Source organism: Lutra lutra, chromosome 4 (assembly GCF_902655055.1).
Source record: "Lutra lutra chromosome 4, mLutLut1.2, whole genome shotgun sequence".
Taxonomy (NCBI): domain Eukaryota; kingdom Metazoa; phylum Chordata; class Mammalia; order Carnivora; family Mustelidae; genus Lutra; species Lutra lutra.
The window spans coordinates 132,896,638-133,184,995 of record NC_062281.1 but is presented as its reverse complement, the minus strand read 5'-3'; the positions used below and the strand labels follow the sequence as shown (position 1 = coordinate 133,184,995).

At 41.2% G+C, this 288,358-nt stretch overlaps 1 protein-coding gene across 1 annotated transcript; it reads left to right on the top strand.

The window, feature by feature from the left end:
* Positions 1-98,984: 98,984 nt before the first annotated feature.
* ST6GALNAC5 (ST6 N-acetylgalactosaminide alpha-2,6-sialyltransferase 5) lies at positions 98,985-281,039 on the top strand. Its single transcript, XM_047727379.1, has 5 exons — positions 98,985-99,242; positions 100,064-100,306; positions 257,862-258,271; positions 264,826-264,933; positions 276,428-281,039. The coding sequence occupies exons 1-5, from the start codon at positions 99,228-99,230 to the stop codon at positions 276,657-276,659; spliced, it is 1,008 nt and encodes a 335-aa protein (XP_047583335.1). The 5' UTR covers positions 98,985-99,227; the 3' UTR covers positions 276,660-281,039.
* Positions 281,040-288,358: the final 7,319 nt, after the last annotated feature.

Below are 288,358 nucleotides of genomic sequence, written 5' to 3'. Positions count from 1 at the left end.
CTGTAATAGCACGATATGGTGACAGATGGCAGCCACACTTGTGGTGAGTTGAGCACAATGTATAGACTCGTGGAATCACTTTGTTGTACACCCCAAACTAATGTAACATTGTGTGTCAACTATACTTCAATAAAAGCAAACAGAAAGCTTTAAAAATGTGTATTAAGTGATTTTGCTGCCTTAGGAACAAAACAGAAAATGTTACTTATTTTCTTTTGTTTAAAGGACAAGTATGTTGTATGATAGTCTTGGTAAGTCACACTATACAGCACAGGTAAGAGGAGGGGGAGGAAATGAATTTTCATGCCTCTGTAAGTCCATTCCATAAGGAAGGAATCAATACCAAATTGAAATTACAAATATGTAATGGCAGCAATAATGAGCTTCAAAAAAGTGGGGTAAAAGGGAAAGGAGTTCAATTCGTGTCCACGCTCAGATGAGCTAGATCTATGATCAACTTCAGGTGTGATGAGCCCAACTTAGCAGAATTTTGTATACTAGACTCATTCCAAATAGTAGCAAAATGTGACTTCAAATTCCATATTATGCATGTGTCCAATGAACATTATGAAAATATTAGGCTGGTAGCTGTGTGTGTATGAGAAATAAATGCAAACTTCATATAGTATTTTCTTTTCCATCCATAGAACAAAAGTGAGATCCTGAGAAATAAAGACAACAATCTAGGGCACATGCTGCTGATTCTACAGACTTTTTTTTTTTTTTTTTTGCCTCTAACAGGGATAGGAGCGTCTATCCATTCTGTTGAAAAGAAGAATAGCATTAGGTCCACTGCAATAACTCACCAGAAGACCCAGTAGGCTTTGAGACACAGACTATTACTGCTCAGTGAGTAGACTCGGATGGAAATACTTAGAGAAGGGATTACTGCCATTATTCTGGCTATTACCGACCAGCAGCCTGAGCCTATTAACAGGCAAAGCTTCAGAGGGGGCCTCTCATCACCTAAGTCTTGACTATGAGAGGGCACCCTTGAACCATTCTCACCAGTATTTCTCAGTGTTCCACACTCCATTCTTACATGTGAGCTGAGCTCATGTTATCTCCTTGCAGCCATAAAGGTCTGGTTTATTTACAGCTACTTTAGTCAATTTTATAAACAATCTTCACCATGAGCAAGGCATTTGGGATGGGGCAGTAACAGAAGAATACACAGGTGATAAGACACAATCTCTACTCTCAAAAATCTGATTTCTTAAAAGAAAAAAAAAAACCCAAGTAACTATAATGCAAGGCAAAGTGAAATTCATTTTCAAGACATTCCATGGGAGAAGCTGTAGGAGGACAAGTGTTGGGAATTCTTAAAATTTAGTATATCATGTGGAATGGGGAGGCATCAATCAGTTGCAAGCAACAGACAACAGCCCTGGCTAATGTGAGCAAAAAGTAGATTTAATGAAGGTATATTGGGTAGCTGACGAAATCTCTAGGAGAGTCAGACATGGAAGCTTTGCAGATAAAAGCAATGTCCAAAATCACATACCACAGAGCTCACTGATGAAGGCACTGCCGCCATGGGAGGCAGACACAGATGCCACAACATGTACTACTAACCCATAGACAGTGGGTACAGCCTTCTGGCCCCAGAACCACACTTTGCAGTCTCTGAAACCTGGATGTTGCTGCTACCCCTCCCCTCAGAGTGGAGTCCGTGAAGTCCCTGTTTCTCCGCATGTCTTCAGCGTCCAGCTGCAAGCCTCATTGCCAGCATCTGGGGCATGGGCCCACACGGGAAACTCAAGGGTCTAGAAGAGTCATGAAGTTTTCACTTTCTCTAGTAGGAATTAGCTATTTATAATTTGATGGGTTGGGGGGGCGACATCTATAAACACAAAACTCATTGCAGCATCTACTACATCAAGCAAGCTACATTGGGCACCCATTTTAAGAAGAGGAGATTCCATTTTGGCTTACATATCCTCTTTCTTCTGTCCAATAAGATAATGCTTTTTATCACTTGAGACCATCCTGTATTCCCTTTTATCTTAGAGCGTTTTGCAGTCTCCTTGGTGAGATAGTCTGCACTGGGACTCCTAGGATTTATTTAATCATGGTATTTTCATTTGTGCCCAGCATTATAAACAAGGCTATACTGAAGGGCCAAATGCCTAGTCCAAGGGAAAAATAGTAATTTGTTCAAATTAGATGATGGTGTCAAAGAAAAATAGATGTCACTATAACATGTATTTCCAAAAAGACAGTGGTGATAACTCACAGAGGTGGATGGTTCACTTGACAACCAAGATAAGTTTCAAACCGTAGAAATAGAGGGTGACACAATCAGCTATTTGTGTCCTGACAATGAGCAATATTTGATACCATAAATTTAAGGATGCAGAAGGATGTTAGACCATGGAAAAATGCGAAAAAGGGAAAAATCTCACCCAAGCATTTAACAGAATAATATGGAAAAGGTTTTCCTAAGAGGTTCTGAGTCACTAATAGATGCTCCCTTGATTTCCTCTGACCAGTAAGTGAAAAACTTTCTGTAACTGAGAAGAACTTGCAATGGAATGATCATCCAGCTCAAATGATAGAAAAGATTCAGGTTATTCTCTCTGAATTTCAGACTCATATCCACAAATGTCTACCAGAAGCTGAACTTAAATACTCCCAAGTACATAATACTCAACACCCCCAGTTGAACTTACTCTCTTCTCACCAGTTCAGGTTTTCCACCTAATATGCCCCCCCCTAGTGAATGATGCCCAGGCAACCAACCAAGACCTTGAATGTCACGAGCAATTCTTCCTGCTCCTAACCTCCTACATCTAATCTATCGTCACAGTCATCCTTGCTCAAGTCCTAGGCCCTAGTCCCAGGAATCACAGTCGTGTGCTCACACTTGCCTCTTCAGCTGACCCTATTGCCCAGAGCCACCCACCATGAAGCAGTCAGAAAGGCCTGCTGAACAGGAATCTCATCATGGCTCCTCCATACATGGATTTGGGGGTTCAGATGAATCTGGTTTAGAATTTTAACTTCTCCATTTAGTAGTAAGATGGTCTTGGGCAAGTCACTTAGCCTCTCCTAGCCTCAGCATCTCCACTTTTAAATGGAAAAAATAATTTTTTTCGCATGGAGATTCCTCTCAGGGTTAAGTGAGAACATGTGTTAAAAGTGTGCAGCATAGTAGCCAGCATAAAGTAAATCCCTCGGTGGAATTTTCCAACATCGTTATCAAGAAGTAAAGTCTTTTTGGTGTGGATTTGCAATTAGAGAATTCTAATGCAAAGCTAGTTCATTTTTTTGAATAACAAAACAGAAAGGACACTGGATAAAGGATTATTTGCATGCCATAAGGAGTGCCATGTAACAAATGACACTCTTGGAATCCCCCAAGGGGAAAGGAGATTGTTTACTTCTTAGTGGGAGCAGTGTACAAAAAAAAAAAAAAGAAAAGAAAAGAAAAGAAAAGAAAAATCCACCAAGATGCATGAGGAGTGACAACAGCAACAGCTACGGCACCATTAAATGTTTTACAGGTATTCATTCATGTATTCATCAAACATTTATTAAACACCTACCATGTGCTCTGTGCTTCTTGTTGGGAATATCAAGAATAAAATTCAAAGCATGCTCTTAAAGAAGCTCACAGTTCAGTGAGAAAACCATAGTTGAATGTGTTTATATGGTCATAGAATATACCTCCCATCCTTTGATACCTTCGAGATCTCCATCAAGAGGGGAAGGAACCGAAGGAAGTGATAAGAGCAGGACAAGGGTGGGGGGAAATGAAGGTCATTCGAGACAGAAAGAGCAGCACATGGACAGACGCTTCTCCCAGATATCCTGATTGTTGGAGCAGCAGTGAGCCTTTTAATGTGTTTGAAGCACGTGCATCTTCTTATGGCAGGCTCTTGAACAGCAACCCGAGACAACAATTAGTATGGTACTGTTGACTCTAGAATCTGGGAACATCCAAGATGTCTCCTTGATCACTGCCTCTCTCTAGTATCCAAGTTTAATTGATTCAAAAAAACAATTCTCAGGGCGCCTGGGTGGTTCAGTGGGTTAAGCCTCTGCCTTAGGCTCAGGTCATGATCTCAGGGTCCTGGGATCGAGCCCCGCGTCAGGCTCTCTGCTCAGCGGGGATCCTGCTTCCTCCTCTCTCTCTGCCTGCCTCTCTGCCTACTTGTGATCTCTCTCTCTGTCAAATATATAAATAAAACCTTAAAAAAAAAAAACCCTAATTCTTCTCAGTCCCTTCTCTTTCAAAATGCACCAGGGGGATAAAATCTGCCCTTCTTCTAAACTCTATCCACCCACTTCCACCTGACCAAACACTCTGAAAGATGTGGTGGCCTCTGGTTTGTTGCAGGGATAGCAGAAGCCAGGACTGGAGAAATGTAAGGCCATATTTTAGTTAACTGAATCATATCTTAGTGCCAAACAAGGATTTTTCAGGCTCTGGGTGCCTCATAGGGAGGGAGTCCACAATGCACTCTCAGTCATCTGTCTCTATCTCTGTCTCAGTTTCTCTTCTTTCTCCCTACCTCCTGCCTCCTCCCACCCTTTAGTCTTTCTACCACCCCTTCATATCTCTGTTCAGCCATCCAAACTATTGTTAAAAAAAAAACTAAACTCTTCCCCATAAAATTTCTTCCTGTACTTTCCTGCCTTTATTACTCATGGCATTCTCTTCAGCCCAGTCACTGAGAGTCCTAGAGAAGGACAGAGGGATTATGGCTCCCCCAATTCCAATTTCAACTCCTTCTCAATGAGCTCTATAGTTTCCCCCCTGATCTCTTCACTAATATTAAAGTCATGTTACCTAAATTTGAATCCCTGTTCCACCTTTATCTATAAGAACTTTGGAGTTCTCTCTGTATCTCAGTTTCTTCATTTGTAAAATGGGGAGAATTATAGTATCTACCTAATATTTTATGATAAAATTAGTTAAAATACATAGTTAGAATAATGCTAGTATGTAGTAAATGGTAAATATTGCCACTGTTATCTATGAAGAAAGCAGACTTCAAAAAGACATTCATTGATCTTACTCAGGAAAAGTTCCACATCTTTGAAGGAAAGGACATTTAGCCAGTTGGCATTGAGTCAATACACTTCCTGGGTTAGCTATTCCACCCTCTCCCTATCTCACAGTGAGAAGTCCTTGGTCTTCTTACCTTAGCGTAGCTCACCAACTACATGGTGAGTCTGGGTCTGAGTTCTTGATCTCAGAACTGATTCAAAGTATCTCAGGCCCAAACATGAGGGTCTGGGAGTCACACAGGGGAGTGTGGGTTTCAATTCCGAAGCAATAGATATCCACTAAGAGTCCCACAGGAGGAAATGATGATTAGATTTTCATTGTATTTTTTTTTAAAGATTTTATTTATTTATTTGCTGGAGAGAGATAAAGTGAGCACAAGCAGGGGGAGGAGCAGACAGAGGGGGAAGCAGGGAGCCTGATGTGGGACTTGATCCCAGGGCCTTGGGATCATGACCTTAGCTGAAGGCAGGCAACTTAGCTGACTGAACCACCTAGGCATCCCCAAATGTTCATTTTAGAAGGAGAATTCTGGCAACAGTTTATGTAGATATACTGCATTGGAGGTAGAAATGGCTGGAGGCAGGGAAACCATATAATTCACTAATGGAATAGTCCAGGCAAGAAATGATGGGGACCTCGACTTAAGCATGGCAGAAGAAATAGAAATGGACATCTTTGGAAGTAGACTCACAAGGACTTGGGCATGAAAGGGGAAGACAGAAAGTTTTTAGCTTGGTCAACTGGCTAGGTGGCCATTAGTTGAAACAGAGAATAAGAAATATAGAGGAAACCTGAAGGGAGAATAATGCGCCCTTAAGTTTGAATATTTCTGAGTAGAGGCATATAGTAGGCTGTTGGAAATATGGATCTGCCTCTGAGTAGAAATGTCCAAGAGAAAAGACCTAGGAGACATCACCACATAAATGAAGGCCAAGTCATCAAAACTGATAAAATCACCCAAGAGCAAGATACAGATCAGGGGGGAAAAGGATCAAGAACAAAACCCTAACACCCAAGGTGGATGAAGATAGTCAAGTGTAAGTGAGAGAGGGCACGGTCAGGAGGCAATGGGAGAACCAGAAAGTGCAGTGTCACGGAAGCTAAGAGGTGAGTGACATTCAAGTTTGTTCATCTGACTCAACATTGATAGGACATCTATGTGCCAGGCCCTACAACAGGTGCTGCAACTACATCTGCAAAAAGAAAAAGAAAAAAGAATTGTCTCTGGCCTCCCAAAATTATCTTCTGAGGGACACAGAGAAGGAACAGGTAGGTGGTAATGCGATGTTACAAAAAAATCTAAAACAGGCAAGAGGATTGAGAGTGATGGGAGAAGAGATGGGTGCCATTTTATTTATTTATTTTATCATTATGTTCAGTTAGCCAGCATATAGCACATCAATAGTTTTTGATGTAGTATTCAACGATTCATTAGTTGCACGTAACACCCAGTGCTCATCACCACATGTGCCTCCCTTAATACCTGTCACCCGGCTACCCCACTTTCCCCCCACTTCTGCAACCCTTAGTTTGTTTCCCTGCATCCTGAGTCTCTCATGGTTTGTCTCCCTCTCCGACTTCTTCCCATTCAGTTTTCCCTCCCTTCCCCTGTGCTCTTCTGTGCTATTCTTTATGTTCTACATAGGAGCAAAACCATATGATAATTGTCTTTCTCTGCTTGACTTACTTCACTTAGCATAATCCCCTCCAGTTCCACTCATGTCGATGCAAATGGTAGGTATTCATCCTTTCTGATGGATGCCATTTTAGATAACTGGGTCACGGAGTCCTTCTTTAAGAAGTGACATTTACACAGAGACCCAGATGAAGAAAAAGAGAGCCATGAAAATTTCTGGGAGGATAATGTTCTAGAGGCAAAGGCACCAGCACATACAAAGGCCATGAAACAGCACTGTTGGCTTGTTTGTGGAACAGTGGGTAGGCCTGTGTAGCTGTGGTCTGGTAAGTAAGGGGGATGTAATAGAAAAATGAGGCAAGAGAGTTGGCCCTGGGCCAGACCATACAGGGTCTGACTGAGAGGTCAAGTGTGATGACTGAGAAGATGCTATTAGATTCAACAATTAACAGACCATTGATGACCATCATGAGAGCAATTCAGTCAAGTGTTGTGGAAAGAAGCCAAAGAGACTGCAGGAGTTGAGAACTGGATTGCACAAGAGAAAGGAGAGAAAGCAAGTACAACGCTCTTTCAAGATGTGTGTGAACAAAGGAAAGGAGAAAGGGCAGGAGCTTGACGGCATTGCAGGGCTGAGACAGGATTTGTTTTAAGATGGGGAAAACTTGACAGAAAGGAAGAGGTAGGAGAGAAAGAGGGAGAATCATGGACAAAGCAAGACCCCATGGACAAAACAATAAGACCAGAAGCACAAGGGCAACAAAGCTCCAGAGAGGAGGGAGAATTTCTATTTGCATCGAGCTGTGCACATGCAGAAATGGTGGCAGGGAGGCGAGCTTGGGAGTTCATGGGCACTGGCTTCTGTCCTTTCTGAGAACAAAGAGGCAAAGTCCTGTTTGACAGGGAGGGGACTGGTTGGGAGTGGGAGCCTGGCAAGGGCAGGAAAGGCTATCTGGAGAGGAAGTGGCCAGGAATCAGGGAAGATGTTGGGAGAGTGGCAGCCCACACTGAAAACATTAACAAAGGCAGGGAGCCCAGGAGAGCGTTTGAGAACTCCTGCATCTAGTGACAGCCAGGACAGAACCTTGAGGGGTGGGGAGGGAGTCAGGCCAGAAGGGACCCTGGCGGGTAAATGGGAAGAGACAGGAGAGGAATAGGAGCCATCTGGGAAGCAGATGCGTACACACTAGTGCCAACCGCTAGTGTGAAAAAAGTGGTGGTTAACAAGAAAATCCACCCTTTACAATTTCTAAGAATTTAGCAATGCATATGCACAGCTAATTAAATCCATATACAATCTGTCCAGATCCAACTATGTCCTTTGTTTCTAAAGTTCTGGTAAAGCAAATCTTTCAATTATGGTGACCTGATAAGTACTTAAAACTGGGAGTATTTCAACTTTCGTTATCAGGACATTACAGAACAGTGATTCAGAGCATGGTCTCTGGCGCAAGGATGCCTGGGTTTGGATTCCTCCTTTGACCCTTATCAGCTCTGTGACCTTGGCAAGTTACTCTCTATATCTCATTTTTCTTAACTGTAAAATGAAAAGAATGATAATATCTACCCTTGTCATTATTACAAATGGAAGTTATTTAGAACAGGATCTGGTAATATGAACACTGCATATATACCTGTTCGACAATTAGAATTCTCTTTTGGTCTGTAATAATGCAAAGCATTGGACACGAATTAGCCTAATCCTCATTTGAAACCTGTAAGATAAGGTTTTATTGTTCCCATTTCACAAATGAAATAGACTCGTTTTCCGAGGCCATTCAGCAAGGTAGAAGAAGTGTCAGGATTTGAACCCCTGTATATCTGTTCCCAAAGCAGTGCTCTTTTCACTAAATCACTATACACCAGGAAGGTTTCTGCTTGCAAAGGCTACATCTGTGTGTAATTTCCAAGTACAGAAGATCAGGGATGTATTTGATGCTGTAACCTTTTGAGTGGCTTATGTGGTCTCTTTCCACATGCATCTCAGCTATGGAATCCAAATCATATCACACACTCACACACAAACACACACACACACACACACACACACACACACACACACACACACCCCTACACCAAACCCAGGACTGAATCAAAGCCCAGATTTTGAGGTTAAATTTAAAGAATGTTCATTTTTGGCTTGGTCATTTGAAACCTTTAATAACATTTGATACATTGACTTTCAGCCACCCTGAAGTCTTTTCAAAATGTCAACAGAAAGGATTGATTTGTAGTCACTTTCATATAGCTGCTCAAGCCCTCCCACGCTACGTAGATGACTGATGAAAATGAAATGAGCCATTTCCACTGTCTACCTTCGGAATTCCCTCCACAAACAGCACCAGCCATTTCTATTCTTGTCCCCTGGTGGCACCAAGCCTTCAGCTGCAGCCTGGCTTCTCAAACGCTGGTCCAGGCTGCTCTGTGACGATGTTGTCGTAGGTCTGCAGCAACATGGAGAAAAATAGAATAAAAACATCCACACATGCTCAGTGTACTGAGGTTTCTCTTTTGGAAAGGACCATCTTGTCAGAGATTCAGAATCACAGGATGTTCAAGATCATAGCATCGCACACTCGAGAGCCAGATCTGTGACTTCAACTCGCAGCCTCACTACCTACCCTGATACCTCAGTTTCCCCTCTTTTAAGTGAAAAACATTACAGGTTTTTGGCGAGGATTGAGTTCATGCATATAAAACATTTAAGAATATGCCCAGCACATAGCACTCAAAACACATAACTCACTGGCATCATCATGGCATCTTACTCTTTCGACCTTCTTAGTTTAAGAAATAGTCACTTTTATAAGCAGGGTCACGAGTACATGGTTGTTGCAGATGTTGATGTGGGGTGGTTTTTTGGGTATATTTAGTTGGTTCTTGTTTTAATATTCTTGCTTGACAAAATAAAAAGTGTAAATGATGTCATTGGCACATGGTGTTTGTTGATTCTTGTTCATTTTGTCCTTTGGTGTTGTTTTAATGTCCTTGGTAGCCAAAAGAAAAAGTTGACAAACTGAGGTCAGTCTCCAAATTAATTTCTAATTTTTTCCCATCCATGAAACCCCGCAACTTGGACCCCCCTAGTCAACCTTAGGAATTCTCTCTTAGCTGTACCCCCAGCCCCGTGCTGCCCTGGATTGTAGCGCATCCCATTTTCATTCAAGTCAGTGGGATAAAGGAATACAATTAAGACAGCTTGTGTAACTCCTGGGGCACTTTTGCCAACCATCTAATTAAAGACTGCAGCAGTTATTCGGGCAAAGCAGAAAGATTACCATCGGCTTAAGTAATGAAACTAGTTTATAATTTGAGCATTTGGGGCTCTAAGAGGGCAGCATGTCCATTTGCTTTACAAAATATCTCATGTGGTTGAACCAAGATTTTTCTTTTAAATGTGAAATAACATCAATTTAATCAGAATTAACTCGACCCACAAATATATAGAAAGTCTTAGATTGAGACTTACTCTTCTTAAAATCTTAAACTTCTGCAAATATGTTCATAGACGGCTATAATTGCTATTCTGAGAAGTCTGTTAAGCAGCAGTTCTCAAAGCAAGTGATTTAAAACAGTATTCCCCTGAATACTATGTTAGTTTCCTGGGGCTGTCGAAACACCGTACCACAAACCGAGTGGTTTAAGCAACAGATATTTATTCTCTCACAATTCTGGAGGCTAGAAGTCTGCGATCAAGTTGTCCTCAGAGCCACCTTCCCTCCAAAGGCACTATGGGAGGCTGCATCACAGACCCCCGTCCTAGCTTCTGGTGGTTCCTTGGCCAGTGGAGTTCTGCCTGGATGTGTGTCTGTCTTCATGTTCAAATCTGCCCCTTTTATAAGGACGGCAGTCACATTGGATTAGGGGCCCAGACTATTCCATTATGTCCTCATTTTAAACATCTGTAATGACCTTAGTTCCAAATAAGGTCATATTCTGAGCTACTGAGAATCGGGGCTTGCTAGAGACTGAATGCTTCTACTCTCCCAGCTTCAAAGGTTGAAACCCTATCTCCGAGGTGATGGTATCTGGAGGTGAGGGTTTTGGAAGGTGATTAGGTCAGGAGGACAGAATCTTCATGAATGGAATTAGTGCCTTTATAGAAGAGATCCCAAGGGGCTCCCTTGCCCCTTCTACCATGTGAGGACACAGCAAGAAGATGGCCATATATACCTCAGGAAGGGGCTCACATTGACATTGAATTGTCCAGTGACTTAATCATGGATTTCCAACCTCTGGAACTGTGAGAAATAAATCTTGTTTAAGCCACCCACTCTATAACTTTTTTGTTATAGCAGCTGACACTGACAAGACAAGATTCCAATATGGGAATTTGTGGGGGAAGGGGAATGACACAGTTCAACCCATAACAAATACTCTTCCAAAAGAGAGTTCTAATACCAAAGATATTGGGAAATTTTGCCGACTCCACACTATCCACATTCATATAACACATCACATCTTAAAAATATCAAGGCTCCCTAAAATAAGGAAACTTTGTACAACAAGAAGACTTCATAAAACCCAGTTTTCTCAAAATTAGGTGACTGGGAAAGCTATTTTCTTAAATGACACTTATTTACATCCCACCCCTATAACCCATAGAGTAGCCCTCAGAAAATGTAATCGAATTTCAAGCAGGAGAGCAGCCCAAAGCTGAAACCATGGCCGTTTTCTATAATAATTGAGAAAACAAATTCTAGGCATGGCAGCAAGCCTATGATGGTCTGCAACCCTCTGGCCTCTTCTTGTATCATTGGGAGGAGAGGGGGAGGGTTACAAATCCCAGACACAGAAGCTCTTTGTGACAATTATGACAGACTCAGAATCAAGTGGCCAAAAGGGACGCCATCATTAAAGGCGGAGGGAAAAACACGGTGCTGACATTCTGCCAAAGCTCTTTAAATGAGGTCATGCACTTGAGTGCACAGACAATTGCTGATAACCGGCAAGGCAGGAAGAATTGGTGGGAAACCACAGACATGGTGGTGGCTGTTTATGAGTGGGAAGGAAAAGGAGGGGAATGAGCCCCAGAGCTGTCCTAACCTCTGTCTCTGATCATCTGAGCCACAGCTGGCTGCCTTGGGCAGGTGCTCAACGGCTCTCTGAGCCCCAGGTGCTCGTGGGCCTGAGCTCGGCTGCCACCCTGGGAGCCTCGGAACTGTGGTTCGTCGCCCTGCTAATCCCACTCTGCACGTCCCCCTGCTTGACAGGAGCAAGAGAAAAGTCACTGTGCAGGGGCTGATGTGCTTTTCTTCTCAAGCAGATGCTGCTTTATTGGACGCCCGACTTTGCGATTAACTTTGGCTTATTTTTTGCCATATGCCTTTCCCAAAGCTGCTTTAGCTCTGGGTGCAAGCCGAGTCGGTGCGATTTTGTTAATCCTGGACTGCCTCTGCTCTCTGCATCTGGCTCACTGCTGGGGCTGCAGACAGCACTTTGCTCCCCTCCTTTGGCCTGGCTAGAACAATTGCGGGCCTATGGGTCTCGACAGGCTCATTATCGATTTAGCCCACAGACTCCTATCAGACCCTGCAGAACCACTATCTTCATTCTGAGCTGCAAGAAAAAAAATATGCTAAGTATGATAACACCTGTGGAGTCTTTTTCAGGCCTGATATGGAAAAGATGAAATGAACAATGGTAGTGCAAGAGGAGAAGGACAGCCAATCAGGAGCACTGAATTGGAAGGCAAGCTTGCCTCAGGTACGTGAAGATGTGGAAAGTGATACCCGAATTTTGATGAGAAACAAATATTGAATAAAACATTTGAAAACAGATGGGGGAAGAACACGATGTCTGCTTTTTAAAGAAAACCCACTCAACTGGATTCACATAAAGGCAGTGCGATCGAGTCGTAAAAGGCAATTGGCATCCTATGGTTAAAAACGAGGCTTTGAAAGCAAATTTCCAGGGCTTTCAATTATAGCCTCTAAATTCCACACGGAGGCCCTTATCCACATGAAACAACCACTTGCCAGGTGAAATGATTGGCTGAACAGATCAGAAATGGAGATGCTGGCGCAATGTTAGTGTCATGAAACCCAAGCAAACCCCGTCTGAATGATAAGCCCAGACTCCCATTTGGCTTTTATTTGAGCCATAGAAGATCCATTTTCTTTCCTATTGTCACACCGCAGAGGACTCAGTACACACACACACACACATGTGTACACAAACATGAAATTTTCTGCTTCCCCATTTAGAAAAAAGGAAGAAAAACATCTGCCCTGCGGCCCGCTTACCAAGGGCATACATGCTTCCCTGCGCTCCCCTCTCCATTCCATTTTAAGGGAGGCCATGAAACAAAATAAAGATGAGCCCATTGGGGGAGACCATGGGAAAATAGTACTCGGTTCTCCTGGTGAGAAATTGAAACCCAACAAGACTGTTGGATAAAATGCAATTGTTCTTCAGTCAGCAACATATCGTCAATTCCACCTTGGAAACCAAACCAAAGGATTGCAAACAGCTGGGAGATCGGGAAGGAAAACGAAACACAGGAGGGTGGTTAGTGGTTCCCCACAAGTGGTCTGGGGTGTTCTTTAAAACTGCATCATTATGATGGGCTCCCTGCAGGGCTTTTTCTAAGCAATTCCTTCTAACTGCCCTCAGAGTGGGAACATGTTGTAAGTTCAAGGAAGAATGAATTTCTGAGAGGGAATACCCAACCTCTTTGGGATCTATGAACCAGAAGGTGGTGCGGGAGGGCATTCTGGTGCTAGGAATTACAATTGCCGCAAGAGATAAAATATGACAGGAACCTAACCTCTTTTGGCAAAGTTCATAATATTTTGCCAAGTTTTCACGAGCGAAGAAAAAAAATAAAAGCATTTCATTTCTAATAGTGCATCTCTCTTTCCCACTCCAATGCCACCCATTTTTGTTTCCACTAATAAATCATCTGAACAGCCATGTGGAAGTCCTCAGATGAATGTCTACTCAAATAAGCTCTATTTTATCATTGAGATGAACTGTAAGACAGGTGTGCCGTGGCCCTCCAAAGCCTCCCAGGAGGCTGTATCCTCTAACACAATGTTCTCTATCCCGGCTGAACCTGGGTATCACCTGTGAAGTTTTGTTTTTTTGTTTTGTTTTGTTTTGTTTTAATGCTGATGCCTAGATCCTCCCTCCCCAGAGATGCTAATTTATAATTGGTCTGTGTTGCAGCATGGCATTATGATTTTTTTAAATTTCTCAGACGATTCTAATTTGCAGCCATTGTTGAGAACCAATGTGAGACCAACCTATAGCATGGGGGCTTACTGTCCTTTCAGACTTATTTCTCTAACATCCTGTTGCTTTCTTGACCTTCCAGGATTCCCCACAGGCATCTCTCCTGAATCATCAATGATATTTTAAGTCTGAGGTGCAGCCCAGTGAATGGGCCTTTTCTGCAAGAATCCTTTTCTGCAAGAGTCTAATAAACAAAGTAGGCTCCCTTCTCCCTGCTATCTGACCTCTCAGTCTCCCCACATCCAATACACCAGATGCACCTTACACAGAAAGGAAACTTCATGGAAGGATGGGGGCAATTTTGGGAAGGAGCTATAAGTCTAGAAATGTACAGGAAGTTCTACTGAATTGGACTTTCCTGAGCCGGAAAGGGAGGGTATCCCTCATGGGTAGTTCCCCCACTATTTATCAGGGCTCCCTGCCAGCATGGTAGCTAGCTCATCTAACAAAAACCCTTTCTAAAGTCTCTCTGTAGAAATCTCTATCTTCTCAGGGAAAACGCAACCCTCCCCACTCCCAGACCAGCACCCCCATACACCATATTCCACAGATTTCTGCAGTCTTGAGAAGTGGCCATCTGTGAAATCCAGGTGGGCTGTGTTACTGTCAGCCTTCCAAGCTCCTCAACTTGCCAGAGGAGTAATGGAGTCCAGTCCCAGGGGCCAAAATGGTCTTAGATCCTCCAGTTAACGTTTCTTGGTGGTAGCTCACCACCAGAGTTGTAGTCCTACCAGTGACTTCAACTAGAGTATCTACAATTAGGTAACCTATGTCCAGAGTGTGTAATTTGTCCCCTCCCACTCCCTACACATATCACTACAGTCTTAGTTTGGGGTCTCAAACTTAAATTTAACTTCAGAGACCAGGGAGATAAGGGGATATAAGATAGTAAGGAATGTTGGTAACTTAATTCATTTAATGCTATTCGACACTGTATTAGTGTATTAGGATCTCCATAGGACCCTGAATTAGTTAGAGAAACAGAACCTGTAAGATATGAATATATATATATATATTTTTCCATATGAAAGTTTGTGTATATACAGAATGTAAATTTATTATGAGGAATTGGCTCACACATTTATGGAGGCTGAGAAGTTCCACAAAATCTGTCTTCTGCAAGCTAGAAGCCCAGGAGAGCTGGTGGTATAAATTTAGTCCAAGTCCAAAGACCTGAGCATGGGGGTTGCCAGTGGTTTAAATCCCAGTAGAAAAGCTGAAGGGGATGAGATGAGATGGTTCAACTCACACAGGCAGGCAGGAAGCAAAGCAAGGACAGTTCTCCCTTCCTTCTCCTTTTATTCTCTTCAGATCCTCCACAGACTAGATGATACCCACCCACAAGGAGGAAGGCAATCTACTTTATTTAGTCTGATTCAAATGCTAATCTCATCCAGAAGCACCCTTACAGACACACTCAGAAATAATGTTTACTCTGTACACACCATGGCCAGTCAAGCTGACATATAAAATTAGGTGTCCCAAACACTGGAGACATTAAATGTAAAAATTATGAAAAAATTATAAAAAATTATTGTGACATACAAACAAAATACATTTGAGAATCTAAGTCAGCCCACTGCTTCCAGCTTTTGAACTCTGATCTAATCTATATTGAGAAAAGAATACCTCTTCATCCAGCCTTCAAGGCATATGTCCCAGCCTTGGCATTCAACAGGTGTCACTATTGAGTTCAAAAAGATGTTTGAGAAAGGGGAACCCTCTTACACTGTTGGTGGGAATGCAAGTTGGTGTAGCCACTTTGGAGAACAGTGTGGAGATTCCTCAAGAAATTAAAAATAGAGCTTCCCTATGACCCTACAATTGCACTACTGGGTATTTACCCCAAAGATACAGATGGAGTGAAAAGAAGGGTCATCTGTACCCCAATGTTTATAGCAGCAATGGCCACGGTCACCAAACTGTGGAAAGAACCAAGATGACCTTCAACGGATGAATGGATAAGGAAGATGTAGTCTATATACACTATGGAGTATTATGCCTTCATCAGAAAGGATGAATACCCAACTTTTGTAGCAACACGGATGGGACTGGAAGAGATTATGCTGAGTGAAATAAGTCAAGCAGAGAGAGTCAATTATCATATGGTTTCACTTATTTGTGGAGCATAAGGAATAACACAGAGGACATGGGGAGCTGGAGAGGAGAAGGGAATTGAGGGAAATTGGAGCGGGAGGTGAACCATGAGAGACTATGGACTCTGAAAAACAACCTGAGGGTTTTGAAGGGGCGGGGGGTGGGAGGTTGGGGGAGCCAGGTGGTGGGTATTAAGGAGGGCACGTATTGCATGGAGCACTGGGTGTGGTGCAAAAACAGTGAATATTGTTACGCTGAAAAGAAATAAAAATAATAAAATAAAATGTAAAGTACTTGTAAAAAAAATAAATAAAAGAATCAAGTTAAAGCATAAAAAAAAAATAGAGCTAGCCTATGACCCTGCAATTGCACTACTGGGCATTTACCCCAATGATACAGATGTAGTGAAAAGAAGGGTCATCTGTACCCCAATGTTCATAGCAGCAATGGCCACAGTTGCTAAACTGTGGAAAGAACCAAGATGCCCTTCAACGGATGAATGGATAGGAAGATGTGGTCCATATACACTATGGAGTATTATGCCTCCATCAGAAAGGATGAATACCCAACTTTTGTATAACATGGATGGGACTGGAAGAGATTATGCTGAGTGAAATAAGTCAAACAGAGAGAGTCAATTATAATATGGTTTCACTTATTTGTGGAGCATAAGGAATAATGCAGAGGACATGGGGAGCTGGAGAGGAGAAGGGAATTGGGAGAAATTGGAGGAGGAGATGAACTATGAGAGACTGTGGACTCTGAGAAACAATCTGAGGGTTTTGGAGGGGACCCTGTGGGAGGTTTGGTGAGCCTGGTGGTGGGTATTAAGGAGGGCACATATTGCATGGAGCACTGGGCATGGTGCATAAACAATGAATTCTGGAACACTGAAAAGAAATTTAAAAGAAAAAGGCTATTAAAAAAGAGTCTGTTGGGGCACCTGGGGGGCTCAGTGGGTTAAGCCTCTGCCTTCGGCTCGGGTCATGATCCCAGGGTCCTGGGATCGAGCCTCGCATCAGGCTCTCTGCTCAGCAGTGAGCCTGCTTCCTTCTCTCTCTCTGCCTGTCTCAAAAAAAAAAGAGTCTGTTAAAAAAAAAAAAAAAAAAGATGTTTTGACCATTACTTCCCCTCCAGGAAGAGGACTTACCTTAATCACCATCTAGGGTCTATATTAACATTAGTGTCTGTGCTCTCTGTCCTCCTGCTCAACAAAGCTGTAATTATGTTCACTTTTACATTCTTGATAAAGCTGCTGTCTACCCCCACTCCCACCAGCTGGCTGATACCCATTTCCACCTCAAGTCTCAGCTGTGGTACCACCTCAAGGGAGCCTTCTCTACCACACCACCCTAGTTAATTTTGACCCGTCGTGCATCCTCATTGGACCCTGTATTGACCTGCTCATAAAACCCTCCATAGTTTTAAATATCTGCTCTATGCATATTGACTAATTGGGAACAATTTGTAAGTCAGATGACGTTGTATGTTAGTGAGGTTGTGTATCAACAGGAACAACATAAACTTAATACCACTGGCCAGAGCGAAAATTTGCACAATACATAACAGCACAGAAATTCAACTCCTAAGTATAAACCCCAGGGAAACTATTTCAGTGCATTCAGGGACACATTGGTGAGAATGTACATAGCAGCATTGTCTGTCATGTACATCATCAGGAAAATGGATAATTAAACTGTCTTAACTAAAGTGTATTTATAAAATGGATCACTATGCAACAATAAAAATAAAGATATTAAAGCTCTACATACCAGCGGATGAATGTCATAAGTATAATTCTAAGATAAAAATTTGAGTTATACAAGACTACCACCAGCATGGTATAGTTTATGTCAACTTTAAAAATACCTCCACACAGTTATAACTTGTTTGGGGAACACATAGATGGAGTAAGTTGTATTAGTTTGCTGGGGCTGTTGTAACAATACCATGCTGTAACAATACATTGTTACACATTGTTACATACAATATGTAATAATACAGTAACAGTACCACAACCTGGATGGCTGAAACAATAGAAATGTGTCTTTGGGTTCTGGAGGCTATCAATGTCTTATGGTTCTGGAGATCTCAATCTGAGATCAAGGGGTCATTAGGGTTAGCATCTGAAGGTTGTAAGAGAATCTGTGCCATCCATGTAGACTAGCTTCTAGCAGTTCGCTGGCAACCTGTAGCGTTTCTTGGCTCATAGATGTATCATCCTAATCTCTGCCTGCATCTGCCCATGGCTTCTCCCCATGTATGTGTCTATCTCTTGTCTTGCCCCTGGCTTCTCCCCACGTGTGTGTCTATCTCTGTGTCCTGCCCATGGTTCTCCCCACATGTGTGTCTAACTCTGTGTCCTGCCCATGGCTTCTCCCAGTGTGTGTATATCTCTGTATCCTAATTTCCCCTTTTTATAAGGACACATAGTAGATTAGGACCTACCCTAATAATCTTTTCTTTTCTTTCTTCTTCTTTGTGAAAGAGAGGAGGCAGGGGCAAAGGGAGAGGGAGAGAATCTTTTTTTTTTTAAATTTTATTTATTTATTTGACAACCAGAGATTACAAGTAGGCAGAGAGGCAGGCGGGGGGGGGGGGGGGCGAAGCAGGCTCCCCGCTGAGCAGAGAGCTCGATGTGGGGCTGGATCCCAGGACCCTGGGACCATGACCCGAGCCAAAGGCAGAGGCTTTAACCCTCTGAGCCACCCAGGTGCCCCGAGAGGGAGAGAATCTTAAGGAGACTTCACACTGAGCATGGACCTTGAGATCATGACTTGAGCTGAAATCAAGAGTCAGCTGCTCACCCAACTGAGCCACACAGGCACCCCTCTAATAATCTTTCTTTAACCTGACAATTTATAAATGCCTTATTTCCAAATAGAGTCACATGCACATGTACTAGGGGTTAGGACTTAAAGATATTTGGGGGGATACAATTCAATCTATAACATAAATGTGTAAAGAAATGCATGGTAATGATAAATGTTGAATTAAGTGAAGTGGTTTCTTCAAAGGAAAAGGAGGGACATGTGTTTATGAACTTCAACAGCCATGAGAATATTTTATGTCTCAAGTAGATCATGCATATACAAATATTCACTCTATTATTCTTTATAGTTCCCTTAATGTCTAAAATACTTTGTAATAATTATAAAATATGTATTTTGTGATAATTAAAATATTTTTTCTTCTTAATGTAGGTCTTCAAATTATTCTGTAAAATCTGTGAGAGCAGAGCCTTTGTATCACCAAACCCAGCACAATGCCTGGATTGTAATAGGTATCTAGCAAGTCCCTGAATTAATTAATGAAGCAGACATCATTGTACTACGTGGAGATGAGGAAAATGATGTTATGATCACATTAGTCAACAGATGATCAGCAGAGTCAGGGCTCTAACTCAAGTGCCCTTACTTTCCAAATATCACTATTGCCCTTTCTTGATGAATAGGAGGAGAAGTGAGGACCCAGAAATCCAAGGAGCTATTGCTCCTTTATTCTTATCACTGGATATTCAATAGTTAATTGAGCAGAGACACTCACAGCCTCTTGAATGACAAACCAACTACTTGAGAACTTAGATACCAAGATGTTAATATGTGGAGATCCACAGCCACTGGAATTTTAATGCCTGCCACCGAATGAATCTGGTTGAATACAGGTGGGTAGCCCTGAAGAATTACAATGATTATATCTTCCTGTGGCAAAGGTATATAAACAATGAGCTAGAGGGATCTAGAGGGGGGAAATGCATATGCTATAGCACATCTCTAGGGATAATTTTATCTAGTAAATCTTCCATTTTTCTCAATTATCTTCCCTTATTTAGGGATTGTCTCTTGGTCCACAGAAGTTCATCTTTCCAGCAAGTTCATACTATGTGTCCCCACACCTCTCCTCCTGGTTAATTTAACCAGGGATAAGCACCAGACCAATATTACCAATTGGATGTGGATGTGGAACTGGGACTTGAGAAGTATTGGTCAGTCTTTGCATCTGAATGGAAATGTAACATCTGAACTTGGATGCTCTCAGGTGGCCATATTCCACATGTTGGACAAGAAACCTAGAAAGAGAGTCTATAGACAAAGATAGAAACAGGAATAGAAAAAGAGAAAGAGAGAGAGAAAGCCAGTGAATCATGAGAAATAAAGATAAGGGATAAAAAATGGAGAGAGCCAGACTTTCCAGGTGCTCGTTCAAAATCCCTCCTGAAGTCCACCTATTCTTGGGTCCTGTGAAAGATCCCTATGTCCTCAAAATAAACATCCATTTCACTTAAATGAGGTCAAGTTAGTTTTTGTAACTTACTTGTAACCAAAGAGACCTGACTCACATAGGTTGGCAGATGGTGGAGACAAAGCAAAAAGATAAAGGAATGAATTTCTCAGCCTAACAGGTGGCAGGAATGATGCACCCAGTCCCATTCTTCCAGCCTCACCCACCTGCTACCTTTCCACCCCACTCAGCAAATTTCCATTTAAAAAATCCAGAATGGGAAATCAATAAAACAAAACCTTCTAAATTATTAGCACAAGCCAAATGGAGCTGGACAGCCTCCAGCTACCCACTCAACCACCCTCAAGCAGCTGTCTCCAAGAGCTAAATGGGAACAACCAAGACAATAGGAATTTGGCTTTGGGAACACACAGGAGTCTGACCCGGTGACAGGCAGGTGGGCATGAGGTAGTCATGGGAGTGGGAAAGGGTTTCAGAGCCGAGAAGTTTGAGTGATGAAGGTAAGAAGTGGCAAAAAGAGAAGCCTGAATAGGCAGAACCACCAAAGACCTTCTTTAACCTCTTTTAAAGGGCCACATTAGTCACTTTTGAATAGGTCAAGTAGTACTTTGCAGCCAAGGAAAAAAAAAAGGCCAGACTCATTTACTGAAATGTTTTCATGTCTACCAATTGCCCCACAGTGACAACAAGAATGTATTAATGAACAGCATGTTCTTTAAGGTTACACAGAACTAAGCTCTCTCCAGACCATGAATGCAAGTAATCATGTCTCATTCAACTTTGTATCACCAGGAAGTAGCATGGTGCCTGATTTAGAATTGGCACTCAATACATTCTTGGTGAAACTGATTGAATTGAATTGAATGTGCTCTCAACCAGAGATGAATGGCTAATACATGGAGCCATATTTCTGCCCAAAAGGAAAAAAAAATCAGAAAGTTACCTTCCCTTAAAGAAAAAAATCAAAACAGTATTTCCTACATTTTAGCATAACTGGGAAGACAAAACATAGATGGGAGGGCCTAAAGCATCCATATTATAAAAACACAGACCTTTGGTTCTAAGCAAAGTAAGACTGTGAATTATTCTCTGTATCACTGGAGTGGGTTTCTTTACTATGCAATCCATCCATATTCCCCTACACACTACCCACATGCCTGTCACAATCAGACATTTTCATCACTTAATTAAGGGTGTTATGAGTGTCCCAGAGGAGTTAAAAAATGGAGTAATGTCTAGTTGGGATGGTTCAGGTGGGTGGTTGGGCTCAGCAAAGCCTCACTTCTCCTGGTGAACAACCCAATAATGAGTGTGCTAGAAGCTACTACTAAAAGGGTCCCACCAGGCATCAGGGACAACATGAAGGGTCAATGTGGATTCCTGGCTAGATGTTGGGCAGTACCTCCTGGAATGCTGAGATATGGTCTGCAGGGTTGATCTGGTTTCCACAGGACCCCACTGCACTGGGGGAAAGTGATCTTTTGTTGCTGCCTCCTTTCCCTTCCCTGTGGTTCTCTTATATGGGGCTCCTTTCTCAGCTCTTTCTCTAAGCCCATGCCCTATTCCACTTTTTATTCCCTCCAGGTCTCAATGATCATTTCAAGTCCCTAGAGGCAAGATCATGTGAATCTTTTTGTTTCCCTTCCCAGTATGATACTCTGGCAGAATCTTTATGTCCTGTATGCTTGAGGGCTGTCCTCGTGATTTTTCAGAACCTACCTTTTCTTGATGAATCTTCTCTAACTCAAAAGTTTTGCCTTTCAAAACTTCTTTCTGCTGTGTGCTCCAATAGTCTATAACAGAAGTCAAAACCCCTTCACCTGGCTCTTTTTCCTCTTCGCATTTCTGCTGCAATAATTCTCATTCTTTTCAAGACTGTGGATGCCTCCAAGAGTCTAAGGAACATGTCAATCACCTTCGAGGAAATGCTGAGAACAAAAGGGCACATTTCTCGGCATTATTTTCATGTACCATCTTTTTTTTTTGAAAGTCAAGCAAAGCTTTATTTCGCGCCAAGCATCTTCATGTACCATCTTAATAAGAATCAGGTGGCCAGCGTTTTGCAAAGTCTTCTGCAAAAAGAAAACTTGGTAATATTATTTCTAAAGATTACACCTAAAGGGAATTAAGAACGTGGCTGTAACTAGGGACTTTTAAAATCTGATAGCCCTTTCTAAACTTTCATAGCAAAGAATTGAAGTCTCTGGATCCTGGCCCTCAACTAAGCTTCTAATGAATAGAGAGGTCCAAAAGAGAGCTTAGAAAAATGCAAAATCCTTGTCACCAGCTAGGCTTTTGCTCCAATTTTTTTTCGGGTCTTTTGTACCAGTGAACTGAGCTGGTATGTGTGAGACCAGCAAGAATCATTTATCCTTTCAGGCTAAGGTCAAGTCTACGGGCTGGCCTCCTATCACCTTCACTTTGGGGCCCACCTTTGACTCCTCAAAAGATGAAAAAGTTGATAAACCAGGGATCCCCTCAAGTCAATGCTGTATGAGATGGAAGGGAAAAGAGCAAAAGAGAGAAGAAGAGAAGCAAAATGAAGAGGGGGAGAAGATAACCTTTAAACCCTCTTTTCTCCTCTAACTGGGCTATGTTCCTATCAGAGAGATCTCCTTGCATGTCACTCAAAGATCCTTTGTTGTTCTTATTCAATCAAAGCTCCTTTTTCTAGACATGCGCTGTCCAATATGTTAGTTATTAGCCACATGTGGCAATTTAAATTTAAATTTCAACTAATAAAGAGGATATAAAATGAAAAATTCAATTCCTCAGTCACACTAACCACATTTCGAGAGATCAAGAGCCATGTGTGACTAATTGTTACTCTTTGGACAATGCAGATATAGAACATTTCCATTGTTGCAGAAACTTCTAAGAGCAAACACTAAATTTAGACAATGGAAAGAAAGGGGAAGGGGTTAGAGCTCCTTAGTATTTAGTGAATGTGGCCAATAAAGGTGAAATGATGACATCAACTCAATAGTGGTAGTAGTAGTAATAGACCAGCACTGATTAAGTACCAGTCTGGGTAGTAGGGGATTATCTTCATTTTACAGAAGGGAATGAAGGTTATGGAACGTGCTCAGGCTTACACAGCTATGAATGGTGGTATCAAGTTTGTATACAGACAGCCGGGTGTCAAGAGCCCATTCTCTCAACCACCATGCAGACTATGGAAAAGGATCCACAGAACCTGCAAAAGGATTAGCCATACCAGACAGGTGGAGCCTAAGCCAGTGAAGTTTAAAAAACCAAAAAGACCAATCTTTTGTAGACACCACTACAGCTTTTTTTTTTTTTAATCTATTCAGACAGCAGGACTTGGATATCAACATCACAATCCAACCGCACGTCCTTTGCCTGTACACTCGCAGGTGTTGGTGTGTGATAAAACATGTATTCCTTAGGATCTCATAGTCTCTGACAATCCTGTACCTGTCATCCTAGTCTTTCTAAATTACAAGTTCCCTGAAGGTAGGGATCATGTCTTTCATTCCCATGGCTACATCACCAATATCGACCAATAGTATTTGACATAGTGCAGCTTGTAGTGGGCTCTCAATATGAGTTCTTGTGTGAATCATGAAAGAATAATAAAAATAATCTCTCCAAGTTTTGTCGCCCATAGATATATGGACTGATGGTATCTACCCGATTATTAAAATCAGGATTTTAGTGTGCACAAATACTTTGGTGGTATAGATATTACATTTTCAGAAGGTCTTCCTTGTGCAATAAAGATTTGTTGAATTTGCAATTCAGCTGGCATTTTCCCTGACTGCTGTACAGCACCCCAATTTCTATCGGGGAGTGACATTCCTACCGTGTGCAGTCTTGGGGTACTGTCGGTCAAGGAGATCTGCCCTCTTCTAACCACACGGCAAGCCACAGTGGACGAATCGAAATACCCCTCCAGACTGAGGCTGCTGAGTGGACCTGCATAGGCAGAGACAACCAGCTGGAAGAGATTCAATCTAACCACAATACCCACAGGACTGACCTCTGCTTCCCACAGCTGCATCTCTGAACTTTCCTGATTTCTGCTTTTTCTGAGCCTGTTTTCTCAGGTGTTCCTTCAGTTCTGTCGAGTACTTTGTGTCCTTCCCAGACAAAATAAAAATATTTTGATAGAGTTAGCTAAGTTGGTTTTTCTTTCTTTGAACTGAAAAAAAAAAAAAGTCAGTGAGTGCATCTAAGGAAGCTTCCCCCTATTTGTGTGTTCTTGGCATCCCCCCACCGTCAGACCACCCAAGGCTGCTGTATCACTTGTGAGCCCAGTGCAAGATGAAAACATGGGACTTCTTATACAGAACAGGGGAGAGTGTCTTGAAGATACTAGCATACAAAATTTCTTCTTTCTTCTGTGATCTGTCTCTTGGTTCATCATGGAGTTTCTTTTTTATTTAATGTGGTTTCAAGTAAAAAAAAATTAAAATTTGACATTATGATGAATTTTACTATTTATAGTGATATTGGGCAATGCCTGTTTTAAATGCAAGTATCAGAGCATTTAACTGATACACAGAATCACCAAAATTACACATTCATATTGCATGGTGTATCCATATATGTATTTTGTTCTTCCCAGAGCTGTGAGAACAGTGTATAAAACTAACACAACTGTTTTTTTTTTAAGATTTTATTTATTTATTTGACAGAGATCACAAGTAGGCAGAGAGGCAGGCGTTGGGGGGGCAGGCTCCCTGCTCAGCAGAGAGCCCGATGTGGGGCTTGATCCCAGGACCCTGGGATCATGACCTAAGTCGAAGGCAAAGGCTTAACCCACTGAGGCACCCAGGCACCCCAACACAACTGTTTTTACTTCACTCCTCAGTACATGCACACTTCACCTTTGACTTGGTGAGGAGTAAGGAAGGACTAAACGGGAGTGGGAATCACGAGAACCCTCCCTTTATGTCATCATTTTCAGCTTAAGTTTAGAGAAGTAACACAAGTGAGAAAGGACTTGAAAAGGTTCCTTGGCCATTCATGTGTTTTAGAAAGTATTGCCATCTTGTAGCATTCAAAGCAGGTTCTGACCTGAATAGAATGCATGGCCTCTTGGGGCTCAGCAGTCCATTTACTCAGTCATAGATGTACCCCAGTTACCTGGTACTGGCTTTGGGTCTCCCTGACGCCCACACATCGTGTATCCCCCAGAATTCTGTGCTGGCAGGGCATGTAAAGTCTCTGTGCCAGTGGGATGACAAGCCACAGCCGTGAACACACATACTTCCCACACCTCCTCTACTCACACACCTATGCCATTATCCATGAAACTCTACTTATCAAATATAAGTGGAAGATAAAATTATGAAGACTTTCGGGGTAGTGATGGTGCACAAACCACTTCTACACCTAGGTCCTCGTGTGAGTGTGCATGTCAGACACGTGACACTCACCCTGAACTGCCATGCCTTGCCAGTGGAGCTACTGGCTCCCAACAGCCTGCCCTCCCACCCGCTGTACCCTGCAGTCCGCAGGGACTCCTCATGACCGGAAGTGTCCCTGGATGCAGATGACCCAAGTGTCTTTTCTTAGCATTCATGGAGAATGAGAGAAGATGAAGTTTTGAATATAGGTGGGATGCTTTTCCTCTGCTGGTGCATTTCAGAGAGGCCCTTAGAACCCCACTGAATGAAAGGGCAGGGAGAGAAATTCCTGAATATTCTACTGCCTCCTGTAACTGAAAATGGAGAGAGATTTCTCATGGCAGGGAGTATCCAAAAGTGACCCTCTAGAGGAGAAGATGAGAACATTGTTTGAAATATCCTCATATACCTGGACAGTGACCCTCCTTCATTCCTGAAGCCTCAGCCCTGCCCTCCTGTTGTTTCAGTTTATCTGTGATAGCATATGAGTCATGGAATCAGAACAATTTTGAATTGCAAGGAACCTAGGAGATCATCAGATCTAACTCACTCTGAAGATGCGATTAGATGACTTTGCTGAAATCACAGCGCTACTTAGTAGTGGTACCAGGCAAGTGCCTTGATTTTTAACTTCTAGTCCATCCCTGGCTATAGCTTTCTTTCTCCTAAAGATTAAAATAATGGATATCCTGTATGAATCTAGTTATGCAATGTTCCTGAAGTTGCAAAATTATGGAAATGGAAAATGCATTAGTGATTGTCAGGGGTTAAAGATAAAGGAGGGTGGAGGAAGCGGGGTGTGTGGGACCATTGCCATGGACCTGGGTCTTGACTGTATCGATAGCAACATCCTGCTTATGAGAGCATGCTACAGTTTTCAAAGATGCTCCTTAGGAGAAACTGGGTAGAGGACACAGCATGGGATGCCTCTGTATTATTTTTTTACCACTGCATGTGAGTCTACAATTATTTCAAAATAAAAAATTTAACTCATAAAAATCAATAAAAGACACACTCAAAGCTTAACTTCAGTCATGTAAGACAAATAAAAAAGGAAGCCAAATACGAAACTGAAAATAATTGATATTGAAATGAACCTTGCTGTCTTCCCTGAACAGTGGGAGGTTGTGCCTGGGCCCCCACACTGAAGGCTAGTCCTGATTTTTCATCATTCTTAGGCCTTACTCTTCAGAGTGATTCCTGTCCTAGGCTATCAGACCACACTCTTTCAAAAAAGCAAGAAGTCATGGTCCCAAAATACATGCCACGGAGGTGATATTGGTGCCACTTGTCACTAAGAATGTTTACGTTGTTTGGAGCTCAGAGAGATTACGAACACCAGGCAGCACCCCTAAACAACCTCGTCCCATCTCGTCAAGATGTCTCAGTGCAGGAAAAGAGATGCTCTTAAAAGAACGTCCATCGAATACAAAAGCACCCAACAATAATTACTCAGGCTCTCTGGGGCTGTAAGAGCCCAGCCTGAAATACTAGAATGTTCCACATTCATTAGCCTCATCTCATATTATAGGATTCGTTAAATGATGGTGTCACATCCATGAGTAAACAGTGGTCTCCATCAGCTTGCACTGCCATCAGAGAGAAATTATTCATTCCTTGATTGTCTATAACCTCCACAACAGATGTTTTGGAATATAACTTTAAGAAAAGAGGGAGAGAGAAAAAAAGATAAGGACATTAAAATTCACAGAAAGAATAATGAATTGGTTTCAAAGGTAGCTCTAAACAGGGGAGCTCTTTGTTCTACAGAATTCCCAGGGGGAAAACGTTGATCCCATTTGGAAGTTAAGCTAAAGCATGTTCGCTAAGAGCTAGAATATATTCAAGGGTTGGCTGTCAATTGCCTTTTCACAGACGTAATTGCCCTGTAAACAATCATGAAACAGAAGTTACATATAGTATTAGAATCATTAGGAGTATGGATATCTGAACGAAATGTATCAGTGTACCACGTTGGGCATTTGACTTTTTTTTTTTTTCATTTATTTATTTGACACAGAGAGAGATCACAAGTAGGCAGAGGAGCAGGCAGAGAGAGAGAGGCGGGGAGCAGGCTCCCTGTCCAGCAGAGAGCCTGATGTGGGGCTCGATTCCAGGACCCTGAGATCATGACCTGAGCCAAAGGCAGAGGCTTAACCCACTGAGCCATCCAGACGTCCCAGGCATTTGTCTTGATTTTGACTTTATATCAGCATGTGGAACAAAATTAAGGTAGTTTGGCAAATTCGGGTTTCCTAATCACTGAAGAAGAAAAAGATTTCCTTCCAAGAGGAAAAAGAAATAAAATTTTTGTTTCACTTACTTATCCATTCATTAAAAACAAAAAACCAAAAAAACAAAACCAAAACCTACTATTTTGCAGGAACAACACCATACTAGCTAGACATAATTATAGCAGCAAAAGTGTATCTGTTTTACATAGGTACCAGCCACTATTATAACAAATATTAAATCATGTTGTTTTTCTGCACAATCATTCCTGTAATGTGGCTGAGAAAACAGAACTTTCCCAAGGCTACATAGCTAACAGGTAGTGGGGCTGGGATGGGAACAACAGTTATCCTAGCTCCATAGCCAGATTTTTAACCCCTACTACTGTGTCTTCCATGAGGTTTAATTGATAGAGCCCCAAGCTCATGGAGCTTCTCTGTTTATTTAGGAAGACAGACATTAAGCAAAAAAAAAAAAAAAATGTTAATGAATATCAAGAACTGGAAGCACAGACTACAGAGGGAGTAAACCAAGGGTAAGCAGTCCTAAGAATATTCTCTTTCTCTGAATGCGGCACGCTTTCTCCTCTCTGGTACAAGACCCCTTGCTTTCATGCTTCTTCTCATTGATTCAAGCAGGAATGGAGCAGACACTTGACTCGCACTAGATCTTGCTATCTTCAGCCTGATGCATCTGGAAACTTGCAAATTCTCCGTAAGAAAAATCATCTCTGATCTGTGGTAAAGAGCAAAGCTGTAAAACATGTCTGGCAATCGGGTGTCAATTTCCTAGCTGCTTCTTGTGGGCATTTTAAAAATGCTTGCTGTTAGTATTTTATATTTCTTGCTGCTGATATTTCCACTAAAAGTGATTTTATTAATGCAAGGATTCAAAAGGACAGTGTGAAAGGAAAATTAAATAATTTTTTGTGCTACCAAAAAAAAAAAATCCATGTGGGAACTGATGGTTAGAGCTCAATCTTCTTTGCTCATTTAGAGCCCACAAGCCCAATTAACACTGGCTTGCAATCAAGGCTATTATTCTAGTGGCTACTTCCTCCACGGACCTGCCACCATAGCACTTCTGACCTTACTACTTGTTTTCAAGTTCACACAATAGATCTTTTCTAAAATGTCTCTTTTTTCTCTTATGAGAATGAAACTAGTGGTATTAGCTATCTCCCCCACTGCTTTTCTTTACGGATTCCTTTTTTCTTATTCCTAGGGTTCTCTCTGGAATGAAAGCACTTTTTCTATTTTGCAAAGGCCTCCTTTCACACTGGAAAAATTGGAGTTTGGTACTAAGTAAAGTGGAGGCCCTCTGACAGTAAAATGATTAGAAAGCACTTTGTTCAGAATTCTAATCCCCTGCCCCACTGTGAGCACAGGATTACTCCCCAGAACATGTATAAGGGCCCCTACCGGGAAGTGGAAGGACACAGGCCTCAGAGTTAGGTGGATTTAATTTTAAATTTCAACTCCATCAATCTAGCTGTGTGACCTTGGGCAAGTTAGCCATACCCTCAAAGCCTCAGTGTCCTCATCTGGAGAATAGGGATAATATCTACTTTGCAGAGCTGTTGTCAAGACTGGGTAAGTACTAAACAGTGCAAAGCAAGTCTTTTTCTTTGTTTCTCTCTCTCTGTCTTTCTCTTTCTATCCCCCCTCTGTCTCTGTCTCTCAGTCTCCATCTCTCTCTCTCTCTCTCTGCCCAACCCCCCTTCCCCTTCCTCTATTCCTTCCTCTCTTGCTTCCTTTTCTGACTCACATTTATTTTTCTCCACTTAGACAACTACCTCTGCTTTCCCTTTTTCCACTCAGAGTGTTTTAAACTGTTTCCCATTTCCCCTCCTTAGTTTCAGATACCATTTTTATTGCATTTGCAAACCGTATGCTGACACAGCACCGTTCCCCTTCCTCCATTTTCCCATTTATATCAAACACTGTGCAGAAAATTCATCCTGCTCAGTGTCAAATGCCAGATTCATTTTGGATATGCATTATTTTTGTTCAAGGTAAGTTTTATTCCCACTGTCTTTCCCATAACCCTCACAACATGTGCGCGCACACACACACACACACACGCACACACACATTTCCCCATTATTTCCTGACCAGTAAATCAAGAAACTGTCTACTCTTTATACCCTTTAGAGATGGGTGGAAATATTAGATGGTGAAAGCTGGATCAGTTCAGAGTGAATTAGTGCCCAAAAGCTAGAAAGCATGGAAGCTTATCTGATCAGATTTCTTCCTTTTTTTTTTCTTCCCTGAAACTTATCCCAGCTTTTGAATTTGTAAAAGTGAACGAATAATTTGGTGAGAAACAGATTTCTCAAAAGATTTGCATAGTCTCCAGCTTCTCTTTAGGGCTGAATTTTCAACTAAGAACACTCTTTCCTTCCGGCAGTTGGAGAAATCATGTCCAGAGAAATAGAACGGACTCACAGCTAAAGGGCACACATGTGCTCTTAGAAATATTGAGTCTGTAGTCAGCGTTGTTTGAGTTCAATTTAAGCCTAATACAGAAATCAGTGTTTGCTCTGGTGCTGAATTTCAGTGGACTGAAGATCTAACATGTAAGCTATGACCAAAACTGTTGAAGAAACCCATCTGCAGAAATAGCCCCACACTCTGAACCCAAAGAAGTAATTCTTTGGGGACACCAATAGTGAAGTGCGTTGGGATGTAATCATTATGTTCCTGTGTGTGTCTACACCTGCTGCAGTCTCTTAGAAAGAAGTTTGTGTGTGTCTTACCCATACTCCTGACCCCTGAACCCCCAGCACAGAGCACATGGCATGCCCTCAGGAAAGACTTTTTTGAGGCAAGTGGAACTGAGCGGATCTGAGCTAAACCACGCTTCACGAGTAAAGCACAAGATTAACAGATCAAAGTGTCAAGCTACAACAACAAATCTGTTATCACATTCCACGATGTATCCCCAGTCAGATCCAATGCAGGCCCAGGCTCCACTGAAAGGCAGAGACAGTGGCCAATGAAAGATTGCCTTTCTCCCAGGCTTTTGTCCTTTTTGTTCTTTGAAACAGTGCTACAGACGTCCCATTTATTTGGTGTGTTGTTCCAGTGGATGGTGCGTGCCATGCAGTATCTCCAGGCTGAGATGCGACAGTCAGTGTACGTGTACCCAGAGATTCTGGGAAGCAGTCATGCAGCACTGAAACAGTTTTGTCCTGACAGGAGGCCATTACCAATGAGCTCCATCGCTCCCAGGAAGATTTGCCTTTCTAAGACCACAAGGCAGTTATTCACTGGAACGTCGTTTCTCCTAGAACCCTGGAGTGGGAATCAGGAATTCTGATTCTTCCCATGCTTGGCTTTAGGACCTTGGACAGGTCACGACACCTCTCAAGCTAGAGCCGTCCAATGGCACCTTGAATTTGTGTTTTTATGTGGGTTGTCTCATCTTTCCCTTAATACCTTTCTTCAGGTTGGGTGTTGCTACAGATTCTTTCAACAGCAAATATTTACTGAGCATCAACTTTGTGCCTTGCACTGTACTACGTGCTGGAGATGACTGAATTCATGGCTCAGGGAGGTTTTGTAGTGAGATTTCTTCTAATGATGGCATCTAAATGATTTTAATTAACCCTCTTGCTGCAGATAACAAAAAGAAAGGAGGAAATAGAAAAGCATTTTCTTAAAAGCATGTAAGAGCTAACAAGACCATAACAATGACTTGGCCACAGTCTAGGAGTTGCTCAGGATCCAAAAAAATGAAGCCCAGTATCCAAAATTGCTGTTGCCCCAAGCACACTTGCCTATTTGGAATAAACAGCTGCAGAACCTAGCTGTGGTTCTGGGAGCCTGAAGGGAGAGAGTGGAAAAATAAAACCTTAGGACCTGCCCCATCTGGGAAGTCAAGCAATCTTTCTGCATTAAGATGGGACCCTAGGGGTGCCTGGGTGGCTCAGTGGGTTAAGCCTCTGCCTTCAGCTCAGGTCAAGATCTCAGGGTCTTGGGATCGAGCCCCGCATCGGGCTCTCTGCTCAGTGGGGAGCCTTCTTCCCCCCCTCTCTCTCTGCCTGCCTCTCTGCCTACTTGTGATCTGTCTTTTGGTCAAATAAATAAATAAAATCTTAAAAAAAAATATGGGACCCTAAAGGGTTTGTCTCAAGAGTGATCCAGAAATAAGCCAACCTTCTGGACTTGCAGCCTAGGTTTATGGCCACAAGGTCCAGGGAATCTCAAAGCTTAAATTCTGATGAATGTTTTCCAAGATTAGTATTGCCTCAAGTCCCTAGCAAAGGCCAATAAAAGTCCTCTTTGAAGAAAAGTATTATTCTATGCCTCCAGTTTTTGAAAATACAATGTCAAGTACAGAAATGCAAACAAACCAAGCAATTGATGTGGCAGGAATATAGAGTGTATGATAAGAGAGGAGGGAAGGTGGAGGAAGGAATACCTAAGAAGGCACTAAAATGGAACAAACACTCAATTAAGAAATTTGATTTTATCCTCTAGGCCAATATTTCTCAGAGGAGTCTATATCCTTAAGGTGGAAGAAATGAGAGCACACTCTTCAGATGCAAACTTTCTCCCAGAAAAGCTTTTTCTTTTCCATTTGGGTGAGAATCTAAACAAAGCAAAGCAAAAGAAAAAACACACAAAAGCCCTACTATGAATACAGATATATTCTGGGTCATCTTAATGACCACCATAGTTGTTGCCCATGGTTACACTGTCACCTTACATCCACTGTGGGAGTTGAATACTCAGTAGAGTTCATTTTGCAGATAAATGATCACAGTGGCTACAAACACTCAAGAGTGGTAGAGCCTGTGATATATTAGCTCACATGCCCCATTTATTTTTTTACTTTTACTTAGTGCAATTGAACATACCAGTACAAGTCGCAATCTTTTCAAAAATTTGTATTTTGTTTTGTTCTTGTCTTTTGCAATTTTATGCCTTTATTTGACAATAAGTGGTTAGTTCTTATCCATACTAACTGTAGATTTTTGACAGTGGTGACAGTTACCCACGTAACCAACCAATATATAGAGCTCATTTGGTAAATCTTCATCCTCCTTACATGTTCTGAGCAACTGCACACCGATATGGTATGGAACATTCCTTTCTCTTTTCGCCCAGACAGCTTTGTTGAGCCTGGTGTCGGTGGGTCCATCTGGAGTTCCCATCTCACTCCATGGCAGATTTCTGGATCTCCTTGAGTGCCTGAGGGGCACACTTCTTGAAACCCACTCCATGGATGTGCTTGTGAATGTTGATGGTGTATTCTCTGATCACTACCTTGTTGATGGCAGAACAGCCCTTCTTCTTCTGCCACCATTCTGCTGGGCCGAGGTCACCAGGTCACTATAAAACGGCATAGCACAGGAAGAGCCAGATAGAAGCCACGCACAGGGTGAGGTCTGGAAAGGACACGCAGCCTCCGTGCCCACTAGGGTGCCGCTCTCCCAGCACCTCTACGTGTCCACCAGTCCGGAGGCCCCGATTACTTGCCTCATTTTAAAAAGTACTTAAGTCTGATTGTAAAAAATAATTCTGTGCTGGCCAAACAAAATACTGTCCCACCAGTTTGCGACCCTGACCTGAAGTGACAGTTTTCAGCTTCTGATGTGTTAGTGATTTGATTTGCTTTTGATAGCAAATTTGATAGCTACAGCCTGATGGCAAAAGGGCAATTGTCCCACCCTGAATTCACTGTGTTTCTGTTGAATTATTTTTATTACTTATTATGAAAAAAATGTTTCTCTCTCATTGATAATTGAAATAAAACACACCCTAGAATATGACTTTTATTTGAGTTAAACAGTAAGTAGGCTTTAATGTGAGATCATAAAAACAACATTGCATGGGGGGAATGATGTGCCTTTTGGTGTTTCTGGTTTATAACAAATTATCTGAGAGAGATTGATTAAATAAAATGTTTTATTTATACCAAATAAAGACCATACAACATCGTGGGGGCACTGTATAAAGGTGCTTTTGTTTAGATTGAATAGACTTCTAAATTTAAGAAAAAATGCAAACAATGATAGAAACTTTGATTTATGGTTAAGTCATTTCAGAATGGTTTGAATGAGTCATTTCTAGTCTTTCCTCACATCTTTCCACTAGTTTTGTGCTGTGGCCATGAATATTTCTCAACAACTATAAGAAATAAAAAATAACCTCAAATATTATTTTCCCATCCACAAGTCCAATAATAATTGGATTAAGTAATCATTTAGAACAGATTTAGATATGGCATAATGATCACCTTACTTTTAAGTTACTAATTTAGCCTCAGAGGATCAAGGGACCATTCATTAAAGTTGGCATTTGATGATTATTTTACAGGGCAGAATTAGAATAGATAGGTTGTCTGAATATCCTAAAACAGTAAGCAATACTGTGATGTTACTTAATACCATTATTGACAGCATCCTTGAATAAACAAAGCTGTCCTCCTTAGTATGTTTAAATTTAAAATACAGAAACAGATTAAAGAAAGAACATAGAAATGTAGAAAGATTTAGCTTTACATTTTTAATATTAATCTTTCACATTAAATTAATGCTATTAATTAGAATTGTTTTGGCTGTATAGTTTTATTTATATTCAATTTTATATTTATTTTTGGATTTAGAATTGCATATTTTCTATGAGAAGAAGAAATTGTTATACTATACTAGGCCTATTTATCTATAGGTTCTGTTAATATTATAATAAATAGGGGCGCCTGGGTGGCTCAGTGGGTTAAGCCGCTGCCTTCGGCTCAGGTCATGATCCCAGGTCCTGGGTTCGAGCCCCACATCGGGCTTTCTGCTCAGCAGGGAGCCTGCTTCCTCCTCTCTCTCTGCCTGCCTCTCTGCTTACTTGTGATTTCTCTCTGTCAAATAAATAAATAAAATCTTAAAAAAATATATTATAATAAATAATTAAGTCAACACTGGGAGTCTGAAAGCATTTTTTTCCTTTGAAAGAAAAACACTATTACAGGCCCTATGTTGCTACTAAAAGATTTAAAAGGGGGAGTAGGTGATCCGATTTTCATTTTTAAATTTACCCTCAGACCTGATGTGAAGGTTAGAATGGAAAGGGGCAAGACCTGAGGCAGTAGTTCAGTGAGCAGGCAGTATTCCAGCGGAGACGTAATGAGGATTTAACAAAAGATACTGCTTTAGGATGGAGAAGCACTGTGACAGGCCACCTGGGTCCCTTGTGGCTTCTTTCCTGTTCTTTACAATTGTTTGGGATATATTTTATAAGGGTACATGGCAAGGGTTTAGCAACAGACTTCACTGAGGAAGAGGATAACTTACAAGCTAGATCAAGAAGGCAAGAAAGGATGAAGGTCTCCGAATCTTACATGATCCCACAGAAGGGCACGCTGGGGTTTATGCTCAGCTGGACATACATTTTGGATCTATGTTCCAGTAGAAAGATGCCCCCTACTCAGCCATGGGTCTCTGTCTTTCTAGGACAAGCTTGAGAAAATAGACTTGCTTTTGCAGGCTGCCCAGTATGAGACCAAATTTGAGGTGCCCACAGTTGGGAACTGACCAGAAAGGCTAGCTCTTCAAAACCTAGAGAGCTCAGGCCCATGAGATAATGCAGTTGGCCTTGCTAGAAGGAGAAAACCTTTTGATTCATGGGGAGTGGGGTTTGGGTATAGCCCCTGTTTCTGAAAGAAGAATCTCTAGTTCCAGCTAGCTCATTGTCCAAACAATGAGCTTTCAGTGTCATTTTTGGACAATTGTGATAATTACAACCACAAGATGAAAGTTATTCTACAGACAAAATTAATCAGATTTGGTGATTAACTGGATTTGGGGGCGTGTATGAAACAGCAAAAGAGGAGCAGAGAATGATTCTGAGGTTTACGCCTTGGCTGATTGAGTATACAATGATTTCATTATCTGAGATAAAGTATACAGAAGAGAAGGCTTTATGGGGACGAGGGAGATGAGGCATTCACATCAGGATATACTGAGTTTGAGGTATCTATGAAACATTCATTTGAAAGAAGCAGAAACTAGGGAATATTGATGTAAAAGTTAGATGTACTGGTTATACTGGAAGCTTGGGAGGTGAATGACAATGACAATGTTCTGTGTAGACCAAGAAAAGAGAATGGAATTTTAACGTTTAAAGAGCAGTTCGGCGCAGTACATCATTTAATGAGTGGGGACAAGGCTGGGGCAGGAAGAGAAAAAACATATTTTAGAAGCCCAAAAGCTATCAACAGAATGAACAACTCAGACAATGTGAGAATTTTTAGGCAACTAGTGAAAGCACAGTTTGCCATTTTTGAGAAGCAGTTGAGTTTAAAAAGCAGATGAGTTTTTTTCGAGAAGTTTGCTGATGAAGAGGAAAAAAGTGGGGGGTTAGACTGGGCATCAGAGGGGAACGACAGGACAGTGCAGTTTTCTTATAAAAAATCTCAGTAAGGAAAGACTTGTGAAGACTCATGTTGACATTCTATAAGATGTATGACACAAGCTGGGTCATGTGTGCCCACTCAGTTTTTTTTTAATGAAAATTATTTTTAATGTAGTCACCAGAAGAGATTTTACCTTAAGCATAAAGTGGATATGAAAAATAGTTTCTCATCTCAATATCCTTCTGTCAGTCACCCTGCCTTCTCTTTCAGCCCCTCTGAAACAGACCTGCCCGCAATTCCTCAGACCATGGTAATCTATCAAAAACAAAATTCCAGCCACATAACTCACCTGCTCATGCTTTTCACAATCTGGTCCTTGCCCAAACTCAAATATCCATTTAGCACATAATCAGTACAGATTTCTTTGTGCAGTCTTGTGTGGGAAACAGAGAAGCAAATGAGTGATCATAATACAGTGTGGTACATTCTACCATGGGGAAAGACCTGACAAACCAAGTTAAGAGCGTTCTCTAGTGCGGTTCTCTAGTGATGGCTGAGCTGAGTCCCAAGGGAAAGTTGGGAGTTGACGGCGTCTTCCCTAAGTGTTCCATTTTGCTCTGGTTTTAATGTTTCAATTTCCATGTCTTTGTATATGCTGTTCTTCTGGCCAAAATGCCCGTCTTCATACCCAGCAGCCTGTAGAATGCTTATTTATAAATATTTCAAGACATCACACACAAGTCATCTTTTCCTTGAAGTCTTCTCTTATACTCCTCGGCTGGGTTAGGTGCCCCCCAGTTTTGTGGTTCCAGAGGATTCTACACCTACTTCTGCAGAAACACTTTCTCCACATCTGTGTATGTACTCTTCTGGGGCAAGGTATGTCTTTTATCTCTAATACCTCTCTCTAGCAAAGTGCCTGGCACATAGCAAACGCTCAATAAATGTTTGTTAAAATGACTACATGAATAAAAGTTGCTTGACAGGTTAGTTATCTAATCCTAGAATTTTTTAGAATTTGAGGAAGGGGGTGCCATGACCTTTGAAAAACTCATTTAATCTCTCTGATCATTTCCAGCTTTGTATTTGGCTATTGATAACTAAGGTCCTTTATCACAATAAAATCTCATTAACTCTATTTGACTCTCAGTGGTAATGAACATGCACAAGATTGAACTGCTCAAACATGTCTGCTGTTGGCAGAGTCTGATAGATTAATTCATTTAGCATTCAACCAATATTTATTAAACATTTACTGTGTATAAGGATCTGTACTCAGTAGTAAGTACCAACCATGTAGATAAAGGCCTTGCCCTCATGGAGTCAAGATCAAATGAACAACATATAGTAAAGAAATAAGCTTGTATGTAGATAGAATCAGCAATAAGAGCCATGGAAGGAAAATAACATGGCACAGCAAGAGAGATTAACAGGGGAGGCGTATTTTAAATTATGGAGTCAGAATAGACCTATATGTTGAAGGGATATTTAAAGCTATGATCTAATAAGTATATTGGTTGCTTGTATTAGAATACCCCCAGAGACAATGGCTTATAAAAAGCTGGAAACTGACGCTCCTCTCGTGTGACAGTAAGCCTGGAAGGGCAACCCGGGGTGGGGAGCGGGCAAAGGCATTTCGTGTATCAGGGCTGAAGCTTCTGTGTTTATCTGGGCTTCTCTTTTATGGGGGTGGTCACAAGATGGCCACTAAAGCATCTGTCAGCACATACCACATTTCAGGCAGGAAGGGAAAGGAAGCACTAAGGCAAAAATGGAACATGTCATCATCTGTCCCCACCCCTTAAAAAAAAAATTTCCCAGAATTCTACACAGCAACTTCTACCTACATTTCACTACTCAGAACTATGTCACATGGCCAATCCTACGTGCAAGAGAGCATGAGAAATGCTTTTTGGTGTTTGTTTGTTTGTTTTTTAGCCAAGTCTATTACCAGCCCAGACAAAATCAGGCCTAGAAAAGAAGAAGTAAACAATGGATATCTCACAGGCAAAAAGCTGCCTCTGCCCTATCACCCCTTTCCATCTCTTGAAGGGAGGGTGAACATGGTCTGCTTATGTGAGGGATGGCTATGCTATGTTGGGCAGAAACTTGTTGTTTGTAAGTTTAATGATGGGAAGAGAAATGTGTTTGAATGGAAGAGGGTCCAAAAGGTGGTCTGAAACATAGTGTAGGTTGGCTCATTCAAAACCCATCCAGCCTTCTTGTAACTTGCTTTCCTAAACCAGAGTCCAATCAGATTCCTTTGCTGATCATATGCTGGCATATGATCTCATTTATACCCATCATATGAAGTCTCCCACGTTTTGGATGCAGAAGTGAGCAATGGGCAGTAGCCTACCAACACTCATTGGGATTTCAGTTTTTCTGACAAGCAGTTGACAAAATTTCTATTCTCCTGGTGCTGCCTGGGTTCTAGGGTCCCATTCCTAAGATTAATAGGTATTGAACAGTCCAGAGGTGTTTTGGGGAATTTGTCCTGAATGTGTCACCCGCAGGTTTTGTTGTTCATCACGATGCAGTATCCAAGGCTAATCCTCTGGATGTCTTACAGATTTTTTTCTTAGTTAACCAGGCTTCTTTAATAAATACTGTTCAGCTACAAGCAGCTAGAGTGCATTCAGTTGTCCACAACTAAGGACCCTGTCCAGTGGAGGAAATAGCGACCTCTGGGACAGGGTATAGAGAGTTCTTGTGTTATTGTGATTGTAACACGTTTATAGAACATGATTAATAATACATGCCATTTTCAAAAGTTGACTGTGTCCACCTTCCTACTTAACTCTCCTTTAGGATACCAAAAGGTACCCCAGATGCAACATCTCCAAATAGAAAACTCCCAATATTAGCCATTCATCCTTGTTTTATGGATTTGGGTTATGCAATCCAGAAATTTAGTAGGCTTTGTGTGTTTTTTGTAGATTTTATCAATTTGTTCATTTGAGAGAGAGAGAGAGAGAGCACAAACAGGGTAATGGAGAGGGATAAGCAGACTCTATGCCAAGCATGAAGCTTGGCATAGGGCTCAATCCCACGACCCCAGCCCAAATCAAGAGTCAGCTGTCCAACTGACTGAGCCACCCGGAGCTCCTGGAGATTTAATAGGCTTTGTAGATATTCCTCTCAATGCACACACTCATTCCATAACCAAGTTCTATTCTGCCTCTTAAATGTCTCTGGATTTCATCCACATTTTTCTTTTTCCACCATCGCCATTCTAGTTGAAGCTACTACGATCTCTCTTCTGAGCTACTAATTTAGTCTTTTGACTAAAATAACTGCATGTTCTCTGGGTCCTTTCTAGTCTGGTTTTTATGATTTTATCATAGTTTTCAACATGAAATATTGTGGATTAAGATAAATTCATGAACTCATCCAAAAGTTCCTGTATAGCCTGGCGCTTGCCCATCTTTATAGGCACACCTGTCTCCCTGTCCTTTGTTCTCTATCCTGCTCACTTGCCATACTCCCCAGTCACTGCCCGTGCCAACTTCTCTTCTAGAATGCTTGTCTATCCCCTCTTTCCCTAGGGAACTCTTCCACATTCTTCACATCTCAGCCTAAGCACAACTTTCTACTTGACCAGGATCATGAAACTATCCTGTCTAGTGTTTATCACAGTGACAACTATTAATCTATTTGTTCTCATTTGATTAATGTGTATCTAAACTCACTAGACTATAAGTTTTATGTAAAGAGGAACAATGCCTGATCTGGTTCCCTATATATTGCATATTGTTTATATTTCTTCAGTCACTGAAATTGAACATGCATCGTGCCCTCTGAGTAGTGAATAAAACAATAAACAAACCAGGTAGTCACATATGTGATTGATAATTTTCATATCAAAACTGCAAAGTAGGTAGTATTTCCAAATTTCATGAGCAGTAAGTGGCAGAGGAGGGACTGAAGTCCAGGGCAGTCTGAATACAAAGCTGAATTCTTCCCACTTCACCATACTGATTTCCTCTCTTAAATGAGACAGTGTATGGGAGAGCATTTTGTAAAAAATATTAGTGGGTGTTGGAGTTTTTTTTTTTAATCATTATCATGTAGGTTGGAAGAACGCACAAAGGGCAGTTTGCTGCCCACCATCGATAGAAAATATGAAATGATAAAGGGAAATATTTACACACTCAGTTTGCACAACACCACACTGTCAGCATGCTTGCATTTTGGTTTGGTTTTGGGTTGACAGTCTCGGGAATTCAATGTTTTGTTAGGTGTCTTGTGAGAACAACCACTCAAAAACACAATTCATCTTGATTATTAATGTCTCTTAAATATTTCTATAATAAATAAAGTGTTTTGATCTGAACCAGATAAAACAAAGCCTTTCTTCAACTCTCTCCATCTCAGAAACCCATAAGTCATCAAGGGCGTAATGTTAGAGACAAAGAAAGGAAGATGAGCGTGGACAGAACCAACTCATCATTTTCTTATCTCTGAGAAATGTGCCCTCCACTATTTCTGACCAACTCCAGCCAATTACTTTGATTTGTAGCTGGGAGTTGGTAGCCTCTACGTAAAAACATGGTCTATCCCTCCTACCTCGCAGAGGGGTGGGGGTGCCTACTTCCTCAGGGTCTCAAGAGGATCCCAGTCCTGAGGGCGATAACAAAGGCAGACTGGGATTTGGGGACCATTTCAAGAGCAGACGGAGCAGGATTATAAATGTCATAGCTTGTTAATGACCAGTTACTCCAGTTCCTCATCTCAAATAAGGACGGAAAGGAAACAAAATCAAGACAGTTTTTCCAAGATATTCAACATGACCAAAATAACTTGTAACTGGTGATAAAGAGTATGGACAAGGCTCTGGTGTATTGCTTTATAAAAAACAACATTTATTGTTTTCCTGTTGAGGATTTGAAAGAAAGGCTAATGTAAGAAGTAGAAAGACATCAATCAAAATCAGCAAATAATCATGCCACTCAGAAATAACCTCTTTTGATTTATTTTTATTTTTTTATAGTTTTTTAATTTTTTAATAAACATATATTATTAGCCCCAGGGATACCAGTCTGTGAATCGCCAGATTTACACACTTCACAGCACTCACCATAGCACATACCCTCCCCAATGTCCATAACCCAACCACCCTCTCCATACCCCCTACCCCCCAGCAACCCTCAGTTTGTTTTGTGAGATTAAGAGTCTCTTATGGTTTGTCTCCCTCCCGATCCCATCTTGTTTCATTTATTCTTTTCCTACCCCCCAAACCACACCCCCCGTTGCATCTCCACTTCCTCATATCAGGGAGATCATATGATAGTTGTCTTTCTCCAACTGACTTATTTCACTAAGTATAATATCCTCTAGTTCCTTCCACATCATCACAAGTGGCAAGATTTCATTTCTTTTGATGGCCGCATAGTATTCCATTGTATATATATACCACATCTTCTTTATCCATTCATCTATTGATGGACAACTAGGTTCTTTCCATAGTTTGGCTATTGTGGACATTGCTGCTATAAACATTTGGGTGCACATGCCACTTTGGATCACTACGTTTGTATCTTTAGGGTAAATACCCAGTAGTGCAATTGCTGGGTCATAGGGTAGCTCTATTTTCAACTTTTTGAGGAACCTCCATACTGTTTTCCAGAGTGGCTGCACAAGCCTGCATTCCCACCAACAGTGTAGGAGGGTTCTCCTTTCTCTGCATCCTCGCCAGCATTGTCATTTCCTGACTGGTTAATTTTAGCCATTCTGACTGGTGTAAGGTGGTATCCTCATTGTGGTTTTGATTTGTATTTCCCTGCTGCCGAGTGATGTGGAGCACTTTTTCATGTGTCTGTTGGCCTTCTGGATGTCTTCTTTGCAGAAATGTCTGTTCATGTCCTCTGCCCATTTCTTGATTGGATTATTTGTTCTTTGGGTGTTGACCTCTTTTAATTTTTGATCAGACATTTACTTTCAGTATTTTATATTAATGTAGCATTTCATTATAAAAATATACGTATTTTCCTTAACACTAGTTCTAATTGAAGCTATTTTCCTTTTATTATACAACACTATAATAAAATTTTGCTGCTAAATTTTTGTCTGTATATGCCATTATTTTCTTAAATGAGATTTAAGGGGGATAGATTTTTGCATCAAAGTATATGAAGAGTAAGGTTACGTATTTCCAAAGGCTTCCCACTGCCAGCCCGAGTTCATCTCATCATAATCATCAGCTTTAAGTATTAGGAAATTTTAAAATCTTTCATAATCCAAAAAGTAATTATGTAATTTCAATTTATATTTCTTTGATCACTAATGGAAATCAATTAAAATATTATATTTGTTGTGTATATATCCTCTTTTATAAATTATGTTTATATACCCATTTTTCTATTAGGTAGTGCTCTTTCTTAAAGATTTATGTGGGTCCCTTACATATTAAGGATGTATGCAACTCAGGTCTATGTGTAGCAGGTTTTTCCAAAATCAATAGTTTGGCAATTCAGTTGGCGCCAATTCATTTAAGTTATTACTAATATTTTAGAAGATGGTCAAAGAGATCATGAAGATTGAGAAGACTAACAAGCAAGCTTATATTTTTTATCTATAACCACCCATCTTTATATAACCATGGTTATATAAAGCAGGCATTTTTAGGAGGAGAGAATAACTCCAAAAGCTCCAACGGTTTCAAGGAAATGACAGTATTTGCCTTCCAGGTAAGAATTCTACTTGACTGTCTACTTAGGTGGTGACCAATTATCGATTTTGAAAATGCAATCAAATCAAATTAAGCAGATATTTAAATTAAGATGAAAAGACTAAAAAAATGATGAAAAGACTTACAGAATGCCATCTATGTTGCTGTATGTTGTAGGAAAGATGTGATCCTGGGCAAGATAAATAATCCAGGAGTTGAGTAATCAAAAAAATATTACTCTTAAACAATATTTTAATATTTTAAAAGTATTACAAATGTAGAGAAAGAAATAAAAATCCCACCTTAATAATAACCTGGAAGGTAGGAATTGAAGTGTTCTTCATTTTTATCCCTAGCTTTATGAAAAATTTTTTTTTCAATAACTAGGTACTACTATGGTCAGATAAAACAATAAAGCTTTCCAAAAAATGACCTGGGCTATTGGCAAATTCAACAAATCTAATAAAATTAAAGTAAAAGGAAAATAATACCACTAGAGATGTAATATATATATAAGACTGTTTAGGAGTGAAAATTTGGAAGCAGCATCCCTATTAAGGTCAAATAAGGGAGGCATGTATTAAATGATGAGATAAATTCTCTTATAGTTGCTGAAGGGCCAGCTAAGAGTTCGTGATTTGGAGTAACACAGACCTAGGCAGCCACCACTTCTTAGCTGAGCGATCTTAGAAAAGTCTCTTAATCTTTGAGCTTCAGCCTCCTCATCTTTAAAACAGGGGATAATAATACCCATTTGCAGGATAACCGACAATTAGTGACAAGATATATCACCCATTTAGTATAGGTTGGCACAAAGTAGGTACTTAGTAAGTGGATAAACTTTATTTTTATTATTATCATTGTAACATAAAAATGACTTTTTATTTCCACTCTTGAGATAAAGACACTGGTGCTCAGAGATTAAGTAACTTGCCCAAGAGTTGGTAAGTGGTGGAGTGGAATTGGATCAATATATGTTTGACTTCATAGCTATGCTCAGAACCACTAAGATGTTCAATATATGATTTTGACTAAATGAAGAGATACTGAAGATACTGATCCTGAAAGCCAATGATGCAATCAAAAGAAACTTGAAGTTTATCCCTGGAAAGTTTAAAGTTCTAGGAAATAGAACTTGGGGGGTCTACATAGTATTTTAAATCCTTTTTCCTGGTTAAAAAAAATATTCTGACTGAGAGGATCACATCAAGTCACATAGTTCCACATAGGGTGTTAGATGAACAAGATTTAGCTGTTGGATGCAATTTCTGGCAAGACATGAAATATATACCACAAAAACTGGAAAGAATATGTTTGGAAGAAGACTCAGTAACCTGAACAAGAGCATTTTAAACTGAGATGCGGTGGGGAGTTAGGGGGACGGGGGCTAGGCGGCTCAGGCGTTGAACAGCTGACTTCCACTTAGGTCAGGCTGACCTTGGGCTCTGGGCTCAGCGAGGAGTCTGCTGCTCCCTCTCCTGCTGCCCCTCCCCCTGCTCGTGCTCCCCCTTTCTCAAATAAAGTCTTTAAAAAAATTATTTAAATAAAAATAAATAAACTGAGATGTGGGCAAGAGAAAAGTAAATAGATGAAACCACCAACCCACATTTTACAGAAGATAGTACATGTGACAAAGGAAGATACACCATCATGAGGATCCAGCTGACAATTCTCAAGGAAAGGCTGTGAGGAAGTGAATCGATCACAATCTGCACAGCGTCAGCGTCAGGTGTGTTGATATGCTCCAGGGGAGGGGGTGAGGTTTCCAGGAAAACAACTGTAAGTCAAATAGAGGCAGGTGAGCACATGGCTCACTAAAGGAGCTGCAAGCAATTCAATATGGCTGAAAGGAGGAATGTACGCAGAGAATTATGGGAGGGAGCCCAGAGACCTGGCAAGAGCTAAGATACGAATATCTAGTATTCCATGCCAGGAAACAAGTTTTCTACTGAAGAAGAGGAACCCCAGTCAGATTTTAAGGAAGGCAATCATATGATCAAATGGAGGCTAGACTGGAGAGACCACGACAATGGCATGCAGTGGCTAGAATGCATGTGAAGTAATTAGGGGAAAAAAAAACATGATGTCCCAAATGCAAGAGCATTCAGGGAAACTGGAAAGAAGGAGGTTAGTTTATGAACTCTATAGGAAATAAAAGCCACAGACCTGGCTTGTGTGGGATGCAGCAGAGTAAAGCGTTACATATGACTCATCAAACTTGAAACATCTGCCCTTGCCTCTTTTCTTTCTCTTGATGTTTCAGTTAAAATGTCATTTCTTCAAAGAAGTGGTTCCAACCACTTTATTAAAAATAAAGCCGTTCCTCACTTTCTGTCACATCACCCAGCCTCAATGGAGAATTATTTTGCCTAATTACTAGCTTGTGACTGTCTCTCTCACTAGGTTGTAAACTCAAAGAGGTTGTTTGCCTTGTTCATCAGCACCGGGCCAGGCACATACAAGGTGCATAATGAACACTGAGTTCCTGTCTCTAACCTGGGCAACTGAGAGTTGCAGTGCCTGTGGCAGAGTTAGAAAATACAGAAGGAATAACAGACTTTTGTGGAGATGGAGGAGGAAGATGAGGAGTTCTGCCTTGAAAAATTTTAAGTTTTAAATGTGTCAGTTTTAAGTTTTTGGAGAAATTGCCAACAGGGATATCTAGTGACCTACTGATTAAACACATATAAACTCAAGCCATGGCTATGGGCTGGAGATCGGGATTTAAGAACCACCTGTATTTGACAGCGGCACTTGAAGCCATTTATATGACTAAGTGCTGTGCACACTGGTGCTGATCCAGGGGGGAAGTGGGGGGCTGAAATCCAGCCTGAGTTTGGCTTGACAAGCTTTGCATCCTGGAGCAGATCTGAAGTGCCTAGAGAAAAGGAGGCGTGATTCTTCACCAAAAGGTGCTCTTTGCTGGGCAACCCGTATGCCCAAGGAACAGTGACACCCACCAAAGTTACAGGGAGTTACTTTTTCTAATTTGCACAAATGCATGGTATAGACAAACAGCATTCCTGAGTATGAACAAAGAATACCCAGAAAAGAGGGCAGAAGGCAACAAAGGACCTACCACCATCTTCATTCTGGCTATGAAGAATGGCTTATGGCTGGGCTACATTTTGATGTGTGGATGTCTTTAGCTCAGAATGTGTGGGTCCCTTGGTGTGAGTGATTAAGTTCAAATTCTTGTTCCTTTGCTTACTAGCTGTCACCTCAGAAAAGTCCCTTAACCTCTACAGGCCTCAGTTTTCTCATTTTTATTTTTATTTTTTTAAGATTTTATTTATTTATTTGACAGACAGAGATCATAAGTAGGCAGGGGTGGGGGGTGGGGGGGCTCCCTGCTGAGCAGAGAGCCTGATGCAGGGCTAGATCCCAGGACCCTAGGATCATGACTTGAGCAGAAGGCAGAGGCTTTAACCCACTGAGCCACCCAGGCACCCGTTTTCTCACTTTTAAAATGGGGGAACTAATGGTATTGATTCCATAGGATTGTTGAGAAGATTAGATGAAATAATGTCCATAACGCATACAGTGCTGTGCTTGGACAGACCAAGCCCTAGGGTAGACTGACTGTCATTTATGATGACTGTAGTTTGATGTTGAAATGCCACCATCCACATTCTTCTTCAGGAAGAATAGAGCAGAGAGTGCTTGTAACAGAAATCTCTTAAGGGTCGACTTTAACAGGAATAGCCTTGATTGCAGAGATCCACCTTGTCCTAAATCACAGACATTTCTTGAGGCATCAAGCATCCAATGAGTGACCCACATGGGAGACAAAGCCCCATCTCACTCACCCCAAGCCACGACAACTTGAAGGCTTATCCCAGCTTTGGAACTCCCCTTAGGATCAGCTCAGCCTCCACTGAAACTGTATCCCCAGGTCAACCACTTTCTCTTCCCAACTGGGCATCCTTCTATAGTTAAAAACACTCCCCAGTAAATACTGACATATTAATCACCATTCTCCCAAAGTGACCTATTGCCATTTCCTTGAGTAGCTGTACACTGAAGAAAGGAGATTACCCAAACAGTGACAGGACTCTCAGACACAGAGTATGAATTGACATTGACACCTGAAGTTGACATCATGGTCCACCATTAGTATGAGGATATGGAAGGCCCAGGTAAAAAATGTAGCCCTGGACTAACAGTCTGACTACACCTAGTAGTTAGCATGACTGACACAGAGAGTGCTTGGCCTGTGGGGCAAGAGGGATCATAGTGGGGAAGGCCAGGTAGAAGGTTGTGAAATTGCTCCACACTCCAAGCTAAGAAAAGAAATGAAAAATAATGTTACCTTTAGAGCAGATGGCAGAAATCAGTGACACTCTTATACCTAAAGGATGAAGGGTTTGGTGACTCTCATCAGAATAGCATTTGATTCTTAAGTCTGGCCCCTATAAAGAAACAGATGGATACTGGAGGATGACAGTATGCTCCTGCAAACTCAAAAAGTAGAAGTCCCAATGGCAGATGCTATGTTGGATGTGTCATCTATGCTAAAGCAGAACATGCCAGGCAGATACTGATCTGGCAAATGAATTCTTTTCCATCCCTATCAGAAAAGAGGATCAGAAATAGTTGCACAGACTTGAACAGACAACAATACCTATTTGTTGTCTTGCCCTAGGGCTTTGGGGAAAAGACAGACCATGGGACATCGAATGACCATGCTGCTATAACTGTCCACCATGACCTGAGCTCTGGGAGACTCAAGAAGTCATAACATTGGATGGGCCCAGCAGAAGCTCATTTTAAATCAGAAGTGGTACAGCCAGGATTGAGCACAAATAATTGTGGAGTACATAAACAAGCTGCAAGAGGAGGTAGGACCCATGTCCTCCCCACTGTTTCTGCATCAGCACTTCTCCCTCACTTGCACTGCAACAGGTAGGGCCATCTGGGAGATTCCTCATGACCCATTAATGGATGAGAAGACCCCAAAGCTTGGTTCACTCAATTTGGTATGGGACTGAAAGGCAAAAAAGAATGGTGGCAACAATACCACCTCGTTCAGAGGTGTCCTTGATGGACAATGATGACTGGAAAGCCTCCCAATGGGTAGAGCTTTGAGAGGGCCATCCCCAGAGTTTACAGGGTCACCAAGTTTATGTCAAAAGAAAAGTATTACCCAAGGTAATAATATCATGGACTTATGGGCAGTGATAAGAACGTGGCTGATTAGCCCAGGGCCTGAAAAAAGAAGGACAGGAAACTCAGGATCACAAAGTTCCAGAAAAGAAGGATTACTTCTTCTCTAAAGAGCACAAAATGATTATAATCTACTGAGATTATAGTGTAGCTCACTCTCTGCCTGTCCAATCCTTCTTCCTGCCCTCCCTCCCCCACATGTTGAAGCCAAGAACACAACTTAATAAATCTCCAGCTCACAGTCGGCTCCTTGGGGAGAAAACATTACCTAAAACACTGAAGTCCTAACTTTGTTCTCAGCTGTATCCCCAGTGCCTGCTTCTGCTGACACATATTAGGTTCTAAATAAATACTTATTAAATAAATGATGGAACCCCAAGAGACTGATTTGACAAGGGCCATGACAGAACTAGTCCTGAGTTCTGTACCTTCATGTAAATTCCTGCCTTCTTGGCTCTTAATGCTGGTCTCAGTAGCCTGAGAAACACCCAAATGGTGAGGGTAAGAGGATCACTCTTGCTATGCTTTGTCAGTCCCAATTTTTATGACTGCAAACATGCACACACACACACACACACACACACATATATATACTCACACACACCCTAACTCAAATAGACCTACCAAAACACACACACACACACACACACATTTCTGTCTGCATTTTGAACAGCCGGACTGCATATTAATAATTTTTTAAATCATCAGTAACACAAAACTACTATTACTAAAGAGAAGTTACTGGACTTCCATTCTCAGTACATCATCTTAGAAAAAAATAACATTTTTTAAAAAGATTTTATTTATTGGACAGAGATCTCAAGTAGGCAGAGAGGCAGGCAGAGAGAGAGAGGGAAGCAGGCTCCCCGCTGAGCAGAGAGCCCAATGCGGGACTCGATCCCAGGACCCTGAGGTCATGACCCACGCCAAAGGCAGAGGCTTCGACCACTGAGCCATCAAGGTGCCCAAAAAATAGCATTTCTTAGAGAATTAGATTTTTTCATACACACAAAATATAAGTTACGTGTTGTCATTCAGTACTCCTGGCTTAAAATTTTCATGGATTCTCAAACATAACACATCAGTTAAGTTAGAAATGTAGTTCGTATTGTAAAAACAATTTTTTTCATACATCAAAAAATAGAAGTATAAATATTGTTAAAATAAAAGTAGTGTTGCTTACAAAGTCATACACCAAAGAGAAAACCAGAAGGGAGCTTGAATAATGCTCTTGGAGAAATTAGATGTCATGCATAACAACATCCTTCCTAACTGTGAGGAATTAACTGCTTGCTTTTTGTCCAATTCTCTTCCTAACTTGCTCTTGTGTTCCATTTGCCCGAAAAGAGAAAGAACTGAAAGTTCTGCCTGCACCATTTGTAGAATATTGAAAACTCTAATTTTTATCAAAATAATTTCCTATGAAGATGGGCCAAAACAACTGGTTGAAGAAAACAACTTGATAGAACTATGTTAACCCAATCTGGGTTCAGGAAAATACGAGTGTCTTCCAAAGTCCCCAAAACCTGTGGTGGCAGCAGCAGCATCCTGACTTGGTATTCTCATGTATAACCTAGTCATCTGGGACACTGAGGTGACAGCATTTTAATAGTCCACTGTAGATGGTGTATAGTAATTCATATATTCCAGTATTTGTGGTCTGAATCAATGCTAAATTTTAAGGTAATCTCTATTGTTGGTTCATCTTTCATTTGCCTGTGTAATTGTTAAAGTATTTGATCACATTTACTAGGTTATAAAACAAATACATATGGAAAAAAATGCTTCAGGTAGAAAGTTATAGTTGTTCTCCTTCCTTCTCAGTTTCAATTCATACGTCACCATTTTGAATAGGCAATGTGGGAGGGTGGAGGTGTATAAATATTTTTACATGCATTGATTCTTATATAAATGAGATCATAAAATCATCCCTAATAGTCCCTAATTAGGCATGACAGATGGATATCCCTGAGACCACCATTTGGTAATTGCAAAACAGATATCATAAAAATACATAAAGAGAAAGAAAACTGCCTGATAGCAGCTGGATTCTGCTTGCTCCTCTACCTGGCAGTTTCATTAGATTTGAGGAATTCTCTGAGGTCAAAAAGAAATTAGATGTGTGAACAAGAAATGTGACATTTTATTTCTAAACAATCCATCTGCAGAATTTGAATCTGATGTGAAATCCTGCTCAATTAAAGAACGAGTTAAATATAGTATTTTGCAAATAACAAACAGGTGTTGGCGAATATACTGTATGCTGGTTCTGTTAAAAATGCAAAACAGAAACAAAATATATGCTTAACTGCTTTAACTCTTTTAATTTTGTTTCCTGAAGCCATATATCATCTGGCTAGATGACTGATAATATCATTGAAATTCAATTCCCCCCCACAAAAAATAGTCCATTAGGTTGCAAATAAAATTGTCATATTTTCCACTTACAAAAAGAAAAGGTAGGAGAAGAATAAATTAGTAGGCTAACATCTCCCCTCAGGGGATCTTGCATTAAGTCTTTTTAAAATAATGAGCAGTGTGGTGGAATCAACAGTGGCATCAGCGCTGGGAGGTAACCTGGGGGAAATTGCTCAACCTCCTTGAGCTGCATTCTCCTCATCTAGAAATTGGGGGTTAAAAAAAAAAAAAAAAACAACCAAAACCAAGAAAGTTCCCCCCCACCAAGACCCCCAAACCAAAAGAAACTCAAAGGTTGTTTTAAAGACCGGGATAAGAGAGCAACCATGAAATGACATTGCAAAACAAAATGGCATCATTAATAACGGTTAATAATAAAATCTTGGCATCCCTCTTTGTTTTTATTTCATTTCCTCAGGAACCCCAAGTCTAGAATATTTTTATTTTTCTTCTTTTTCTTAATTTGTAGGGGAAAGTATGAGTTTTGAGAAACTCCTCTAGATCAAATTCCTCTACATGGTACATGCAAATGTAAGGTATAAGCATCCATCTAATCAAATCAACATGTCCTCACTGAGGCTCTCATGTGTGCCTTGTGTTGCATCAAGTATTGGAAGGAGAGAAGAAATGCATAGCCATGTTACTTTGCAGAACTTTTTGAAATAGAATCATGTTAAGAAAAACCTGCCTTCAGCACAGACTGAAGGTACTGAACATTTGGGTCATTCATTTAAACGATCTGAAGGTTCTTTTTCTCTATCTACAATCTGAAGGTTCTTTTTCTCTACCCACGGGTGTTGCTTCTATAGGTCTATCACCCTTCCTGGCCATGGAAACAGGCCTATCTGGCTACAACCAGTGGGCTCCTTTGCCCTGGTCGAATGCAGTGTAGTAGAGCCTTGCAGGCAAAGGAAGGTGGAAGGGAGGGGGAAGCTGAGATATTTTCGCAGCCCCCACCTGTGGGCTGGCCCTGTGCCTCAGCTGAAGGTCACAGCTTCTTCTCTGTTTCTGTTCTGGGAATTACTCATATCTCCACCCTTGCTGACCCAAGAGTGTCAGCAGTATCTGGGCACTGTTTTTCACTTTATGCATTTCCTGGCTCCGAAGCTCCGTTGGAAATACTCTTTTCAGTGGACTCTCCTCAAATTACTCAATTTAAATGCCTTTCTGTTCACTGCCAAAACCCTGACCCATACACCCTCCTACCCCCCAACCTCCCATCCACATCCACTTTCCACCCGCCCATTCCCAATTCCAGATAGTACTTGGTTTGGGGTCTATATACCAGTGACATAGGAACTTGCAGACCTCTTAAAATACATGTATAACTTCTCAAGAGTTCCTGGATACCAGGGATGCCTGGGTGGCTCAGTTGGTTGGGCCGCTGCCTTCAGCTCGGGCCATGATCCCAGGGTTCTGGGATTAAGTCCCGCATCCGGCTCCTTGCTCCACAGGGAGCCTGCCACTCTTCCTGTTTGCACACGCTCTCTCTCTCTCTCTCTCACAAATAAATAAATAAATCTTTAAAAAAAAAAAAAAAGAGTTCCTGGATACCAGTGTGAAAAGCACTGGTTTAGTCAGTATTCTACCCCCAGTCCCCCAAATAAGAACCTAATGCATTAACCCTTTCTTCATTTAAAGGAATGTGATCTCCTTAGAAAGAAGTTAAAATGACAATTATATGTTATCTTTTGTTTTTGTAATTTGTTATGTATTACAAAATTAAAATGGTCTACAAGGCGTAAGTTCTTAGGACTGAAAAACAAAACAAAGCAAAACATAGAGTCAAACCCAGTGCTCTCATTTTATAAATGAATGAACCAAAATTTAGAAACTTAAGTGATTTATTCCAGGACATGCAACTTTCATTGGCCAAAGCTACAATCTGCTTCCGGAGTCCTAATCCAATGTTATTTTTCTGCCAAACACCTTACCCAGCTTACACTATCTTATATAGAAAATAATGAGAAATAAAATGTTATGTGCCTGAATAGGAAGACTTTTCTAAGAATTTGTTCCTAAAGGCAGGAAAGAAATTATAGACTTTTGAGATATTAGAGCTAGAAGATACTTTCAGAGTCTCCCTGAGTTGATAGGCAGAGAATCAAAGCCCCAGGAAAGATCAGTATCTTGTGCTCCTCATGTTTCCTCAAGTATTTCCCCCACCGCTCTCAGGATCTCAAAGGAAACTCTGAATAATTTCATAGACAGAGTATCTCTACAAATCTGTTATTATTCATGATGATAGGATTTTAAGACTCAAAGAGGTAGTAAGATATAGAATAACGAAAAAGCAAAATGTGCCATCTGATAGAGGATAATCTCAAGAGCTAACCTAAAAATTGAAATATGAGTTAGTTAGCAGCTTCTTTTATACTGGCTTAATGGCAACTGACAGAGGCTCTCTGAAGGAGGACATCCTTGACCAGTGAGCCTGCAAAGTCAAGGTTCCAGCAGCAATGCACTGTTCCACCAGCATGCACCCTGGTGCAAACATTTGTTTACACGGGATGCCATTCCCCCATGCAAGACATTCAAGATAAAGTTTTCAATCTCTGCCCAAGGAAGAAGTGACTGCCATTCAATCCATGGGAATACTTTCTCAGTGTCAAAAGATGCTATTAACACTGAGCTGGCATCATTTTTCATCTTAAAGAGGATATTAAATAAGCACAGTAAATTCATACAGGTGAGCCTACATGTACTAGCCATAAAATAGCACATTGTTCGGGTTGAATTCTTTTATTAATACTTCCTCTGTGAGTCAAGTGGCCAATAACTTTGCCAAATTGTTGATATCTATATTGAGGAAGGCCATGAAATTGAGGTCCATGATGATAAAATCAGCTATGATAAAATCAGCTCCAATTTTCTTCTTCTGCCATTATCAGTGGGTACACTGGAATTTGGACAGAGACCCTTGAGTTTTGTCCTTAGATGTCCCTTTCAAACAACCCCAGGCTACTCATCCCTTGTAGCTGGTCATTACCCTTTATTCACCTCTACAATAGAAAGACCTCTTTGAGCACAGGCATTTGTTCTATCAGGTTAGAACTTTTCTTAAAAAAAACAAAAAACAAAAAACAAAAAAACAAGAGATGGGAGGCGAACGAAAAGATGAGGTGTCTCCAAATCAGAGATCCTATAGAGGAAATTCACAGATTAGGGGGGTGATTGGACTGGATGATCCCCAAGGTCCCTTCAAACCTTCTAATCTTCTGGTTTAGTACCATGACATATGTCCCTGCCATGGTCTGCAGATTGATGACAGCTGAATGTAATCCACAGAGGTTTGCTGCAGAATAATCTACGCTTCTGAGTCTCTCTGCAAAACATTCCTGCCCCTCCTACCTCATTCTACCCTCCATCCCGAATGGCAGTGCTCAGACTTTCTGAGACTTCTCTAGCCAAGGGAAGGTTGGCAGGGGATGGCAGAAGATTTCTCAGGCCTATTTGAAACCCTCCAAATTCCTCTTTCTGTTTGAAACCCCAAACTGTCTGCAAAGCTAAAGAGAGTCCAGGAGTGCAGCGCGTGGATCCTGGTGGAGTGTTTTCCCCAGTTTAGTGTAGAGTGAAGGCCATGAATTTATAGTCCTGGGTCTGCCTCCTGGCATAACCTTAGCCAAATGACTAATCTTTCTGAGAGTCAGCGCTTTCATCGGGGAAATGGAATACAGATATTTACCCTGCGGGGTGAATGAAGGGTTAAGAGAGATAATGCATGAGGCTTGCACTGAGTTCAGTTTTAGCCCTCGGGTTTAGCCAATATCTAGCACTCAAGTTCAACATTGGCCTTGATCTTTAGAAGGTATCATAGGCAATTTACCTGCTTCATCATCATTTCTGGCGTCCCCACCTCGAGAGTGATCAATGATGGTGTGTTCTCATCAGTTACACAAGATCAATATGACACACAACGAGACTGGTAATAAGAGGAAGAAGTTCTATTCAGACTCATCATTAATGTATGAATATTCACCTTCTAGTATAGGTAAATTATTCCTGACTCTGCTTTATTTTTCTACCTAGTCCTTATGACTACCTGTCTGAATAATATAAAAACATTTATTTGTCTTTTATAAATTGTCCATCTCCCTAACCATAAGTAAACTATACCAGGGCAGAAATTTCATTTGTTTTGTTCACTGCAGTGTCCTAAATGCCAAGTACAGTGCCAATCCCTTCATAGGTAGGCAGTAAGTTATTGTTGACCGAATGAATATGCAGCAGGTTCTAATCTCTATCCTCATACTCAGGTCTGCGAGAACAATCACTTCTTTGTTTTTCTATAACTAAACTAAGCTGCTCTTCACCAGATTAGCAATGTGGGACTCAGCTCCATTTTTCTTTTTTTTTTTTTTCCTTTTCTTTCTTTCTTTTGTTCTTTCATTCTTTCTTTCCTTTTTACTTTGAAAGAGAGAGTGAGTACAAGCCAGTGGGAAGGAGCAGAGGGAGAGGGAGAATAAGAATCTTAAGCAGATTCCACACTCAGCATGGAGCCTGATGCAGGGCTCGGTCTCACGACCCGAGATCATGACCTGAGCTGAAATCAAAAGTTGGATGCTTAACCAACTGAGTTACCCAGGCACCCCTCAGCTCCATTTTTCCAGATGGGGTCATCCATCACCTTTATGGTATTGGACCTTACATAATATCAAGGTGTTGGAGGGTGGGTACCGCATCCTCACAGCCATCTTTCCATGTTAAGACCCAGAGAAATACGCCCTCTGGTCGCCTCTGAGTTATTCCTCTTATTCCCCCAGACACCTATGGATCTAGAGGTGCTCTCTCTGCTAGTTCTGGCCACTTCTGGATACATAGGAATCATTTTGCAGCTCCCATGCCATATTAGAATTTAGGGGAACGCTGAGTATCTAAGGTTCATTCTGCCTAGACATAATACAGTCACTTCTCTTCTGGAGCCTTGTTAACTACCCAGGACCCTACTCACAAGGTCTAACAGACCCTCTGTTTTCAAGTCCCACAAAGCTAGCATTTTCCAGTGGCCCCACTCCCCTGACCTGAGGCTGGGCTCAGACAGCAGGGCGTACAGAACCTCCTAGGGATTCACTGGTGTTTCTTGTCTGACTATCTCCTATCTCCAGTAACAAAATTTTTGTCTTCATTGGACAGTCTGAGAGTCTTCTCAGAGCCTGTATTTTTGAAGTTCAAAAGTCAGCAAAAACAATTCCCTTTTGTTTGCTCTGTGTAGCTACTTTCTTCTTCTGAGGCAGTGAACACAAACCAATTTAGTTGGTCAAAACATGGGAGAAAGGTCATGGAATAAGAGGAAACATGAGGAGGAAGCAATTATTAGCATTTCCAAACCATCATAACATGCTCACACACGCGCACACACACGCACACCCACACAGAATAAATAAAAAAATAACAGTTCAGTTGTTTCAGCCTCTCAATGAAAATTTCCACACTTCTTTTATTTAGGAAATGGTAGATCAGTTTACATAAGAACTCTCAAATACTTTTTTAAATAAACTAGTCTAGGTAATGCCAACAATATATATATATAAATAGACAAAGAACCAAACAAACTCTTAATGTCTGGGCACCATATCAAGTGGCAGGCCCCCTGCTCATCCTCCCCAACCCGCTAACCATCACCTCCTCTAAGAAACCTTTCCTGGTCCTCCCCACAACACACACGAAAAAATGACTCCTGTCCCTTCTTAGTGTCCCTCACTGTATCCTATCACATTAAGTCAATTAAGTGAGGCTGCAAGTTATTGCAAACTCAAAAGAAGAGAGGCTTAAACAAAAGATATATTCAACTCTTCTCTCATGTAAATGAAATTAGAAGGCAAGACACCAAAAGCTGGAAGCTGGCCTCACTATTACCAAGGTGTGGCAGTGCTTTGCTGCCACACTATTCTGTCCTTACATGACTTCCAACCAAGCTGGCCATTCCAGCTCCAGCTCCCACATTCCAGATAGCAGAAAAAGAAAAGCAGGCAATAAAAATGTCCCTCTACCTCCAGGGAACTTTCCAGACATCACACACAGAACTTATTATCTCCCATCAGCTGTAACTTAATTGCAAGAGCACACTGACCAGTAAATGGAGTTTGTGAAAGAGTATTTTAGTTGAAGGGCAATGTCCCCATCAAAGGCTTGAGGTTCTTTTTTTTTTTTGTAAGAAGGAGAAACGGCTATATACTAGAAGGCATCTAGCAGTTTCTTCCACTCCTTTTTGTGAAGCAGTTACCACACTGGTTCACCTGTCTTCTCAAGCGGATAGCGAGTTCCTTAAAGAAAATAAATAAATAAAATACTGTTCATTCATCTTTCTTTCCCACATTCTTGTCCAGGGTCTGACCAGAATTACACTCAATAAATGTTTATTAGTAAAGGAGAATTCAAAGGACCTGCAATGTACCAGGCATTTGATAGATGTAGTCTCTAGTTCTTAATTAAAATACAAAGCAAAACCCAATAAAAGTATGCTTAAGAAGAACTTGTTTCCATTGCATTTTATAAAAAATATAAGAAACAGACTCAGAAATATTAAGTAACTTACACAAGAACTCAGATCCTGTGAGTGGCAGAGGTTGGACTTAATTCATTTTCTTACTCCAAAGTTGCACACTTTTTAATATGTGGGCTCCCCTATCTGCTGCTTCTAGGGTTCTCTCTGCCCCCACCTCTAATGTGGCAGTTCCACAGAGGCAACACAAGTTTCTAAACCTCAGTTTAGTGACCTATATCAGAGCCACTCCAATGGGCAAAATGACTGGAAGAGCAAAGCATCCTGGGCTCGGGGGGGGGGGGGGCGGGGTGATGCATCTCTTTTATGCACCATGAAAACTCCTTCCCGTTTGATCCTGCAAGTTACCAATACTTCAGCCATTCCTTCACACCAAGTCCTACGCCAAGGTCCTGCTTCTGAGACCAAGTTCTGCCCTGCCTTGATGCCTGCTTACTTCCTTTGCATGGAGTTTTGCTCATCCTGGTATCTTGAGATGAGGAGGCACTTGGGACCTGGACCACCAAGACTGAAGCTTACAATCCATTCTTAGCCAAGATTTCTGCCCCACTTAGAGAGACTCTGATTGCTGTCCTTGTTTCTCAACATTGCTATGGTCACAAAACATAGATCCTTCCAACCTCCTACTCTCCATCCTGATAGTGCTTTATAATAGCCCACTATCTAAAAATCTATTCCTTCAAATCCACTGATTTAGTATATTCTAGTTCTAATACTGTAACACAAATTATCTCCAAGTATATGTAACCACATAATTCTATCTTTATAAACCCTCTAACCAAATACATTTTATATGCTTATTAATTAAACTAAAAAAATTCCCAATAAAATTACATACTAATCTATATTACATATCACATCATTTTTTTTTGCCTTTCTAATGGAGAAATTCTTGGATATATTTAGCATATGACTATACAACTAGAATTCGTCACAGATCAAGATTAGGATGTAAGATCTTTGGAGGAATGGACTCACTGAATGTCTTCAATGTCTATATCCTCTGGCCCTCTCCTTGCCATGCACCCTATCAGCTACTGCTCGTGCCTGAGATCCATGTGGAATAGCAGTCTAGCTTCAGTGAATTGGGCCCCAGCTCTGAATGTTCACTGGATGACATTCAGCAGTAAATTACAATATTATAACTATAAATAATACTATAGTGTTATGATCAATAATGCAAAGTGCTTTTCCTTCTGAAAAACAAGTTGATTTAGGAAAAGAAGGTTTAGTTCATGTGTGGGTCCTACGTTTTCTGACCAAGCCCGTAGTAATAAATGAGTTTAAGAACATTTTTCTTACCAGAATAGTGAACTGCCCACCCAAGGGTGGACAATTCTCATTTTCCTCAGGTTGTGTTCATGAGAGCCCTGCCATCTTCTCACTGAAACTTTGATTAAAGCCAGCAAGGGACAAATCCAAATACTACTAGCAGTTCCCTGGGCACGGAGTTGAGAAACAAATCTCGGGGCCTTTTAAGGACCTGGAATCTGGAATAGGTCTGGAAATCCTAAATTTTAAAAGAAGAATTTGAAACCATAAGAACAATTCCATTTTACCTGAATTCAAGAAATAGATATTGAGTGCCTACTACACACTCAAAACAATACTAGGTACTAGAGATACATAGATGAGAAGACAGACTTCATACCCTCAGTGGGTTTACAGACTACAGAGGGAGAGGCAGCTACCCATAATTAGCATTAAGCCATGTCCATCCTGTGCCACACATTCTAATAAAGGCATAAGAACAATAATGAGAACGAGAATACAAATACAAATACAAATACAAACATAACACAAGAATGGCTAATATTTGCTGAGTGCTTACTGTGAGCTCTAAACGCATTTTCTCATTTATTCCTCATGGCAACCTATAAGGTGTGAGTCAGGACTCTCCATTTTGCAAACAAGGAAATGATATTGAGATGAACAGAACAACAATCTCTGCCTTCAGGCACTGAGAAAGGCTTCATGGAGGAAGTAACATTTGTTGGATCATCAAATCTGGTTCCTGGTACAGCCCCCAGCAGGCAGCAATGGAACTTCATAATAAAGTCACTAATAGAAATTACATACTGGGGGATTTCGGATGCAATTGCTAATGGGGAAACTGCCTCTACTAGATGACTAAATATGTTGTTCTGGGTCATTAAAATTGTATTATGCATATGCTGAGGTTGGGATTAGCTAAAACATTATAGAAGGCTGCTAATCTGATCACTAGACCATGTTCAGTAAATTTGTTCAGGGATGAGCCAAAGTTAAAAGTATAAAATCCAGCTGTAAATTAGGAAATAATTGGACTGCCTGCATCAGTTGATGGGAGTCTGTGGCCAGCTGGAAGCTTTTTAAAAATTTATTTTTCATGAAATATTTCATACATTCAAAAAGTATGTCTAGTGAATAGCTAAGGTATAAAGAATGATTAAGTGAGCACCCATATACCCAAGCCGGCCTAAGAAATAGCAAATTACTAATTCTGGCAAAGCCCCTGATATCTTTCCCCATTAGTTTTTCTTATTTCCTCCCTCCCCACCAACAATTACAGCTTTTTAAAATAGTTTTATTCCGTGTGCAGGTAACCCAAAAGTATATGCTACTCACTTTTGTTTGTCTGAAATTTACTAAGTAGAATCCCACTCTGTGTGTCCTTTTGTGATTTACTTTCTTTACTCCATGTAATGATTTTGGTTCTCATCATGTTGAAGCATGAAGCTGCAGTCAATCATCTGCACTTCCACATGGTGTACAAATTATTGATCCTTTCTCCTGTCCATGGACATTTGAACAGACATTTGCGTAAACACAGTACGAATATTTTTATACCTTATGTACATGAGCAAGCCTTTCTCTACATATGTATACCCCTAAGAATAAAACTGCTAGTTAATGAGATATATTTTGTTCAAGTTTTAAAAAGAATGTCAAATAATATTCCAAAGTGGTTGTACTGATTACATTCTCACATCCTCATCAGGTCTCATACAGTCCAATTTTGTCAGTCTAATGGATGTAAGACACAAATTTAGTGTAGTTTTAATTGGGGTTTCTCTGGTTGCTAATCAGGTGAAATATTTTCATATATTTACTAGCATCAAGCGTACTTGTTCCTGTAGAATGTCATTTTTATGTCTTTTGCCCATTTTCTTTTAGGTTTTCTTTTTATCTGTCTACTGATATACATAAAATGTTGCATTAATATAACCAAATTTATTTCCTTTCCTTTATAGCTTCTATCTCATGTGGACTGTTTAAACATACTTCCCTGAGGTAAAGATTTTATCCTATATTATCTTTTAGAGGCTTTAAACTTTTTTTCACTTTTAAACTTTTAATTCACCTGAACTAGATTTGTTTGGAATGTGCAGCAGAGACCCAATCGGACCCGTTTCCATAGGGATAAGGAATTGTCCCAACACTGTTCATCGTGCACACTCCCGTCTTCCCCACTGGGTCTGCGATGTGAGCTCTGTAAAGTCAGGGTTCTACATGGGAAGGCTCTGTTCCAGGCTCTTCATTCTGTTTAGGTGATCTTTGTGTAGCCATCCACCAAACTAACAGAAAGCTTGGTAACAAATCCTTATAGCTGGTAGGTCAAGTTCCCCTACATTTTTCTTTTTTCAAGCTGTTCTTGGCTGTTTGTTTGCCCTTTCCTCTTTCATATACACTTAGATGCTATCTATCAAGTTTCATCAAGAATTGAATTGCTATTTTAACAGATCAGTTATGGAAAACCTGATCAACTTATCTAGAAACACGTCATGTCTCCATTTACTTAGGTCTTCTTTAATGTCTTTCAGTAACTGTGTGTTTTTCCACATAAAGGCTGATGTATTTTGTTACATTTCTTCCTTGATATCATATTTTAGATATATTTTATAGAAATTAAACAACACTTTGTAACTATTGGTTGCTACCACGTGGCTATACAGTTGATCTTATATCTAATAATCTTGTTAAACTCTCACGATGTGTGTGTATGTGTGCACATGCGTACTCTATTTGGACAATTTCCATGTCATCTCTGAATAATTAGTTTTGCTTATTTCTTTCTAATTGTGGCAACTTTTTTTTTTTTAAGATTTTATTTATTTATTTGAGAGAGAGACAGTGAGAGAGAACGTGAGTGAGGAGAAGGTCAGAGGGAGAAGCAGACTCCCCATGGAGCTGAGAGCCCGATGTGGGACTCGATCCCGGGACTCCGGGATCATGACCTGAGTCGAAGGCAGTCGTCCAACCAACTGAGCCACCCAGGCGTCCCTCGTGGCAACTTTTATTTCTTTTTCTGACCTTACTTCAATGGCTAGAGCTCCATTACAATGTTGAATAAATGTCATAACACTTGGTTTCCAAAAAATGGGATGATGCATCAATCACCTTCTTGCACAGGAGCCATGCTCACCATCTTGGACTCACTCCATTGTTAGTGTCTGAGCAGCCACAGTGTGACACAGCTAAGCTCTGCTCCACGCAGGAGAGGCAGCTGGCCCCTCCTGCATGGACATGCAGGGACCCCAGAAGATGATAGCTAGGGTCGGCTCTGCTTTCTGAGGAGGCACTGTTTCCAAGGCAATGAGTTCCAGTCTCTGGACTAGAATTAGCTCTTGGACCATATCTTCCTCTAGACCCCCTCCTTGAATAGAATCTTCATCTTATAAGCATCCATGCCATTTGCCTGTGTTTTCTCACTTCAACTATGTTGAGAAGGGAGGCATCATTTCTGCCACAAGGTGAGCAGTAGGAGATCCCAGCCGAACAGCCCGTCGAGCCTCCAGAGGACCAAATTTGCATTAGGTATGAATACATTTGAATATCTTGCTAGCCCCAGATGTGTCACCTTTATTACCTAAGTAACCAAGTGAATGCGCTTGGGCCTTTCAGCATGCAGTCTCTTGCCTTTCCTTCTAAATCCCTATTAGACAAATTGGAATTTCAGCAGCCAGGGACAGATTTGGGTCCACGCTACTTTTTCCTGGCTTATTAGAGTGAAATTGAGCATTGCAGTTTAAACTCCAGTCGGTATATAATTTATTGCATAAACGGGGACACTGAGAGTGAAGAGGGTTCTGAGTAGAGAAGATGCCGGAATACAGGTATAAACCAGGCTCTCCTGAAAGGCCCAGACTAGCCTCCCACCACGGTTCTCCTCCTTTCATACACGCCATTCCTTTCCCCAGCTCCTCTCCCCAGTGACGGGTCCTCCTGCCAGGTCTTGTCCTTCACTCACTCGTCTCTGGGGTCTACCTGGTGAGGGATCTACCCAGCAACCTTCCAACCTGCCAGGCTACAGCAGGCTTAAGCAGCTCATAAAAGTGATTTGAAAGAAACTCCAACTGACCTCGAATGCTGTGCTCCAATCCTTTGTAGTGTTGCAAATAAGGCTCTAATCTTCTCATCCTTACTTCTCTTTCCAAATTACATTACCCAAATATCCTGTTCCAGTGGATGGCAGACATTACTTAACATATACACACACACACATATAACATAAATGATGCATTTGTCCTTCATTGGGGAAATGTGATGTAAACAGCATCACATCAGGTTGCTCTCGGGGATGTGTTGTGCTTTGTTGGTGACACTCAGAGGAAAGTATGTCAGTTAATTTTTCAAAGAGCATTTAAATGGGCTTCCAGCTTATTCTGCTGGCCTGACAGGACTGCTGGGCAGCTGTCTCCGAACCACCTCTGCCACAAGCCAACATCATTCTACACCACAGTTATCACTTATTAATTGCATTTTAATTGGTTTCAGCTATTACCGGCTAACAGAAAGAGACGACCATCAAGTGCAGTAGGTATGAACTTGAAAGAGAATGGAGCAGGAACTACTCCAGTTGAAGAACTACCTCATCTGAAACATAATATAAGCCCCACAAACTACATCTCCTGATACTTCTAATAGTCTCCTCATGATCTCCAGTCTTATATTTGCATAAGCAATTTAAAAATGTATCTATCAAGAAAGATGGATCTAAAGATCTGGATTCAAGACCTCCAAGTCTAGCCTTGCAGGGACATGGAGGAGGAGAAACTCATCAAATAGCAAATGACAAGAATAATGAACATTTATTGAATTCCTACTATATGCCAAGTTCTTATCCTCTCAAGAGCTAAACAGTCACTATCTCGTTTAATTTTCATGCCTCTGTGATGAAGGTATAATTGTCATCTCCATTTTATAGATGAGAAAACCGAGGAACTTGCTTAAGGTCATACATACAGTGACAGAACTGGTTTTTTTTTTTTAAAAAAAGATTTTATTTATTTATTTGACAGAGACACAGCGAGAGAGGGAACATGAGGAGGGAGAGTGGGAGAGGGAGAAGCAGGCTTCCTGCCGGGCTCGAGACGGGACTCAATCCCAGGACCCTGGGATCATGACCTGAGCTGAAGGCAGATGCTTAACGACTGAGCCACCCAGGCGCCCCCAGAGCTGGGATTTGATTCCAGAGCAGTGTCCTTATACACCAGTATATAGTATGTCTTGCTGTATGTATGTGTTAAGTGCCAGACTTCCAAAGCTGGCCTTCAGAATCTCTTGCCACCTTTCCCTGCAGACTTCCTCGGCATGCCTAAGACATGATTTTACCCATGGGCCAGGACTATAGTAACATACAAACTTATTTACTCATCTACACATCGATTCATCCACCAAAAATATATGCCGCTACAGCTATTCAAAGAAGGGAGTCTCACTTTCAGACTGTGATAATAAAGGAGATTTCACAAGTGAGGCTACAGTTGACCTATTTCTTCTAAAAGTGAGAAGAGTAATCTTTCCAAGTTAGAAGAAATAGGATGTGACAAGAGGCAAGGTTTGGAAAGCATAAGGATAGCTTAGGAAATATGGTGGTTCAATGTCGACACAGCAAAACACACTATGATAGGAAATTCATTTGGGAAGGTGGGCTGGGCCAGTTCATCGAAGTTATCAGAGTAATCCAGGCAGCCACACACATCCCAGAAAGAGATAATTCCAGGGGCTCCTGGGTGGCTCAGTGGGTTAAAGCCTCTGCCTTCGGGTCAGATCACAGTCTCAGGGTACTGGGATCAAGCCCCACATCGGGCTCTCTGCTCAGCAGGGAGCCTGCTTCCCTCCTCTCTCTCTCTCTGCCTGCCTCTCTGCCTACTTGTGATCTCTCTGTCAAATAAATAAATAAAATCTTAAAAAAAAAAGAGTGATAGTTCCATGAAGTTAGGAACCATGACATTCATCTTAGTGACTCCCCTCTCCCATATAGGGCATTGCATGGTGTCTAATTCATTATAGACACTTATAAATATGCTAAACCTATAAAGGACTGAAATGTCAGATTTCCCAAAGCAATATGCCTTTTTTAAAAACATAGATCAAAACCTTAAATGAAAGAAAGTGCATTCAAGTGGTGTAGTGAGGCTCACAAAGAAGATAGAAAAGAATTTAGGGAGATAGCAGCATCTCGCCAGAATTCCTAAAATTGCACGAACTAATAATAACTAACATTTTTTTGTGCTTATGCTATGTGCCAGCCAGTGTGCTCATTGTTACATTTAGCATTTCATTCAACATCCACAAGCCTTATGAATATATACAACTAATATACTCAGTGTCCTTTTGGGATATTAGGGGCCATTAGTAATCTCTGTCACATTAAACTAAAATTAGTGTGTAACCAGAAATTATAGAAGCTTCTAATTTAGGATTCTCTAAGTCTGACCAGTCTTCGAGGCTTGGCAACATTGGAAACCTACTGCATGGGCATACACGTGGTTAACATCTGCACTCTTTTTTTTTTTTTTTGTAAGATTTTATTTATTTGACAGAGAGAGAGATCACAAGCAGAGAGAGAGAGAGAGAGGAGGAAGCAGGCTCCCTGCTTAGCAGAGAGCCCGATGTGGGACTCGAGTCCAGAGCCCTGAGATCAGGACCTGAGCCGAAGGCAGAGGCTTAACCCACTGAGCCACCCAGGCAGCCCCAACATCTGCATTCTTTAGGGGAACAAAGAGAATACCATTAGCGTTGTCTAGAATTATCAGGGTTTTCAACAAATGCTATGCTTTTGAATTACAATTACTTTATTAGCTTTATTATTTTTACTTCATTTTTGTGAGTTAATAATTTTAAACTTAGTAATGATTTTTTGAGGGGCCTATAATTTTTTCGTGGAAGAGTTTGAGTTTAGTGTTCATTATTCTGTTCTTCTCCATTTTTTTTTTTAACCATGGAGTATTTTTTTACACTAGAAAGTGGGACTGGGTAAGATAAATGAATCAAGGAATCTTTTGCTCCACTTTGCTTTGATAGCTTCAAGCAGCTATTGAAAAACAAAAAACAAAAAAACTGACCTAAAAGAAGAAATACAATTAAATACCATCCACCATTTGCCCCTTCTCTCAGAGTTGAAATCTCTATTCATTTACAGCACTCTTTCCCACTGAGCTAAGATGCAGCTTCAGAATCCTTCTTAACCTGGTATTCCAGAAAGCATGTGGGCAAAGGAATCAAATCCTATTTGCAGTCTAGAGCTATCCTTTAATCTTTGATTGGAAAAAAAAAATCTGCAACATAATTATTCGTTGAAGTTATTGTTTTTGGCAGGCACATTTAGGACTTGCAGAACAATCAACATCTTCACTCATATAGCCATGTTTAGGCATCATGTTAAGTCTTGAGACGTTGTCTCCTTTAGTTCTCACAATAACCAAAAGAGGCAAAGACAACTAATTCCTACATTGTGATAGTTTCAAGTCTCAGAAGTGAATCATAATTGTAAGATACTGACTTGATAGTGCCCAGATCCTAACAGCTAATGGAATCTCAGTCCTTGGACAGAGGAAGGAGTCCCTAGAAGAATATTCTAGAAAAATTTCCAATAGCAAATATATAAGTGATCCAGAAGAAACGTGAATGCATGTGCAATGAACAAAATATACTCATAAAGGATAAGGAGGCTGCGTAGTGGAAGTTTTTCAAGACAGACAAGGTTAGAGCTGAAACTAAGCTTCTAGATATATTATAGATAAAGAACAGAAATATTCTGCAGGAGGGTGGATTATGTCAGAGAACAGGACAGATACTTTCATCAGACTTAATTGCCACCACTGGGAGGTGAGTATTATTAGCCCCTTCTACAAAGAAGAAAAATAATAATCAACGAAATTAAGTTACCTTTCAAAAGTCTCACCACTAGGGATTCGAAACAAACCAGGTCGCCTGAATCCAAAGCCCACATTTAGAACTGGCTAAAGTCTATGACAGACTCAACAACCTGATGTAAGCAATGTTTGGAGTTAAGTATTGAGGAAGAAGACAGAGTTATCCACACATTGAACACTGTCTTATCCAATAGCTTTTTATTTTAAGCAAACATGTCTTCTCTCTAGTAGGGCAAAGTCTTTTCCTTTTTCACCCAAAGTACAGGTGCCATTTACTGCATTGTATTGTCACCCGACAAATCACACTAGGGATTATTTCTGCTCAAGACTTGCCAAGGGAAAATGCAGCAGGAAATGTCACCTTTCCATTTCTCATCTTGAAGACGACGACTTTAAATAAGAACCGAAATTCATGCAGGTAAACCCGTCTGTGCTGAGCACAAAAGTACACATTCTTCAGGCTGAATTATGTCAGCATTTAAGCTTTTCGAGTCAGACGGCCAGCTTTGCCAAATTATTAATGTGTTGGGTATTTTTATTTTCCCTTAGAAAGAGACAATTTGAGAAGGAAGTTCTCACTCTTGCCTCCTTAGAGTCTAACATTTAAATCTAGGGTTTCTCAATGGCTCAGATTTTCCTGGCATTTTGAAAACAGTCTGAGGTTAGAGATTGTACCCTTTTTGCTTCCCGTGCTTCATTAAAAACACACTTCCCTATTAATCTGCAAATCACTGGGCAGCTCCCCAAATCAACTAGGCTTTCTTATCTTCCCCATTCCCCTAGGATAGTAACACTGGCTAAACATCATTGAAACCTTACTTTGTTGATGTTTACAGACATTGCAAGGGAGGGTCAAGATTGGGAATCTGTTCATTTTCTGATGGCTCACTTTGCCTAAAAGAAACTGAGGACAGATATCTTTCTCATCACAAAATATTTCTCTAAATGGAGTACAACTTATACTCCAAGAAAATGTTTGTATATTCCTCCCATAGTAAGCAAATGAAGAATATAATTAATTTTATATTATTTAAAGACTATATTGCTGGATTTTAATTTTAGTTTTATAGTTAAAATAATAAAGACCAGTCTTTTCAGAATTATTTGTCAAGCCTTCCATTTTATGCCATGTATAATAAGGCTTAAAATTAGGAGCTTAAATATAAAAACTAGACTCAAACATAATTACCCAGCTTCTTATCCCCTAAATAAATACATTAGTTAATTTTTTTTCTTGTCACAAGGAATAATACAAGCTTTCTGGAAAAGTTTTGCTAAAAAAAAGTAAAAAATAAAATTCACCCATAGTCTACCATCCAGAGTTAAGCTCTGCTAATATTTTAATGTAGATGTTCCTGTCTTTCATCTTTTCATTTGAATTAAAATATAATATATTCAGTGGCCAAAAGAAATCTAATTGAAGAAATTAATGCAAAAGGGGAAGATTTACAATAAGGAGAGTAGGATGTCTCCCCGAATTCACAAGAAGGTCTTAGAAACAGACTAAAACTGCAGGGAATTAAGAAAATCTGTTCATCTTTCATCTCTGTTTCCTCATGCTATGGCAGAAAATGGTAAGGACCAACATCTTGTGATATTTAAATCTTCTCTATTCACGTGAGCAGCCAGACTGAGACTGGACATTCTGGATTATAATCCCAAATCTCCCCAGTGAAGGGAATAAGGATTCTTCAAAGAATCCACTCTGGGGCACCTGGGTGGCTCAGTGGGTTAAGCCTCTGCCTTCAGCTTAGGTCATGACCCCATAGTCCTGGGATCAAGTCCCTCATCGGGCTTTCTCTTCACTGGGGAGCCTGCTTCTCCCTCTCTCTCTGCCTGCCTCTCTGCCTACTTGTGATCTCTCTCTCTCTCTCTCTCTGTCAAATAAATAAATAAATAAATAAATAAAAGAACCCACTCTGATCCAATCAGTCATAGATGGGACATGCTTACATTCCATAAACATGGCTGCCTTCATCCTATCAGGATGTTTGAGTTGAAGAGGAGCGGTAACCAGAAGAAGAATCACAATAAGCTGGCAAGATAGCCACAGATTTCCTCTAAGAGCAGTTTTAATATTTTTACTTTGCAAAAGTGCAAATAAACCATACATACCTTTTTATAACTCCTCCTCCTCACTTGATACCTGTTGGTTAATGTTCAAATGGGTTTCCTTTATTCCCTCTTTGTTTTGGTTATAAATTAAACTTTCTCTGCATGTTTATTTTCCGAATACCGTGCTGCCCAACCTCTCACATAATGGCATACACACACGGAAAGTAATGCCTTTGCTGCAGTCAGTAAACTGGGGGAAATATAAGGGCATCTATAAGACTTGGTGCAAAATATATTTTCTTTATATTATGAAATTACGGTTAAAAAGTAAAAAAGTAAAACTGAGGAACACAATGAATATTGGGTATGTTGTAAAGCCTCCAAATAAAATACTCTCAAGGTGTTTAACAAAAACCTGAACGTGCATCCACTCTTTTATTTATATCAGATTTCTTGCTTGAAATAACTACACAAAATTCCTGATAAAGAATCTGTCGTGATATTTTCAAGTTCTTTATAGGCCCAAATCAATGAGAAACTTTCTTTGCACAAGCTGGTGATAAAAAAAAAAAATTAAGACATATTTACAATTCAACAAAAATGTTTAAATTATGTTTAAAGAAACTAATAGCTCTTCCTTTTTCTTTTATGTGCTAATGTAATATTCAAATATATTGTGAGGATATGAATGGATTTTTGAATCCATTGAATTTTTTCATATTAAGCATTTCAAAATAGTATATATATCATGGATGTATATATGACAATGCTCTAATTTTCAGGACGAGCATATATTCTTGGAGAGGCAATCCTGAAGCCAGCTAAGTTGCCACTAGAAAGGCACTCTGCCACAAATGGACAGAAGCTTCAGATATGTGTGAAAATAGGCAGCCAGGGAGCTTGGAGTTACCACAGTAACCCCCCAACATTATCTCGTTAACCCCAGCTGCCAAAAGGGATATCCAGGTACGACAAGTACCTCCTTGCCCTTGCTCTACACGGTGTAGTGAGCAGAATGCAAATGAGAGAGGACACCTTGCCAGCCTGTGGGGGCTCCAGAGCACACCATCTGACCATGCCACCCTTCAAGGAGCCCTGGATGAGGCAGCTGCAAGTCCAACCTTAGCCCCAGGCCCACCCAGCCACGCACAGTCAGAGATCATTATCTTGTGGCTCGCCTGTAACCCATCCCATCCCTAGCACCTTGGCGAAAGCTGTGTTGTGTTATTCACCTTATTCTGCTAGTAGGGAGGTTTTCCAGGTCTGTTCTGTGAGCATAGCCTCAGGACCTCCTGTGGGTGGAAGTGCAACCCCAGGCTTAGAGCTCTGGGGTTCTGGCTCTGCCTCCACCATGGTAGTCTTCGCCTCTGTCATATGCAGGTGCATGGGTAGGGGTGTGGGAGACGGGAGGATTTCAACTGCTAAAAGCAAAGAAAGTTTTACCTACTATTCCAGTATCCGTCTTTAAAAGGTTGAAAAACATATATTAAGATTACTTCTATCAACATCACACAGGTAACAGTATAAAATGCAATTTCTTGTAAAATGTGCAATTCTGCCCTGCTCTTCACCATTGGTCTTTGTTAAAATAATCCGGGGTTTTAGATCTCAATCTTCTTAATACACTTTGACATTACAGTGCTTCTCTTTCCCTTTATTTTGACATTTGCAGTAACTTTCCTAACTATATTAGCAACAGTAATCTAAATTTAATGCTATTTCATTGGTTCCATCTTCCACTACATTTTCTTTTATAAATCTTTCTGATTTCTAAATGTTTTATTGTGATTAATTTCTTGGTTCACTGGAGCACTTATTCGATATTTTTTTTCCAGGAAAGGTACAGTTAGAATATGCTTTCTGAAGTCTTGCACTTGGAGATTGTTTTCCTCTGTCTTCCCATATGAAGACAAATGGGGCTGTGGCTAGAATTCTGGAAACACAATATTTTGCCCCTCAAAATTATGTGGGCAATGTCCATTGTCCTTTGTTTTCTGCCAGCGTCCATTTTAAGAGAATTCTGGTGTCGAATTACTTTCCTTTATAATGAGTGTATCATTGCATTGAGAAATCATTACACTAAAAAAACTTTGCCCTGATATATCCAGTCATTTTAGTTATTTCAACTCTGAGATTCAGGGTTTTTTCGCCACTTAAAATCTTTTTTTTTTTTTTTTAGATTTTATTTATTTATTTGACAGAGAGAGATCACAAGTAGGCAGAGAGGCAGGCAGAGAGAGAGAGAGAGGGAAGCAGGATCTCTGCCGAGCAGAGAACCCGATGCGGGACTCGATCCCAGGACCCTGAGATCATGACCTGAGCCGAAGGCAGCGGCTTAACCCACTGAGCCACCCAGGCGCCCATTAAAATCTTTTTCTTTGACTACTTCTTTGATTGTTACTTCCCTCCACCGATTGTATCCTCTCCTAAAAGTATTTTAATTATACGACACCAGCTCGCCTAGATCATGTCGTGTGTCTTCTCTTCTCTCACCATTTTTATTCCTTTATCCCTTTCTGTTAGTGTCTTGGGCCAATTTATTAAGTTTACTACTCATTCATTAATCCTGTTCTCTCCTGTGGTCAATTTGCTGTTTCCTCCACCGCGTGAATTCAGAGTTGATATTTTTCACCTCCAAGAAATAGTTTTTTACTTTCAGACTCTTCCCTTTTCAGGACTGCCTGCTTTTTCATCACAAAGGATTCTTCCTCCTGTAAGTCAAAGGGCAGCATTTGCCCTGGTTCATTAGCACGCCCACTGTCTCCGAGCTGGTGTTCCTTCTTCTCACACATCCAGCAAGTTTTCTCTGTTTGTCCAGCCTTGAGAGGTAGGGCAGATTCTGTCACAGAGAATATGGCCCCTCATCAACTATTTCAGCCTCAAATAGAAAAGGAGAGCCTTTAGATTTACGTAGTTCTCCTTGTTGAGATGAGGAATCTGGCTGGCCCACAAGGAAACTGGAGGAAGCTGCAGCCCCAGGTTTGGCACGTCTGGGAGCCTCAGCCCTGTGCTAGTGGTTCTCTTCCATGTGTTTCATGGCAGCCAGGAATTCAGCTGGGGCTCTGGCACCCCGTCTCTAATTGGCACAATGACCTTTATTAGAGCCTGCATGACATATCATCTGATCCAATTACAAACTGAGTGAGTACTGTGAGGGCACTGGTTTCCTCATCTCTAGACAGAGAGGCTGATACTCACCTCCTGGCTGTGTTGTAAGGGTTGGATGTAGATCTCTCTCTTTCTCTCTCTCTCTCTATCTCTTTCTCTCTCTCTCTCTCACACACACACACACACACACACACACATCCACACTCACTCACTCACCTGTCCTGTCACCTACCCCTGCTGGGGAAGTCAGGGATTGCTGTAGACTTCTACTTCATCTCCTCCTCTCTATCCACACGTGGGATCTTCCTCCCCACCCAGCCATTTCAAAGCTGAACAGCCTTTCCCTTAGTCTGGACTTACCGTCTTTTCCAATTATGTTAATTTGCTCTTTTCAGTGGGAATTTGGAAGCAGGAGTAAGTTTTTACCCTAATTCAAAAGCACCTGGCACAGAGTCAGTTCTTAATTTAGGTTTGTTGAATAAAAAGCTATCCGAAGCATCAACTCTCCTCTCAGTTCTAAAACTTTGCTGTTTATAAGTGTGAGGAAGTGACCTAATGTCACCTCTAGAATGTCAAGGCCTACTGAAAACAGTTTTATCACAGCTGGCAGAAGCTGACACCAATCAAAGTCCTATTAGTCAATGAGAATGTCAGAGAATGATTTTAGACTCCTTTAGGGCTGGGAGTTGGAAAGGCAATCGGTCAGTTGTATTAGACAAGAGGCTGGAAAATTTACTGAAGAGTTTTTAAAAGAGTGGGAACACCTAAATGAACATATCCTAATCAAAGTTAGACTGAGCAGCTAAAATCTATTCAAAGGCTTCTAGAGCTTCAGCACTGAGTAATTTTAATCACCATCTTTAGATAAGAGAGAAAGAAGCAGGTCACTTTGGTGCATTTAGAAATTCTACGTGAGGTCTGAGACTGAGGGTCAGAGGTAGACTACTGAGTCTAAACCTTTCCCCCTCCCGCCAAGATTGTAGAGGCCCAAATAGCTCTCTACATTGTGACGCCAGCAGCCTTTTGCAGTTTCTGGAATAAATTCAAAAGAATATTGAATTTGGAAAATAGAATGGAATTCATTTTGGAGCAACCAAATTAATCCTTCTTTAATGAATAAAAACATTGTACTTCCAAGATAAAAAACAAATCTCAAAATGGCAAGAGTCGAATGATATAAACAAGCTAAGAGGATTTGAAGTACAAGAAAATAAAAATAAAAATTCAGACCAGCATGAGGCTCCATCCCAGTGGATTTGGTTACAGTGGTACAAAGAGAAATTGGTCAGATAAGTTCAAAGCCATGGTTGCCCATGACAATTTGCCAAGTGATGCCTGAGTAGAGGCTGCATCCTAAAGAAAATGAAGTTACCCCACGCCACCCAAAATGAGAGCATTAAACTCTTTTATGGTAAGTCACTAAGATTTGGGGATTTATTTATTACTGCATTAGAGCCTAGCTATAAACAGTTAGCTTTCACTAGGTTATGCTGTGAAAACAAACAACCTCAAAATATCAACGGCTTAGAACACTACCTAATCGTGTTCTGACATTAGATGTGGTTGTAAAAGGGCTGTGTTTCTGATTTGTGAGTCTTCTTTACTCAGGGTGAAGTAGCAGTGCTGCTGTTCTCACGGCAGAGCAAGAAAGTTGGTGGAACCACATGATGCCTTTTACACTTCCCGCTCAGAAGCAGCACACATTTCTGTCCCCATTTCTTTGCTCACAGCAAGTCACATGGCTAAGACTTACTACAGTGAAGCAGAGAACCATAATCCCTTCATAGAGAGGGCTCGAAAATAATTGGGGGCAAAAATACAATCTGTTACCGTACCCTGACTAATATGCAGATTGGGAGCAAAAGTAATGAGCTGTCACCAAATAAAGTAAAACAAACCAAAAAACATATGGCATTGAGGTGTTGAGAAAAGTGCTATCTGAAGTCAAGGAGATGGAGATCTATGTCATGTATTTGGGAAAACCATCTTCTGAGGTAACGTGGTGGGGGAGGGGAAGATAATGTGTCTGCTGAGCAGGCATCTTTAGAAGGAGGGGTAGGAAAATTGCAATTTAATTCTATGTTTGTTTTTATTGGCTGTGTTTGGCAATACTGTTAAGACAGTATTTCGGGGGAAAAATGGGCAATTTCAAGCAGAAAGAAAGTAGAGAGTCCTGAAATTATGGGATCTTGCAAGACTGAAAAAACTGACTGCTTCCAGACCCCACATGGTGAAAGATGAGAAGGAAAAAACAAACTCAAGAGACAAATGAGCTGAACAGGAATGTGGGTCTTTGGAGCAGAAGTGCCTACTCACTCTGGCCCATCTATTCATCCAACTCTGGCCTGTTAGATGAAAGATAAACTTCTACCTCATTTGCACTCATGTTTTGGGACCTCTCTGCTCTCGCAGCTCAGCTTCTACCCTAACACACAACTGTGAAGTCACTGAGTACCACTCCTTCCAAGTCCGAGCTATAGAGTTGATGCCCAGGAGACCAGAACAATTGTCCAGACTTGTTTGACAACTGCATAACTTCTAACCTAAACCTTGAGTGACTTCTTGTTCACTTAGTCCTTATAATTACCAAAAGATGGGATCCAACCTAACTTGTTTCCCTACTATTATGAAGTGTTACGGTTGGAAAAATATGAAAGAATTCAAAGGCCTTCAGGCAATTATCTGGCGTAGAATTTATGCTGAATTTAAAGACAAATGAAAATGCAATGTCAAATTTAGGTACCAACATTCTTCCCAATTTAGTTCAGTCCCTTAAACATTTACTGCAAACCACAGAGATTGAGAGATGCCCAATTTTCGCCCTCGAGAAAGTTACAATTGATTAAGAGAAATGTGTCAATGTGCACGAAGTTGGGAGATAGTGCAATAAATCGTATTGCAGACAGAAAGTAAGCAGGGTGCTATGGGAGCACAGATGTGAGATGCCTGGCTTGGCTAGACACAAGGGCTCAGGAAAAGTTTTGCAGAAAAGGAGATGCCTTAGCAGAGCGTTCGAGTGAAGGAATTATCCTTGCACAGGGGCAGGAAATAGTGGTCCAACCAGAGAAAGCTCAGGTTGCCCACAGCTATGTGCTTGCTAAAAGTTGGTGGGGTTGAGTTGCGGGGGGCTCTACAACCACAGCAAAGAGAGGAAAAAACACCGGGAGGTAGGTAGTCATCTCTTTCACAGACTGAAAATTCAATAATACATTGTTCTGCGCATCCTCACAAAAAATCCGGTTATCGGGGCACCTGTGTGGCTCAGTGGATTAAGCCTCTGCCTTCAGCTCAGGTCATGATCTCAGGGTCCTGGGATGGAGCCCCGCATGGGACTCTCTGCTCAACGGGGAGCCTGCTTCCCCTCTCTCTCTGCCTGCCTCTCTGCCTACTTGTGATCTCTCTCTCTTTCTGTCAAATAAATAAATAATAATAAAAAAAGAAAAAAGAAATGGATTAAACTTAAAAAAAATCCAGTTATCCAAGGTAATCTGGATGAGTCTGTTTCTTTAAAAGCCCAATAAATACATGTGTAGGCACTTAGCAAGTCTCCTTAATTAAACTGGTGGGCCAAAGGAGTGCTTCCTCTGTATGCAGGCAGTGACTACAGAGCACCTGTGAGGGTCCATGGGGGATGTGCGGGGAGGTCTAGGGCTGATGTCCACATAAAAATGAAAATTTCTTATGTCCCAGGTGGACTGGACTTACTCAGCAGAGAGAAGTCAAAATCACTCAGCACAGGGAAGTCAAAATCACTCACACTGAAGAGTAACAGACATTCCTTTCCCACCACATTAGTATAGATTAAAGGCCAGTCATGGTGGAGATGATGGGGAAGGTGGGGTTTATCCTCCCTTTGCCTCTGCATGAACCTACTGGGGGAAGGGTGGGGGGAAAGGAGAGGGCAATGTTTCTTCTAGGTGCAGGTTGTTTTCAGAAAAACAAGAGAAGCAATGTCCAGTGAAGACTGGTCTGTTTACTTAGTGGGTTATCTAAATAATTCAGCAACGTAGTTGCTTGTTTGATGCAGGGGATTCAGTTTAAAAAAAGGTGCCAACCAGCATTTTATGCAATATTTGTAAGAATTTGGAAATGAGGGGCACCTGGGTGGCTCAGTGGGTTAAGCCTCCACCTTCGGCTCAGGTCATGGTCTCAGGGTCCTGGGATCAAGCCCCGAATGGGGATCAGTAGGGCGCCTGCTTCCCCTTCTCTCTCTGCCTGCCTCTCTGCCTACTTGTGATCTCTCTCTCTCTCTGTCAAATAAATAAATAAATAAATAAATAAATAAATAAATCTTAAGAATTTGGAAATGAATTACTAAATTGGTTTGGATCTCAAGAGAGATTCAAATAAAAGTTAAAAAAAAAAAAAACAACCCACAAGCCCTTCATCAGTATTTCCTCATGTTATGTGAAAACACACACAAGCAAATGAAAACTAAGTTGGGAACTTAGTGTCATCAGCACCCCACCTTAACAGCTCAGATCCCAAGGAAAAGATGTCTGTAACAGCTTAACCCTTCCATAGGCATCTCATGGGCCCCTAGAGTCTACAATAAGCTACACTGGCAGGGTCATTTTACTTTGCTGTTGACTGTTTTCCCTCTGTGCCCTAAAGTCTACAAAGGCCCTCCTCCCTGCACCCTCTGTATGCCACACACCTCTTGGCTATATGTTTCTCTTTCCTCTGGATGCTCCACACTGTGTCCAGAATAATCCCTCCAAAACACAAATCTCATCATGTCACTCCTCTCCTTAGCTCCCTTCAGTATCTTCTCATAGCCCGGGGCAGTGGCTTTTGGTGGCTTTCCACCCCAAAACACAGGACAAACGTCATTCAGAGGCAAGAACCCACCCATTGATGACCAACTCTCCTCCCTACATTTTGTAGAAAAGCAAAGCAAATACCATCACAAATATTTGTCAAGGAGACCTTGGGTTATTAGCTAGATATCTCATTTCATTAGAAAAAAATAGCTCAAGACTGCCTTTCTTTCTTTCTTTCTTTCTTTCTTTCTTTCTTTCTTTCTTTCTTTCTTTTTCTTTTTCTTTCTTTCCTTCTTTCCTTCCTTTCCCTCCCTCCCTCCCTCCCTCCCTCCCTTTCTTTCTTTCTTTCTTTCTTTCTTTCTTTCTTTCTTTCTTTCTTTCTTTCTTTCTTTCTTTCTTTCTTTCTTTCTTTTGGTTGTTGTTACCAATCTTTAAGGAGAGTTTTTCATTCTTCCAGCAGAACCCCAATGTTCTTCCTACTTGAGGGTCTTTGGATCATCCCAGATCTTCCCATGGTTTGCTCTCACTTCTTCCAGCTTCTGCTCTGTTGCCTCCCCTCATGGAGAAATCTGATGACCCCCAGTCAATGCAATCTATCCTTTCCCACTCTTCATTGCATTTTCTTAATTTCTTCTTCAATGCACTTATCACTTCCTATGACTTTATAATGTATTTATTTGTTTCTTTATTTTTCTCTCTTCCTTTATTTTTCTCTCTTCAGTAGGGTAATATAAGGTTTCTGAGGGCAAGATCTTTCTTAGTTTACTGCTATCTTCCCAGTAACTACAAGAATGAATTACATACCCTTGAATGAATGAACATCAATGCCTTACTCAGTACCTCTTAAGGTGGAATTATTTTTTTAAATAAACGTCTTTCCATTTTTTTTTGAGAGAGAGTGAGAGTGGGGGAGAGGGAGAGAAAATCTTAAGCAGGTTCTATACCCACTGTGGAACCCAATGTGGGGCTTGATCTCAAGACCGTGAGATCATGACCTGACCTGAAACAAAGAGTAGGATGTTTAACCAACTGAGCCACCCAGTAGCCCCAAGGTAGAATTACTTCTATACTCAACTTTTTTTTGTTAAAGAACAACATACAGGGCACCGTGAGAGCGAGACCTGCATCTGAGTGCTCTGCGCTCAGCATGGAGTCTGCTTAAAACTCTTTCTCCCTCTCCCTCTGCCCCTCCCTGTTCTCTCTCTCGCTGTCTCTCCCTCTAAAATAAACAAATAAATCTTTAAAGTACAACATACATTCACTCATGAGAGTACATTTACATATCCTAAATATACAACACATAAAGTTTCATAAACAGAACACGTTTGTGTAACCAGCACCCAGATCCAAAACCATTAACCAACGCCTTCAAAGCCAAATCGTGCTTCCTTCCAGTCACTAACGCCTACCCAAAGTCATTATTATCTTGGCTTCGACAGCATAACTTAGTTTTGTCTGTTTTTGAACATTATTTAAATGGAATCTTGGGGCACCTGGGTGGCTCAGTGGGTTAAAGCCTCTGCCTTCAGCTCAGGTCATGATCCCGGAGTCCTGGGATCGAGCCCCACATCGGGCTATCTGCTCAGCAGGGAGCCTGCTTCCCTTCCTCTCTCTCTGCCTGCCTCTCTGCCTACTTGTGATCTCTCTCTCTGTCAAATAAACAAAAAAAAAAACAAAAAAACAAAAAAAAAAATGGAATCTTAAGTGTTCTCTTTCATCTGACTTCTTTTACATAGTTTGATCTTTGTGAGATTCACACGTATTGTTGAGTGTGGCTGTAGCCTGTTCACTCTCACTGCCCGATGGTTTTCTATGGTATTAATATGCCATAATCTCTTTACCATCCTCGTGTGCTGTTGACAGCCATGTGAGCAGTTTCCAGGTAGGGGCTATGGACATTCCAGGACATATCTGTGCTGCACGTAAACCCACACTTGCACTGAGTTTGTCCTTTGAGTGCCAGGTCAAAGCGTTTGCTAGACATTGGTGCTTAATAGACACAACCCGTTTTCCCAAGTATTTGCACCAATCCACACTCTCACCAGCGGTGTAGGAGAGTTCTGGATTCTTTTGAACTATTTGTAATTTCATCGATTCTATATTTTTTCCTAAATATTTCTGGTTGTTTTTTGCTTTTTTTTTTTCCTTTCATTTCTTTGATTCTTCACACATAGGTATGTTCTGTTCTATATCAGATAATCCAAATCTCTGCAAGCTTCCTGAGCCCAAATCTCTGATTGGTTGTTTCTGCTGATTTTTAAACATGTGGCTCATTTTCTCATCATATCTTTGGTAAGTTACTTTTTGTTGTTTATTTTTATTTTTATTTATTTATTTTTTTTTTACAGAGAGAGATCACAAGTAGGCAGAGAGGCAGGCAGAGAGAGAGAGGAAGGGAAGCAGACTCCCTGCTGAGCAGAGAGCCCGATGTGGGACCCCATCCCAGGACCCCGAGATCATGACCTGAGCCGAAGGCAGCGGCTTAACCCACTGAGCCACCCAGGCGCCCGTTTTTTTTTTTTTTTAATTGTGAACTTATATTTGCCTGAACTTAATCTTGGGGAATTTAAGGCACCTACGTCTAAGATGGCTTTCTCTGTCTTCAAATTTGCAAAAGCTTCAGATGCCAGAACCAGTTTAATTTAATGTCTTGGCTTGATATTTGCCTGGCCACAGAGGTAGTATAAATTTAAACCCTAGACACTACACAGGAGTAGATCTATGGTAGCAAATTCTCAGGAGATACTTTTGTTTACTGCTTGGCAGAGATAGGCTGGTTTCACTGTCCATTTTTAGCCCCACTTTTCAGTGAGGGTGTGGCTCCTTACAGTGTCCTAGATGCATGTGGGATTGACCTGTTCTCTGCCTGCACTGCACAGGCCAGGAGGCCTAGTATTCCTCATCTCTGTATGTGACATCAATCTTTAAAGCTCTGTTTTACTGGGAACTGCATTTCTCTCTCTTCCGGAGCCCAGGCCAGCCCAGCTTCCTGTGTCCACTTATCCCTCTGGTTTCAGTTCCACATGACTGTGATTTTTACTTTTATTTTATTTATTATGTTTTGGGTAGTTATTGGCTTTTGAAAATTTCTCTTACTTGCTTGCATATTCAGTAATGTATTTAAAGCTCTTCTTTGTTGTTTGATTTTAATTTATCAACCACCTAGGTGTTTATCAGTGGGAGAGCTTTTCAAAACAGGTAATCTGCCATTATCGCAAAAGCCTAAGTCTATGCTTGATTTCTTAACTTAACAAAAGAAGCATTTCTTCTTCATATTCCCTCTCCTTTCCTTCTTTCCCTTTTCCTCAGAGAAGCAGCATGAAGCAGGTTACAAAGGCTTGGGCTGAAAAGCAGCAGGGTCAAGGAGGTGACTGTAGGTTGGGGAACCGAGGAGGCAGTGGTACGGAGGAGGTGACAGTGGAACCAAGAAGGCAGAAACAAGGACAAGGAGGCAGCAGTGAGGGTCAGGACCAAAGAGACAGCATGATCTAAATAATGGTAACCTGCAGCAGGACTGAATAAGCCCATACATTCAAAATAATGGAAACCACATTCCTCAATGTCAGAAAAAGGATTAAAAATATAGAAGAGGAAAAAAAATAAAGAAGAGGGAAAGAGTAGAAAGATCTCTATGATGCTGGATTGGAATTGGAGGTATCAGTGTGAACTCATGTTTTTTTAATATGTATATAAATATCATGTATATGTAGATATACATATATAATTTATAAGAGATATGTTTATATCTTAGTTCTGTCCACTGACCCAGTATAAATAAGCACAACACATACAAGAATCTTGGTCTCTAAATACCATTCTACATTAGAAGGAACCAAGTCTCCCTGACAAAGTAACTAATTCCAAGGGTGAATCAGGGAAAATATGAGCCAAATCTGGAATAGCTTATTTGGCTAAAATTTAAGGAATGCTCAAAAAAATGACAAAGATATGTCAAGGCAACAGAGATGCCAACCAGAAGAGATGTCTACTGGTTAAATCTCAGACATTATAAGCATCAAAATAAATACTCATGAAAATCTGTTATTGGATAAAATAAAAATCCCTGAGTCCACACCAATATATATGAACCAATGGAGAAGAAAAATAAGCTCTATTTTATTTTTTTAAAAGATTTTATTTATTTATTTGACAGAGAGAGAGATCACAAGTAGGCAGAGAGGCAGGCAGAGAGAGAGGAGGAAGCAGGCTTCCTGCTGAGCAGAGAGCCCAATGTGGGGCTCGATCCCAGGACCTGGGGATCATGACCTGAGCCAAAGGCAGAGGCCCCAACCCACTGAGCCATGCAGGTGCCCCAATAAGCTCTCTTTTATAATAGAAATCCAGCTAATAAAGATAGATGAATGATGGAAATAGAAAACACCTGCTGGCAATCAATATATTGGCAATTGACAGAGTTGTCTTGAAAGTAGGGCCAGTGGATGATGGTTTGATGAGGAACAAGATAAATGCTTACCAATTGCCAAAAGAAAAAGGGTAACTTTGTAGTAGAGAAACCTAGAAGCCACCATCATGACAAAATGGCTAAGGTTGACATCAACAGTAATGAGTCAGTTCAACAGTATGTGTTTCTAACATGATAAGCCACCAAGAGCACAGCTTTATTCCTGCAAAGAGTGCATGTGCATGTTGGAGCCTGGCCATGAGGAAACACTAAATGGACCCAGACCATGGGGCATGTTAACACTGCACTGTCCAGTATGATAGCCACTTGGCCATATGTGGCTACTGAGCCCTCAGAATGTGACTGGTTCTAATTGAGGTATGTTGTACATACACTGTATTGCAAAATCTTTGTATGAAAAAAAGAATGTAAATATATAATTTTTATACTGATTACATTTTTAAGTGATAACATTTTGAATACAATGGATTAAATAAGTATATTTTACTATTAATTTCACCTGATTATTTTCATTTTTTCTTATGTGGCTACTAGGAAAGTATAAAATATAGGCATGGTTCAGGGACACCTGGCTGGCTCAGTTTGTAGAGCATGTGTCTCTTCTTCACCCACCCCCAAGATTTATTTTCTTTCTTTCTTTCTTTCTTTCTTTCTTTCTTTCTTTCTTTCGAGAGAGAGCATGAGCAAGCAGGGGGAGGAGGAGAGGGAGAGGGGGAAAGAGATCTCTGCAGCTGAAACCAAGAGTCAGAAACTTAACTGACTGAGCCACCCAGGTGGCCTGAGCATGCATCTCTTGATATCGGAATTGTGAGTTTTGCCCCACACTGGGCACAGAGTTTACTTAAAAATATATACAGATAGATACATATATACATATATATATACAATGTATACACACACACACACACATATATATATATGGTTCATGTATTGAGCAACGCTGTCCTATAGCACGAAAGGCCCGAACTGTTTAAAATTACCATGGATAAAGAACTATTCCAAATTGAAGGAGACTAAAGAGACAGGACAAATAAGTACATAGTCTGGATCTATCCAGTTTCCTTAAGACCAGACCCAAGCATGCATTCTTTGTAAGAATACCAAATATATATATATATATGGAGATAGAGTAAATGTGGTAAAATAATAACATTTGGGAAGTCTAAGTGGAGAAAATAGAGGAATTTTTTTGTTCTCTTCTATTAACTTTTGTGTTAACTTTGAATTTTTTAGAAATAAATAATAAATATGCTAATGGGTAAAATGAAGAAGTAATGATAGAACTACAAGTCCCCAACACCACAGCAATGGATCACTTCTATAGTCATCAATGTCACATCAGGACCGTGGCTCATGATTCTCTGTGACTGAGACAATCCACGATGATTTGTATACAACTCTTGAGCAGCAGTGAAAATTCCACTACGTTCTCTCCCACTCAAGAAAACAAATGAGAATGCAGGTAGACAAGATGGATTTACAGAAAGTACAGCCTTAAATCTACTCTAACTTATAAAAGAAGCAATGTGCTTATAAATCTTGACATTTTAACTGATATCAGTATCAAATTGCACATGATAGGTGAGTGTGTTAACCACTCTATAGGTGAGAACTATTGGCTTAAGATCAGTTATTCCCCAACACATCAATGTGAAGACCTCTCGTATTTTAATTTTTTTCACGAGTATCATAATAGTAATTCCATCAATGTTCATTTAATCTACAGGTGAGGTTTGGTTACATATGAATTCTTACTGACTGAGTTTTAGATTACACATACCCTAGAGATCCATGGCCCACATATTGGGAATCACCAGGTAAAGATAAAAGCCCCTTTAGGATTAATTTTGTACTAACTGTTCTGAGCTACTTGAGTTTATCCAGACTCATCATGCTATTGGAGACCACCATTACTTTGCTCACATCTTCCTTATGTCAGGAGTAACTATCTTTCCCCTTCCTACCTTCTTTAAAAGCTTTCCCATTCTGGCTTAGGGTTATTAAATTCCAAGTGTCTAACTAACACAAGACAAAATGAATTTGCTGGAAGAGTTAAGGATGGTGCACAAGATGGGAGGAATGTTAAAAGAATCAGATATAGAAGGGGCAAGAACCAAGATGGCTCCAGAGATTCTGGGGGAAGGAACCATATAATGCTCCTACCATGGGGATGAGTCCACTTCAATCAAATTTTGTTTCCATCTTTGCATCACTCTGCTCAAGCTCTCATGTCCTGGGAGGGAACCTCCTATTGGCTAAGGACTTGCGTACCTGGTCATGAACTCACTTATTGGCAAAGAAGGGTAGGGCCCCTTGACTAAGAGTGCCGTTTAATGACATGAATGAAAGAGAGGTAATTCCCCCATAAAAACAAAACAAAACAAACAAAAAACCCTGAGGAAAATGGATTATGGGCAGCAACAAAATTAACAGAACTTACCTCTATAATCTTGAAGACTTAATTCAAGCAATATGTTTATTAGGTAAAATAATGAAACCATATCAAACCAAAAATATATTCATACCTCCCCCCCCAAAAAAAGAAAATGCAACGTAATGTGATTGTATTGACTCCTGTCCTCCACTTAGCTCTTATTCCAAACTTGGGCTGGGCTAAAATATTGTCTTCTTGAGAGGGGCTAGTAAAAAGTTTAGGTTAGAGAGTAACTGTCTTATAATCATTTGGGACTTTCTTATCTTGGTGTATAGGACATATTCTATTTGTAATAGTTGCACTATTTCCTGCACAACAAATAAATGAACATTTTCCTTTCCTTTTACATGGTGATTAAAAGACCAACTCTAGATACTGCTTTTCACCAACCTCAAATAAACATTTTTTATAAGTTTTAGGCTCCAACTTTTATGTAAAAGTGAGATTTTTACTATGTACACACATACATATATATGTATATATGTGTGCATATACACATATATGTATGTATATACATATGCATATGTATATATGTATGCATGTATTCATTTATCTATGTGTCCATGCATACATACATACATACATTCATACATCTATCTGTCATCTCTATAGAGTAGCAAGGAAGGAAATACATCTCAAAGGTACATATTATGCCTTCCTTTTCCTTGAACCACCAACTTGTTTATTGGGGTTCTTTTCCAAGTTCACTGACACAGGCTTTCTTCTTGAGAGATTTGAGCCCTTAGCAGACCTGCTTATATGGGGTTGTGACAGACTTCCATTAAGATTCCATGGGGCAAGGGTGCATGGATGGTTCAGTTGGTTAAGCATCTGCCGTCAGCTTAGGTCATGATCCCAGGTCCCTGGGATCAAGCCCCGATCAGGCTCTCTGCTTGGCGGAGGGCCTGTTTCTCTATCTCTCCACTCATGCTCTCTCTCTCTCTCAAATAAATAAACTCTTAAAAAAAAAAAAAGATTCCATGGGATATCTATTGTTTCTGTCCTTACTACTCCCTACTCTATGTAGGAACCCCCACTTTGCCTTGCTATCCTGGGTCAACCAGCCCAACTGAAATACAATACCATTTGGGGTAGTTGCCTCAAGGCATGAAAAATCTGAAAAGGCAAGGCAGTACTGGCAGTTTCCACTTCATAGGAACAATTGTATCTCCTGGTTAGAAATAGAACCCAGAATCATAAGGACAGGAAGCATAAATGTGGCTAGGAGGCATGAGATGTAACCATACAAGGCCTGACTCCACACTAGCTGATGGTTGTGAAATGTCTGTATCTTGTTCACTGTAAGTAGCAGGAGGAAAACAGCCCATATATTGATCTCTGACTTAATGCAACCTATAGGATAGCACACGAACTTTTTAGGATTTGGCTTCAACCAAGAACAGTAGTCTTCAATATTCTACTCCTTCACCATACGAGAGTTGCTGCTTCCGAGGATTGAGGAATATGACAGTACCAGTAATCTCCACAAGTGTCATCCCATTGCCCTTTATTCTGTTGTGGTGTGCACCCATTCATTCAATATTGCATGGACTGGGGCGCCTGGGTGGCTCAGTGGGTTAAAGCCTCTGCCTTCGGCTCAGGTCATGATCCCAGGGTCCTGGGATCAAGCCCCATATCCGGCTCTCTGCTCAGCAGGGAGCCTGCTTCCTCCTTTCTCTCTCTCTCTGCCTGCCTCTCTGCCTACTTGTGATCTCTGTCTGTCAAATAAATGAATAAAATCTTAAAAAAAAAAAATATTGCATGGACTGTCATAACCCTACATAAGACATTGGTTTGCTGGCAGAGTCATGATGGGTGAGGAAACCAAAGCTTTTCAATCCTATGATATAACTATTCTTATTTTTTCCCATTTTACATATAAGAAAACAGAAGCATAAGTTAATTTGCTCAAGGTCACATAATAGAGAGACAGGATTCACATCCACCCACTGTCTGATCTTTTTTTTTTTCTTTTTTAAGATTTTATTTATTTATTTGGGAGAGAGAGAGAATGAGAGAGAGAGAGAGACAGCATGAGAGGGGAATGTTCAGAGGGAGAAGCAGAGTCCCCACTGAGTGGGGAGCCTGATGTGAGACTTGATCCTGGGACTCCAGGATCATGACCTGAGCCAAAGGCAATTGCTTAACCAACTGAGCCACCCAGGCGCCCTTACATCCACTGTCTGGTTGATCTTAACTACTAGGCCTCTCTTTGGAGAAGTAAGGTGAGTCAACCAATGAACTAACCAAGACACTGGTCCCTCAATTACTGCCTTAACGTTCTACACTCTCTGCTATACTACCTGCCTGCTTGGAAGGTGCTGGAAGAAGAAGACCAAGGAGTTAGAATCCATAGGAAACAAAGAGTAAACATTCTTTACATCACCACTGAAAGTACTAACCATATCACGCTGTTTATTTCACAAAGATGAGATGTGAAACCTCATTAATTTTTAAGTAGCACAAATTTAGTAGCATAGATTTTTACCAAACAGAAGTAAACTAAAATTACTGCCCCCGTCCTACATAAAACCTGTCAGTTATTCCTCACTACTTTTCAAAAAAAAGTCCAAATTCAATAGCCAGGCAAACTTCATGAACTGGCTCCCGCCTACATCATCCCCCCAACCCCATTGCTCATATTGCGTCCTCACTCAGAATCCAAACATTCTGAACTAAAAACATCCTAACCATGTCCCTGGGAATTTGCATAAGCTGAACCTTCTGCCCAGAAAGTTCCTCTCTTCTTGGTTTAGGCCTGTTTTCCTAGCTGCCCCGGCCCCACATAGTTGTATCATCCAAGTTTTTTCTTTATGTTTCGATGCTTCGACATCTGAGGACTTGCTTACCCTGGAAGACTTCCCCTATAAGGATTAGCTAATTCCTAGAGAGTGAACAACTAGCCTGGGAACATGCCTTTTGCAAGTAAAAGGCAATCCAGAGTCCATACCCCCACTGCCTTCTTTATTAGCAACCATCTATCTGCCCAAATCACCCTAGCATCAGGTACCAGATAACAAGGGAGAGCCTTTCTGCCCCAGAGTCCATTGAATTTGCTCAACCAGCCAATCCTAAACTTGTGTGCCCTGCCTTGCTCAACCCTTGCCAAAGAGGGCTATCACCCACATACCCACCTCTCCCCACCTTCTGAACAACTCTATTTCTTTCCTTGAGGCCTTCTGTGATATGGCATACCCTCTTCTTTAGGATCTCAGAGTATAACAAAGCATCTTGCAATGGCCATCATTTCCTGATTGGTTTACCTCATTATACCTAAATAATATTAAAACCCACATTTTAAAACTTGGTAAGTTGGTTGTTCCTCCTCCTTTGCTACTGCAATTCCACAGACATGCTGCTATAATGGCGCTTTCCATCCACCACACTGCAATCCTTTATTGAAGTGTTTCTACTGGCAGCCTATGAGCTTCCTGAGAAATTTCCATCTTCATATTATCAGTATCTAGCATGCTGTGTGTCACAGTGTAGGTTCTCAATAAATGCTTGATAAGTGAAGCAGTTAATTAATTAATTAATTAATTAGTCCTAGAAGCCTAGGACTTAGACTTAAGCCTAAGTCTTAGAAGTCACTTAGATTCCAATCTTACCACTTTTCAATTAGCCTTTCCACTTATGGCATATATAAATCCAGGCACCAAATTTTATATATGGAATATTAAGACTCAGCTCACTGGTACATATGACCAGTTAATGCAAGCATGAAACAATGCCAACCACAGTAGCAAATGTCCAAGTTGGGAAAAAAAATGTTTTATAACTGTGAAATATTATTATTAGGTACAAAAATGTGTGTGAAAGTAGTTCTGAGCAAAAGTGCAAAATAGAGCTTTATTGCCTCAATTTTATACCATTCGTCCCAACCCCATGAATCTGAGGGTTCATAAATTCTATTTGATGATAACTTACAACAGAAAGAAGTGATCTCCATATATTTAAGCACTGATGTATAACAATGCATAAATTGTAAATGATTTCACGGTATATAATTCCAGCTACCGTGTTTTTAAAAGAGGAAGGGAAATCACATGTCCCTGATGGCCTCCTATGGGCCGGGGCCTGTGCCAGTTGTCAAATGTGTAACGAAGGTTAAGCCTCGTGATGATCTTGCAAGTTAGGCCCTGTGGTAGCCCAGTCCCTTCGGAGACATCGTGTGGGAAGGAAATCTCAGCCTTCTATCAGACTTGAAAAGGGAAATAAATTCACATGAAGAATTAGCCCTTGTTGATAGGGGATGGAAGGGAGGATCTGAAAATAGAGACTCAAACAACACCTGTCTCTACAGACAAATAGGATAGAAACATTCCAGAACATACGTGGGAATGTGGGAACAGACACCAGTGTCTGGATTGATATGGAGCAACAAAGAAGTGGTCATGCCTGTACACAGGGAATGGACGGACAGGGGGCTCCTGCAGGAGCCAAGTGAAATGACTGAGGAGGAAGAGGAGGAGGAAGAATCATGGATAACTGACTTTCTACTTCAGAACCTTCAGCCCAACAAGCAAGCCCTAAAGACCAGAGCCACGTCCAATACATACTTTGTACTCTGTCAGTATTTGCTGAATGAGTATTTTTTCTGGGGCTCCTGGGTGGCTCAGTCTGTTAAGCATCTGCCTTCACCTCAGATCACCAACCCAGGGTCCTGGGGTTGAGCCTCGCATCAGGTTCTCTACTCAGCAGGGAGCCTGCTTCTTCCTCTACCTCTGCCTGGTGCTCCCTCTGCTTGTGCATTAGCTCTCTCTCTCTCTCTCTCTCTGTCAAATAAATAAGTAAATAAATAAAATCTTTTTAAACATTTAGGTTGTCATTTAAGCGCAAATTTCAATGCAAAATTATCTGGTTGTGCCACTGACATACCCTCGTTAGGATTTCATAAAAGCAGGCCAAAAAACCTTTTCTCCCAGCTCTCGTCTGTCACCGTAGGAGGAGCGGCGGTTTATTATTTGAGAAACAACAGGAGTGGTAGTTACTTCTGAAGTATCCAATGGGGCCATATAAGGCAAGACACACAGAACGTGTGTAGGTACCTGTCAGCTTGTCTTCATTTTTTATTCATGTTTGTTTTTCTCTACCAGCGTTAGGAAAGCCAGTGGCTTCCTAGTTAGGCTCGTTTTCTGAGGCGGTGCCTCCATGGCCGCCTCAGGGAGGGAGAGATCTGGGTTCCCCACCTTCATGTCAACCGGGACAGCTCCGATTTTAATTCATACAGTGAGCCTCCAGGTAAGAGATTATTTTAACAACAACAATGAACAACAGAGCTGGGTTTTTTAAAATTTCATTGTACGTGAGGGTCCAAATACTGACACTGCCCCTGGGGAACTGGATCTTAGGCAAGATGTTGTGTATATTCCATGTCTCAGTAAAAGGACAGAACAAGAGTACGTAACGGAAGGTCGTTAGGAGGGTTAAGTAGACAGAAAATGCTGGGTGAGTGTTAGGTTCTGTCATCATTATCTCATTTCAATCCTCAAAACTGGGATGCCGGGGCGCCTGGGTGGCTCAGTGGGTTAAGCCTCTGCCTTCGGCTCAGGTCATGATCTCAGGATCCTGGGATCGAGTCCCGCATCGGGCTCTCTGCTCTGCGGGGAGCCTGCTTCCTCCTCTCTCTCTGCCTGCCTCTCTGCCTACTTGTGATCTCTGTCTGTCAAATAAATAAATAAAATCTTTAAAAAAAAAAAAATCTTTAAAAACTGGGATGCCTGGGTGGCTCAGTTGGTTAAGCATCGGCCTTCAGCTCAGGTCACGATCCCAGAGTCCCGGGATGGAGCCCCACATCAGGTTCCCTGTTCAGCAGGGAGTCTGCTTCTCCCTCTCCCTCTTCCTGCTGCCCCCCCCTGCTTGTGCTCACTCTCTCTCTGTCTCTCTCTTTCTCTGACAAATAAATAAATAAAATCTTAAAAAAAATAATAAATCCTTGAAATGGCCCCTCTGAGGAAGGCAGTATTACTGTCCCCTTGTGTAGATGAGACAAGTGGGGCTTACAGAGATTCTGTGTCTTGCTCAAAGCCCTAGTCCATAAAGGGCAGAGCTGTGATTTAAACATGAATCTAGGTGATAGCAGAGCCGCTACCCTTAATTTTACACAGGGTGAAGTGTAGGTGAAGTCCCCAGATAATCTGAAAATCACAAATTGAGCTTTCAGCAAGGATATGGAGGTTCAAGTTGACTTTTTTTTTATGATATTGACTTTTTAAAAGTTTAACATTCCAAAGCTGCTTACATAAAATCAGCTATTTTATTTTTTTATTTTTTTTAAAGATTTTATTTATTTATTTGTTAGAGAGAGAGCGAGCATGAGCACAGGCAGACAGAGTGGTAGGCAGAGGCAGAGAGAGAAGCAGGCTCCCCGCTGAGCAAGAAGCCCGATATGGGACTCGATCCCAGGATGCTGGGATCATGACCTGAGCTGAAGGCAGCTGCTTAACCAACTGAGCCACCCAGGCGTCCCTAAAATCAGCTATTTTAAATGGCATATGCATCGCTTCCAAACAAAGGGAAGAAGACACAGAACGATATAAATTAGTGTGGGAAGAGAAGCAGAAAGATGCATCTAGATCAATCATGCCTTTTGCATTAGCAGAAATATTGCAAGGATCCTCAAGAACGCACTTATAAATTCATTTTGAAAACTTCTTAACTGGTTCCCCTCTTGCAGCTGCTACCCTTGATGTTGTGTGCTGCATTAAAAGAATAAAAAATCCTGCCTTCCAAGTAGGCCCAGCGTCACCCTTGACCTCCCTGATTAGCCGGGAGCATGGGGAACTTTGCAGCACACATCCCCCCTGGGCTCTTGGATTGCAACCTCAGGACCTGCAGGGATAGTCCTTTATCCTTTATATGTGGAGAAAAAGATGTGTTTCCTTTTATGGGGTCACAGTGTTAGCCTCTATTTATCTTTCCCCATTTTACTTTGAGATATTATAAATAATAAAACAAAAATCACTGCCTAACATGAAAAGCTCCCTCTTACTGAAGTTTTCGGTCTTTCTTCATGATTGTTGGCCTAAGCTGAATACTCCAAACTTCCATGGGTCAGTGGGGTTCACGAATCCCCAACAAAGTTTCACCATGTCCACCCTCACTGAGCCGTGGGGTTGCGGTAAGATTTTTCCAAGTCCTGCCTCTACCAAGTGGCTGAGTGACTTTGGGTAAGTTGCCTGCGCTCTCTCTGTCCCAATTTAACAAAGTTCAAACGGTGATGAGAATAATCATTCATCCATCCACCCAATCACTTTTTTTTTTTTAAAGATTTTTTATTTATTTATTTGACAGAGAGAGATCACAAGCAGGCAGAGAGGCAGGCAGAGAGAGAGGAGGAAGCAGGCTCTCCGCCGAGCAGAGAGCCCGAAGCGGGGCTCGATCCCAGGACCCTGAGATCATGACCTGAGCCAAAGGCAGCGGCTTAACCTGCTGAGCCACCCAGGCGCCCCCACCCAATCACTTTTACCAAGCACAAGCTTAGATACTGTTTCTCAGTATCTGGGAAAAATGAAGGTGAACCGTACAAAATTTCTTAATTCAACTGCTCACCATATCCATCAGGAGACAGACATCTAAACAGATCAGAGCGAAGAGAAAAGGAGGGACCCTGACAAGAGATGTTTCTATGTGAAATAGCCTCTGGGGAGGCAGGAGGAATTGACCATGAATAAGAGATTCCCAGTCTTAGCTGGAAACCATGCATTTGTCTACCTCACAAGGTTATTGGGAGGTTCAAATGACATAAGGAATTTGAATCCTTTGAAAACTCTGAAGAGCAATTTCTGTGTGAGGCAGATGCTTGTGGCTGGCCGGCCCATATCCCCTGCCTTTGCCATTTGGGTGCAAACTGGGGACTTAAAGCTCCAGCACCTGCACGTCTCTGCCTGAGGGGTGGTGCCTACCTCCAGAGCCTGCATCCCTTGCCATCTGTACGGCAGGCAGTCTGGACCAACGCATCCATACAACCCACTCTGTGACCAGTGAGGCCCACAACCAAATAAACAGCACCACCGCCTTGGCCCTCAGGTGGAAAAACCAAGGCCTGAGTTTTTTACTAACTGCCAGAATTTCCCCAGCAGGCCTGAGCCCCAGTGGTCTACAGTATTTACTTGTTTGATGATGGGCCATGTATTGGCTGCCTTCCCTTCCTGTGCCACTTCCCTACTTCCCCCTTCCCTCCCCACCCCATGGGGTTTTCTTCACCTGCCAAAGAAATACTTACACATGGGTCCTGATGCCAGGGTACGCTTCTGAGAGAACCCAAACTAAGACAAGATGTAAGCCATCTTGTATTATTATACTAATACATTTTGAAATGTGGCCAGAATCCTACACATTATTTTGCATGGAAAAAGCACGGCTTTGTATTTATAAATCCTCTTCTGCATAGTTAGGATTTGATCCACTTTAGCCATTATAACATAATACCTGCCTAAGAATTTCTTGAATCCATCCGACCCACCCTGCTCTGGCTGAAGCTTTTATCTCTCACCCGGATTTCCACATTATCCTGGCTGCCCTCTCTGGCTCTAGTCTTTCCCCAGAACAAATCCACCCTTCTCACCATCTGCAGAGACAGCCACTGGAAAGTAATTCTGACCAGACCCCTCTCAGCCCAAATAGCACTACTGTGTAAATTTTATTTTATTTTTTTTAAAGATTTTATTTACTTATTTGACAGACAGAAATCACAAGTAGGCAGAGAGGCAGACAGATAGAGAGAGAGGTGGAAGCAGGCTCCCTGCAGAGCACAGAGCCCGATGTGGGGCTCGATCCCAGGACACTGGGACCATGACCTGAGCCGAAGGCAGAGGCTTTAACCCACTGAGCCACCCAGGTGCCCCAATACTGTGTAAATTTTAAAAGGCTTCTGTTACTTACCACACTCTTGTTCTAACTAATGGAAAATTGTTGTAATACTCCAGTGTCTGTAGAGCAAGATGCTTGATGGCCATTTTCAAGGAAATTGACAAAATAATACACAAATCTGCAGTGTCCACAATGTGTGATCCCCACTGAAATGTGCATCCTTTTGCACTGCACAACCTCTACAACTGTACAGAACCACCATGGTTCTGAAAACTCCCTGCCTCCATAAACACCTTGCAGGTTCCTAGTATATAGCATCCCCAGTTTGCAACAAAGTGGCAGATGACCCATCATTTTCTGGCCATGTGACCTTGGGCAAGTGATCTCACATCTCTATATCTCAGATTCCTTGCTGGTAAAATGGAGATGACATCATTACAGATTAGATAAGCCAATGCCTATAATTAATAATGCTTGATGGCAGGTACACAATACATCTTAATTATTATTTTTATTATAATGTCAATAAACATTTGAGAATGGAGGTCCCTCTATTTATACCAAACAGGCAGTCCTCTATGAAAAACATACTTTTTGCTTCATCCAATTATATAATCAGAATGGTGATGAACACTACGTATGTTAGTATATTTTTGTCTACACAACCACTCTCTGTGCTAGAAAGGTTCTACTCGTGGCCTACTACAAATGATGAGACTGAGAAGAATGACTATGGCTTGCTTTTGGTCACAGGTAAGTTAAGGGTCAGAGGCTGGACCAAATCTGGCCTGTGTGGTTCCAAGCTTGTGCTTTAAACTGAGTTAAAGGAGGAGCCTCACAGTCCCACTGCAGGCTCAGATAGTGGGGGATGTTGGCAGACAGAGCACAGGCAGAGATGTGAAAAGGAAACCCAATATAGAGTAGCTTGTTCAAAGGCTCAGCTCACTGACCAAAAATATTGTAAATTCAAGGAACAGGGTTTTTTGGTTAGTTTGAAGTGTTCTTGTATAGAAAGTTGGGAGATGAGATTAAAAGGGAAGAGTGGACACAGAGTAAGGAAGGATCCTGGGTGCTACGCAAGGATTTATCTCCAAAACTCTCCGAAAGCAAAGGGACAGATCACACCAGGTGCTGACAAATGGATGTTGATGTTGAACAAACAGAGCTCTCATTCACTGCTGGTGAGAATACAAAGTGGTACAACCACTATGGAAACAGTTCGACAATTTCCCCTAATGTTAATCGTTCTCCTATCACATGACCCAACCATCATGTACCCAGGTATTCACGCAAGAAAAATGAAACTGTGTATCTATAAGAAGACAAGAACATTCTTAGTATCTTCCTTCCTAATAGCCCCAAACTGGAAACAAACCAACTGTTCATTAATTGAAGAATGGATAAAAACAACTGTGCTGTTTTCACACCATAAGATCGTAATCAGTAATAAGATGGGATGGACTAAGAAGGCACTCAACAATATGGATAAACCTTAAAATATTATGCTAAGTGCCAGAGGTCAGACTAAAAGGCATATGCTGGGGGCGCCTGGGTGGCTCATTGGGTTAAAGCCTCTGCCTTCGGCTCAGGTCATGATCCCAGAGTCCTGGGAGGGAGCCCCGCATCGGGCTCTCTGATAAGCAGGGAGCCTGCTTCCCCCCTCTCTCTGCCTGCCTCTCTGCTTACTTGTGATCTCTGTCAAGTAAATAAATAAAATCTTTAAAAAAATAATAAAAATAAATAAATAAATAAAGGGTATATGCAGTTTGTTTTCCTTTATATTAAGTTTTAGAATAGGCGAAGTTCATCCATAGTGATAAAAATCAGAACAAGGCTTGCCTGTTTGCTAATGGGGTGGGGTTAGTATGACTGAAAGGAGGCATGAGGGTATTCTCTGAAATGATGGAAATGATCTATATCTAATGGTGATGGTGGTTAACAGGTGCAAAATTCTGTCAAAACTCATCAAACTGTACACTCAGATTTAGTGTATTATAATGTATGTAAAATAGATCTTGGAAAAAATAAAAGTACCCAAAAAATAGATCACAAAACAAGGAACTGCCTTTGGTTAAGTTACCTACAGATTAGGTGTAAACTCTATTCTTACAAATCATAAAAATTTAGGGTTCAGTAGAAGAACTTGGTTATGGAAGTCTTACAAAGCTTCTCTTCCTTCATTCTTTAACAAATATTTGTTTTAACAAATATTTGTTTTAACAAATATTTGTTTAGCTCAATGCTACCACTCAGGATCTGGGTGATTTGGCACAAATGACTCTCAGTGTCTCGGTTCACTCATCTGTGAAATGGGGATGGTAATAGTACCTACCTCGTGGGGTTGTTGTGGGGACTGAAGGCACGAATATATGCAAAATTCTTAGACTTAGTACTTGCACATGGTAAGGGTTAAATAAATGCTAGTGATTCATATTATTACCCTCAGTTATGTGCCAGGCTCATAGTATATACACAGTAATAGGACATAGTTCCAGTTCTAGAAAATTTATGATGTCAAAGAAAGGATAAACAATAAACATGTAAATGAATATGCTTGATATGATCGCAAAATTTGAAAAGTGCTCTGAGTACATAGATGACTGTCTTGGAATGGAATATCCATTCAAAATGAAAATAATCAGCCACCTAAATCAAATCAAGTTCAGATAGTCATTTATTGTTCTTCAGTATTATTATTGTAAGGATGCCTCTATTCCTGGCGTCTGAAATTTGGAGCTCCCAGGGCTCAGGCCTCTGCCCTTTATTCTTCTGTGTCCTAGCTCAGTCCTAGGTGACCTCACTCTTTCATAAGCTGTGATGCTGAGTTCATGCTCTGAACCCAGCATCATGCCTGAACTCCCATGCATATAAGGACATCAAATCCAAATTCTCCATCCTCAGCCACCCCAAACTACCTTTTCCTCAGTGCTCCCCATCTTGGAAAGAGCAGCTCCATTCTCCCGCTGCCTTGTCCTGGCCTGCTTCCTTTCCTTTTCTCATATTTCATACCCACTAGTCAGCAAATCCTAAAATCAGTCATTCCTAAGAGCACGATGACGCTTTTCCATCTAGAATACAACAAGAGCTTCCTAAGGGATCATAGAGCTTCCAGTCTTGCTCCCCCAGAACTAGTCTCAGCACACCAGCCAGGTGACCTTTCCAAAACATTAAGGATCCACGGCCTTCCTCTGCTCTAAACCCTCCAGTGGGTTTCCTTCACCCTGTCCTTTTCACAGCCTATGAAGCCCAAGACAATCTGCCCTGGACTACCTCTCTGTCCTCCTCTCCTACTACTCTCTCTCTCTTGCTCCCTTCTCCAGCCACAACAACCTCCTTGCTGTCTCTTCAACATACCAGTCAAGTTCCTACCTCATGGCCTTTGTACGTGCTGTTACCTCTGCCTGGCCTATTCTTCCTCCAGATAGTCTCATGGGTCCTTCCCTGACTTTATTCAAATCTCTGCTCAAATGCGAGCATCCTAACTAAAACAGCACATACATTCCCACCCCAGTCTCTAACTGCTTTTCTCTGATTTTCCCCCCTAGTGCCTGACATTCTATTTTATTGGTTTATTGCCCTAGCTTGAATATAAGCCTGATGGGGCAGAGAAAGTCCTTGCATCTTTTGGTCACAACCCCAGGGACTAAAATGGTGCCTGACACACAGTAGATGCTCAATTGATAAGTGATGGATAAATGAATAACTATTATCTTAATTTATGCAGAGTTTCTCAGTTTATAAAGTAGCTACATATACAGTGTCTTAACAAGCCTTCTAACAGTTTGTGGGATAGGCTCTGTTATCTCCATTTTGCAGGTAAGTTCTAAGTCTGCTTACTCTTTTTGAAGTCCCTTGTTCAAGGTCATGCAGCTCTTGGTCACATAGGTCAAACCCTGGTCTTTTGCCTTCAAACCCAGTTTAATAATCATAATCATAAAGTATTATTAACAATATTTAACAGTCTATGAGTACTCCTCTTGACGTTTGTAGTATTTCATTTAACAATGCTTTGAGGTAGGTACTCTTCTGATTGCCATTTTACAGAGGAAGAAACTAAGTAACTTACCCAAGGTCACAGAGCAGCTAAATGGCACAGTCAGAATCTGGGTCCTGGGTACTTGACTCCGAGGACTTGTTCTCCAATCAACTAGCCCACTAGGCACAGCCTGTGAAGTGAACAGAACTAAGTAAACTGTGGAACTCAAATGGACAAATACCAAATCTGTTCTAGGACTTTCTGCCATCCTTAAGCTCTTTGCTTTTGCAGAATTTAGCAGAACTTTTCTCTCTCTAAGATCATGAAGTGGAGAGTTGTATCTCAAATGCAATTTACATTATTTTGTTTTCTGCTATTCATCCATCTTCGAAATGTTTGAAACAGTTGTTTCTGAACTGAGAGGTCACTTAGGATTCACGGGCAGGGCTCGTGGCATTTCTGGTAATTTGTCCTTCTGCCTCCTCCGGTAGCTTCGTGGTGCTTTCGTGGCCAAGTGCACAGGCTGTGTTCCCTCTGAGCTTCAGATTCTACTCCTCCTCCTCACCCCATGACATGTCTTGTTTCATAAATTCTCGCCTTCAGTGTATTACATAACCTACATTGTGGAACATTCCATTTCTATTCCTTTCCTTTCTTTTCTTTTTTTCAAAAAGTAGGAATCTATTTGATTGGATGTGATGGCACCGGAGGCAGATATGTGGCAAAATTTTAAGTGGTGAGAAATCTATCTCAGCTACCTGGATTTTGAGAAGCAAATTGTGATTCCCTAACTCACTTTGTATTGAACTGGACAAGTTAGATGAACTAAAATAGCTTTATTGGCTTGTCTTCTTGTCTCCAGGACAAGCAAGTGTCTGCAAGAGCTGCCTATTTTCTTCTCTTTCTGGATATTCAAATTATTAACTTGAAAAGTAGGCATGAAGTTACATAAACACAGCTGGGTAACTTTAAAATATCAGACCCCTTGGATCTTAAATAAGTAAGCACTCAGATGTTGAAAAGCAAATCAAATATTTTAAATGTTTCTTAGTTCTTTATAACATAAAGGTTCTTAGCATTTATCTGGGAATAGACTGGGTTCCTTCAGGGCAGCACGGAATCTGTTCACCCAGGTATCCCCACTATCTGGCACATAGTAGGTGATCACAAAAGTAGGTGATTAACATGGTAGGCACTTGATAAATATATGTTGTAGCTCTAGTACTGTCTTTTATTGCCTATTTGCAGACTTGTGTCACACACTTTCCATGCACAAGTGTGTGTGTGCACACACACGTGCACACTAGGTTGTGAGCTCCCAGAGGAGAGGATTTGTGTCTTGTTCATCTCTGCATTCCCTAATATAGAACCACCAGACAGCAGGTGATAATTAAATGATCACTGAATTGAACAGCACAAGGATTTTAACTTCTCTTACTCAGTTCATATGCCCTTCGCCCACCCCACCTTGTCCATTTGGCTCTCAGGCCAGACTGCCTAAAACCATCACATCAATCTAATCAAGTATCTGAAAGCCAGAGACCTTGAAATTATTTAAATCAAGTTCAGAATTACATTTTTAAATTTACTCCAGCCATCTCATAAGTAGATTTAGCAACTAGCTAACTGCTATCCCAAGAGAAAAAAAAAAAAAAAAACCAATAGCATAAACCTAATGAATGTGGTCAGACATATCATGTAACAGATGTCCAACGTACTGCCATGAGCTTAAATCATAAATATGATGGCTCTGTTTGGCATAGCAAAATATATTAGAAGTGTTTCATCGGTCACTGGGCAACTTGCTAGATGGGAGGGGAACGATCCTGAAAAATGTAGGAGCTCTGACTAGGAGCATCTCACAAGGAGCCCTGGAGAAACACAGATAATCTGTTTGCAATGATTCATCAAGTTGGTCCTTTGTTTCCCTAATTTGAGTGTCAAGTGCGACCATACAATAAAGAATTGCCAAGACCCGGTAAGATTCTCTTCTGGCTGCTGCTTTTTCTGCCCTAACAACTGGTACTATTCATGCCTAGAGCACAAATTGAATAAATAGCTTCAAGGCTGGCAATATTGGATCCTGTTTTGAATTTTTTGTTTTCCCTTAAAAGGCAAAATCCTATGTGTCTTGCCTTCCCCCAAACACATGGCATGGACAGTCACTGTGGTACCAATAATTTTAACTTTCTTAATACTAAGTATGGAAGGATGCCTCATAAGTTAAAAATAGTTCCTGTTGTATCATCAGTGGAGCAATGGATTACTGAAGATTAAAAAATGATTGTAATGCCTTTTTTGGCCTTGAGAAAGCTCTTATTGTGCCTATGGTTCAGTTGGCCTGCTGATCATTTCCATCTTAATGTAATCTTTAACATTACGCTGCTACAGGTGAGGTGTTAAGTAAAACAGTAAGACAACTATTCTCGCTAAGCAATTTCACAAGAAATATGTTTTTTTGACTAAATTAGACATTTAACAAATGCCATTTGTAATTCAACCCGGGGAGGGGGAGGGAGAATGTCCTTAAAACAAGCTATTGATGTGAATTTCCCAACATAAGACAATAATTTTTAAAAATTTTAATCTACATTCTAAGTGTGAAACTATGTACTGTCAGTGCAGTAGACCAATACAAGGAGAACACTAAAGTCCTTAGGAGTCTTAAAAAATAAACAGTAAGCAGTTTTATCTCCAGCAGCCAGAAATCTTTCCTCACAATTAGGAAGAATCCACAGGTCCAGTTAATCATGTGGCTATGATGTGCTGAATGTTTCTAACACTTAAAATCATTTAGATGACGGCTAGAAACCTCAAAGCTCTGTGAGAAATATAAATTGTAATATTTAAAATAAGGAAATGAATTAAATAATTTAGATGAAAATTTAGATATAAAGGTTGCATGACAGTAGCCGGCTTTAAAAAGTAAAATACAGGGGGATGTTAGAAAGCCTACAATTGGACAACCGAAATAATAAATAATTTTTTGGAAAAATTATTTCCTGTCAGATTTCCCCATGCTAGGAGCATAGATGCAAAAACTATAAATAGAGCAAGTGACATTTGGACAGTTGACTTGTTTTTATCAAAATTACAAAACAGAATTTAGTTTGAAAATTTTCAAATAGCTATCATGTTCTGAATCCAAGTGGGTTCTCCTTCCTTTTTACTTGATGACTTCATAAAAGATAAATAAGCCCTCGGACCAATAGGTGGGTACACTAGCACGGTTAACTCTCTCGCCCCAGAAATTCCACTAGGCTGAAATGATTATTATTTGGGGGCGGGAAGGGGCGATGCAGAGGTCTTTAGGACCCAGCAGGCGGCGGCAGGCGGCAGTTGTGTAGATCACTGAGAGACTACGAGGGTCCGGTTCAGTTTTAATTCTGTCTCTAATCTCTGCAACAGCCGCGCTTCCTGGGTCCCGCGGCTCTCCTATCCACTCAGCCGCCGCCGGCGGCCGGCGAAAATCAGAGCCGCCCGCCCCCCCCCATCACCCACCATGGAAACCCTCCAAGAAAAAGTGGCTCCGGACGCGTGTGCCTGAGGATTCCTCACAAAAGAGGTGCCCAAAATGAAGACCCTGATGGTGAGTCATTTGTGGCAACTCCTCTGAGCAGAGGCGAGGACCCCCGGACGCGGCGTCCTCAGGGCGCACGGGAGAGCTCCAGGGGCGCCTAACCCTGCGCCGCGAGGTCGCTAGTTAAAAAAGGACAACTTTCCACCTGCTCCGTGTCCCCTTCCGGTTCTCCGGTTATGCCTGGCTCGGAATCCCGGAGCCGAGGTGGGAACTCGGGTTGCCTCGGCTTCTGGATCTCAGGCGAGAGGTCTGGGGACCCACGGAGAACTGGAGAAGCTGTGGAGAGACGGTGGGCGCGTGGCTCGGGGGAAGGGGGATGCCCAAAAGCAACAGCCTGGCAAAAACTAAGAGGGGCGGGGAAGCGGGGGGACCTTTGCAGACTTTGTTGGTTTTCTTGTCGGATTTCAAACTTGCAAGAATCGCGGAGGTAGAGCCGCGCGGGGCCAGAAAGGACCGGGTGCAAGGGCTAGAGGTTCCAGCCGCCGAGCTGGGGGAGGGAGGTCCCTCCTCGAAGTCCGAGCCCACCTGCCCCGGCAGCCGGCGCGCTTTCCCTCCCCTAGCCGGGCGCCGCGCACCACCTGCCCTCTGCCGAGAGATCTGGGAGGTGGCGTCGGCCGAGAGCAGCAACGCTCGGGAGCATCCCCTGCTGTACGCGCGGGAACGGTGCCTCCCCTGCCCCGGTTGCGCGCGGGGGACTAGGATCCGGGCCACCTCCCTCCAGCCTCGGACCTCCCCCGCGCGTCTGACCGTCTCGCGCGTGTCCCCGCCGGCGCGCTCCTCCGGGGCTGGCTCTCAGCGGCTCTCCTCTGCTCTCTCCCGCCCGCCCGCAGCGCCATGGTCTGGCTGTGTGTTTAGCGCTCACCACCATGTGCACCAGCTTGTTGCTCGTGTACAGCAGCCTCGGCGGCCAGAAGGAGCGGCCCCCGCAGCAGCAGCAGCAGCAGCAGCAGCAGCAGCAGGCGGCGGCGACCGGCAGCGCGCAGCCGTCGGCGGAGAGCAGCCCCCCCTCGAGGCCCCGGGCCCCCGCGGGACCGCAGCCGCTGGACGGATACCTCGGCGTGAGGGACCACAAGGTGACAGCTCGCTCGCCGGCGCGCACGCCACCCAGCCTGGGGATCCCGCACACCTGAGCCTGCCCCCTTTCCCGGGGCTGGGAGGCGCCGTGAGTAGGTGCCATTCGGAGGATGGAAGGGGGCGCGGACCCGCTGGGGTGGGGTGGGATAGTTCCTTCTCGGTGTGAATTCCTGTTTGGAGTCGGAGGTAAAGTTTTTCAGGGAATAGGGGTGAGACGAGTGGACCCAAAGCCCAATTTCCTTACAGGAACTAGCCTGGAAGTAGAACCTTCTGGTCCCCAGAACTGCAACCGCGGGTGGGTGCCGGGTCCCTGAAGCGTCGGGTTTGGCCGCCAAGTCGCGCGGGGGTGGGAGGAGAGCCGGGATCGCGCGCGTAAGGCCGGAGCGTGGCCCGCGAGGAACTGGAGGGTGAGTGGCAGCCAGTCCGCGGCGGCTGCTGCGAGATTCCTCTCTGATCTCGGCGCTCCTGATTGCTCTGGGCAGAATTACCACCGCCTTGGGGAGCGGTCCCAGGCAGGAGCGGAAGGCTGGAGGCACAAACTCAGCTTCCATTGGCTTGAAAACTCATCGTTGAGGGCCTGTTTTTCTCTGCCTTCCGGGAAGCCGTAGCATGGCTTGGCTAATAATTAATAAGATGGATTTTTTTTTTTTAATTGAGCCTTCTACCCCCCCAAGTGATAAATCTCTGGTTTTAGTGCGCGAAGCCTCTGGGAGAATTCTAATCAAGTTCCCTGATTCTGAAAAGATATTTTAATATAGTTTAAATATATATTCCCCATTATTTGAAGCTGCTAATATGTTTTTATTAAAACACAATTCCACTCTGTATCTGCTCTATAAAGGCTGGAGGATTTCTTGAAACCACCCAGCTATTCCGCTTTTTATATTACTAGATTTTATATTTGTGAACCAAAGTATGATTTAGCAGGTGGTCCTTTTCCGTGAAATGATTGGTCTTACCATTATGAAAAAGTCAAACTTTTTTTTAAGTGACAGTCAAAATATTTCCACTCATTTGTGCAATGCATATTGCAAAGAGGATTTTGGAGGATAAACATTCTATGCAGCTGCTAGGGATCTTTGAATGCTTGTGGAAAAAAAACAACATACCATGAAATGTGGATGGATGGATAGATAGACCAATAGGTATAATGTATAAGAAATGCTAGGTATAAAACAGTACTGTTGGGGTACAGAAATGAGAACCATCACTGTCCAGGAAGGTTTAAGGAAATTCTCTCTGAAAAGGTCGACTTTGCCCTGGAGAGAATTTGGGGAAGCAGAAAAGAGGAAGGGACTTCTTTAGGAAGTGATTTGGGGACTGGGGGAGAGGGCTGGTAATAAAATCTTGAAATCAAAAGTAGAGAGGGTCTTCAGTTTTTCAATAACAGCTTCACTTTTCTCTTTAAGATGTTGATTGATTACACTCTTTGTATGTCTAAACAACCTATAAGGGCTGGAGTTCTAGAAAACTTTAGACATTGGCTTCTGACTGGATGGATGTGGTGTTTATGTGTAACTGGTATAGGATGAATATATTGAACTTGGTGGATTTTCATGGTGTTGTTTAGTGGAAATGGCTGTATAGCACTCGTGAAGCTTTGATTAATGGGGTGTCAAAAGGTAAATTCGCTAAAAGCTTTGATCTGCCTTTGGGATGGTATTCCTAATACTTTTCTTCCTGTGTTCTGCTGGATGGACAGCAGCTAAGAATATTGATAGCATAAGGCAAAATATATGCCCTCATGTTTGTTTTCAAAAATGGTGTTTATTCATGTAAATATATTGGATTCCATTTTCAATGGATTAGAGTATTATTCATTAAGATGAAAAAGCCCTTTTTTGAAAGGAATGTTGAAACTCTTTATGAGAAATTGGGATAATCTATAGTAAAGGGTTTTATAAACTGCATTGTGTTATATGGATGATAAATGTGTGAAAGTTCTTAAAATTCTTAACAGAGAATTATAAACATGACCAGGAAGGTCTTTGCATCGAATGAATACCAGTGGAATTCTTTCATAGAAAACCAATAGGGTCATCAAATTCCATGCTCCAAGGATTCAAGATTTTACCCCACCCCAAGCAAAAGAACAAGTGCAAATCTTTTTTTTTTTTTTTAAACAAATACAAATCTTAAAATCTATGCCTTCTCTCTAGGCATTATTCCAGTTGTCCCACTGCACCACAGGAAAACTTCTCAAAATGTCGTCACTTGACTGCTGGCTGGAAATTGGATGAAGTTTCATTTCTGAGGGTTATAGGGAGGTTCTTGTAGTGTTAAGTTGTTATTTACTTCGGTTTATTTAAGATCTTCCAATAGTCTTGCTTAAGCAGAGGTAGAAATTTGTTAGAATATTGCTAGGATTTTTTTTTTTTTTCCAGATTAACACAGTGGAGGTTAAGAAATCAGGATTTTCTATTCTCATTATGTTGCCAGATGATACCCTGATTGCTTTTTCTTTTTCACTCTCATATCAGGCCTTAGAAAAATTATAGGATGTGCTGAATGTGATGACCACCAAGCCATATGCTGCTGCATACTGAATCAGAGTTCCAACAGACTTTATTTGCCATTGATTTACAGAATCTGGAGAGAGTTACAGATACCATTGAGGAAAATATTCACATCTCCATGGCTGGTGGTCCCAAAGTCTGATAAATATGTAGTGTTTATGTTCAGTTACATGGTGGTATTAACATTATAACTCTAAGATTAAATTCAACAGGTGGTCCTAATCCCCAACACCTGAATTTCTCAAATTACAGCCTGTCTGCAATGATAGTCTTGTCTCATACGGCTGCAGACTAAATTACTGTTGAGATTAAATCACTGTGTGCTTTTGTTGAAAGACATGCTGCAAGTCAAGCCGGTGATGAGCAATGTGTGTTGAAGCTTAAAATATCCCTTTCCATGGTCATATTCTCTCCTTCCTCATTCACAAACGATGTGAGCTGAAATTGTAATTCCAGTGTGACTAAGTGAAGGCTACTTGGAGTTTCTTGTGATAATGAAGACATTTCATTTTCTGTTAGATTCTTTCTCTTCATTTCCAACCCTTTTCCCCAGACCTCTTCCCACCAACGTTTCACCAACTCATTTCAATCTTGTTCGCGTCAGCCACTGCTGGTACTGTATCTGTATCTGCCATTAGTGTTCTGGTCCCCAGTTTTGGAGCCACTGATTTCTAAGCAGATCAGCCAGACAACAAGCAAAGTCAATTTTCATGGCTTTAGAAACCTGTATTTAGAACTATAGCATAATGTATAACCAAACTAAAGCATGCGGGGGTGCGTGCGCGCGCACATACGCTTATAGACAGACACACACACACACACTAAATCAAGCAACCTTCAGAGAAAAGCTTCAGTTCTCCCAGCAGAGTGGAAGGGAGCATGGAGTTTATTCTGTTTCTAGCCTGGATCTGGTCTGGATAGATAAAGTCATTTGCCGTCTGGTGGACCCTGTGAAATGAAACTATGAGCAGATTCCCATTTCCAGTGCACAGGAGCCCTTATCACAGGAGGCCCACTTGTCACCTGGGCTGCCCTTTTCTAAGATGGCTTATGAAGGAGCAGTGATCAATGGGGTCTGAAGCTGAGCTGCTATCTCCTTGCTTCAGTAGTAGCTCCCAGGAACAGATTTTACACATACTAATAACATGCTTGTCCTTGGTTCTTTCTTTCCTTAAGCACTCAGTTATTCAGACAAAACGGAACTGCTCGGAGGTAACAGTATGTTTGCTATTAATTCACAGATGTCCAGCTGGAGTGATAGGACAAGTCAATATAAGAGTTGAAAAATAATTCAAAACCAGAAAAAAGGCACATGACGTATAACTTACTTTGGAATTATTCTTCCTTTTAAAAAGTATATAAATGCTCAAATATAAGTTTGTACCATTTATTAGACCCTGTTTTATAATATTTGAGGCATCCAATCAATGATTGATAATTTGGATCTCAAAATCAAAGTGAGCTCAAGTACTAAAATGTAGTAATTACTAAAATGTAATCTGCCAATAGTGATGAAGCCCTGTTAACACAAATCGTCAACCAAAAAGAATGATAAAATGAATGATTTTTCATGGGGGAGGAGTTGTAATAATGTGATTGCTTTTAACAGGAGAAGTGTTCATGTTATATTTGTTCCTTAATTCTGAGAGCCAGGAGTGTTTCTTCAGGTTCCCAAGGAGTAATGCCAAGATACCCCCATGCCAAAGTCCAGACCACACCTGGTAAATAGGTCTGAGCTGGCTCCCTCTCCATTTCTGGGCATTCTGACCTCCTTGCTGGTCCTTGAAAACTCATTGTGCCTCAGGACCTTTGCGCTTCTGTCCCCTCTCCCTGGAAAGCTCTTGCCCAAGATTTTTTTTTTTTTTTAAAGATTTTATTTATTTATTTGACAGAGAGAAATCACAAGTAGGCAGAGAGGCAGGCAGAGAGAGAGGAGGAAGCAGGCTCCCTGCTGAGCAGAAAGCCCGATGTGGGGCTCGAACCCAGGACCTGGGATCATGACCCGAGCCGAAGGCAGTGGCTTAACCCACTGAGCCACTCAGGCGCCCCTTGCCCAAGATTTTGTACATGATTGGTTCCTTCTGGTCATTCAGTCCTCAGATCACATGTCATCTTCTAGATCATACTCTTTAAATAGCTCTCTCCTTAACAGTCATTCTCTATTATATCAGCCTGTTTTATTTTCCTAATACTAGTTTAACAATATCTGAGCAAATCTTAAAGTTGTCTTTGGTATTGTTTTTCCCCCCCACCCCCCAGGTAGAATCTAAGAGCAATGATAGCAAAGTATTTGTACATCTTGTTGACCAGTTTCACTCCAGGTTCTAGAATAATACTTGACACTTAATGAGCACACAGCAGGTATTTATTGAAGGAAAGAAGAAAGCAGAGTGTATGGGGAGAGGAGGTTGTGGAGAAAGACAAAGCTACCTCACCCTATGTAAACTCCCTTCGTTATAAGAAACATCAGTGCAGTCCCAAGGCCCTGGTATGTCTCATCTTTCCTAATTTGGTTTACTACTACTACACTACTAGTAATAATAATAGAAGGAAGATGAAGAAATGATTTAAAACAAGACTCTTTGAGAATGAGATTTAGGAGTTTACATTTTAGCAGGCTTCCCTTACAACTCTTATGCACATTAAAGTTTGAGAATCGTCATTTGAAATGTTTTTAATCATCATAATGTGCAGTTCCATAGTTAATTTGTTTCTGGGTTTTTGAACTACTCATAGCCCAAAGTAAATATTCACTGAAGGCCTAATAGTTGCAAAATTGGGTATTCTGGAGGAAGAACACGGTGTCTACCATCAAAGTATCTTTGATCTAATTGGAGATAGAAGACAAAGAAGCAAGAAAGAAAGGTTAAATAATAAAGCAAGTGCTGAATAATAATATGAAACCAGGAAACAATTGATCAAGGCATTGACATTAAAAAGGAGCCAATTTCTGTGATCTTTCTCATCTATAAATAAGTTAAATACTATTATTAATTTAGAAGTTATAAAACTTTCAAATTAAAATTGCACCTTTTAGCTCTTTTTTATTGCATGTGTGTGTGTGTGTGTGTATTTATATGTATGACATGAAATGAATACTTAATAAAAACTTGGATGTCAAAGCAACTTCAAAGAGGATAGTTGGGTTAAATTAAAAATACTCAGTCTCAGGGGCGCCTGGGTGGCTCAGTGGGTTAAGCCGCTGCCTTCGGCTCAGGTCATGATCTCAGAGTCCTGGGATCGAGCCCCGCATCGGGCTCTCTGCTCAGCGGGGAGCCTGCTTCCTCCTCTCTCTCTGCCTGCCTCTCTGCCTGCTTGTAATCTCTCTGTCAAATAAATAAATAAAATCTTAAAAAAAAAAAATACTCAGTCTCTTTATGATTTTCCTTAAGGGTAGCATAGGGTCTTCTGGAATCTTGAAGGGAGCTAACCCTATTGCCCTGTTCAACTCTTTCTGTCACATGGTGACCATGTCTTCCAAACCAAATCTCATAACTCATGGTTTGAGAAATTTGTGTTGGCCACAAGACAAAACATTTGCCATCATATCTGTCATAGAAATATGACATCTGTTAGAGTGGAGACTTTCCATAGCCTGTAGGGTCAAGTAGCAACTCACTCTAATTCCCATTCTGTGAATGCTGAGATGAAGCAAGATTGGAGATGAGAAACTACTGAAAATTAAAACCCATCACTAAACAACAAATCATTGAAACCTGCTGTACATCTACTATATACTCCTTGAGTAGCTGTGAAGAATGTTAAGTATAGAAAGACCAGGAGTTATTAGTTCTTAAATAATGGTATTATTATCCATACCCTGTGAACCTGATTCAAGAGAAGAATTCCATTAGGACTGAGTTTAGGATCGAATGATAAAAACTTGAAGGTGGGGTTATTTATGAGAGGCACTCTGATTCTTCTTCACGAGCTCTTTAGTCCTAAACTCTTAGTCTAGGCCTGGGACAAATAAACATGTTTATTGGGTGCCCTATTCAGTATGGTTTCCCAAATAAAAGTCACAGGCATGCATATTCTTTCAGTTTAGACAACATATCCGCAGGGAAGCCCTCCCTGACTTATAGCCTGGGTTAGATCTAAGCTATATGTTTTGTGTTCATAGCCAGGATCCCATGGTAATACTTATTCGAGCTTATTGTTGTTTCTTGTCTCAACTTGCCTGTCTTCCCTGCTCTACAGTCAGCTCTTGGAGGCCGGGACTTTTTTTTTCCCCTCATTCTTGTCATTGTATTCTCAACCTTTAATATAATGTCTGATATAGAATGGGTCTTCAGTAAGTATTTGTTGAATAAATGAGTATAAATGAGAAATTGTAATTTCTTCTAAACTAATTCCACTTGAAAAATTTCTATTTGGCACTATGACATACATACCATTTCCCCTGCCACCAATTGTAGTTCTGTAACTATTGCATTTCTATGTACTTGTCCTAATCCGATCTCTTAAAACATACTCAGAGTTTTGAGCTGGAAGAAAAACTTGAAAATTCCCAAAAGGAGTTCACAAGTGCTTGTGTGATTTGCCCGGAGTCTCCAGTGAGCGGCAGAGCTGGGGCTACAGTGTGGGTCTCTGACATGAATGTCATTACCATAGGGAAGTTTCAGTGCCAATATATTCTAAGCAGTGACTCAACATTATTTGAACAGAATTTATTAAAACGAAGAGCCTAGGCCTACTCAGTTATTGGAAAGAAATAAATATTTAAATATCTTACTATTCTGAAATGAATATGAGAATATGCCTCTGGGTATTCAAAAGAGCTTCCACCAACCACTGGCTTAGCAAGTGGGTACTTGAAAGTTCTTACAAAATGCATGGTACCCGTGTAATTAGAACAATTTGCAAATAAGAGTGGAATTTTGCCTTTAAAAAAGTAAACAAAGCCACAAGGACTGCCATGTTATTTGCGGAAAAATGTCATGAACAGATCACTCATTTAGCTGAATTACCTTCTCCACGTGAAAACATCATCAGGTTAAGCAAGTGTTTGAAACGCTGCCATTCTGCCAGTAACCATTGATTCCTCCTAAGTTCTGAGATGTAATACCTACTCTGAGGTAGAATTACTTTAGGCAGATAAGAAACCATTTTACCCATAGTAGGGAAAATTAACCTTGATAGTTGTTGAAGCTCAGTATGAAAATAGAACTTTTTATTATATTCTCTCTTAATGGCTAAGAAGGTGTCCATAGTGTTCCTGGGAAGCTCACAGAGTCTGAGAACACTCAGGCAGACTGAAATGCAGAGTTAAACCATTTTTTTAATAAGAAAGCATATTCCGGAAATTAATTGCACATATGGGGCCTCTCCACTGACTGAACTGCATTATTGCGTTTCTAATTTACAGATCTGCTCATGTTTCTCGCTTGCCTCCAATAGCTTCCCATTGCCTAGAGGTTCAAGTTCAGACTCCACAGGCAGGCTCACAAGGCCCGATAGTGTCTGTCTGGCCTAGTTCTCCAACCTCACTTCCCTTCTCCCCAAGCTCCACACACCCAGGGAATACATCTTGCTGTCTCATGCTTCCCTCTGCTTTTCCTCCATCATGGAATGCCCTTTCTCTTTTTATCTGCCAGGTAGAGAACTAATCATTCATTAAGATCCAGCTCAAGCATCTCCTTTCATCTCCTTTCCAGAGTCCTCCCACATATAACCTCTGTGCAGAGTAGATCCCACATTCTTTTTTTTTTTTAATGATTTATTTATTTGACAGACACAGATCTTAAGTAGGCAGAGAGGCAGGCAGAGAGAGGGGAGGAAGCAGGTTCCCTGCTGAGCAGAGTGCCGGATATGGACCTTGATCCCAGGACTCTGGGATCTTGACCTGAGCCGAAGGCAGAGGCTTTAACCCACTGAGCCATCCAAGTACCTGTAGATCCCACATTCTTTTATGCCAGCTTTGCGTGGGTCAGTCAATCCCATATTGACTGAGTATCTACGATGTGTTATACACAGGGGAGGAAATGAGAGGAAGGACCTAGCCCTGACCACAGGAAAGTCACAGGGGTGGAAATACTGTAATTGCTATTTGTTAGTAAGTGTTAAAATATTCTCTGTATCTTGTATGTGCTTCTTATCACACAATAATATTGTGGTTATTTGTCCACATACTTGTCTCCCTGACTAGAATGTACCTTTTTGTTTTTTAAAGATTTTATTTGACAGAGATCACAAGTAGGCAGAGAGAGAGGTGGAAGCAGGCTCCCTGCCCACCAGAGAGCCCAACATGGGCCTCGACCCCAGGACTCTGGGATCATGACCTGAGCCAAAGGCAAAGGCTTTAACCCACTGAGCCACCCAGATGCCCTAAACTGTACCTTTTTTAAGGCAAAGAATATAACTGAATCAATCTGGTATCTCCAGAACCTAAAACTGTATCTCATATATATCAAAACTCAATAAATTTTTGTTGAATGTCAGATGAGAAGTGTCCTGTTGTAACTATATAATAAGAAGAGATTTGAACAAGTGTGGCTAATAGACTTACTAACCATAGGAATGGACAGAAGTGATAAGTAGGGGCAGAAGGACCTCACATATGTGATATTCATATCTTTAATTTTTTTTTTTAAGATGTTATTTATTTATTTATTTATTTTTTAAATTTTTTTATTTTTTCAGCATAACAGTATTCATTATTTTTGCACCACACCCAGTGCTCCATGCAATCCGTGCCCTCTACAATACCCACCACCTGGTGCCCCCAACCTCCCACCCCCCACCCCTTCAAAATTCTCAGATCGTTTTTCAGAGTCCATAGTCTCTCATGGTTCACCTCCCCTTCCAATTTCCCTCAACTCCCTTCTCCTCTCCATCTCCCCTTGTCCTCCATGCTATTTGTTATGCTCCACAAATAAGTGAAACCATATGATAATTGACTCTCTCTGCTTGACTTATTTCACTCAGCATAATCTCTTCCAGTCCCGTCCATGTTGCTACAAAACTTGGGTATTCATCCTTTCTTTTTTCTTTTTTCTTTTTTTTTACAGCTTTATAAACATATATTTTTATCCCCAGGGGTACAGGTCTGCGAATCGCCAGGTTTACACACTTCACAACACTCACCATAGCACATACCCTCCCCAATATCCATAACCCCACCCCCTCTCCCAACCCCCTCCCCCCATCAACCCTCAGTTTGTTTTGTGAGATTAAGAGTCACTTATGGTTTGTCTCCCTCCCAATTCCATCTTGTTTCATTTACTCTTCTCCTACCCCCTCAACCCCCCATGTTGCATCTCCTCTCCCTCATATCAGGGAGATCATATGATAGTTGTCTTTCTCCGATTGACTTATTTCGCTAAGCATGATACCCTCTAGTTCCATCCATGTCGTCGCAAATGGCAAGATTTCATTTCTTTTGATGGCTGCATAGTATTCCATTGTGTATATATACCACATCTTCTTTATCCATTCATCTGTTGATGGACATCTAGGTTCTTTCCATAGTTTGGCTATTGTAGACATTGCTGCTATAAACATTCGGGTGCACGTGCCCCTTCGGATCACTACGTTTGTATCTTTAGGGTAAATACCCAGCAGTGCAATTGCAGGGTCATAGGGTAGTTCTATTTTCAACATTTTGAGGAACCTCCATGCTGTTTTCCAGAGTGGTTGCACCAGCTTGCATTCCCACCAACAGTGTAGGAGGGTTCCCCTTTCTCCGCATCCTCGCCAGCGTCTCTCATTTCCTGACTTGTTAATTTTAGCCATTCTGACTGGTGTGAGGTGATATCTCATGGTGGTTTTGATTTGTATTTCCCTGATGCCGAGTGATATGGAGCACTTTTTCATGTGTCTGTTGGCCATCTGGATGTCTTCTTTGCAGAAATGTCTGTTCATGTCCTCTGCCCATTTCTTGATTGGATTATTTGTTCTTTGGGTGTTGAGTTTGCTAAGTTCTTTATAGATTTTGGACACTAGCCCTTTATCTGATATGTCATTTGCAAATATCTTCTCCCATTCTGTCAGTTGTCTTTTGGTTTTGTTAACTGTTTCCTTTGCTGTGCAAAAGCTTTTGATCTTGATAAAATCCCAAAAGTTCATTTTTGCCCTTGCTTCCCTTGCCTTTGGTGATGTTCCTAGGAAGATGTTGCTGCGGCTGAGGTCGAAGAGGTTGCTGCTTGTGTTCTCCTCAAGGATTTTGATGGATTCCTTTCTCACATTGAGATCCTTCATCCATTTTGAGTCTATTTTCGTGTGTGGTGTAAGGAAATGATCTAATTTCATTTTTCTGCATGTGGCTGTCCAATTTTCCCAACACCATTTATTGAAGAGGCTGTCTTTTTTCCATTGGACATTCTTTCCTGCTTTGTCGAAGATGAGTTGACCATAGAGTTGAGGGTCCATTTCTGGGCTCTTATTCTGTTCCATTGATCTATGTGTCTGTTTTTGTGCCAGTACCATGCTGTCTTGATGATGACAGCTTTGTAATAGAGCTTGAGGTCCGGAATTGTGATGCCACCAACTTTGGCTTTCTTTTTCAATATTCCTTTGGCTATTCGAGGTCTTTTCTGGTTCCATATAAATTTTAGGATTATTTGTTCCATTTCTTTGAAAAAAATGGATGGTACTTTGATAGGAATTGCATTAAATGTGTAGATTGCTTTAGGTAGCATAGACATTTTCACAATATTTATTCTTCCAATCCAGGAGCATGGAACATTTTTCCATTTCTTTGTGTCTTCCTCAATTTCTTTCATGAGTACTTTATAGTTTTCTGAGTATAGATTCTTAGTCTCTTTGGTTAGGTTTATTCCTAGGTATCTTATAGTTTTGGGTGCAATTGTAAATGGGATGGACTCCTTAATTTCTCTTTCTTCTGTCTTGTTGTTGGTGTAGAGAAATGCAACTGATTTCTGTGCATTGATTTTATATCCTGACACTTTACTGAATTCCTGTACAAGTTCTAGCAGTTTTGGAGTGGAGTCTTTTGGGTTTTCCACATATAGTATCATATCATCTGCAAAGAGTGATAGTTTGACTTCTACTTTGCCGATTTGGATGCCTTTCATTTCCTTTTGTTGTCTGATTGCCGAGGCTAGGACTTCTAGTACTATGTTGAATAGCAGTGGTGATAACGGACATCCCCGCCGTGTTCCTGACCTTAGCGGAAAAGCTTTCAGTTTTTCTCCATTGAGAATGATATTTGCGGTGGGTTTTTCATAGATGGCTTTGATAATATTGAGGTATGTGCCGTCTATCCCTACACTTTGAAGAGTTTTGATCAGGAAGGGATGCTGTACTTTGTCAAATGCTTTTTCAGCATCTATGGAGAGTATCATATGGTTCTTGTTCTTTCTTTTATTAATGTGTTGTATCACATTGATTGACTTGCGGATGTTGAACCAACCTTGCAGCCCTGGAATAAATCCCACTTGGTCGTGGTGAATAATCCTTTTAATGTACTGTTGAATCCTATTGGCTAGTATTTTGGCGAGAATTTTTGCATCTGTGTTCATCAAGGATATTGGTCTGTAGTTCTCTTTTTTGTTGGGTTCCTTGTCTGGTTTTGGGATCAAGGTGATGCTGGCCTCATCAAATGAGTTTGGAAGTTTTCCTTCTATTTCTATTTTTTGGAACAGTTTCAGGAGAATAGGAATTAGTTCTTCTTTAAATGTCTGGTAGAATTCCCCCGGGAAGCCGTCTGGCCCTGGGCTTTTGTTTGTTTGGAGATTTTTGATGACTGTTTCAATCTCCTTACTGGTTATGGGTCTGTTCAGGCTTTCTATTTCTTCCTGGTTCAGTTGTGGTAGTTTATATGTCTCTAGGAATGCATCCATTTCTTCCAGATTGTCAAATTTGTTGGCGTAGAGTTGCTCATAGTATGTTCTTATAATTGTCTGTATTTCTTTGGTGTTCGTTGTGATCTCTCCTCTTTCATTCATGATTTTATTTATTTGGGTCCTTTCTCTTTTCTTTTTGATAAGTCTGGCCAGGGGTTTATCAATCTTATTAATTCTTTCAAAGAACCAGCTCCTAGTTTCGTTGATTTGTTCTATTGTTTTTTTGGTTTCTATTTCATTGATTTCTGTCTAATCTTTATGATTTCTCTTCTCCTGCTGGGTTTAGGGTTTCTTTCTTGTTCTTTCTCCAGCTCCTTTAGGTGTAGGGTTAGGTTGTGTACCTGAGACCTTTCTTGTTTCTTGAGAAAGGCTTGTACCGCTATATATTTTCCTCTCAGGACTGCCTTTGTTGTGTCCCACAGATTCTGAACCGTTGTGTTTTCATTATCATTTGTTTCCATAAATTTTTTCAATTCTTCTTTAATTTCCTGGTTGACCCATTCATTCTTTAGAAGGATGCTGTTTAGTCTCCATGTATTTGGGTTCTTTCCAAATTTCCTCTTGTTATTGAGTTCTAGCTTTAGAGCATTGTGGTCTGAAAATATGCAGGGAATGATCCCAATCTTTTGATACCAGTTGAGACTTGATTTAGGACCAAGAATGTGATCTATTCTGGAGAATGTTCCATGTGCACTAGAGAAGAATGTGTATTCTGTTGCTTTGGGATGAAAAGTTCTGAATATATCTGTGATGTCCATCTGGTCCAGTGTGTCATTTAAGGCCTTGATTTCCTTGTTGATCTTTTGCTTGGATGATCTGTCCATTTCAGTGAGGGGAGTGTTAAACTCCCCAACTATTATTGTATTCTTGTCGATGTGTTTCTTTGATTTTGTTATTATTTGGTTTATATAGTTGGCTGCTCCCACGTTAGGGGCATAGATATTTAAAATTGTTAGATCTTCTTTTTGGACAGTTCCTTTGAGTATGATATAGTGTCCTTCCTCATATCTTATTATAGTCTTTGGCTTAAAATCTAATTGATCTGATATAAGGATTGCCATCCTGCTTTCTTCTGATGTCCATTAGCATGGTAAATTCTTTTCCACCCCCTCACTTTCAACCTGGAGGTGTCTTCGGGTTTAAGATGAGTTTCTTGTAGGCAACATATAGATGGGTTTTGTTTTTTTATCCATTCTGATACCCTTTGTCTTTTGATTGGGGCATTTAGCCCATTAACATTCAGGGTAAGTATTGAGAGATATGAATTTAGTGCCATTGTATTGCCTGTAAGGTGACTGTTATTGTATATTGTCTCTGTTTCTTTCTGATCTACTACTTTTAGGGTCTCTCTTTGCTTAGAGGACCCCTTTCAATATTTCCTGTAGAGCTGGTTTGGTATTTGCAAATTCTTTCAGTTTTTGTTTGTCCTGGAAGCTTTTAATCTCTCCTTCTATTTTCAATGATAGCCTAGCTGGATATAGTATTCTTGGCTGCATGTTTTTCTCATTTAGTACTCTGAATATATCATGCCAGCTCTTTCTGGCCTGCCAGGTCTCTGTGGATAAGTCTGCTGCCAATCTAATATTTTTACCATTGTACGTTACAGACTTCTTTTCCCGGGCTGCTTTCAGGATCTTTTCTTTGTCACTAAGACTTGTCAATTTTACTATTAGGTGACGGGGTGTGGACCTATTCTTATTGATTTTGATGGGGGTTCTCTGAACCTCCTGGATTTTGATGCTTGTTCCCTTTGCCATATTGGGGAAATTCTCTCCAATAATTCTCTCCAATATACCTTCTGCTCCCCTCTCTGTTTCCTCTTCTTCTGGAATCCCAATTATTCTAATGTTGTTTCGTCTTATGGTGTCACTTATCTCTTGAATTCTCCCCTCGTGGTCCAGTAGCTGTTTGTCCCTCTTTTGCTCAGCTTCTTTATTCTCTGTCATTTGGTCTTCTATATCGCTAATTCTTTCTTCTGCCTCATTTATCCTAGCAGTGAGAGCCTCCATTTTTGATTGCACCTCATTAATAGCTTTTTTTTATTTCAACTTGGTTAGATTTTAGTTCTTTTATTTCTCCAGAAAGGGCTTTTATATCTCCCGAGAGGGTTGCTTTAATATCTTCCATGCCTTTTTCAAGCCCGGCTAGAACCTTGAGAATCGTCATTCTGAACTCTATATCTGACATATTACCAATGTCTGTATTGATTAGGTCCCTAGCCTTTGGTACTGCCTCTTGTTCTTTTTTTTGTTGTGAATTTTTCTGCCTTGTCATTTTGTCCAGATAAGAGTTTATGAAGGAGCAAGTAAAATACTAAAAGGGTGGCAACAACCCCAGGAAAATATGCTTTAGCCAGATCAGAAGAGATCCCGAATTGTGAGGGGGGAGAAAGGGGATAAAAAGGGGTTCAGAAAGAAAAAAAGAAAAAAAAGAAACTATTAAAAAAAAGAAAGCCGATAAAGAAAAAATATAAAAAGAGGAAAAAAATATATATATTAGATAAACTATTTAAAAAACGTTAAAAAAAGAAAACGGTAAAAGTTAAAAAAAATTTAGCAGAAGAAGAGAAAAAGAAAAAAAAATTGAAAAAGAAAAAAAATTAAATTAACTGCAAGGCTAAAAAATCATGGGGAGAAAACCATGAGTTCCGTGCTTTGCTTTCTTCTCCTCTGGAATTCCGCCGCTCTCCTTGGTAGGTGAACTTGGTCCTGGCTGGGTTTCCCTTTGATCTTCTGGGGGAGGGGCCTGTTGTAGTGATTCTCAAGCGTCTTTGCCCCAGGCGGAGTTGCACCGCCCTTACCTGGGGCCCGCGCTGAGTAATCCCCTCGGGTTTGCTTTCGGGAGCTTTTGTTCCCTGAGCGCTTTCCGTAGAGTTCCGGAGGATGGGAATGAAGATGGCGGCCCCCCGGTCTCCGGCCCGGAGGAGCCGAGAGCCCGGGGCCCCACTCCTCAGTGCGCCCTCAGAGAACAGCGCCCAATGACTCCTGTCACCCTGGCCTCCGGCCGCGCTCCGAGCTGACCGAGCCTGCGACCGGTTCAAGGCAACCCCGAGCTGAGAGTCACTCCTCGGCTCTGTCTCTGTAGCCGGCTTCCCTGTTCTAATACCGGTAAGCTCTGCAACACTCAGACACCCCCGATCCTTCTGCGACCCTGCGGGACCTGAGGCCCCGCTGACCCCGCCTGGGCTTCACCCCAGTTAAGCCTCTGGAGCGATGTCCCTCAGCGGAACAGACTTTTAAAAGTCCTGATTTTGCTCCGTTGCTCCGCTGCTCGCCGGGAGCCGGCCCCTCTCCCCGCGGTCTATCTTCCTGTCGCTTTGGATTCACTTTTCCGCCAGTCCTACCTTGCAGAAAGTGGTTGATTTTCTGTTTCTGGAATTGCTGTTCTTCTTCTCTTCAATCTCCCGTTGGATTTATAGGTGTTTGCAATCTTTAGATAAGCTATTTAGCTGATCTCCCGCTACCCGAAGTAGTCTCAGCCTGCTACTTCTCCGCCATCTTGACTCCTCCCCTCATATCTTTAATTTTTAGTTCCCCTTTAAATACAGAGCAGCATCTGCTGACCCTTCAGAGTGGTAGACCAGGTGCTGAGATGTGGGAATGCCCATGTCTGAGGACAGTATGGTATCATGGGAGGGAGGGGACGTATCCAAGCTTTTTACTTATTGTGAGCTCTTTGGCAAGTCACATGATGTCTAGGCCTGAGCTAGTCTGTGGAGGAGGAAGAACTAAATTCATTAATTACTTTATTTACCAAGTAATATTGTGTACCCATATACCTGACATTGTGTTCAAGACCCAGGAGGCAACACTGAAAAGGTGTGATTCCCTGACTCCACGAAACTTATGTCTATTGAGAGGCAGATAAACAGACATGAAATTATGGTGCAGATTTGGGTATCAATATTTCCATGCTACGGAGGTTAGATTTTATCCTAAAAATTTTGAGGAAGTCTTTAAGGGTTAAATTGTAGGAGTGACTCCATTCAAATGTATCTTCCAATGGATTAACATGGCTTCTGCGTGGCACAGGTCAGAACAGTTCCGGTTGAGTAGAAGAGGGCCAGTTAGCAGACCGTTGCTGTGATCTCAATGAATAATGCTGGTGGCCAGAGGAGGAAGAGACCCTAAGTTTTTTTCCACCTTATGTTTGTGTGGTTGCCCACCCCACCACATAAGTATCTGGATGCGGCTCTCAATCAGCAGCTTAGTGGTTCAAGACTGCCTCTAAGGAGTTAGCAAAGAGAGTTGGAGAGTGATCCCAGATGGCACTCCAACGTTGTCTAATTTTGAACCTCACTGTGTATTTTAATGCCACACATTGGAGCAAAACAATGGTGTTAATGGTTAAGGCCAAAGCAAGCCATTTCTGGAGATTCTATAATGCATACTGGCCTCCCAGGAATTAAAGTTTCCATCTGCAGCACAGCCAGTGGGGTGTGGGATGAGTGTACTGCCAGAGACTCTTATATAACAGTTCTACTCTGGAGAGACTTGCTTCTAGAATAACCTTGTCAAGTTGTTGCATGATAGATCTTACTGGGTATAGATCTGTTGGAAGTATGGGGTAGAAAGTGATTTCCTCCTTCCTTTCCCACAGACTTACAGAGAGAATAATTGTCTTTCTTCTAAGTCACTTCGTTGTTAACTTCTAGGAAACGGCTAGTTTCTATTTCACTTGCATCAGAAGGAAATGGGCCATAAATTAATGGAAAATTTGTCAAGAGGGAGTCTGAGTCCTAATTCATTAAAAGAAATTGATTGGGAGTAAAAAAAAAAGTAGATATTGGAACAAACTCTGTTTTTATGGGGCCCATATGGGGTGACTTGGTCATGTCACACCTGCCAGGCTGCTGTCCGGGATTTCCAGTTGTCTCTCATTACCCATTATCCATAGTGTTTCCACTCTATACTGCAAATTATAAAGCTGGTTCATTTCATTTTTACTTCCCTTGTTTCAAGTTGTGAACAAAGTGCAGCAAGTGATGACATTCGGCCAGAACATGGAAAAGGGAAAGAGGATTGTAGGAATTTGTATGTGTTCACTTCCAATGCCCCAGCCAGACTGATGAGCAAAGCTTTACTCTCATGCTCGAGCCATCACAAATCTCTTGAAGAAATATGCCTGTTATTTTTATTTTTAATTCGTTAATTTATTAATTTAATATCTTAATTTTATTATCATTTTTTTCAGTGTTCCAAGATTCATTGTTTATGCATCACACCCAGTGCTCCTTGCAATATGTGCCCTCCTTAATACCCACTGACAGGCTCACATAACCCCTCATCCCCCTCCCCTCCAAACCCCTCAGTTTGTTTCTCAGAGTCCATACTCTTTCATGCTTCATCTCCCCCTCCGATTTCCTCCAATTCACTCTTCCTTTCCTTCTCCTAATGTCCTCCATGTTATTCCTTATGATCCATAAGTAAGTGAAACTGTAGGATAATTGACTTTCTTTGCTTGACTTATTTCACTCAGCATAATCTCCTCCAGTCCTGTCCATGTTGATACAAAAGTTGGGTATTCATCCTTTCTGATGGAGGCATAATACTCCATTGTATTTGGACCATATCTTCTTTATCCATTTGTTTGTTGAAAGGCATCTTGACTCTTTCCACAGTTTGGCAATTGTGGACATTGCTGTTATAAACATTGGGGTACAGATGACCTTTCTTTTCACTATATCTCTATCTTTGGGGTAAATACCCAGTAGTGCAATTGCAGGGTCATAGATTAGCTCTATTTTTAATTTCTTAAGGAATCTCCACAGTGTTTTCCAAAGTGGCTGTACCAACTTGCATTCCCACCAACCGTTTAAGAGGGTTCCCCTTTCTCCACATCCTCTCCAATGCATGTTGTTTCCTGTCCTGTTGATTTTAGCCATTCTAACTGGTGTAAGGTGGTATCTCAGTGTGGTTTCGATTTGAATTTCCCTGATGGCTAGTGATGATGAACATTTTTTCATGTATCTGTTGGCCATTTGTATATCTTCTTTGGAGAAGTGTCTGTTCATGTCTTCTGACCATTTTTTGATGTAATCATCTGTTTTGTGTGTGTTGTTTGAGGACTTCTATATAGATCTTTATAGATCTATATAGATATCTATATAGATCTTTATAGATATAGATATCAGCCCTTTGTAGTGTCGTTTGTGAATATCTTCTCCCATTCCATGGGTTGCCTGTTTTGCCATATAGAAGCTTATTATTTTTATTGACGATTCTGTGTAGTTTGGGCTCAGTATGAAATATGATGAATCTTATCTCAAAAGTTCAGGATTTTCAGGACACCTGGGTGGCTCAGTTGTTTAAGTGGTTGCCTGCGGCTCAGGTCATGATCCCAGGGTCCTGGGATGAGTCCCACATCGGACTCCTTGCTCAGCGGGGAGGCTACTTCTTCCTCCGTCTTCCTCTCCCCTTCTTGTGCTCTTTCTGTCTCTCTTTGACAAATAAATAAAAATCCTTTTTTAAAAAAACCCACAATTTCAGAAACTTAAAGTTAAGAGAGAGCTGTCCTAGAGAACATGGTATCCTGACTGAATGGGCTGCAGTAGTGAAGTATAAAGATAAAATAACAGGACCCAGGACCAAGAGTAAGGACCAGAGCAAGAAATAACACCAGTTGTTTCTTCACAGTTAGCAGAGGGCCCTCTTTCTGCCCATACAGACACAAAATGCTGACTGGGTTCTAGTAACAGAGGCCTTGTCAGGGGCTCTGTAGTATCTACGATGAGGTCACAGTTAACTTGACATTATTATGTTTGAATGTGATTTGATGTGCTGTTTGGTAACAGAACAGAACATCAGAGGGCAAAGGAATCACTTTGTCGAAATAAGTTCATATAACCAGGATGGATAAGAGTTGGGGAGATTAACAACCGGGCTTTTTTCTGAATTAACTACCACAGGATCCCTCTAAGATGAGTAAGCTCATGTCCTTGAGGGAGTTATGAATCTCAATACTGACTGGTCTGCCAAGTGAAGAGTTCTTCTTACTGAACCCACAGAGCATCCTGAAAGTGTCTCACTCACTAGAAGATGTGAAGGATGGAAAGGGACCAGATCTTAATTTATGTATCTTTCAGGGTATCCTGCCAATCTGTGAACACCAAGACTCAGTAGCATTTCATGCAAATTGTGCCCATAGACTATATTTAAGTACATGGGAAGCCTTCGATCTGGGAAAACCTTCCTCTGCTTCATCCCCACTATAGCATGTTGAAAAAGAAATAAGGAAGAAGAGAGCCAGGGTCTTCTTCTGAAAAGCAAACTTAACCCCCTGCCTGGTTGTAAATGCATGTGTATTAATTTTCTTCTCAAAATGGCAAGAAGAAAAAGAAAACAGCAATTATTTATAAACCTACCACCAAGACACAACTATTGTTAGTAATTTTTTGTATTTCCTTACAGAATTTTTCATACACATCAGATGTGTGTAGATGTGATGTTTTAATGTAATTCCTTCCCATTTTTTAAATTCCTTTATGTAGGTTATGTGGGGTCTGTGTATTGTTTTGTCAATATGATGTCATCAGTGGTATAAAGGAGGGCATGAACTATCTGTTAGATACTTACCTTGTTTGATAGCTTAAAACCAAAGCATATTCCAATTATAATTGGAATATTCAGGAAATATGTCTTGATAATTGTGCTAAATTCACCACTTACTAATCTTAAAGGTGTATACATCCCTCTACTAGCTTGACATCCCCGTTCTTTCCCTGTTGTTTACAGCCCTAAAGTACTTTTAAATTGTGGCTATGCCTCCTTCCCTAGCTTTGATCTCCTGCCTGTTTGCTCAGCTATGAATGTGTTCCAGAATTTTTTAAGTTCTAGGAATCATTCCCAGTAGCCCCTTAATCCTTCTCGTCACTTTTCTGTAAGTTCCTTCCAACCTATCAATCGTTATTTCAGGGGAATAGCCTGTGGCAAACTCCTTTAGGCTTCCAGGACAGGGTTAGAGATGATGGTTGTCTTCATGGTCACTGGGTGGTTCCTGTCCAGATACGTATCTCAAGTTTGCCTTTATTTTCTGGGCTTCACTCTGTGGTTTGGTTCTCTGTCCATGTCTAGTACAAATCTAATCCTTTTCCATATACAGTACAGGTTTACTTGGACATAACTGTCTCTCTTAAAAAGAAATTTTATAGCACAAATAATTGTAATTATCACCTTCTTAATTAGCAAGTTTTTCTGTATTTTCATCTTCATTTTATTAAACATCTTAATTCCCTTATCTTATTTTAACCAACTTACTGAATTCTATGCCTGTTATTCCTGACTGGTTTTTTTGTTTGTTTGTTTGTTTTTTGTACTCAAAGATGTCTTTGAGCTACTCTTTATTTCTTACATTTTTCAAATATGTGCTAGCTGTTATTTCTTCATTTTGGCATAATCTCAGGTCTCCTGTTACTCTTCTAGTCCACAAGTAGAATAATTCTGTGTCATTAGAGACATCAGGACCTGCCTCTACTCTGACGGCTAACTGGCAGGAGATACATTTCATATATCTTGGTTGGTGGCTTCTCAAGTCTGAGAACATGAGGTCTTTGCCAGCAAGCTCTTTATCAAACCAGTGCTTGGTTTTTTGCCCAAGTTGTCTCTTTTATCCTCTTGATTGAGGCATCACTGAATCCTTCCCATCCATTTTAAAAAATATTTTTTTATTGTGGTGACATATATATAACATAAAATTTAACATTTTAACCATTTATAAGTGTATGATTCAGTGGCATTAACTACATTCACGGCATAGCCAGCCAACAACACTACCTATTTCCAAAATTCTTCCTCACCCCAAACAGATTCAGTAACTATTAAGCAATAACTCCCCATTTTCCCTCCCTCCAGACCCTGGTAATATCTACTCTAGTTTCTGTCTTTAAGAATTTAGGCAAATTCTAGATATTTCATGGAAGTGGAGTAATTCAATATTTGTCATTTTATGTCTGATTTATTTCATTTAGAATAATGTTTCAAAGTTCACCCAAATCATGGAATGCATCAGAACTTTGCTCCTTTTAATACAAATCAAAACCACAATGAGATACCACCTCACACCTGTCAGAATAGCTAAAATAAACAACACAGAAAACAACACATGTTGGTGAGGATGCAGAGAAAGGGAAACCCTCTTACACTGTTGGTGGGATTGCAAACTGGGGCAGCCGTATTGCAGTTCCTCAAAAAGTTAAAAATAGAACTAGCTGACAAGCTAGCAATTGCATTCAGGTATTTATCCAAAGGATACAAAAATACTGATTCAAAGGGAGCACATGCATGTCAATGTTTATAGCAGCATTATTAGCAATAGCCAAATTATAGGGAGGCCTGGCTGGTTCAGTTGAGAGCATGTAATACTTGATCTAGGGATTATACCTTCAAGCCCCACGTTGGGTGTAGAGATTACTTAAAAATAAAAATCTTAAAAAAATAGCTAAATTATGGAAAGAACCCAAATGTCCATCAACTGAGGAATGGATAAAGAAAATGCGTGTGTGTGTGTGTGTGTGTGTGTGTGTACCCACATATGGAATATTACTCAACCATAAAAAGAATGAAATCTTGCCATTTGCAATGGTGTGGCTGGAGCTAGAGTGTATTCTAGTAAGTGAAACAAGTCAGAGAAAGACAAATACCATATGATTTCACTCATATGTAGAATTTAAGAAACAAAACAGATGAATTTAGGGGAAGGAAGAAAAAAAAAACAACAGAAGGAGGGACACCTGGGGGGCTCTGTCGGTTAGGTGTCTACGTTTGGTTCAGGTCACGATCCTGAGGTCCTGGGATTGAGTCCCACATCAGGCTTCCTGCTCAGCAAGGAGCCTGCTTCTCCCTCTGCTGTGCTCTCTCTCAAATAAATAAATCTAAAACACACACATGCACACGCACACACACACGAGACAAACCATAACAGACTATTAGCAGCCCTCAGTTTGCTGGAGCGAAGGGACATGAGGGGATGGGTTAAATAGGTGATAGATATTAAGAGGGGCACTTTTGATGAGCACTGGGTGTTTAATGTAAGTGATGAATCACTAAATTCTGCTCTTGAAACCAATACTACACTATATGTTAACTAACTAGAACTTGAAAAAAACTTGAAACAACAAAAAAAGAACTTTTTTCCTTCTTATGGTTGAATAATATTCTGTTGTATGGATATAGCACAATATGTTTATCCATTTATCTTTTGATGGACACTTGGATTATTTTCATCTATTGGCCATTGGGAATAAAGCTGCAATGAACATTGGCATTCTCATTCATTTTTTGAAGTACTTCCCTGTTTTTTTTTTTCTTTTTACATCCTCGTGGAAGTACTTGAGTCTCCGATTCCCATCACTGCATGCTTGTGCAGACCACTTTACTTCTAGCTGTTGCCACTCCTATATAAATAAATAAACAGATAAATAAAAATAGGAAAATACATTAATTGCATTGATCATATTTCTTTATGTAAAAATGTAAACATTTTGAAAAATAGAAGGAAAGTGGAAATGTTTCCATCTTCCTAACACTTTGTGTAAGTAATGATATAATTTTGGTTTACGTCTGCCAGTTTTTTGCATTGCGTTCTTCGTTTTCTTTAAACCCAAATGTGAGCCTGCTATGTGGTTTTTTTTTTTAAAGTGCATGTGATTTTTTTTGTCTGTTTTGTTTCCATTTGCTGATATTAAAATAGCCATTATGATTTATTTTACTTAGCATTTGCCTTTCATATCTTTTCCCATTCTAAAATTTTCAGTGTCTCTGTGTTCTTACATGTTTTGATACCTGCTCACAATATTTTCAGAGCCTGAGACAAGAGTGCAAATGGAGATCCACAGACACCCTAATTGCTTTCATTGTAATTATGTCTTCATTTAGGAAAGATTTTCAAGTTGAAAGGTTTATTTGACCTGTTGGAATTACGGATTTGATCAGAACCATTCTCTTGGTCATGTTATTGTTTGATCAAAATTAAATCTTCATTAGATAAAATGTGCGTAATATCATGCTTCAGAATTGTATGTGGGTCATGTTCAGTAGAATTCTACTCACTCACATTATCTCCAATTTTTAAAAAATGTAAGCAGACTGTCTTCTTGAAGATTTTCTATTTATTTTTCAGTTTCTCCCCTCCCCACGAAGTTTCTGTTCATATGTTCTATTTTATCAGAATCTCAAATTCTTATTTTATTCTCCTTCCCCCATATACAAACTGAAGCAGTGACAAGTGCCATATTAGCAGTAGTACAACCCACAAATGGCATTTGAAAATAGTGGCCTTTTGTTTCAAAGACAGGGTAAGAAATGTGGCGAAGCATTTTTTCTGGGACCTGAATGGTATTAGGTCTGTACCTAACTTATGACTATGGATAATGCTATGACAGAATGAAAGAGGTGCCCAAATAGCCTTTAATATAATTTGTGCATTGTTTGTGATATGCTGTGTCCTTTCAACAGTGCATCTCAAACATTAATGTGCATAGGAATCAGCTGAGGATCTTATTAAAATCCAGATTCTGAATCTTTAGGTCTGACTTGGGAGCTGAGAACCTGCATTTCTAACAGTCACCCTGTGATGCTGCTACTGTTGTTCCAGGAACCACATTTTGAGTAGCAAAACTCTAAAGCACAGGGCCCACTTCAGGGGCCACATTCACCTGATATTAAGAATAATACTATGGGGGCGCCTGGGTGGCTCAGTGGGTTGAGCCGCTGCCTTCGGCTCGGGTCATGATCTCGGAGTCCTGGGATCAAGCCCCGCATCGGGCTCTCTGTTCGGCAGGGAGCCTGCTTCCTCCTCTCTCTCTGCCTGCCTCTCTGCCTGCTTGTGATCTGTCAAATAAATAAATAAAATCTTTAAAAAAAAAAGAATAATACTATGTATGTCCTATATGAATAGCATATAGCTGGAATTTATTTTTTAACCTAAATTTACAATCACTGTCTTTTAAGAGTTAAGTTTAGTTCATTTACATTTACTGTGATTTTTGCTATCTATTTTATATATATATATATATATATATATATATATATATATATATATATATATTAACCTTTATCATTGGCTTTGTATTTGTCTATTTTTCTATGCTTTATTTTCCCTCTTTTTTCCCCCCTTCCTCTGCATTGGTGGAGATGGGGGCTAAGAAGGGGGATTGTCCTTGTCCCCACCTTATTTCCTTATTCCATTTTTTAGCCTGTACTCATTTGGGAATTATATTCTTGATATTTATTTTCTTAATGTCATTCTTGAAATTTTAACATGCATACTTACCAAAGTCTTAATTAATATCTTTATCCTCTTTTCAGACAATTCTAAGATCTTAGAATATTTGAACTTTGGTTAACCTGAACACTAACCTCACATACCATTTTATTGAAGTAGTTTAGTTCTTTTTAAAGTCTAACAAATTGGATATTAACATTATTATTGTTTTTCAAGATTTATTCATTTATTTGAGAGAGAGAGCACAAACAGGAGGGACAGGGAGAGAGTAAAGCGGAGTCTGCACTGAGCACAGAACCCAACCCGGGGCTTGATCTCATGACCCTGAGATCACAACTTGAGCTGAAACCAAGAGTTCGATGCTCAAATGACTGAGCCATCCAGGCACCCACCCCAGCATTACTATTGTTTTTGTTTTAGTCAATGTTTATACAGATTTACTTGCATATTACAGATTTCTTTGCATCATTTCTTCTTGCAACTTAGATTTCCATTATCCTTTTTGCAATAATTTTTTTAGATGTTTGACTGATGAAGATCTGCTGGCAGTAAATACAGTTTTAATTAATCTAAACATATCTTTATTTTGCCCACGTTCTTGAAAGAGAATGCAATTCTAGGTCATCAATTATTTTTGCTTGCAATATTTTGAAGACCTAATTCCTATGGTTTCTTTCCCTCTCAGAGTTGATATTGAGCTCTTTGTCATCAGGCTAATTGTCATTGCATTTTAGGCAATCTAGACCATTATTTCTTTAAATACATTGTCTCCTCTTTATTCTGTCTCTTCATTATATGTTATTTACTTGTCTCACTATAGTGCATTCTGGATAATTTCTTCTGATCTTTCAATTTGTTAATACTGTATTCCTCTATGTCTAATCTGTTATTTAATGCATCCACCAAGAATTTTTTTCCAAGTCATTTTTGTATTTTCCCCCCACATCATCCTTGTCTTTTTTCATAATGTATTCTTTCTTACATTCATCTTCTGTATCTGATAAATCCAATATCTTAAATCATTAGGGGTCTAAGGAATTCTTGTTCTGATTTTATTCAAAGAACTTTATTTATTTATTTATTTATTTTGTTTCTTTGTGTTTGTGTGGGTATATATGTTTATCATGACTCCATGTTCATCTGGACTGTGTCTGCGGAAATCCTTAGTGACTTATGTTGGAAATGTGTTCCTCTAAAGAAAGCTTGCATTTGCTTCTGCCAAACTCCTAGGGGCCCTACCAACTAAGAGCTACCACTTTAAAATAAGCCTGACCTTCTGCATACATGCTGATAGAATGAATATAAACTACATATTTACATGATTTTTATGAATAGTTGAGGAAGATTTTTTTACCACCTTCACCCAGGGCCAAGGATAGAATAAACAGGTACCTCCCCTGTACTACAAGATTTTCCTTTTCAAGTTCACTCTTTCCTTGAGCTATATTGGCCTTCCACGATCTCCCTTTGTTTTTCAGGCTCAGGGCTGTGCCTCCTGTTCCTCCACAGGGCTGTTGAAATTCAGGGCTCTAGGTGAAAGGATCAGCAATTATGCTTGAAGCAGCAGCTGTCTTCAGTGACCATTCAACATGCTAGATTTGTACTCTGACTTCATTTTCAACCTCTGTTTATTTCCCTTACTTTATTATAACTTCACTAAATAAAAAAGATTTTAAATTGTTTTATTCAACTTTTCAAGGAATTTCATCTGAGTGCTTGTATCTGTGGCAAGTATAAAAATATTGTTCTTTAACTGATAGAAGATTGTTATGGTTAATTTAGAAATAGGGAAAATCAGAAGAATAAAATTAAAATTTCCAGAAATTTTGTAAACTAGAGACAACATTACCATTGTAAAAAATTTTGATATTCTTGGGATACCTAGGTGGCTCAGTCATTTAAGCATCTGTCTTTGGCTCAGGTCATGATCCCAGGGTCCTGGGATAGAACCCCCTCATCAGGATCCCTGGTCAGCACTCTCTCTGCCTCTCCTTTTGCCTGCTGCTCCCCCTGTTTGTGCACTCTCCCTCTCTCTCTGTCAAATAAATAAATAAAATCCTAAATAAATAAATAAATAAAAGCGTATAAAAAAACATTCAGATTCTTCTTCTTGCCACAGTCTTATAAATTTGTCATAACTGCTCATCTACTGCAACTGTATCACAGATTTTGAGGTAAGACCCACATCCATGTTCCTGCACACCAGGGAATCTATTCCTCTCTCTCTGCCCCTCCCCACCTTGTGCTCTCTTTCTCACTCTCTCTCAAATAAAAAGATAAAAATATTTTTTTTAAAAAAGCTTCTCATTTCCTTGTTCTCAAACAATTTGGCCCTTATCTTTTAAAAAAAATTTTTTATATCCTTTCTTACAGGCTATTTTCTATGTACATTATTTTTACATAGATGAAATTATATTGTATGTATCAATTTAAACATAGTTAAAAGATACTAACAAATGGAAAAGTGGAGGATTATATAAGAAGATTGGCAGCAAATAATATCAAGTCTTTCTATAGCAAACTCTAAATTCTCATGCCATCCTATCTAAGTTTTAGAAATATAATATTTCACCATATATTTTTTAAACAATTAAACTCTCCACTATGTAGACTTCTATTTGTGGAAGGCAAAAATATTTTGTTCAGTAATTATTTTAGCAGCATGTCCCAACCAAAATATTTTTTAAAGATTTTATTTGAGAGAGAGAGGGTGCAAGCGGTGGCAGTGGGGCAGGGAGCAGAGGAAGAAGTAGACTCCCTGCTAGGCAGAGAGCCTGACGTAGGGCTGGATCCCAGGACCCTGAGATCATGACCTGAGCCATAGGCAGATGGTTAAATGACTGAGCTATTCAGGCACCTCCAAAACCTTATTTTTTTTTTTAAATAGCCATTTTTAGGAAGTGTTGGAACAGAACAGTATCAATAATTGATTTAAATGATCATCAAACACAACAGAAGATTTCATCTAAAGCCTAGAGTTTAAAGAAAAAATAGGATCTAGTTCTTTGAGTGGAGTGAAAATCTTAAATGGAACAACTGAAGAACGTTAAGGCCAATCTTACTCCCAAACCAAAACACCCACAAGAAAATATAACCCATGATAGGATTTCCACCTTTGGATTTAAATCAGATAAGAAAAAACATTCCTGTCATTTTTGCCCCAAACAAATCATTGTGTTAATTTTTCTTTGTCTCATTTGGGTGGAAAATACATTTAAGTCACTTTTTCAGTAAGGAATAGATTGGTAGATGAAATTTCTGGTTTCCTGCCTAGCTGACATTCTTAAATACTTTTCAGTTTGGCGGTCAAAAAATTCTTGTGTGACAAAATTTTATCTTCTGGACTCTCAGCTAGGCATATTGGGGGATGCATTAGAACTCTAACTTGGAGCTCCTGATACATTTTTTAAAAGCAGGCACTTAAGCAAATGCTCAATAAATGTTTTTTGATCTGATTAGATTTTTAGTAACAGTTTTATTCATATATAATTCACCTTTTTAAAGTACATAGTTCAATGGTTGTTAGCCTATTGGGACTGTGCAGTCTTTACCGCAATCTAATTTTAGAATATTTCATCACTCCTAAAAGAAACTCCATGCTCATTAGCAGTCACTCCTCATTCTCTGCCTCTAGTCCCAGGGCAACCACTAATCTAAACTCTATCTCTACGATTACCTATTCTGGACATTTCATATAAATTAATTCATTCAATATTTGGTCCTTTGTGACTGGCTTCTTTCATTTAACGCACAGTTGTTAAAACTTCATTCATGTATTAGAACTTCCTACTTTATTGTTGACTAATATTCCCTTATGGGGGCATACCACATTTTATTTACCCATTCATCAGTTTGACATTGGGTTTTTCCACTTTTGGGCCATTAAAAATAACTAATAATGAATATTCAAGTACAGATTTTGTGTGAACACATGCTTGCATTTTTTTTCCTGGGAATATACCCAAGAAGGAGAATTGCTAGATCATATGATAATCCAGGCTTTACCTTTTGAGGAACTGCCAGACTGTTTCCCAAAGAGGCTGCATAGCTTTACAATCTCAACCAGCAACATATGAGGGTTCAGGTGTGTCCACAACATAGGAGGGTTTAAATGTGTTCACATCCTTGCCAATGTTTGTCATTGTTTTTTTCATTTTATGCTAGCGGGTAGGAAGTGTCCTTGTCTCATTGTGGCTTTTGTTTACATCAACCTAATGAGACATAGTTTTTAATTTTAATGACACTAGTTTATCTATTGTTTTCTCTTACCATGTGTATTTTTGGTGCCATATTTAAAAAACCATAACCTAATCCAAGATCTTGAAGATTTGCTCCTCTGTTTTCTTCTAAGAGCTTTATAGTGTTAGCTCTTATATTTATGTTTATGATTCAGTTTGAATTAGTTGTGTATGTGATGTGACATAGGGGTCCAAATTAAGTTATCTCTTGCATATTATCCAGTTATCTCAGCATCATTTTGAAAAGATTATTCTTTCTTCCATCCAATTGCCTTTACACCTTTGTCAAACATAATTTGAACACAAATATAAGAGTTTATTTGTGGACTCTCAACTCTGTTGCATCAATAATTGTAGGTATATTGTCCCTACCTCTTACATGCTTAAGACTGACATGGACAGTGATTATCAATGGTCAGAGAAAAGACTCATGGGCTATTATTTCCAAAAGTCCTGTCAAAATGCCTGTGCAACCGAGAGTTTATTTGGTTTATATGGACCAAGAATAGTTCTGCTTTGTACACTGTTGAGTAAGTAGTTAAAAGGTTGTAAAATTTCTCAGGTCTCTCAAAGCTCATGCTTGCAGGAAGCTTGATTTCACAACTTGTACATGACAGTCTCAAATGAAAATACTCCCATGAGAGTGTTACTATGGACTAGGATGGAGAAAAAGACCGTGTCTCATTTATTGCTACTGTTGTTATTTAGGGCTTTTTTGTTTGTTGCTGTTGTTTCAAAAGAATGCATTTTGCATTATGCAGCAAAACCATAAGGTAGATCTTAAATAGAGAGAGTCACGTTTAGGACTTTGGTTTTCTTTATTCACAGTGATTTTCTATTTTCCCTGGAAGGGAGTCACTATCACTTTTAAACAGTGAAGACAAATGTGGTTTCTGATACAAATCTTTATGAATAGAGCCAAAGCAGTGTCTCAGATTTTCCCTTCAATTCTAGAAGCATCTGAATGTGTATTAAATATTCCCTCCAAATTAATCTCATTCTTTAATAAAACAATCAATGTCTCAGGTGGGAGGACAGAAGACCCGTAAGCAAAATCACACAATCGCATATTTTTTAAAGTAGAAGGGTCATTTGTAGCTGATACAGAGGAAATTTATGAGCAAAGAAAAAAGTCTGCTTTCCCATACCTGGAGTCCTTAAAGCAACAAACAAATGGATCAGCATGAAGTGCACATGAAAACCCCCAACACACATAATTAACCCTCTAATTTAAATTTTTGCATCTCTTATTTTAAGTTGTGCAGACAGGGAGGAGGATCAGATGTTCAATGGAGTAATGGGTGTCTCTAGTTGTTAAATAGACTTTCCTGAAAATGAATCAACACGTGTTTGTCGTCCACCAGAACTTTTTTTTGCTCTCAGCAGCAGTTATCATTTGCTAGGGCATCCACATTCATTGTTGCAGCCCCAAGTACATGAGGTTCCTAGACAGTGGGATTTGTTCTAAATATCGTTCGTGTCGTCCCTGCTTAATTTATATCTCTAGCCGTGGCAAGCAGAAGGAATAGCACAACGCAAAAAAAAATGTAGGTCCTGCCCTTAAGAATTGCCTGAGCTTTGAAGACGTAGCTCTCAGAGAATAGCTTGGCAAAGAGTGTTTAGTAGAAGTTGGTTGATGAAAAAGGAAAGAAGAAGGAAAAGAGGAAGGGGTGGACAGAGAGACGGATGGATGGACAAACTTGGATTCCATCCCTCATACCAGAGAAGGATGGAATCACGTGATGACACACTGAGGCAAAGTGGTAAAAGGAGAGAAGAGGTGAGTTAAGGAAGGCAGAAAAGGAAAATTATAGCATAATGCTTAAGGGTACCATCTTTGGAGACAGAGACCAGATTTCAATCCTAGATCCGCTGTTCATTAGTTGTGATTTGGAGTAATCAATTATTTTTGAGGCTCAATTCCCTCCAGAATGTGTAAGGAGTAACAATATTTACCTCATGGGTTATTGGAAGGATTTAATAAGATAATAAATATTACTCCTTTAATACAATACCTGGAACATAAGCACTCAGGAAATGTTAGCCATTAACATGGAAGATGCTAGTTATATTCAGATTTTCTTTAACCCTGAAGTGTGGCATGGCATACACATGTAAACATTTTCAGATCAGTAATGGGTGGGAGGCTTTTAAATTTTTCTTTACCTTTGAAAGAGGTTCAAGACAATGCTATCATGGAAAGCATTTGTATCCAACTGTAATTTTGTTGTACCTTTTGGCTTTCTAAAATCTGTGAAATCCCCAAAGTTTCCTGCATGACCTTCCTGGAAGCCGAAACAAACTGAATCATCATAAAACTTTTAAAAGTTTGCTTTGAATCTACTTTGGAGCTACATGGATGAGGTCTCTTGGTAACTGACCTTCTGTCAAGCTGAACAGCCCATTCCAGGGCACAGAGTATACCCCCTGCCTGGCCAGTGCCCCTGTGGCAGCAGTATTCGGGATGCTAAGGAGTTTTATGTTCAGAGTCATGACAAAAATTAACCAACTGTAGTTAACGATACCATGTGACAAAGATGTTTGGAGCACACAAGAGGCAAGGGAGAAATTTAAGCAGGGAAACTTTGTCTCCAGCTGTGTCCAATAGTCTTCCCTGTGGACTTTATAGGAACCCCATTTTGACTTGTCACTTGGTGATTGAGGCCACACTTAAGATGAAAAAAAAAAACCTCTTACCTTCCACAGTGTTATCTCTCTGTATTGCCACTTCATGAGTGAAGGTGGTGATGTCTCCACAGTTAATGCAAACTCTTTAAAATGTTAGAACTTACCTATAAATTAAGTAAAGTTGTGTGATATAAAATCAACATACAGAAATCAGTTGTTTCTACACCCTAATAACAAAACATCTGAAAAAGAAACAAAACAATCCCATTCACAACAGTATCAACAATAAAATAGGCAGTAATAAATTTAACCGAGGAAGTGAAAGATCCATACAATGAAAACTAACAAGACTTTGATGAAAGAAATTGAAGAAAACATAAACAAATAGAAACATATTCTGCATTCATAGGTCAGAATTAATAGTGTCCAAGATGTCCACACTACCCAGAGCCATCTAGAGATTCAGTACAGTCCCTATCAAAATTCCAATGACATTTTTCACAGAAATAGAAAAAAAAAAAAAAAAAATTCTAAATTTGGAACTACAAATGAGTCTGAATAGCCAAAACAATCCTGAGAAAGGAGAAAACCAGAGACATCACACTTCCTGATTTCAAACTATACTACAAAGCTCTAGTAATCAAAATGGTATGGTACTGGCGTAAAAAGAGACACAGAGACCAACGGAACAGAATAGAGAGCCCAGAAATAGCCCCCCATACATGTACAGTTAGCTAATATTTGACAAGGGTACCCGGAATATCCAGTGGGGAAAGGACAATGCCTTCAATACATGGTGTTGGGGAAACTGCATAACAACATGCAGAAAAATGAAATTGGACCTCTATCTTACACCACTCAGAAAGAAATAACTCAGAATGGATTAAAGACTTCAACAACACCATAAATCTCCAAAGAAAACATAGAGAAAAAGCTTCTTGACATTCATCTTGACAACAAGTTCTTGAAGCACACACAACAAAAGCAAAAATCAAGTGGGACTGGGTGCCTGGGTGGCTCAGTGGGTTAGGCCTCTGCCTTCGGCTCAGGTCATGATCTCAGGGTCCTGGGATCAAGCCCCGCATCAGGCTCTCTGCTCCGCAAGGAGCCTGCTTCCTCTCTCTCTCTCTCTGCCTGCCTCTCTGCCTACTTGTGATCTCTCTGTCAAATAAGTAAATAAAATATGTTTAAAAAAAAATCAAGTGGGACTTTATCACACTAAAAGCTTCTGCACTGCAAGAGAAACAATCAACAAAATGTAAAGGCAACCTGCAGAATGGGAGAAAATATTTTCAAACCATGTATCTGATAAGGGATTACTATCTAAAATATATATATAACTCAGTAACAAAAAACAGCAGTCCATTTAAAAAATGGGCAGAGAAACTGCATAGACATTTTTCCAAAGAAGACATCCAAATGGCCAACAGGCACATGAGAAGATGCTCAACATCACTAATCATCAGGGAAATTCTAATCAAAACCACAATGAGATATCACCTGGCATCTGTTATAATGGCTGTTACCAAAAGAAGGAATAACAAGTGTTGGTAGGGATGTGGAGGAAAGGGAACACTTGAGCCCTGTTCTAAAATAGAAAAAGTAGGGGCACCTGAATGATTCAGTTGGTTAAGAGTCTGCCTTCAGTTCAAGTCATAATCGCAGAGTCCTGGGATGGAGCCCCGCATTGGGCTCCTTGCTCAGTGAGGAACCTGCTTCTATTTCTCCCTCTGCCTGCTCCTCCCCTTGTTTATGTGCACTCTGTCTCTCTGTCAAATAAATAAATAAAATCTTTAAAAAAAAATGGAATTACCATATGATCCAGCAATCCCATTTATATATGGATATATAAATCCCTATATACAAAGGAAAAACAACAGGATATAAAAAAAATTTGTTTCCATATTCATTGCAGCATTATTCAAGATATGAATAACCAAGTTATGGAAACAACCTAAGTATCTGTCAATGGATGAATGGATGAAGAAGATGTGGTATGTATATGTGTGTGTGGTGTGTGTATACAACATACACACAAAAATGGAATCTCAGTCATGAGAGAGAGGGAAATCCTGTCATTTGTGACAATATGGATGGATCTTGAGGGTATTATGCTAAGTGAGACAAGGCGGGCAGAGAAAGTTCTGTATGATAGCACTTCGATAAAGAATCTCAAAAAAGCCAAACTTTTAGAAACAGTAGAGTTGTGGTTATCACGGGCTGGGGGTGAGGTGAAGAAATTAGGGAGAAGTTGATCAAAGGGTATGAACTTGCAGTTAGAAGAGAATAAATTTTGAAGATCTAGTGCACAAAACTTGGATTATAGTCAACAATGCTATATTATATACTTCAAAGTTGCTAAGAGGATAGATGTAAAATGTTCTCACCACAAAAAAGAAATGATAACTATGTGACATGGAGGTGTTAAATATATATATTTATATATATTGCAGTAGGATTATACTATGGAGTGTTATATTATATTAGCAGTATTGATATATGCTGTATTATATATTATTATATATGCAGTGTATTATATATATGTAATTGCAGGATATATATCAAATCAAGGAGGTATATCAAATCAACAGATGGTATACCTTAAAATTACACAGTATTATATATCAATTATAGGTCTCACTTATATATCAATTATATAAATTATTACATATATATTATATCCAATTTATCTCAATGTAAAAAAGAACTTCAATCATCCAAAAAAGTTAAAAATAAATAAATGATAAAATGTTATAAAGCTACTAAGTAGTAGATGTGTAATAACTGTGGGTTGGGATGGGGGTAAGTATTGAAATTTGAGATGTGAAGTTACACGATTATATCTTAGGGTTTCCCTCACAATAAGTGTATTTCTAACTTCAATTATTAAAGGTTATATAGATTATAATATAGTAGAAATATTCCATACTTGAAGAAATGTTTCATGTTAGCCCAGAATTAAAGCATACTTTTGCAAAAGAAAATGTTTATCAAATCTGCTAGAAGGTGGAGCCAAATATTTGTATTTTTACCTAATCAAAGCAGCTGATCATGCTGTCAAACAAAATGGAAGTAAGAAAATGGTCAGCTTAGTTTCCAAACTGAACAAATTGATAAAAGTAATTATTTCAAATATTTCATTTTTATGCCTTAAAAATAGGAATGATTTTTCTTAAACATGTTTCTTATTTCTTCAGTGATTTTAAAAAGTCACATATAGACAGACCCATCTGTTGTTAATGTCTTCTGTAGCTTAATAATACTGGCTTGTTGAGAATTATCAGAATATATAATTAATTCAGATAATGAATTGTGAACAGATTTACGGATTAATATTGGTCCAGAACATCAGTGTTTTAGGGAAGAACATGATGATGTTTACAGTCAGCGCATTATTAGCTTCATTAGATGTCAGTGTGGTTTTCAAGTATTTTCTGAAATTCCTCCGTAGTCTTGAGTGAGAAGATGTTTTGCTTTAGAACATGGAGGTTGAGGAATTGGAATAGTTGCAATAAGCACTGGTGGTTCATTAATTCCAACATTTTCTTCTGATGAAATAAATAATTGGTATTTTTATGCATATCTATCAAAAGCAGAGTTACACAGTATTTCAAGGACACGAAGAATTGTGTATTCATTTGCTATATTGTACTTCTTTAGTCCTTAAAGTCCTTTTGGTAGACTAAAAAAGGTCATACTGGCCATCCTTTGGGACCTTCCTTGCACTTAGGGTTGAAAAAGGAGCCTGGTTGTTCTGGCTGCTAAGGCATACCCATGTCCTTTCTCAGCACCTGCTGTGAGCCAGCAGCGCTGAGATGGCCTCAGCCCAGGGTTGGGTTTACCTCTATCCAGTCAGGCAGTATTCGCCACTGTGAGTATGGTTAAAACCTAGGTTTTTATGTGGAAAAACTCAGACCAGCCTGTGGTGATATATATTCTCCTAGTCTACTATAGTATCATTTTAGCACTTTTATTACCAGTCATCAAACACTGTATCTGGGAAATATGAGGATAAATTATGGTACATTCAGAAACTGCTGAGAAATAACAAGTAACGAGAGAACAGGGTACGTTGGGAATATAAGATCTACTGAATGAGAAATGTTTTGTTCTGGCTATGGATTTGCTGCTTGGAGAGAAACTCCATTGCATTGGTTTACTGAACTGGATAACATTTTCCTGACCTTTTCTCTGGTGCAGCAAATAAAATCTTATTATTTTTTCTTTTTTCCTCAGTGTCTTTATTAATTTGAATTTTGCTTTCTTACCTTATTATATAGTTGATTTTTAATTTCTCTTCAGTGTGTTTATTAGGTGGCCATTTAAAATAGAGTAATCTATTTCTAATTGCAAGAGGTTACACTTGATTTCCCCCCCAGCCCTATTTTACAGTAAATTGAGAAAACAGGGTAATACATCACTTCTCCTTTTAATTCCTTTATAGATTTTCTCTCAGGGTCAGAGGGTGTTATTCTTTCATCTCCAAAAAATTGTTAGAAGATGATACACTGAAATTAACTGGTTCCCTCTTTATTGTGATTGTCTTTCTTTCTTTCTTTCTTTCTTTCTTTCTCTTTCTTTCTTTTTAAGGACTCATGATCTCTATTGTAAAGAAAATCCTAGGGAATACACTAAAAACTGTTAGAACTAATAAATGAGTTCAGCAAGGTTGCAAGATACAAGATCAATATACAAAATCAATTCTATTTCTATATACTTGGCAATGAACAATACAAAAATGAAATGAAGGAAACAGTTCCATTTATAATAGCATTAAAAAATACTTAGGAATAGGGGAGCCAGGGCGGCTCAGTGTGTTGAGCGTCTGATTCTTGACATTGGCTCAGGTCATGATCTCCGGGTTGTGAGAATGAGCCCTGTGTCCCACTCTGTACTCAGCAAGGAATCTGCTTGATATTCTCCCTCTCTTCCTCTCCCTCCACCCCATCCCCACTCACATTCTCTCTCTAAATGAGTAAATAAATATAATCTTTAGACAAATACTTAGGAATAAGTTTAACAAAAGAAATGCAAAACTTGGGGCACCTGGGTGGCTCAGTGGGTTAAAGCCTCTGCCTTAGGCGCAGGTCATGATCCCAGGGTCCTGGAATCGAGCCCCACATCAGGCTCTCTTCTCAGCAGGGAGCCTGCTTCCTCCTCTCTCTCTCCCTGCCTGCCTCTCTGCCTACTTATGATCTCTGTCAAATAAATAAATAAAATCTTTAAAAAAAAATAAAAGAAAAAAGAAATGCAAAACTTATATTCTGAGAATGATAAAACATTTTTGAAAGAAGTTAAAGAAGATCTAAGTAAGTGGAAAACATGTTTATGGATCAAAACACTTTATATTGTTAAGATGACCATACTTTCCAAATTAATCTTCCAATTCAACTCAGTATCTATTGGAATCCCAGCTGGTGTCTCCACACAAACTGACACAATGATTCTAAAATTCATGTAATTGCAAGGGACCCAGAAAGCCAAAAACAATTTTGAAAAAAAAAAAAGAAAAAGTTAGAGGCTTTAATATTATAAAATTTTCCTATTTCAAAACTTACCATAAAGTAAGAATAATCAAGACTGAGTTACTGGCATTTGGATAGACCTATGTATTAATGAAATATAATTGACAGTACAAAATTAAACCCATATGTCAATGGCCAACTGGTTTTAACAAGGATGTCAACACCATTCAATGGAAAAAGAATACTCTTTTCAACAAAAAATGCTGGGATGACTGGATGGATATTTACATGTTAAAGGAATGAAATTGTACACTAACCTCACACCACATAAGAAAATTAACTCAAAATGGATCAAAGACCTAAATGTAAAATGCCTGTAAATATAAGTCTATAAAACTCTTAGAAGAAAACAGTAATCCACATGACCGTGGATTTGACAATGAATTTTTAGGCATGACACCAAAAGTACAAGCAACAAAAGAAAAAAATAAGTTGTTCTTCATTGAAGTTAAAATTTTGTATGCTTCTGAGAACACTGTCAAGAAAGTAAAACAACATCCCATGAAATAGGAGGAGATATTTGCAACTCATATTTCTGATAAGAGACTTCTATCCAAAATATGTAAAGAACACTTACATCTCAATAAAAAGGAAAAATATTCCAATTAAAAATAGGGAAATGACACATGTCTCCAAAGAAGATATACAAATGGACAACAAACACAGGAAAAGATTCCCCACCTCATTAGTCATCAACAAAATGTAAGTCAAAACCACAATGAGATAGCATTTCACACCCACTGGGATACCTATATTCTAAAAGACAGAAAATAAGTGTTGGCAAGAATATAAAGAAATTAGAACCCTCACACACTGCTGGTAGGAATGTAAAAGAGTGCTACCATTTTGAAAAATTGGCAGCTCCTCAAATCGTTACATACAGAGTTGCCATATGTCCCCATAGTTCCACTCTAAGGTACTTACCAATATAAATGATAATGTCTAGCTACCAAAACACTTGTGCACAAATGCTTATGGCAGTATTATTCATAACAGCCAAAAGATGGAAACAATCTAAATGTCAATCAGCTGATGAATGGATAAACGACATGTGGCATATTCATACAAGTGAATATTATTCACCCATAAAAAGAATGAAGTACTGATTCCTGCTTCAATATAGCTGAACTATGAAACCATGAAACCATTATGCTAAGATAAAGAAGCCAGTCACCAGGGACCACATATTCTAGAATCCCACTTCTATGAAGTGTCCGGAATAGGAAAATCCATAGAAACGGAGGAGTAGATTTGTGATATCTTAGGTTTGGGGATTAGGAGGGAGGAATTGGTAGATAGGAGAGTGCCAGCTAAAGGGCACTCTTTCTGAGGTGATAAATATGTTTTAAAATTGACTGTGGTGATGGCTTTGCTTATCTCTGAAAAGTACACTGAATGTACACTTTAGACCAGTGAATTGTACGGTATATGAATTAAATATATGTATCTCCAAAAAGGTGTTATAAAAATAAAACAGGAATGTGACTCTCTATTGGCTTAGAGCCAGGCCACACGCTCTTTGCCTGTTTTGGGGGAGAAGTTCCATCGAATACATGAGTCGTAAATTTCCCAGAACAAGGGTAAAAAATGCCAGATGGTAAAAAGAGCAAAAGTCTACCATACACGTCGTTGAGGTCCTAAAGAAATCTGGTCTTTTCAGGAGCGGGAAAGGAGGAGTATATTAGACTCAGTGAGAGAAGCAAAGGGAGGGGATTTAAATTTACAGTTATTGAGTCATGTGACAGGCATCAATGCATTCATTAAAAAACATGTACAAGAATGTTTTAGCAAAACTAGTTATCATAGCCCCAAATATCCATCTTTATCTGAACAGATAAATTGTGGTTTATTCAAACTGGAATACCATAGGGCGGCAAGAATGAACCAACTACAACAGCACAAAATGTTGTTGAATCTCACAAAACCTAATGGTGAAGGAAAAGAATCAGTCACAAAGATATAAACTGTATGATCTCTTTAAATAAAGTTCAAAAGTAGACTCAATGGATCTATGTTGTGAGAAGACAGATTAGTGTTTGTCTTGGTGGGAGCTGTGAATGAAAGCAGAGGAAGAAGCGCTGTTGAGGTGCTGACTATGTTCTGTTTCTTGGTCTGGGTGCTGTCGACATGGGTATGTTTACTTTGTGAAAATTCATTGAGCCATAATATCTTTTTTTATGCATCTTTCTTTATGCAAGTTATACTTTGCTAAAAGTGAAAAAAAAAAAAAAACTTTGAAAAGCTTTGTTTATTTTCTGTAGAGTTAAGCTGTAAATCACGTTTCTCTCTCATGCAGAGGTAGAGAATTTGCCCAAGGATGCAGTGGAGGGATATCACTTACAGGAATCAGAGTTACGGGGCATTTCCTGAGCATGCAAAAAAACAGACCCTTTCCCTCTTAGCCATTTCATTTTTATTATCTTGGAACCAAACTGTCCAGCCGTTCTCCTAAATGTCAGGTTAACGGTGGTAATGGCCATCCTCTGCCACATTGGGAGGGCTGCTCAGACACCCTCCCATCCCAACTAGATTTATTTATTTATTTATTTTTTAAAGATTTTATTTATTTATTTGACAGATCACAAGCAGGCAGAGAGGCAGGCAGAGAGAGAGGAGGAAGCAGGCTTCCTGCTGAGCAGAGAGCCCGATGCGGGGCTCGATCCCAGGACTCTGAGCTCATGACCTGAGCCGAAGGCAGTGGCTTAACCCGCTGAGCCACCCAGGCGCCTCCCAACTAGATTTAAATGGAGATAGGAGATATAGATGGGAGGGCACATGGGAGTAGAGGACAGTATATTTCGTCACAGTATAATTATGTCCAAATCAGGAACCATGCTCAATCTTTCAATAAGAAATGTAATTAGTAACTATCAGGTCATGGTTCTTCAAACTGTGAATTGGGGAGGGGATCTCTCTTTGAGTTCAGTGAAAAACTAAAAATTCTGTGCTTTGATAATGAATAAAAATAATTTTTTCCGGTTATAAAGACAAAACTACTATTCTGTATTGAAACATTATTTTCATTGACTAGAACCTTACTTTCCTAAATTGGTCTTTTGCAGATTGAAGTTCGTGTATGGATTATCAAGAAAAATCTTTCCAATAAATGTGCTAGGGCACGTTTCAGTTAGTGTGACGTATCAGGGAGCTTTGGTGAGAGTGAGTGATACATTCATCTCTTTCATTTGCTGCAGTCCTTCCTTAGAGCCCAGTGAGTTTTAGCTGGTGTTGATTGAGAAAGGTACCTTCTTCAGTGTGGCAGAACTACCATTTTCATAAGCATACAGAAAATTAGCATGACTTAACTGCTTAAAAGGAAGCAGAATGCTCTGGTCTTAAATGTATTCATCATTTGTGGGAGGAAAAGCCACAATGAGTCCTTTCTTTCTCTTTTTCTTAACTGAACAGCAGCAAATGATACTTAAACTACTATCTAGCAACAAAAAAATTCCAAGCCAATGTGGAAAAAAAAATTGCCTGCCTAAATTCCTTTCTATGGCACAGTGATATAGCTGAGTTAAAAGCCCTTTTGAGACGGAGAATATGACAAGAAAAGTGACACACATGCACACACACACACACACACGCACCCCCACCAAAGTGGGCCTTCCAAGAGCTTCTAGAATAAAGCCACTCTCATTAAGGTTTCTCACACTGGTTTTTGTTGGCAGCACTTCTCAGGAATCGTTTCCTCCATGAAGGAAATAAAGTGCAGCGTTGTTCATGACAGTTGCAAAAGGTGAAGGAAGAATTTAAATGGAGAAAAGCAGTTATAATAATATCTGAACTTTTGAACTTCCTCATCAAATAATTATTCTTTGAAGTCTTTACAAGATGGGAAGGGAGAATTAATGCCACTTAAAGTGTTGAATTTTATAGGAATACTATCATTAAATGTAGTATTTCTCCCATAATTTTTTGATTGTTGAGTACAGGCATGACAAGAATTTTATGAAGACAGTTCTGATTGATAAGATGGAGTATAAACAGAAAGTGCTCTTAAGTAGTAAGGTGTGTCTGTTTGGAACTTGAACTTGTCTCCCTTTGCTTAGAAATGTGCATAACTAATGCAAAACACCTGTGTCTTCACCCCAGGTCTCTCTCCTAAGTGGCAGGTCTGCATATCCAACTACTTTACTAGGCACATCCCCTTGAATGTCCCACAGGTACCCTAATTCAACATGTTCAAAATAGATCTCATCACCTCAGTCTTCTCCTGCCCCCCTAAATTGGGCCTTTACTATTTCTACTTTTTATTAATCCTTGCTAAACCGGTTTCCAAAATCCTATGTCTAGGTATCATACTTGGATTCTGCCATCTACCATACTAGTGGGACCTTCCAGCCAGTCCCCTCCCATGTACCTCTTGAAGCCACCCACTTCCTGCATCTCCAACACTTGCCTGTTTAGAGGAGGCCACCATCATTCCTCCATTGACCCCTTTGACATTTTCCTAACTAGCCTTCCTATAGCCATCCATTCTTTTGCCCTCTTCAATCCGTTACCACCAGAAGCATCTTTCTAAAACTCAACTCTCGTGTCATTTGTCTACCTAGTTGCTGGGTTTCTGTTGTTCTTAAGCTAAAATCCTTACTATGGCTTGGATTCAATGATGATCTAATTACTTATGATCTTACTACTTTAGTCTCTGTGATGCCCCCTGTTCCTATTGTCTCTGAAGATGCCCAGCTATCTTTGGTGGCAGCCAAAGAAAGAACAATTGAGGCAGCCGTCTATCAGATTTGCTAAGGCCCAAACCAACCCACAAAATTGCCTAGTTTAAGACAAAGGTCCTTTCCGTGGGATGACGGTAACAAGACATTTAGTTGGTTTTCACTAGCTGCTACTACACTGGTGAGAGAAAGTCCATTTATATAGTTTCTTACATCGCCAGACTCTGGGCGGCCCCTTCCATGTACCACCTAAGTGCTTCCTCACATGATCTCTCACTTTGTCCTGAACTCAAAGTCTTCTGACTCCCCCCGTGGATCTACCCCACATTACCCTATTCGTGGTTACTATGTGCTTCATTTACATGAGGTTTTGCCCCTTATTCAGCATGGGAAGAGAGATCTCATAATTGGGACAAACAGAATAGATATTAGAACTTAGCCTTTGGCTCGGCTTCACTTAGTGGATTCCAGCTAAGTGGATATCCTTAGTTCCCTTTAGTTTTAATCCTAAAATGGTCTCGATCTCCCTCCTATTTTTTTATTATTTTCACTTATCTTGTTAACACTAAAAACATTAATTTAGTGCATTATATTCTTATGAGGGTAACACAAGATATTTCCAGCATGTGAGACCACCTGCAGAGTCTATGAAAGGGTTCATTTCCCATATGCACCATTAGCCTAAAATCCGATTTTAATGCAATACATTTCCTTTCTGATTCTGATTCTGATTCCTACCTATTCTCATCATTTTCCCTTCCTACCATGGCTCTAAGCAGATAATTTTCTCTCAGATTCCCTTTTTGCCATGCTCTCTTTCTTCTGAAGGCTTTTACACTAGTAGACCAGATTGCCCCCAGACCACTGGGATCTTACCCCTGCTCTTTGCTTGGCTACTCTGTAATCTTAGTTTAGACTTCATTTCCTCTGGAACATCTGGGTTAGAGTTTTTCCTGTGTACTTCCACTTGCCTTCCTCTTCCCTTCATGTGGCACCTGACACACTTTGTCAGGTTGCTTTGAGTATCTGTATGTTCCATAATGGGTGGGTTCTTGTCTGGTTCTTCCTTGCATCCTCAAGGCCTGTTGCAGTATCTGGCCCAGAGCAAGCCCTTAATGATCATTTCTTAATGAAAGAATAAAGATATCACTCCACTCATCACTCAATCAGTGATTCAATGCATTTACAATTCTATGTAAGTCTCTGATGTTCTCAGACATGGAAGTTTTATTTTCTGAAATTATATATTCGTTTCATTTCTTAAAGAATCTGATGTATCCCTACTTTAAATTGTACTACCATGTTTATTAAAGCCATTGCTGCTAGAGAGTAAAATACAAGAGGCATCTAATACTGCCTTAAGAAACGTGTTTCATAGTAAAAACTCTCCAGGCCAATCTGTCTGCACTTTCCATTGTATATTGAAATTGCTCGTGTTTGTGTCTGTGTAACCTGCAAGATATTAAGGGCCTCAAGGGCAGTGACCATGTCGTATTCATCTTTGTACCCTCACAACCTCATATCTGGTGCAACGTCAGCAGTCAGCAAGTGTTTATATAAATGCTGAAGATAAGCCCAGAATTCAAATCTTGGCTGAACTATTTTCTATCTCTGACACCTATCTCCATACTTAAGCTCTCAATGCCTCAGTTTGTTCATCTGTAAAATGAGGATTTGACTCATAGAAAAGATCATCTTGTGGGGTTATTCGGAAATATTACATAAAACATAGTATGAGTGTCTGGAACATAAGGAAATTATGAATAAGCTCCTTTGTAGAGAATTCTGGTATGTTAGAATATGGATTTTTCTTTGTCATAGGCTGGCAAGACATGGTCTCAGATCTACTAAAATCTTTGCAAGAGAAACAAAAGAGGCAAACTTCCCAATTTTTATATTAGGGATGTTTGTCTGAAATAGAAAACAAAAGGAGATGTTGGGAGGCAAATAAAATGCGCTATAAGACAATTTGTAGAGCGCTCAAATGTATCAGTTGCCTTATTTGTCTTACGAATATTCTTTTCAAAAAGGAGAATGAAACTGGACAAGCAATATTCTCAGACCATGAATTCCTTGGAAATGAGATGCACACTTGGAGATGGCTTATAGAGAAAAGGACAAGAAAATCATAGCAGGACTTGCTTTTTCCTACCTAAATTCCACACAGTTGTCTATAGTGTGTTCATGTTTTATTGTTTCAGAAATGATTCTTCCTCTTTTCTTTGAAATGACAAGAAATCACCAAGAAAAAAAGGTCCTCTAGTCATAACGTGTTTAGGAAAGTCAAGATGGTAAACATTCACATTATAGGACTGGGAAGCAAATTTAAAGGAAAAAGAGCTTGGCTTTTAAACAAAAAGCCTCAAATTTCCCAGCATAACATGTTTCCGTTTGCTCAGACTGAGGTGTTTGCTAGATTGTTTGGCCCTATATTGTTTTATTAATCTTAAAACTGTTTCTTTCCTTGTATTGGTTTGTCTGATGATTTTCATATCATGTTAGTGTTATTTTAGTGGGAATTTGTAATTTTTTTCAATTGTTGCCTATTCCTCTGTAATTATTGTAATTGCATCTTATTATATAATTTGTGTAAATACATGCAATCATGGAATTAGAGCATGTGGGTGGTGATATGCGATGTCACAATTGCAGTGGTAAAAGATGTATAATTTTTTTTTAATCTTTGGGGGGGGGAATAAGTAAATATAGTAATTTCAGGAGAGAGCATTTTAGTTGTCTGAATTGATTGTCCAAAGAAGTTAACCAAACATTTTTATTTAGATGTGGATCAGAGGTTTGGCTTTTGCCTGTATTGACAGCTAAGAAATTTGGACATCTTGGTTTTAAATAATCAGTTTGATCGCTGGTGAAACACTTTAAAGAAAGTTTCAGTATTAACTTTAAAACACAAAACACTGGGGTGCCTGGGTGGCTCAGTCATTAAGCGTCTGACTTCAGCTCAGGTCATGATTGCAGGGTCCTGGGATCAAGCCTCACATTGGGAGCCCTGCTCTGCGGGAAGCCTGCTTCTCCCTCTCCTACTCCTCCTGCTTGTGTTCCCTCTCTCTCTCTCTCTCTCTGTGTCAAATAAAAAAATAAACAAAACACAAAACACTGAGGATCATACGCTTCTAAAGACAACTTTCCTATAGATTGTTATCAATGCAAGTTTGAAGACATATTTATTCCTTGAACTGGATGTTTATTACCAATATTGACATCTCTATCTATAAAAATAAAAAAGGTTAATCTGTAAAATTTATGTTGACATAAAGATACATATGCCTTTCAGAATCTCTATGACTATAAAATTTGTTCTTCTGATTATGCATTAGGTAAATAAGCACATTTGGAAAGTAGTCAAGGCCAAAAACAATAGCCTAATTCTAATTCAGCACCCACTGGAACACCAGATGATTAAAACCAGGCTTTAATAAAGCTAACCCCATTAGCTCTAGGATTCCCTTTGCACAAAGAGAGCATCTACTGAGTTACATTCATCTTTAATTAAAGAACCACACTTGATTTTAGAAGATGATGGAAGCACATAGGCTCAGTCAAGGAAGGCTTGCAACTAGTATAGATCTTTGTTAGGATATTAACATGTTTATAAAAATACCTTGGTGATAATAATGATGTTTTTGAGAATTTGGAAGGTGAAGAGAAAAAGTGCTTTCTACTAAAAGACAAGATTGCTCTAGTTACCAGCATTAAAAAAAAATTCTCTGAAGCATTCATGGAGAATTTATCTCCTGAGGAATGACTGCATTCATAGTTTTTAGAAGGAAAACTATCTTTTGCCTTTGAACCAAGAAAAGAATCCAAATTTTGGATTTGAAAACAAAATTTCCAATACCTGTGCTCTGCAGAAATGTTTCTGAAACAGAAGTTGCAGGTAGGAGGCTGGGAAACATGACATGTCAAGGAGAGAAGTGACTCAACCACCTCACACAGTTCCTTTGCACAATCTCTAGCAACCCATCCCTTGTTCAGCATCCTAAGAATAGTGGTGTGTTGCCAGAGAGACTTTCACTCTTTTTGTTTTCACTTTAGTTCCTTTCAAAAGGGAAAAAAAAAAAACACAAAACAAAACACCTCTTTGTGCCCTATTCAGATATCATACATTGGTCTTAGAGTTTGAAAATAGTAGAAACTTCATGATCCAGAAATTTTGTCTTCCTCTTGTGATCTCGGTCTAAGTTTTCTTTTTCAGGGGAAAAATGAAGCTTCTTTAAACATCAAGATTTAGGTATCCACTGGAAAGTAAATGATGTTATTACAGGATGGGATTTTGAAGCAATCTTCAGTGCTCAGTAAGGAGAAACCACAAAGCTTGAATAAACTTTTCTGTATTTCTCTTTTAACTAGTTAAAATGTAGCTGCTGTGTCATTGGCTTTGTAAAAAATAGGATTATGTTTGTCAATGCAAAATTTGAGACTTTTTTCTTTCTTTTTAGGTATTGTTCTTGTAATTAGTATCTATCTTAATGTTACTTTGGCTGTAGCTTTATGATCCAAATGAGGTTTTCCTTATGTTTTGTTAAATGAAAATGTTACCATGGTTTCCCTATAAATTATCTTTGTAGTGTTAGATGCTACTAAAATTTTAGTATAGAAATTAACAAAGTATGTTGGTAAATATATAATATAATATATAATAAATATATATTAATATACAAATATATAATATGTATTTATTATATATAATACATAAATTATATATAAATATATATAATAAATATATAATTAAATATATAATAAATGTAATGAACAAACTGAAAAAATATACAAATCCTGAGTGGAATCTCAGATACACTTCATCACAATTAATTCCTCCTAGATTAATTGTGGAATCTCCCTAGGAATCCCTTCAGTTGGATCTGAGCCCTACCTTATTCAACTATACAAGTTTTGATTTAGAAAAGGAAATTTTGACTTCATTATTTGACCCTGCCTGAAGCCGAGAACTTATGTGTCTGCTTTACTATTTCTCTTTGCATATATACAAAAGCAAAGAGGAGTTTTTCCCTTCAGTTTATAATGAAAGTACTGGCATAAATAGCCAACACAAAATAAAGTCAAAAGAAATTGAAAAACAGAGTAAAATTTGTGATGGACAAAAACTGACTGAACATTGCTAAAAAGCAAGCTAGGAAAAATTAGACTAAATATAGACAGCACAGTCAAAATGTCCTGTATTTATTCCTGATCTATTAGAGCTAGGATCACTAACAAATATATACAGTGTGATTAAATTATTTGGAAAAATTTAACTGTCAACCTATACACACACACACACACACACACTCCTGTTGCATCTGCTTAATGCAGTTATAAATAATTTAATCTTTTCCTTTCTTATTTTTAGTAAGTGATTTATTATTTAAGTAACATACTAAAAGTTATTATTTTTAAAGAAATTAAGAAATTGTCTTTTTTCTAAAAGACACCCAAGGGCAAGTTCATCAGGTGCTGAAACTTGTTCTCTGGCTTCTAACACAGTTTGAAAATGAGGAAAAGAAGAGAACTCAATAAAACGTTTCTAAATATGGGGGTCACTTTCACCATCACATCAGTATTGGAAAGCCAGAAGAATGAGTTCCCATGCTGAGCACTGGACACTCCTGTCATTCTCGCTGCTTGAGCATTTGTGAGAATTTGGTACTTTAGACCGTAATGAACAGTCTCTAGCTGGACAGCAGTACAGATGGCTATTAAGTGGACTGTTATCTATTATGTACACACATATACACACGCAGAGATTTAAAATGAGTTTTACTGGGACGCCTGGGTGGCTCAGTTGGTTAAGCAGCTGCCTTCGGCTCAGGTCATGATCCCAGCATCCTGGGATCGAGTCCCACATCGGGCTCCTTGCTCGGCGGGGAGCCTGCTTCTCCCTCTGCCTGCCATTCTGTCTGCCTGTGCTTGCTCTTCTCTCCCTCTCTCTCTCTGACAAATAAATAAAAAAATAAAATAAAATAAGTTTTACTGATGTAAGGTGGCCTCCCTCATAACTGAAGGATCATATGGATTCCATTCTGCCCACTTCTTGTTTTCTTCTCCATATTTCTTATATTTATAGGTTGGGTTTACTAGAGTATCACTTAAGATCCTGAAAATAGCATTAAAATGCTACTTTTTAACTTCCTCAGGGAAGCACCTCTCCGCTCCTTTTACTAATGTCTTAGTTCTCAGACCTTCATTATCTTTCTCTTTAATCACAAGTACAGATCTTTCTGAACTGGTTTGCTTGCCTCTGATTTTACCCCTTTAAATTCATCTTTGCACCTGAGTGATCTTTCTAAAGAACAAATGTGACCCCAACACTCCCAGCTTAAATGGCTTCTGAGCTTCCTTGACACCCTGAGGATTGAGTGAGAATTTCTAAGCACAGCTTGGACAACCTATCCCATCTGCCATGCTTGCCTCTCAGTTCCTCTACTCCTGGCAGCCATGTTTTTCTGGGGCACTAATCAGCTTTTAGTTTTTCAAATGCACCAATTTTTCATACAATTCCCGTTCCTGCATTGCCTCCACACCTCACAAATCCCCTGCCTTCTTCCCTCAAGGAGTTTCTATTCATTTTGTAAGGCGTGGTTCAGCCATCTTCTTGTCTGAAAAGTTTTTTCTAACACCCTTGCTCTCTCTCAGAAAGACAAGGTGCCTTTCTCCTGTTATCCACAGGAAATTTACCAGTGGTCGCACTGGGTGTAAATGAATCTTATATCCAACTGTCTCCTCTGCTAGGCTATAAGGTCTTTGATTTTAGAACTTGTATTAACTCATTTTAACATCCCCGGTATCTAACACTGTAAGTGCTGAGTAAATGTAGGTTGAACCTAAGCTGAATTCCCAGAGATGAAGTCAAGAGTTCTTAGTTACTTTTAAAAAAAAAATAAAATAAAATAAACTTCTGACCTTTTTTCATTATAATCTTGGCAAATTCAGAATATCTTTACCCTAAAATAACTTTGTAATCAGGGAGTTGAAGCTTGAGTGAGAATGAGAACTGTAGTACTAAAGAATGAATTTTTTAGCAGTGTGTAAGATATAATAGAAAAGAGCTGTAACCAGTTGCATCAAAGACTGCTAATAAAAATCAGAGAAAATGCCATAAATATGGCACTAAATAAGGTGGAAAGCTGTGCTGAAGCTTGAAGATGGAAATATTTGTGGAAAAATAAGTGGTGAGAAATAATGTCCTCACCTTATTTTGACATGCTGTATTCATTTTTCTGGTGATGAATATATTTCACATGTAAATTAGAAAAAAAAAGGAGAGAAAGGAAAGTATATGCATGTCATGTCTGGGAAAGAAGAGTCAACTATCTTAGAATAGCTTCTCTGGTCAGCTCTCTATATATTACGGTCTTTTGAAGTAATGGTGAATTTTTAAATCTTACCTTCTACAAAGAAATAACAAAACTTGGAAATTCAAAAATCTAAGCTATTGTAAATTCAGTAACTTTCTGTGAGTTAATCTCATTATTTTTTAACATCTGTTGACCTTAAAACAAAAACAAAAACAAAAACACCAACTATTTTACCAAAAAAATGAGTTTATTCAAGAATAGAGAAATACAATTTGGGGCAATCAAAGTATGGCAAACCATATCCAAGTCCAGAGAACAGAGGAGAGAGTCTTGCTTTAACGGAGGGAGAAAGAAATTGGAAGGGACTGTTTTAAAGAGTTCTGGTTGGTGACGGTTTCTCATTGGCTGAGTATGGCAGTTTCTCATGGGCAGAGCTGTTGCTGGGCAAGGAGAGATTCTTCCTTTCCCCGGCTGTAGTATGTAAAGTAAACTTCCTACTGTTTGAGGTCTTAGCATTGGGGTCTGAGAGCTCTCCCTTCAGGGTGTTCCAACTCCATTTTTAATGAGGATTCCTTTATTTTTACACATCTGAAAGGGAAAGAGCCATATGACTGGTCATTGATGAATTTCCAAAATCATGTGCCATAGAAACTATAAAGAAATTTAAACTAAAATATTGATATTTAGGTCTATTTTTTAAAACCTGCCAGTTTGGATATAATGTCTGTCATTGAATAGTCTGCTGATCTCCTTTACTAAAAATTGCCAAACCTAAAAAATAACACCATAAGTATACATAATCTGGAATTTTAAAATGTAGTTTACTCTGAGTGCTCCAGAGATCCTGCTCCCGACCTCCTCTGGAAAGCTTTTTATGCATAATAACCATGCTTCATACACACTCTACCCAGCTGTGCTAGCCACAGCTAGTTAGATCAGAGAAGAGGGGCAGCCTGAAGTCAACTATGGGCTAATCTTATAAAATGAAGGTGACCAATCCAGCAGTTTGTACTAGAGAGTGACTGGGCAACTAGTCAGATACTCTCTTGAAGAGTTTGAATGCAGAAACACAAATAGTAGATTGACACCAAAACCCACAGTCACATAGGTAACAGATAGTAGGCAGAGGTCACAAGAAGACAGAAGACATAAGACAGAGAAGAGAATAGAGGGTCAGAATTAGGCAGAACAGGGGAAACCATCATTTACCAAGAGGTTAGTGTCAGGAAAAGTAGGAGCCAACAAGCAGAATCAGAAATAAATTGAGACATGATTAGGGTAAAGTCACAGAATAGGGGACAGCCAGAATGAATAGAATATGAAGTGCTAGTGGCAATGAATGTAACTACCGACTTAAGAAGTTTAATGATGAAGGGAAGCAATAGTTTAGTGTCAGTTATGCTTGAGGGACTTTATTTAGGATGAAATGTTGGTAGGAACAAACTTAGGGGCCAAGGAGAAGCTGGACTATAAAAAAGCAAAGTTACCAAATTTGGCATGACCACAGAGAAGGAAACCAAAACAAAATTTATGATAAATGGCTTAGCTTTTGAAAAGTGGAAGAAGGATCCTTTTTCTTGGACACAAAAAGAATGAAGAACAGATGGAGGAAGATAACAAGAACCTGAAAGAAAATGAGAGAGTAAAAGAGCTCTTCTTTTCCTGTCTTGTTGATTTTCAGTATAAAAAAGAAGAAATTGGGGATGCCTGGGTGGCTCAGTTGGTTAAGCGGCTGCCTTCGGCTCAGGTCATGATCCCAGCGTCCTGGGATCGAGTCCCACATCGAGCTCCTTGCTCAGCAGGGAGCCTGTTTCTCCCTCTGCCTCTGCCTGCCACTCTACATGTGCTCGCTCTCGCTCGCTCTCTCTCTGACAAATAAAATAAAATCTTAAAAAAAAAATAAATAAATAAATAAAATAAAATAAAATAAATAATAAAATAAAATAAAATAAAAAAGAAGAAATTGTAAACAGGGAAAATCGGTAAAACAAAAAGCTGGTTCTTCAGGGGCGCCTGGGTGGCTCAGTGGGTTAGGCCGCTGCCTTCGGCTCAGGTCATGATCCCAGGTCCTGGGTTCGAGCCCCGCATCGGGCTTTCTGCTCAGCAGGGAGCCTGCTTCCTCCTCTCTCTCTGCCTGCCTCTCTGCCTGCTTGTGATTTCTCTCTGTCAAATAAATAAATAAAATCTTAAAAAAAAAAAAAAGTTTTAAAAAAGCTGGTTCTTCAGAAAAAAAAATCAATAAAATTGATAAACCTCTAGCAAGACTGACAAAAGTACAAAGAGAGAAGACGCAAATCATCAATACCAGGATAAAGCAGAGATATCACTACAAATTCTGCATTTGTTAAAATGATCACAGTGGAATACTATGAGCAGTTTTACACTTATAAATTTGACAACCTAGAAGAAATGCAGCAATCCTTTGAAAACCACAAACTACCAAGCCTCAATCTGAATAGTCTGTAACCATTAATGAAATTGAGTTTGTCATTTAAAAGTATCAGAAAAGGAAACCAGTATGTGTAAAACTAATTCACCATTTAAAAAGCAATCAGTAGGGCGCCTGGGTGGCTCAGTGGGTTAAAGCCTCTGCCTTCAGCTCAGGTCATGGTCCCAGGGTCCTGGGATCGAGGCCCGCATCGGGCTCTCTGCTCAGCGGGGAGCCTGCTTCCTCCTCTCTCTCTCTGACTGCCTCTCTGCCTACTTGTGATCTCTCTCTCTGTCAAATAAATAAATAAAATCTTTTTAAAAAAAGCAATCAATATAATCTGCCTTATCGGTAGGCTAAAGGAGAAAAACATACGATCATATCAATTGACACAGAAAACCATTTGACAAAACCCTTTACCCATTCACAATCAAAATTCTCAGCAAAACTAAGAATGCAGAGGAACTTACTCAAGTTGATAAAGAATATCTACAAAAAGTCAACAGCTAATATCTTATATAACAGTGAAAAACTAATGCTTTCCCTCTAAGATGGGAAACAAGGAAAGTATATTTGTCACCACTCTTCTTAACCATAGTTCTGGAAGTTGCAGCCACTGAAGCAAGGAAAGAAAAAGAAATTTTAAAAGCATATGTATTGAAAAGGAAGAAAAAACAGTTTAAAAACTATCTTTCTCTGCAAATGAGATTATAATCTGCAGAGGAAATTTCAAAGAATCTATCAAAAAAAAAAAAAAAAGTCCTAGAACCAGTAAGTGATTGCAGTATCATCACAGGATAAAAAGATCTATATGCACAAATCAGTTGCATTTCTCTATAGTCACAATGAACACATGGAACTAAAAATTAAAAACCCAAAGCCATTTATAGACACACCAAAATCAGTGAAATACTTAATATTGACTTAATAAAAACATGTACGGAACCTGTATACCAAAACCCACAAACTATTGACGAAATCAAAAAAGACCTAAATAAATGGAGAGACATACTGTGTTTACGGATTGGAAGACTTAACACAATAAAGATGTCAGTTTTCCCCAAACTGATCTATAGTTCTAATGCAATTCTTGTTAAAATCCAAGCAAGGTTTTTCTGTAACCACAGATGAGCTTATTCTAAAATTTGTATGGAAAGGCACAAGCCCAGGAATAGCTGAAATGAGAGTTATCACTCTACCTGATATTGTCACTAACTAGATAGTTATAGTAATCAAGATAGTGTGGTATTGCTGGGGGAATAGGCACATATTTCATTGGAATAGAGTAGAGACCCCAGAAATAGACAGACACAAATATGCCTAACTGATGTTCTGCAAAGGTGTGAAAGCTATTTAATGGAGGAAGGATAGCATTTTGAACAAATCGTGCTGGAGCAATAGGACATTCCTAGGCAAAAGAAGGGAACTTTGACTTAACTTCACACCTTATAAATCAATAACCCAAAATGCATTGTGGACTTTAAGGAAAAATGTAAAAAATAAAAAAAAATTCTAGAAAAGACATCAGGAGGAAATCTTCAGGATCTGGGACTGGGCAGAGTTCTTAGACTTGACAGTGAAAGTATAATCCATAAAAAGAAAAATTGATAAATTGCATTTCATCAAAATTTGAAAGTTTTCCACAGCAAAGACCCCATTAAGAGAAAGGAAAAATAAGATACAATTTGGTAGAAAATATTTGCAAACCATGTTTCCAACAAAGGATTATTATATGGAATATGCAAAGAACTCTCAAAACTCAGGACTGAAGAAACAAAAACTATCCACTTAGGAAATGGGCAAAGATATGAACATACATTTCACTGAAGAAGACCTGCATATGGCAAATAAGCACATGAAAATATGTTCAACATTATCAGTCATTAAGTAAATGCAAATTAAAACCACAATGGGGTATCACCGCACACCTACCAGAATGGCTTGATAAACATTAGTGACAGAACCAAATGCTGTCCAGGATGCAGAGGAGCAATCACTCACACATTGCTGGTAGGAGTATAAAAAGAGCCATTTTGCTCATTTGCCATAGCATTTGCCCATAAAACTGGTGATTCCACCGGTAACACTTTTGGTAGTTTATCTTAGAGAAATGAAAACTTAGGTTCACACAAAACACTTGTACAGAAATGTTCATAGCAGCTTTCTTCATAATAGCCACGTATTGGAAACAAACCAGGTGTCCTTCAATGAGCAAATTGTTTAAACTGTGGTACACCCATATCATGGAATTATACTAAGCAATAAAGGAAACAAATTGTTGATACAACTTGTATGTATCTATAGAGAATTATGCTTAGTGGGAAAAAAAGTCAAACTTCAAAGGTTAGTATCATTTATATACTACTTTTAAAACTACCAAGTTAGGGGCATCTCAGTAGGTAGCTCAGTGGGTTAAGCCTCTGCCTTCGGCTCAGGTCATGATCTCAGGGTCCTAGGATCAAGCCCTCATTGGGCTCTCTGCTCAGCAGGGAGCCTGCTTCCCCCTCTCTGCCTGCCTCTCTGCCTACTTGTGATTTCTGTGTCAAATAAATAAATAAAATCTTTTTAAAAAATAAATAAAAAATAAAACTACCAAGTTAGAGAACAGATTAGTGACTTCCAGGAAGTTGGGGGGGAGGGAAGGGTGCTCAATTTGGATATAAAAGATACTTGTTTGCCACCTAGTTCCATCATGAACCCCGCTGAGGTTAGATTTCATAGATTTACCACAGAAAAATTGACGCAATGAAGTATACTTAGAAAAATGTGATCCCAACCTATGACCAGCCTAGATCCCAGTTAGTAAACACCATACAGATATTCACAGAAACTGTAATGCATCAGCTCAACACTTCACATATCACGTTCCATTCCAATGAAAAGGTACTGCATACTGTACTCCTGGGCTTTTGAAAATGTACCAAATGACATCCTGGTGAAAACATGGTCAAATAAACACAGCATGGTGGTACTAAAATGAGCATGAGAGCCAGGTAGAAGGAAAATCAGCACTTCTGTGATGCCAAAGAGTGAGAAAGACAGATTCCTGCTGTTTTTTTGGTTTTTTTTTTTTAAGATTTTATTTATTTATTAGAGAAAGAGCAAATGAGAGAGAGAGAGAGAGAGAAAGCACAAGCAGAGGGAGAAGCAGACTCCCCACTGAGCAGGGAGCCAGATGCAGAGCTCAATCCCAGGAACCCTGGTATCATGACCTGAACCAAAGGCAGGCACCTAACCGACTGAGCCACCCAGGGGCCTGTCTGCTGGGTTGTCTTAAACTCTGTGCATTTGTGTGTGTGTGCAGGTGTGCAGTGTGGGTGAGTTGAATTAAAGGCTATTTTTTTTTCCAGATAAAAGAAATACTATTTATATCTTCAAAGCCCACAAACCAGAGTCTGCTCAGGGGCATTGCTTTTGCATTCTACTCCAATTCCAGCTGTGAGGAATGAAATGCAGACATTGAAGAGGTGCTCCACTACCTCAGTATCTAGAGACAATATTTCTATTTGGGAAGGTTCATTCAAATCACATTTCTTGATGGCAGGTCCATCTCATACATCTTAATATCCCAAACAATTACTTTTATGGAGGGACACAAATATTTGTTGAGCAGTTGGATGAATCCACACATATAACTAAAATCAAACTTTATTTCTACCAGTTTATTGGACTTTATGCTGGATACCAAAATATTTAATACACTGTCCTTTCCCTAAAATGTTGATAACCAGAATTTTAACATGTCCCCTTTTATCCACAATGTCATCTTTGCTGAAAAACTAGTTTAAACCTGTTTCCTTAGTGAGAAACTCATATGCTGTCACATACATACTAAAGTCCCTCTCCACCCTACCCCTGGACTGGAACAGCAGCAGTCCAATTAGCTTAAAAATCCAGGGTTTCAGACCAAGGACAAGTTCAACTAATAGTATCAAGAGGTTCCAAGAGACCCTAAAGGTTATGAAATATGTAACCTTTCATGTCTAAACATTACTGACCAGTACGGACCCATGGGCAATAATTAGATTTTTTGTTTGTTTGTTTGTTTGTTTTTTAAACTAAAAAGAATAATTATAGCTGGCCTGGTTTCCTTAAAGTTTCCAGCAATCTATTTGAATCTGCCAATTCGAAGCCAAAGACTTATTTATCTTTGCTATCAGAGTAACTTATACTAGAAGATCACGGGGTGAACAGACCACAGCAGAGTCCATTTTTCTGCCTTCAGTCAATACTGTACTCAAATTAATTCAGAATAAGAACCGTCTGTCCTTTGCTTTAAAATTTCAAATGGCAATCTGTCACAAAAATCCATTCAGGAGCTGTAAGCCCCATCATCACTGGGAGTGCACCCAAGTCAAATATTTGACCTAGAGAAGAAAATCAGTAGTGAGTTCTGTGTGTCCTGCCTGTTACATTCCATCATTACTTATGTGTTCTGAAAACAAATCTATAAGTAAAAACCTAGATTGTCATTTTTTTTCCCCAAGAGTTCCATTAACGGCTGTAAACCTTTCTTCCGCACCGTAAACCTGTGGAAGATACAGATCGCCATTTCAACAACTGAGCTTGTTTTGCTTTTGTCAACTTTAACGAGACAGGATTTTAAGAGAGAACTTGTGGCAGAACTGTCTGGAAGAGATGGTTGGGACCTGGACTGACACATTTTAATCCAGCAACACAAAAACCAGGACTTTCAACCCATGGGTAGCTTTCATGGCTCCCTGACTACTGACACCTGACCTGTGAAAGGAACAGTCACCTCCACGCCTCCCATGCCCCTGCCACATTGGTGGGAAAACTGAGCAAATAGATCTTTCTGATAGAATCGAGGTAATGAGCACCAGCAATTCCATGACTTTTCTTTTTTCTTTTCTTTCTTATTATTTTATTTTATTTTTTTCTTGTTAGAGAGCTAAAGCAAAGTAATAGTAAAAAACAAAATACCAAAAGTGCTGAAAGAGAAACAAGTTGCATGATTTTGCTATTAAGTGATAATCATGGCAACTAAATATTTTTCTAAAATTAAAACAGCATGCTGATTTAGGAAATGCAAGCATGGAGAAAACAAATCCAAATCCATCACACAGTCATCTCTCTATTCACACCTACACATAATTATGACTGTAATTTATATAAGAGTCATTCTCTCTATCATACCCTGCATCTGGAATTTTTATTCAATTGAAATTTTGAGAGATCTTTCTATATCAGGAAATATTTTAAAAAATCAATTTAATGGATGCAGATTATTCTTTTAAGTGGATGGATGGAAGTTTTAGAAATTGTGCAACCCGTCCCTTATTTATGAGAAGGAAGGTTGCTTCTAGCTTTCTGTTCTCTGAAATAATGCTTCACTGAAGCTCTTTGTACATGTATCTTATACTTAATAGCTCTAGAAAAATTTCTAGAAGAGGAGTTACTGGGTGAATTTTTATATCTATTTCGAGACTGCTGGGAAAAAAAAAAAGAAGACTAAGCACTTATGCTTTCACTAGTAAGGAGTAAGAAAGGTGGATTCCTCATACCCTTATCAGTATTACTAATATTTTCCCAACTTACTAGGGAAAAAATGAAATATTTACCCCACTTATTAGGTAGAAATTATAGATCATTTGTACTAGTAGCTTTTTTATGAATGGTACAGTCAAACAGCTTTTCACGGATTTATTGGCCTTTTTATTCTGCCCATTTCCAAATTGGGATTTTTTTGTCTTGTCTAAAATTGCTTTCAAAAGATAAATCTTTAATCTTATCTTGTAAATACATACTTCGTGTCTATCATGTATTACAAATATTTTCCCAATTTGTCATTTGTCTTTTGATTTGTTTGGGATGTTTTTAAACAATGTATGAACTTTAATACCTTTACATAACACCTAATACATAATTTTATATCCAGCTTTTATCTTTTTAACATTGTATTGTTTTTACTTTCCCTCATTAAAAATTTCAAGTAAAATATTTTAATGATTATATAAAATGTGTTTTAGGAATGCACCATTATTTAATCTTACTGTAATGTAGTTTCCTAGTGATTTTTTTCCCTACTGCTGGTTATATTGATATTTTATGTTTCTTACCACCATAAACAATGCTGGATTAGAGGATAGCGAGGTGATAAGCAGACAGAAAAACTAAAGTAGCTGGTCTCTTCAAAATTTTAGTAACAGGAGAAATTCAAAATGATGTGAGAATCTTTTTTTTTATCACCCTTGATAAAGGGACAAAGACTTAACAAAGGCACAATTGTAAAATCTTAAAAAAAAAAAAAAAAAGAGGGGATGCATATTAAGAAAAAATAGCCCTGCGGTGCCTGGATGGCTCAGTAGGTTAAGCATTTGACTCTTGGTTTCAGCTGAGGTCATGATCTCATGGGTCCTGAGATCAAGCCCCATGTGGAACTCCACGCATAGCGGGAAGTCTGCTTGAAGATTCTCTCCCTTTGCTCCTCCACCTGTGTGCCTGTGTGCATTCTCTCTCTCTCTCTCTCTGTCACACACACGCACACTCTCTCGCGTGCACTCTCTCTCTCTCTCTCTCTCTCTCTGTCTCTCTCTTAAATAAATAAATAAATCTTTAAGAAAAAAAGAAAAAATAGCCCTGGGGGAAGACGAATAAATAATCAGGACAATAATACACTAAATGTGTGTGTTTTAGTAATTTATGGTTTCAAACAAACCTTTGAGATTTTTTTTTTCTTTTGCATTTGTCCCATTTGTTTTAATGTGATGCAAGGTCTGTTCCTTAGCTATGGAGTCCCCTCGTGATCTCTATCACATTTTGTTACCCCTGGCAACAATCAAATGTATCCAGTCTCTTTAAGTTTGTCTAATAAGTGGCATTATTGCATCATTCAAGCATTTAAATTTGATTGATGAGTTTATCCATAAAGGTTGTTCGCAAATCTGTTAAAGTCATTTATTTCTGATTCTGGTATAATTGTGTACGCCAATATTAATGCTGCTTTCCAGAAGATTAACCATATGTTGTAGGGCCTAATTTGGGGTTCACAGTAGAAAGTGGTGATCTTTTCAACATGTGATTTATTGGAGGAAAACGAATGGTGATGGAGACAATCTGGGAACAGACAGTTGGGAGGGAGCCCCCACACAGACCTTGTATTACTTTGCTGTTATTCATCAGTTTATAATGTCGGACTTCTAGTACCAACCAGAGTGAAATATAGCCTCACATTTTACTACCAACTCTGTTGTTTCTGTCTCTCTCTCTTCTACGCCAAGACCAGAGAATACAACATAAAGGTCGACAACTTTATCCTAATCGGACTTGTTTTGAATATTGTACTTCTATTTCCATCCTTCATTGATTTTTAACATGATGTGATGTATTATAGCCATATTCATTATTGTGTGCGGCACCAAAATTATGCTTTCGAAGTGTGACTTTTAATAAAAGGAAATGCTTGTGATCATTTGTGCCATATCAACTGTGTCCCATCAAGTCCTTAGTATACTGTAATTCCTTAGAGGCATTTCCCCCAATTTCATAGCAATAAATGCAACACATTGGTTCCGTTGCCTTACCTAGGTTTTAGAGTTGTTTTCCAACAATGGGTTTTGCTTGTAGTTTCCATGGTATTCACCGAAATCAGTTGGGTGAGTCTACCCCAGCTAGTAAGGGTCAGATGCATAATTGGTTAGATGTAAGTGAAAAGGTGCCTTATTTTGGAAATGTGCAGCTCTACTCTTGCCTAGCCTCAGTATTTGTCATCTTTGCTCTCCGGGATATGGCCTTTTGCCATCCCTGCTCCCTACCCCAACCCCTGTCCAGGGCCAGTTAATCACTCCCAAGCCTTCAGGCACTGTTCTTGTCCATACCCACACTATATTTTTAAAGTACCCGTCTTTATGTGTGTGTCTTTTTTTTTTTTAATTTTTTTTTTTATAAACATATATTTTTATCCCCAGGGGTACAGGTCTGTGAATCGCCAGGTTTACACACTTCACAGCACTCACCATAGCACATACCCTCCCCAATGTCCATAACCCCCACCCCCTCTCTCCCAACCCCCCTCCCCCCATCAACCCTCAGTTTGTTTTGTGAGATTAAGAGTCACTTATGGTTTGTCTCCCTCCCAATTCCATCTTGTTTCATTTACTCTTCTCCTACCCCCTCAACCCCCCATGTCGCATCTCCTCTCCCTCATATCAGGGAGATCATATGATAGTTGTCTTTCTCCGATTGACTTATTTCGCTAAGCATGATACCCTCTAGTTCCATCCACGTCGTCACAAATGGCAAGATTTCATTTCTTTTGATGGCTGCATAGTATTCCAATGTATATATATACCACATCTTCTTTATCCATTCATATGTTGATGGACATCTAGGTTCTTTCCATAGTTTGGCTATTGTAGACATTGCTGCTATAAACATTCGGGTGCACGTGCCCCTTCGGATCACTACGTTTGTATCTTTAGGGTAAATACCCAGCAGTGCAAATGCTGGGTCACAGGGTAGTTCTATTTTCAATATTTTGAGGAACCTCCATGCTGTTTTCCAGAGTGGTTGCACCAGCTTGCATTCCCACCAACAGTGTAGGAGGGTTCCCCTTTCTCCGCATCCTCGCCAGCATCTGTCATTTCCTGACTTGTTAATTTTAGCCATTCTGACTGGTGTGAGGTGATATCTCATGGTGGTTTTGATTTGTATTTCCCTGATGCTGAGTGATGTGGAGCACTTTTTCATGTGTCTGTTGGCCATCTGGATGTCTTCTTTGCAGAAATGTCTGTTCATGTCCTCTGCCCATTTCTTGATTGGATTATTTGTTCCTTGGGTGTTGAGTTTCCTAAGTTCTTTATAGATTTTGGACACTAGCCCTTTATCTGACATGTGGTTTGCAAATATCTTCTCCCATTCTGTCAGTTGTCTTTTGGTTTTGTTAACGGTTTCCTTTGCTGTGCAAAAGCTTTTGATCTTGATAAAATCCCAATAGTTCATTTTTGCCCTTGCTTCCCTTGCCTTTGGTGATGTTCCTAGGAAGATGTTGCTGCGGCTGAGGTCGAAGAGGTTGCTGCCTGTGTTCTCCTCAAGGATTTTGATGGATTCCTTTCTCACATTGAGATCCTTCATCCATTTTGAGTCTATTTTTGTGTGTGGTGTAAGGAAATGATCCAATTTCATTTTTCTGCATGTGGCTGTCCAATTTTCCCAACACCATTTATTGAAGAGGCTGTCTTTTTTCCATTGGACATTCTTTCCTGCTTTGTCGAAGATGAGTTGACCATAGAGTTGAGGGTCTATTCTGGGCTCTCTATTCTGTTCCATTGGTCTATGTGTCTGTTTTTGTGCCAGTACCATGCTGTCTTGATGATGACAGCTTTGTAATAGAGCTTGAAGTCCGGAATTGTGATGCCACCAACTTTGGCTTTCTTTTTCAATATTCCTTTGGCTATGCGAGGTCTTTTCTGATTCCATATAAATTTTAGGGTTATTTGTTCTATTTCTTTGAAAAAACTGGATGGGATTTTAATAGGGATTGCATTAAATGTGTAGATTGCTTTAGGCAGTATAGACACTTTCACAATATTTGTTCTTCCAATCCATGAGCACGGAACCTTTTTCCATTTCTTTGTCTTCCTCAGTTTCTTTCATGAGTACTTTATAATTTTCTGAGTATAGATTCTTTGTCTCTTTGGTTAGGTTTATTCCTAGGTATCTTACGGTTGTGGGTGCAATTGTAAATGGGATGGACTCCTTAATTTCTCTTTCTTCTGTCTTGTTGTTAGTGTAAAGAAATGCAACTGATTTCTGTGCATTGACTTTATATCCTGACACTTTACTGAATTCCTGTACAAGTTCTAGCAGTTTTGGAGTGGAGTCTTTTGGGTTTTCCACATATAGTATCATATCATCTGCAAAGAGTGATAGTTTGACTTCTACTTTGCCGATTTGGATGCCTTTAATTTCTTTTTGCTGTCTGATTGCCGAGGCTAGGACTTCTAGTACTATGTTGAATAGCAGTGGTGATAACGGACATCCCTCCCATGTTCCTGACCTTAGTGGAAAAGCTTTCACCTTTTCTCCATTGAGAATGATATTTGCGGTGGGTTTTTCACAGATGGCTTTGGTAATATTGAGGTATGTGCCCTCTACCCCTACACTTTGAAGAGTTTTGATCAGGAAGGGATGCTGCACTTTGTTAAATGCTTTTTCAGCATCTATTGAGAGTATCATATGGTGCTTGTTCTTTCTTTTATTAATGTATTGTATCACATTGATTGATTTGCGGATGTTGAACCAACCTTGCAGCCCTGGAATAAATCCCACTTGGTCGTGGTGAATAATCCTTATAATGTACTGTTGGATCCTATTGGCTAGTATTTTGGTGAGAATTTTTGCATCTGTGTTCATCAAGGATATTGGTCTGTAGTTCTCTTTTTTGATGGGATCCTTGTCTGGTTTTGGGATCAAGGTGATGCTGGCCTCATCAAATGAGTTTGGAAGTTTTCCTTCTATTTCTATTTTTTGGAACAGTTTCAGGAGAATAGGAATTAGTTCTTCTTTAAATGTTTGGTAGAATTTCCCCGGGAAGCCATCTGGCCCCGGGCTTTTGTTTGTTTGGAGATTTTTGATGACTGTTTCAGTCTCCTTAATGGTAATGGGTCTGTTCAGGTTTTCTGTTTCTTCCTGGTTCAGTTGTGGTAGTTTATATGTCTCTAGAAATGCATCCATTTCTTCCAGATTGTCGAATTTGTTGACGTAGGGTTGCTCATAGTATGTTCTTATAATTGTTTGTATTTCTTTGGTGTTGGTTGTGATCTCTCCTTTTTCATTCATGATTTTATTTATTTGGGTCCTTTCTCTTTTCTTTTTGATAAGTCTGGCCAGGGGTTTATCAATCTTATTAATTCTTTCAAAGAACCAGCTCCTAGTTTCGTTTGTTTGTTCTATTGTGGTTTTTTTTTGTTTGTTTGTTTCTATTTCATTGATTTCTGCTCTCATCTTTATGATTTCTCTTCTCCTGTTGGGTTTAAGGTTTCTTTCTTGTTCTTTCTCCAGCTCCTTTAGTTGTAGGGTTAGGTTGTGTACCTGAGACCTTTCTTGTTTCTTGAGAAAGGCTTGTACCGCTATATATTTTCCTCTCAGGACTGCCTTTGTTGTGTCCCACAGATTCTGAACCGTTGTGTTTTCATTATCATTTGTTTCCATGAATTTTTTCAATTCTTCTTTAATTTCCCGGTTGACCCATTCATTCTTTAGAAGGATGCTGTTTAGTCTCCATGTATTTGGGTTCTTTCCAAATTTCCTCTTGTGATTGAGTTCTAGCTTCAGAGCATTGTGGTCTGAAAATATGCAGGGAATGATCCCAATCTTTTGATACCGGTTGAGACCTGATTTAGGACCAAGAATGTGATCTATTCTGGAGAATGTTCCATGTGCACTAGAGAAGAATGTGTATTCTGTTGCTTTGGGATGAAATGTTCTGAATATATCTGTGATGTCCATCTGGTCCAGTGTGTCATTTAAGGCCTTGATTTCCTTGTTGATCTTTTGCTTGGATGATCTGTCCATTTCAGTGAGGGGAGTGTTGAACTCCCCTACTATTATTGTATTCTTGTCGATGTGTTTCTTTGATTTTGTTATTAATTGGTTTATATAGTTGGCTGCTCCCACGTTAGGGGCATAGATATTTAAAATTGTTAGATCTTCTTGTTGGACAGTTCCTTTGAGTATGATATAGTGTCCTTCCTCATCTCTTATTATAGTCTTTGGCTTAAAATCTAATTGATCTGATATAAGGATTGCCACTCCTGCTTTCTTCTGATGTCCATTAGCATGGTAAATTCTTTTCCACCCCCTCACTTTCAACCTGGAGGTGTCTTCGGGTTTAAGATGAGTTTCTTGTAGGCAACATATAGATGGGTTTTGTTTTTTTATCCATTCTGATACCCTTTGTCTTTTGATTGGGGCATTTAGCCCATTAACATTCAGGGTAAGTATTGAGAGATATGAATTTAGTGCCATTGTATTGTCTGTAAGGTGACTGTTATTGTATATTGTCTCTGTTTCTTTCTGATCTACTACTTTTAGGGTCTCTCTTTGCTTAGAGGACCCCTTTCAATATTTCCTGTAGAGCTGGTTTGGTATTTGCAAATTCTTTCAGTTTTTGTTTGTCCTGGAAGCTTTTAATCTCTCCTTCTATTTTCAATGATAGCCTAGCTGGATATAGTATTCTTGGCTGCATGTTTTTCTCATTTAGTACTCTGAATATATCATGCCAGCTCTTTCTGGCCTGCCAGGTCTCTGTGGATAAGTCTGCTGCCAATCTAATATTTTTACCATTGTACGTTACAGACTTCTTTTCCCGGGCTGCTTTCAGGATCTTTTCTTTGTCACTAAGACTTGTCAATTTTACTATTAGGTGACGGGGTGTGGACCTATTCTTATTGATTTTGAGGGGGGTTCTCTGAACCTCCTGGATTTTGATGCTTGTTCCCTTTGCCATATTGGGGAAATTCTCTCCAATAATTCTCTCCAATATACCTTCTGCTCCCCTCTCTGTTTCCTCTTCTTCTGGAATCCCAATTATTCTAATGTTGTTTCGTCTTATGGTGTCACTTATCTCTTGAATTCTCCCCTCATGGTCCAGTAGCTGTTTGTCCCTCTTTTGCTCAGCTTCTTTATTCTCTGTCATTTGGTCTTCTATATCGCTAATTCTTTCTTCTGCCTCATTTATCCTAGCAGTGAGAGCCTCCATTTTTGATTGCACCTCATTAATAGCTTTTTTGATTTCAACTTGGTTAGATTTTAGTTCTTTTATTTCTCCAGAAAGGGCTTTTATATCTCCCGAGAGGGTTGCTTTAATATCTTCCATGCCTTTTTCGAGCCCGGCTAGAACCTTGAGAATCGTCATTCTGAACTCTAAATCTGACATATTACCAATGTCTGTATTGTTTAGGTCCCTAGCCTTTGGTACTGCTTCTTGTTCTTTTTTTTGTGGTGAATTTTTCCGCCTTGTCATTTTGTCCAGGTAAGAGTATATGAAGGAGCAAGTAAAATACTAAAAGGGTGGCAACAACCCCAGGAAAATATGCTTTAGCCATATCAGAAGAGATCCCAAATCGTGAGGGGGGAGAAAGGGGATAAAAAGAGGTTCAGAAAGAAAAAAGAAAAAAAGAAACAATTAAAAAAAGAAAACCAATAAAGAAAAAATATAAAAAGGAAAAAAATATATATATTAGACTATTTTAAAAACGTTAAAAAAGAAAACGGTAAAAGTTTAAAAAATTTAGCAGAAGAAGAGAAAAAAAATTGAAAAAGAAAAAAAAAATTAAATAACTGCAAGGCTAAAGAATCATGGGGAGAAAGCCATGAATTCCGTGCTTTACTTTCTCCTCCTCTGGAATTCCGCTGCTCTCCTTGGTATTGAAACTGCACTCCTTGGTAGGTGAACTTGGTCCTGGCTGGGTTTCTCGTTGGTCTTCTGGGGGAGGGGCCTGTTGTAGTGATTCTCAAGTGTCTTTGCCCCAGGCGAAGTTGCACCGCCCTTTTTCAGGCCGGGCTGAGTAATCCGCTCGGGTTTGCTGGGTTTGCTTTCGGGAACTTTTGTTCCCTTAGCGCTTTCCGTAGAGTTCCGGAGGACGGGAATGAGGACGGCTCCGGAGGAGCCAAGAGCCCGGGGCCCCACTCCTCAGTGCGCCCCCAGAGAACAGCGCCCAATGACTCCTGCCACCTTGGCCTCCGGCCGTGTTCCGAGCTGACCAAGCCTGCGACCGGTTCAAGGTAACCCTGAGCTGAGAGCTCACTCCTCGGCTCCGTCTCTGTAGCCGGCTTCCCGGTTCTAATACCTGCCAGCTCTGTGACACTCAGACCCCCCCGACCCTTTTGTGACCCTGCGGGACCTGAGGCCGCGCTCACCCCGCCTGGGCTTCACCCCGGTTAAGCCTCTGGAGCAATGTCTCTCAGCGGAACAGACTTTTAAAAGTCCCGATTTTGTGCTCCGTTGCTCCGCCGCTTGCCGGGAGCCAGCCCCTCCCCCCGTGGTCTATCTTCCCGTCGCTTTGGATTCACTTCTCCGCCAGTCCTATCTTTCAGAAAGTGGTTGATTTTCTATTTCTAGAGTTGTTGTTGTTCTTCTCTTCGATCTCCCGTTGGATTTGTAGGTGTTTGCAATCTTTAGATAAGCTATTTAGCTGATCTCCCGCTACCTGAAGTAGTTTATGTGTGTGTCTTAAGGGTGTGTGTGTCTGTTGTGTTCTACAGAATTCAGGCCTGTCTTCCGTATATCCTCAGGGCTTGGTGCCTACTGTGTGCTCTCGCACAGGGTGATAATTGGATGAATCCAACTGAGTGAACCCAGTCTTGCCATCTTAACGTATTGAATGAGTAACACATGCAACTGATGATGAAAGAGTCTGGCTTCCTTCAAGCCTCCCTTTCTCCCTTTCGAAATATTTGCTGAGTGCTTGTTTAATCCTGAACATTGTTATTGGCTCAGAGACTACAGTGGTGAAAATGAGAGGGAGAAAACTTGCCTTTAGGGAGTTAAAAATCTAATGAAATAACTCAATTGTCTTTTTTGTCCAATTCATGTGTTTTTCAATTTCAGCTTGGATAAGCAAATCAAGTATCCCCTCATATTAAAAAAGTAAATTAAAAAATTGCATCTGGGACTTTGCTACTGGCAGCACAGAATAGCAGAGAAACACAAAGGGCTGTGTAGTCCACTAGAGTGGCCACTGGCCACATGTGGCTGTGAGCTCATGCAGTGTACTAGTGTGAATTCAGAGGAACGAAAACTATAAAATACATGCCAGATTTTGACGATGGAGTACGGAAAAAGGAATGTAAAATATCTCATTAATAATTTCATATTGATTATGTGTTGAAATAATTTTTTAATATTTTGGGGTAATAAAATGTTATTAAAATTAATTTCACCTCGTTTTTTTTAAATGTATGTGACTACTAGGCAATTTAAATTTACTGATGCCGTTTGTATCTCTGACTTGGATTAATATGCTATCGAATATTGTGAGTGGAGAGTTGTACAGCATGGGCTGGAGAATGCTCCACTATCGATCTGGACCATGTCCCCCTACTGGCTTTGTGGCCGTTGGCAACTTACTAAATCTGTCTTTAATTCTTTTGTCTTATCATCTTATAAAATCGAGATATCAGTACTACCTAACTCATGCCGTTGCTATGAGAATAGATGCATATAGACAGTATCTAGCATGTAATGTACACTCTTTATGTATTTGTTAAGTAAGTAAACAAATCTATTGGTCACTACCACGTCTACCCCAGTGAGTAGAATGATCAAAGGGGTAATGTTTTTAAAGAGCAGTGTTGTACAAGAAGCAACAGTTGCCGACGAGGATGCAGAGAAAAGGGAACCCTCTTGCACTGTTGGTGGGAATGCGAATTGGTGCAGCCACTCTGGAGAACAGTATGACGGCCCTCAAAAAAGTTAAAAATAGAACTATTCTACAATCCAACAATTGCACTACTAGTTATGTACAAAAAGTATCCAAAAATACAGGTTCAAAGGGGTACATGCACTCCAATGTTTATAGTAGCATTATCAACAATAGCCAAACTATGGACAGAACCCTGAATGTCCATTGACTGATGAATAGATAAAGAAAATGTGATATGTATACACAATGGAATATTACTCAGCCATCAAAAAGAATGAACTCTTTTCATTTGCAACAGTGTGGAGGAGCTAGATTGTCTTATGCTAAGTGAAGTAAGTTAGAGAAAGACAAATACTATATGATCTCACTCATGTGTGGAATTTAATACAGAAGACAGATGAACATAAGGGAAGGGGGAAAGAAAAAAGAAGAGAAGGAAACAAGTCATAAAAAAGACGCTTGGGGTGCCTGGGTGGCCAGTGGGTTAAGCCTCTGCTTTCAGCTCAGGTCATGGTCCCAGGGTCCTGGGATGGAGCCCTGCATTGGGCTGTCTTGTCAGCAGGGAACCTGCTTCCCCCTCTCTCTCTTTCTGCCTCTCTGCCTACTTCCGATCTCTGTCAAATTAAAAAAAAAAAAAAGACTCTTAGAGATGGAGAACTAACTGAGGGTTGCTGAAGGAGAAATGGGTGGGGGATGGGCTAGATGGGTGTTGCGTATTAAGAGGGCTCTTGTGATGAGTACTGGGTGTTCTATATAAGTAGTGAATCCCTGAAGTCAATATTGCACAGTATGTCAACTAACAAAATTTAAATAAAAATAAATAAAATAAATAGCAGTGCTGTAAATAACCCTATTATTTTCTAGGGCAGGAGCAGTGATTGTAGACTGACCTGGGAACATTTTGATAGTTTATTAACTCAATTCCCTTCTTCCCACCCTCCTCTTTGCCCGGAACAGATGGAGGGAAATGAGTAAAATTCAAAAGGAATTAATTACCTTTCTCTCCAGCAAGCTATTTGGGAAAGAGATGCCGAAGTGAATGGCAAATCTACAAGATTTTTCTTTTCACATAATTGCAGGCCCTTTTTATTTTGTGTGGGTTCTTAGAAAGAAGTCTAAAGTATGAAAATTCAAGCTTCTAAGTTAGAGAGTAGATTCTTTGCCAAACAGACCCGCTAAAGAGCATTGTTGGCAGTCACTCTTTATTCTCTGTGCTTGTTAACTAACTGCAGAGGAGACACTGGGAAGTCAGTCAAAAATTAAGGTATTTATGACACCTGTGTATAGAGGAAAAAATATATATGGGTTGTAGCAGAGAATCTGCTTGGATTCTAGAGCAGCCCACATCTTTCCTGCCTGTGACTTGTAACAGGGTAACAAGGCGAAAGTGATGGATGCTTATGATTTTATGTGTGTGATAACATGACAGAAGATAGTGTCTCCCATCTTCCTGAAGTTTCTCTTTCCCTTGATGGCTTTGAGGAAGTAAGTGTTCCTGCTGAGGGATTCCACATAGAAAGAAACTGCTGAAAGCTTCTAGAAGCTGAGAGCTGCTTTTGCTAACAACTATCGAGAAACTACAAAGAACTGAATTCTGCCAGCAGCCAGATTGAATTTAAAACTGCATCCCCTCCCAGTCAAGCCTCAAAAGAAACCATGACCCCTGCCAACACCTTGACTGTAGCCTTGTGACCCTAAGCAGAGGATCCCGCAAAGTCATGCCCAGACTCCTGACCCCTGAAAACTGGGCAAGAAATATGTTAATCTGCTAATTTGTAGTAATACTGTTATTCAGCAATAGTTAGCTAACACACTGGTACTTTGACTTATCCAAATTGTAACCATTAAGGACATTTTAAGTAAAGACATGTGCACTGAAATTACTGAAATTCTTTATTCCTTTTCTTGGATTCAGTAGACTCTGCCATCTTCTCAAGCCTGGCTGAGGGATTTAAGTGTATATTTAATAATAAGTCAGTTATATTTATAATATTTTATAGCATTTTAAAGTTTACATGTAATAGACTTTTGGTTGGTAAATGATAATTCAGTTTCCCATAGTTTGGTTTGACATGATTCAGAAAATATCAGACACATATGTCTAGAGCTCCAAAGAGAGATATGGACCAGATAGGTTTTTTGGTTTTTATTTTTATTTATTTTTATATTTTATTTATTTATTTTGAAAGAGAGAAAGAAAGGGAGAGAACAAGAATGGGGTGGGGGAGGCAGAGGGAGAGGGAGAAGCAGACTCCCATTGAGCACAGAGCCCATTGAAGGGCCCATCCCAGGACCCTGGGATCATGAACTGAGAGCAAGGCAGACACTTAACCGACTGAGCCACCCAGGTGCCTGTGTACCAGATATTTCTTTCAAATCCTTAGCATCTTCCAGATGGTAATAAGAGCTATTAAAATGGATTAAGTCACTTGATCATCTGTAGAAGTTAAGACTGTGGACAAGGCTCAGGAGAAAAACATCTAAGAGCCATACAGAAGAATGGGCAAAAGGGAAACCAAGTCAGGAAGGTAAAAAGAGATTTAAGAGAGAGTGATGTCAGGGATGCCAAGAGTTTCAAGATAAAAAGAGTACCAAAAAAAAAAAAAAAAAAAAGAAGGAAAAGGAAACCTGAATTAATTGGATTTAGAAATTAGGAAGCGGTTTGATTTTAGTAAGATGGGATGGAAGTTGGATTTCAACGAGTCACTAAATAGCTTAGGAATGGGAAGTAGAGGTAAATACTTACTTAGGTCATAGCTAAAGAGGAAACGTTGAATCAGAGAAAGAGTTTTCTTAAGACGGAAGACTTTCATGTTTGTTGCTTTGAGGAGTTACTAGAAGAGAGGTTGTCAGTGTGGAAAAGGAAGGGGGTTACTGTACAAGTGAGGTCCAGGATTTGGTGAGAGGTAATTGGTGGTATGGACAGCATGAAGAATCAGCCTCAAAATGGGGGAGAACAACTCTTTTCAGATTAGGAGGAAAGAGGTGCTCCTACATGTGGAAGTAAATACACTCATAGGTGTGCACATGAGTAATTAGTCAATTTTTAGGACTTTTGTTTTTCCACTTGCCTTGAGGAAGTGGGGCAGGGCTGAGTAGGAGCTAAATGGATACAACCACTGATGGGAATTATAAGGGAAGCTCATTAGGCACAAATGAGAGTCTTGCTGAGTGGAGTTTCTAAGAGGCGTTAAGACTTACCAAAGCCAAAATCTGTCCCACTATGAAATCTCCCTTGGAGTTGAAGGTGAGTGGATTTTGGTTTGTCCATTAACAGGAGGAACCTGAACTTGGGAAGTAACTCCTAGCCCAGCTTGCACCTCATAGTCCAGCTTCCCAGGCTGTTACCAAGGCCATCCCTCTTGCACTCCTATGAACTATTCTCCCACCTCATGACTGACAAATTAGGCTTCTGTTTTGATCTGGTTTTAATTTAGCATAACAAAAAAAAATGTAGGTCTTCAGATTGAAAGTAGGGAATTCTATTTGTAGGACATAGTCCTTACAGTGGGTGACATGCTCACCTTCCTAACTAGAAGGGGTGATACTTGTTCTTTTTCCTGTTGACACTATTTTCAGTCCCCACCTCTTGCTTCAACTGATTTGAGTGGAATGAGGTCAGAATCATCCTTCATGGGCACCTGGGTGGCTCAGTGGGTTAAAGCCTCTGCCTTGCGCTCAGGTCAGGATCTCAGGGTCCTGGGATCAAGCCCCACATCAGGCTCTCTGCTCTGCAGGAGCCTGCTTCCTCCTCTCTCTCTGCCTGCCTCTCTGCCTACTTGTGATCTCTGTGAAATAAATAAATAAAATCTTTAAAAAAAATAAGAATCATCCTTCATTTTTCTCTCTGGCTGGTTCTTCTGGAAACAGTGCATACACGCATGAAAACTCTTCCGAGGTAACTTGTGTTTTCTTCAGAAGAATCTAACACCATAAAGCTGGAATTGTTTTCCATTTCATTTCTTAAATGGAACCCTACATTTTTGCTCCTGGAGAAATGGTCTATAAAGAAAACATCCTCTGTATCTACATCACCTACGAATGGAGCTCTGGCAGGAGCTACTGCCAGAGTGAACATTCAGATCATTTGAAAATATTGTTTCAGTTTATCCTTTCATTTAACAAATGAGTACGTACTACTATGGGTCTGGCGCTGTTCTAGGCTCCAAAGAAGGATCCATGCTTTCAGGAAGCTAGCATTCTTTTGTGCATGTGATGGGGGAGAAGAGGGAGGGTGACGCTGAAAATAAACAATTCAACAAATATGTTTAAAAAAGATCTAGCAGATAGTGGTAAGTGGTGAGTATGAGCAAAATAACAGAGATGTGGTATCTGTTATGTATTATAGGTATGATAATGACTGGGAAGAGGCTGGCTTTAGACATCTAAAATATGCAGAATTGAGAAGATTATCAGATTGCAACCAGACAGCTAAACAGTCTGCAACTACCTTGCCAAGAATGGAAGTGGTATAAGAACTGGTATATATATTTTTGGAAAGCTTAATCTAAATCAGGAGAAAGGAACCCAGAGACCCATTTCTGATGTCAGCTGTCCATCCTTTCTTCAGCCAAAAAAAAAAAAAAAAAAAAAAAATTCCCTGAAAACCAGAAAAGCCTTACTTACAGATGAGAAAAATTATTTTTTAGGTATGTAGTCTTTTGTAAATAAATGGTATTGTGAGTATATTGTGAGGTGAGGCTCTCACCTGTTAATACTCCTTTGTCTTACATTTTTAAACAGTTGATTACAATAATGCTAATGATACACACATTGCCTCCTTCTCTGTCCCTGATCTTCACATGGATGGCCTCAGACCTTTATCTTTCTTTCCTTTTGTTTAGGCTTTGGGTTCTGAACTTACTTTAACTACATTCAGACTCTGGAAAATGGAGGTTTCTGAGGTTACGTTTGAAAGATCTTTGACTGACAGGCTCCCTTCGGCCACACACAACTGCAAGAGTGGAATAAAAAATGTGGATTTAGCTCAAACTCCGGCAGCTTTTTTTCCACCTGAGAAATGGAATCCGGCTGTGGCTAGCCCCAGGGAATGTAAATAGAACCTTACCTGTAATTAACCCAAGGCTTCTCTTGTTCTCCATGCAAATGGAGTTGTAAATTGTATTTCCTTTAGCAGAATAGAAACCCTGTGTTTCCGAGGAGAGCTGGCAGTTGAATAGAGGACAAACTATCTGTCTAACTATGACAGCTCCCTCCTATCTCCTTCTAGAAAACCCGAATGATAATAAAACTGGAGTTGCATTTGATGTAAGACATATGGTAATTACTATAATAATATTATCACCCGGGTTCTGCAATGGTTTTGTCAGTGAGGTGCAATTTCACATATTGTCTGCGATAAAATCCCCGTTTTTGGTTATTGATAGCAATGCCTTTCTAAAATGGTATAGGTGTTTTGTGACAGCTGCGAAGTTCCTGCTTCATATCCAGGTAATTGGGTTGAGAATAAGGCCTGCATGCTAAAACCTGACGATGTGAGAAGTGGAGAAAGCCCAGGGAATACTGTGAATATTTTGGTAGTTATTAACAGGCTAAAAGGGAAGCCTTTGCTAGTCAGTTCTTCTGAAGCAATGATGGCAGCAAAAAAAGAAAAGAAAGAAAGCAAGAAAGACAGCCCCCTTTAGAAAGCCTCCGTGGAGTCTTCAGTCAAAATTTGGAAATTTTGAGCTAATCAATTGTTTCATGAATCTGTACTTAGTATTTTTAAGGCTGTATATAGTATTCACAAATTAAACTATAATTACTTTCATTTCATGCTGCTATTGATTCGTAAGTCAGATTTTACTTTGCTTAATTGCTGATTTAATAGAAATTACTTCAGTATAATAAGTACGTACATATATAATAAATGTTTTATTTATCGGTCATAGGAAAAATTGGTTCTATAGGATTTTGTGCTGAGGAAGCTGTATATATTCAATTTTATAGCTGTTTGCAGGGAACCAAATATCGAAGACACTAACAGCATGTTAAAATGGACTACTCTAAATCCTTTTTTTGGAAAGATGTGGGAAATAAATAACAAATAACAGTATGTCAAAGTGATTTTATTGTTTATATTAGTAAAAAGAAACTAATACAATGACCGGATGGGGGGAAAAATCAGATTATGGGTTTTTCTTTTTTTAACATCCTCTCTTGGGCAGAATTTGTTTTTTAAAAATCCCACCAAAGACCCATAAAAGAGTGAGCTCTATTCAGAAGTATTATTTAGGCATAAATCATTACTAGTGGCAATATATACAGTGAGTGCAGCATTATATACTTGTGTTGAATTGAATAAGTACATGTATATATAAAGGTGTAGGTTGGTAAGTTAATTATGTTGTGAAGTGCTAAGTAACTAGAAATAATGGTAATAATTTGGGAATAAAATTGGTGTTCTGTTAGTTGGTTATTATGATTGAAATTTTTTAGTTAATCCTTTTTTTTTTCTTGGAAAAGGGGAAATGGTCCAGATGTCAAAAAAATTGAATTGTAAAGTTAGCACAAAACCAAAGACCTTTGGCCCTAGTATTTTATAGCAAAACATTAGGGATTTGTATAAAAGACCTATAATGAGGTGGAATTCAAATCATTTTGATGCAACTTAATTCAAGAATTATTATTATTATTATTAAGTACCTGAAAAGTTCAGACCCTAGGAAGATAGCCCTGAACAAAATTAAGTACTACTCTCATGAACTTTCTAGATCCTAGAAATACAGCTGTGAACAAAATTAAGTTCTACTCTCATGAGCTTATACTTACTAGGTATAGATTCTGGGTTAGAGCCTGTAGAACATCTAAGGTATAACTGAAGTCAACTCGTTGAAGTACTGTACCAATTTCTCACCGGACATGGTTGAGACTCTGAGTGGTCATTTGTTGGTACAGGAAACTTAACGGGACCAGTGGGACTCCTTCCCTTGGTGAGTTACCATTAGAGATTACAATAGGTGACTTCTGGCACAAAGTAATCTTTACTTGCAGCAAATAAGGGGATCATGGGGAGTAATTTCCAAAGCTGTGACTTCCTGAGTAGGGTGAGCAAGTTCTTTTTATTTGGGGTTTAGGAAGAATGTTTAGAAAGGGGAGCTTTGTTAATACAGGTAAAGGCGGGCATGTAGTTGTGCCTATACAGGCTTGGTATGTTATGTTAATGAAGCTTGTGCTCTTCCTATGATGGAGCCTTTAACATTATAATGAGGCAGAGGTAACTGTTGAACATTTCTTGGCTCATCTGCATAGGCATTGACTTGGTGGCCAAGCTCAAGCTGTTTTTTGGGGGTTTTTTTGTTTCTTAAGATTTTATTCATTTATTTGACAAAGAGAGAAAGAGAGTGCAAGCAAGGGAGGAGCAGAAGCAGAGGAAGAAGCAGGATCCCCGTGGAGCAGGGAGGCCAGCCCCTGGGACTCGAGCCCAGAACCCTGATCATGACCCCATCCAGAGGCAGACGCTGAATGAACTGAACCACCCAGGCATCTGCTCAAGCTGGTTTAAACTGGCTTAGGCTGGCTAATTCTTGGTTGGCTGATAGGTAGTCTAGGGTTATTCTGCAGTCTAAGACCATTCAGGCTAAGGAATGCAGGGCCTTGCTTGTTCATAGGCTGGAACCCTATCAGTTGACCCTGAGTCTAGGCTTTTGCAGAAACAGCTAGTGCGTTTGTTAGTGGAATCTGAAAAGAAGCAATAGGTGATTAAGGAGACACTGTTCTCTGAAAAGCAAGCTTTAAATTTTCTGCTAGTCTTAACCTCATTAACCCTATGGGGCATGATTTTAGAAAGAAGAAGGAATTGTTTCCTCCTGTCTGACTTTCCAGCCAAGCACACAGAACTTTTCTCTAGTGCAATAGAAAGATAATCCTCTGTGGAGATAAAAATTCTTCATTTTTCAAAAGAAAAATAAGAGGCAACCCACCTTTAGTTGGGTTGAAAAATTTTTGCATACTTATTTGCTCACTGTATTACTTTTTTTTAAATAAGTTATTCTTTGACTACTTTCCTGGGGTCCTAGTATTTTTACATTTGAAGCTCATTATAGAATTAAGATATTATGTCTTTGTCATATGTACTGTAGTGTCCCCATCTATCAGTTTATTTTGTTGGTACACAGCTCTTTAAAGCAAATGTCTGATTTATTGTGTTTTATTTGAAGCAACAGATCTTTTCTTAAAGAACGGAACTTGCAGTTTATTTGGTTGTTCATACCTTAAAATACAGTAAGGAAAAGATATACACCAAAAATAATGGCATTTTTCATCTTGTAAATGAGCCTTTCCCCTTGGAGAAAAGTTCACTGACAAATTTCATTTAGATATTTTGTGCAAGTATTATTGGAATTTGAGAGGAAGGAAACTTTTCTATGGACTACTTCCCTTTGTGAGGTTAAACCTTAATTTAGAGACCATTATTATACGGTGATTACATAGTATTTGTAAATAAACATAAAGTATTTGTAAAGCTGGGAGATTTATTTTCAGTTTAATAATCACTTAGCTTTTGAAATTGTATTAATTTTTACACTCCTGATAATGAATTATAAATACTAAAGATTTTTCTCAGGCCCATAGCAGAGGTTATTTGGTTATGTAGAAGAAAAAAACATTGGATTTTGTATGAGAAAATGTAAGTTTTCACCTGTAAATGGGGACATGGACTAGTAGATTCCAAGGTCCTTTTAGGAATGTCTGATTCTAGGACCATTGGAAAAATCTCCCCCCTTTTAATAGAGGTTATTTTCCTCTTTTTTCTTCTCCTCCTTTCTAGGTATAGGGAAGCTCAAGAATTCAGTTGTGTATGTTGAGTCTTAGATATCTGAGTTGGCTCTTAGCTGTATGGATTCGAAATCCAAATGAAAAATATAAAATGAAGATGCACATTTGGAAGTTGTTAAGCAAGCAAATACTGTTAAAAGCCATGGAAGTAGACAACATAAGAAACACATGAAACCAGAAGAATTCCGGATGAAACTGAAAAGATCTAATATAATGGTTCTGTAGTAGAGGAACTGGCAAAGGAGACAGGGAACCATGTCCGAGAATTACAGGTGCCATTTGGTTGTCCTCTTAGATGCAGAATTAAGACATGGTTAGTATCAAGAAATTAGCACAGATAAAATAATAAAGAAGTGTGGCCTAACATGATAGAATAAATGAGGTATTGGAAGCTCCATGTGGTATACATTATTGATATAATTATTGTTTGACTTCCTATATAATTTAGGATTTTGAAGAAAAAGCCTCTTATCCAGTTGTAAAAGGAAGGAGGGGGAAAGAAAGTAAAGGAGATCAGAAAGGTCTTCGTGAAAGAGGAAATAATTAATCTGGGCTAAGAAGGATAATGGGAGAAGTCAAAGGTGAAGACATTCTAGATTGCAGAAGAAAACTAAGCCAAAGGAGGAAAAAGGCATAACTTGGGTACTTTCAGAAAGCAGCATAGGGCAAAGCAAGCTATAGCCAGTCTTACACAAGGGAATTGAAGGCTGAAAAGGGACACGTAGGCAGGGTCCTATTATGAAGAACCTTACATGCTATTTGAGTAACTAATTCATAACCAGTCAGCTGATTAGAAGTTAGTGAATGAATTTAAAATAGAGAAAGGGATTCTAGATAACCATTTTAAATGGAGATTTTAAATGGAGATTTTAAATTTAATTTAAATCTACAGTTTAAATGGAGATTTAAAAATCAGAGAAGTAGAAGAGTTTAAATAAATAAATAAATAAATAAATAAATAAATAAATAAATAAATAATTTTGAACTTTTTATTAAGCATGATGAAATAATATTTGAACACATTCAGAGAGCTTTCTTTGATTAGAAGCACAGGTCTGAGTAGAAGACAAGACACAAGACTAGAGAGAAAAGTGTCCCCTTGTTTACAAGGTCATTCCCATATGCCACCATCAGTTCCCTGGTATCCCCAAGAAAAAGGAAATCCCCCAAATTCAATCCAATGTGTGTTCTTCCAGGAGGGAGAATATGCATCCTCTGACTGAAAATCAACTAGCTTCTCCTTTCTCTTTATTGATGGAAGGATTTTAAGACAGAATGCAAAATCTGAGTGCCATGGGAGAAAAGGGCAGGCAACTCTCAGATTCCTAAGACCCCAACCAGTGTTCCAATCTTCATTCAACAAATACCTCTCAACCACCTTCTCAGTGCCAGTTACTCAGAAAATCGGTCTCATCCCTTGTTGACAACCAACAGATGGAACAAATTTAAATGGTTCTCAGGATCATAGGATTTTTTTTTTCTCCTCTGATTTACCTGAACTGTAGTTATGTGGATAAGTGTATCCACATAACTCATCCCCTTCAAGTAAGGCCCATGAAGAGCTAAGGCTGATTCTGACCAGAATGGAAAGTTAACAGCCTATTTGGTCTCTCATCAGTTCCCCTTACTGTCTATCCCTCTGTTTGTCTGAAATGTCAGTGTGCAAAGAAGGGATGGAGTCAGAGAAACAATTCAACATTGGTGAATTCCTTCAGGCAAAAGATGAGGTCCTCAAAGAGTGAGTGACAGCAGAATTAGATACAGAACAGTCAGATGTAAAGCTATTTCAAAGTGAGAATCAATAGGACTTTGCTACCCACTGGAGATAGAAGGTGAGAGAGAATAAAGACTCAAAATGGACCCAGAGGTCACAATCCAAATTAGGACAGGAAGAGGAAAGCAGAGCCTGTGGTGGGGTTGAGGGATGGGGGGGACATGTTGGTAAGATAGAAAGGAGAGCTATAAAATAAAAGGCTTATTTTGGATACATTCATTGAAGAGGCCATGTTGAGATTTTTGGCAGATAATTGAATATCCCTGCTTCTTCAGAGAATGGTCTGGGCTGGAGAATATAAGTCTCCGTAGGAGGGGTTAATCAAAGCCAAAATGAACGATGAGATCAAAGCAGAGGTCTTAAGCTGGCCTTGAAGGTGGTTTTTGGTTTTTGCTTGTCATTTCTTTTTGATTGTTGTTTTTGATGTTTGATAATACAAGCTTTTCTGAAAAACCAAAGTTTTATAAATCAAACACTAAAAGATAATGGGACTTATAGGGGAAATAATGATAAGACAGAGAACTCACAACCCAGAAGTTTATAACCAGAACATTAATAAAAACAACAATAATCTCAGAAATTACCAGCACAGTTAAAAATCATACTAACTTTACAGTCATGTGTGTGGGGGGAGGAGAACATTTAAGTTCTACTCTCTTAGCAAATTTCAGATATATAATAGGGTGTTATTAACTATAGTCACTATATTTTACATTATTGTAAACCTTACTGATCTTACAGATGAAAGTTTATACCCTTTTACCATCCTCTCCCTATCTTCTGAAACCCTCCCCCACTCTGGGGCAACCAATTTTTGACCTCAGTTTCTTTTTTTTTTTCTTTTTAAGACTCTATATATTAGTGATACCATGCAATATTTATGTTTCTCTGGTTTCTTTCACTTAATAATGCCTTCGAGGTCCCCATTGTCTCAAATAGCAGAATTTCTTTCTTTTTCATCTGTTGATGAACACTTGAATTAAATAACTTGGCTATTGTGAATAATGCTACACTGAACATGGGAATACAGATAACTCTTTGATATCCTGTTTTTATTTCTTTTGGCAATATACTCAGAAGTAAGATTACTGGGTCATATGGTAGTTCTATTTTTAATTTTTTTGAGGAATCTCTATACTGATTTCCATGGTGGCTGCACTATGGAAATTCTATACTGATTTCCATTTTGCATTCTCAGCAACAGTACACAAAGGGTAGCCTTTCCTCCACATCTTCACCAACACTTGTTACGTCTTATCTTTTTGATGGAAGCCATTCCAAATGGTGTGGGGTGCTATCTTGTGGTTTTGATTTGCATTTCCTGATGATTAGTGATGTTGAGCACCTTTTCATGTAGCTGTTGGTCATCTGTATGTCTTCTTTGGAAAAATGTTTGTTCAGTTCCTCTGCTCATTTTTTTAATTGGATGGTTTGGGGTTTTTTGTTGTTGTTGTTGTTGTTGTTGTTGTTGGATTGTATCAGTTTCTTATATATTGGATATTAACCCCTGCTCAGCTATATGATGTGCAAACATTTTCCATTCATGGTTTAAAACCATGTTAAATTCCCAATAATTTTTTAAAAACAGAAATGATTGATAGTTTGATACCAGCTAGTGTAAGGAAGAGTTGAGGCTGCAGAGTTGTAGAGGAAAGAGCAAATGCACTAATTAAGGCAAACACCCAATAGGCATTTCTAAGACAGAGTGCAGGCAAACTTAAGGAAGAAAAGGGAATGATTGTGTTTAGCTAGTAAGTGCACATTGTGCTTAACTACAATTATTGGTAAGATGATGAGAAAAACCAAATAAAAGCACTGTGAACTGGTGCCTGATACCGATGTCAGCCCCCATTACTAGAGGAGCACATAAAAGAAGTAGGCTTTCATTTTCCTCTGACCCTATATGACCAATAATATTTATGTGTATAATTCATTGCTCTCAATAAGGCCCCTGAAAAAACTGACTGTATTCCAATTTGAATGCCTTTAGGACTAAGATATTCAACATCCATTTGTCATAGGCTCCACCACTCCCTATTGCCTTGTACTCCTTCATTTCCTATCCATTTCATGCATTTATATTTCCTGCCTTGTCTTCGCTGCATTTTTAAAAAGATTTATGTATTCATTTGAGAGAGAGAGAGGAGAGAGAGAGAGAAAGAGAGCATAAGTTGGGGGAGGGGCAGAGGCAGAGAGAATCCCCAAGCAGATTTTCCACTGAGTGTGGAGTCCTACACTCAATCCCAGGGCTTAAGATCATGACCTAAGCCAAAGTCAAGAGTTGGCTGCTCAATGGACTGAGCCACTCAGGCACCCTTCTGCTGCATTTTTATTTCCAGGCCATTTGTGGAGAAAAAAAAGAACTTAGGGGGTAAAGCTCCCATTAAAGGGCAGGCCAGGAACTGAAAGAGGTAGATGGAACATCAGGAGAAAACGTTAAATCTCAAACCAGAGGAAGAGAGGATTTCAGAAAAGTAGTCATGTAAGATACTGTGAGGAGGTCCTAAGAGATCCTTGGATGTATAGAGTAGAAAACATTGGTAACTGATAAGAGCAGGGTTTGTGTGGTGTGGTCGGGACAGAGTCAGGCTGCCATACCAGGGAAAGGGGGCTGCCGAGAAGGAGGGAGGAGGGAATGTGCTTGCTCTCTCAAAAGGTCTGATAAGGAAAGAAACTTGAGAGAGGGGCACTATGTTTACTGGAGGACGTGTTGAGAGAATTCTCTTGGTATGAATAGGAACTTCTGACCATATCATTTTTTTTCCTTTATTTTTTTTTAACATCTTAATTTTATTTTATTTTTTTCGGTGTTCCAAGATTCATTGTTTATGCACCACACTCAGTGCTCCATGCAATACATGCCCCCCTTAATACCCTCAACCAGGCTCACCCAAACCCCCAGCCTCTTCCCTTCCAAAACCCTCACTTTGTTTCTCAGAGTCCACAGTCTCTCATGCTTCATCTCCCCCTCACCCTCGGATTTCCCCCAACTCACTTTTCCTTTCCTTCTCCTAGTGTCCTCCATGTTATTCCTTATGCTCCACAAGTAAGTGAAACCATAGGATAATTGTTACAGAACACTCATGAAAGAAATTAAAGACACAAAAAGTTGGAAAACCATTCCATGCTCGTGGATCGGAAGAGTAAACATTGTTAAAATGTCTATACTGCCCGGGGCAATCTATACTTTCAATGCTATCCCAATCAAAATTCCACTGGCATTCTTTGAAGTCCTTGAATAAACAGTCCTAAAATTTGTATGGAACCAGAAAAGACCCTGAATTGCTAAGGAAGTGTTCATAAAGAGAAACAAAGCTGGGGGCATCGTGTTGTCTGATTTCAAGCTTGAGCCTATCATTTTTAGACTGAGGAGAAGTAGATGCTGGGGAGGAAAGGGGAAATGTTTGAAGATGAGAGAGCAAGAGCAAGACTCAGTGGAGCCACTCTCCGGACCTCCGTTCCCTTACGTGGTTCACTAGACAAGCCCGGACTCATCTTGGTTTCGTTTCCAGCTCCTTCTGACCGGACGTATGATTTCTGGCAACGTATTTACAGATGCCCCTGCCCCACCGCATCATCACCACTCCCCCATAACTGCTCTGTGTAGCTCCTTTGTAAAGAAACCTGTGCTGTGGTGGTGTCTAGCAAAGAAGACATCTGCTGACAGTGGAACGACGAGGACTGGATGCAGGCCACGTCCTCTGTGACACAGCCCTGAAGGTGCTTAGCAGGTGTTCAGGAGGAGTGGACCCCCTGTATTGCTGAAATATCGCCTATCTCATTATGCTTAACATTTCAAACATTATTAATTTTTAAATATTTACATTTAATTATCTGCTTTACTTAAGCATCCAAATTCCACCGCTAATGTTCTCAATGAAATATTTACTAAACAATCAACCCTCTTGGATTCCGCAGAGCTGAATGTTTTCAATTTGCAGTAAACCTTTCCAGGAGGCCTCCTTTGCACCCCCGTGTTCTGGAGGTGGCTGCATTCCGGGCACTTATGGCTTCCACTGCGGGATCTGTGCTGTCTCAGGGACACTCTGTCAAGTCTAATGGGATGGATGGCCCTGCTCTGTGTTAATGTTAGCAGGTTGAGTGCCACAGGGACACTCACGCCATCTCCCTTCTCATTTCTCTTCTGTTAGGGCTGGAAACACAATAACAAGGAGCCAGTTCTGGTGATAGAAAAGCGAAACAACTTTATTTGTGGTCAAAAGGTAGAGGTGTGATGAACACGAATCATAGCTGTCACGAGAGGAGGTCAGTCACACGAACAGGTCGGCCAGGCCGTTTTTCCAGGGTGAAATCGGGACCCGCTGTCAGTGGGAATGTCGTTTTCAGAACAAAGGCCAAGGGAAACAGCCTTATCCGTCTTAGCATCCCTGACACAAATACCCCCATAACTCCATCATCCTTTGTGCAGAAGGTCGACAAAACGTGCACTGGCTTCAGTTGGTTTTCCAGGACTGAAGGCAGAAGGAATGATGCTAATCTATTTATGGGCACCAGTGGGGTCTCCTTTGTTATCACTTACATGATCAGAGTAATGATTATGATTGATTATGTGATATACACAACATAGTGGTTAAGAGAGAGGGTTATGAATTAAATTATGTGATATATACAACATAGTGGTTAAGAGAGAGGGTTATGAATTAAACATTCATCCCACAGGTATTTACTGATCACCTGCTCTGTGCCAGGCACAGTGCTAGGCACCAGAGAGATAAGCAGACAAGACAGATTTTGGCTACCATCACGGAACTTACAGTGAATCAAAGACTCCAGGATTTGAGTCATGACTGCCACCCACTAGCTGAATGACCTTGGATAAGTTAATTAATCTTTCCAGGCCTTAATATCTTAGCTGGAAGATGAGGATAATCAGAGTATCTCCCTCATAGTATAGCTGTGATGAGTCTTTAATTATTTACATGCAAATGCATGTGAAACTCAGACATCTTAAGACCAACACCTAGGCTGGCTTCACTGGGTTGTTGTAGCTTAGTTATGCATGTATAGTTTCACTAAAGACTTGCATTTGAGGCATTTAACAAAATTAGCATTTTAATTATGAGTATTAAATTAAAATTATCATTCCTGGACACAGTTCTAGTTAAGTAGCAGTTGGAGACAAGATACAGAGGATGTGGTTACAGTGACCAGATGTTAGCGATGACAGATTTCTGAGTTTGGGTAATGGGTCAGCCACATACCTGGCCTGAAATAAATGCTCAATAAATGCTAGTTGTTCTTAGTGTTGCTATGATTATTGGGCCCTGAAGGCTTCATAAGTAAATAAGACTGACTTAATGGAGCACAAGTGTGGTTCTTCTACATTATCCAAAAATTAATAAATGTTAACTCACCCCAACCCATGAACCCACACATTAGTTTCCATCTTTATGGCAAACCTATTCCAAGCATGTATGAAATGGAAAGGACCTTAGGAATGATGGAGTCTGACTTCCTTGGGATGATGGAACGTGGGGTCTGGAGAAGTAAAATAACTTGCCCAAATCTCATGGTGAGTAGTACATTGGGAACTAAAATCTGTTCTTTTGACCCAGCTGGAAATGGTCTGCTGTACCCCACACTGCCTCTTCTCACCGCTTCATCTCCAATCCAATGTTGAAGATAAGTGACACCCACCCCACAGGGCAGACGGCAAACCCCTTGCCCTTGGACACCAAACTTAGTTACAAGCCTGGAGAACAGCGATTTGCCTTTTCCTGGGTCCTCACTTGTCTGCCAACTGTGTGGGTTCATAACGAAAATAAAAGCCTAACCCAACAATTCTAAGACTGACAGTCATCGCTGGTCTCACTGGATGGCTGTGACTTAGTTGCGCTTGTATGGAATCAGTGAGAACTTCTGTTTGGAGCTTCACAAAAATTAGCATTTTAATTGTGGGGATTAAATAAACATTGGGTTTACTGGACACCACTCCTGTTAAATAGTGGTTGGAGACAAAATATGGAGGATGTGGCTGTGGTGACCAAATGTCAGGAACGACAACTCTGTGGGTCAGACATTTTGTTATTACACGGACCTCTTCAATACTACCTTTGTTCCTTCTTAAATAGCCAGCGCTGTGTGCTTGGCTATTTAACACGGAACTTGCAACACTCAGGCACGTTAGTAGGCTGCTTCTTCTAAAATGGACCTGGATTTATCTTTGTAGCACATAATTTCCCATGCTGAGGAGTTCACATTAGTGCCACGTAATAGGCTCTGTCACCATTGACTTTTCCTGTGAGGGGATGTACCCAGTTCTGCTTAAACCCCACACATTGAATTAGGAGAACTGGTTGCTGTCCTCACTCCCTGTAGCCGATCTAACAGCGGCTCCCAAAGAGACGTGTCCACTTCCTAATCCCTGGAACCTGTCAATGTGACTTTATTTGGGAAAGGGCTCCTTGTAGATGTAACTAAGAATCTTGAGATCATTCTGGATGATGTAGGTAAGCCCCAAATCCAATTGCAGGCGTCCTTCCAAGAGACAGAAGAGGAGGCCACGTGAAGACAGGCAGGGACTGGAGTGATGCACCCCAACGCCAGGAATTCTAGAGTCCCCCGAAGCTGCGAGAAGCAAGACATGACCCGCCTCTCAGAGTCTTTGGAGGAATTGCGGCCCTGCCGACAACTTGATTTTGGGCTTGCAGTCTCCAGAACTGTGAGAGAAAAAATTTTAAGCCACTGAGTTTGCAGTGATTTATTACAGCGGCCCCAGGAAAGTAATGCACTTCCTAACTGCAAGTCTAGGGCTCCCTGAATGAGAGGTGCTGGCTGGAGCAGGGGATTCAGAGTCATTTCAGGAGAATGCTAGTCTGTGGGGGAAGAGATGGGCTGGCCTGGGAGGTAGAAGGGGCCCCACCTGCCTGAGCAAGATGGATGTACAGAGAAGCCTGGCCCTGAGCTTCTGGAAGAGCAGCTCACATAGCCTCTGACCGCGTACTTGACTTCCAAAAGGACTGCTCATTGCTTGTTTTCTCACGTACACTTCCAGTCTTCCCCTCTCCATATGTATGCAGTGAAGGGATGCCCAAAATTTACCTTTTCTTCTAACCTGTATGATAAGAACGATTTGAACCTCTGAGGCCACCATGTTAGCAAACAGTATTTCTTAAATTGTTTTTTTTTTATTTTAATACTTTCTATTGTTGACTTCACTTAGCATTCATTTTCCCTTTACCATTCACTCTCATGTATCTGTCACATGACAGGCCAGTGTTCTCTCACGACTGGTTTAAGTTCATCTATGGTAGATAAATCAGTCTAGCCGCACCCAACAGAGTACTTTCCAAAATGATTGGAGCAGTTGGTACTTCCAGTACCACAGATTGGGGGCATCTGGAGAAATGACTGATGTGCACACATCTGTGCATTCCTTCCTTTGGCCTGTGGAGACATCTGTGTGTGCCAGGCACTGTGCTGGGCACGGAGTGCTCAGGAGCCCAGAACAGGCCTGGTGCTGTCCTTCTGGAGCCCTGGACACAGGAGCACATCTGGATAGTGACAGACCAAGCTTGGGGCGATCTGAGATCCTTTTGGGATCTAACTTCCTTTTTTTTTTTTTTTTTTTTTAAGATTTTATTTATTTATCTGACAGAGAGAGAAATCCCAAATAGGCAGAATGCCAGGCAGAGGGAAAGAGAGAAACAGGCTCATCCCTGAACAGGGAGCCCGACTCAGGGCTCCATCCCGGGAGCCCAGGATCACAACCTGAGCCAAAGGCGGCCATTTAACAGACTGAGCCACCCAGAGGCCCCGGTTTTCTCTTGAACACTTCCCTCTCCCAGCCTGAGTCAAAGCAACCCGGACTCCTGAGAGTTCTGATACTGATGAGGGCATCCGCAGAACTTCTGGGAACATCCCCCCTCCCCCCCCCCCCCCCCGGCACAGACCTCCAGAGAACTTCTCCCCAACCCACTGAAGAAAGAACCTGACTCAAAATCCACAAACAGCCGATTTGCCCTGGATTTGTCACCGGTACGCAGCAGTCTGAAGAGCTACCCCTCTCAAAGGCTAACGTGAGCCATCCTAAGTCCCATAAAGAACAACTCACTTGTTTTTGCCCTGAAGGGATAAAAATGTTAAGAGTGGGAACCGTTGCTTATGGAGAGCTTCACTAGTCTGTTCCACTTGTTTCTCGCAATTAGCCTCTGCCCCTTCCTTCCCTCTAGCCACCATGGCGGTTTATGGAGACACTGATCTACCCTGTGCTGGTCTAAGCATATTTAGAAGTAATAACTCGTTTGCTCCTCCTAAAGACCGGAGATAGGTGCCCTTATTCCCATTTTCCAAAGGGAGAAACTGAGGTAAAGAGAGGTGAAATTACTGCCCAATTTGCAAAGTGACAGAAGGGGTTCTGTAGTCTAGCTTCCAAGCCCACAGTCCTAGGCCTTAGGCTCGGCTGCCGTCACAGGGCCCAGGCACCAGGCCTTGTGAACTTGACTGTAGCTGATGTCGGTTCTTTGACAACACATACCGGTCTGTCTGCTCTGGGACATATACAGAAAGAATCGTAGAGAAGAGGGAGATTGAAAATGAAAGGGCAGGGTGAGAGTCCGCTGCACTGTCTTTGGCCTGAGGGTGTGCAGACCGGAAGCATTTCCAGACACAGCCCACGCCCCCTCAGCTCTCTCTGACAGTGTGAGGAGGTCCCCTCGGTCCATCTATCCACAGAAACCCAAGTAACATGGGACTTTAACTGGAATCCTTTCTCCCCAGAGTCTCAATGTAAAAATCATGCTTCTAATTCATTATTGTAACAAGATATTGCATCTAATTCTAAAATGTGACGGTAAGTTAGGAACCAAAATTTGGTCAGTACACATACGAAATCGTGTGGGATTTCTTTGGAGGGCACGATCCCAGGCTCCTGCACTCTAAGAAAAGTAAGGTGTGATTTGCACAGCAAGGGTGCGGGTGCGGGTGCAGGAGAGTTGTGGTAGCCCAGCAGGTGATTTATTTAGCAGTCATGGGCTGAGCAGCACGAAGGTCCAAGTGTAGACAGATCAAAAGAGAGGAGGCCTGTGGGGGGGGGGGGTGCTGTTTCTCTTACCCCGAGGCAATAGTTTTCATCCCAGTAGGACACAGAAGTGCTTCCCCTGATGTACAGTGCCGGAAATCCAGAGGCAAAAGTGTCCTGGTTCTGTCTAGAACACTGGTAAAAATTCCCGTGGAATTGCTTTCATTTTTTAAAAGAGAGAAAATAGAGGACTATTGTGTCCCTTCCACAGCCTACAGTTTATAGGTCAAGATGATCTGGAGCTAAGAAATGTAATATTCATTATGACACAGCATGAGGAAGAGAGTTTTGTTTGGTAGAGAATTTTCTCATGTAATCACAGGCTCAGGAGGGATAAATAGAAAGAGGTCTCTAGTGGAAGAAAAATTCAATTGACCCCTCTCTGTCTCCCTTTCTTATCTTCCTAATTATTTATTCTGCACACCCTGCCCACCTCCCAAGAACGTAAGCCACGTGAAGGCACGGATTTTTGTCCATTTGCTCATCATGGTACCCCTGGTGCCTGGCACAGAGCCTGGCACGTAGTCCCTATTCAATAAATATTCATTGGTGGGGCACCTGGGTGGCTCAGTTGTTAAGTATCTGCCTCAGGCTCTGGTCAGGATGCCAGGATCCTAGGATCAGCCTGCATTGGGCTCCCTGCTCAGCAGGAAGCCTGCTTCTCCCTCTCCTCCCCCCACCCCCCCTCGCTGCTTGTGTTCCCCCTTTCTCTGTGTCTCTCTCTGTCAAATAAACAAATAAAATCTAAAAAAAAAAACTTAAAAAATATATATATGCAAATGAATGAGTGAGTGAATTGCGGTTTGAAGAACAATCCTTACGAAAGGATGCATTTGTTAAAATAAGCTGGTGCGTTATCTCTAAAGCAGCCTCCCCCATTAAGGGCTGGCTTTGAGGTTAACACGCAGTGGCCTTTGTGATCCCAGCCTCCAGCCCGATGACATTGCTCTCGGCTTCCCTCCACCAGTTTTCCTTCCCTGCATTTGTTTTGGATCTGCGGTTCTAGCTTTTTCAGCCCAGAATTCACTTGAGGAGAGATTGGCCTTTCTCTTACATGTGAAGCTTAGCAAATTGACTAAAAGCAACGTAGGCGAACAGGTGACCATCATTTGAAATGTTAGGGGACCCGAAGCTTGAGACGGACGGTGTGGCTGCTGCTTTGGAGGGATGCTTGGCAGCTTGGGCCCAGCTCAGCGTGGCTTTCCCGGGAAATCAGGGCTGACTCTGGACTCTGTCCTGGCTCCATGAAAGAGCAGGGCCGTGCCTGAGGGTCTGGGGAAATGGTTCTAGGGTGGACAGGACCTGGTGGAGGTCTGGGAGACCCTCCTTGCTGTCTCATGCCCCATCTGGCGTCCTAAACATTCTAGGACTCATCTAAACCTGATAAAAGGTGTCCAGAGGGCCCAGGGTTAACGCTGAGTTGTTCTTTAAGTACAAGATTATGGTTTCCAATAAAATGGATTTGTGATGCCTGAGGTGATTTTGTGGGAGAAAAAGGAAGATTAAAAAGGCTGTGTCAAAATAGTGTTTTGATTAGACCAGAAGCGTAATTTTAGAAAATGGAAAGTAGTAGAAATGTAGCAGAAAATGAGCCTGGGGCCTGCCCTCCCGGGATGAACTGAGGTCATAAATCAGGCCCTCTGTCCCCCATTTTTCAAGTGTGAGGTTTTTTCTACATGCTGTAGACTTGAATTTTCTACACTATGAAAAACTAGCTGGTACACAATCCCTTACATTTAAGCTCATATTATTATATTTGCCATCTTTTTAATTTTTTGGAAGATCCTCCACTTACTCTTTTCAGGAACACATATGATCCTGTGCTTTGCTTTCTCATGCAGGAGGGAGAGTAAAACAATCAACCCCGTGGGTTAGGAGGAACTAATTACGAAATTTCCCTCCAGCTCCCCAGGCTTGTGGCAACTAACTTCCTTCCTGACAACTGAACTTTGCCTCCCGACCTCCATTTGTCCTAATAGAAGCCCTACACTCTCTCCCTCTTGCTGTGATATAAGAATAATTTTTTCTCTGAGTGGAATGATGGTTGTGAAGTCATTTAGGTATTCACAGAAAAAAATAGCCTTTTACTAATTTTTTTTTACTGATTCCAGGAATCAGGCTAAGAGTAACCCTGCTCCATCTTACCGTAAATACTATTAATCAAGAGACGAGTTCTTGGTGCAGAGAAATGATTGATTTGAATTTAAATGAGTTAATATTCAGCATTTCCATCTAGACGCAGGTAAAAACAACAAAATTATCCAGTGACTGTGGCTAAATTGTAGAGTTTCTGCTCAGATTGCCTGAACAAAAGCTTGTGTTTTCAGGGCACCAGCTATGAAAAAAGAGAGTAAAAGCTCCGCTCCCCATCCTGTGGTACCTGAGAGCGCTCCACCATTATTGATCTATTCATTCCTGACCTCATTCCCAAAGCAGTTCACCCATTGCTTTTGCCCTTCCAGGACCCATGTCTTATTTCAAGTGAGAATTTTTCAGTCCGGAAAAATAGGTTGATGTTGGATGTTGACAAAGCAGACACTGGAATTCTGGTGCTGTTTTAAGAGCAGAATTGGGGAGGCCTGATTCCCAATCTACATAATAACTCAACAGAATTTAAGGCTGTCTTTAGCACTTTGCATTAGAAGCAAGTAATTACCTCCAACTAGAATGAAATGAGGGTCAAGAATGGTTTCAAGCAATCAAGTGGAAGTGTTACTTGCTTTATTGAACATGCTAATACAAAGCTGAATTTGGAAGAGTTAAAGGAGAGAAATGCCTCCAACCCAAATTGCCTTATGAGCCTCTTTTGCAAGAACAGGCTAGAATGGTTGGTAGCTGATAAAAAGTTGCTGTTGTTTATTTTTAACACTTTAAGTGACTTCACCTAGGAATTTTAATGATTTGGGATTTATGCTTTTGAATCTAATTTTAATGATGCATTCTCTCTACCTAAGGATAAGCACACATCCATTCTTTGTGTGTGTAACTTAACTTCTAGTTCATATGGGTGCATCTATTTCAATTGGATAGGTTGGCCTCCTACCAAATGACAAAATTAATTTAAGTACATAGGAATCATACAATTTTAGTAGGTGGCAATATTAGCTGAGTCAGTTTCCACTTGTGAAATACTAGGTTTATAAAACACTTATCCAAGCGCGCCTGGGTGGCTCAGTGGGTTAAGCTGCTGCCTGTGGCTCAGGTCATGATCTCAGGGTCCTGGGATGGAGTCCCACATCGGGCTCTCTGCTTAGCAGGGAGCCTGCTTCCTCCTCTCTCTCTCTCTCTCTCTCTCTCTCTCTCTGTCTGCCTCTCTGTCTACTTGTGTTCTCTCTCTGTCAAATAAATAAATAAAATCTTTAAAAAAAATAAATAAAACACTTATCCAAACTCAAACACAGTTTTTATTTACTCAGGCATCCATGATTCTAATCAGTATGGGCGACAATTCAAATTCAGCACAAGAATTTATTTATTAGCAACCATTTAACTTTGAGAACAGAAATCCGACCAGGTCCAGAATTAATGAATTTTCTTTTTTTTTTTTAAATTAGATATTAACCGAAGTTTAGGATGCATATTTTATAATATCTAGGTTGATCATAATATAAATAATTCTGGCCTAAGAGCTATGTCTTGTAGCTTTTTAAAAATTGTTCTCTACCACAGAGCAGGAAATAAGTGGACATTAAATTCAGTTAAAATGATTAAAGAAGACAACTTCAGTGATGCAAATTATTTAACTATTTCAGGAAGTGAACAGTGTCCATTTTCAAGGGTCCAGAGAACTACAAAATGGGGCGGAAGGAAGGAAGTTTCTGGAGGGTAAAGAATATGGAACAGGAAGAGAAAAATGGAAGTGGATTGGGAAAAAGGAAATAAACAAAGTGCCCAGGGTTAGCTTGGTGATTGGGATTAGCTGACTGGATATACCATGTTTTTGGTCATTGCAGCAACTACAGGGTCAGGAAACCTATCAAGGTTCCCGTTTGCTGGCATGGCATCGGTCAGCAGAAGCAGCTCCATCTTGGGCCTAGAGATTCATTTGGATAGTTCTTTAAACTAAATAAGTAACGTTTTTTAGGTGATGGACTGTTTAAATTTAAATTAGATCAAGTTTATTTAAAAAGTTACAAAAATATTGAAAGTTTATTGTTCAAAAACAATATTGAAAGTTAAATTTTATGTTTTATCTCAGTTTTATCTTTTATCTCAAAAGCTTTTTCTAGTACGCATCAAAATGAAAAAAAAAAGGAACAGTTAAGGAAAAGTAAGACTTTGGGAAAAGTATTTAAAGCAGAAGAGAACATTTGGGGGTGTGTGTGTGTCAATTCCGCTCAGATCCCTCTTTCCTGGACTGATACATTCATGTTGTAAAGGGGCCAGAGAGGCTCTTTCTCCTGAGTTAACAAATGCAAAGTTGTTACTTTATCAGAGGCTCCACTTTCTTGGCTCCCTTTTCATCTTCAGATGAGATGGGCTTGATAGATCCGAGGAAAATTCAGGAAAGGGTAGGCTATACTTCGGCAACAAATAAACCGTAAAGAGGAAACTGTTTAACACACTAAGGGCTTATCTGTACTCAGTCAAAGTCCAAAATGAATGAGATGTTCCTCCTCCCATCTTATAACCTCCAAGGTTTCTGTGTCAAGGAAAGAGAGAGCTAACAGTTTGCTCCAAGTGTTTGTAAGGGCCAGGTTTGGAAGTGCCTCGTGATACTTCCTCCCACATTTCGCTGACCGTAGTCAGCCACGTTATCCCAAGCCAGTGCAAGGGATGTGGAGCCGTGTGGGGTCAGGAAGAAGACACAACGTGGGACTTGGGTTCTCTGCCACAGGAGACTTGCCAACTCCCTGAAGGTCATCCCATCTTAGCAGTCAGCTCCCTGTTTTCTCTCCTCTGAACTAATGTCCCTCCGAATAAAGAAAATTTTCCAGTGAGAGAGAAAGAGAGATTGAACGAGAGCACTATCCTTTCGACCAAGCCCAAGAGCATAAAATTCCAGAATGGTGCCCTATTTCAATTAGGTGACCTGACTCCAGGTCGTCCTGCACATCCTTTCTTAAAGAGTAAGGAGAGAGAAAGAGAGAGAATGCTACTGAAGTGAGAATATATGCTTACACTACTGAAATAAACAGGAATATAAATAAGAATATACTTCTTACTCTACTTCCCTTACTCCCGTTTAATTACTCCCATCGTAGTGAGGATGATAAAGTTCATGTCTGATCTCCTTATTCCCAAAACACATCAAGAACCTTGAGCTTCCTTAATCTGAAGCCACCCAGTTATCAACCTTATCTTCATTTCTTAAAGGGTAGCTCCTCCTGAGCCATTTCATATTCTCCTGAATATTCAATGACATTGTGGTCCTCAGCGTGAGTGACACTTTCTGGACTCATCCCGCCAACATTTTGAATGTCTTCCAAGTGCCAGGCCTTGCGCCAGCTTGTTCCTAGGGCCACGCTCCTCTCCAGGAGCTCATGGTCTAGCAGCTGCCATCGAGTCTGGACAGATACGCTGTGGGAACGGTAACCACTGTTTCTTGTAACCCACGCCCCGAGGTGTGCTCCTGGGTCTCTGCTTAGCCATAAAAAGAAGGCCCTCTGAGGTACCCATTGCCTACTTGCTACTCCCAAATAATCATATCCAGGATGGGATGGCACATACATTAAAGACAAAATATTTGTTATTCTCATAGATGTCAAGAATTATGATTTGTTTTTCCCCAAGCAAACTACAGCTCTCCCCAAGTGTCTGTCAGAGTTTATCTGGTAACTGGGGGTAGGGCAGAGGACCATGTTCTGAACACTGCCTGTTGGTGCCTGTGTGGGGCTCATGATGCTGGCCCGCAGGGGATGGACCTGGAGTGGGACAGCAGCTGGAAGCCCAGACTTGGGGAGGTGCGCTGCCTAGACCCACCTCTTCCGCTAATTAGCACTGCGACCTTGGTGGAGTCCTTTGGCCCTCTGAGCTCCAGTTTCCTCATGTGTAAAATCGAATGTTTGGACATGACAGGGCTCTCCCAGCTGTGAAACCCTGTTATTGTGGGCTTCTGCATTCCTGCCTCTGTAATTGAGGTCAGCAGCCCTGTGTCACACAGGGTCTGCAGGGAGGATGGATTGGAAGAGTATCACTGGGCCGACCACCTCAAAAGGAATCCGCTCCACAATGACTTGCCAAGAGAAAAACCGTTAGACACATCACCTCTAAAACTCTTGGGCATTGGGTTTTTTTCTGTTACAACTTCCAGATACTCACTGTGGTCACAGACTGATGAAGGAAATAAATAATCCTCCAGCCAGGAAAGTCAGCAAGTGGAATGGCTGGGTCTCTTTGTACCCACTGATATATCCCTAAGACAGCCTTGCCGAAGGATACTTGGCCCATGGCTGGGGGAGAGTTCGTGAATTTATAGAGAAAGTTATTGAAGGCTGAGAGCTGCCCGTCACTGGGAGCACAGATCAGCCTAAGGGGACTTACCACACAACACTGGGAAGTTTCAGACGTCAGAGTTTCAGAGGCTCAGCCTCCTTCCCACATTTATGCACATCTTGCAGACAAGAGACCTGAAGCCAAGAGAGGTTGACTAGCTCGAGATGATGAGCAACGGACAGAACTGACATGAAGCTTGTATCTTCAGACTCCTGACTCAGAGGCCCATGCTTTTATTCTGTCCTATGCTAGAGAATTCATAGACACTCCCTGAAACCTGAATCTGGTACCAAGAATAGTAATATGGTGACAGTGCCAATAATGGTAATTATGGATACGATATGTTTATACCTTATGCATGTCATACGTGCTACACATACACACTCACACACACACAACATTAATTGAGTAGCCACCATTAGCCAGGCACTGTGCTAGTCATTTTATGTACCTAGCTCTGTGTTGTACACAGATACTCCATAAGATATAATCCCTTTATTATTGTTCCCAATTTATAGGTAAGAAAACTAAGGCTTAGAGAGATGAACTGACTCATTCATTTGGTGACATATAGCCACTCATTCCATTGAACCATTTTTTCTAAAGTCCTTGCTATGTACAGGCATTAAACTAGTCATTGTGGTAGAATTTAGAAATAAACTAGAAAGGAGGTCTGCCTTCAAAGAAATAATAGTAAGTCTGACATATAACAGCAATATAAAGGTGAAATAGAACTCATGTCAGAAGAAAGATCTGGCTACATTCCAGGGGAACTCAGAGAAAGGGATGTATTTTGTTTTTCATATTGAATGGATTAAGGGAGGAAAGATAAGGTTCAGGAGGTAGCTGAACTGAACCTCAAAAGTAGGGTAGGTCCTGGGCACTGGAACTGGATAGAAAGCCTTCCAGAATAAACAGGCATGGAACCTGAAAATCTAACTATGCCAGGACCCAAGTGGCAAATCAGTTGGAAAGTCTGATCTCTGACCAGTACATAGCTACAACAAAGGGACAGGGAGTATAAAACCTTTAGTAAATTAAAAAAAAAAAATGACTAATCTCATGAACTACTTGCTATAAAGACATCTTGCTTTCTGACTTTGTTTTACCAAAAGAAATGGGGAAAATGTTAGAAAACTTGTAAACTTGGTGTCTAAACTAAAAGCAAAGTAGAACTGACACCACACTGAGCATCTCTTCATGGGTGTAACTAGAACATTTTCCTGTAGAGTCCACGGATTTACAATTGTAATAGGTCATTGATTCTGGATGCAGAAATCAACATACAGTGGGTCAGATCAGCTTCCCAGAAACAGAGTATCTGCAAAAGAGAAAAGCTTAATGCAACACAATTAATCTACATCACCACTTTAAAGAGGAGTGGTGGATTTCTCCCAATAGAAGAACAAAAAGAGAAGGTTGGACTGAAACCAGTGTTGTGCTGGGAAGCCTTTAAACACTAGTTCTTTTTTAAAAGTGTGCATATGTACATGCTTAAATTTATTATGAATTTTTATTAATATAAAGACAGTGCACAACTTACAAGTAAGGATAAAATATACAATACTCTTTGCTGTAAATTCTATAGGGCCAATCAGTTCTCACAGTATGCTTCCAATGGATTTTTACCAAATTCTTGTGTTTGTAGCCAACCTATAAGTTTGCAATTAGTTGAATGAGTGTAGCTCCCAACATGAATGGGGTTGATATTTTTGGTTACTTAATGAGTAAGATAAAAACGAAACAAAAAATACCTATGTTGGAACTTTATTCACTCCTCAATAGCACATATGACTTCTTGGCTGATTAAACCTTGGTTTTCAAATAATAGACAACCCATTTTTATGCTATTCATGATATAATGGCTACAGACAAAGCACACTTTTAAATTTAATCTATAACATTAATATTTTCTCCATCACACTCTTAACAATCAACAGTATAATAAACCAAGTTCCAACTTGTCATGTTTGCTTATTTCTGTGATATAAATCCTCCCACATGGCTGGTTTCCAGCTACCAATGAGATATCACTGAGTGCAGAGTAAGGAAGAGAGGCATAATGGCAACCTTATATGATACATGGTCTACCTAAAAGAACTTTGTCAGATACGTGGTTTGCAAGTTTTTCCTCCCAGTCTGTAACTTGTCTTTACATTCTCTTAAAAGGGTCTTTTACAGCACAAAAATATCAAATTTTGATGAAACCCAGTTTATCAATATTTTCTTTTATAGATCATGCCTTTAGTATCGTGTCTGAGAACTCACAAAAGTTGAGATTCTGATGATTTTCTCCTATGTTCTCTTAGAAAAGTTTTAAAGCTTTACATCTTATATTTAACTCCATGATCCGTTTTGAATTAATTTTATATGGTGTGAGGCTGTAAGTCAATGTTCTTTTTTTTTTTTTGCCCATGGGTCCCCAACTGTTCCAGCAGCATTTGCTTAAAAGATTATCCTTTCTCCATTGAAATTTCCTTTGTTCTACATGTAATTTATCCTCTTGTAAGTTTATTTGTAACAATGTCTGTGATTTGACATCCAGCTCACGAACTCCCTGACAATTTGACCATGTGTTCAGGCTTCAGAACACTATTGATTTAAATTGTGGTGCATGGTTTTGATTTGGGGGAAGGAGGGTGAGATGCGGTCATAGAGATGATTAGGGATGGTGAGCATGTGCAAACACTGCAATATATACCATAAGACATTATAAAAGTGTCAAGGCCCAGTGGTGGCATTAGTACCATCTTGCAGAAAAGTAAAACTCAGGCTTGAAACTCACACTTTATTAGCTTTGGGGAGAGGGAGCAGGAATTGAATGTAATTCGTACTATTAATTTAAAATTGCTTAATTAATGGGTTTCCTTAATACTAATTTCATAGCCTGAAAGCTTGGTAAGACAATCGTGGCCTCTGTGGTCAAACAAAGCTGGGTCTGAATCTTGGCTCTGACATTTCCCAGCCTTGAGGAAACACCTTATTGACCTTTATTCTCCTATAGTGTTAAAATGGAAAGAAGAATCAAAAGCTGTGTTCGTTAATTTATTGAATACTTGATAAGTTTGGGGTGCCTGGGTGGCTCAGTGGGTTAAGCCGCTGCCTTCGGCTCAGGTCATGATCTCAGGGTCCTGGGATCGAGTTCCGCATCGGGCTCTCTGCTCGGCAGGGAGCCTGCTTCCCTCTCTCTCTCTCTGCCTGCCTCTCTGTCTACTTGTGATCTCTCTCTGTCAAATCAATAAATAAAATCTTTAAAAAAAAATACTTGATAAGCTCTAGGCTATGTAGAAGGGATTAAAGATACAGCAGTGAGCAAAGTCATTGTGGTTTTTGCCCTCAAAGAACTTACCGTCCAGCGGGAAGTTGGGCAATGGAAAATGACCACACTAGTAAATAAAATGGTATTACAATTGTGTTAAGTGTCCTAAAGAAAAATAATAAATAAAAGCAAGTGCTGTGATTCAAACAATCAACAACAACAACAAAAAAATCCCAAAACAGTTCCAGCAACAGGAACTAGCTAAGGAACTAGGAAATAGCTAAGTGTTAGCTATTTTTTTATCATAGATTTGGGTAAGTTTCAGAGCGGCACAGCAGACTTTTGGAGACCTCATCTGAAGGCCTAACTACTGTCCTTTTTTTCTGAGTATTGTAATGCTTACTTTGCATATAAAGCTGAATTAGAGGTTCTTAAAGGGCTCGCTCCTACTTTAAGAATCAGTGTTATGTGTTAAGAGAAGGGATTTGTTTCATTCGTTTACCTTAAAGACACAGATAAATTCAGTCAATATGGTAGTCATTAGGTCCGATGCTATATATATTTATTTTTTTTTAAAGATTTTATTTATTTATTTGACAGAGATCACAAGTAGGCAGAGAGGCAGGCAGAGAGAGAGGAGGAAGCAGGCTCCCTGCTGAGCAGAGAGCCCAATGCAGGCTGGATCCCAGGACTCTGGGATCATGATCTGAGCCGAAGGCAGAGACTTTAACGCACAGAGCCACCCAGGCGCCCCATATATTTTTATATATATACTTTTTTTTTTAAAGATTTTATTTATTTGACAGAGATCAAAAGTGGGCAGAGAGGCAGGCAGAGAGAGAGGGGGGAAGCAGGCTCCCTGCTGAGCAGAAAGCCGGATGTGGGGCTCGGATCTCAGGACCCTGGGATCATGACCCAAGCTGAAGGCAGAGGCTTTAACCCACTGAGCCACCCAGGCGCCCCCATATACTTATATTTTTAATAATATTTTTCTAGCATACTCCCTAGTCACTGTGTCCTTTCAAAAATGGACTAAATTATGAAAAAGTACTGAGGAGCTAGAATCTGGAACCCTGGGACAAAGAAATGACTGCTGAAGTGTTTACCAAATTTATTTTCAACTCTTACACACATTGGATTTTGTTCAAAAATACATTATTGTTAATCAATGGGTTTTCGTAATGAAGTCCATAAATCCACAGTAAGTAAACATGCATACTGGTTGGCGTGCTTTGGCTTTCCTGCTTGCATTTTTGTGCTTTCATCAGAATTGGAGTCTTTTCTGGTTTTTTTGTTTGTTTGTTTACCTGGTTTTCCACGAAGCTTCCTCTGTCTCCCTGAGCAGCCAGCCCCCTCAGTAGCTGCCTGGGTAGGGGCTGTGGAGACATCCAAGGGCTTCTGCTTCTTGGCTGGTGCTCTTATCCTTTGGGACAAAAGGATTCATCTTTCCACTCTACTACTAGATCTATTACCTCCATTTTCCAGTGGGAAGATGGAAAACTAAGAAGGACATAGTTATTTTTTGTTTCCATTCTCTAATGTTTTCTGATTGACAAATTAGCCCGGCATTAATGTAGAAAGTTTGGAAAATAACAAAAACTACAAAGGACAAAAGAAAAATTATCAGTGGTTCTACTGTTAGCAGAATTCTTCCCCCAGACCTTGAAATACCGGGCATGATAATTCCAAAATTTCAGAGTTCGACTCTGTGAAAGTCACTGCCACAGTGTCTACCACAGTCTGAGACTAATGGGGGAAGCAATGTGCCTAACATGGGCCCTGATCCAGGAAACAGGTACCACTTAAACACGGGTGATGCCGGGGACAGGAATTAGTCGAAGCATTTTGCAGATTCCTTGCTTGCAAAAACCCTGTAAGAAATCTACTACAACCCCCATTTTTCTAGAGATGCAAAGGCAGTCAGACGCATAACCTAAATTCTGACTCAGGAAGACCAGTTCCAAGTCCACGAGCTAACTGACTTTCTTGGATTATAGAAAGCGGACTTATTCCCTCCTCCCCAACACATTCCCTTCTTTGTTTCTTTGTCTCAAGCTAAGCCCACTATTGACTTTGTTCATATTTTGCCCTCTTACATGATACTGTCTATCACTCCTGTGAATGGAGATTTTGTTTTGTATCTTTATCTTCTTCGAACCTTCTTTTCAGTCATTTCTATTGAAGGCCAAGTGCACTTCCATCATGTAGAATGTAACTCCTAACTCCCTCCCCAGTTCCGAACATCTGGCCATTTCACCTAACAACCAAAGTCACATGTAGAATTGAGCATATGTTTCTGGAGGGGAGCAGTGCTTACGTGCACCTGTTAACATGGAGGTGGGAAAGGTTTCTGGGGTCATGGGAACCGGCAACCTCTTATAACTCTTAGGAAGATAGCTATTTCTTTGATTTTTTTTTTCTATGCATATAATTTTTAAAGTTTGTTTTTATTTTTTCCCAACCTAAGATTTTGAAATACTTCAAACCTATGGGAAAACTGAAAGTATTTTCATTAAACAATTTTTTTAAAGTTTTTTTTTAAGTAATCTCTACACCTAATGTGGGACTCAAACTTACTACCCCAAGATTAAGAGTTGTATACTCTACTCAGTAAGCCAACCAGGAGCCCCTCATTAAACAATTTGCGCATTTACCTTGACCTATGTAGTTTCCCAGGACTGCCATAACAATTACTACAAGTTGAATGACTTATGCAACAGAAATGTATTCTTTCATAGTACTAGAGGCTAGGACTCTGAAATCATGGGGTCAGAGGAGCTCTAATCCCTCTGCAGGCCCCGGGGAAGATTCTTTGTTGTCTCTTCCTACCTTCTGGTGATTGTTTGGAGTCCTTGGGATTCCTTGGTTTGTATCACTCTGTCTCCATTGTCTTAGTCTTCTTCTTGTGGGTGTCTCTGTGTCCTTCTCCTCCTCTTACAAGGTCAGCGGTCATATTGGATTTAAGGGCCACATGGTATCATCCCTGTGTGCATGTCTGTATCCAAATTTCTCCTCTTGATACGGACACCAACTATATAGGATTAGGGCCCACCCTAGTCCAATATGGCCTCATTTTAATTTAGCTGATGATACCTGCAAAGACCCTATTTCCAAATAAGGTCACATTCTTGGCTTCTGGATAGACATGAATTTCGGAGAGCTGTTTAACCTAGTACATATACATTCATTAATTATTAACATTTTTAAGCATTTATCCTTAATTCTATCCATGTATGCATGCATGCATTCCTCCATCCCCACACACAGATTTTTTTGGTCCATTTGAAAGTTAGCACTAGACAGGTCATTTCACCCCTAAATACTTCAGCCAGCTGGTATCTGATAAGACAAAAAGACATTGTCCTGTATATCACAATATTGTTATGAACAACATAATAAATTCAACATCTGTTACCATAATTTGTCTGAGATACAGACAATATTTAAATTTCCCATTATTTCAAAAATATTCTTTGTATCTAATGTCTTTTTTTAAAAGATTTTATTAATTTATTTAATTTATTTAAAGATTTTTTATTTATTTATTTGACAGAGAGAGATCACAAGTAGATGGAGAGGCAGGCAGAGAGAGAGAGAGAGAGGGAAGCAGGATCTCCGCCGAGCAGAGAACCCGATGCGGGACTCGATCCCAGGACCCTGAGATCATGACCCGAGCTGAAGGCAGCGGCTTAACCCACTGAGCCACCCAGGCGCCCCTATTTAATTTATTTATAAATAATTTATATTATTTATAAAATAATTTTATTTATTTATTTATTTAATTAATTAAATTTAATTAAATTTATTTATTTAATAGAGAGAGAGAGAGAGCACAAGCAGGGGGAACAGCAGGCAGAGCAGGCAGAGGGAGAATCAGGCTCCCTGCTGAGCAGAGAGCCCGATGCAGGACTTAATATCTCAGGACCCGAGGATCATGACCTGAGCCGAAGGCAGCCACTTAACTGACTGAGTCACCCAGGCGTCCCTGTCTTTTTTTTTTCCCTAAATCTGGATTGAATAAAGGACCCAACATTACATTTACTTATTATGTCTCTTTAGTCTCTTTCTACAGGAAGAAACACACCCCTTTTTTTCATATCACTAACATTTTTGAAAAGTCCAAATTAGTTACCTTTGAAAATGTCCTATATTCTAGATTTGTCTGATCATTTCTTCATGATTAGGCTCAGGCTAAATATTTTTGGAAAGAAGACTACATAGACAACATTGTATGTCCCTATTACTTCACTCCCAGGAGGCTCGGAATCTCCATTTGCTCCATCACTGCTGATGCTAAATACAGTCGCTTGACTGAAGTGCTGAGAGCCACTTCTCTCCATTGTTTCGGGGTTCTCGATGATTCCCTGTTCACTTAATTCTTGTTTCATGTTATCTTTGAAAATTTGGAGTGCTTGGGTCTCTCAGTTGGTTAAGTGTCAGACTCTTGATTTCAGCTCAGGTCATGAACTCAGGGTTATGAGATCAAGCCCCACATCAGGCTCCACACTGGGCATGGAGCCTGCTTAAGTATCTCTCTCTCCCTTCCCCTCTGACCCTCCCCAACCCTCTACCCCCACTTTCACTCTCATGAATGAATGAATGGATAAATTTTTCTATTTCTGTTCTGAACATTTGAATTTCTTTTTTTTTTAAGGTTTTATTTATTTATTTGACAGACAGACATCACAAGTAGGCAGAGAGGCAGGCGGGGTGGGGGGATTAGGCTCCCTGCTGAGCAGAGAGCCTGATGCACAACTCAGTCCCAGGACCCTGAGATCATGACCTGAGCCAAAGGCAGAGGCTTAACCCACTGAGCCACCCAGACGCCCATGAACTTTTGCATTTCTGATTAGAGGTGTGGGGGGGGGGTTGTTTTATTTTGGGTTTGTTTTTGTTTTTGTTTTGCGGGGGCAGGGGAAGAGGGAGAGAGAGAATCCTAATAAGGCTCCATGCCCAGTGCAGAAACCAACCTGAGGCTCAATCTAACAACCCTGAGATCATGACCAGGATGAAATCAGGAGTCTGACACTTAACTGACTGTTGATTGAGGTGTTTTAAAAATATATGTAAGTGCGATTTTACAGACATTTAATTCAGTTTGAGGGTTGTGCTACAGTTTTCTGCTACTTTGTAGTTTTGCAGGGAAGAATTTTCACCCACTGAAAGATTTGATTCTTATTTTCCAGGGTCCAACAGTGACAGGGGGATGTTGTCTGCTGTTTTAATTTTGAATTGTCTCCTCTTTTTTGGACCAGTAATAGCAGGTGATTCTATATATGCAGTGGTAAGGTTTGGGGGAGGCTCACTTGGCTTCTTAGTTCAAGAGGGCTGGGTTCTGTTGATATAGTTAAGTGCACTTTCTTTAAAACAGATCTTGGGGTCCCTGGGTGGTTCAAGTCAGGTAAGCCTCGAATTCTTGTTTTTGGTTCAGGTCATAATCTCAGGGTGGTGAGATCGAGCACCATGTTGGGTTCCACACTCAGCAGGAAGTCTGCTTAAGATTCTCTCCCTCTCTCTCCATCTGCCCCTCTCCCCACTTGTGCATGAATGCACATAATATCTCTCCTCCCCCCCAAATAAATAAATCTTAAAATAGATTGCACCTTTTGTTGGGGGAGTAAGGGGTGCCTTCTTTTCTGATGGACCCTTGATCTCAAACATTTGCTTCCTTCTTTGACTCCACCACCTAGGCTGCAAGGACACCTCCCGTCTCCCAAGAAGGTGCCTTTCCAAGGCTGCCACCTCTGGTCTTGTCCACTGGTAGGCTCTCCTTTTGTGTCCCCAGTAGCAGGTCCTTGATCCGGAAGTTTATAGACCTTTATCAGTGTTTATCCTCCCAAAGCGTGACATTTTCCTACCGGGAAGGATTTTACCTGTGCTCCATGTGGTCTCTCCTCTGTCCCAAGCATTCTCCAGCCGACTCAGCTCCAACAACATTGCCATATTGGCTCTGCAGACTCCAGATTTTTCTTTCCCTATCTCTGTGTAAATTGAGATTTGTAACACTCTCTGTCTCTTACTGATGTTGTAGACAGGGGTTATAGGTTGATCTCTATAGGTGTTGGAGGACATGTGTAGAGAAATCCCATAGTTAGTTAATGTAGAAATTCAAAGCCTGCATATATTTATTCTTATTTTCTTGGTATTTTAATGTAAATACAATTGTCTACTTTGTATTTTTTTTAAAGCTTTCATGATGGCATAATTATATCTATATTTTTCTCTTTTTTACATTGGACTCTTTATCTCTTCTGGAAGTAGTCCTTGCTTTTGCTTCTCTCCTGGCCTATGACCACAATAGAACAAAAGGAAACTTTGCCTAATTTGCTTAGAAATGGAAGATGCTTAGAGATACAACATGTAAACGAGGGCCTTGCCCAAATGTGGGTGATGCTTTTTGAAGCACCAAGTGGACAGGGGCTTGATTGTCAGTTTCTTAGAAAAGTCAGGTGCCAGCCTCTCAGCACTCGAGGCTCTCATTTCTGCTGAGTTTTTGGAGGACGAACCGCTCTTCAAAGCTGGCTGCTCATCAGATTTCTCAGAATAGCTTTATGGATGGTCACATTCTTTGTCACTCTCTTACGTCCCAATTCTCCATGCAGGTCCATCTTTTCAAAAGCAACTGCAACTGTCTTCTCTCCCAGGGCACTCAGAAGGAGTCCTGCACAAAATGGGTGCTAAGGGACTATTCTGACACCTTTGAAAGCCTGCATCTACCTTTAGATCCTAAGTGGTGTTCCATCAAAAGCAGTTCATCTTCCTTTAGAGACTGATAAGAAAGACACCCGAGTCGAAATGAGTATAGAAGCTCCTGGGTGCTGTGCAGCCTCTCAGAGGTCAACTCTGCAACAGGCTATGTAAGACCTCTTCATTCTGCTTAAGGAGTGGTGAGAAAGCAAGGTTATCCATGTCCCCCTTTTATGTCCATGTATCTCTCTCATGTTGTGTCTATACAACAATTATGCAAGTAGCTGCCTGGGCATTGCCTGAAAACCCTTTTGAAGGGACAAGATCATGAATTCAATTAAGAATCCTCATTGTGGGGCACCTGGGTGGTTCAGTCACTTAAGTGTCTGACTCTAGGTTTCAGCTTGGGTCATGCTCTCAAGGTCATGATATTGAGCCCTGCATCAGGCTACGTGCTCAGTGTGGAGTCTGCTTGAGGGCTCTCTCCCCCTTTCCCTCTACCCTTCCCCCATGCTCGTTCACTCTCTCTCTCTCAAATAAATAAATCTTTTTTTTTTTAAATCTGCACTGGGGGCACCTGGGTGGCTCAGTGGGTTAAGCCTCTGCCTTCGGCTCAGGTCCTGATCTCAGGGTCCTGGGATCAAGCCCCACATCAGGCTTCTGCTCAGTGGGGAGCTTGCTTCCACCTCTCTCTCTGCCTGCCTCTCTGCCTACTTGTGATCTTTCTCTCTGTCAAATAAAATAAAATCTTTTTTAAAAAATCTGCACTGTATTGCAAATTCAAAAGGTCTTTAGACCTTTTTGAAGTACTGTGAGTTATCCTGTTTACGGTTGTTATTTATAACACACACATGTCCCTAGGATATAAATAAATAAAAACAGGGGGACACTAAAATTGAATGATGTCACCCTCCCTTGGAAAAGCCCTTCAGTAGTTTTCCTTGTTTGGTGATAAGAAAAGTTCTTAGAGCCTATACAATCCTCCATTGTCTGCCCCATGCCTACTTTCCAGCATCATCTGCCATCGTATAGTCCTTGCTTTCTGGCCTCATTTTAGTTTCCCCCAACATTCCATGTCTCTTGCCACCAGAGGGTGTTTGCATATGTTGTTCCCACTCTCTGGCTGTTCCTACCTTCAAGGTACCTATACTATCTCTTCCCTTAGTAATACTTGTGTATCTTTCAGATCTCATGTCAAATATCACTTCTTCAGAGAAGTCTTCCATGAATGTCCCATCATACATTCCCACAGTAATTTGTACTTTCAAGGAGTTTCTTGTAGTTATAATTTTAGATTTTTGCAGGATAATTTCACTAACAATGTTCTCCTCATTCACCAGACCAAAAGCTCAGCAAATGTAGGAACAGAGTTTATTCTTTCCAACCATTGACTCTCTGTTTAGAACAAAATTTGGTCTTCCAAAAGTGCTGGGTAAAATTTTTGTTGGATGCATGAATTAATTAATCCATGGAAAGCAACTAACTGTACAAAATGAAACAAATAGTGAACAACCATTTAATCAGATACATTTATTTGGTGCTCTCTGAGAGTCTGAAACAGCTGAACACATGTAGCCTGAGAGACAGATAGAAGAACTAAGAGAGAAAATTGAGGAAGAAGGTTGAAGAAAACATGATAAAAAATTCAGAGCTACTTACTGGTTGTGTCTGGAAGCACAGTGTTCATTTCTAGTCACATCACTGCTGCAAGGAGTTTAAAGATAGAGTGAAGAGAAGAGCTTGGGATGGGCAGCCCGGTGATCCCAGATCAAATGTCAAGCAGCTCACAGAAAGTTTAGAGACTTACAGTGGAAAGTCAAGAGGACTTGAAGGAGATGTAATTATAGATCTGAAGCTCAATTGCTGTGTGTGATAATATTGCCTGCTTTCATTTTAACAAAGACCTATTTATGCAATGCAGATCCTAGAGTAGAGGTCTGGGAAATTCAAGGCAAATTTATGAAGTATTTTTTATTATCAATAACAACTACAGAATCTAAAGGCATAAGAGAGGGTTGAGTATTGAAACTGATAGCTAAGGTAAAGCATTCTTGTATCTGTGAAAGAATTCTCTCTCTCTCTTTCCCTCTCTCTCTCTCTCTCACACACACACACACATACATGTTTATTTTAAGAAAGTATAAAAAATAAAGAGTATAACACAGAGATGGTGTTAATTTGATCTTTTAAAGCAAAATACTATATATTCATCTTGCATTTTAATCAGCTTTTTTTTGTCTAAAGGAAACAGAAATATGACTGTTTCTACTCATTAGTGGATTCCACTGATTCGAAAGTGAAGAGAGATTTGTAATTCCTTAATGTTTACCAAGGATTTTGAAGGAAATAGCTTTAAGGGAACAATAGGACTGTGATAGGAGAGAGATATTGCCCACTGTACTCTTTATGTGGCTAAAGGCTCAAATAGCCCTATATTTTCTTCCCAGCTAGAAAATAAATCAAATTTAACGTGAGCATCCAATGCTTAATTGATAATAGGCTAAGATCACACAGTGAGTGCTCTGGCCAATCGGATTGCTGTGCATTTACAACCGTTCCTATTAGAACAGGTACAATTCTGCCTATAAAAACCCCATGGAATTGTGTGTAACCAAAGACTTTAGTTGGTTGAAATGTCTTTGACCTTGAGAAGAGCTAATGAGTGGGACTAAGCAAGGTGGAAATAAGCAACAAAGTCAGGACAAGTCTGAACTGAAGAGTGGGGTGTCTTAATTAAAGAATGGCCTGATTTAGGTCATCATCATACAGAGAGTAGGTTGGGAGTCTAATTCAGTAGGTAGGCAGAGGGTACCAGAGTCATCAAGACTGCCTCTCAAAGGCAGGTGAGTACTTTGAGTATGTCCTTTTCTCTCCATTTCTCTCCATCTACTTCTGTGATAGGCAGAATAAAAACCCACAATGATGTTCCAGTAAAATAAAGATGTCCTAATAGGTCCTAATAAATATCCTACTTCCCAGAACCTGTGAATGTATTACTTCAGAATTCTTTACCTTACCTTACCAAAGGGGTCATTGCAGATGTGATCAAGGTTGTGGACCTTGAGATGGGAGATGATTCTGCATTGTCCAGGTGAACCTGACTTAATCCTTTGAATTCTTAAAAGGGAAGAACCTTTTCCAGCTGAAGTCAGCGTCAAAGGGAGATGTGACTATGAAAGAATGATAAGAGAGACGCCACATGGCTGTTTTTGAAAGTGGAAGTTGGAAGCCAGGAGCCAAAAAATGGATGTAGTCTCTAGAAGCTGGAAAGGATGAGGAATGGATTCTTTTTAGAGCATCCAGGCAGGAACACAGCCCTGCCAACACCTTGATGTTAGCCCATGAGTCCTACATTGAACTTCTGCCATACAGAAGGTAAAATAATAAAATGTGTTGTTTAAGCCTCTATGTTTATGGTAATTTGTTTCAGCAGCAATAGAAGACTAATACGGTCCCCTAATCTGAGCCACTGACATCACTCACCTGAGCTACAGCAGTACCCCACCGCAACTGGTTTCCCTGCTTCCAATTCTGTCCTTCTACAACCCACAATTGTTCAGAGTTGTCCTCTTCAAAAATACGAGGGCAATGGTATTTTCTAGCTCAAAACTGTTCAGTGAGTTGATTGCCCTTAGAATAAAACCCAGAAGTCTGAATGGCCACTCTTGAAACTTATATCATATTGCTAATTCTGCACCCCCCCATAGACACAGAAGCTCCCCCTCAAGGGTAACTTTACTGAGTTTACTGACTTTTATAATAATTGCTTCCTTAATCTTACTCATAATTTAGTCATCTATATGTATGTCACGTATAATTCAGTTGTGTCAGTTTCTTGAACATTATATAACATATAAATGGAATAATACAGTCACCATTCCATTGAGTGGCTTTCATTCACTGCTATCTTTGAGAATCAGTTGTGTGTAGCTGGAGTTTGTTCATTTCATTTTAATGATCCTTCTCTGAATTCTTTTGGATTTGCTATGTAAACAACCAAATGATCTATAAACAAAGACAATTTTATTTCCTTCCAAGTCACTTTTATTTCTTGTTCTTTCTTTATTGCACTGTTTAAGACCTCTGGTACGGTGTGGGGATTCCTGGGTCGCTCAGTCCATAGAGCACATAATTCTTGATCTCAGAGTTGTGAGTTCAAGCACCACATCAGGTGTGGAGGCTACTTTAAAAAAAAAAGAAAAAAGAAAAACCTCTGGTACAATGTCAAATTAATATAGCAACAGCTATTAAAAAAAATAATAAAATAACAACAGCTATTCTCTTTTCCTTTCAAAAAGAGCTTAGCAAGGTTACCTCATATGAGGTATGAAGTTTGTTGAAAGTTGTTTTGTTTTTGTAGATAGCATCTATCAGATTAAAGAAGTTCTCTTATATCTCATTTGCTAAATGTTTTGGACATGGATGAATGTTGATCTACTGAAGTGATCATGTCAATGATTTTTCTCTTATACTGTTAATAAATAAATTATATTAATTAATTTTTAAAATATTAAACCAACTTTGTATTTCTGAATTAAATCCCATCTGATCATTATTTGTGTGCGTGTGTGTGTGTGTGTGCACGCGCATGTGCGCGCTGCTGGATTCAGTTTGCTATTTTATTCAGAATTTTTACAACTATGGTCACAAGTGAGATTGTCCAGTAATCTTCTCCACTGTGTTATGTGCTGATGGGATTTATTCATTTATTTTTGTGCACTTGCTTTAATCACTAAAGACTTACTGAATATTTAAATTTCTATTAAAACTAGTTATCCTTCCTTGTTTTCCTGAAAATTCTAGTTTATAAGATTGAAAATCAACTTATCTGGTTATAGGAAAAAATAATGTTGGTGTTTTTATTAGATTTGAATTAAAATTATTAGTTAACAAAGATTGACACCTTTATGATTTTGAATCTTTATATCAAAACATGTAGTATGCCTTTTCATTTGTTCCTTTATATTCTTTATGCCTGCTGTAGAGGTTTTTTTCCCCCTTAATAAAAGCCTGCAAGTTTTCTTGGTAAATTTATTCATAGGTGTTTTACTATTTTTGTTGCTGTTGTAAATGGAGTTTTGTATGAAAGCTATTGATATCTATGTGTTAGTTTTATAAGCTGATACATTACTACATTTTTTATTGCTAGTATAGGTTTTTAGATATAAAATCTTATCATTCCTTCTCCTTTCTAGTTTTTATACCTCTCATTTTTTTTCTCATGATAATTTTATGAGATTGTAAATCTGGAAAATCATTAAATGGTAATGTTAATACTTGGTATCCTGTACCTATAAAAATACTTCCAGTGTTTCTTTATTAAGAATGACACTGATGGGGCACCTTGGTGGCTCAGTTGGTTAAGTCCCTGACTCTTGATTTTGGCTCAAGTCATGGTCTCAGGGTACTAAGATTGAGCCCCACATGTCCTTGGGCATGGATCCTGCTTAACATTCTCTCTCTCCCTCTCCCACTGCCTCTATCATGCTGATTCTCTTGCTCTCTCTCTCTCAAAAAAAAAAAAAAAAAAAAAAAAAAAAAGAATGACTTTGGGTTTAGGTTTGGGTTTGGGTTTGGGACAGAGGAAACTACATTATCTCCTGTTAAATGCAGCTAACCACTGATTACTGTTTTATTGAGTGTTTATCAAGAATGGATGTGGCTCTTTCAAATATTTTCGTATCTGGAGATTTTCATATTATTTTCCCTTTTGACCCATTAAAATGATAATTACATCTATATAGTTGCCAATATTGAACCATCTTTGCATTCCTGGAATAAATTCCACCTGGTCATAATGATTTTCAATTCTGCAGGGCAACAATATTTAGAGCAGCATTATTTATAACATTCAAAAACTGGAAATAATCTTCAAGTTCATCAACAGAATAATAGACAATTTGGGGTACTTTCATACACAAACTATTTAATGGAAATCAAAACATCACAAACATTTGCACTAAGGCAAGCAAATCCCACAAACACAACTTTGAGTTCTTCACTCCTCAAAAAAGCCAGGCATGAAAGAATATATACTGTGTGACTTTATATATATGAAGTTCAAAAGGGGGAAAAACCAAACTACAGAGTTTAGGAATGCATACATAGGTGATAAACACATAAAGAAAACAGTTATCATTAAAATTAGGATCATGGTTACCTTTAAATGAGAAAGGTGATTGGGCACAGTTACTAGTGAGGTTTCTAAGGAGCTGGTGGTGTTTGATTTCTTGATCTAGGTAGTATTTGCTTAGGCATGTGTTTTATAATAATTTATGGAGCTTTGCCTTTATATTTAATGCAGTTTTTTCATTTGTGTATATTGCAAAATAAAAAGGTTTTTAAATTACTTGGTAATAATTATTCACAATTTTTGCATCACGATTCAGAAGTGAAATGTTTTCCCTTGCTTTTTTTTTTTTCAAGATATACAATGAAATATTACTTAGCCTTAAAAAAAAAAGGAAGTGTTGTCATTTGCAAAGACATTGGTGAACCTGGAGGATATTGTGCTAAGTGAAATAAACCAGACACAGACAAATACTGCATGGTATCATTTAGATGTAGAATCAAAAAAAAAAAAAAATCAGACCCACAGAAGCAGAGAGTAGAATTATGGTTCCCAAGGGTGTGAGAGTAGGGAAAATGGGAGCATGTCGGTCAAAGGGTACAAAGTTGTAGTTACAGAGGATGAGTAAGTGTAAAGATCTAATATGCAACACCATGACCGTAGTTAATAATACTATGTTGAATACTGAAAACATGTGAAGAGAGTAAGGTTTTAGGTGCTCTCATCAAACATAAAATGGTAACAATGTGAGATGATTTGCTAATTAGCTTGATGATAATTTTGCTGTGTATATGTGCATCAAATCATGTTGTATACCTTAAATACATCCAATTTTTACTGAAAAAAATAAAATATTTTTTAAAAGAAAATATTATATGTAGATCTCTGTGGTAATAGCTAATGGGAGCAGAACTTCATTGTGGGGTCATAAAAATGTTTTAGAATTGATTGTGGTGATGGATGCACAGCTCTTGTCAATATACTAAAAGCTATTGATTCGTACACTTTCAGTGGGTGAAAAGTATGTTATGCCAATTCTCTCTCAATATAGCTGCTTAAAAACTGAAGTCCCCTCTCCTACAGTTTTTCTGCTCATTTCTCTTTGTAAATATCCCTGTTAGGTTTTACTCTGCTGATCTCCTTTTTTGGTGCCTGTGCTGTTTGTAACTTATATTCCGCACCATGAATCATATCCCTCAGTATTCTTTTTTCTCATTTAACGCATCTTTGCCTGGATAAACAGGAAATATTGTCCCTGAGATCACAAATCCTAGATTGGCTTAGGTTTAAATTCTGACTTTTACATTTACTAGCTTTGTGCCGCAGTTTCTTCATCTACAACATGAACATAATGATGATAACTATCTCATTGCTTTTGGAGGGAGGATTGCATATGTTAATAAATGCACAACACTTTAAATGATACCTGCCATTGGGGTGCCTGGGTGGCTCAGTCGTTAAGTGTCTGCCTTCAGCTCAGGTCCTGGGATCAAGCCCAGCATCCAGCTTCCTACTCAGCGGGGAGTCTGCTTCTCTCTCTCTCTCTTTCTCTCTCTCTGCCCTTCCCCCGCTCATGCTCATGCTCTCTCTCTCCCTCTCTCTCTCTCAAGTAAGTAAACAAAATTAAAAAAAAAAAAAAAACCTGGCATATGGTAAGTGTTATATAAATGTTGAGCTAAACATTCTGTGCTATTAAGCTCTGCTAAGATCATGACTCCTGCTTCTTTCTTTTAGTTTGGATTTGCTTGATAGACTTCTGTCTGTTCTTTTTTCTTTTTTCTTTCTTTTTCTTTTTTTTAACTTTTCTGAATCACTTAATTTTAAATGTATGTCTTGTGTGCTGCATGCACATCTGAAATCATTTTCATTTAGCAGGTAATTTTGCCAAAGTTAGATATATTTTGTATTAATTCTATCACTTTATTTTATATAATGTATTCTTGTTAATTTTTTTTAAAGTATTTACAGGGGCACCTGGCTGGCTCAGTCAGAAGAGTATGTGACTCTTGATCTCAGGGTCATGAGTTCTAGCCCCACATTGAGTGTAGAGATTACTTAAATAAAACTTTAAAAATTAATTAGTTAAAATGTTCACTCTGTGATCAATTTTCTTCATTTCATTTACCTGGTGAAGTTATTTGGTGTGCTCTTCTTGGAAAGTTTATGGTTTTTCGACAGTTATCTTTAATTACGAATTCCTCTTTGTCTTCTGTTTAGTGATTGTCTATTCTTACAACTGTGAAGAGTTAAACACTTAGAGCATTTCCTCCTCTTCTCCCCCTCATCTCTCCACAAAATTGATCTTAGTCAATATTATTTTTCTTGGTATTTGCCTTCATATAGTCAAGTATGTTTAGGTTTTTATTTCTTGATTTGTCAACTTTATTTTTTTTTAAGATTGTATTTATTTATTTGAGACAGAGAGCATGAGTGGGGCAGTGGGGACAGAAGAAGTTGGAGAAGCAGGCTCCCTGTGAGCCCCACACAGGCCTCAATCCCAGGACCCTGGGATCATGACCTGAGCTGAAGGCAAATGCTTAATCAACTGAGCCACCCAAGTGTCCTTTGAGTTGTCAACTTTATTTTTTTTAAAGATTTTATTTATTTATTTGACAGAGAGAAAGATCACAAGTAGGCAGAGAGAGAGGGGGAAGCAGGCTCCCCGCTGAGCAGAGAGCCCGACGCAGGGCTCAATCCCAGGACCCCGAGATCATGACCTGAGCTGAAGGCAGAGGCTTAACCCCCTAAGCCACCCAGGTGCCTCTGATTTGTCAACTTTAAATGAAATCCTTTGACATCCAGTTCTTGCACAAGACAATACACACATTTATTCTTCCTTCTGATGGCTTTCCCTCATTCCTTCCCAATCTTTTAATTCTACAATACTATATCAGCCACTCTAATCCACATTTCTTCTAATTTTAGTGGTATTGCTAAGTATATTCAGGTTCCTCCAGTCTCTTCCCCAAACTTCTTGATTGACTGAATTTTCTCCTTTATTCACTTCCACAAAAAGGAATCAGCAAAATAATATTTCTCCAGTTTTTGCATCTTAAAATTATGGCGTATAGCCTTTGTACTTAATGGAGAGTTTGCAAGTAGATAAAGAACTTCCCTCAAACTTCCTTTTCTTGAGACTCTTTGTAGGTATTGTATCTGGTATTTGGCTGCTTTGTAGAAAATCATGAAGCTAGCTTGAGGTTTTTTCCCTCCTAATTAAACTGGCTTGATTTTTCACCTGTGTGCACAAAAGATTTGTTTATCTTCTAAGCCTGGTAACTTTTTACTGGGCTCTGTCTCATCTATCATTCTGGGTCTTTCTTTATTTCTATTTCATGGCATTAAGTATCTCATTTCTATTTTCTGTGAATGTACTGTGTTTTCCATAGAATCTGTTCACTCTCTGGCTCCTTTTTTCCTAAATTCTAGTTTTTCCCCAGGGTGCCTGGGTGGCTCAGTCCATAAAATGACTGCCTTTGGCTGAGGTCATGATTCCAGGGCCCTGGAGTGGAGTCCTATGGTGAGCTCCCTGCTCAGTGGGGAGTCTGCTTCTCACTCTCCCTCTGCCACTCCCCCTGCTTGTCCTCTTTCTCTGTCTTTCTCGCTCTATCAAATGAATAAATAAAATCTTTTTTAAAAATTCTGTTTTTCCTCTTCCGCACTTTTCCTAAATTCTGTCAGTCTATACCTTTTTTTCTCCAGTTCTCCCACCCTATAGTCCTTGAATTCGGCCATTTCTACATTGTTATCTATCGTCTTTCATCCAGGTGACCCCTTTATTTTGGAGGGTTTCTCCCCTCCAAATTCATGGCAAAACATTGTTCACAATTTTCATCTGCCCTATGGAAATAAATTGCAAAAAGAAGTGCAAAAGGATGTTCAAAGATTTTGCTCCTTGTCTTTTGTCTTTTAGTACCTATATGTAGACGATGTGATCATTTTCTTATTGTTTTATTTTTTATTTTATGCATCACTGAATGATTTTCCTTCTCCTAGACCAGGCATTCATTAAGTGTTTTCCTGAGTCCGGTTGGCATTCCTTTCTAGCACAGCTCCACAGTGTCAAGGTTCTCCTCCTCCCAGGGCTTCTACCACGATAGAGTGCTTCCGAAAGTGTGCCTTACCCATCGAAGTCTTCATGTGGCCTTGCTTTCTCCTTTTCATTGAACTACTGTAGTTCTCTTGGGGGTAGAAAGTGAACTTTGGTTTCCACACACACTTTCTCCAGAATAAGTTCCGATTTCTGCCTCTTAAGGTGCATCCCTCACTTTCAAGAAGTGAATTTTTTGTGGCATTTCCTGAGATCTGTCAACCCTGGGCTCCAACCACTGAGATCTTAAGATCTCTCTTCAGCCTCTCTCCACTTCCTCATGAGACGACTCAGTTCCTTTAGAAAATACTTAAAATATGTTTGAATCGCTCTTGAAGTTTTATTCAAAACGCTGTTTTTGTCTTGCCTTTCCATTTTTCATTTGCTTTGGGGTGGTTTCTGGAGAGAGAAGATTTAAGGCGACATGACACAGCCATGGGTATATGCTGACTTTCTACCCCATCCCCAGCTTTCACCCAAAGGACATTCTTTTATATTTTTGAAGATTCTTTCTCCTACCACCTGAGTTTCTTGAACAGTAGCCAGAAATACTTTCAGAACATCTTCTTTGCAACGGCAGCCATTGCTCATTGTATGGCAACCTGATTTATGAGACTTCTCTACCTCAGAATGGATGGTGCTGAGCATAAACTCAAACAGCAGTTACCTGAACACCCAGACACCTGAGGTTTCATCCTCCAATCTGTCAGTTCTGTCAGGGTGAAATGTGGACCTTCTCAGCCTTCTGCCGTCCCTGTTGCTTTCAGAATGGTTGCGTAGAAGTGCCCAGAGGAATAATCGGGAGGCTGGCTTTCCGGCTCTATACAGACAGCCAGACTCTAAAAGAAGGCAATCTGTGCCTTTCCAGATTCCTTCCTGACCCTTCTCCCACTGAACCTTCTTGCACACGATCCCCATTTACTCCAGGAAAGGGTCACCGGCAATCGACAAATTGTTTATGAACCAACCTCTCCCAGCAGCAGGAACCAGGGAGCACACTCAGGTTTGAGGATTTAATGAAGGGATTATTACTTAACCTCCTCAGACTGTGAACTGTCCACTAGAGTCTGGGGAAAGCCATCAAAGGATAGTGCAATATCCTGAAGAGTGGGACTGCTATGGGAGCCATAGAAGGTATTATCTGGCGTGGTCTTCCTGGAGGGAACAGTGGCCTTTGGTAAAGGGAGGCAGACCACGTAAGGAAGGAAGCAGGGGGAAGAATCCCAGTCTCTCTCCTCTCACTCTCCCAGCTTCTGCATTGCTCTCATTGGCCAAACTCAGTTTAAAGCCAGATGGCAAATAGAGCCCATCTATCCGTCTGTAAAGATCAGCCTCCCACGGCAGAGGGGAGGAGAGTGGACAGTGGATCTGGAGGAGCCGACAGAAGACAAACAGTTCTCCACGGATCCACCAGTTGATTAAACAATATTCGAAAGGGACTTTATTCTGTAGCCAACATGTTGCAAAGATTGTTGACTTGCAGAAAGCAAATACAAGATTGTTCTAAAGAAAATATAAATCTGAGGCCAGGTGTCAATTAAAAGATGAATTTTAGGGTTCAACACAATTATGTCTCATCATGAGCAAAGGAACAAATCTCTAGATTTAAAAGCTAAGGCAGAGAAATGTTCAATCGCATGCCCACTGAGCATTATCTGAAAATCATCAACTTTTTATCACCATTTTATACTGAATCTTCCAACCACTTATGCGTTCTCCATAAACAGTTTGCCTCTTCCCTCCCTCGTTTTCATGTCTAGATTTCCTACCTCAGCCCACTTATCTGCTGGTCTACTCTTTCTCCTAGGCGGGCTTTTCCAGTTCTTTGATGTCAGTTTCACTTGGATGCCTTACAGACATTTTTAATATATATACTGAAAACCTAAACTCATTGTCTTAAGCCCTCCCAATATGCCTCCCTTCAACACACACTCTTGCGCTTCTGTCTGCATTCTCAAACTTAGTAACATGGTGTGGTCTCCATAATTTTTGTTTCCTCACAAAAATAGACAAATATATGAAAGGGATTTTGTAGCAGAGAAATATGTAAATTTACAAAATTTTTCATTGATATTTGCTAGAATGAAGCAGAAATCAGAAATTTTTAGAACCTATGTAGGAGTCAGTTTCCCAAAAGCACATCCCAAAGGTAGCCCTCAACACCCTCTCCTCCATTCCGCACACCTGGGTGGTCATAAGTCTCTCCACTTCCGTCCCTGCTGCTCCCATCCTGACACAGAGCCTCATCATCTTTTTCCTGGAGCACTGACAAGCCTTCCCGTGTTCTTCCTGTGTCTCAGTAGTATCCCTACTTTCTCTTCACAGCAACCAATTACCTTCCTGAAATGTAATTCTAGTCCCACTATCCTCCTTTTTAAATAATAAAATAAACAGCTATCTCTTCCTTGTTTGCTAGGCACACAAATGGTTCCTTTGTGTGTGTGAGTCTTTGTGTGCACACGCACCCACCTGACAACGTACCTTACATTTGAATTCATGGTCTTTTTAGACAAGGCATGTCCTCTTTAGTTACTCACTGGCATGTAAGCTACCTTCTAGTTCATGTCCTCTTATCTCTAGAATAAAGACCCAAGTCCTTAGCATGGAAATCAACTTACCTTTCCAGCCTCATCTCCCTTCCCAACCCACTGCCTTACAACTTGGACTCATCAACCTTTCACAGTTCCCTAAAATGTTTCCTGGGTCCTATGCACATTTTTCTCTCCCCAAGGAGTTCCAACTCCTACTTTAAGAATTGCCTCAAATATCACCTCCACCATGACACCTTCAAGAACTCTCTGGTATTGCTTACTCCTACCTCTGTGACTTTGTGGCGCTCTATCTCTGAGCTTCACAGTAAATAACATCTTTAAATTTCTATTTATTCAGCTACTTTATGAGCGTCAAAGGCCTGGACTGTATTGTAGTTTTTCTTTGTCATTCCTCCCCTGAATACAAAACTTGGAAGATAGCAAGGGCTCCATCAAAGTTTATTAAGTAAATGAACACTCTATTAACCTAATTGATTGAGTAGTCTTAATACCATCTCTCTTATGTCTCAATGTTATGTTTCACTGAAGCTTTCTCTAATGAATTTTGTGAGAAATATGGACTATTGTTACAGTATCCTTTCATCATATGGGAGTTTAATTCCTGTTTATACTTTTCTTGTATTACTAGAAATAATGACTTACCCTACAATGGCAAATCTCTAAGATTTATGTTTAAGGAAATTGTTACGGTTAGAGAAATTTGCCAAGCCTGACTCTGCCAGGCTCTATGCCATGTATCTGAGCAATTAATTCTCTACTGTGTTACGTTTAGCTTTTAGCTCTAGAAAATGCTCATTATTTACCTCCTTTGTGCAGATTTATCCAACTGTCTCCTCTTTCTTTCATTAAACTCTCTCAGTAAAGCCATATTCTTTTTTCTGTTTTCAATTGTGAATTTCTCTTCTCTAGAGTTTCCTGACAGAGTATCTATTTGAGGAAATTTTGGTTGAAAAGAGAAAGAGGAAAATAATTTTTTTTTTAAAAAGATTCCCTCTTTTCATCTAATTGGAAGAAATTTCTTTTAAGGGTAAACAAATGTGTCATAAAATAACATACACCTTGAAATATACATGCAACCACAATGTCGTTATAAATATATATATATTTTTAGAAATATGTTTTCTTATCAGAGAAGGCAACAGGCACATCAGCCACCTTGGCAAGGTCATATTTCATAGAGACAGCTGAATTCACCCACTGTTGAATTATATCATGAAGCTAGTGATTTAGCATTGTCATCTACTTTGATTGACACCAAAAGGCTTCCGGGACAGTAAACGTGAAGACATTAGAAAAAAATCACTTACAAAATAGCTTGATAGCTGCTGTTAATGAGTTTTAAATGTGGTACAACAACTTAATCAAATCAGACAGTTCCATAAAAGAATTAATTTGGTCATTGGCTGTCTTTACAAAATGACTTTGTTTTACTCAGTAAGGTGAAAATTTTTCTGTAACTAAAACCTTCACAACTAAATTCAAAATGGCATGGCCCGCGGTAGGGAACAGATTTTCCAAAGTTTCCCAGAGCTATTTGTGTTGTGGCCTCCTGTCGAATGAGCTGTACACCTTTTCTTAAATTTCATTTCAATGAAAGAGAAAAAGAATGAAGATGACATGTATTAAAAACCATGAGCCCACACTTAGAACCTCTATTTTTGGTAATATGGACATGAAATTTTAGGAACTGGAATGACTCAGAGGTGCTATTTATAGGCTACCAATGGGAGAGAATTGGGAAGTGTCCCCATGCCGTCCCAGGCTACACCAGTCATGTCTTACAATTCAAGAGAAAAACATACACGGGACAATAACCGGCCAAAGGCAGGAAAATAATCTAAAGAGATTATAAGAAAGGTGGGCTGGGTCCCTGTAGAACTGTGGGCTTTTGCTCAGAGAGAAGCCTATGAAGACTCATTTCCTGTCTATCCCAGCACAGTCCCCAAACCTTTTAGTGTACCTCAAAACGGAAATTGATTCTAAATTCAACTTTAAGGAGAAAATCTCTTGTAGTTCAGAATTAACCCACCAATTGGTAAATCCCCCACCACTGGTATGGATCTGTGCCTTTTTGATTGATCACCAGATTAGTCAGCTTGCATTTGGGCCTGTTAATGAACTTCTGTATCTTTAGATATCAGGAATCCCCTTCAACATGGCACTGAGAGGCAGGGTAACTGGGACAGAACAGGGAAAGAGCAGATTGATAGAACCTACCTCACACTTACATGGGCTCCATTCTTCTTTTTTTTTTTTTTTTGTAAGATTTTATTTATTTATTTGACAGAGAGAGATCACAAGTAGGCAGAGAGGCAGGCAGAGAGAGAGAGAGAGGAAAGCAGGCTCCCTGCTGAGCAGAGAGCCCGATGTGGGGCTCGATCCCAGGACCCTGAGATCATGACCTGAGCCGAAGGCAGAGGCTTTAACCCACTGAGCCACCCAGGCACCCATGGGCTCCATTCTTATCAACAGCCAAGGCACCTGTGCTTTTCAAGTAACGATTTCTCCTCTGTTCTCCCCTTCTTCTCTTTTGTAAAGCCCTATATGTAGAGCTTGCCACTATTTGACGTTTATATTTGTATTTACTAAACATATTTCTGTATCATCTATGAGCTTGTCCCATGAGGCAGGGGACCATGCCTTGTTTCATCTCAGCAACTAGAGCAGAGCCCAGGAAGAGCAGAATATGCATATATTAAATGAATGGATACATACAAGAGAGAGATCAGTAGATTTCACTGTCCTTAAAAGTTCTCCTCTTAACAAATGTGGCTCGATGATGCTGCAGTGCTGCAAGCACCTTTATCCTTCGCAAAGAGCTTTCACAAACATGTCCTTATTACAAGATGACAAGCAGGATTACCCCTTCCGCATTTACAGACAAGATTTGGAGATCAGTGAGGCTAAGCAGTTTGCACGAAGTTGCCCAGCTGATTCATGGCAGAACCAGGTTCTGAACCCGTCTCCTAAGGCTGAGCCTGGCCACCCTAGAGTGCACAAACTTTTCAGGTGGTACCCGTGAATGAGATTTTGTCCTTGCCCTCAAAAATACTCATCATCGGGGCGCGGGGTGGCTCAGTGGGTTAAAGCCTCTGCCTTCAGCTCTGGTCATGATCCCAGGGTCCTGGGATCGAGCCCCGCATCGGGCTCTCTGCTCAGCGGGGAGCCTGCTTCCCCCTGCTCTCTCTGCCTGCCTCTCTGCCTACTTGTGATCTCTTTCTCTGTCAAATAAATAAATAAATATTAAAAAAAAAATACTCACCATCTCACACTAGCCTAGTTTTTTGAACATGTAAATTTTCAAGTTACGTTGTTGACTTTTGTTGTGTGGTTGAAATCCTACCCTGCCCGCGGATACAATAATATGCAGGTTAAATGGGAGGAAAAGCAAGATTTGGTGGCTTGCATGTACATGAACAACTATTGCTTCGGGTTTGAAACAAGATTTTAACCATTCTGCACATACGTTCGGCATCCTCACGGTAGTACTTATTTGCAGAGCTGAGGCCAGAAGGCTTAAATTTATGAAATGACCGTGGAACTTCTTCAGCATGTACAGAGAGAGCCGGGATGGGATCGTCAGGGAGTTAGTTGTGTCAGAAAATATTAGCAGCCAGTGCATTTTGTCTCCCCCCCCCCCTTACTCTGGTGTTAGCGTTCCATAGAATTCCAAGTGAGAAAAGAACCTGCAGAGGTGTGAGGTGGAAATCATATTACCACATTGGAGCGGGTGAGATCTCAGAGGTGATGGGGAAGAAAATGGCACCTGAGTCTAGGAGAGGAATCTTCCAGGATTTGTACCAGGATGTGTTATATTTTAACAAGAAAAGTTCCCAGAAGGGTCCGTTTCAGGAATGTCACGTGAGCCCCTGGAGAAGATAGAGGGTTGCTTGGCTATCACACTCGCAGAGGAAGGGTTCTGGGTGAAGCAGCGCAGGGACAGGTGGGGTCCCACCAAATTACAGTTTACAAAATAAACCCATTGTCTTGTTTGTCTCACAATAGATGACTTTGAAACAAAAAGAGAAAAACAACCCTGTATGTGAATAGAAATTCGGGAAATAAAGTAAGTGATAAAGGATTTGTTTTCCCATGGAAGGGGCACACAGTGTGTATGGTTTCTGGAAGCAGTGATTCCTGGCTTCAAGATAGGGGAGAAGAATACTCAGGGAGAGACGATTAAAAACGATGGTACAGAGGCAGAAGGCGCCTGTCAACGTTGCAAGAGGTCTAGAGGGAGTGGTTTTGTATGAGGCATGGACCATGGCAGCAACAGATGAGGCCAGCTTTGGCTCCAAATGACCTGAAAATCTTTTTTTTTTTTTTTAAGATTTTATTTATTTGTTTGACAGAAAGAGAGATCACAAGTAGGCAGAGAGGCAGGCAGAGGTGGGGTGGGGGGGGGGTGAGCAGGCTCCCTGCTGAGCAGAGAGCCCGATGCGGGGCTTGATCCCAGGACCCTGAGATCATGACCTGAGCCAAAAGCAGAGGCTTAAACCCATGAGCCACCCAGGCACCCCAACCTGAAAATCTTCTGTACAAAGTTCCTAGCCAAGCAGTGCCAGGTCATAGAAACCCCTGCCGTATGGATTGAAACTTTGTCAGGATTTTTGTTAGTTAATCCCTCTTAAATAGGATCCAGGCAACTAAATTACCACTCACCGAATACTAGAATGAAAATCATGTCAAGATTCAATCTTTTCTTTCATTTTGCACGAAAGATATAAAACCAGATAGCGGTAATATAGGTTACATTTGAAACGGACAATTTTGGATTGTACCTAGTATAGAGACATTCTCTAAATGACATTTTAAAGGGGAAAAAAATGTTGAGGACAATTACATGGTGTAATTGGACAAAGTGTATTTTTATTTCCGATCCGATGACCATCTGCAAGGACTATGGGCAAGGAGATGAATTATACCCTGTGCTGAGCAGACTGAAGGGCATTATTCACAAGAAAAGAAAATCCAGCTTCCTTTACATACCAATACCACTTGCCTACTGGGGTGTTTTTTTTTCCTCATTATGAGAACTTAAATTTTTAAAGTTTAGAGTTTTAAAAATTCTCCAGAGACTTTGAGCCATCATTGAGTAATCCATCAAAAATCCAGAGGCATTAAAAGTTCTGTGACTAATATGTGTGAAATGTTTGAAGATGAAACTCTCTTTTGTAATTATACACTGCAGAATATGGAACGGTTTCTGTCTTGTGAATTACCTACCTGAGGATATTCGAAAGTTCTATCTTGCGTAAATAACAGTCAGCTCTTCTAAAAGAGTAGTGCTGTTTTCATACCTGGAATGGAAATTATTTTAGAATCATTTCGATGCAACATTTTTTCATTATTATTTAGATCTACTGACTATGGAAGGGAAGTAAACTCACACAGCTGGCTCTTTTCAGACCGAGTGAGTCAGTTTATTTTTGTTCCAATATTGTAGGAAAAGAAAAAGGTTAGAATTACCTTTTGGAGTTGATGTGGTATTTTCCCTTGATGCCTAAACAAATGGAAGAAAGCAGCTTGGCCAGCCTTAGGCTCCATGATAGGAAGGGATTTCCCTTGTAGTATGTTTTATCTGAAATCTGGTGCTTTTCTGTAATGATGAGGGATTTAGATACTGAACTTAATCCTTCAAATAAACCCAATGCTTTGTGACTTTTTTCAGATATTGCCCTGGTTCATAAAGAGGAAGAGACTTAAATTTTAATTCTGATCTATTGTGAGTATGCTGTTTTGAATTATACACTAAAACAATTTGGAAAATGGGCTGATCTCGCACAAACCTATTCCTTCCCCAGGGATATGGTGCCTGGTAGGTGCAAGGTGGGCTTCAGGAATACATAGGGTTTCTCTCCCTTTATTTTGGTAAGATTTACGTAACATAAAATTTACCATTTTAACCATTTTTTAGTGTAGAATTCAGTGGCATTAAGTACATTCACATTGTTGCGCAACCAACACTACTATCCCTATCCAGAACTCTATCATCATCCCAAATTGGAACTCTGGATCTATTAGACCACAGTTCCCCATTTCTCCTTTCCCCAACCCTACTTTCTATCTCTATGAATTTGACTATTCCGGGTACCTAATATGAGTGAATTCATATTATCATACAGTATTTGTCCTTTTGTATCTGGATTATTCTACATAGCATGTTCTCAAGGCTCATTCATGTTTTAGCACAACAGAATTTCCTTCCTCTTTAAGGCTGAATATAATTCATTGTATGTACAGACCACACTTTGTTTATCCATTCATCTATCAATAGACCTTTTGGCTATTAAGAATAATGCTGCCCAATGGCCATAGTTGCCAAACTGTGGAAAGAACCAAGACGCCCCTCAATGGACAAATGGATAAAGAAGATGTGGTCCATATATACAATGGGATATTATGCCTCCATCAGAAAGGATGAATACCCAACCTTTGTATCAACATGGACAGGACTGGAAGAGATTATGCTGAGTGAAATAAGTCAAGCAGAGAGAGTCAATTATCAAATGGTTTTGCTTATTTGTGGAGCATGAGGAATAACGTGGAGGACATTGGGTGAAGGAGAGGAGAAGTGAATCGGGGGAAATCGGAGAGGGAGACAAACCATGAGAGACCGTGGACTCTGAGAAACAAACTGAAGGTTTTGGAGGGGAGAGGGGTGGGGTTTTGGGTGAGGCTGGTGGTGGGTATTAAGGAGGACACATATTGCATGGAGCACTGGGTGTGGTGCATAATCAATGAATCTTGGAACACTGAAAAAATAAAATTAAATTTAAAAAAAAGAATAATGCTGCCATTGACATTGGAATATGGGTCAACAGATATCTGTTCAAGTCTCTGCTTTCTGTTCTTTTGGTATATATCTGGCCATGGAATTGCTGGCTTATATGTTAGTTCTATGTTTAATTTTATTGAGGAACTGCCACAATGTAGGAATGTACAGGGGTTTTTTGGTTTATTTGTTTGTGTTTTAGATTTTTATTTATTTGAGTGAGAGAGAGCATGAGAGGGAGGAAGGTCAGAGGGAGAAGCAGACTCCCCATGGAGCTGGGAGTCTGATGCGGGACTCAATCCCAGGACTCCAGGATCATGACCTGAGTCAAAGAAAGTCAGTCGCCCAACCAGCTGAGCCACCCAGGTGCCCAGGAATGTATGGTTTTAAACCAACACTCCAGGGGGTCCTGTGATCAGGTAATTTGGGAAACACTTGTTTTTTCAGTGACATATTGCTGAAAAACAAACCACCCCCCAAATTCATAGCTTAAAATAATATTCATGCATTCAGCTCGCAATTCAGTGGGTGGTTCTTCTGAGCTGGGAAGGACTTAACCTGACCTCTCTCAGTTTAGCTCAAGCTTTCATGGTCACATGGCTGGTCAGCTGGGTGTCACCTGGTCCCAGTTAGCCTTGTAGTGGTTGTTCTGCTGTTTGGTGGGAGCAATAAGGTGACTGGGCCTAGGATCTCTCATGGTCCAGCAGGTGAGTCCAGACTTGTTCACTTGGTGGCAAGGTTCCCAGCCCCAATGCACAAGCACTTTTCAAGTGTTTTCTTGCATGACTTTCCCTGTCCCACTGGCCAAAGCTCGTCACCTGGCCACACCCAGAGGCAGTATGGAGGACACTACCAAAGCGTATGGATCTGGCAAGGCAGAGAAAGAGCTGAGACCATTACTATTATCATTCCACCACAACTTACCTGCTTGATTCAATAGTCTGACAAGCTCTGTTATCCAAAAACATCCTCTTGCCATTAAAGAGCAGTGAGTGGAACATAATAGCCTCTGATGTTGCATGCAGGCCTCAGAACTACATGTCCCAACTGCTCTGAAGTGCTCTCCATGTGTGTGTTCATTCATTCATTTAATAAAGATGATTGTGGGGACACCTGGCTGGCTCAGTCAGTAGAGCATGTGACTCTTAATCTCTGGATCAGGAGTTTGAGCCCCACGTTGAGGACAGAGTTTAATTAAAAAATAATACATACATATTTATTGTGCATCTACCTGTGTCTGAGACTCTTCTAGGCATTGGGTACACAGCCATCAGCAAATAGTCCGGGTTCCTATTCTCTCAGGACTTGCATTCTACTGCAGGTGGAAAGTTTCAGGAGTGAGAGTAAATGTGTTTGGATCTCCCACACATATCCAGGATGGTGTTTTAAAAAGAGAGAGAGAAAAAGAAAAAGAGGAAGCCTGGGGAGTATGCTTTATTTCCCATTCTCCACCCTTTGTGTTTTCATAAATATTTGAATATAGGAAAATAATTTGGTTGATTCATAGTTCCAAATATTTGAATGCCAGAAAGCAGATGTAAAGCTCTGTAGGACATAAAAACTTCCAGCTTGTAATCTTGATAAGACACACGGATTTGTCTCTCACCTCTTTGACATTTTCTGCAAGGTTTTGTGGCTAAAACTTTTGGCCCCTTGCTGCCCAAGGAAGAGCCCCTGATCTTCACAGTTCAAAGGGCACCGAAGGGTCATATACAGCTGAATAGTGATGGATGTCTAGGATTGACATTTTCTTTGGACACTTCTTTCTTTTTTACTATTGTGTGTGTTTGGTCCTGTGGGAGTAGAATGGATCTCAGTATTTTCAGAGTAGCACTAGTTTTTTGGAAAGGTTGATTTTTATAGACTAAAAGTGACATCAGCTTAATGTCCAGCCAATGGTCCATAGGTGCTGGGACACTCGGTTCTAAATAACGTTGCCAAAGAAAACTCACGGTATACACAAGAACTTTCTCTGGGTAGCAGCCGAGCTTCATGTTTCTGTGTACTGAGACATCACAGGGGAAGGGAAGCAGACGATTACCCGTGGAAGGGTTCAAAGCATGCACTTCAGAGTCGGATGTATCTGTTATTAGCATTGATCTTGGGCAAAAGATTTAACCTCTTTGAGTCTCTGTCTATAAAACGGGATAATGATACTATCTACCCCGTGAAATTTGGAAATGTTAAAGATTGCATTATGGATGCCTCAGCACGGTAGATGTAGTAGGCACTTGGTAAGAATACTAGCTAAAGGCTGGGGCACCTGGGTGGCTCAGTGGGTTAAAGCCTCTGCCTTCGCCTCAGGTCATGGTGCCATGGTCCCAGGGTCCTGGGATCGAGCCCCGCATCGGGCTCTCTGCTCAGCGGGGAACCTGCTTCCTCGTCTCTCTCTGCCTGCCTCTCTGCCTACTTGTGATCTCTGACGGTCAAATAAATTAAAAAAACTTAAAAAAAAAAAAAAGGATACTAGCTAAAGGCTGTTATCTTAATAAATGCTGTTATGATCTATACTTCCATCACTACAAAAAGTGCCTTTGACCGCCATGGCTGTCGGTGCCAGAAATTAAGCTCCAGGGGAGGTGTTCTTTGAACCATCCTAGCACCATTTCAAGTGAAGACAAAGATCTTTATGGAACCGAAGCTCACTGTTTATTCGTAGCCAGTCAGGGATTCCTTTTTGGGCTGTTGCCCATTATTTAAACAATTTTTCAGTGGCTTGGAGTCCCCATAGAAGCAATCCCAAATCAATCTTTTCTCAGCAACAACAACAACCAGCACTTCAAATGCTAGGACCTTGCCTGAAATGATATTAGGGTTGCTAGAGAAACCCCCCCAAAACATCTCCTGGGTAGTTTTCCACAGACTTTCTGGAAGAGCACACTATGAAAATGTGAATTTATTCAATCTCGTGTTTTCCGTTTTGGGCTGAGATGAAAGTAGCAGCTGGACCCAGTGGGAGTTTGGTTGGGAGTCGACTTTGATGGATGGGAATGGAGTTTTCTGTAGTAAGAGAAGGGACAAATAATTTTGGATCATAGGTAGAGGAACAATGCAATCTGTATTTTCTGGAACAATGTGACTTTGTCATAAATATGAGATATCAGGGAGATGGTCAGATGCTACCTCTGGGTAGCTGGGGTGGGGATTGCAGGGAGTTTGTGCTGGGGAGAAAGCAGGGGAATAAAGAAGTCAGGGGTAGGAAAGGGATCCAGAGAGGAAATGAATGAGGGTAAAAGACCAATTTTTAGACTGAGTTCTGTGAGCAACATTAACTGTAATGCATTGGGAGAAATACCATCTTCCCAGCCTCCCCCATGTGACAGGAAACTGATCTGCCTGCCTAGATTTATTTCCTTCTATGGCTATATTTCTCTCCTCACTTTTGTCTCACCTCCTACCTTGTTCTAGGTGATCTTTTTCCCCCTGAGAAAATAATAATTCTATCACTGTGGAAATTGAGGTGCCTTCAAGTTTCTTACTAGTCTTAGAGTATTTTGTTAGGACAAATTGCCAATTTCCTCTTTTATGGAAAATACTAAAATCACTTTTTTTTTTAATAGGATGACCTTGATCCTTTCCCATTTGCTATTCCTTCTAATTTCTAGACGAGCTAGAAAAAAATTGAATTGGAGGGGTTGTCAGCCTGTGGCAATAGCCACATCGAGAGCTCAAAATGTTTGCTCTGAGAGTCCTTGAAGCAGAGTCCTTGGGCATTTCTACAAGTGACCATCCATGAAGTGACAGTACTATAGACACAGAGCTTCATTCTATCTGTTTTATCTAAGCACAAGCATAGAGCTTGTTCTACAATCAGTACTCAATAGATATTTATTCATTGATTAGAGAGATTATCTATGATGTAAACAATAACCATGCAAGATACAACTGAAACCACTGGGGTTAATGCTTCCCAACCAGTGGATCTAGGCAGCTCTGCTCCAGGTGACATCTCCCTCCTTCCCTGGAGCGCTCTCCTGCAGCCTGAGTCACTGCATTTAAAATGTGTGGCCCATGGTCTCCACCCTAGGAAGCCAGGAGACTCCATGCATGTCGGTCATCTGAACCATGGTTCCAGGACACCTGGGCATTCTGGACCGAATGCCTGGCCCGTTTCTCCTTAAATATGTCAAAGAGAACACTCTAATTAGTTTGGAGATGGAAATTCTCAGACTATTTCTGAAAGCAACTACCACCTGGAGACGAGTTGATTTAGTTCACCAGTTCTCCTAAAAACGTTGTTTGAAGGGCAAGTTGAGATGCCTCTATGTTGCCCCAAGAAATCTGCATGTCGTTCAGCTGTTGAGGACCCTCAACAGGCAGAAAGTTCTTCATCCCCTGATGGTTCAGTGCAGATAAGAAACTTTGATCATTTTCCTTGAATTCTGAAGCGACTGCTGTTGGCCTCTTTGAAGCAGGGAACAGAACGCCCTAGCACTTTCTGGCTGGTAAGGGACTCCTTGCTGGGAATAAACTCTGGCTTTTTTTTTTTTTTTTTTTAATATATATATTTTATTTTTAAGCAATCTCTATACCCACCATGTGGCTCTAACTCACAACCCCGAGATCAACAGTCATAGGCTCCACTGACTGAGCCAGCCAGGCACCCCAGCTCTGGCCTTCTTTTAAGGGTGAGACATGGCTGGAGTGGAACATTATGAGAAGCCCTCACTGGCGCAGCAGCGTTCAGAGCAATGAGAGCTTTTCTGGGGGGAGCCACTGACTCCCCAAGCAGAACTAAGGGATGGAGAAACATTTTTGTTTTATGTGTCTTGGTTTCTGTCTTCTGTACAAGGTCACCCAAATATCCAAACAGGAGTGGAGTCTTAGCTAAGGACACGAAAGTGTCATTGTAGAGGCAGCCCCTGGAGTCACAGGACACAGTTTCACTGTCGAGGGGATAGAAAAAACATGAGAAGTATTCTCCGGGGATACAGCCCAGGTATTTTTGATTTTTAGCAGATACCCCAAATGATTCTAAAGCCCAACGGGTTTGGGAATAACTGTTTCTGAGAGCAGCCTCCCACGTGTAGTTTACATAGTTGGACTTCAGATGACTTGTACCTGTTTTCTTTTTATTTCCTATATAAGTGTCTTCTATTTTTACCTTTTATATTGTGCATATGTAGTATACCATACAATACAATTCTTTTGTATATAGTTACTTTATACTGTATTATCATTTTGTAATATAGTGGGAATGGTGGCATAGTAACTGTGTATAAGGACGACTAATCATATACAAGATATTGTTCCAAGAGTTTTAGGTACATTATCACCATTATTTCTCACAATTATTATTTGAAAGAGGTGGTATTATCATCACCATTTTATTTCTTTAATAACATCTTTATTGAGAGATACAATTCACATATCACACAGTTGGCCCAATTAAGGTATGTGATTCAATTTTTTTTTTTTTTTTTAAGTAAGCTCTAGGCCAAATGTGGGGCTTGAACTCACAACCTTGAGAGTGAGAGATGCATGTTCTACCGACTAAGCCAGCCAGGTGCCCCATCACTATGTTATAGATCAGAAAAGAGAGACACAAAAAAAGCTAAGGTATTTGCCATAGATCTTATAGCTTGCAAGTGGTGGGCTGGGATTTACCTCTGACCTGGTGATTCTGGTGCCCGAGACTTTTTGTTTTTTTAGTAGAGTTGACACACAATTATATTCTTTGCGGATGTGCAACTTAGTGATTTGACAACTTTTAATGACCACACTGTGCTAATCAAAGTGACCAAGAGCTTTTGGAAATTTGGAGAGAATTGCATCATCCCTAGGCAGCAGAAGTATAAGACTCTAGAAGAGAGAGAAAGGCCTTCCCTGTGGAAGTGATGGTTGGGAGTTTCTTGGGCCTTAGATACGCATAGACCATCTGTCTGTGGCCAGGAGCATACTTCGCTGATGGACGCCTAAGGACTTTGCAGAACCCCAGCAATCTGACTGCGATGGGTGTGGAAGTCGCAGGAAACCCAGACGAGCTCTGCTCTGTGAATGGGAAAGGAACATCAGTATGAAGCCACTTTTACTCTCCAGCCAGCTGGGACCTTCTCTTCCTCAGGGAGCCCGTGGACACTGTGAGCAACTGGAAGGGCTTTTATAATAGTCTAGCCTAGGGCCTTTCAACTCAGGTTCCAGAAGACCATGGGTTGATTGGAAGAGTTTTTTTATTTTTTTTTTTTTTTCAAATAATTTTATTTATTTATTTATTTATTTATTTGACAGACAGAGATCACAAGTAGGCAAAGAGGCAGGCAGGGGGGTGGGGGGAAGCAGGCTCCCTGCTGAACAGACAGCCCCATGCGGGACTTGATCCCAGGACCCTGAAATCATGACCTGAGCTGAAGGCAGAGGCTTAACCCACTGAACCACCCAGGCACCCTGATTGGAAGAATTTTTAATAAAGGGATCTAATGGGGAGGATGGAAAAATGAAGAAAAAATGGTCCCTTTCCCAAGAATCTCGCAGTTTGAGGGGTGGACACTAACAGGAAACCAGGACCAGTTTCATGTGATGTTTCCATAGACATACTGGAGAGCTGGCCTGGTATCAGTGAGGCCAGAGCCCTTCAAACCTCTTAGGAATGGGAAAGTCAAGTCCAAGAAAATCCCCTAAAGGGACCTTATATTACCATTCATTGTCATGAAAGATTGGCAGTTCTCCCGGTTGATGTGGAGTGTATCCCAGGCAAAGGGAGCAGTGTGTAACAGGACATAAGGCAAAGGTAGCCCCACATCCCTTAGGTACCTCATGAACAACCAGAACTAGCCATCAGGTTGCTGAAGAACTCTTATGTACTCTTTGATGGAGTGCTCAGACCTGGATCTATACCCCAAAGCCTGGGTCCATGTGTCAGCATGAAGTCAGAGTCCCTGTTTCTTAGGCTCCTGTGATTCTGTATGTAATCTCATACTTTATATCCCCTGGAAGGTGGATGATGGTAAAAACCATTTAGTCCCTTTTGCAAAACTAGAATTGCCAAGGAGGAAAGAAGCTAATATTTCTTGAGCAGTGACTACTAGGCAAAGTGGCTTTTGGGTGGTTAGGATTTTTTTTGGTGGGGGGGCAAGGGCTGTTATTTGCGGCCTTTACCAGCAACTTGTTCATCAAGCTGTAGCAGCTTGCCTTAATTGTCACTGAGAAGCCTCCTCTTTTCACCAGAGGTGTCACGACTTGTCTTCCCCTGAGTTCTATTTACATTTGGAAGCACTTCCTTCCTCTAGGAGAAGCATCACTAAAATCCTCACGCTACATCACATTTCCCAACTGCCACTCATCCCTTAGGGGCTATTAACATTTATTTACATTGACATGGTGGCTCACCACCTTAAGTGAAAGGATAAACAATTAATGTCCCAGCTTGTGGCAGCAAGCTGGCCTTTCTGGGACACCATTAGGACTTGTCCTAGAGAGGGCTGTGCAACATGGCTGCTCGGCCCCAACCTTAACTAATTATTCAATCAAAGATTTGGCAGGTCAGTCAATGAGAAACGGTGTACAGTTGGCTGAAATTGATCACACTTCATTTCCCATCAATTGTCAAGCCAAATTGTGGATAAAGTCATAAGTAAAGGATCATTGCCTGTCATTCCTGGGACTGAAGTGTTTCCCTATCCCTTCCACTTCCTTAGACCCCAGGCTGATCAATAAAAGCAAGTATTCTGTTCTTACAAAAGGACCCAGGATAGAATGCTTCCCACCTTCTGAGATGCATGGGGAGGGGAGAGTGTTTGCTATTTCATAATTGATGCAGCTGTGCCATATAATCCGCTAACCTTGTCAGGCAGCTCGGCTGTGGAGGCTGGATTTTAAATCCCATGATCCATTATGCATCACTTACTTCCACATCTATTACTGTTCCATCGGCCGAATGATAGGATTCCCCATCAGAGCCTCTGATTGTGTGGGGCCCTTCAACGCTATGCGTATGGAGAGGCCTGTGGAACTTCACACATGGGTGATTTACAGGCAATTAGCGGGAGGCAGTGACAGATTTAGTGTAGCTTTCCCGAAAGTTAGGAATAAAGGATATAAACAGGCAGACTACCACCCTCCTAAAAGGCTCAGAATGATCCAAGCAATGAATTCTGTGACTCTAGCCACTGCCCTCTCAGAAGATGTTGTAAAAATGGGATGTGCTCTTGACTTAGGTGATGGAATGCTTCCAGAAGCCGCCACTGGCCCAGCTGGGTGGACACCCACTGGGCGGGCCACGGAGAGAGCAGGGCCACACACTCAGATTCATGTGTGCCCCTGCCACTGCCCCCAAACCGCCGACCTCCATCCTTGCGCTGTGGGGAATGATGGATCCTCAGGCAGAGAAGGCCTCTGGGACCTGCGTGTCAGCCACCAGAAAACAACCGGGATGGAATTTTCTGAGAAACATGGCCATGTGCAGAAATTATCACATGTTCCTCACAATGATTTGTGAAGTGGAAATTGTGGAGTTTTTCAATCTTGATTTCACGGCTTAGAAAACTAAGGTTTAGAAATTTGAGCGACCCTCCTTCATGTGTGGCTACTTAATATCAACTGGGTTTAGACTCCAGGTCTCTAGGGCAACATACCTTTCTCTACAGAATAGTTTCTCAGTCAGTAGATTTCAATGTACTAATGTTCTCACACATCTATGCATAAGAACAATTCTCTTGTTCACCCAGCAAATACGTGTGGAGAGCTCACCATGTACCACCTCAAGGAGCTCACAGTCTAAGGAGAGAGAGGGCAGCAAGCATCAAAATGATGCAGAATGGACCCTACTGAAGTGGTTGAACAGTGGGTGCTTGGGGAGGACAGAAGGGTGCTTATTTCGGTCTTAGGTGTGGTCTAACAGAGTTTCTTCTGAGGGAATTGTGTAAAGCCTCAAGGACAGGAAATGGTGTAAGACTTCAAAGAACCAAGCTGAAAGGACTTTGTAGAAAGAGGGAACAGCATATGCAAAGCTCCAGAGGCAAGACAGAACTTAACGGGCAGAAGGTTGGAACTTAGAAAACGGTTTGGGAAAGGGGAAAGGTGGGCTGGAGAGGCTTCCATCCTATTCACAGAGGAACTTGTAAGCTTGTAACTGGCTGTTTCCACAGAGCCAATCTTCTGAGACCAGCATCCCTGAAGGCAGGGGTTCAGATTCAACCCCAGCCAAGTCCTTGTCCTCCTCCTCCTCCTTCTCTCCAGGAGGAAAGATGATTGACTTTTAGTCATCACCAAGCATTTCTGGAATGGCTACAGCAGAGGTAATGCCTTTGTCTCAAAGTACACAGTGTGACTCCTCACCCAAACATCCCCCGGCCCCGCCGGAAAAAGACTCTGTAGGCTAAGTGATTTTCTGAAGGTCACTTACTCCTAGTTGAGGAAGAGGCTGAGGTTGCCGCCAGCCTTCTGGTCCCATCTGCGTTCCAGTGTTACTTAAACACTCCCTTTGGCTCCCTTGTATGTCAGCCTTTCCACTCAAACTCAATGGGATGCACCCTCTTTTCATTATACTATTTTCTTTTTCAAATAGTTTCATATTGGAGAAGACAACGCCATTCCCAAGCCTTTGAAGTGCCCTCCGTGCACAGAGCGGGGGGTGGAATATTGCACTGAAATTGGGAGTTTCAGCAACTTCTTCCATGTTTCTTTTTTTTTTTAATTTTATTTTTTTTCAGTGTTTCAAGATTCATTGTTTATGCACCACACCCTTTTTAATTGAACGTAAGTAATAAGCTCAGAATTGTTTCAAAAACAATGTGAGTCATCGTGAAGACTCCTTATTTCTGACTTATGTGAGCAACTGTAAAGAAGGAAAATTGGCAATGACATGAATGGGACATTATGGACTACGAGTCTGGGTACAGCATCCAAAAAAGAGAGAGAGGCTGGGCCTTCTTGTAAGTCAGAGAGCATCCAGAAAACTCGCAGGCCTGGTCCTAGGCAGAAAGCAAGCGGAGCAGAGACCTCTGCGCTCCCACCCAAGCGGTACCCGGGGCGGCGCTCATCCTGAGGGCTGCTCTCCATGTACATGACGTCAGTTTCTATTTCCTTCAGCATCACAACGTCAGTGAAGTAGAACAGCGGATGTTTCCAGAAGATATCAAGTGACAGAGAGTCTTATTCTCTCTTGACTGGCCAACAGAGCTAGTAGCTATCTAGCCGTACGGGTTTAGGGGGTACAAATAGAGATGTCTCAAGGAGCCAGGCAGGAGCTATAAATACGAGACTGGCCTCACAAGTGCCAAGGGCACAAGGGCAGATGGATGCCCTCCTCACGCCACAGGGCTGCTGCTCCGCTCCCCTTGACTGGGATCGTAAGGGAACAGGGACCTGGTGACCCAGATCTTCTACATTTTCGAGGAAAGCTAAAATTCTGGGTTTCTTCTATATTTTTAAATTGGAAAGCTCCTGATGTTGAATTGCTGCAAACCTTGTCTTGTATCCTTAGCTAGTAGGAGGAAAAATGATCGTTCTTATTACTGAAAGTTCCTCCACAGGACTTCGTAGAATTTGTAAATCTCAATAGTATGAAAAGAGGTAAATGTGAGATAAGAATTTGGTATTAAATACTAAAAACAGGGCTTGTTCAAAATGTGGGAGCTATATTGAGGAGCTAATACGGCGAGTGAAGTAGAGCGGAAAAGAAGCAGAGCCAAAGCACGGGTGTGGAGTAAGAATTGCTGAGTCTCAGTGCGCTCACGGACAAGGGCTTTGGTCGATCCTGCCTCAGTTTCCTCAGCTGTAAAGCCAAAGATTTGATTCGGTTTCCACCTGAGCACTCTTCTAACCATAACCTGGTGACCCACCTCCCCATCCCCTTCCAATGAAATCCGTATGGCATCCCTTAAAGGATCCCCTTTCAGCACTCGGCAGTTTTGGTTTCATTCTGAATTAGTGTTCTCTTCCGTGATGTAGTGATGGAAGAAGAAGAGTCTGTCACACCAGGGCTGCGGAGAATATTAGAAACACAAAGGGCAGAAGGAGAGTTCCGGAAAGAGCCACTCTCATTCTCTTGCCTCAGTATCTCATCTCTTCTGTCCTGCCAGGTCTAGTCATTTAGCGGATGATCATTAGACTTCTTATCCCCGGTGAAGAATCCTAACGACCGTTAAGGGTTCAGAATCCTACCAGCGGCAATGGTCTGCCGGGCTGCTGAGTACACGGAGGGCGCGGAAGCAGCTACAAACGTTTGTATTCCTCCCAACGACCCCAAGCGATAGGTTTCTAGAGAACTGTTACTGTGCTCACTCCACAAATGGAGGAATGGCGGCTTCGAGACGAAAAACCATTTGTGCAGAACATGGTGAGGAGGGAACAGTCCAGCAGGGACTCCGCCTCCAAAGCCCCAGACCTGAATCACGCCCGAGAGGCCAAGTCCTGGGCTGCAGCTTTCTGGCTCCTGGAATCAGGCTTCGGCTCACATCCAGCCTCTGCCACTGGCTGAGCGGCTGTGGGGAAGTAATTTAATTCCTTTCAAGCCTCGCTTTTCCGATGTGTGATGAGGAAGAATTAAAGGACCTGCCCCACATTTTGAGAATCAAGTGAGCTAGATAAGACACATCAGATACTTGTGAGCATTCGATAAACGGTAGTGATTCTTACGATTGGTCCATGATTATGCTATATTGTCTTCTTTCTCACTGAGCAGGCAGAACAGGCCGCAAACTTTACCCATCGCATCAAATTGAAAACAAGCGTGGAAATAACAGAACAGGTGAACGTGACATTTCCCCAGGAGCTAGAAAAGAACTCGAAGGGGCCCCACGAGAGCCCCTTCGCCCTGCCTACTGGAACTTTTGGTTCCTTGAAGCCCTGGGGAAGCAGTGAAACCTCACAAATTCCCTTGAGCTTCTGGAAAGGAAAACAATGCTCTCTCTGCTCACACTGTCCCTTTGTCAAGCAATCACACTCTTTGAAGACTGGGCCACAGGAGAATATGCCCGGATCTTCCCAAATGCAATTTGTTCTGGGCAGAAGTATTAAATGTCCCCCATGGCTCAGTGGCGTGGAACATTGAAAGACTTGTCCCTTCTCTAGATAAAATTCAAGGAGGGAGAAAGAGGCCATCCTCCAAGCAGTAGGGGCAAGCTGCTTTTTTGTCACTGCAGAAGTGCCTTGGGTCCCAGCTGACCCTGGAACTGGCCCAACCACATTTGCTTTACTCACCATACTGTGGTGTGGGTTTTCAAAGCCCTGTGAGTTCTCCCTGAGGGCCTGCACCTTCAGAGCCAAGGGGTGGAGAGAACAGAGAGCACACTGCCCAGAGCCCCAACTCTGTTCCCACTTCATGTTAATTCCAACTTCTGCCAGACTTCATAAATAGATCGGCATGCTGGAGAAGGCACGCCTGGATCCTTTGTTTACAACCATCTGAGGTTCCTGAAAGTTCTTGCCCCTTCACAACTGCAGTGCTGTAGGAGGCTAGCTCCTTTTGCTACAAAGACCCACCATGGATGTGCCTGCAGTCCTGGGACATGATTAAAAATATGTGTCTGTCACATGGAGAAACTGACATTTTGCCCACAGTTCCGGAATGTAGGAGTGGCTTGTGTGTCCTTTCCCATCTTTTACTTTAAACTGGCCTGAAAACGAAAAGGTCTCAGACCACAGACAGCAGACTGTGTTTCCAACACAACACTGTAGCAAAAAGGTGCAGATCGTATTCTACATGGAAACCCCTCAGATGGGGGCGCCTGGGTGGCTCGGTGGGTTGGGCCGCTGCCTTCGGCTCGGGTCATGATCCCAGGTCCTGGGTTCGAGCCCCACATCGGGCTTTCTGCTCAGCAGGGAGCCTGCTTCCTCCTCTCTCTCTGCCTGCCTCTCTGCTTACTTGTGATTTCTCTCTGTCAAATAAATAAATAAAATCTTAAAAAAAAAAAAAAAGAAAGAAACCCCTCAGATTGGGTGATACGGTCCAAACGATGCAAAGAATGGAGCTAAGAATCCATATTATTCTGATGATGAGGAAAACTAATTGCCCTAATCACATGGAGCAATGGCCTTTGAAGTATGAACTATAAATCTGAGATGCTCTTTCAACAGCAGATTCTCCTCATGAGCCATTTGAAGTTGACAGGCGTGCTTTAGAGGGGATCTTCCTGTTGAATGGATACAGTGTGTCTCAAATGTGGTTCTGAGAGGGAGCCCAGGCTGTGGTCTGGTGCTCATGAGGCGGTTCCCCTGTATTTGCAGCTTCCTCCTCATTCCTTCCTCCTTCCTTCCTCTTTTAGCTTGGGAGGCAGCAGGCAATGCTGTTGACGCCATGCCTCTTAGGAAACGTATCTGTAACAACCTACTCAAAAGTTGGTATAAAACCCCGAGAATCACTTATTAGTATTATCTCTCAGTCCTGAGGGTTGACAAGATCAAGTGAGGCTGGTCTACCTCAAGGTCGCTTACGTGACTCCTAGGGTTGCAGTCAGAGAGAGGCTGGGGCTGGGATCCCAGCTGTTGGCTGGGCCCTCACACGGAGCTGTTGGCCAGAGCACCTACAAATGGCCCTTTTCTGTGGCCTGAGCTTTTGAGTTCCAGCATTAAGCATCCCAAGACAGAGCCAGGCCGAAAGCATATCACCATTTCTAATCCAGCTTCCGGAGTCCCACAGTGACACTTTCCAGTGTATTCCATTCACGGGAGATGAGGCATTAGGGTGAGCCCACAGGTCGGGCTGATTAAAAAGAATTAGATTGTGCCACTTGATAAGAGGAGTATCAGCAAATTCCAGGATAAGAAAAACTTCCCATCGGTCTTTTTTTTTTAAGTTGTCAGACCAGCCTCCCTTTTCAAAAGTAGTCACACTTGTCCTCCATCCCCCACTCATCCACTCATGTCTGGACCAGTAGCAGCTCAAAGAAGTCCACAGAATCCAACAACCCAAATCGGCGGGGCATGTTGAATGCTGCTTTGCTCTTTTCCAAAAGCCCTTTCAGAAGCCTCTGAAATAAACCAAAGACTCTCAAGTAGGACACGGAAGACTCCCGTGTGGTAATGACTTCATTCCCTTTCGGTGCTACTATGCCCAGAGTCCAGCCGCTGGGTGTGCTCTGGAAATCTCCTCTGTCTCTCTCCAAGCTCAGTGTTCAGAGCTATCCATTGTCTGAGAACCCGCATTGCTCACATGAGCCTTTGTCTTGGATAACAGCCCCTGTTCATCAATATGATGCATTGCCCTCTGATTTTCTCCTTCTGTCTTTCTTTCGGGATATTCCTTTCTCCTCTCTGATTGCTTTTTCTTCTTAGACCATTACTCTACTTGATAGCGCCAGGTTATCATTGGATCCCATCTCTCTCTCCAATAAACCTGTGATTGATACTAATCTTCCTCCTGGGACACATTTTATAGGATGCACAGTGGAAACCACTCTCTAAATCTTAGCTTTATATGTGCTGACAATTTACAAGGTTGTACCTCACACTCGTCTCGGGAGGCTTAAGGGGAAATTTGAGAACTGTGTAATCAGACCTCCTAATAAGAACAGAAATGCCTTTCATACACAGACATGGTCGTGCCAGTCAGTAGCCAGCGCTACGCCCCTCTTTGTCTATTTAATTTTTTTTTTTTTTTCTCTAGCCAACAAGATGCACATCTAGTGCCATCTGGGACATGTCCAGTTCCTAGACACCCAGCATGCGTTCTTCCGAGGAGAGTGGTATTTTAATTACTCTAATAAAAGCTTTCCCTTGCAATCAATTCCATAAAAACAGAAAATTAGGGTGGTTGCAAACACCTCACTGAAGAGAAGCTTTGCTACATAATGTAACTGTACCTCTCCCAGGAAGAGAGATTTATAGACACAGCATGGGGCCCTCTCCCACGGACACAGGCTTGAGATAGAACTTTATTCTTGTAGACCCGAGCAAGTGTTCTGTAGAAAGTGTTGACTTCCCCTGTGGACTTTGTACCCCTGAAGCGTGCAGGCCAAGGAAACCGGTGTAAGGCAGTGTTTACTTGCAACACTATTAGATTCCTCATGTTCTTCAAATGACTGCCAGCATCCAGAAAACAGAGCTACCTTGGGACTCAGAGCTTTTGAGCAACCCAAGCTGGCTGCATGATTTGTTCATTAGTTTACACGAAACTCAAGGAAGGATGCTTCTGTCTCTTTAAGTTCAGTGTGGTCACATTGGGGACCAGTAAAAGGAATCATGATGAAAACTGGGTTTGTTTTCTATTGCAGCTTAAAGAGTCAGACTCCGGGGGGTGCCTGTGTGCCTCAGTTAGTTGAGCATCCAGCTGTTAGTTTCAGCTCAGGTCATGATCTCAGGGTCTTGGGATGGAGCCCCACATCAGGGCTCCCTGCTCAGTGGGGAGTCTGCTTGAGATTCTCTCCCTGTGCCCCTTCCCCTGCTCCAGCGCATGCACACATGTGTTTGTGTGTGTGTGTGGGTGCACACGTGCGTGCACGCATATGAACTCTCACTCTCTCTCTATCCCTCTCTCAAATAGATAAATCTAAAAAAAAAATCTAAAAAAAAAAGGAGAAAATAAAAGATACGAAAATGTTCTTCCAATGGATTTTACCTCCTATCTCGTTCTCGTATCTGTAATGCCAGTCCTCTGGATTACCCCATTTAGGAGAGAGATATCTCACAGCCTTTCTGGTTTTCTTCCTCCTACATCTGTGCTCTTTCTGAACCAATATTTCTGGGCACATTGAGTGTTCTGGGCCAACTCGCCCCAAATCTGCATGTTGAAGTCTTTACCCCCAGGACCTTAGAAGGACTATCTGGAGATAGGGCCTTTAAAGAGGTAATTACGTTAGAATGAGGTCTTCAGGGTAGGCCCTAAATCAATCCGACCTATGTTCTTAGAAGAAGAGGAGATTAGGACCCAGACAACACGGAACAAGAGACACCCACGTGAGGACACAGTGAGAAGGAGGCCATCTGCAAGCAAAGGTGAGAGGCCTCAGAAGAAACCAAACCTGCAGACACTTTATCTTAGACCTCCTCCTCTCTCCAAAATGGTGAGGACATGAACTACGGCTGTGGCAGCCCCCCAGTCTGTGGCATCTCACTACGGCAATCCCAGCCAACCAGGTACTGGGGTAGCTTCTCCTGTGTGTAGCTGGAACTCACTTTTCTGGGTAATTAACTAAAAGCGCCTTGCATTGTGTGGGTACAGCTCCATGCAAGGTGACAGCGGCCCAGTCCCCTGATGTAGCGAGAGTTAAGGCTGTGGCAATCCTTACTTTCAGGGTGCCAAGATAAAGCTGGAAAGGGAAGAAAACAGAGAAAGTGTCCAACGTGAGCTGAACCCAGCTTCGATGCGTACAGAGATGACCGGACATGTAAAAGGCAGCCTGAGGGCTCCGGATGGCTGTGCGTGGGGGTCGGGATAAGCTGGGAGCTAGAAAACCGCAAAAATCAGAAGAGGGAATTAGTCCATGTGAAATCCACCTGGGCTTGTTAACTGGCGCTAGAAGAGGTTAGGCTCCCACCTCCCACAGCGACTGGGAGATAGGGGTCTTCAAAGGTTGGCTGGAGCAAACAGCAAATTCTCTTGTCAGCCTTAAGATCTCTCAGGCACTTGGAGGGGAACCCGGGCCATGTCAGGGTTGCAGGCTTGAGCTGTTAGAAACTGTGTTTGTTCATCTTTATAGGCCAAGGTTGACAGGCCTGGTGGAGAAAGAGGCTCAGAGGAGGCTGGCTAGCATCTGATCCAGGAGAGAATTTTCGACAAGAGCCCCTAGAATCAGGCCGGCCCCAGGCGCTGGCACGTGCTGTTTAAGCCCGCCCAGCACAGGCTCCTGGGGAGATGCATGAAAAGTAACCCGAGGCCCCTGCGGACATAGCAGCTTTCAGTATTGGAGCACAGGGCCTGTTCCGAACTGTGAGGTGACACTGGGCTGGGGGCGGGTGCTCCACAAAAGTGGACCTGAAATCCGGGGCAGTCTCAGAACTCATGGCAGTGAAAGAGACAGGAGCCTTCAAGGTTACAATCTAGGGTTGGCGTTCTTTCTGTACTCGCTGCACTTTATTATGCCGTGTTCACGCAGCACAGGCAGAGAAGCGCGAGGCCGAGCAGGGGGGTATGGCTGAATTGAGACACGGCAGAGACAACCAGAAAAGCGTGAGCTATGAAGCAGGTGGGAAGTTTTTTAAAGATGGGAGTCATCTGGGTCCCCTAGGCAGGCGTCCTGTGTTAACGCTGACCGAACTACAGCCCATTTGTGTAAAGGGTTCGCCATCTGGGGTTCCAAGGTCTAGGGGAGCCCAGGCATCCAGCTGCAGCCCGACCCAAGGCAGAGAGGAAGGGACCGTTTGGTTCCGGTGGGCCTGGCAGCTTGGGAGCTTCCCGAAAGTGGGGGCCACATCATGATGCTGACACCCCAAGCCCAGCCTGGATTAGTGTCCCCAGAAAAATTCTCATAACGGCCTGTGCCTTTCTTTCATAACATTTATTTCAGTTATAATTATGTATTTGTGCAATTATCTGACCCCTGTTTTCCCCGCTAAACCATATGTTTTATGAAGGCAGAAACGATGGCTATTTCACTTTCCATTGACTTCACGGTGCCTGATGTGGTCGTAACGTGCAAGGGTTGGAGCTCAAGAAATACTTGTTCAGTGAATGAATGAATCCATGCGTGTTGATGCCCCCAAGGTGTCAGAGTCTCACTTCTGGTATGGAACTCTGTGGGATGCATGGAAGGTCAAGGGCAGGATGTAGCATCCTCTCCGGGGTAAGCTGAGAAGCCTGTGCCCTCTGCTGGCCTCGGGGCGTGGTTTGACAGGTCCCCCAGTGTGGATGGGGAGAGTGTGTCCCTCTGGAAGGCCAAGGAAAATCTCAGTGGCCGAGTCGGATTTTGGGGATTTCAGAAAAGCCTTTAACATGTGAGACCCCAAAACTCTGCACCGGCAAGTCATCTCCCAGGCCCCTCTGCCCTTTCTACTTCTGAATCCTTCCTCTGACCCCCCAGTTCCTCGTGGGTTCTGTTTGTCCTTGGCATAAACATTATAGGCACTGAGGGTTTACTGAAAAAGCCCCCCCAAAGATTCTGAAATCTCCCCCCTGCCCCAACACACAGATCCCACTCCAAGGATGCTAAAATGCCTGACCATCCAGCACACTCACTCCTTTGCCATAAGGAATTAAAGAGATTACAACTGAACTTTCGTACTCCCGGACATAATTTACTTTGTGAGAATCAGCTTTCTCTGGGCACCTGGAATAGTCTTGAGGAAAACAGGTCATGGACTAGATGGATTCTGACCAGGAAATGTGGTTAAGAAGATCTGGAACATGGGATCCTTCTGTAGCCACAGTGACATCCTTGGGTGGCCAGGAGGGAGACAGCTTGAGTGTGCTGGTTATGTGCTAGGGTGGAGAAGGGGGGGTGGGCAGTCGCAGTACGTGATGCAAGCGATGTAAGCGATAGGAAAAGCCCGAAGACAGAGAGGTCAGCCAGTTCCCAGCTCCGTGCACTGCGTAAGATCACTGGCCCTTCCCTCATGCCTGTCTCCTGACTCAAGGCAGGGGTCTCCTCTCTGACTACAGAGCCCCTGCTGCCTTACTGGCCTCAGCGTCTGGTAAATAGTAAACATGTAAATACAGGTAGACGGGCTCAGTCTCCTTTCATGAGCTCATTTCCAGAGGGAGGTGAGCACCTGTCCAAACTATTTTCAGGAAAGAATATTATTCCCTAAGATTTTCTCTTAATAGACAGTATTGCATAATGGGAAGGAAACTGGGCTGGAAGTTTTAACGCGATTTCTCTTCCCTGCATTGACACTGACTCACTGTGTGACCTTGGTCAAGTTCCTTCACCTCCTGGAGAGACTCTTTCTTTCATGTAAATGTCATGCCACCTTTGACTTGTTTGCTGCCAGTTTCGCAGGAAAAAGCACCCTGGGAAATGTGATTAAGGAGAGGCTCCTGGCCTCTTAGCCAGCGGAGGGGACTTTCATGCTTAGACCGGGGGAGCACTTTAGATCAGCTCCTCTCGTGTTAATTTCCTCCTCCTTCTCACCCACCCCGTCGTCTCCGGATGAGGGCACAGTATGGCAGATTGCATGTAAAACTGCTTTCTGAAAGGCACACCCATGCATCCGTTGCGTGGAGCTGAGACTAATTCCAGTGTTGGCACTGGCTTGCCGAGGTGTTGTTGGAAGGGTGTGGGCAGGCTAACATTAGTGCTCTCCAGGGTGGGGCACATACAGCCCTGGTTCCAGGTGCCAAAGAGCCACATACTTTCCAGGGCTCTTCAAAGTCAGCAGAAAGGGCACAGCACAGCAGGTGTCCGCCCCTGGGCCAATTTGACTTATTTATCAGTTTGATGTCTGCCTCCCCAGCTTGTAGGTAGCCGCCGTGATGACAGAGACATGTCTAGTTAGCTCACTCTTGTATCCTTAGCATTGAACGGCACTGGAACGTAGTACGCTACTAAGAAATATATTTTGAGGGGCCACTGGGTGGCTCAGTCGGTTAAGTGTCTGCCTTCCGCTCAGGTCATGGTCCTAGGGTCCTGGGATGGAGCCCTGCATCGGGCTCTCTGCTCAGTGGGGAGTCTGCTTGTTTCTCTTCCTCTGCCCCTCCCCCTGCTTGTGCTCTTTCTTCCTCTAATAATAAATAAAGTCCTTTAACATTTAAATATATATATATATATATATATATATATATATATATATAGTATTTTGTTTTTCGAATGAACGAATGAATGAATGGTAATTTGTTTGGTACAAGGCTATGCTGCAGAACATACTGCTGGAGTCTGGCTCCTGCCCCACAGGCTTTTCCTAAACTGATCGAGATCAAGGCAGGCAGAGGTCCCAGGCAGCAGTGCGGTGGTTCCGGTGACGGCTGGCTCCAATGTCAATGTTCCTGCAGGGGATGGAAGGGGTCGAGGAAGGAGGGGTGCTGACCAAGAGTCCCTTCACCTCCATTCCAAAACAGAAACTAATAAATGTTCATGATATGGAGAAGAATGAGAAAGTGCCAGCTCCCACCGCACAATGGCTAAGGGTCTTTTCACGGTTCTACAATGTAACTAATCCCAGAAGATATATTCCCCGACCTCCAATCACTTACAACAAAAATTCGTGTTGTCTTTTATACTGAAGATGGATTGGAATGTGTTCAGGTTCCTTTATACTTGGGTGTGGCACTTTTGACCCGCTCTCAGAGGACCTGCACTTGGGGACAGAAGCGAAGGTCTACTTCAGTTTCCCTTGGCCTCTTCCAAAGGTTGGAAGCATAAGCTTGAAATGAGTGACCATTAATTGAGCATCTACTATGTGTTGGATACTGGAGTAAGCTCTGTGGGTAAGACAACATCCCAAGGATGGGCTTGGAGGAGGGCTGAACGGGGCCATTCCCAGTAGGGATGAAGAGAAGTGGCAGAGTTAGGAGAACTTGAGGCTAAGGATAATAAGACTTAATGAGTAATGATTTGTCGAGGTGGAGAAAGAGAGGGAGCGTTAGTATGACTCCCAGGCTTGGGGTTTGGACAGCGGGGTAGGGCTGGGATCCTCATCACAGGACAGGAAAGGTGGCAGATGTGGGGAGATGGAAGAGTTTAGCTGTAGATGGTTTGAGGGCGAAGCTCCTATGTGCCATCCAGCAGGAAAAGTCCATCAGGAATTGGACTAATTTCATGCCATATACCATTTACTAAGTGGGAGAGTTTCACTGTTTTAATATTTTTAAACACCAATATTGTTCTAAAGAACCTTCTCCTCCTTGTTTGGAGACTGATTTATAGTCCTGGCTTCCCTCCAGAGTCTTATCTTTGAAGCAAACATCACATCAGCCCTGAGTGCAAGTGAAAATGAGCCGAGCCAGAGCAGTGGGGAATATGGTCTGTCTGGCTCTGTATTTACCAGTGCCTTTCTTCAGCGACCCCTGCTCCAGCCCCCTGTGCTGTTGGCTCCCAGCGATATTTATCCTTCCAGCCTCAAATCATTTAACCCTTCTATGGCCTTTCAAGACAAATCCTGGGCATCTCAGACACCTCAGACATGTCCAGGAATAAGCATAGAAGGTTAAAGTGTCTGTCTCTGCTCAACCTGGCCAGAGCATCTCTCTCCTTCTCATGCCTTGAAAGCCAAGACAAAGCTTCCTAGTAAAACAGGTCCTCGTGATCAGGTGGTGGGTCAGAATATTTCATGGAAGGTCAGAAAAATGATCAGAGCCTCTCAGAACTTCAGGATACAGATGGTACCCAACTTATGATGGTTCAACTAACAACTTTTTGACTTTATAGTGGTGTGAGAGCAATATGCATTCAGTAGAAACTTTACTTCAATCTTCAAATTTTGATCATCTCTGAAGCTGGCCATATGTGGTACAATGTTCTCTGTGGGTGCTGGGAAGTGGCAGCTCCCAGCCTCCCCCCATGATTGCAAGAAGACACTTAGAACCATTCTATACCCAGACAACCATTGTTTTTCACTGTCAGCACAGGATTCAATAAATGAGATATTCGACATTTCATAATAAAACAGGCCTGGTATGAGATGATTTTGCCTAACTGCAGGCTAATGTAATTGTTCTGAGCACGGTTAAGTTAGGTTAGACCAAGTTACAGTGTTTGATAGGTTAGGTGTATTAAATGCATTTTTGAAAAAAAAATGCATTTTTGGCTTATGGTATTTTAAACCTACAGGGGGTTTATCATTAGGTAACCCCTTCCTAAGTCAAGGAAGATCTGTGTTTAAAAAAACAAAAAAAGATCTTGCCATTCTCTGAGTAGAATTCAAGCTGGAGGAAAACATCATAGTCTTCTGAAAAAATCATGAGTAAATGGAAAAATGAAACCCAATTCTTGCCGCTTTAGAAACTTACATATCCATTCATTCAGCCAACATTTATTAGGCATCTTCTATATTTAATTAAGCCACTTTGCAGGACAGTATGGGACACAACGACGGAAAGTTCCTCTGCCTCCCAAGAAGGCAACACATGACTGGTCACGACTAATGAGGAAGTAATTTGCAGCCACCAATGGCATCTATGGCAAAGAGCAGCCAAGCACCCTGTGCAGACTAGCCCGCCGAGCCCTCACAGCCTTCTGCAGTAGTTTCTATCAGTACCATTATTCTATAGATGAGGAAACTAAGGTACAAGGAAGCTGAGAAATTTGCCAAAGTCAGCAATTGGTAAGTGATGGGATTTGAACTCAAGCAGTTGGAACGAAGGACACTTTGTGGATCAAATGGCCTTGACATGGGACCACGAGTGGTAAGTTAGCTTTCAGTGACTGGAGTCATTCCAGAAGGACGCTACTCTGTGGGCAAAGACAAGGAGATGACACTTTTGGATAAATGAGTGATGGTCCCGACTGGGGGAGTTCTTGAAATGGGTCAGCAAAAAATAAGATATGAAGGGTCACTTTTAGAAATGCAGACTTCTCTCTACAGGTAATAGGAGTTGTGGAAGATCTTTGAGCTGAAGTGATAGGATCAGAGCTGTACTTTAAAAAAGAAAATGTGGTTCCTGCACTCTAGCCACTTAGTAAAATAAGTAGACAAAAAAAAAAAAAAAAAAGGAAAAAGAGAAAGGAAGGAAGAAAAGAAAGGAAGGAAGGAAGGAAGGAAGGAAGGAAGGGAAAGAAAGAAAGAAAGAAAGAAAGAAAGAAAGAAAGAAAGAAAGAAAGAAAGAAAGAAAGAAAAAGAAGAGAAGGGAAGGAAAAGAAAATTTCCTGGCTGTCTGATAGAATAATTATAGTTATCCCACCCACTTTATAAAATGTATAGTTTTCTTTATTCTTGCTCACATAGTCAAGAAAGTGGGAGTCTCTGATATTTCTGATTTAAGCAACGATTCAAGGACTTGGTCTCCTTTTACTCTTTGGCTTTGCCTTCTTTGACCAGGGACTTCTAGGTTCACTGTGCTGTGTATATCAAGACATTGGAAAGAGAGAGAGAGTGGGGAAGGCACCTGCTTCTTAAGTTCTCCAGTGACCTTCACTGATTTCATTGGGAGGCATGTCCCCCCACCACCAGAGGCATGGGGACAAGGAATGTGGTTCCTGACTGGGCAGGCTTTCATCTATGCCTGCCCCAGGAGAAGGAAACATGACTCATGTCGGAAAGTCTATCACACGTGAATGCAGAAAGAAAAGCCTATTTACCTGCCAGCAATAACTTCAGAATAGTCTAGCACCTCATTTTGAAGTCTGGTTGAGGAATGAGTCTTATGAACAAATGAGGCTTAAAATAAAATAATATAAGTATAGTCCCTTTTAGCACCAAATCGTATTCGTCTAAATTATTCTTGAAGGTTCCAAATTGATTTTATACTTTCCTACGTAAGTGAACAAAGCTTAACTTAATTTAAGCTCTTCTTGATGACTTAGGGTCCCCTTTATGAATGTCACTTATTATAATGCAGTGTGTTGTGTACGGATGGCTTTTGAGTGCTAGAATTATTTGTTCCTGCACTGAATGCCTCCAGAATTCTAGGCTATTCTACTAAATTTTCTCTTTAGTCTTTCTGTCCCCCTAAGAAGTTTCACAGTCACTGTATCATCTCAGCACCTCTAATGTCGGTTTTCCAATGCTTTCTACATTCTCCTGCCATTCTTGTTATCTACTAGTTCCTCCCTTCTGTAGATTTTCTTTTTCCTCCTCTTAAGACTCTTCAGTTTTCTTTTCTTTGCCAGTCTTCCACTCAACTCTGTCTTGCCTGTTATGGTGGCCAAATCACCCACACACTTAGGACTAAGATTGACCCAGGTGCTGATACAGGCTGTGCCTTAGAAACACTATTACCTGGGGTGCCTGGGTGCCTCAGTCGGTTAAGCGGCTGCCTTCTGCTCAGGTCCTGAGATCAAGCTCCACATCGGGCTCCCTGCTCAGTGGAGAGCCTGCTTCTCCCTCTCCCTCTGCCTGCTACTCTGCCTACCTGCTCTCTCTCTCTATCTCTTTGTCAAATAAAAAAAAATAAAAATCTTAAAAAAAAAAAAAGAAAGAAAGAAACACTATGACCTTGAGCAATTCAAGTTTGAACCTCTCTTTCCTCAAATGTAAACCAAGGTGGTAATATGTATCTTGCTGGTTCACTTTAGAATTAACTGAGATTAATATAATATTAATAATAATAATAATATTAAAAGTTGCTTCATAACCATTGGTAACCATTACTGTTGTTATTATGACATTTCCGGGACCTGATGAGGAAGAGCTGGAACAGAGGGGACATCTCCAGTGAGCAGAGGGCTGAAGCCATGAGTCAGGATCCTGAGTCCCCAGGGAGTCACAGATCTGCTGATATGCCGGAGTGTACTCTAAAGAGAGATCTAATATATATGGATATAATAATAATACATGGAGACACGAAGAGGACTGTGTGAATATCTTCCCTGGTTCCGTCTGGTGTTGCTTTGTTTTTACCAAAAAAGCACCTCTCTCAAAAAAATGAATTGAAACTCTCTTAAGCTATCAATGCTGTCTGACTTCATCCACTCACGGTTTCTTGACAAAGCTGGAGAAGGGGTGCACATTTGTCTCTCTCGCCGGAAACAGCTTCGCTGCCTTTCATAGCCCCTGCGCACCGAGCTATAGCCAGAGGAGCAAAGGCAGTTGCGTCCCGGGCAGCCTGCCCAAAAGCTTCCATTACACAGGGAGTAGGTACTGAATAAACTATACCGTGAACAAGCGAAAAGAAGAAAAGGCGATCTTTCACTAATACAAAGTAAGTAATTCTGTGGCCCAGAGGATGCATGATGTTCAGCAAATGAAAGCAGGTGGCAAAGTAGCTCCCTAGTGTGTACATCACAGCTAATGTCCATCAGTGGTCAGCAAACGAGTATACTGTGCCAGCATCAATAACCCTCTGCTTAGCCTTGTGCTGTGTTTATTTAACTAATGGCTGCCTTACTGGTAACACATCATGATGGTGTTTACTGAGCTTGGCAAAGTTAGAAATTATGATTTTGTTTACTCATGTGTTTCCAGCTGGGGTGCTGAGTTGTTATTCAGGCTGCTGATGACCCTCCTTCCACTCTCAGAGCCCCTAAACTAGGCAGTTCCATAAACAAACCATCAGCTCGAGAACCAAAGTGTCAACACTGACACAATCTGGTTATTTGCTACTTGGCAGTAGTCAGTGTCCAAAGCCTCAAATAACGACTCATTTTGAAAACTCCCTTATGCTTAGATAATAAAGTGGATAGAAGTAAGGTTACAGTGTAATCAGTTTGGTTGGTACTACTCAGTCTTCTATGAGAAGATGAAGCATTTGCATCAAATTAAATATTCGATTTGGGATGATTTGTCTCTTGATCTACACTTGGGCATACCAAACGGAAAGGAAAACCAGAGAGAAAGCCTAGGGGAGGGCCGTGGTTCTAGAATGTTCTCCTCACCTGCATGAACTAAATTTAGCTACTTGTGCAGCAAATACTTAGAGAGCAACCACTATATATTAGGTCCCGGGGATGTTACAGTGAGCTCAACCCCACGGAGGCATGAACCCAGTTCCTAAGAACCTTGCCATTCTGTGAGGGAAGAGAGACCCTGACTCAAAGATTGACGACATGGTGAGAACCAGAAGAGGAGAAACAGGGCGGAGTTTAGGGAAGGTTCTCTGAGGCTGATGATGATGAAGGAGTTTCAAAAGTCGGGAGAGAGGAGGCAGGGAAGGGAGCCTTTGAATGTTGTGATTATTTCAGTTAAGCCACAGAATCCCGCTGCGAGGTAGACATTATGTTCCAGTTTATAATTGAGCCAGCTTGGCTTCCAGGGAAAGCATGTGCAAAGGCCCCAAGGCAAAGCCTTTGAATAGTGCCACTTGGAGCTACAAAGTCAAAGTCAATGCAAGTGGAGTATGGGGAGCTACGAGAGGGTGGGGGATACAGAAGGACTTGAGGGGGGGAAGCGATATGAGGGTCTCATAAGCCACTGGAAGGACTTTGTCCTCAAAGCAACGGGAGGATCCTTAGGGATTTTAGGGTGTAGGGATACTAAGCACAAGCAGGTCCTAATGAGATAGGCTTTTCAGAAAGTCCTCCTGGACATTTGTGGACAGTAGAAGTGTATGTGGGAGGCCTGGCGGTGATCCAGGGAAGACAGTGGGTTGAAGCAGGGGTGGGGACAGGGGGAAGCAAGATGCAGATGGGTAGAAAAGATCAGATTCAGCAGAAACAGCAGGTGGAGTGTGCAGGTTCAGGAATGACTGGATGGAAAGAGAGGCGGGTAGCGGCTTATCCAGGAGGGCCCTTTTTGTGTCTGTGACAATTAACCCGTGACAGTTGTACCAGTTACACCTTCCTGAGTGCCTGCTGTGCCATTTTGCAGATGAGAACATTGAGGCTGACTAGGGAAGTACCTATCAATAAATGACTTAACTGGGACTTGAACCCAAGTCTGACTCTTTCTACTTCAATTCTACAGATTTAATGTTCTGTCCCGTTAGATTGTTTTCTCATCTGGTCAACTGAAACCATAGCTTTTTTCCCCCTCTGTTCAATTCAGCTATATGTGGAACCCCTGCATTCTCCTAATTCTCTTGTTTTTGACCGTAGGTTAGTAGTTATCAGATTTGGGCCATGCTGTGTTTACGTGAAAGCCCTTTCAAATGTAGCAGGGGCCAAAAAAGCCAGTTTTGTGGAATCTGGTTTGTCTGGCAGCATTAAAAGTGGCCTTACCCTCATAAAAATGCAGCTTTTTGTTTGTTTTAATGAGCACAGGTGACCCTTAGACCTGCTTGCCTCCTAGAGGAAGGAATTGCATAGGAGTGACCTTTAAGGGGACTCCCAGCAGGGGGCTATTTGAAAGGCTGGGAGGTGAGCCATCGTGTACCCTCAGCCCTTGTCCTGGCACATCAGAGAAGAAAGAGGCCCAGGAAACGGGCTTGTGGCTCTGGGGACTCATCCACACTTTTTTTGGACAGAGAAAAATCCTCTGCTGCTTGCCTAGAAAGTAAGGCAGTCAAGATTTTCTTTAACAATCTATTGAGGACCTGCTGTGTGCCAGACGTGCATCGTGATCTCTGTTCTCGTGGCACTCTTGCTGTAGTGGCGGGGACAGACCTTAAAGAAATTAAAAATGTAAATCACTAGAGACTGTGGTAGGCGTCAGAGGAAATAAACAGGATCGTGCATGAGAGGATCGTGATAAACTTGTAGCTCAACTTCCTCACCTGGTAAAAACGAGAACCGTGGTAGAACTTGCCTTTCAAGGCTGTTTTCAGGATTAACTCAGGTGTTAGATTAACGTTTTGTGTTGAGAACCATGCCTGGCATATCAGCTGAACGTTTTGTCAGTGTTATTAGCAGTTAATATCTTTGTTATATAATAAATGGGGGAGACTCTGTCCAATTAAGGCAGTCAGGGAGGACTTCCTGGAGGAGATGACTTTCAAGCTGAGACCTGAGAGACGAGAAGGATCAGGGCATGTGAATAACTGGGGAAACGAAGACCAGAGGCCGAGAGGGAGCACCCGATCTCTCAGTCTCTCCCCGAGACAGAAAGGAGATCAGCAGTCCATAGGGCTGAGAATGGCAAGTGAATCGAGTTCAGGTCCACAGGGGTGGACAAGGCTCCGACCAGGCAAAGAATGTGGATTTTACTCTTCAGGTAGGGCAGGGGAGTGGCGTGCACTGCATTAAAATTCTCAGCCTTGCAGCCGTGCAGGACATGAAGTGTGAGGGTGAAAGCTGCCAGACCCAGTGGGGAGCAGGGGGTGCCGGTGGGGTGGTGGGAGGCAGAGGGTGAAGACCGAGTAGGGAGCAGTGTCTTCGTCTCCAGAGCTGCCAGAACAAATTACCACAACCTGGCTGTCTTAGAACAACTGAAATTGATCCTCTCACAGTCCTGGCAGCTGGGAGTCTGAGATCAAGGCTTTGGCCAAGCCGGGCTCTTCCCGAAAGCTCTAGCTCTAAGACAGAATCCTACCTTGTACCTTACAGCTGCCTCAGCATCCGGGGCCAGTCCCTGCCTCGCTTCGACCTCTGCCTCCTTCTTCACGGGTGTTCTCCCTGGGTGTCACCGTGCCTCTGAGTCTCTGCTCTAATCCAGTGCGACCCCCTCTTGACTTACCTTCTTAATTACGCAGGCAAAAACGCTTTTTCCAAATAAGGTCACATCCGCAGGTGGGACTTCAACATCACTTTGTGGGTACGTGGCGAGGGGCTGTTGGATGAACACAGTTCAACCCACAGCGGGTCTCTGAGTCTGGCCACGCCTTTGGGGGGCTGCGCTGGCTGGAGAGAACCCCCGTGTCCCACCTCCCGGGGCGAGAGCGGCCGCCAGCCCTGCTCGTGCCTTCTCCCTGTCAGGCAGGGCTCGCCGGCTCTGTGGCTCTTCCTGGCTGCTTCTTCCAGGCAGGCAGCAGGTGGTGCGGGGCGGGCAGCGCTGCTAAAGAATGATCCTCCTTTCTCATCTGTCTCCACAAAACCACTTCCAGCTGTAGGGTCCTGCTTCAGGGCACCAGGAACTCAGAACTCTTTTTCAGTGGGTCCCCAGCGACTTTGACCAGGCTATGGATATTATAGGTGGATTTTCTTAGATGTGTAGGAGTGAGGAGACCTGGGGTTCATCTCAGGTGCTTCTTGTAGGGTGTGACCTCAAGCAAATCATTGAATCTCTTGATTTTCGGCTCCTTCCTCTGTAAAATGAGGATCCTGAAGTGGTCCAGGGGCTCTCAACCTTGAGGATGCATCAGAAATCACTTGGAGGACTTGTGAAAATACAGGTGGCTGGGCCCCACCTCAGAGCATCTGAGTCTGTAGGTCTAGGATGGGGTCTGAGAATTTTGAATTTCTAGAAAGTTCCTAGACTTGTTTGTCATGGTGGGTCTGGGAACCACACCTTGAAAATTATCAGCCTAGACAATCTATGAGATTTCTGCCAGTGATGTTATTGGGTGAGAAGAGATAGGTTTAGGATACATGGATGGGGATAGATCCAGTAAGGCTAGAAGAGTTGTAGCAGGTTGAGAGAGAGGTAATCAAGAATGAGCTTTGAATTTTGTCTTGAGAACTGGGTGGAAGGTATGCCTTTAATTGAGATGGCAAACCTTCCCTTTGAGATTGGCGTTACCATATTCATATTACAGATGAAAAAAACAGGAGACTCAGAAAAACTAAGCCACCTTGCCCAAAATTATCCACCTAAGGAGAGGAAGAAACCAGTTCAAGCCTGTGACTCCAAAGACCGTAATTTAAACACTGCTCAGTACTGCCCCCTGCCTGTGGAGCTCTCATCCTCAGGCAGCCAGTAGATGGAAATCATGGAAAATAGGTTGGGGGGCGGAGAGGAGGACTTCTTGGCAGTGAAGGCTGGTGGGTGGGTTTGTCACTGAGAGAGAAGAGCAGCTTGAAAGTAACATTTTTCTAGGGAATCACATTAAATAATCAGAGTGGCTTATACCTGTGTCAGGCTGAACCGAGATTGACAGCTAATAAAAGCCCAGTAATTACAGGAAAACATCAGATTGAAAAGTGCAGAGATTCTTGAAACACCTGAAGCCATTTAATATATCTTATGTTTGCTCCAGACCAATAAGCAGCTCCCAGAGCAAGACTGGTCTCATTACTGAGCTAATGGACATTATGCTCTGAGGTACCTTTCCCTCTGCCAAATAAATCAGAATTTTAAAAAGTGAAGCCTGAGATTGCCATGCTGCAAATGTTTGCAAGGACATCACTGAGTGTTTTAGGTGTCAAGTTTAATTTGACTTGGCCTGGTCTATTCTCTTAAGAAAGGCTCAGGAGACATCAGCTGGGTCACAGGGAGAATTCCTTCTGCTCCTGCTCTCTGGGCTGTGACAGAAATCAGACCTTGATTCCCTGAGCGTGCCTCCTCAAGCAAAGGTTGCTCCTGTCACCTGAGCCCAAAGGAGTAAGTTGTGATGCAAGTTGTCATGCCCTGCTGTTCTCTGATGGAGGGGGGAGTAGGTGGAAGGAGAGAGACTCACTCACACCTTCTAAAATATGCTAAAACCTTCCTGAGCCCCTACTAAGTCGCAGACACTGCCCTAGGTACCGGGATGATGACAAATGCTTACATATTAGCCAAGAGCAAAAGTGAGGGCAAAAATAAAATGGTAAGCTCCATGTTTGTGTACGTCCGCTCCGTGCACATTCCCCCCAGAGACCCAGGCTGCCATCTCCCACGGGCCCCTCTCCTGCACACATTGGGGGCCTGACGAGGCTGCAACTCTGAGCACCAGTGGCCTCCATGCATTGTAGATTTTCCTGGGCATTTTTTTACTTCACAACAGCTCTAATGACCTTGGCATCAAGCTCTTACTGGGGATTAATAACTGGCTGGGCTTAATGGCCCTCACCGTGTCCTGGGCCATTTTCCTAACCAGCCATTAATTCCAAGCAGTGCCCTCAGCTCTGGCCGTTATGGCTCCCTGGACGGGGAGGCTGTCCTGAGGCAAAGGGCCACAGCCGCCTTCTCTGCAGACAAAGGCTTTCACATTATACGCCCCGCCTTCTTCTCCCCATGGCATCTAGTACACAGGGCTGGGGACTTTAGGCAAACACCTAGTTAGGGCACCACATCGTGTCTTCTCTTTATGTCTCAAGAGGGTGGCTTTCTCAGAGAACAGACAAGGCAGGCCGTTGGGTCTCAATCACTCATTTACCAATCTACCCATCTATTATTCAGTGTTAATTGAGTGCCTCTTATGGGGTCAGGAAGCAAGAGAGATGATCAATATTAGATACATATTAGAGTAATCAAATATGGGCGTCTGTGTGTCTTACCAAAGGATGGGATACCTCACTAAATGGGGCTTTAAGGAAAATGTCCGAGAATCAAGGGACTGAGCACTAGTGAGGAGGAAGTCAGAGAGGAGGCCTGGCTAGCCAGTGAGTTTCCCGGGAGCTGCCTGCGCTCCTGCCTTCTCCATGGAACTTAAGCTCCCAGACCCGCTAACAGAGCTGCAAGTTCACTTTCCTGTCCTCTGCTCGGTGATTCATGAACCCAGCATCTGAGTGCTTAACGGAGGAACATGTGAATACGGCATCAGGAATCCTAACTCACCAAGGCATGTGTATCTCCACCCTTCTCATTAAGACACCAAGGATTATAATCATCCTGGGATGTGGAGGAGCATGGCTCTCTCAGAGGACCCATACGCATCCTGAGAAACAGGGTCATGGAATTTGTATAATTTCTAGTCATCCTGCCTCCCCAGACATCATCTCTTCTTCCAAAGGCAGAAAACAGACTTCATTTCCTCCTTTGGAAGTGATTCAGCCTTTGGTACGCTCTCTTCTCAGCTGCGGGAAATGTAACATTCTGTTTAGAACCGCTATTGTCATTTTATTGGCACCACTTACCAAAAGACACTTAAGGCATAATTCAGACTTCACTCTTTTGCTCATTGTTTGGTATCTGCACAAGGCAAAGAGTGGGTGTCGTCGCCTGAGGTAATCAATCCCTCAGAGCCCAGGCAGAGGGGCAGGAATCATGAGGGAGGGATTTCTGGACTAGGCGGACCCAGCGTATGTGGGTGGTGGCCAGTGACCACAGAGGATCAGTAGGGCACAGTCAGGAACCTTTGCCTGCCCTGGAAGGGTCTTCTGCTCACCTCACATGCACAGAGGCGGGAGACAGAAGGCACTGGAATTTCCATAGGTGACATGGGGTTCACCTGTCAATCAGCCTATGCTCTGAGAATCACAGCAGAATAATTAATTATGGGGGAGAGAGATGCAGAGACTTCTCTTCAGAATGTTTTCCCCAGTAAAAATAAGCACAATGTCTTGTAATTAGCAGTCACGCTAGAAAATTCAAGATGATAATTCAGGGTGAGTCTGATGAGAAAAAGCAGGTTCCAATGGCCTGAGGGTCCAATGAAATGAAATCCTACAAAGTGACCTTATTAAACAAATGTACTGAGTTACATGGTACCTCACCGGTGTACTGAGTGCTCAGTAAGTGTCTTTAAATGAATGAACGAATGAATGTCATGTGGCCACAAGTATCTAGTTGATCTCCTCTTTGTTTTACAAGTTAGAACGCTAAGGACCCGACATAAAATTCAGACCCTGGGTCTCCTGACCCTAATCATCACAGAGGAACATGATATTTGCAGATACCCCTGTCAATCTTGTAGGACATTTTTTAGTGGGTTTTCCCACAAGTAGAGGTTTCCTAGGATGCGGGCTTTCCAATATGTCCCAAACAACCCCTAACAAATTGGGTGGGTTGGTCACCCTGAGTGCCCGAGTCTGCCCTGCAGATCCTCTTGCTCCGCCATTGACCCTCCACCAGCCCTCACCACCAAGCTCCCACCTCCACTTCCCTCCCGGCCAACCGGACTCAGGCTCTGCCCCTTCGGTTCAACTGAGAGTCTTGTGGCCAACACCTCCAAATCCAGAGAACGCTTTCCAAGTCTGGTTTCACTTATCCTCTCATGTCTTGTGACCCCATCGACCACCACCTCTTCAAAGTTACCTCATCTGTTGGTTGGTTCCCTTTGCTCTGTCCTTTCCTGGTCCTCTCACCCCTCCAGCTCCTCCAGACCAGCTCCAATGTTCCCTCACCTTTGGTCCCATGGCCCCTTGTGCCTAATCAATTCTAGCACTTACTCCCCGGTCTTGTAATTGCTTATCTAGGGGCACGCTCACTTAGATTGGGTGCCCCCCTGAGAGGAAGGTCAGGATCTTTTTATCTATATCACCAAGTTCAGTGCCTGAGACATGATAGGAACTCCATGGTTGAACAGATCATTTGACTTTCCCTCTTCATCCTTTCTGTGTGGGGTGTTCAGACAAAATCAGAAAAAAGAAAACTAAGTATTTCCCCCGTCCTTTGGCCCATGAAATTGCTCCTCACCCCCAGCAGTTCATTCAGGGGATTCAGACGGGCTTCTGGCTCCGGGTTCCAGGAGGAGAGGAATGGGGACCACTTTCTACACATCTGTAATGCAGCTATTCCTCATAGGAAGATCTTTTTTTTTTTTTTTTTAAAGTTATTATTTATTTGTGAGAGAGAAAGAGAGTACACACATACAGGCAAGTGGAGCGGCAGACAGAGGGAAAAGTGGGCTCCTCGAGGAGCAGGGAGCCCAACCCTGGGATCATGACCTGAGCCGAAGGCCAGCGCTTCACTGACTGAGCCACCCAGGCATCCCAGGAAGATTTGGTCTTAAGTACCTTCTACTCTCCTTCACTTAAGGCTCTAGATGGATGGGGTCTACTGTTAACGGGGCCCCAAGGATTGGACATATTGGATACAAGACCTTTGTCACTTTACCGCATCCAGCCGGCCCTGTGCCCTAAAAGAGGTAACACTACTGGTTAAGACACAGCATCACCAAGCTTCTGGGGTTGAAAGAGGAAGGAAAGAAGGCAACGACTTAAGACATTTCATGGCACATGTTCAATTTATTCTACTGCACCGTGGTGCTGTGATGGTTAATCCCACGGGCTCTTCAGTCTGATTTCCTGGGTTTGAATCCCAGTTCTACCACTTCCTAACTGTATGGCCTTGAGCAAGCTCCTTACTTTCCCTATCCCTCAATATTCTCATTAGTAAAATAGGGGTGATAATATAATACCCTTCTTATGGGATTATTTGAGGAATTGATGCAATTACATAAAAAGCTCAGAACAGTGTCTGGCCCATAAAGACATCTCATCGCTATTAGCAAAAGTGGTCTCTCTCTCCATTGTCCCCCCCCACTCCCGCCTTGCTGTGCTCTAAACAGCCCCCTTGACTAAGACTTTTGCACAGGCCTCATCCTCTCACACTTTATTGCATTTTTTGACTGACCCACTGTCCCTCACTAAAGTGTAAACTTCGAGGGGTTTCTGTTTTTGCATTCCATTTGCATTCTCACTGCCCATCATAGCGCTTGTCACCTAAGAGTAATTGGGTGTCAAATGAATGATGAGAATTTGCAACGGTAGAATCTCCACTTCATAAGCTTCTACGTCAATTATCAACCCGAAGTGATCAGCACTGACTTAGTGAGTGTCTACAATCATTCCACTCTGACAGGTAATCCCAAGAACGGTCTCATTACCCAATGATCACCGCGCCAGCTCCTATGTAAGGACTGGGTTCACCCCCCCACCCCCGCAACTGCTATTTTTCAAATACTAGCAATTTCAAATGTCCCAGTCTAATACTGTGTGCATTTTCATTCAACCAAGATAGAATGGGGCATTTGTTATCCTCATTTGAAGATGAGAAACCCGAGATTCTCACAGGTCAGTGGCTTGCCAAGGTCTCACAGTTAATAGGTAATGGAGACAAGGCTGGACCGGTCGTATAACCCCCCAGAGCTGGTGCCCTTGGCGACCATGCAGTGTGGGAAGGTGGCTGTCCTCAGGTGCCCTTGTCTGGTTCTGAAGGCAGAGCTGTGGCTCAGGAAACTCCCAGGGTAAATAGAAGCACTAAGCGGGATCCGACTTCCCGAAACCAGGCAGGGAGCCAGCGTGTCCTGTTCAGTGCTCACGGGGAGGAAGGGCAGAGGCTCTGGGGCACGTGTAACAATGCAGCTCTCCTTCAGACCATTCTTGATTGTCATTTTCTTGTGCACTTGCCGGTCTTGACCCCAGGCCCTAATTACATTATCTGCAAACAGCAACTAAGAGATATTTCTCATTAAACATGAACAGGGGAATGTTTAATGTGTGGGAACGTAGGCGTTCAGAAAGCAAATCATTGGTTCAAGGTGTTGAAATGAACCGTGTCATTGGAGTTGTCCCTGGTGGGCTTCCACAGGGCACGTGTTCACCAGCTGAGGTCGCTGCTCTGAGCTTGAGGATTTTTTTTTTTTTTTTTTTGCTTTGTTCTGTTTTGTTTTGTTTTTACATTTTTGAAGATGGACCAACTCAGTCTTGCGCCCTGTCCTTTTAAAACAGAGAAACTATCCTAGTTGTCCTTTCAAAATTATGGCATCTGAGGGATTACAACATGGATGTCTTCCCCCCTCCCCCTGCCATGTGATTCTTAGGTGATGTTTATTCAGGATAAACATATTTGTACAGCCGCCAAGAATATTGATACGCACTTAACTTTCAATAAGGTGACTTAAGAACTTCCAAGCTTGTGTCAGAGCAAATGGTAGTGTAGTCTTTACTTCATTTTGGGGGTAACTTTGGATTCAGGAAAACCTGGGTTTGAAGGCGTGACTTCAGTACTTTCTAGTTATGCCTCCTTGGGCAGATTTCTTTCCATCGCCCCTCTGTAAAATGGCAGTGACAGCGACCTTGCAGGGTTGATATGGGGTTTTGGTTATTTAATATCAGTAAAGCCCAGAGCCCACGGTTTGACAGGTCAGTGCAAGCCCTCTTGCGGTCTTGTCATCTGCTCTGGGAGAGAATGAAGGAAAGGACTGATGAGACGCCAGCAGCAGGGATAGATGCTGGCATGGGAGATGGGAGAGGGAGGCCCGGCAGCCTTCAGCGGCAGCGAAATGACCCACTGGTGCCAAGTGAGGGCCTGCTGATGGCGTCCTTCCCCTTCTGCCTTCTAGCCCCTGAAAATGCACTGCGGGGACTGTGCCCTGGTGACCAGCTCGGGGCACCTGCTGCGCAGCCGGCAAGGCCCCCAAATAGACCAGACGGAGTGTGTCATCCGCATGAATGACGCCCCGACACGCGGCTACGGGCGCGACGTGGGCAGCCGCACCAGCCTGCGGGTCATCGCGCATTCCAGCATCCAGAGGATCCTCCGCAACCGCCACGACCTGCTCAACGTGAGCCAGGGCACCGTGTTCATCTTCTGGGGCCCCAGCAGCTACATGCGGAGGGACGGCAAGGGCCAGGTCTACAACAACCTGCAGCTCCTGAGCCAGGTGCTGCCGCGGCTGAAGGCCTTCATGACCACGCGCCACAAGATGCTGCAGTTCGACGAGCTCTTCAAGCGGGAGACCGGCAAAGACAGGTAGGGGGCGGGGCGGGGCGGGGCCGCCCGGGAGGGAGGGCGAGGACGCGTCCGCGCTGCTGGCCGCCCTGCTGGCCCAGTCACCCAAAGCAAAACTTTGGCTGAGGCTTTTTGTGGGGGCCCCGCTGCTCATGCCATTGGCAGCGCTCGCCTCCAGGGGGCCCTGGTCGCCCAGCTGCTCAAACCGAACTCATTAAGACCAAGTTAGCGAAGCACTGAGACTCTGCATGGGTAATTCAAGGCCAAGTCCTTATTTGGGAGGAGCAGGCTACACAGTTGCTCGCTTACCCTGGTAGTAAGTGCAAGATAATAGTTTTGTTGCATTTCCTTTTACTTGTGTGAATACCAACTTCAAGGAGGGTATGAGTTTATTCTTCCCTTTCGAAGCAAACATGCATTCAGTGCATCGATTTTTTAAAAATATTTTATTTATTTATTTGACAGACAGAAATCACAAGTAGGTAGAGAGGCAGGCAGAGGGGGAGGGGGAAGCAGGCTCCCTGTTGAGCGGAGTGCCGGATGTGGGGCTCCATCCCAGGACCCTGAGATCATGACCTGAGCTGAAGGCAGAGGCTTAACCCACTGAGCCGCCCAGGCGCCCCCAGTGCATCGATTTTTGATGAGTAGCTACCCCTCCACTGTAGCAGGCACTGGGGATACAGTCGAAAACAGGAGAGATCTAGGCCCTCCCTTCCCGGAATATAAAGTTTCACCAGGTGGGCAAGCATTCTCCAAGCAGTGGCCCACGTGCTAAGCATCAAGCAAAGGAAAGAAAATGGTGCTATGACATGCAGGACTGGGAGACCTGCCATGGTCTAGGGCCAGGTTTTCCAAACTATCCATTACAGCTCAGTAATGGGACGTGAAATCAATGTAGTGAGTCACTGTAAGATTATTGTTTTAAACGCAGTGGGATATAATGGAATGGAATGAGATGGACTAGAACAAATAATATCAGCAGTCATCCCACATAAAAATACACATATAAGGTTTTCTGGGGTAATGAAAATGTTCTGGAATTAGACAGTGGTGGTGATTGCACAACCCTGTGAATACACAAAAAAGAAACCACTGAATTACACACTTCATGTTTTTTAAGATTTTATTCATTTATTTCTTTGAGAGAGAGAACAGGTGTGGGCATAGGGGACAGAGGGACCAGGGTGGGGGGTGGAGAGGGGAGAATCTCAAGCAGACTCTCTGCTGAGCTTGGAGCCCAACCCGGGGCTCATTCTCAGGACCCTGAGATCATGACCTGAGGTGAAACCAAGAGTCAGTCCCTCAATCCACTGAGCCACCCAGGTACTCCTATTCACTTTTTTAAAGTTTTATTTATTTAAGTCATCTCTGCATTCCGTGTGGGGCACGAATACACAATCCCAAGATCAAAAATCACATGGTTTTCCAACTTAGCTGGCCAGGTGTCCCTGAATTAACACATTTTAAAAAATGAAATGAAAACTATACACATGCACATATGTGTATAAGCTCAGTCGTGATGTGAAATGTTATTTCTTATTATAGGTCAAAATATTTTGAAAAGCACTGATCTAGGAAATGAGGGAATGAGGAAGAGGCTTTCTCCAAAGGATATAGTTAAGCTGAGACCTGGGCCAATAAGTATTTATCCAGGTGAAGAAGAAGCTGGGAAGGGGAGGGAAACCTCCCTGTGGGTCCAGGGCTCGGAGGTGAGAGAACAGACAAGGGGCTGGAGAAAAGCCCTCTAAGGCTCCAATCCCAAGGGCTACTGGTGGGGGCGGGGGTGGAGTGGCCCTTGAGGAGGCCAAGATGAAGGGCCACCAGCTGGCCCAATCTAGGTGAAAAAGAAAGGACAGCTAGGTATCAAAAGGCATGGTGCAGTGTTGTCTAAATACACAGCTTGAGGCTGGAATTCTGACTCTATCTTTCACTAGTTACGTGACCCTGGACAAGTTATCTAACCTTGCAGTGACCTCAGCTGAGAAAAGGGCATAGCAACTAGGCTCATAGGACTGGTCTGATGATTAAATTTGTTTCCTTAATTCTAAAACATGTAATTTTATAATTAATATATATTTAATGATATAATTTACCTCCTGTCCTTACAAAAACTGTTTCTGGGTTGATTTCTTAAAACTAAAAAGACATGATAAATGAAATGAAGAACATAAAGTATGAAATCCACGGTTAGGCTAGGTTGGGGAACGTACTATCAGAGAGCAGGGTCTTAGAGAAAGACCAAAGCTTTGCCCCAACTTCTTTGGGTGGAGGACCATTCTTTTTAAATTCTGGAAACCTTGGGACCATTTAAGAGCAGGTCCAGGCCAGGGTGAGCATGGCACGTGATGGGCAAAAGAGGGGAGAGCTGGCTGCTGGCCCTGTGGCCTCCTTCCCTACAGGCCCAGCGGCCTCTCTGGTAAGCCCAGCCAGCGGATCACATAGGGGATCCTGGTCATCACGAAATCCAATTTTACTACCCTGTAAAAACCACAAATCAGAGGGACTGTCACACATTTGAATGAGTTATTTGACTATCAGAGCATTTTATAAGGGAAGAAGAATGAGAGGAGTTATTTACAGTTTCATTTTTGCTGGTTGGAAAATTTGAAATAAGTAGTAACACTCCTCAATAGAAAATACTTTCGCTTTTTGTAGTTTAATGGTTGTTTGTTAAATTTAAGAATTCCTGAAACGTGGCTGCAGTCTAAGCTATTTAAGGTAACTACACATTGCCCTGCATCTTCTTAAAGGATTATTTTAAGTTGGTAACTTGGAGACCAATCACTCCACCCTTTGGTCACTTAGATCTTCAAGAAACACACTCACATGGAGACATATCTTTTTCACTAAGCTTATTAAATTCTGACCAGTGAAAACTTTGTTCTGTGGGTCGGTCTCTCTGGTGAACCCAGCTGGTAGAGGAACCAAGTCTTTGTGTACTGGTTACTGGGCCTCTCACATGCAGACATCCATCTACAAGGTTCCATACAGTTCCTTTTCAGGGGAATCAAACTTATGGATGTGTAGGGTGCCAAATGACATTGTCGCTTCTGGAATCTCTGTGCCTCTTACCTTTAGGAACCTGTCTTAAAGAGGCTAATATTGTATTGACTCAGTATTCCCATGTGCCCGTATTCTTAACGTGGATACTCCAAGCTAAGAGAACCAAGGTAGAAATAGCCCCTCACAACAAATGTGTTTCTGAACATTAAACACAAAACATGCAGGGGGTCCAAGAATATTTCTTCTCTGTATGCGTTCCTTGAAACCCAGCCAAACAGGAAGATGTATTACAGGTACCCAAAATGTAGAATGTCTAATTTTGTACATTTCATGATCAGGACATTCATTCAGGCTGTTATTTGGGTGGGGGGGAGAACCAGAATAATTCAATAGATTTTGATTTATAGAAGTTTCACTGTACTTAAAAGTGGAGGGGGAAATATGGCCCAGGAAGAATCTGCAATTAAGAAGTGTGACAAATGACAGAGATGGCCAAGTGGTATTCTTGGATATTAGAAAGTAACTGTACTTGAAAATAACTTTCTAATTGAATAAGGGTATATTAGGAAAATATGATTCAGAACCAATATTATAGTAATTAGATAAAGGAAGCATAAATGAAATAACTGCAGGAAGAATATTTCCATAGAGATTATAAATGAGATTCTGGTGGAGCAGAAAGGGCTTTAATTGTAATTTAGTGTGCACTATAGAATTATCAGCTCCGTGTGTTACTTCATCATATAAAAAAATATCTGATCATTTTCCCTAATAAGCACATGACAGCTCTTCATATTCCTTCATTATAGCTGATTAAGTGTAAAAACAGTAGATATTCCTTTGCTGGAAAAAGGATTCAGATCTTTTCACAACGACAGCACAAGGCAGTTGCAACTGGATAGCACGTGATCCCAGAAGGCTACTCTTTCCGGGGTCTGGGGAATTCTAAGTGGCACTTGAAAGAACTCATCACGGGGGCTTCTTTTGTCCTTCACTACGCATTCTCCCCCATTGCTACCCACGAAACCTCTTTCTGTAGAGCCACACTCTCTAGTATTTCTGGCCGTGCCTGACAGTCTCTACTATATCTCACAAAAGAAAGCCAAGAGAACGGGGAGTTTCTGCCACGGGGAGATCCCTCTTGGCGCTGCCCACAACCCTGAAAGCACAGGGACACAGTCTCTTCCTGGGCCTCCCAGCTTCTCGGTTATTCACTGACCCAGTGTGAGTTTAGAACACTTGGCCTTTGCACCACACAGCCCGGCGAGTGAAGACAGATTCTAACTTGAGGCAAGAGACCTTCCCCTTTCCCTTCCTCAGTCAGCTAGCTCTGCTCTGCCTCACCTCCTTCAGTCCCATAGTGGTTGGTTGGTTGGTTTGTATCTTAAGAGAGAGGGGTAGGAAGGGAGAGGGAGAAAGAGAATTCCAAGTGTCTCACAGCCAACACAGAGCCCATCACAGGGCTCGATCTCACGGCCCTAAGATCACAACCTTGAGCTAAAATCAAGAGTCAGATGGTCAACTGACTGAGCCACCAGGCTCCCTAAGTCCCAGAGTTCTTATGAATATACAGCCTTGGGGAGAAAGGAGAGGATCGTTAATAGCTCTGTAGGCTGGAGGCTCCAGAATTTCGTCCTTACTGCCCTGATGATTGATGGTGGATCCCGCACCAGAACCAGCAGCAGAGTTGGAAGGATAGCAATTTCTTCAGGGATGCTAAAAAAAAAAAAAAAAAAAAAAAAAAAAACCACTGAAAGTAATGGCTGAATTATTTGCTTCATTTGCTCCAATCTGGCAACCAAGAGAGGAGGAAGGGGTCTCGATGTATCAACACACCATACTAGACTCTTTTTATGGTGTTCTCGCACTTAGTCCCCAGAGTAGCTCAGGAAGCCCAGGCCTGCGTTACAGATGGGCAGTCCGGGCTCATGAGCGATGAGCGATAACCCACCTCAGATCATTCTGCTGCCCGTGGTAGAACAGCCAACGTACAAACCCATGATGTTCTCCTCCTTAGGAGCTTTGAAAATGTACTTCCTGGGGCACCTGGGTGGCTCAGTCATTAGGCATCTGCCTTTGGCTCAGGTCATGATCCCAGGATGCTGGGATTGAGCCCCGCGTCGGGCTCCCTTCTCAGCGGGAAGCCTGCTTCTCCTTCTCCCACTTCCCCTGCTTGTGTTCCCCTCTCTCACTGTCTCTCTCTCTCTGTCAAATAAATAAATAAAATCTTTACAAAAATAAAAAATAAATTTAAAAAAATGTACTCCCTGGGCTAATACTGGGTCAGGGGACAATGTTATGGGAAGCTAAAATGAGTAAAGGGATTAAGAACTACAAAGTAGAAACCACAAACTCAGTCATGACTGCATCACCCATTCCTGTCATGTATTTGACAAGATAAAAGACTCCTTATTATGCTTCTTTGCTTTTATAGTTTTTTTTGTGGGATTGGGGGGTCCCATATGTGAAATGGAAATAATGCAAAATGATTTGCAAAAAGTCTTCTTCCTTCTCAAAGAGGGGTGCTACACAGTGCAAGCAGAAAAGCTTTTCAGCAACTCTGGTATTCACATCACATATGGTGCTATGGCTGGGCAAAGTCAGACAGTCTGACCTTGGGAATAAGGTGTTTGAAACCGGCTAATGAGGCATACCATAAGGACTGGGGAAAAAAAGCAAAAGCCGCAACCCCCTAAGAATTGAAATTATCCACAGCAGCAAAGCAATGGTAGACCGAGTCATTCTCAGAGGGTCAAATTAGACCTTGATGTTACATCTCCACAGTTATCCTTAGGCGTGGCACGTGGCTGGAGCTCAGCACAGGTGTTTGAATGGGCAAACGAATGAATTTAGGAACACACACATTCACTCCTTAAATTTTGTCAATTCAGTCTTCTAATAAAAAAAAAAGTTTTAGAGAGCTCTGGATGTTCTGAGGTAAAATAAAGCAAATGCTCAATTAAGCATAAGCATTCCTGTGGTCCTTTTCCTCTAGTAATTAGCCCTTTCCCAAATGAATGCACTCTTCCTAAAAGAAAAGACATTCAATCAAGATGTCAATGTTAATTAGTCTAACTGAAGGCAAGCTTTTACCCCATGATTGTTTAATCGATCAATAGATATTAGTCAATACATAGTCACATCTGTGTGTTTACGCATATTTAATAACCTCTTCATTATTCAGCCTGCTTGGGGAACAAGGAATATTTCTAATTAGTCAAGTATTCTAGTTAATAAAGAAAGAGTTGACACGTGGGGATTGTCACCTTAAAGAGCTTGGGTTGTGGTTGTACACCCTTACTCCCTGAAACACTCTCATCATCTCTGATGATGTAGAAGTTGCTTGATCACCCTTTCCTGTCATAACTCACCATGGCGGAAAATGGATGTCATTTATCACTTACTGTGGAATATGATGCTATTGGTGAGAGATTTCTACCTGGTAAAATTTCAGCTGTTTACCAACTGGATAGAGAGAGAGAGAGTCAGCCTTGCTCCCCAAAGGATTTAAGATGGTCATGGTTGTAATGATGACTTCAGCAGCTTGTGGACTTCTTTGTTGTTCCTTCCAGGAAGATCTCCAACACTTGGCTCAGCACCGGCTGGTTCACAATGACGATCGCGCTAGAGCTCTGTGACAGGATCAATGTGTATGGCATGGTGCCCCCAGACTTCTGCAGGTAGGATTTATTCTACAAGTGTGATTCATCAGCAGTGTTTTGCAGGGCTTACAAAGGTCTGATTCCAAATATCAGCCATGAAACCTGTCTAACTATCTTCTCAAAGCAATTAATTAACATGTCCCAAGTTCTGGTTCTAGAAACAACAAACAGCATTTAATTATGTGATATAAAATATTGAAAGTTTTTGTTTGCACTGCTGGAGAACTAATCCGTCTTGTGGGCTCCATGTATCCTCTGAATATTTATCAACCACAAGTAATGCAATAATTGGCATAATATTAATGATGAGCAAGCATTAAGGAATATTAGTTTTATTCTCATTTGAAAGGAATGCAGTAATTTTTAATGAATTAAAGAGGGCAATTTCTTTGACGGTAAGGTCTGTTTGCTAAAATTAAAATATTGCTCTGAGCCTCTTTTCCTCCCGTCAGTAGCCTTGGTTTGTACTTCTAAGGCCAAAAGCACAGACATAATGCTTTTGATGTACCGCTTTAAAGGAAACAGACGCACGTCTCCCCTGCTACCTTAAGTCCATTCCCAACATACAGGCCTGGCCAGCACTGGGTGCGTAGGCACAGCCACACCTGGAAAACCTCAGGGCCTGGTTTGCGGAAACTGGTTTGGAAATCCAGCTGTGATTGAGAGTAGCGACGCCGCTACGTTCAGAAAGTGCCTTGCTTTTCGGGAGTGCCTGATGACCTTGCTCATGGCCTCCATCCTGATCTTCAAACGGCAAAACCTGGGGTGGGGGGGCATTTTGAACTTGCTCATTAAAATATATGCCTGCTCAAACCTGCGTTAGGTTTCAAACGACTTCTTGAAGGCCACGGGCCTTTTACACGGAATCTGAAGTTGGGAGGTTGGACGCAAGGACAGAGGACTTAATCATGCTCATTTACCACGTTGCCACTTTTCTCCCACTCTCTTTAACCCAGAGACCCGACACAGCGACCGTACCAGTTTGTCTGAGAGACAGAGTCAGGGCACAGAGGAGAAAGCTGGGCCGGAGAGGCCTTTGATAGTTGCCTAGACCCCCTGGTCCCCAGGAGGGACGTGATGTGGTAAGGAAGGCTGTGGGGTCAGCTCCTGTCGGCTCTGCCGGGCCACTTCCTAACTGAGTGTGACCTTGAGCTAGTTGTTCGGTCTCTCAGGAGCTCGGCTTCCTCCTCGTTAGAAGTGGACGTGGTGATCCTGGAGACTCGGCCATGAGGTCGTCAGTGGATGAAATAAGTTAATAGATGTAAAGTGCTTGGAACAGGCCTCGTACACGTCAAGAGTTAGCTTGGATCCCCGTCCAGTCCCTCATCACTTAACTCACTGTCCTTGCTTCCCTAGTTAGCAATCCACATGCAGAAAGAAGGTAGGATAGTGTAAAAAAAACAAAAACAACAACAACAACAAAAAAATCAGCCAACTGCCTCCTCAAGCCAACAGGCTAACAAAGGCAGTGGGAGCAGGTGCTTATGGGCACACAAAGGGCCGTCAAAGTTGATAGCTATACGGCAGGTGTAATTATGTAACATTGCCATCAGGATGCCAGAGAGAAAGAGCATGAATAAATTGAAATGTTAATGACTTCTAGTGTTCAAGGAAATATTCCATTTATTATGGAAAACAAATGAAAGGCAAGTCAACCTGTCATTCCTCTTACTCTGGGTTAGTTAGTTCATCACGACTGTCCGTAGGAGGGAAGCAGCTTTCAAGATGGCCCTAAGAAGGCTGTCAAGAGACTGTCGGTGCACCTTATGCTGTCACTGGCTCAGGCGTTCTTTTCCCCAGCTCCCATCCCGAAGGTTCGACAGTTGCTCTCACAACACACTTTCTCCAAGAGCTCTTTGGAAGGACCCCTGTACTCTGTGTCCTGGCAGAGCAAGTGGAGAAGAATGCCGGGTGTCGGGCCGCAGACACGGTGAGGCTGGAGGGAGCGCCCTGTTCAGTTGTAATTCCTGCTCAGGGAGGCCGAGAAGGGAAAAACCAGGAGCGGCACACGCTGCCTCCCAAGTTCCTGTAACCTTTGTCTCCGCGACAGGTTAGCTGAACCGCCCAGTTAGCAACCCCGTGACCTTGAGTCTTGCTGCCCTCATGTGCAGGATGGTCATAAGAAAACAGCCAAAAAAGCCAGCAGGTCATGGTGAGGATTAAATGAGATCATGGATTGTAGAATGTCTGACTCAGTGTCCTGCACACAGCTCGTGCTCAGGAAAGACGATTAGTGTTATGAATAGTACTAATACGTTAATATGATATTGTAAGATATATAAAATAATTGTTAATGTTTTCCTAAGTACTTGAGAGTTGCCCCAAAAGTTACTAAGAACTTCGGCAGGTCCAAAGACTAGGACACAGCCGTTGCCTTCTAGAAACTCACCGTAAGCCTTATCCACATGAAGACGTAATGAACACAGCACAGCCACTTGGAGTCAAAGGACTCTCGCAGACAGTATCGACCACTGGAGAATGAAAGAGCAACTTGGAAGTCAGTCCTGCTGCTCATCTAGCTGTTCCCCCTTTTGTTTTTATTTTGGAAGAAGTTGAGAACTCTAAGGGCCAAGCAGCGTTCATGTGTCCTGGGGTCTAGGACTTAAGGAGGTAAGCTCTCATCAGGACCCAGGAATGGTATGGAAGTTTCTGGGAGATAGCAGAGCTCAAGCTGTTTGAGCCCACCGGAACATAAATTCTCCAAGGGCCCTGAACTTCTTCCAAAAGAAGAAGAGAAAATAACCACTTCTGCTCCTCAGAAGCTATGTGACTTGGAGAAAGTTACTTGACTTTACTGACTTTAGTGATCTTGGGCAAGTTACATACTATCTCACGTACTGACTATCTCTGTAGTATAGTGACTTCGCTTCTGTATCCATAAGATGGTGACGGCAACAGTACTTACTGTGAGGGTTTCTATGATAATCTCATAAGATACTAGATGAGGAAGGCTTGGGGTATATTAAGCGTGGTGTATATCAGACATGCACAAATTTATCAGGTGAAGGGACGCGCTAATATGCAAGTGTGGGCGCCCATTACCACACTTTAAGGAAATGTCCAGCAAGCTACCGCTGGACAAATGATGCTGGACAAATGATGCCCAGGGGGTGTGGAGAGCCTGGCTGCTAGAAAGGGAAGGACCTGTGTGGCCTCTTGTATGAACAGGATGCCACTTTTCTGCCCCACGGGGACTGGGCTGCACGTGGCCTCCAGCTCCCACAGGCCATCACATGGGGCTGCTCGAGTGAACCCGCCCATTCTGTGGCTTTCCAGTGTCTCGCTAGACTGGAGAGTTAGGCACAGGGGGCCAGACTTCAGCAAGCAAAAAGAGAGCCAACTGTCGATTTGGGGTAAAACAACTTTTTCTGACTTTAAGACGCAACTAGTATCCTCAAAAGGAGTTATTTGCTAAATTAACCACAGAGACTTCATTCCCTCAACCGACTCATGTTGGTACTGAGGACATAATCCGGGATGAATAAGACAGAGTCTCTGCCTTCAGTCCCCTTAGGGTCTCTTGGACACAATTCGGTCAAAAGGGCCAGAAGGCTCACAAGGCACCTGTGGGAGAAAATCCACAATGTCTGCCTATCATTCGCATCCGACCCGCAGCTTTCCTCAAACATCCGCCTCTGACTTTCTGACAGACTCAGAGCGGTCCTACTGGATGGAATAGGGGCAAGAGAGGAGGAAGCTGGGCCCACCCACCCCCGCTCCGTCAAGAGCAGACCCACTTCTCTCTGTGTTACATCCGGGCTCTTCTCTGACAAGGGTTGCCCGGCAAATAAGAACTCTGACAGCCTCTGGTGTGAGCTACAGTCCTGCTGCTCTCCGGTCACACGCTTTTCTGGAGAATCTAATCATTGCCTTCTTATTGCTGGGGAAACAGAGGCACAAAGAGACCAAACACTGGGCTACTTCTGTGGTCGTCTCTGTCAGCCTAAGGTGGCAGTGACCCAAAGGGAATGTCAGCCACCATATGCATGGCATGAGGGAGGGAACAGAAGATGAGAGGGTGTAGGGGACTAAATTATTCCCCAGGGAAGCAAACAGCTGAGCAATCCCTGAGGGACCGGTTCCCAGGATAAGGGCGGACGGGCTCGCCCCTGCAAGCCGAGAGCTCCCCCTTTCCATCCAGCTCTCCCAGAGCTCTGACCTCCCTACCCCTCCACCCAAAGGCCCTGAGTTGCTTCCAGGAGTCATTCTTTGGCAAGAAAACTTCTCGTAGCCCCTAAACTACTAAGCACATGGACTCCTCATAGTCCCACATTCATATTTAAAACCACAGATGGGAGCAGCAGACCTATAAATGGACAGACGCGTTCCTCAAAACCTGGCCGAATCTAACAGAATGAAGGTTGTCTGACAAGCACGTAACCCTTCCCTCTGTAGCTTGGTGCCAAGGTAGCTCCTGACTGCTCTCCCCAAGTCTGCTCTCTCTCCTTCCTCTCCAGACACCACTGTGCTGCTGGAGAGACTACATCTGACTCAGTTCAACCCCTCAGCAGTTCCCCAAAGCTTTTATTTTATTTTATTAAAGATTATTAAGGTTTTTATCCAGAGAAATACAGAACATAGGTAGACAGAGCAGCAGGCAGAGGGAGAGGGAGAAGCAGGCTCTCTGCTGAGCGGGGAGCCCAGTGTAGGGCTCGAACCCATAACCCTGGGATCATGAGCTGAGCCAATGGCAGACGCTTAATGGACTGAGCCACCCAGGCGCCCTCCCCAAAGCTTTTAGAACAGAATTCCCACCCTCTTGCTTAGCACACAGCCCTCTAGGCCCTGGCTTCTGCATCTGCTCTAGTCTCCCCTCCTCTCCCCACACAGACTTTTTTTTGCCGTAGGGAAAACTTAGAAAGGAGCTCACCCTGCAGACCTCTGGCCTTTGGCCCTCAGCTTGGAATTTCCAGCCCCTTCCTCTTCATCTGGCCAATCACTGGTGGTTCTTTACAATAATATTAATGGTTATTTTAATGCACATACCACACGCTGGTCCTGTGCTTAGTATAAATAGACGTGCCATTTCGTGGAAGCCTTGTGATAATGCCGTGAGATAAACATTACTCTCGTCATTTCACATGTCAAGCTTGAAGACCTAAAACAGCTGTCCAGGATCATGGGGCAGGGAAGTGACAGAGCTAGGGTCTCCAGGACCTCCCTCCACGGTCTCAGTGCAGCAGGCCCTCCTCCTGCAAGCTTTTCCTCACTCCTGTCAGACCCTGTCTATGCCCCCACGGGGCCCTCTGCCAACCCCGCCCCCGTCCCCCACCCCCCACCACCCTAGTTTGTCGGGATCCTTTATTTGCCTGTAGTCTCGCCTGGGTCAGTGCTCTGTCCAGACTTGCATCTTTAGGACTTGTTCTTGTGTCTGGCACATAGTATGTACTCAGTATTGACTGACTCAGTGAATAAAGAAAACCTTCGTTACCTTGGCAGTGTGTAAGAAACTGATTCTATAGTTATCCCAAGCCCAGAAGTGTCCAGTGAATGAAAAATATAATTAGCAAATGACCAATTCAAATCCGAAGGGTCCTAGGACATCAGTGGCGGCCACCTGTTTCATCGTTCTCAGCTGGAGTGAGCGCTGGGTCTTCACAGAGGGGCTCAGCCGTCAGGCAATTAGTCTCCACCCTGCCCCTAGCCCTGGGCTCCAGGCTCATCGGTATTCTGAAAGCTGGGGAAAATTAATGCCATGTTGCACCAGAGACAGTCTCAAAATATATTCTTGTGTGGAGAGTAGACCCTTAAGTCATGCCATCTCATATAGAAAGCCAAATCCATTCTATCCAGATGGTCTATAAATTGCAATGAAAAAAAATCTGTTATCATTGCCTTCCAAACTAAGTTATGGTGACTATTTTTAATCTCATTTTCCGCTGTAAATTATTTGTGATAATAATGGGCCAAGCGTTTAAATTCTACCTAATAATCTTATTTCTGGTCATACTTAACACATTACCAAGTTTACAACTCTCTGTCACCCGTCGTTTCTTGAGTATTAATTAGCAGAGTAATGACTCAGAGTGATCACTGTCATGGAACTAAATTAATATCTCATCCATAATGTGAAGGACATCTCAAAGGTATCGTGCATATCAGAGAGTTGATTCTACTAGAATTATTAGCTAGCGAACATTAATAAAGCTGCCAGTGTAACAGGGAAAGTTCTAGTTGGCAACAGTCCACTGTGTAGAATCAGATGCTTACAGAGACAGGTAGGGAATGGTAATGCACCCAGGAGGTTCACATTTTATGAAGTAGACTTCAAATATAGTGTTGTGTTTTTTCCCAGACAGTTCTCTTTGCCATGATTTCCTTCTTCTGTCTTTGCCCTGATTTGACCCACTCTTGGCAGTCCTGGGGTGTTTCCATCACCTTCCTCCCTGTGGGTACCATGGATCTATGAAGAGATGTTGTAACACCACCGGAGGTGCCAGAGTCATGGAGGGTGAGTGGGAGTCCGGATGACTCACTCCGGCTCTTTGCCCCAGAAAGGGTGGATAGCGGCAGGCTCTCGCTGCTCTGTCTGCCCCAGAGTCACCAGAATTAGTCCACTGGCTTCCAAGGGGTATAGATGTTTTCCTTCTGAAAGAGGCTGTAAAAGAGTAAAGGGGACTCAGCAGGTCCCACCGGGCTAAAGCAGATGTGTGGGAAGGCCTGCTCTAGGAGCATTTCCTTCAGGATGCTACTAGTATCCCTAGTGGCCCACAATTCAAGCTAATTTCAGAACACTCTAGACACTTGACAGCTGTCCATTCAGCTCTATTCTACTAGCATTTCCTGACTACCTACTGGATGCTGGGTAACATGCCCGCACAGAAGCATGTTTAGAGAGTCTGAGAGCTCTAGAGAGAGGCAAAGCCACCATTCCCTTCCTGGCACCTTTGTAGCCTTGTGGATAGTTCAGCCCCAACTAACGGATCAGGGTCAACCCAGATCACACCTGGAACTGGAAGGATTCTTGCGGGCTTGTTGACATAAAGACTTTTCTGCCGGTTGTACAGCTTAGCTGTTGGAGATTCACAAATGGAACATGACAAACTCCCGTCACCATTAATATTCGCGAGTATAACATTCAGGGAGCACAAGGGCTCTACTGCTCACGCTGATGGGCTGCGGAGTGTCCACCGAGCCCGGGGCTCCTCTGTCTGCAGGTGCTCAGGAGAACGCAGCGAGGACAGAGTCGTTCCAAACCAGGTTCCAACAGGTGCCATTGGTACACAAACCCACCTGATAGAGCAGGTTTTCCAAGATACAGAGCCTCGCTCTTAGGAGTTCCACTTTGGTCCATATCTGAGCCCTGAAACTTCTTCAATTTTTCTGTGCATGAGTTTTGTCATCTCTAAAATAGGGGTCAGAACGGTACCTCTGGCATGGGGGCGTTGTGAGGATTCAGTCGTGTCAAATGCCGAGCACTCTGTTTGGTGCTGTAAAGGTAACTAAAGTCCGGCACCCGGGATGGTCCATGAGTGAGGCTGTGTGCTTACAGCCAGGCCCTGGACCCCTCCTGCCCGCCGGCTCCTCAGCCCTCAGACAGAGCAATGACACTGACCTTAGGCTCCCTCCCTTGTCTGACGGGGATGTGGAAGGGATCACGGAAGTGAAGCACCATAGCTTAGCAAGAACCTTACTAAATCAGCCGTCCTCAACCTGGCTGTGTATTTAGACTCTCATAAGGCGCTTTTCAACATAAACAGGTTTTTAAAACTTTTTGTTTTGAAAAAGTTTTGCACTTACCAAAAGTTGCATAAGTAGCACAGAGTTCCTATATACCCTTCACCTCGCTTCCCCTAATGTTAACATTTTGCATCATTACAGTCCAATGATCAAAACTAAGAAATGAACACCAGTGCAAAACTCTCACCTAAAGAGACTTTATCCAGATTTCACCAGTTTTCCGGCTGAGGTCTCTGATCTCCTCCAGGACCTACTCAAGGATCCTTTTGCACTTACATATCTTGGCTCTCAGTCTCCTCCTGTCCGGGGCCATCCTTCAGCCTCTCCTTCTCTTTCACGACATTGAAGAAATCTGGTCATTGTCACAGGAGGTCCCTCACTCTGGATTCGCGTGATGTTTTCTCATGATCGGGTTGAGGCTGTGCATTCCTGGGGAGGGTACCACAGGATCAGGAAGCCCTTCCCAGCATCCTGCATGTCAACAGACACGTGATGTCAGATGTCTCAATGTGGCAGTGTTAACCTTGATTGCCTCGCTAAGGTGGTGTTTGCTGGGTTTACTCACCTCGAAGTTATTATTTTTCCCTTTGTCATTATAAATATCCTGGGGGAGATACTTCATGTAAATAACCTATTTCTCTTCATCATTTTTCCCCACTAATGTTTCATTCGTTGGCACACCTTGCTTGCAACAGTTGCAAGGCTGTTTTAGTGGTGATTTCTTTATTCCCTCATTCTCTCTGGATTTATTAATTGGAATTCTTCTATATGGAAATGCCGTTTCTTCCTCCCTGTTTATTTATAGATTTAGCTATTTACTGAAATTATCATGGACTCGTTGGTATTTCTTTTATTTTGTGGGGTTTATAATCCAGTACTACCATTATTTATTCTGATACTCAAACTTCACATACTTTTAAAATAGCTGTGCCTGGGACCCCCTCCAAATCAATTAAGCCCAAATCTGTGGAGGTGGGACACAGGCAGTGGTATTTCTTTAAAGCTCCCTGTGTGCACTGAATGTTCGTTCTCTCACAACTCCCCTCGCTCCACCCTGCTTCCTCCCTAAAGAAACAAAAACCCTCTGCCACACAGGTTTTGCAGGATTTATTCCCGAGGTTACCCTTAGAGTGCTGATGACAGGCTGTGGCCCCTTGGGAAACTGGCTCTGAGATGATCTCTGCCCTCACACCTCCACACCCTCCGCTTCTCCTGGTCCTCCCAAACAGGAACTGGGGTGCCAGACCCTCCTTTACAACAGTAGCCTCCTGATGTGGAAATTCTGCTGATGTATTTTGCTGCTGGGTCAGGAGGAAGGAGAAAAAGCTACTGCAGTCTTTAAAGTCAGGTTTGAGGAAAGACCTAAGGAATGAGGGCCTTATTCTGGGAAGGACGCAGCGGTGAATTACAGCAGGTGGCAGGCTTTCCAGAGGGAGGGCTGTTCCCATAGGCTCTTCGGCTCTCCCCTCAAGGCCCACAAAGCACTCCTCGGCCATTTGGGCAGAATTTTAAAGTGTGGAAACAATCCCACTTATTTGGACACCTTGGAAATCATAACAATTAAATGTGTAAATTTAATTCTCCCTTTAAGGGATCAATAGGGAGCCAAATAAGTTTTCATTCCAAGAGATGGTCTTCCTGAATAAGGAAACTGATCTTCTAGCATCCGTTAGCTGGTTTCCAATTTCTCTGTATTCCTAGGTGCCAACTCAATCTCATGGTATTTTTAGAAGCTTAATTGTTTCTTTAATAAGATTGATTCCAGTAATATGTTCAAAGTGCAGATAAATCAGATTTAAAACCTGATTTATATTGGAATAAAAGCTTAACTCCAAGTGTACCATGCCACGGTGAATTCGGTACTGTTCCCCAAATTGTGCCATATGAATCTGGGGACATTTGTCTCACAAATTTGTATCTTTTTTTGTTTATTCTTTTCTCCATGGTATTCAGTTCCAGCTTGAATTCTTCCTAGAATGCATTTTCTGTATGGAAATTACCCTTTGTTAAAACTTCAAGGGGATTCCAATTTCTGGAGTAAGTAAAGACGTGAAATCTGTATTAGCTAGACAGGGTTGGATCTGATGTGTCACTGTGGAACACAGAGATACTTCTAAGACAAGCCTGATGTAGATGCAAGGTAGTAATTCAGCATAGCATCCAACCCAGGAGGAGGAACGTTTAAATGCTGCAGGACAAAAATAAATCTCTCTTCCTGGAAGAACTTTAACCTCAGAGGAGAGGCAGCTCAAAAGGTTTATTGTTGTCAGAGCCACAAACTTGACACCCCTCTTGATAAAAGACTTCGATCCCTGACCTCGGTAAAGTTGCTACTCTAGGAGCTATTTGTGTATTGATCTCGTCTGAAGAAAACAAATAGATGTCTAGCAGGATGAACATCTCTGGGAAACAAAGGTACTGTACTAAGAGTAGAGCCCGAGTGCCCCGAGTGGGGGCCCCAGGGCACCGGGCACAGAAAGGTGATTTGCCTGAGCCTTTTAAGAGAAGCACTGAAGCTCTACGTCAGAACCAGTTGGGGAGCGTAGCTCAAGACAGGAAGGTTTGCCTGTTGGGATACCTTGACTAATTCCATCATAGACTTCAACATGAAAGAGGTGGTGTGGATTGGACTAGAATGGAAACCAGTGTGAGACCAGGACTCTTTGGGGGTTAGATATTTTAGTAACACAGGGCACCCAACTGCCTCAACATGTCAGTCCTTTGCACACCAACCTGAAGAAACGAGCCAGGGTTTCTCATTTGAGGTGAAATAGGGATATAGAAACAGAAAAAAATGTTGGGGCTATCCGGCTACAGTGCAAGGATTTGAGGATTTGGAATTTCTGGATTTAGAGACTCTGGATTTGGGTCCATTGTCTACCTAGAACAAGAAGAAAATGGTGGCATCATGCTTACTATCTTTGTTCTGTGGGATCAAACTAGGATCATCAGCTTTCCATGTTGGAGGAGAAATTGTCTTTAGAGGTTTGCTGTTGAGTTGTCAACGCCATATAAATTTCTGTCAACAACAGAAATTTTAAAATTACTTATTGAGCACCTACTAAGAACAAGACAAAGTCCTGCTCTCATGAACAGATTATAAAGAAGCAAACAGCAGCAATTCTGGAGAGGGATTAATGCTGTGAGAAAAATAAACCTGAGAGAGAGAGAGAGGGTGCGTGCAAAGGGACAGGTGTGAGGTAAATCTTCTCTGAAGAGGACATGTTGAAGTCAGTACCCAGCAGTAAGAAGGAGTGAACTGGTTAGAAACGTGTTACAACCAGGTGACTGTCTTCACGTGCCAAGGACTGAAGGTCAAGCTTGGCAGAGCTGAGGACCAGAAAGGCCAGTATGGCTGGAGCATGTTTGGCAAGGCTGGGTTAGAACAAAGCTCTGGAGAGAACCACCTCATGTAACACCCTATAAGCCATGCTTTTATTATAGTTAGAAGCTTCTGGAGGATTTAGTGAAGTGGTGGGATGGGAGGGAAATGTGGTGTGTTTTTGTTTTGTAAACATCTTTCTAGCTGCTTATGCTGAACTGACCACAAGGGCAAGAGTGGAGGAACTACAGTGGGGGTCTTAGTAATGTGGGCTTTCTAAGTCCCAAACCCCCGCACGTCCCAGAGTATACTTTTAATCTCTCTCTTTGATAGTGATGCTCAAACATTTATTTCACAACCTCAAAACCTTTCCACTTGCTTCTCGTGTACACATCAGGAAAACCCTCTGTTGCAATTGACTTGACTTGGAAATAGGTGTTGTGCTCATCAGCTTCCTCAGTCACAGGAGGTTTTTCCCCTTAACTGAGTCATCTCATCTTCCTCCTACAGGGATCCCAATCACCCGTCAGTACCTTACCACTATTACGAACCGTTTGGACCTGACGAATGCACCATGTACCTCTCCCACGAGCGAGGACGGAAGGGCAGCCATCACCGCTTCATCACAGAGAAACGTGTATTTAAGAACTGGGCACGGACATTCAACATTCACTTTTTTCAGCCAGACTGGAAACCAGAATCACTTGCTCTAAAGCCTCCGGAGAATAAACCTGTGTTCTGAGCAGTGAGGGTGCCAGAACAAAACCTCAAGTACCTACTGCATCAGACGCCAGGGCGCTGAACTTCCAGAGCCGGCAGACACAAGAGAGGGACGGGATCGGGAGCAGGAAATTCCTCCATGACCAACACATACAGATGGCTCGGAGGCAGGACCACCAAGCACTGCGGTTGGTGTGTAAGGAGAAAATTCCAGAATTACTATGTCCGTAGGAGCATCATCCCTTGCAAAAGGGGTTACTTGAGGAGCTAAACACCCATGTCAGTGATGCTGTCGTGGTCTAAAGAACATTCTGGATCTCTTTAAGTATCGCCTTCAAAACCGAAGCACGAGCAACTCAACGATGTTGTGTTCCTTTGTAGAAATGCCACATCAAAAGACCTTTTTCTATCGAGTTGTATCCTAACCTGATCTATAATCTTTGTCATCTGTTGGGCTCTGTATGTGTGATTTGTAAAAAGCAGTCTGAAAGTATAGACATGATTTCTGAAGAGCACATCTCCACTGACTTTCACAAAGCAAATGCCCAATATTTATTTATTAAAAGTTTTTTAGTGTACTCTAGGCCAGTATTTTTATAGATTATGATTATGTGGTAATTTATCCTTCTTAACTCTTTAACCCTGAATGATGGTTGGAAGACACCTAGAATGGGGCTGGTGAGTGACTGGGTTCATGATACTCGTTGTTAGCAGTGGATTGGCATGGAAACGTTGTGTTGGCGTTTTTTGAATCCTTGGGCTTCAAGAAGAGCTATGACATTTTCTAACGTAAAGAATTGCTCCAAATGACAAAACTGAAAACGAAAAACTGTGTTGTTACAACAAAAAGATACTAACAAAAGAAACTTAAAGATAGCTGTCTTTAGTAATAGTTGGTGTAGGTTACTTGGCATAAACCCTAGTTTCCTCGTGTGAGAATGATGTCCCTGTACCAGATGACAGTGTAAGTTTCCTCCCAAATCTAAAATTCTGTAAGCCTCTCCTTGACCCACTTGAGGACCTTATACTTGGATTGATGGGGTTTCTCTAGTAGGAAAAGCCTGACTTTAGGGGGTCTTTTTTCCCCCTACTATTTATCTCCCTCTGTGGTTAAAAACACAACTTCCTCACTGGTCCCCATCGGCTACAGTCTACCCCCTGCTTTTCTGGTGTTTCTTGAACCCCAAAAAGGGGGAGGGCAAAAAACTAAGAGAGAGAGAACCTCTGTGGTGTTCCCTGGCTATAGGAGCAAGGAACAGTCCTTCTCTGAGTCTGTGAGAAGAGAAGACAAGGAACTTCCCTATCAGACAACTCATTTATCCTGTAAACTATTCAGATTCACTCATTGCAAGTCTCACATGATAGTCTCAGCCATTCCCCAGTCTGGAGGAGTATTAAGGACTTATTTTATCCAGAGCCAAGAGAGTAGTATGAAGGACCTTCATTTAAGCAAGTGCTATTCCTCAAAATTAGTCTTTTTAAAAATATACCAGTGTTTTTTTTTTCACATGACTTAGAAGGCATGCGCTTTTCCAATGCCAAATTCAAAGGCACCAGCAAGTATTACGTGTGGAGACTGACATTGTTTCACAGAACCTGACCTGATCTGTAACTAAAGAAGGTTTTTCACATTGCCACTTCCTTTTGCTTTCCTTACTTAGTACTAAGATTCCATTCCCTTGCACTAACTAGTACTGCTTATCATATGGGGTCCTGTGGTTGGGGTGTAAACACAGTCCGGATATTTATAGGACAGAAACAAAACAAAGTTGGGATTATTGTGGTGTAGCTTGAGCTGCTAAAAGCCAGTACAATGGAAACATATGTGTTCTTCAGACCTTTCTCATAGTTTTTAAAGAGACTGTAGAATATCATTCCAGCCGGATCTCTTTTGCGGTATGGACTCCGGACACACGATCATTTGTGAACGTAAGAAAAAGAGTATGAATTTCATGTGATGGATTTATAGGCCACCTTTACCATCACTTGAAGACATTATGTTGTTCAGATGTAAGTAGCTCCTTTAACAAGTTTTATTTTTATGGAAATTTGGAAAGGCATACTTGGGACCCGCAAAAATATAGCTGTATTACCTAATCTGTAATATCTCAAATGCCTGGGTTATCTTTAGGTTTTAGGATTTGGTTTGTTTTTTTTGTTTGTTTTTGTTTTTGTTTTAAGACCGTATGATAACTACATCTTTTTTGTAACTTCTTCTTTCTTCCCAAATACTCAGCAGAGTGTAAAGCAACCAAATTCTGAAAACCCCTGGCTTCAATGGGAAATAGCTTACATCTAAATGTAGCTAAGATAAGGGAGTATGGGAATTCATATTTTTTCAAATATGGTATAAATAGGTGTAAGACTGATCACTTGGGCAGTGGTTTTTATTATAGCATTTCAAGAATATGCCTGGAATTCTGATAGATTGTGCCGACGAAGCTGGCCATGGGCAATTGAATTCTTATCTTGCTGTTATCATTTCCTGACTCTCGGTCTCAACACCATTCAAAACCACTAAACATCAACTCTGATATAAAAGATGATGGCAGAACCATGTTTACAGACCTCAGTGATTTCAATATCCAATTGTGTTGGGAGCCTTAGTCATACTCGTTATGTTATACACCTTTGTCTTCTTTCCCAGCTGTGTCATCAGCTACCTCCTTGCTTTTAAGACCCCAGTAATACAAAGCCACAGCTGGCCGATGCATGGTGTCTGTTATTTCAATGCAAGAACATTTGGCAGAGGCCATTACAATAGATAGCCATTATGGGCAAAGATACAGGAATTCACAAACAAAATCAATCACTTCAAATGGCCCATAAAAAGAGGAATCTTACATTTAATATTCTACAGTAAATATTCACCCAAGAAAGCGTACATTAAAAGAACATTAGGAGGTAAATATTCAGTGTGCTGCATGGGGACTTTGCTGCGTGATTTCCATTATGGTTAATGGGTGTTTGGTAACTAAGTCCCTGTGCTTCACTAACCCTGGGATGTGCTCCTAAGGGCTAGACATAAAACCAGAGTGATTCAGGAACTTCCAAGGTCCTAAGATTTCAGAGCGAGAGTTCGTCTTGAAAAAAAATAAAGGAAAGCAAAACACAAAATACTGTACCTGAAAGAGAAATTTGTGGGTGTTCTCTCGGAATCCTGACACCATTGCTAGTATGTGCCTCAGAGGCCAAACAACACCTCTCTGGACAGACTCCCTTTGTCTCCTGAGGTATTCTCCATTACTGATCTATTTTAATCACATTAAAATTGAGGGATATCATCTCATTTTGAAGTAAAAACTCACCTCAAACGTTAGAATTATTGATTGGGAGGCTAAATGAATGTTAAGTAAAAGTGGACGGAACAAACTAGAATTTTGTCAGGATTCATGCAGTCTTATGTGAACATATCTGTACCTGTTTAATACCCACCCAAATAGTTGTCCTTATGTAGGGGTGACCGCATTTCAGAAATACACCCTGATTTCCACTGGGGCGATGACTCAGACTCTTAGTTCAGACTTACTCTGAGATTCCTCTTCTCTCTATAGTGTTAGGAGGTGAGGGTAACACTCCTACATATTTCGTCCCTGAGCCAATCCTTCTTTCCATCCTCCCTGCTTCTCTCTGGAACTTCAGTCCCATCCTTCCACCATCATTCTCTCCTGATTGTCGTTTGTCTACACTGGGCTCTTCAACCAGCGGTCTTTGGAGGCTGTTAAGGTCTTCCTTGTAGGTTTTTCAACTAGAGACATACCTGGGGAACAGGTTTGGGGTGGGCCCTGCCAGGCAATGAGCACAGTAGGTGGGAGGAAGACATCTGGCTCTAGGACTAGGTCATTCAGAAGCACCATCCTGGTTCCCCTCGGGCTGGTAGGGGTGGGGAGGAGCTTCAGGACAGATCTTCAGTGCTAAAACAGAGGACAAGCCCCGGGCAAACTGGGACAGTGGGTCACCCTATCGAAAGGCCACCTCAGAGAGAACTATAATACTAAGGCATTGGGCAGGGGATGTGAATCCACTGCCTAGGTTCTAGCACATGCCAGAAGATGCTTCAGAGTGGAGAGAGGTGAGAGAGTGTCTACAGGTTTGAAAATGAATATGAGCAAGCCCCCTACTCCAGCTCACACATCCCCACCTACTCAGGGTATTGAGCCGCCATAGAAAAGCAAAAAAAGTCTGCGATCCTGTTTGTTTTTACTCAGTGCCCTAATATTCTATGCTACCTTGTATTTTTGTTCCTGTCTCTTTATGTGTGTGTCCTATTAGTCTAATCAGATTGTAAGCTCTTTGAGAGCAGGGACTGTTTCTCCTTTGTCTTTGTAGCCCCATGCCTAGTACAGTGCCTTGCACACAATAGGCGCTCAATAAATGTCTGTTGTTGATGATGACCTCTTAATGGTGGCCCATTGGATTGGTAATCGGTATATATTCTTCCATTTGAGAAGTGCGGGAGACAGAAAAGGTGATGAAGTAGTTAAATTTTAAGTGGGTTTTTACAGGGTCAGTCCTCAAACCTAGAACATTTTTAATCAACAGAACTGACCTAGATTTGGATAGGATAATGTAGCTGAATTCATTAGGTTTGTTAATGTAGGCTGTACTGAACACACAAAGTGAAGTTCAGCAAGCTTTGTGTTCTCGCTGTTAGCAAGCTGCTCTTAGCACAAATTAAATTTAATATTGACAAATGCTATAACATATGTAGAAGCAGGCCGGGCTCTGACTTCTCTGATTCAATTACAAAAGGGAGGCTAAAATGAGATGAGTTCTAGCCTGCCTTATACTTGACAGCTTCCCAAATCTGCTGCAAATCCCAACTGGTGATTTCTGAGGGTCTATAACAATGAAGTATACATTTATCTTAAAATCAAAATAAAACAAACAAACAAAAATCCACCCCCTTTTGTTTCCATGAAGCAGATCCCCAGTGCTTTTATCTCTACCAGAACGTGAGGGGAAAGGAGAACTCTTGGGAGAGGTTGCCCTCAGGTGTAGCCTCCCAGTCACCATCTAGGGTCCCCATTTGGCCCGCATCTGGGTCCGATTACCTCCTGGTAACAAGAGAGGACAAGATGGAATCAAGTCAGTAAAGGTAAGTCAGCAGCTGGTGGGAGCCTCCACAAGGAATCATAATCACTATCTTCTTGAACGTGTGGGCACTCGAGCCCTTTTCTTTCAGTGCCTGTTCTTCCACATATCCATTTGTAGGATCTCAGTTTCATTTTGAAAAGCATGAAAAAAAGGGCTTAGGACACTACACGAAACTGAGAGAATGCTTCCTTCTGAAAGGACAGGATTATAGATCTTCCCACATTTTCAAAATTTTTATTGTAATCACAAAATGTTATTTCATAAAATATTAGGAAAGAGTTGATAGATTTCAAACAGGATCCCAACTGGGATGTTGGGAGAAATCTGGTAAATGCCCACATCTAACTACACTTAAAAGAAACTACATTTCCAGCTATGTACATCAATCATTTCAAGTGTTAGCATCTTAACCTCTTTACCATGAGACTGGTTCTTTAATTTTAAAACCAAACGTAGGGGCGCCTGGGTGGCTCAGTGGGTTAAGCTGCTGCCTTCGGCTCAGGTCATGATCTCAGAGTCCTGGGATCGAGCCCCACATCGGGCTCTCTGCTCAGCAGGGAGCCTGCTTCCTCCTCTCTCTCTGCCTGCCTCTCTGCCTGCTTGTGCTCTCTCTGTCACATAAATAAATAAATTCTTTTAAAAAACCAAACGTAGGTTTTGTTTTCCATGAGAGTGAATCAAAATCTTTAAAATCATATTTTATCACTAAAGATCTACTGGGTGGTCTGCACAATGTCGTGAGCTCTCTATATATTATTTCACAATAATCTTATTATCCGTTGTACAGAAAAATAAACAGAGCAAGAGAAGTGCATCTGGCCCCCAGGGCGATGCAGATGAGAGTTGACACATGGCTTGCCATGTCCCGGGCAACCTCTAAAAGGCTTACATGTATAACTGCAATTAATTCTCACAATAACCTAATAAATGGGTTATTTTAGCATTCCCTTCTACAGATGTGAAAACCGAGGTACAGGGCACATGAGTAACTTTCCCAAGGTAATGGAGCTAGTCAGTGGGAAAGTTAGATTAGAAGCCACCAGGTCTGTTGCTGGAGTCTCCACCTTCAGTCACCATTGTACTTTCTGGCAGAAATTTCTATGTAGCAATTTCTATTAGAATATTCAAATACTCTATTACATCATATTCACAATGTATGTAATATTTGATACATATTAAATAAGTGACAAATATGTAAATTATGAAGTGAACGTAAGAAGAAAATTACCATTATCTGTGAAGGCCACTGAGTGTTCCTTCTATTGTCTTGGATTTTTAATTTACCATTCTCTTACTTTCTAAATATTTTATTATAAGCAGATATATCAATAAGCAATATATTATTTAGTTTTACATGGTAATAAACATAAAACTTACAACATTGTAAAGTCTTCCAAAAATTGGTTTTTCTTCCCAACATGCATCCATTTTCTCTGCATATAACTCTAGTTTATTTTCATGATTGTGTAATGCCAGCGTGTGACTATACCATAACTTATTTTTGTCCATTCTTTCTGTGAACGTTAGGGTTATCAGTTGGTTACTAATATGTACAATGTTTTTGTGACCATTCCTGGGAAATTCTTTTGGTACATGTGTGCAAGAAGATCTATGAAGGAAATAGACCTAGCGATAAAATTGCTGAACTATAGAGTACAATTGTACCCACGTGCGTGATACTGCCAGGTTGTTTTCCAAAGTGGTTGGACACTTTATACTCCTAATTGTCCACATCTAGTTTATACTCCACTTTATACTCCTAATTGTCCATTCCTAGTTGTCCACGTCTTTGCTAACTCTTGACTTGGTATTTTCAGACTATAAAATGTTGTCCTTCTGGCACATGTGAATTGTATCTCATTGCGATCTTGACTTGTGTGTCCCTAATTTCTTATCAGGTTTAGCGTGTTTTCTCTTCAGTTAGTATTATCTTGTCTGTAAAATGTCTATCCATTTTTTTTATACTTTCCTGCTGGGTTAGCTCACTTTTCCTTTTTATCTTAAGGAATTCTCAATATATTCTATATGGTATTTACTAATGTCCGTATGTTTGCAAATATCTTCTTCCAATTTGTGGCATGTCTTTCCTTTTTCTCTATGGTGATATCAATGAACAGAAGCTTTTTATTCAGTGTAGTCATGTTTTCTAGCTTCTTATATGATTAGAGCTTCTTACACCCTCTTTAATAAATCTTCCACCGCTCCTGATCAATAATTACTCTTGTTACTCTTATGTAACTCTTAAAAATTATATGTTACTCTTAAAAATTTCCAATTTTTTTCTCTCATGTGGCCATAAAGGATTTATATTTTTGCATAAAGTGAGGTAGAAAGCACGTCTGTTTTGTATAAAAACCAAATGTCTTAGCACCATTTACTGAGATTCATTCTTCTCCAGTGATCAGCAATCAGATTTCCGGGTATGTGAGGAGGATTTATTTCTGTCCTCTATATTGTTTCATTTGATATTGTACTAATATCACAGTCTTAATTATTATAGCTTTATAATAAGTTTGGGTATTTTCTAGGGCAATTTTCCTCTCACCTTATTGGATATTGAAGAATGTCTTGCTGATTCTTTTTTTTTAAATGACTAATTTTTGTTAAGGTTTTTTTTCTAATAATGTACACAGACTTTATGTATATAAACTGATGACATTTTATATAACTGTACACCCATGTCACCACTATTAGGATGACAACAGAGTACATTTCCAGCACCCCAGAAGGCTCATTCATACTCCCTTGCAGTCAATCTCCCTGTCAAGGGTGAGCACTTTCTTACTTCCACCAATGTAGATTTTATTTTGTCTATTTTTAAATTCTATATAAATAGAATTGTTATGTACTTTTTTGGTCTGGCTTCTTTTAGTCAAAATTATGTTTGTAAGATTCACCTCTGTTGATGCATATAGCAGTGGTTCTTTTTCGTGACTATATAGTATCATTTTGCATCAGAATTGGCAACTTAATGTGGGTGGTCTTTGGGTTGGTTCCAGTTTAGGGCTACCATGAATACAGTTGTCATGATCATTCTTGTATATGCATTTTGATGGACAGAGAGCTTGTTTCGATTGGGTATGTAGCAAGGAGTGGAATTGCTGGGTCAAAGGTACACCTGTGCTAGGCCTTACTAGATAGTGCCAGTTTTCCAAATTAATTGCATCATTTTACACTCCCATCAGCATTAATTGAGTGCCCCATTTACTCCACACATTTACCAATGCTTGGTATTAGCAGTCCTTATAAATGTGTCCCTTTTGCTAGCTATGTAGTGGTAAATCACCGTGGTTTTAGATTTGCCTTTCCCTGATGAATGAGGAAGTTGAGCTTCTTTTCATATGCTTGTTGATTATTTGCACATCCCCTTTTGTGACCTGCCTAGTTTGAGCTTTTGACCATACTTTTAGTTGGGTTGTCATGCTTTTTCTTCTTTACAGGATTTCTTTTTTTTTTTTTTTTTAAAGATTGTATTTTATTTATTTGACAGAGATCACAAGCAGGCAGAGAAGCAGGGTGAGAGAGAGAGGGGGGAAGCAGGCTCCCTGCTGAGCAGAGAGCCCGATTCAGGGCTTGATCCCAGGACCCTGGGATCATGACCTGAGCTGAAGGCAGAAGCTTTAACCCACTGAGCCACCCAGGTGCCCCTTTACAGGAATTTTTTATATAATCTAGTTTCAACTCCTTTGTTATATATATTGCAGTGTATGGCTTGTCTTTTCACAGTCTTAATGGTATATTTGAATGACTGAATGTTCTTAATTTTAATAATTTTAATTATAATTTATCTGAATTTCATGTATAATATAATTTGTGTCCTATTAAGAATTCTTACCTAGCCTGTGGCCATCTCTTATTTTTTTTTCTAAGAAAAGCTTTGTATTTTTTTCCTTTTGTATTTGTATTTGATCCATCCCAAATTAATTTTGGGACATGTTGTGATGTAGGGGTCAAGGTTCGTCTCCCCCTTTAAGGGGATCCAGTGATACAGCACCATTTATTGTAAATACCACCCTTTCTACATTGAATTCAAGTGTTCTTTTCTCGATAAATAAGCTACTGTATGTATGTGGGATTGTCTCTTAACTTTGAATTCTGTATCATTTTTATCTCTTGCACCATTACCAAATTACCTTAATTATTATAAATTCATAAATCTCAATATCTAGAAGTAGAAAGTATCTGGTTTATTCACCTTCAATATTGCTTTAACTATTTTTGGCATTTTGTATTTCCACATGCACATAGAATTTTAGAATCAGAGTGTCACTTTCCATATTTAATAAAACCTGCTAGGATTTCTATTGTGATTGCATTGATTCTAGGGATCATTTTGAGGAGAACTGACATTTTAACAATATCAAGTATTTCAATTCATGAATACAATTCAAAGTTTTCTGTATAGAGATCTTCCACATCTTTTCTTATATCTATTCCTGGGAGTTTGATAGGTTTGGTGCTTTTGTAAATGGTTGTGTTTTTTTTTTTAATTTAATTTTCTACCTGTTTGTGTTAGTATATACAAAAATACAATTGATTTTGTATTGTCAAGTTTAATGAAGACCATGTAGTACCATTAAAGTGATATATTTTTTTAAGTGCATAGTATCAGGAGGTACAAGATGTCAATATATCTCATTAACAGTGATGCTAAATTTGATCATTATATCATGGTTAATTTCATGTGTCATCGTGGCTAGGCTGCGGTGCCTAGTTGTTTGGAAAAGCACCAGTCTAGCTATTGGTATGAAGAAAATATTTTAGATTTGATAACACTGACAATCAAAGCAGACTTTGAGTAAAGCAGATTACCCTCCGTAGTGGGGTAATCTGGGGGTGTGGGATACTCATCCAATCACTTGAAGGCCATAAGAGCAAAAACTGACATTTCCTGAAAAAAGAAGCAAGATTCGCCCCCAAGACTGCAATGTAGAAACCCTGCCTGAGTTTCCCATTGCTAACCTGTCCTGCAGATTTGATTCAGGGCTATAACCTCAACTCCTGTCTGAATTGCTAGCCTGCCAGCTTGCCCAAGATTTCAGACTTGCTAGGCTCCACAATCACATGAGCCAAGTCTTTAAAATTAACCGCTCTATAGGTAGATACAGAAATATAGAGATAGATGTATCCTATTGACTTTGTTTCTCTGGAAAACCCTCACTCATGCAAATGATATCTCCACTATAAAACTACTATTTCCCCCTTTATAATTATTAGGAATTTTGCACGAAGATGTTTTCAAATATGTAAATTTCCTGTTTCTCAACACAAGCACTAATTTTAGTATCCATAGATGATTCCCACTGCAATAGTTGTTACTGTGGTACTTGACAAATGCTGGCGGTTTTTTCTATTTTCATCATTTATTCTATATTTATTTTGCCTGAGATTAGAAATTATACTGTTAAGAAAAAGCCATCCATTCTTCCCATTTATTCATATTTTTTAAATTGAGAAAACAATCCATTTACAATTGTGTCAGGAAGAATAAAGTACCTAGAATAAATTTAACAAAGGAAGTAAAAGACCTGTACTCTGAAAACTATAAAACATTAATGAAAGAAGTTAAAGACAACACAAATAAATGGAAAGACATACCATGATTATGGAGTAGAAGAATTAATATTGTTAAAATGTCCATACCACTCAAAGCAGTCCACATATTCAATGCAACCCCTACCAAACGCCAAGGCATTTTTCACAGAACTAGAACAAATAATCATAAAACTTGTATGGAACCACAAGAGACTCTGATTAGCCAAAGCAATCTTGAGAAAGAGGAACAAGGCTGAAAGGATCACATTCCCAGATTTCAAACTATACTATAAAACTGTAGCAATCAAGACAGGACGGCCCAGCACAAAAACAGACACAGAGAACAACAGAACAGAATAGAGCCTGAAAGAAACCACACTTATAAAGTTAATCTATGACAAAGGAGGCAAGAACATCCAATGGAAAAAAGTCCCTTTAATAAATGGTGCTGTTAAAACAGGACAACTACATGCAAAAGAGGGAACTGGATCACTTTCTTACACTCTACACAAAAAATAGTCTTAAAATGGATTAAAGACTTAAATGTCAGAACTAAAACCATAAAACTTCTTGAAGAAAACATAGGCAGTAAGCTCTTTCACACTGGTTTCAGCGATAACAACAAAAGCAAGAAAAAACAAATGGGAATACAGCAAATGAAAAAAGTTCTGCAGAGCAAAGGAAATCATCAAAAAAAATGGAAAGGGAACTTACTGAATGGGAGCACGTGTTTGCAAATGATCTATCCAATAAGGAGTCAACACCAAAATATACAAAGACCTCTTGCAACTCAGCACCAAAAGAACATACAATCATTAAAAAAACAGAAAAAACCTGAATAGACATTTTTCCAAAGAAGACATACAGATGGACAACAGACATGAGAAAAGGTGCTTAACGACACTAATCATCAGGGAAATGCAAATCAAAACCACAATGAGACATCAGCTCACACCTGTCAGAATGGCCATTATTAAAAAGACAAGCAATGACAAGTGTTGATGACGATGTGGAGGAAAGGGGAACCACCATGCACTGTTGGTGGGGATGTAAATAGGTGTGGCCATTATGGAAAGCAATAAGGAGATT

Bases quoted from the DNA above. Each gene is read 5' to 3' on its own strand.
- ST6GALNAC5 (XM_047727379.1), top strand. The intron at 100,307-257,861 runs GTGACAGCTCGC...TCTGCCTTCTAG, and splicing joins TCGGCGTGAGGGACCACAAG to CCCCTGAAAATGCACTGCGG. The intron at 264,934-276,427 runs GTAGGATTTATT...TTCCTCCTACAG, and splicing joins GTGCCCCCAGACTTCTGCAG to GGATCCCAATCACCCGTCAG.